We start from the raw sequence: 261,232 nt of genomic DNA, 5'->3' as shown, positions 1-261,232 counted from the left end.
ACAAAGGCTCCGGGTTGGAATAATTTAAAGAAATGTACACGTTGCGTTTTATCTATAGAGTTGATAAGGTGACCTTTCATCCTGCCAATAACTGTTAGAACAGGTGTCTGTAGCAGGAACATGGTGAAGTTTCAACCAAGACATGTAAGTACTTGAGCAGTTCACTTTAATGTAGTAGTTTAATATATTTAGTTGTCAAGTGTATTGGAAGATAACATCAACCAGTTCAATTATCCCATTTTTGAAGCCGTTTCAATACAAACTGAACATCAGAGCAGTCATGAAGGAGGATTTAACACAGGACTGTTATATTTGAATGCATTCACTTCAGTCCCTAATGAATTCGCTGTGTCTTCAAACATCTGGAAAAAGAAGTTTCTGATTGGCTAACAAACATAATTTGAGTTAACTTGAGGTGTGTTATGTGTAGACGTATGGTGTTTTAAGCTACTTACTATTGTGCGCAGTCGATTAGCTGGTACTCGTTGGATCTCTCGTAGCACGCCCGGACCCCTTCGTCCTGCCACAGTGTCTTGGCATGTTCGTAAAACTCCTGAGGAGGGAAAGTTACACAGAATTAACATCCTCATCCGTGCTGCTACGTGAGCTTTTCACCTGTGATGCTTCGACAGTGAGAAACTTGTTCTGACTCAAGCAGCGAACGTGCCATATCCCATACAGACATCGCTTTGGTTAAACCAAAGACGGTATACAAATATGAGCGTGTCACCACTTCCTTGCTTTGGTGAAACCGACGCTATTGTCCCGGGGATACAGGAAGCTCCACCTGTGCAGTATGGTCCGAGAGTGGAGCTGCAATTAATTAATACTACACTCATCTGCTCTACCTCCACCAGTTACAAGGAATTATTTTTATTTTTTGTTGGCATGGCAACTGGTAGTCGCCATTATGTCACATCCTGTTTCTACAGCGTCAAATACCTAACTAAAACGAAACTTATCCAAAAAAAAACTGACACTTGAACATTCATCAACATAATATTAACTACCTAAAATGGCAGAAACCATCCTTGAAAAAATATTATTTTATTATATTATTTTAGTGTTTTAGTTTGGTCCCATCCACTAACATGGAGGAGGTGACCTATACTGTAGCCAGCCACCAGGGGGAGCTCTACTCGCCTTGGCTTCACTTCTGAGGAGCAGTTCTATGGCTCAAAACCAACAGTTCATGTGCATGTGGAGTCAATTAAATTAAATTAGCGAATTAACTTGAGGGTTCCTCAAAGAAGGAGAAGAAGTTTTCTTTATCTACCGTGTCTCACACACCAAACACGGCAACTACGGCTGAAAATGAAAGAATAGAGAGGACAGGGCTGACTGTCATCCATGATGTGTGTCTCAGGGTTTTTGTTGACACCACACGCAGTGTACGTTGTGCCTGGACGATGCCTGCGTACATGTGAGTAAAGGTAAATAGTGGTGGAGGGAAAGGAGGGGGAAATTCACTGTGCACAGACTGTAGCGACACGCTGGGACGCAGCATCCAGTAACCACCGCTCACAGTCTTCATACTGGGGGGAAACAACAGGTGTCCTCTGCAGAGCTCATCTCAAGAAAGTTTCGCGACGAAATAAAACGCAGACCTCAAATTATGCAGCACGTTTGTCAACAACAGAGGACAAAGTTCTAACTGCGGCCAATCAGCTGATATTGATATTACAATCAGCTGTTCTTCACTGTATGAGAGGAACAGCTGATAACTGGATGCTCAAAACTAAATATTTATCCTGGTCGGCACTGTTGAAGCAAAATTAATAGCAACACTACGTCCTGCAACTGAGGGTTGTTTAATTTCGGTTTACTATTAGTCACCATTTGAAGATAAGTCCTGACTGGAAGTGACGATGTGCACTCACACACACACACACACACACACACACACACATATATATATAAACCTCTATATATATATATATTCAGACATATTAGGCAGAACCATAATGTCTAAACAAGTCCACCAGTGTCAAAGGTTTCCTAATTTTGTGATCGCATGCCCTTGTTTGTCTCAGCTGTTTTAAAATGTCACTAAACCTGTAAAACTCATGCCTTGCATGTAAGAAAATACCCCCCTCCTGTCATTTTGCGGTTCTCCATGACAACTGACTGATCATGTGTTGACAAACAGAGCGCTCATTTATATTCGGTCATGTGCTTCGAGAAAAAGAAATTCAGACCTCGCTCTGACTCCGGTTACGACTGCAGATCTCTCTCCCAATGCAACCCGCCCTGCTCTCCAGTAAAGGTCACGCTGCAACAATTAACCTACTGAACTGGTCAGTCGGGGGAAATCGCAGAAATGACATGTGACTAATTCGATCCCAGCGTGGAAGTCGGAGAGCGGCAGCCAGTTAACTGGAAAGTTTTTTAAGTTAAATGGATGTACGGCAGAGAGTTCGCTCATTAAAATGCCAAAAGGTTTTTATGTAAACAAATGTCTGATAAGTCACTCAATGAGGTAACACAATGGGGATTGATCCTTTGAGCCACCAAAGAAAGTACGCCTGTATTTATGTTATATATAACGAACTGAACGTATGCTAATGTAATCTGTAAACAGATCTACAAACTGAACATTTCCTACTGCCACAGCTTTGTATTTTCAACGCTTACATGGCTAATTATGTTTCTTTTTAGAAAATTTAGCAGAGATTCTTCGGGGAGTAATGAAGCAGCCACAGTGAGCTGTTAGATGAGGAGCTGCACGCTTCTACAACTAATTTCACTGCGCACAGCTGTTCACAGACTCAGTTCTTGCTCTAAAAATAATGGAAAAAGGTCAATTTACTTTTTACTGGTGGCATCATTGAGCCATTGAGGCTTCTGGATCCTAACCATGGCGAGCAGCTGGGTTCTAGTGACTTAGGGCTGATGTTAGCACTTGAACGGCAACCTCCATGTTTTTTCCACATGTGCATTCGATGCATGCATGAAATAAAACCAAACCTGTGGTTCAGTTTTGTCATGTGCAGTAACTTAGTGACCGGCAAACAGATGTGTTCCTCGTGACGTGGAGCGCCACAGTGGCAGAGGATAAAACAAATCTGCTCTCACTCGAGAATTAAACCGCACCATCTACTCAAAGGTGAGACTGAGTGAACTGAAAATTGAATTAACCCCGGCCCCAGAGGTGGCTGTGGATAAACATTGCCACCGAGCTTTGGTCTCTTGGCCCTGACAATTAGTTAATGGTGTCAATTAGTTAATGGTATCCTGCTGAGAATACTAAACCCACGCAGACATTACCCATCGGGTCATTGGCGTTGGCGACTGAGTTCGTACCCGTGTCGAGGGATTATCACCTGGGATGTTGGGAGTATCGCCTGCTACCCTCTACTAGGAACACCTGGCTCGCTTGAATTGCACCAACAACGGCTTTACGCCAGGGTCGATCAAGGTGAGCGGTATGAGATGATTGGATGAAACCAATCTGCCATCTATTACATGGTGAATTACGCAGAGGTTGTAATCACGGATAGGCCTGCTGGTCACCAGACATCATAAAGGATCGTTATAAACCGAAACACACTGAAACAAACTGCCCAAAACAATCATTAAGGAATCATTAAGTCTACTACATGTTGGGGATGTTCTGATCCAATCATTTTGATCGGTAGCAGGGTCCATCGAGTGAATGTATTTGTTTTAAGGCTGCCCTGAACCTAACGTGAACCTGATCATTCTAGTCTGGTCCGACAGCCAAATAAGAATCACTAACTAACCAATTCATCATTCAATTATTAGAGTGACTATGCAAGCCTAGAAGCCAGACCAACGTCCTCACAGGTACATTTTGTACGGTGGGTTGTTGGTTGAACAGATTATGCTCCTACGAAACTCTCCCAGGCCAATCAATCCTTCCAGGTGGACTTTATGCACGGATGGACAGAAGAGTGAGAGTGAAGTAGTCGTACATGTCATCTGAGCGCTATGGAGTTCAATTTGTTGAAAACAAAATGGCTGCCATCGAAGAAGCAAGCTGTTTAGAGTCCACCATCGCTTCTTTTGCAAAAAAGACGCCAACAGTGAAATAACTTAAAAGGACGAAGAGTTGAGGTGTGGGTGCAGGATGCATTCATCATAAAACAAACAAAACTCAGAATGAAGATTTCCTTGTTTACACTAAATGATATTTTTGAGTGTGTGTGTGTTTTTTTTTTTTAATACTCACAAATGGAAACTCGAAGTCCTTCTGGTTGACGAGGTTGAGGATGTATTCGATCCGGTACTGGTTCTGTGGACATGCCAACTGCACCGGTGGTGTCAGGGTGCTCATAGCTGTTACTATGGTCTGTTAGAGACACACACACAGACAATACAGTTCCTGAATACTATAGATATATATGTAAAATACTTTATTTTGGTCTATGTATGTGTGTGTGTATATATATAGCACATCTAAAAGGAACACAGACACTTACCTCAATGGCCTCTTTAATATTATTCTTGATGTCCTGAATTTTCTGCTTCTTTTCTCTGAAAGAGACACAAAGTTTGAGGTTACAGTCACGTCAGGTGCTGCTGCTCGACAGACCAAAAGATTTAAAACGCAATCAAAATACAAATACAGTTGAAACAATAATAAATTTTAAAAAATGACCCCAATTTAATTCACTGATTTCATTTATTTTCTTATGCAGTTTGAGCTACTGTGCATACACTCACTTTCCAGTTCATTCTAGTGAACATGTTCAGAACATTTATATTTGAACGCATTTGTTTTCAAGTGAAAAATGTCCAAATATACATTAAAATAAAACTATTGTTGCTCCCATCAGCTTTTTTTTCATCTTATCATCAATCATTTCTATGCCAAGTTTAGTTCTTATAAGGAGTTAAAAAAGGAAAAATCACAATACTGTGTTTTTTTCTCCCCATCAGTAACTAAGAAATACTCAACCTGGATAACTGATAGAAACTCAGACAGTGTACACATTTGTAACACGTTTAAGCAGAACTCTGCTGTCCTGTGAAGTAAAATAAATAGAAAAAAGTGCACAGGACACCAAGTTTGAAGTTTCAAAGCCCCTATTTACTCCTTTAAATTCCAGGAGGCTAATAGAAAAATGAAAAATGATCTTCTCTACAGTACAACCTGCAGAGCTGAAAAGTCTCTTACTATCTCAACTAGGGCCATGGATGTAGTTTGGTCCTGCTTGGGCCACTGCCTCTGATAGGGAGATGGTCTTTGTGGTGATGCTTAGCTGCTATAGTTGCTAGTTAATTTACAATAAAATCATGAACACCTGCATGATGTTGACAGAATTATCAAATTAGCCACGAGGCTAATCAGTTACAGTAAATTACATTTTTTTCTCTCTTTTCAAACATCCAACTGTGACGACCAAATACTAAAAACCGCCGTAATTTGTTCTGTTGGTAAACAACTCAGCTAGCATGTATTGTTTTAATGAACTAAAGTAACACTGTGCACTCCACAGTTTGTGACTCTGGTTTGACTTCGCCAAAAAGGTTAACATGTTGGGACCACATGAAGCTGAACTCAAACACGCATCAACGTAAACCATACACCATAAACCATCCTGGGCCAAGCTGCCATGTTGCTGCTGTGCTATAATATCTTACCGGTCACTGAAAGACATTTAATCCAAGTAGCTTCTTTATTTCTAAATGACTTGATGATTAGTGATTTTAGGTGTTGCCACCTGAAACTCACAAGACTATGGTCTGCACAGACTGTAAACCCCTACTCCCCGCTAGTCATTTTAAAACTGAACAAACTACTTTTTTTTGCTTTCAGTTTTCAGATATACCATGAACTAGATGACTGAGAACCTTTACCGAGTGGTCAAACAAATGGTAACAGTCAGTATGTTTACATGCATGTGAAAAACAAAAAAAAACTTTAACTAGTTTTCCTTATCTGACTAAGACACCCAGATAATACAACTGGAAATTGATTTTCCCCGGCATGTAAACACCTTAATCGGACTTTAACTGGACCTCCATGTGCACATCCTCCACAACCACTGCACTGGTGTATGACCCCGGAACAAAAACATCCAAGAAAGCCAGTCACAGAAGAGGAAGGTAAACAGAGTCAGTAGAAGAACCACCTTATCTGCACCATCAGTAACACGCACATTGTTGTTGTTTGAAATCTTGTCTGCTGAATGAAAACGACTCCAGTTGTTTATTATATAACGTAATAGGTCAACCGGGGGCCACATAAACCCGCTGAAAAGACACTTACTGCCACCTAGTGTGGAGGAGGAGGACATGTTCCTACTAGTTATTTGATTTACTCCGTTGCATGTAAACTGGGACAAGGACGACATTCAGAAAGACGAATTGCATGTAAACGCGCTGAGAGACTCAAAGTCAAGGCGACGTCTCTGATCTAACCTCTACTCCTTTTACACCATGACACATTTTGACTGCCTTAGTTACTTTGCAGATTAAGGTCAAAATATTTAACCGCGATTAAATATCTCCTTTAAATGTACCTGGATGAGCTACGGTCGAGTCAAGGTCATAACACCAGGACGTGCTTGAATTCATTGTGCATTCAAATGACTAGTGGCATTTAAAGGAACTTGTGTTACTGCATTATTATAATTAATAATAAAATATCTACTTTAAAAGATTGAACATGATGCGATGGAACCGTATCGATCGAGACAACGGTATTTAAAACAGCTTAATGCAACAATAAATAAAATCCAACACATAATGTAAACTAGCATCACCACAGGACATTAGTGTTTGGGGACAAAGGGCAGGTAATTTGGGAGTGGAATTCCTATCCGTGTTTTGAAAACCACCTGCACGCTACGCAACACAAGAGAGAGTAAGAGAAAGAGAGAAGATGAGGAGTCAAGACGGAGTTTATTGGGTTAGGAGAGAGATTGAGAAGGCTCCATTTACATTTTCAACCTGATAGTCATTAAAAATCACATGTGCGACTGCTTTGTCAGAGAGAAGAGGAGACACAAAGACATGACACAGCAGCGGTGATGTCTTGTGATACGCTGAGGTGAATGCCACACACCAGCTCCAGAGTTGGAGCTTCTCTCATATTTTATGATCTGCCTCACATGTGGACGCTCTCACAACACAGGTCATGTGACAACAGTGTGCAGAGAGATTTCTAACAGGAGGATACAAGAAATGGCAAATATCGTTAGCTTAATAGCGACTGACTGTATTGATATGACACAATGATATTGTTACAATATCAACAAAAAAATTAATTATCAATTAAATATCAATTATGCTATAAAGCTAATGATATGTAAAAACTATATCAGAGGATTTTAATTTATCAAACAAATCTTCCAGGTGAAGATCAATTTGAACCGAAAAAAAAAACTTTATTGAATCTCAATATTAAGGTTTAAAATAGGAATCTTGTTGTTTTTCAAGAACAACAATGAAAAGGCTGCACTTTCAAGGGAAAGTTTAATTTTGACTTTGTATTCACCATAAAGAAAGGTGTGTGCGTTATCTGCAATAAAAATAAAAGGTGTTGCAGCTGTTTTTAGTTGTGGTGTTGGAGCTAGCAGCACAATCTCGTTAAGATACTTTCATTCCAGGTGCTGCCACAGGTTTGTCAGGCTGCAACGAACAATTATTGTTTAACTGATGAATCTAAAGACAATTATTCCAATTATTGAATTGATCTATCGATTTTTTTTCCAGATTAATCTGACAAGTTATTTTTTTTTCTGAGAAGTCAATTCATCCTTTGATTAACTTATAAATAACATACAGAGCTTCCCCTGATGACGTTTTAAACTGTGACTGTTTTTAAATCTACTACCACCTAATGATACTACTCATCACAGAAGCTGTGATTCTCTGTTACACTTTATATACTCTGACTTATGTCTGTTGTGTTGACTGTAACTGAACTTAGGGTCACCGCTTAGCCCAACACAAATGTCTGTGTGAGGGGAAACATGTAAGCTCCACATAGAAAGACCCCCCCAGAGCGGTTAGCTCTGATGCTAACCGCTCCTAAATGTTGCTTACACCCACTTGTGGGGTAATGTTAATGGAAGTTTACAATGTTTAGTCTTGTAGGTTTATATGCACCGAAAACAAACTGCTTACAACTCGTAAGGATCGACCGGAAAGCAGCTGTCGACCCGAACCGAGTTTTCAAGCTTCAGACGCCTCCCGCTAGCACAGGGCCAACACAGAGAGCCTCCTCCCCCTCACAGGAGGACGCATTCAATGGACAATCAATCATGCATTTAATTGTGATTTAACATTTTAATTAATTGACCGCCCTAAGTTAAACTAAAAGTCTGCAAAAATGCACAAAAACATAAAAATATGAGAAGCTCAAAACAGAAAATACCGAAACTACTGAGTCATATGCGAAGCGGATGGCTCAGAGTGGAGCATGTTCTCGGTTTTCAGCCTTTTGTGTTTTTATGTTTTGTGGTCAGTAAATGTTCTGCTTGCATTCAGCTCTGAGGATTTATCAGGAAACAAAGTCTTAAGCTGCCGCTGACCACTTCACAGTTGCAGCGGGGAGCCTGGAGGTTGCATGCCTTGCACAAGGGCAGCCCAGTCATGCCTGTTCAAAGACTGCGGAGAGCTGAGTCATTCATTCATTCATTCATCCACTCACTCATTCATTAATTCTTTTTTTTTCCCCCAGATCGGGCCAAGAATTGGAACCAGCAGTCTTCCGGTCACAAGCCAATTACTCTGACATTAACACATTACCACAACACTCAGTCCATTCACCCAAATCTTTTATCACTGGCGGTATTGAAGCCTTTAAGTCCCAATCAGTATATTTATGTCCCGCCTGAGGATCCGGGCTCATTAAAACATATTACCATGCTTGTCATGTGAAGACCCATGAGCCACTGGCCTGCAGCACCGTTGTTTTGGTTTTTATCAGATCTTCATAAGACAAAAGGTGTTTCTTTGTTACGAGCACACATCTGACAGTCAAACACATCCACGCAGAGGGACACGCACAGAGCACGGAAACACTCCTCACACACGAGGAAACGAATGAGGCCACATGACAATCCAACTAATGTCACATATCTGACTGTAAAGCCATGATTCTGTATCTGTTTGTGTGTCTTGTTGATGAAAACAAAACAGACACTGACGCGCACACACGCACACACACACACACACACACACACACACACACACACACACACACACACACACACACACACACACACACACACACACACGGCTCAGTGTTGTGGAGTCACGCGCTGGGTCATATGCTCTCGTCCGCCTTAGGTGCTGATTTTCTAGTCTAACCTTGCAAAGACGCTTCCATCCTCACCAACGCGCGACCACAACAGCCGACACACAAGCACACGGACGGATGAAACTCTCCTTTTTTCGTTTCGCGAAGCAAGCGCAGCACGAGTTAAGAATCCAGAAACCGAAACATAAAAGAGAGAGAGCAGCAGAAGTGTAATGACACATTACGAACAAATGCTTCTTTTTCTCTTCCACGGATTGAATTGGTGAACTGAAAACGAAAGGATGCCAAAAAAAAGTGAAATCAATTTAATTTACATCTCAAAAAGCAGAAGAACGACTAGTTTTAGAGAAGATGAGGTAGAAGCTACAGGAGCCCAGAAAATATGGTGCAGGAAGTTAAAGAAAACACATAATTGAAGAAAACCCTGATTCTGTGTCACGTCCCAGGTTTGTTAAGGCACGGACACGTCAAACCTACAACAAGCTACAACCAGCAGTGGAGGCTAACTGTGACTCTCTTCACGTGCCTCCCGTGTCTGGGCCAAAACGTTGCACTTGAACTCACCGTAAAAACTACAACCAACAACTGGCTGGTATAGAAATTCTTCACCTGAGAGGAGAAAACTCTTCACAGCAGCAGGTGGCAGTAGTTTGTTCATTCATCAATGAAAAGGGGAAAGAGGAAGCGCAGCCACTAGCTGGGAGGCTAGGAGGCTGCGAAGAGGCTCCGGTAATTTCTAATAATCACGGAGGTCGTCTGTGATCTTAATGTGATTAATGTGATTTGTAAAGTAAAAATTACACTGCAAATTACCTACCATAATTCTCAACGCAGAGGTTCTCCATTAATACCCCACGACTAGGGGTGAGTTTTCACTTATTCGCAATTTTTGTTTGATTTCCACCTCAAGAAACATGAAGGATGTGTTTTAACTCAAAGTTTGGCGCAAAATTGAGATGTCGCTTAACTACTCGCCCATTTATAGGGATGAAATCATTAAATCGACCATTAATGTGTTCATCGACAAAGCTGATTTAAATCCTGAAAGGTCACTGGTAATTTCTTTCCCAGGACAAATAGCATCAAAAATACATATTTTTGCAAAAACATAATTTGCAAAGTAATTAAAACTATCGCCGACACGCAGTGGAGCGAGGTAAGTAGTGAGGAAGTAGCAGAGCCGTAACAACGGAACATGAATTTGAATCGCAGTGATATTTGAATCACAGTGATATTTGAATCACACTGATATTTGAATCACAGGATGTCCTCAGGTAAAACTAGCCCCGTGCGAACAGAGCTATACAGAGCCGGCCTCTCCCGATTGAAGATAATCAGCTGATCCAACCTAGATGATCACGTTGTTATGAAAAATTATCGTTTTGTTTACTTCCTTATCTCTTCACGTGCTCTGGTTCTCTCAGCTGATCAGCCAATTAGGAATGGGCGACAACTTATCGTACACGACACACAATGACGTGACTGCATGCGACGTACTTGACGTCCTCACAGTCGTAGCTCACCTGTGGCTAACGGCTAACGAGGATCCTCATCAATGATATGGAACTGGTTCGGATATCAGAAGGTGAATGTGGAACAAACCTTGTCCCACATGCAAGGTTTGCCACAAAAAAAAAAGAAAAAAGATAATGGCTAAGGATAGCAACACAACACATTTATTCCACCATCTAAAGTACAACCACAAGCCGGAGTACGACGAGATCCGGCAAATGCGTCAGGAGAAAGCCGCCACATCCTCCGGTGAATTAGGAGGGACCAGATGTACCTGATTTCTGGGGTCAGCCCCTGATTTTATCTTAATGAATGAAAAAAAAAAACAAGTTAACCGCAGACTACAACTATGACGGTAGCCGGTCAAGCTGCTATTGACATTACAGACATAGCAGTTTAAATATGTTTAAATATGAATAAATGTGTCAAAATAAATGAAACCATAATTGTCCTGGGTTTTTCATTTTATCTTGATAACGTTTAATCTTTTTTTTTTTTTGAATCTTCTCCTGTAAATGTCCCCGAATTTTATTCCAGAAATACAGTCACCTTACGGTAAATTAAAAGAAAAAAAAATTGCCAACATTCAGTCAGTCCATTCAGTGTGATAAGCAAAGCCAGAATAGAACAATAAAACTGAAGGGAGTGAGTTTCGCATGGCAGAAGACGTTTTCAGATTTCAGGCAGTTTGATTAGTCACTACAGCAACTTTACTTTAAAACTGTAGTTAAGCAGCTTATTTGTTGACAGATCAAAAACATAAATTGGAATTATAACATTTTTATCATCGTCAGAATGGCAAAATTTATCATGCTAATTTTTTTAGCCCACATATAACCTCCAATCAATCACAGCGATCTTTCTCATTGACTCAGTCACATCTAGGACCACAAACTCCCACCGACTGTCTTCTCCTCTCTGCGTCATGACCCTTACACAGACTTTTTAACTATGTTCTTGTCTGAGCTCCATGTTTGTTATCTCAGCTAAATAAGGTCACAATCGTTGCTAATAGTCGGCAACTAAAGCATCCCAACAACAACGGCCCAATTCAGATCTTTCATTAACGGCCGTCCTGGGGAATCTGACCACAAGTGACCAGAGAACATATCCAGGACACTGAGGGGACATTTGAGGGACGCTATCTCCGGTCACTGAGTACATATGTATCATTTCCCAAAATTGTGATGCACACAAAACGAACAGCTGTTGGTGGTTGTGATACAGAGGTAGTAATCCATTACACACAGCAGCTATTTAACCCTTTAACACTCTGCTCGGTGGCATATGGGATGTCAGTATCTTTTTGAAAGCTCTGTGCAGTTGTGTTTGAGTAAATGCTGCATGCAATATGTAATTTTCTCCTGATTTCACTGATAAAATCCATTACAGGTTTAAACCAACACAGCCGACAAAACAAATTCGGACGAACCCAACAACTTTTTTTTTTTTTTTTTAACTGTGTACCAACTCAAGAACAATACTACTTAGAGTGATTCTTTCAAAAGAGACCAAGACCATGCATGAGCTCCAAAATGTTCATGTGCAGCATTCAATTTACTTTGGATAAGTCCTAAATAATCATTTTATTATTATTTTTTTTTTACAAAAAGGCTGGAACGATGAGAGGTTAAAAACATACTGCGCCACAAATAACGTTGGTGTGTATGTGAGTTCGAATCACGAGCGGAAGAATGGGGTTGGGGGTGCGAATGCATTTTAATGCCAGGTGTGACAGCAGGTACTTAAAGCTGGCTACTTGTGATTGGATAGCCCAGGATGGATGTCAATGGAAAGTCAAAATGGGGACGGAAGTTAATGGGAGATGAGGTTCCTGCCAACACTGAGTGAAATATCTGAAAACTACAGTCAAACCAATTAATTTAGCATTTTAAGGGCATTGATTAAGCAGGTCAGTCTCACCAAAAATGATCAGATGATCTAAGAATAAGTTACATATTAAATAAATTCAGTGAGTCAAACTATTGATTCAGTTGGTAACATGTCTTCAATCAAAATCAGGATAAAGAAATGATGAACCTCTTTCTAGTTTCCTGTAAATGGTGACTGTTAACACCTTGAAATTTCAACTGCAACCATGGGGGGGATGTGAACCTGTGACCTTACCGTCCCAAAAACGTTATCTTCTAACCACTAACCACAGCTGAGTCAGCCTGGAACTGTGTTTTTCCAGAGGCCGCGTCAACGTCTTAAGGTTAACGGTGTATCCTGACCCTTTACTCATAATCACACTCACTCTGCATTGAAGCCGTTGACATGTAGGATCCTCATCTGTTTCACGATGGTGCTCTTTCCCGACTCTCCAGCTCCTGAGGAAGAGACAAAATAAAAAATAAAAAATTTAAAAAAGTTGTAGATTAGACCACACGGATGAACCTATAGTCTTGTTTGAAACACACGCACTTTATTTCGATTTCCTGTACGTGGATCAAAAGACAAATATTATTTTGGAAATTTACAAGCTGTTCTGGCTGTGAATGAAAACAAATTCAAACACAACTGTCTGGAGGAAAAACTGGAGGTTGAGGCAAGGACAGTGCTGGGTGTCATGGCTGAAATAATAAACTGGATTATTCCACTAGATACTCTGATCGGTATCACAAGACTCCATTTTTAGATTTAATGATGACTACGTTCAGACCTTTTGTTTTTCCCCATTAAAAAAAAAAAAACATATTCGCACACTTTTAGCCTTAAATCCATAAGAAAACTGACACATTGTAGAGGTCAGATAAATTAAAGCTTCAAACTTCCCTCTTTCACTGCTGCTTACAGTTCCAACACACAGCTAGTTCAGAGGCGTTATGTCCTGTACTGAAAATGCAATCACGGTCAGTTTTCTCTGTGCAAAGGTTTCACATCCATCCCATCAGGGAGACCCGATGTTTTTTATTCTGCAGCATCACGACAACCTTAAACAGAGCCGGAGCCAAAAAGAACCATCGTAAGTGGCGAGAGCAGCAACAGATGATGTAACCTCTACAACACCCTCATCTCGACATCGGAGCCCAGTCCAGAAATCACGTAAAGGCACAGGACGCTCGCAGCATCTACGCGGACGCCTAAAACAATCAGAACAACTGGAATAAAACCACCTCGCGTCGCCGCTTCAGTCGAAACGGACGGTTTTTCAACCAGGCCGAGAGAGGGGCGGAGAATACTTGCTCCTAATCGTGTAATCATGTAAACACTTTATCTGATGGTTTCTCTCTGACTTGAATGAATCCATTTCATCTGAGCATCTCTGGGGAACATCAGGTGAGTTTCAGGGAGGAACAGAAACATGGGAGGCAGGACAAAACAGAAATTGTCTTTAGTTAGAGGCAAGAACAAAAAAAAAAAAAAAGAAAAAGAAAAAAAAAAGTTACAAATTGCAGAAATGCCAGAGTTGATGGTCCGGATCGGGTGGTGATGCGTTGGTGCATGTACATGGATACATGTCCTCAGATAATTTAATCTAAACAGACAGGGGGGACTGCAGCAAGGTGTTTGAAATAAGGTTTGCTTGCAACCTTTTGAAGGATAAAACAACAGTGTACATCTATTACCATATGTTAAACGTCCTCAAACTAATAAACTACATACTATATTACCAGTCTGATGAGCTATCAGTTTCCTGCAAGTTGCAGCGACTTCAGACAGGGTTTCAAACCCATGACATACACTAGAGCAATGATCAATTTACTGCAAATAATTAGTCTATGTCCATCTATGCCAGCGACGTATAATGACAGGTAGAACAACAAAATACTCTTCAACCAGATGGCAGAAGTTCCATAAATGACCAGTGCATCTACTTGTTGCCATTCAACACCAGAATAAGCCCTGACGTTTTAAGTGAGAGAGCGGTGATAGCGATGGATAAACACTGTACTCAATCCGAAACTGGGTCCTGGAGAAAGTTCTGACCCAGATGAAGGTCCTAGTATGAGTAGTGGTCAGAATAAAGCACAAAAAAAAAAAAAAAAAAGCTCAAGAATATGCAATGAAACTTCTCATTTTTTTTGGATTTACTTTCACTGGGCAACCAACCGAGCCGACTCCGTTATGCTCGGTGTGTGGGGAAGAACTGTCACTCACACCAGGTAATCGTGCCGTGCCCAAGCATGTTAGCCCACCTAAAGTCCGGATTCTGTGGCTAGTGTTAGTGCAACTGTACCGTGTTTCTGTACAGCACACTTCCCTGGCACAGTATGGTTGGAAGAGGTGCGCCAAACATAAAAATGACATATCCATGTAAGAAGATTTCACCCTGAGTAAGTAAATTGTTAGTTAATTGACAGGAGACGATCAAAATTTCATTATTTATACTTTTTTCAACCGCACTAGAGTTAGCCAAGTGCTTTATTTGACGTGCGACAAAACAGTCTCGGGCATTTTCGTGCCTCAGCAAAGTACAGTACATACCACGAGTTCATAAGATCACACTCTCCAGTCTGACTGATGACCTCATGTCACAGTGTCAAATGTTTCTATCCGCACAATGAATTGTGTAAGCCACAAATGTCGGAGCATCTTGCAAGGCAATAGCACTTAATAGTAAAGTGCAGTAATGTACCGGCGATTTAAAACCCCACCAACTGCCTCAAAATCTCACTCGAGAATCCAAAATGTGTTTCCATTGTGGAGTGATTATAGTTGAGTGAGTCGACCAAACTGAAACCAAAGAACCTCCTGTCTCTGGGCCAAAAAAAATAAAAAATTCCACTTGAACACACCAGACAAGACGGCTACAACCGGGACATATGCACCTGTATGAAAGATGAAAGGTAATAAATCTTCACAGCAACAAGTGGCAGTCGTTTCTAGTCATCGTTCAAAAGAGAAAACTGGAAGAGCAACTATTAGCTGGGAGGCTAGGAGGCTGGGTGGCTAGCTCGGCTGCTAATCAGGTGCTCTGCAGAGAATTTATTGGAAATAACTTTTCCGGGAAAGATGAAAAAACTAGAGGAGCCTCCTGAGTGCCCTTTGCACTTTGCTGTGTTGGTTACTACCCTCCTTTAAATTTAACTCATTAATGCTGATGTTTCTCCTAACACTTCTAGTCAGTTTAAAACAACTGCAGTAGTTGTACATGAGCACCGCACACAGGAACGTGTATTTTAACACAAACACTGTGCCCAGATAAATCAAGAGCTTACAATGAGCGGTGTGTAGAAAAACGGTGACAAAACTTGTGAGTGGCCCTCAGGGTAAAACTATTGAAAATCATATTGTCTTACTGAAAGATGCATCTGGTTTTCTTCTTTTGTCAATCACACTCAAATATTAAAAAATGGAAAGCAACACACCATTTCAAAATCCTGCCTTTGCTGCTAAAACTGGGAATGTGCCTTGAATGTATTAGGAAATATTCAATGGCAGGTGTATTTTTTACTGTAAGTAACTTATTAGGTGCAACAAGTGAAAACATCAGTCCTGCATTGAATCTCATCTTCCTGATGGTTTCTCCCTGTGTTTTCACCTTAGAGACTGTGGTTTGTAGTACTATTGAAATATATATGTTCCTATTATTCTGAAAACTCCATTAATTAGTGGCTGAAAAGTTAAATACTTTGGTGTTTAATTGAATCCAGTTAACAGCACCACAAACTACATCTTCCAAACTGATCATCCAGTTGAATTATCACCTTTCTGACTCTGAAGATTTAGTGCAGAAACGTCACAGAACGCTTTAATTTTCACCAGCGCACCTAAAGAACTGGTAAGTGGCTGTAGGTAACAGCTGAGAGGCTTGTGGGATCCACAACTACAAATCACAAATCCATTAAGTGACGTGACCAAAGAGTGTTTGCCACTTTGAGTCTTTTTGGTAGAAATGCTGATGTTTTCCTAAAAATGCGTGCTAAACGTCTAGCATACAAATAAACATCCTCTAAATGACCCATTACTGGCCTTCAGGTTGGTCTCCTGAAACCTAGAAGGCTCCAACCTTTAGTCAATGACTTCATGTGTTACTGTTGCCAGTTCAGACCAACATTAGCCATGTTTCAGTAGAAAACTGTGGAAAACCTGCAGACTTGGTTAACATTAAAACTTGCAATTTCACTTTTCATGTATGTGGAAGAGGGTGGAGTCACAAAGCGCAGTGGTGAGTGGATGTGAGCGGCTCGTGTTGGGAGTTGAAGCTAATAAATGTGGATCAACAGTTGTTTTCACTGAAATCGCTACGACGCAGAACATAGAGGAGACATCCGAGGAGATAGGAAGCTGAAGGAGAACTTTCTGTTGAGTTGAACAGCAATCGAGACACACGAACCAGTAAAAGACCCATCGTACGTTTTATTTCTGGGGAGGTGCATGTCAGGCTACAACGTAGGCTAACGGTGTAGGGTCTAGCGCTAAGGACAAGCAACTATAATAAATGTAGTATGTATCTAAATAACTGCAGAAATCCAAATGGTTGGATATCTTCTGAGGATAATAAGTTACAAACAGCCCAAACTTGGAGCTTCCGGGCTACAAAAGACCTGTCATTTCTCTAGGGTTTGCCAAAGTTAGCACAGTAGCTAATGTTAGCTGCCTCGCCTCCACGTTACTTCTGTTAATACTGGTATCCTTTCTACGGTGGTCCAGGTGTGTATCAGGTTATTAGTTGATGTTACTAATGAAAACCTCATCTCCCCAACAGTCAATTAGAACCAGAGTCATCTTTGTTTTGGTTTTCATGTGGCTCCCGTCCTTCTGCTTTCCTGAAGTCACCACAACTTCCTCCCCAACATAAATACCGGCGTGTCACACAACACAACACACAACATGTTTTATTTTATTTCATTTTTGAACAGAGGACACCGCAACTTTCTTTAGGTGTGATAAGCCTGTGAATGGACGTTCGGGGAGGGCACAGCAAAGGGCTGTTCGGGGGAAAGTTAGCCGCTCTTATTTGCCTCTTATGTAATGTGTGAGACCCAGCCCGCCTCTAGTTCACTCACACAAACACATGTTGAGTCTTACACATGTTCATTTCTGCTGCACACCCTCAGATTGGAGCGCATTGCACAGCTACTGTCAGCCTGACAAACTTTTGAAGCGTGACATGTAGTCGAACGCGTCTGAGAAATGATTTAGCTCTGCTGGGATCATGCATGAATGTAAATGTTGAGGTCTGGGGTTGTTTGTCCTGCGATGACCACTTGTAGAGGTTTATTCACCTTCTGGGGTTAACCCATACGTGATCATATACTCTGTGGACTCTGCTGCAGCGTGTGATGGTGGCTGCAGACTGTCAATTTGACAGCGGCGTGCTGAAAAACCCTGCACTTTTTTAGCCTTATGCAATGGCAAAGTCACACAATGTTTCCCAAAACAACATCCCAGAAGGTTATGCAGGGAGGAAGCACAGTCTCAACCGTGCAAACCGAGAGGCCCGGCCTGGAAACATTTTTAAAGAGAGAGGAAAAAAGGGGGAAGTTAAAACAAAAATAAGAAAAGAAGATCAAACTCACCTAAAAGTAGTAGTCTGTGTGTGGCTCTGTATATCTGCTTGTCTTTCTGGAGCTGCTTCTCTATCTTTTTGTTTGCTTCTCTTTGTGCCTTCTCCTCATTTCTCTGGTCTTCAGTCTTACTGTTGCCCAAACAACCCATCTTCCCGCAAGAAAAAAGAAAAAAGGGGGTCCAGGGGAGGAGGAGGAGGAGGTGGAGGAAGAGGAGGAGGTGGTGGTGGTGGTGTAAGAAGAAGAAGAAGAAGAAGAAGTAGTGGAGGTGGTGTTGGTGGAGAAGGAGGGAGGGGGGGCTAGAAAGAAAAATAAATAAATAAACCAGTCTAGATCCCTCGTTTGACCCGCGGATTTGGCAACAATGTTACCCACATTTACACCGCGTAACGTCCCGGGCCTGCTTCCGAAAACTGTCCACGGCGAAGCTGTGTGGAAATTAAGTGTCCATAACGCGCATTTAGCCGTCAGAGAAAGGGCAGGATACTGTAGCTGACGACACGGAGGCCGCCTTCTCAGTTAGCTCAATCCTGCTCGGGCTTCTTTCTCTTTTTTCTTTTCTTTTTTTTTCCTCCTTCACATGCGCTTCACTTGTCTTTTTGTGTTACGTTTCAATTCCACGCTCTCCCCTTTCTCCCAGTAAATCCACAACACGGGCCTTATACGACGCCGAAAAGCGTGATTTCACCTCAAAACGGAGGCAGAGCGCACAGCCCAAATTTGCATCTCCAAAAGCCCGGGTCTTGCGTCTCACTGCTGCCCGTGACAAGGAGCCGAGCTCGGCGTGTCCGAGAAGCTCGCCCTCGCTGTGGCGCGGCTCGTTTCCACGTCGCCTTTCATGATAAACACTCCCATGGGTGTATATTTGTGCTCTCTATCTATTTCTCTGTCCTCCCCCCGACGGCTGCCGTCTTCGTCGGGGACCGGGCAGGACAGCTGGAAAGGGAAAATAATATTTACACCCCCAAACGAGCTACATGTGTGATATTCTCACTGCTTCCGTCTCATTTTTCCGCATCAAATCGAGCCGAGGCAGCTCCGAACTCACTGCGGCTGTCTTCACGCCCGGATCCCCCACCACCTCCTCCAACTCCGAAACGATCCAGTATCCCCCCCGATTTGTCCTCCTTATTAGTGATGGCTGTTCCTTTGCTGTGTTTTCTCCTCCAAAGGGCCTTCTCTCTCTCTCTCTCTCTCTCTCTCTCTCTCTCTCTCTCCCTCTCTCTCTCTCTCTCTCTGCCCCTCGCTTTTGTTGCTCAAATGTGTTATCAGCCCCTCACATCACCACCGAGCCTCCAAAAAACTGCGCACCGATAGACTTAAAAAAATAATAATAATAATAATAATAAAAAAAAAAATCCCCAGCTCAGGCTCGGGTGAATTCCTCCAAAACACAAGACAGGGGAAAAAATGCAAAAGAAAAAGGGAAAACGTGACCAAGATGTGAAAAAAAAAAAAAACTGTATCCACGTTCCTCGCAGGTGAAAAAGAGCTACCCCCGCTGTCAAGACTCGGTTCTTATAGCCTACACACGGCCTGCGCGCACAGACACGCTGCCATCCAAACATGCCATTTATACATGTATATTCCTCCTGAATCCGAGGTGGGTGAACGGGCTACGGGCTGGGCACTGCATGTGCATTTACATTCACAAAAAAAAAAAAATAGGACACGGGCTCGTTGTGGCAGCACATTCCCACCGCGAAGGCCGCTCCCCTCCTGGCCGCTGGTCGAGGAAGGTGAAGGACAGGAATAACCAATTCTTGGAGGTTATTATTTTCTCCCTTTCTCTCTCGCCGAGAATAGTAGCCTACGTTGAGGAGATAGACAGCGCTGAAGAGAGATGGGGTGGGGCCACACGGCGCTCATTGAACCCTGGGAAGGAAGGGCCGAGAGAGAGGAGGAGGGAGGAGGGAGGGAGGGAGGGAGGGGAGGAGGAGGTGGAGGGAGGAGAGGCCGTTCCGCACAGTCACGTGGGTCGGGCGCGCAGCTGCGTCAGCGACGCGAGCCGTGCGCAGGAAGCGGCGCACTCCGTGAAGTGGAGGGGTGGGAAGGAGGGGGTTGGGGGGGTCGGGGGCTCCAGCCAGCGGTGGAGGGGGGCACCCCAGTCCATGCGGCTCCAACCTTACCTCTAAAAGTAAAAGTAAAACAGCAAAGTGTATCTCAATCACTGTTATTATTATTCATCGATTTATTGGCGCAGACGCTGGAACACCTTCTAAAAACTTCGCAATACGCTTTGTATCAATTACGTAAATCTGCAAAAGTGACTGAAGCTAATTTCAGGTATTGCGCAATATTTCCCTATACCGAGTGCCATAAGAACAAAGCGGTAGGTTAACAAATACCTACAATAAATAAATAAATAAATACATGACTCATTCTCATCATCTATAACCGCTTGTCCTCCAGAGCACTGGCTCTCAAACCTGCGAGTGTCAAATCTGGCCCACAGCATGAATTTGCAAAGTGAGAAAATTACAGAGGAGACAGAAAGCAACGTGCCCAAATTGCACTTATTTATTTATTTATTTTAGTTTATTAAATATAAACATTCTCCTAATTTAATTATTCTTCTTCTTCGTCGATTACACAGGCCGCCTCAACCAACGCTAATCTAAATAACTTTTTAAGCTATATTCATCTAAATAAAAGAATAAATGTGTGTAGAATGATGATTAATTAATATTTGTTGACACTCACTAAACACGTGTTTAAAACAGATCTAATAAGAAATAAAACTGTAATATTTTAATATTATAGATGACTGAATATCCTGTCCCTCCATCCAAACATGTATTAGGTGCAGAGGACAGTATTTTCTCTCTACTGTGGAACAGAAGAATAATAAAAGGGTTTGAAAATTAAGTCCAGTCTTTGCGTGAATTTACCTGATTACACACAGGTCACAACTTGCCAACATAAATACAAATTATTATATATACATATTTGGCACAAGGAGAACATGTAATCTACCCGCAGTGCCCAGGAAACTAACACAACGAGGCTACAGCTCTAATAACAAAGACACTGTTGCATCTGATTTCATTGTCCATTATGGCGGAAGTGGTACTTCTAGTATTACTGTTTAGGGGAAGTTATTGTTATGTGTGCAATACCAATATACTGTAACAATTTATAGAGCTCTTAGTGCTTGCAGAAAATTGTGGTTCAATTTCTCTAAACTCTAAACATAAACAGAAAAAGGGTTAAGTGCACAAACCTCTTGCAAAATGAAACACAACACTCAAAACTGATCGTTTGCTCATGTCTTACAGTGCATCAAGAGGACGATGGTAAATCTGAATTGCAGCCGGTATAGTGATGTAGTGGTTAGCACTGACGCCTCATAGCGAGACGGGCTCTGGCCCAGTTTCCTCCCTCGAGTCTAACGTGTTTGGTTTACTGGTGATCCTACATTAAGATGTGAGTGTGCATGTGAATGGTTTGTCCTGGTCATGGGACAGGCTCCAACCCCCCTGCAACCCTCAGGATAAGTGGTGATAGATAACATGGATCAATTAAATTCAAAACACAACCGTCAAAAGAGTTCATGTATGTTTCGTACTATGTTCAGATGCATACAAATGTGTCGGAATACGTTTGCATTATCTCATTTTGGGGAAGTGTGGGTTGTTGTGTTTTGTTTTGGAGTTTTTTTGGTTCTGAAATAGCATTATGCAGTACCAAATGATGTACACTCACTTACTAAATCCTCCTTCATGACTGTTGTAGTGTTCATTTTGGAGGATCGTTCTAGTCCACTGGCTAAAATGGGGTTGCCGAAATAACAGGAACACAATACAACACTACAAACCACAGCTTCCAAAATGAAAACAGTTGCATGAACAACTCTCTGAGTTATTGGAGTTATCTGAGTAATTAAGCATTACTGCTTACTAAACTGTTATAATAGCAACTGTAATGTTACTAAATTTAACATTTAAATGGCATTTGCGATGTTTAAATTGAATATGTAATCAAATAAAATGATAGCGATCATACAGTTTAAAGGGACAGGTCACCAACTCTGTTGCTGTTAAGGCTGTTGGACACTAGATGGCAGCAGACTTCTAACTCCCAGCAGCAGAGTTGGGGTTAATTTATTCTACTGCTATTCCACCACTTCATCATTCTCCCACAGGTCAGTGTATTTAAAGAGAAATCCTTGATTGAAAGACATTTTCTAGAATTATTTTATACAATTAAATCTTTGCAGATGTGGATTTGTACATGGCGTCAGTACATTTAAGGTGACATCTCCAATAATTAACAGTTTGTAAGAGTTTACTCTCTAGTCATACTGTTGAAATACTTTATGCCAGAGCTAAGTTTATGTCCTATTTGAATGTCTGTCTCATCTTTAAGGTTTTGAATGGATTAGCCCCTCAACTATTACAGGGCTTCATAATAAAAAAAATCTTCCAGAGTAAACACCAGAGCACTGACTAGAGGAGACTGTGATGTACCATGTCGCAGGACTAAATTTGGCCAAATGGTGACATCCACCAGAGGAACACAGTCTGTGAACATGTTGCCAGCTCTCGTTACACCACCTTTAAAAAACAGTGGTTGAAAACAAGCCAAATCTGCTCTCATGGCTAACTTCTTCTTTTCTATCTTGTTTATGGACTTTTAACCTTTATGTGAATCGGGGCCTATTTTCTGTGTAAGATTTTTACAAGTTTTGTCTATTTGTCATGGTGTCCTGTCTGTATGTTTGTATGTGTGTATGTGTGTGTACTGATGAAATTTAGCAGCTGTTTAATGTTGATTAATGTGAATTGTCCTAATCAAATAAATAAATAAAATAAAACAAATTCACCCTGTACAACTTGGATTTCAACTACAACGTAGAGTCATAGAGAAGACGTTCTCAGGTGATACTGTAATTGTGGGGTTGGGGGGATGGACAGAAGTACAACTTCGTCTCATGTTCAGGGCGAACCACCTTTATCTTAACAAAGCTAAAACCAAAGAGGATGGTGGATTTATTGAGGTCCATCCACCTGTAACCATCAATGATTAGTGTGTACCTGGGTCTAGAGCTGGGGAGGCAGCGCTAAGAAGAAGAAAACTCACAACTGGGCAAACTGCAGAGGAAAGTATAGATATATTTATTATATCTATTATGTCTATTTACCTATCTATCTAACAATTTTTTATTTTTTATAGCCACCAGTGAAACTCGGATACATAACCAGGACAGAAAGTAGTATAAAGTACTGCCTTATCATGGTTCGTCTCAGTCACATTAAACGTGAAGTGCATCTGTGAGTGGACTAAAACCTTTGCTCTAAGGTTTGTGGTTTGGCTTTGTTGGTGAGTCTTCTGCTGACCTCGTGGTTTTCAGACGCTGAGGAGCAGCCTCCTCTCAGCTGAGTCATTTTTTCCCCTCATTTCTGTTTGTTTTAACGGCATGTTTTTGATAAATGTTTCAACTATATTAAGTAATTATTCTTAGATACAAAAGCACACAATTGCCTAGCCCTTGTGAAATCTAATCTTAAACCTGAGGTCAAGCTTCGTGTCACAATCCATTGTAGATTGTGTCCTGATTAAACTGGAATGTATTGACTTTCTGTGCATATTTGAAGCATTGTCAAACATCTAAATACATAAAAGTCATTTGATATTAGATTCATGTAATGTCTTTATGACACACACTGATAAGCCACAACATTAAAATGTAACGCTCTTCTGGGAAATCTGGGTCTTGGCATTTATGTGGATGCTTCTGTGATATGTAGCACCACCTGAACATTGTGGCAGACTAAGAACACCTTTCAACCTCGCGCCACTTCTTCCCCAGCTAAGCTGAATTGTGCACACGCTCCTGGCCATACACTTGATGTAAAGGAGAAAAGATCCATCAAACCAGGCCACCTTCTTCTACTGCTCTGTGGTCCAGTTCTGATACTCATGTGTCCATTGTCTGAGTTGTTCCTCAGTGGACAAGGGTCAGCATGGACGCCCTGACTGGTCTGCAGCTACACAGCCGCATGCAAAACACACTGTGATGCACTGTGTTCAGTTCGCATTTCTACATCTACATTGCTTAGAGGATGTTCACTTGTTGCCTAATGCACTGATCACCCACAACATTAAAACCACTGACGGGAGAAGTGAGTAACATTTAAACCACCTTGTGACATTTCAATGTTCTGCTGGGAAACCTTTGAACCTGGCATTCATGTTGACATTACTGAGACATGTTCCACCCACCTAGACCCAGACCAGACAACCCCACACTCCTCGACGATGGCAGCCTGACACACACACAAAAACACTTTAGGAACAACTCAAAAAAGGTGTTGACCTGGCCTCCAAATTCACTAGATCTCAAACTGATCAAGTATCTGTGACCCCTCCCTTCAACCCATAGGACCCAAAGACCACCACTAACAACGTTGTGTTGTCAGAAAGACCATGTCCATTCTCCGATGAGTCACAGCCGTTTTGGAGCCAGAAGGGAGATATACACAATATTAGGAAGGTGGTCACAATGTTAAGCCTGATTTTAGTTTATATCCAACACTCTGACAGGTGCCATGATAACAAGATATAGATTATATTATTCACTTCACCTTACAGTGGTCATAATCTTATGGCATGCATTACTTGACAGTTAGGTTCATATATTCCTACTCAACATTAATTTGAAATAAAAAAACTGAAGTCGGGTTATTAATTGCAATCATTCTCTCACAGTTGCCTATTTTCAGGGGCTCATAAACATTTTGTTGACAGGTGTGGGACGTCTACCAACACTGTCTCTTCTACAACAACGCACTACAGCCACTATCGTCTTTGTCCTTTGTCTCGTAAATGGTCGAACACACAGAGACTTTCCATCCACCACCTCAGCGGACCCTTTTTACGGCACGCCTGCCATTTTAATCTCTTTTTAACTGCACTGTCATGAAATGTTAGCTGCTTACACAGCACTCATTCTGATCATAATCAATGTAGATTTACTGCTGAAGAGTAATTGATTTTTTTTTTTTTTTACGCTCTCATTGAGCTGCAGAGTTTATCAGCCCGCGGAAAATTGTGAACGTCTGTGATCGTCTACAAACAAATACAAGGGATTTAATAGTGTTTGGACCTGTATTCTCGTGTTGTGACGGTTAAATGGAGACTAATAAGTGGGATGTTACTGTATCCTGAGCATCTTCAGCAAAAGAAAAGCACAAGCTTTCTTTTTTTATATCAGGCTGCTCTGATATAGGTTGTGTAAAAGCAAAGCTGCTTTTCGGAGGATGTGGTTTGCAGAACAATTGAATTGTGTTGTACTGATATATGTTCCTAATATTTTGGCAACCCAGTTTTGCTCAGTGGACTAGGTTTAATAACAGGAACACCTCATTGTTTAATTCAATCCAGTTTAACAGCAACACAAACACGCTGTTCAGGCATAACATTATGACCACCTTTCCAAAACAATTGGGAATCATCAGAGAATGGACATGGGCCTTCTGGGGGTGTCCTGTGGTGTCTGGATTTTGTTAGTGGGGGGCCTTTGGGTCAAATGGGTTGAGGGAAGGGGCCTCTGTGGATCATCCCACAGATACTTGATCAGTTTGGGATCTAGTGGATTTGGAGGCCAGGTCAACACCTTGAGTTGTTTTTCATGTTTTTTGGAGTTGCTGGGGATTCCTGCTGCCATCAAGGAGTGGAGTGTCACTGCCATGGAGTGGGGGTCCCTGGTCTGGTCTAGGTGGGTGGTGCATGTCTAAGTAACATCCATCACAAGATGTTTAACCCTCAGGCGTCCTTAGGGATATTTTTGTCCATTTGGGCAAAATTGTCTTCTTCATTTGGCTGCCATTTTGCCTGTGTTAGTGCATATGGCACAATCTCAACACAAATTAACCTTATAGGAGAAAAATCATCCATGCCCAAAAGCTGTTGTAAATACTTATCGGATTTTGTTTCTGCATAAATCTCTTAAACCACTTCAGCACTTTACAAAACTACCAAAAATTCAACAATTTTGATGAATTTTAACCCTTTAAATGCCAGTTTTAGTATTTGAACTCACTGTTGTTTTTATGAAAAAAATAAAACTTGACAAAATTAGCTATTTTCCATAAAATATGGCAAATAACAAACATTTTATGCAAAGGCCCTATAATGAAACTCTAACATTGCAGAATGAATGATGTGCCATGGCTGAGAGATCGAAAAAATGTTGTTATAATGGAAGTCAATGGGACATTTTTGTTACAAGAGGTAATACATTTTAAATCTGATGCTAAAACTAATAATGCAATCAAGTCAATATTTTAGATAATCTTGGTCAAACTCAAGACTGGTCTGAAAAAAGAGGGTAGTAAATTAAAAGGATGCCTGAGGGTTATGGCATTAATTTCTCCTGTGAGTGGTTTTAATGTTGTGGGACCGTTATGGTAGATTGGTGGATTTTTCACTCACTCATGTACCTAATAAAGTGGCCAGTGAGTGTAGTTATGTTACTGCTAGTCTCGGTCCTTGCATTGATCATTCCTCTGTAGTCACACCAGCTCTTTAATGGCCTCACAGCCATGAATATTAGATACACTTCCCTTCGCCCCACAGTGCAAATATGATGAGCCAGCCTGACGGGGCCATAAGGAAACAAACAGCGCGCTGTGTGAGTGTCTCTATCTGGGTTTCAAATGTAAAGAAACAGTGGTTTCATGTAAACAGCACGAGAGGAAGAGGCACAAACATTGCAACACTACACTTTTTAAATAGCTTTTGGCGTCATAATATTGTGTATAAAAATCGTTAACGCTCTTCACTCTCACTCGTTTTTTTGGGCTTTTATGTAACAGTGGAAGCATGGTTTTCAGTCAAGTAATGATAGGGGTTATTCTCCTGAGTGAGATTAGCTTCAATGTGAGCATAGTAACAGAGATGCTGGGTTACAACCCATTATGTCTGAGAGAGAGTCAGAGAGAGGTGAGGGAGGGAAAAGGGAGGGTGCGACAGAGACACAAACAAAGAGAAATTTTGAGTCGAGATCTTTCGTCCCTCGGATTTAACTTCCCCTCGCCCGTCTTCTGTCCCTAGATCCTTCTCTGGCTTCTCTGAGGATGCTTTGACCGAGGCTGCGATTGTTTTTCATCTGAGAAATGTCCCTCCACGTTTCTGAGACATCTGCTCACTTGTGCGGACATCTAGCTGGCGTTGGGAGCGTCTGAGGGACGAACATGGCAGGGGATCTGGTGATTGGGATGCTCTATAACTTATTGCTGCCACTGCTCTTGCTCACCGGTGAGTTTGTGTCTAATTATTAAATTAATTTCTAGTGATAAGATTGAAAGTTATGGATTATAGATATTTAGTACAAATGCTACAAATGCAGATTTTATTATAGCAAAGTTTTTGAGGTTCATTTTAATGCTCAAGGTGAATATCAGGTGATATGAAGATATATATATATTAAGGTTAATGTTACAGACGTGTTTTCACATGGCCTTTTATTTTTTATTGATCATGCATAACCGACAAGGTCTATCAAACTTTAACAGTTGGGTACGTTGGTGTTCATGCCTCATGTCACAATGTGCTGCAGAATTAATCGCAGTAGATTATGATTTCTTATTATATTATTTCTCATTATCTTATTATCCAACACTTTTTATTTTTCTATTTTTTTATTCTGTTTTTATCTTTTGTACAATCCGCTCTTTATATGCTGTTGCAAAATGCAATTTCCCCGTTGTGGGACAAATAAAGGTTATCACTGTTATGGTTATGTTATGAAGTCTAATTAGTTATTAAATTAGATTTTCCCATGTGATTCATTATTTCACACCATCAGATACATTATGTACAGGTTGCTTTTGAGGTGTTAAATATTGGTGAAAATAATGTCAATAAATAAATAAATAAAATGCATGTACAAGAGTTATTATGATGTGGTTAATCAAAAAGTTAAAAATGATTCCACGTGTACTTGTTTAACTTGGTGTTATGAAATAAAAATACAATCCAAATGGAATATCTGGAGGACGAAGAGCTAACTAATTTGGATTAGGTATTAATGGGGTTGTTAGGACAAGAGGGAAAAACTGTATAATAATTTAAAATAATCTTCTCTTTTCCGCACCTCAGCCTCTTCATTCCGCTACAATGGCCTGTCAGTGGTATATTTCCTCTTTTTGCTCACCTTGCCGCTGCTGCCGAACCCAAGTCTGGACTCCATGAAAGGTGAGAGACGCCGTCGTGATTTTACATTTTGGCCGTATTTCAGTATCAAAATGTAAAAGCCTTGATGCCTAAGTTCATATTGTTTTCTTTTCATATTCTTTTCTGATAAGTCTGATAATTTAAATCTGATTATTCCACCACATATCAAATACTTTTTTACCAAGACTGATTATTTATAACTAATTTCCTACATTAAGGCTAAAAGTTGATCCTATAATTTAAAGATACCATAAGTCAGTAATTCCTTTCGTATTCAGAATAAAATTTAAGCTGCATAATTTTGTACAGTGTGTAAGTTTATGATAACCCATTCAAAGATTAATATAACTCCGTGGTAAAAGAAAATTGTCTTCAATTCAAGTCTTTTGGCTGGAGTTGCCTTAGTCATAGTGAACTACTTTTGTGTCCAACCTCACGCTTTAGAAAATGATCTAATCAAGTGACAGGGTTACTTGTCATCAGGCCTGGGTGTATCTCGTACAACTACAACCAGCTATAAATAGAAATGTGCAAGCTTTTTGAATTTATTAAGCTATGTGCAGATACAATTTCACACAGGATCAACTGGGATTCAAACACCGTTTTAACCTTCATCATTTAAGGCTGTGTTTCCTATCTTTGTTGTACAATTGTAAATTGCATTTGACAAGCTGACAGCGTAGTCTGATACACAAAAATATAAGGAATCAGGAGGGGGACAAATACTCTCCTTAAACACTGGAGATAAACATGGAGAGCAAAGCATTTCAAATTTTTTTTCAAAAAAAATTTTTTTCAACTCTGGTGTGGAGACGAATTATTTTATTGAGGGACTGTGTCCGTGAAATATCTGTGAAGTGAACTGTTTTCCAGGCAGTGATATATCAAATTAAATAAATAAATAAACAGGATGAAACAAGGACAACTGGAAACTGGACAACTGTTTCATCCAAGCAGCTTTTTCGATTGTCAATGATTGGTGGGAAGTTCAGGGTTTTTTATGAGGAACATCTGTGGATGCTGCCCATCTAACTAGGATCTGTTAATGACCACATACTCATATGTAACTGGAGGAATCTGTTTTTATGCCTTATTTTTCCTCGTATGAGTGGTTCTCTAGTGATTCGTTAAGTCAAGAGACTTTAGCATTAAGGTGTGAAGTCAAACATTTTTGGTGACAGATTTTAAGACTTTATTATACACAGACATGTATACAGTACTAGAGACCCAGACGTGAGTAAAACTACAAGTAAAATCAAAATCAAAAAAGTGACTTGAGAAGTTGAAGTATTGTGAAGCACCACACTTAAGTGGAAGTGCTAAATCATTCAACATTTTTTATACTTAAATATTGCAAGTACTTTATTTTAATTACTACTCAAGCACTGAAACTAAAAGCACACGTATTGTGTTATTAGTATTGTGTTAATAAAGAAAGCACTGTATCAGGACAGGAATGTACACAATGGAGTATAATTTACTCAAAACTGGGCTCCATTCACGAAATGCTACATGGAAGATGAAAACAAAATAAGTTTAAATTGCCTGTTTGCATGCTATATTCAACTTTGATGTAAACTAACGAAACATAACTGTAGAGAGATGCTCCCAGTAGTGAGACCCAAGGCAGCAGCTAAGTTAGCTACGTGAACTCGCTAGCTAGCTAGCTAGTTAGCTAGAATTAAGTTAACTAACGTTAGTTAGGCACTAATATTATTAATATTCGTCAATCGTACCCATAATCAGTTTTGTATATATCGTGTTAGCTCGATGTTAACTAGCTAGCTGTCACTGTGGCTTTAGCCTATTCTAGCCTTACCTTGGAGCAGACATGTTATGCTTGGTTATTTTCTTGAGATTTAGCTGGGAGTGGGGTCTTCCACTTAAGATACCGCTCCTGTTGTGTTTTCGGCTTCAAGAAGAAGACGCCTTTTTTATTTTATTTTTATTTTCTTTATTTTGGTTGTGGTATGCAGCCAGACGGACCTTGTTTACATAGTAACGGTTGCTAGGATGTATGGTCGGATAATGACCGTTAGGGGACAGGAGCAAAAGTATTAAACATATCGAAAATATGTAGTGACGTAAAGGCAGGAGAAACAAATAATACTTCGGTAGAGTACAGATACAGCATTTTAGTACTTAAGTACAGTAGTGAGGTAGTTCTACTTTGTTAACACACATCTCTGATTATACATTGTTTTGTTTTGTTTTTGTCTGGGAAAGGAAGCTGCCAAATGAATCTGCTAATTAATTAGTCCTAATATTTGTCCCCAAAAATGTCCACCGATGTGAGTACCGTTCTCTGGAGAAAGAAGGAAAACAGATTTATCACCAAATATATTCTTTTGGATATTGATAATCTGTGTGTACGTGTGTGTGTGTGTGTTCCCCTTTCTGTATTGATCACTTCATCTTCTGATGAATAAAGTATTTGTACCCCTCCCTCAAAGTACTTTGTAAAGGGGAAGTGGTGGAACTGGTCAGATCAATTATACATATCCTGATAATTACAGCGAGGAATTAACAGATGTGATGTCAGCATTTTGACAGCGTCGCTCCTCTCTTTTCCTTTCTATCCCTCCATCTAAAAACTGTTTACCTTTCAGCTTCACTGATCCCCGTTATCGTCATTTCCCTAATATCGCACTCTCCTTGGGCTAAGTGGTGAAATGTGTGTCCATCTTGTATGTGTGTGTGTGTGTGTGTGTGTGTGAGCATCCTGTGTTTTTGTGCGTCCACCTATGCTTAAGTGTGTGTGTGTGTCATTATCCAGCTTCCTTATTGGGAAGGAGAGAGGTTTAAGTGAAACAATGCTTTTAGTAAAAATGTGAACATCGAAAACACATTTGCTGGCTCAGCTAATGTTGAGCCACATCAGCTTTTCATGTTTTATTTATTTATTTTTTTTATCTCCAACATTTGGATTACAAGGAACCAACTCAAGGCTGTGATTCTAAAAAGGTTTATTTAGTTGTATTTGCAACCAAACTTTGCAAAATTAACCTCTGACCCCTAAAAATAAAATATTTTCATTCTTGAGTCCAAGATTCATCAGATGTAACCGGCGGCAAGTCATAAAAATCTTCTTTACTTTAACGTATTTTATTGTCCCTGCAGGGACATTTGTCTGATGACTGGAGTGCTGAACATATAAAAGGTCCACAGTGACAATAAACACCAATATTACAATAATAAATAGTTTTTTTTTTATTATCTCAAAATCTACCACGTAATACATTTGTACACAGCCCTGTAATAAAAAAAAAACATCGAACTAATGCACAATTTCCAGCAGCCTAGGGCAGCAGTAGATAAAAGTTGGATTTAAAAGCTTGATGGAGGTAAGTAGAAATTAATTTTTATAGTGTGGATAGTAAAGTTAACTCTGTGTCATCTTCCTGATGGCAAAGGATTGTATTCTGTGCGGAGAACATCGGTCGGCCACAAAAAAAAAAAAAAAACGACAAAACAGAAGGGGCTGGTGTGCACAAGACAGAGAAGCTGTAAACTATGAACACATTTTGTCTTGATTCAGTGAAAATGTGTATGATTTATTCAGAATCCCTCAATGAAACTAGAGCACAGGTCTGCAGGGGCGTTGCAAAATTTTTGGTTGAATCGCCATTTTTTATATATATGTTTTTAATTTTTCCTCATACATTTAAATTTCTTTAAATGATGACAATAATGTATATTGTATAAGTAGCACTACCCAGAGTTCTCTGATCAGTTTGGGGGTCCTTGGTCTGAAGACCCCTGAACTAGAGCAATAACTTTGTGTCCTGTCCTGCTCCTCTCTTTAGGTAAAACGGGTCAGTTCCTGCGGCTGATCGTCTACATGAGTTTCAACTTCCTGACCCTTCAGTGCTTCATGCAGATCCCCTTCGCCTACATCCCTCCACACGGTAAAGTCACAAACTTGTGACACTTCTCATAAAAATAAAGAATGTTCCCTAAAATAAAACGAGATCTCAAGTACAACTAGAAATACGCTTTCATTGTGAAAAAGGATGAAGAAATACACATACAGTATAATGAGGTGCAGCTAACGAGCTTGATGAGTCCGCCTGATGACCATTCATTGTTTTATGTTTTCTTTTTTGTTTAGTTAGCAGCATATGGGAAGATGTCCTCTACCATTTGGGCATTGTCAGGTATGGCAGCTTGCTTGACAACCACGCTTATACCCTCTTCTTTATATTAATGGTGACCATCTTTTAAAAAAAACTCTGATTGGTGTCTTATTTTCCAAGTAACATATTGCTGACAAAAAAATGAAGCAGAGTGTGTTTCTGGTAATAGTGGAGATCTGATAATATTTATGTGTTTTCAGATTCAGCTCGGTCGATGCTGGAAATATTGTGCGCCTCCTGGCCCCAGACATAGGCCTCTTCTTGTCATCTCTGTTCGTACTGAGGCTGTGCAGAAAACTGCTCCGCCCTCCGCCCCAAGTCAGCCTTCACGAAAACGGAATCAGGCCGCCCGACCCGGAGGTAACCTCTCACTCGTCAATGACTCGCCATGACTTTACATCACATCAATAAACCGCTGTGATGCTGATCTGATTGGCGCGTGGCTCTTGCAGGATGTGGAGACCACTGACACGGAGTCGGAGGGAGGAAGCGACACAGAGGGCTCGTCCTTTGACAGCTCGGAAGAGACGACTGCGCCGGTTCAGACGGGTCCACCGCAGTTTGTCCAGAAGCTGATAGTGTTTGCGGCCGGACTGAGGGTGCTGCTGTCAGCAATCATGAACACAGCCGGGAAAGTGGTGGTGACTCTACTGCTGGGGCTGGCAGGTATGACACAGCCGCTGTTGTGTATGCTGCAGGTGCACTTTAGATTTAAAATGTCCAGTTCACCTTTTATCATTGATATTGTGTGTGCACAGGTATCACGCTGCCCTCCCTCACCTCAGCCGTGTATTTTGGGGCGTTTCTCGGGCTGGTGTGGTGGTGGGTGTTTGGCCGCTCCATCAGCATGCTGCTCTTCAGCTCCCTGTGTGTGATGATGGCCATCTTCAGCGGAGGACACCTGCTGGCTCTGTACCTCTATCAGCTGCCTCTGTCCCAGCAGCTTGTACCACCAGATGACATCTATGCCAGGTACATGAGGGATGAAAAGCAGGATTAGAGTGGTACTTTGGACTCAGCTGATTCATGTACTAAGAACTCGTCTTCTTCATTTTTTACTGTTAATTGCTGAATGCAAGACAAAGACTTGGACAGACTTTGATGATCCACAAGGAAAATTGGTTGGTTATAGTAGCTTAATTATTACAAAAAGATGAGCTGAACCAGTCTCCTGGAGAATCAGCTCCTCTGACTCTCTAGTGTTTGGTGTAGTGGATGGGATGGATTGTCCATAATGGGCGGCAGTTTACCCAGTGTCCTCCTGTCCCTGAGACAAATGATTCCAACTCCCTACCAATCACATGTCCAGCCTTTTGGATCAATTTGTTGATCCGACTGACGTCTTTTTTGCTAGCATTACTCCCCGAACAAACCACAGCAAAGTACAGGGCACTTGCTACAACAGACTGATAGAAAGACTCTACTAACTCACTGCACACTCAGGGCCTTCTTGTCCACAGCATCATTGTTGTCTCTCCAGTCTAGTCTGTTGTTCATGTAGACTCCCAGGTATTTGTAGTGGTCCACTACTACCACCTCCAAGCCCTGGATGATGATGATGGGCTCCACTGGTGTCCTCTTCCTCCTGAAGTCGATGACCAGCTCCTTGGTCTTGTCCACATTCAAGAGTAGGTGGTTTGCCTGGGACCAGCTAACGTCGACTTTAGCCCTTGCAGTAAAAAAAAATAATAAACACCTTGTGGTTCTGAAACAGTGGTACCTGATAGCTGCTGTTTTACACTCACTTGCCCCCTTGTGATAGGTTAACCCAGGATGCATGTTAATACCAGATCTGAACTGGGCCTAACTTTTTTTTCCCTGTTCGTTTTCAGGTTGTTTGGTATGACAGGAGTGATCAGAACCAACAGTTCAGACCCGCACACACTTGGTCTGCACTTACATGTCAGCTGGCCTGACTTCGTCAGCCCCCTGGTTCTTCTGTTCCTCTACTACACTCTGGTGGCTCTGCTGCACAAATGGGTTCACATCACGGAGGAGGTTTGTGTTTTCTGAGAGACATAACTGTATAAATGTTCAGAGGCAGAAGGGTGTTAAAATGATACATGTTGCATCACTGCAACCTTTTATTCAACTTATTTTCTCTGGTGCACAATCAAGATATTGATTTTTGCAGCGGTCAAAAAGATCTGCAAATGTGTTTCATTTCAAGGGGTAAGGAGCTAATTTCGAGGTTCCATTAGCTAATACTTCACCTATAGTGCAGCTGCAAGTTCTACTACTACTGTCCACAACAGGTTTAACCTTTTTTGACGTTTAATAGCTGTTGTGCTTCTCAGGATATAAAAGATGAGGAGTTTGAGAGTCCAGTAGAAAGTCCAGACGCTCCTCCAAGCTTCTCCAGGGTCATCTACATCTCAGGGGATAAGAACGAGGTAACCAACAAACACCGTCACAGTTTCCTGCTGCTACTCTGCTAAACTACACGTCGGCTTAAAGATCTTTTCTCTTCTGTTAGCTTTTGAGCAGCACAGATGAGGAAACCTACCTACCAGAGGAGGTAAGCCATTTTTATATTTGGCTGGTATCTCTCATTTTGTTGCCATCCGCACATCCCCACGTCTAAATGTCTGATAATGTGCTCTCTTCCTTCAGTCAATGATTTTAATGACTGAAACTTCCTGGCAAGACGTCCACAGCAACAATCTCGAATCTCTGATGGGAGAGGCAGGCTACACAAACTGTTACCCTCCACCACTTTATGAAGCTAAGGACTCGCAGTCACGTGGTAATCACATGTAACTCTTTAAATACATTAAAGATGACTGACTGATTGTCATAATATCATGACCACATGCCATCAAATCAGCCCTGACCAATAGAGGCATGGACACCACTAGACACTCTGAAGGTGTATCATGATATCTGGCAACAAGACATTAGCAACAGATCCTTTTGAGTCCTGCAAGTTGCAGCTTGGGCTTTCCATGACTCGAAATTGTTTATTATTTACAGATGATCGATTGGATTAAGATCTGGGAAACACCTTGAATTTGCTTTAAGTTGCTTTGTGGCAGAGGTCATAATCTTATGGCTGATTGGTGTATGTGTAGTGTTTTGAGAAGCTGTGAAATTATTTGGAAATGTAGAGTCGTACATAGTTTATTGGAAGAGATAATTTTTCTCTTTTACTTCTGCCAGAGACAGAAAGCGATGGAGAAATGGGTGACAAGAGCGAGGACGTCTCAAAGAGTCTGACAGAGACTCTGCCTCCCCCCGCGGCCCCGAGTGGTGTGGTGATGTTTGGGAGGCTGGTGCAAAAACACAGCTACGTCAGTGCTCTGATCATCATGATGGTAAAATACTACATACTAATTTATGAAGGTTTTGACCTGGTCAAACATAATTACAGTCAAAGTAATCAACAGATGAGAAGATGAAAACATTGTCTATTATGTTTCAGTTCACTGACTATGATTAAAATAAAATAAAATAAAATAAAATAAAATAAAATAAAAAAGGAGTCTTGTGCGAAGCCCAGAAGTTTTAAATTATGTAAATTAACCATTGATACACATTTGACATGTAATATGCTGGGATTTTAAATTAATAAATTACACAACAATCTACTGCCTTTAGTTGAGCATTAAGCTAAAACTACCTTTTCACTAAGTGACTAATTAAGCCCTATCTTTTGTTTTCTTATGTAATCTTTGTTTTATCGTGGGAAAAAAATATAATATGTCAACGCATGGCTGCTTAGGGCTTCCGTACTTACTGAATTTACAACCGCAAATTTTGAAAAAGGACAAGCTAGCAAAGCATGCTAGGTCAACAACAAGTTAACTCCAGGTAGCATTATTAAACTTAAGCAATTAAGCACTTTTAAACAACATAATTGTCTTTTTTTTTGCTAGTTTATTGGCGTAATCTTGACAAAAAATACAATTAATACCGTCGAAAGCAGTCTTAATGTTAGCTAGTGTTTTAGCTAGTCGTTGCCCTTAGCAACATTAGCACCACCTATCGATCACAGAGCTAGTTAACCGTTCGTCCTAATATTTTTTGGGATGTATCTTAAATCATAAAATTAATCTTTTTATTGTGTTGAAATTAAGTTGAAATGAGATGATAAGAACATTCAGAATCTTTAAAAGTTGAAAGATTTTGTAGGAGAGTAGCATATGAGCTAAAAGTATTATCCCATACTTAAAATAGAAATACAATAACCCTTATCTGTAGTTTTAAGCAATGTATATCTATATTGATTTATATTGTATTCTTTCAACCGAACACTGTATGATTTGTATAAAATCTAGTAATGGCTGAGCTGCAGTGATGCCACAATGTCAGGTGTGTATATTTATATCCAGGTGTGGAGCATCACCTACAACAACTGGCTGACTTTTGCCCTGCTGGTGTGGTCCTGCATCATTTGGATGATGAGAGACCGGCGGCGGTATGCCATGATGTCTGCACCCTTCCTCGCCATCTATGGCACCGTCCTGGTGGTGCTGGGCTTCCTGAGCGGGCTGCGTCTGAGCCGGGCCGAGCTGTACCCCGGGCTGCCCCCGGCCGTGATAGTGGACTTTGACCTGAACAGCTACCACCCTGCTCCCTGCGTCCACCTGGGAGCAAAGGTCAAGCAGAAATGAATGTGATGAAAAAAAAATGTTTAATTTGATTACAGCACAACTGCACTTAAGGACAGTCAGACCATTTCTTGTCTGACAATATTTAATTACATCAACAAATTAACTTGCTAACAGATAATGTTAGTGTGTTGTTGTCACACATTTACACTAATATACTTTATTAGGAGTGTGTGGCTGTGACTTGAGAAATGTAAAATGCTTATAAAATTCATGAACTTGGATGTTTTGCCCTTTTATTGCTTTTATAATCTGAATAGTAATGTCAAACTCAGTTCAGGGGCTGAATGCGGCCCAATTTGACCTGTATCTAAACGAATGACAACTCATTTTTTTCCCCATTTGTTTTAGTGCAAGAGGAATAATTACATTAGGAAAATGTTTATATTTAATAAACTATCCTCTGAAAAAAAGAGATTTATTAAGAAAAAATAGTGCAATTCGGGCACATTGTTTGTGTTCTGACCACTTCTCTTGGTAAAACGGTGGAGAAATTAGGAATATAAGTAGTTATCTTTGACAAATTGCCGTCTTCTGTGTAATTTTAACACTTTACGAAGTCACGCTACAGGCTGTGCGGTAGGTTTGACACCTGTGCCTTAGCCCTTACTTACTTAAATCCGCCCCTTTCCAAATCTGTTGTTTAACTTTTACATTAATCTGCTCCTTGGACGTTTCATCCAAGTAGCTTCTTTTAATGTTCAATTCAATTTAATTTTATTGATATAACGTCGATAACAATCAAATGGTCCCAAGACGCTTTACAGAACCCAGAGCCTGAAACCTCAAGAGCAGCAATAAGGAGTAATATTAAAAAAGGAGTAGAGATGGTTCTTGATGACTGGTAGCAACTTTAGGTTTTTTTAAGAACAACTATGGTTGTTTGCTCACCTGAAACTCACACGACTAGGATCTGGTGACTACCAGGAATTAATTTTACTCATGATTTGTTCCTCCAATTTGTGGAGAATTACCCATTAATAGCGAATAGTGAAGCCCGCTTTGGGGGGGAACACGTGTTAAGCTTGTGTTGCTTATAATATTCCTTTGTGCACCACAGGTCTTCTACACTTTCAGCTTTTGGCTGATGTTTCGTCAGCAGCTGACGGAGAGACAGGAAGAGCAGAGCTTGAAGGAGGAGTCTCTAGATGAAGTCAAAGTCATGCCACGTAAATTATTTTTGAAAAACTTGTGAAAATCATCCTGGCTTTTGTCATGACAAAATGTTAATTGTCTTGAATTTCTCGTCTTTCCTCTCCTTTTTTCCTCCTAATAATCAGCCGAGGAGAGTCAGCAGTCACCTCTGGTAGCGATGGTGATCTCAGGTGTGAAGGGCTTCCTGGTTAAATACTGGATCCTCTTCTGCTGCTCCATGTTCTTTGTGGTCAGCTTCTCCGGAAAGGTAGCTGATGGGACACTTATTAGCATCTGCCGAGCCATATGTTCTCCAATCAGTTAGTGTCAGAAAGGTGGTAAATTAAATGGATGTTCATTTGGAGGATGTAGTTTGTGGTGCTGTTAAACTTTATGAAATTGTTTGTTATTTAGCTGGTCCTACTGACTTAAGTGCCAAAATTATACATTTCAATAATATTAAAAATCACAGGTTCCAAGAGTTAGTGCAGGACTGTTACATTAGAAATGCATTCGTTTTCACTAGTGTACCTGATGAACTGGCAAGCAAGATTATTTTCTTTTCTTTAAATTTACTAATGTGGTTTTCTTCCACTCAGGTGGTCGTCTACAAAATCCTCTACATTGTCCTCTTCCTCTTCTGCGTTGTTCTCTACCAGGTTAGTAATCTTTGATCATCTATTGGATAATAAACATTTAAACATGTCCCTCAAATTCAAACATTTACTCCATCTGAGGCTGGACAGCAGATTGGAGTGGACTGACTTCGGTTCGTCTTTGGTTATTCAGTGTCTCTGATGAACGCCCCTGGTTCTCGTATTGCATTACTCATTGGTGGGAACACTTACTGTTATACGTGCATTTGTTCTTCTTGGATTTCATTAGTGGGCGTGTTTGAACAGATAAAGAGAAAGAGAAATGCCTCTGCACACAATCAGACCTGCTCTGTCAATCACCTCATAAAACCCACTCAAGCAATTTATTTGCCCCAGAAGACCTCACAGTCACTTTCCAATGGACCGAATTTCCACCAAAATGTATGTCACTTTTATGGTTGAGATGTTGTGGCGCGACAAACAAAGCTGCTGCAATTACAGGATCATCTTAGACTGTAAAGCGTTGACTCCTAAATTATCATCCTTGAGTCTTTCAGCCGCTCTCTGTGCATCAAACGTTAAGAATGGGTGCAGCACGTATTGATTACCACTAATAAGCACATACGCAGACAGATTTTTCCTCGTGTTTCCCCCGTTTATTCTTCCCCATATCGTGTTTCTGCTGACCTTTTAGAAAAGACTTCACTTTCAGGAAGGCCTAATGGCTGCAGCGATGACATGAGATAACATCAAATTGTCTGTTTGGATGGCATCAGCAACACCCTGGTGTTTTTTGCTTTGCTTTTGCATATTTAAGAACCCCGTTAGTTTTCTTAAATATGGAAACATTCATTTTTTTTTGCATTGTTACCGTTTGCGTTCTGCCAGGTTCGTTACGACGTGTGGCGTCGAGTCCTGAAGACCTTCTGGGCGGTGGTGGTGGGTTATTCCATGGTGGTGCTGATAGCCATCTACATGTACCAGTTCAGAAGCGTGTCTGCGCTGTTCAGACAGATCATGGGCATGTCAGAGGATGGGTGAGTCCCGGAGTATTAATTAAGCTTAATTTATATTTCAATTAGGAGAGATTGACTGGGTGGAGGTTATCGTGGCACTGATCCATAGATGAGGGAAGAAAGATAGGATCCCTCCTGGTGTAGGCATGGCAGCATGAGGATGAAGGAGACCTCTGATGAGACTCCTGAGCTGGGGTGAGGTAGTAGGAAGGTTGCTTGATCAAAAGAGAATTTAAAGCTGGGACTGGGAGTTGATTGCCTCAGAGAAGGCGGGCAAATACATACATTACATGAGTAGTGATGTATAAATTGACAGTGACTGGATTTTGACAGCGTGAGGAAGTGGAAGAGATGAGGAAATAGAGCTGCAGAAAGAGAAGATACATCTTCTTTTCCATGAAGCTGTCCAACTGTCTTTTACCAGACTGCGTGACCTGGGTTTGGAGCGATACGACACGGTGGAGCTGTTTGCGCGTATTCTTCTTCCTGCTGCATTCCTGCTGGCTTGTATCCTCCAGCTGCATTACTTCAACTCCGACTTCCTGACTCTCACCGACCTGGACAACGTACCCGTCCGACAGAGTTCCAGGTGAGATGGGAAGAATGTGTGCAGTGCAAGAAATGTCCTCAAACACACGTTTGATTTGATTTGATTTGAAAATTTGGTTTGCAGCAGAAGTCCAGACACAGCAAAATCCCACATAGCACACACAGATAATACAAATAAATACATATAAATACATAGAATCATCACAAATTACACTAGTGCATCGTTCCCGACAGGCTCGCCTACAGCTTATTTGAGAATCCGATGACAAATGGGACAAAGGACTTCAAATATCTGTTTGATTTGGTCTGATTTTAGTCTTTTTTTTTTTTTTGTCAGTGGATGCAAATCAGTGCAACGTAAAAGATACAAGATCCGTATTATGTTAAATGACTAATGCAGGTGCATTGATTCCACGTGTGTTTCAGGATCGATTTTAAAGTTCTTTTATTGGTTTATAAATGTCTTAATGGTCCCGGTCCCTCATATTTATTAGATCTGCTTTTACCATGTCGGCCCCTGGCAGCTCTGACGTCCTCTGGTAGCCGCCTTTTAGTGGTTCCTAGAGTCCTAGAGACATGGAAGTATGGTGAGGCATCTTTTCAGTTTTATGGCCCACGTCTATGGAACAGCCTGCTGGAGGAAGTCAGGGCTGCACAGAGCGTTGATATTTATAAAAACCCACCTCTTTAGCTTAGCTTTTAGTCAATCTTAAACGTCTATCTTAGCTTGATTTACATCCGCTGGACAAAGACTCTATTTATTTAGTCATTTATGTATTTATTGCTCAATCCAACGTATATTTATTTGTATATATTTATTTTTTATTGTGTTTTATTTTGTTTTATATTACTATTGGTGTTGTTTTTAATCTATATAATGCTATATAAATAAAATCTGATTTGATTTGATTATATAAGCCACTTCAATTGAAAAAAAAAATAAAAAGTGATGTTCTGTATAGGTTTGTCTAATCTGTTCTTCTCTTCGTCCAGAGAGGAAGAGCTTAAGAGTTCGGTCAATATGATATCTGACATGTAAGTCGGAAACTTTTATGCTTTTATAAATGTCGTACTCGCTGATGATTACAGTATTAGTAACACTCTCTGTTGCATTTTCCAGCATTAAAGAAAACATTGAACACTTCCAGAAAAAGTAAGTCTCTTCTTCAGCTCTTGATTCTCGCTTTTTAGTTTAATTTATCAATATTAGTATAAGTTTGGACGAGGAAAACCCTACTGAACGTTTGGTGTCAGGGTATTACTTTCTGTCACACGTCAACCCGTTAACCTGCCTTTACTGTCTGTCACTGAACTCCTGTCTCAGGCCGTCTCAGCTAGTGAGTTCCTCTGAGGAAGGTTTTCCAATATTGTGTTGACAATGAAAAAAACCCACTGTGGTCTGACAGGCTCGTGAAGGAGCAGACTGGAAATGGGAAAAGCCAAGAGACTCTGGACAGCATCGCGCTCCAAACCTCTTCAGAAAAAGAATCCGAGGATCAGGAGGAGATGTCAGGAGAAGGTAAATATGCCTTCTTGTGTTGGGTCAGTTGGATTTAGGATATATTTACAGCCACATTTATATAATGTGTAACTACCGGTCAAACATCAGTATCCTCTGGTATAGTTGGTCAGAGCTTCATCCTACAGCAAGATAATGACACAAAACTTTAGTCCAAGCTAAACCAGAACTACCTCAGGATAAAAACTAGATGGAAAGCTTGAAAACATGGAGTGGACCATGGCCCAGTCTCTAGACTTTAACCCCGTGGAGCTGGTTTGTGATGAACTGGACAGAAGAGTGAAAGCAAAGCAGCCAACAAGTGATGTGTGTCACATTCTGGGAACTTCTGCAAAAAAATTGGAGAAAGAATGCACAAGTGTGTCCACATGTTAAATAAACCAAAGATGGTTGCTTTGCTGAGTGGAAATTTACAATACATTTTGGGTTATATATTGATTCCAGGATTTTTTTTTAACTTCAGTTAATCATTTGGTCTATGCTTTCACTTCAGAGTAAAATGAGACATTAAACTGCAAACATTTCAATAATAAAAAATAAATAAATATTGGAGTGTTGTAAAACTTTTCACCACCAGTGTATTTATTGTGTTTTTTTTTTTTTTAATCAGCTGGCACCAAGGACCAGCTTTGAATTTTTGCGGACTTTCTGGGAGTTTAGGAATGTATTTAAATCAGGTCTTGTTACTTCATGGGTTCAAAATTGTCAATAAGTTTGAAATTGATTCCCAGTTCTTTAGGGAAAAAGATTATTTAGCATTAGCTTCAAATAAGGATCACGAACCTTTCTGATGCTGTTTCATCATAAACTGAACTGAGGATTTAGTGCAGGACTGTTTTATAAATTCGTTTCTCAGGTGAGTGTACGTCAAGGCTGCAGCAGTGATATGATGTTTTTTCTCCTCCTCTCAGAAAATGAACCAAGCAGCCAGGAGAACAAGTGGGTGGTGATTGTGGACCGGGCGAGCCTGCTCCTCATCCAGGGCCTGTCGGGGTTTCACCGGCTCCAGGAGCTGAGCTGGAGGCTGCTGGAGCTTCACAGCCTCAAAATTGTGTCTTCTGGCATCATCTGGGTTTCCCTGCAAGAGGTGGGATTCTGTGCACGAAACCAGACTCACCGTTGATTCGATTCTTCATCGACACAGATATGAATTATGTCTCTTTCCACAGGTGTCGCTGATGAACTCCCTTTTTCTGGTCCTGTGGGTGTTTGCACTCCCGTTCCCACGGTTACGACCTATGGCATCCAGCATCTCTGCCGTGTGGGCCTGTGTCATGGTGGTGTGCAAGATGTTTTACCAGCTCAAAGTCATCAAACCTCTCGATTATTCCTCCAACTGCACTGCTGTAGGTTCAGCTGGAGGGAATCCGTCTGCACATATGCATTTTGATTATTATTATTATGTGTCATATAACATAGATGCATGGTGTGATGTTACATATTTTGCTCTGAAGACGACTCCCACCTTCTCCCTCACGCCCGTGTGTTTCGTGTGTCTCAGGGCTTGTTGCCCTCCAACAGCTCGGCTCTGGATGACGGGGTGGAGCTCAGGGGAAACATGATGGAGCTCCTCAGGAGGTCCATTCTCTACATCGAGCCCGTCGACCCGGTCTACTGGTGCGGAGCACTGCGCAAGTGTGAAGGCAGGATCCTCCCCTGTCTGAAGGTACGATGGAAAAAACAAACTGGTTTCCTGAAAACTTTTTCCTCCATTACATGGTTTTATCAGGAACATTTAGGCCGTGAAGCACTGTCCAATAACTCTGGTAAATAAGTAAAAGAACTAGCAAATTACTTTTGATGGTTTGCTAAATAATAAATTATATTGAATTTCATATATAAAAATAGATTTTGTATACATACACAGTTGAAACAACAGGGGTTTACTTGTAAAATAAAATCTAAGATGATGAAATGAGAACATTGGTTCCTTAAAAATTCCAATTTACTCAATGTCAATTGAAATGTGACACATCTCACAGAGCAAAGATAACATTTAAGAAACGTAGGTTAATCTAACTGAAGAAATGTGAGTGAGTATATGCTGTCAAATTCATTCTCATCTCATGAAATAGTCAGTGGAAAATAGTACAGTTACTCTAATTAACTTAAAAAAAACTCTCAGCTGTACCAAACGTCTTCAAATAAAACTTAAACTTAAAAATAAACTTTAGATTGTGCTCCAGTCAGGTAGTTTGTTTTCCATAGAGTGTGTTGTGTGTTGCAGAACCACCTCATGGTGTTGGGGCTGCTGGTGTTCGAGGCGACTGTCCATCGCCACCAGCTCTACTTCCGTCTCCATAACAACCTGAAGCCTCCGCCCTTCAGCATCATCTTCCAAGGCATCACGAGGCAGCACCTGGACCACGGCGTCCTGCCCTGCATCAAGTACTTCATCAACTTCTTTTTCTACAAATTTGGACTGGAGGTACTTGCTGTCTTTAGAGGATGAAGTGTGTGTGTGTTTGTGCGTGTGTGTGTGTGTGTGTGTGTGTGTGTCTCTACACCGGTTTAAGAGTATCTGAACATATACCAACAAACTTGTCTTCTTAGATCTGTTTAATCGTGGCAGTCAACGTGATCGGTCAGAGGATGGATTTCTACGCCCTGCTCCATTCCTGCGCTCTGCTGGCCGTCCTGTCGCGGCGGCGCAGGAAGGCCATCGGGGAGGTGTGGCCTAAATACTGCTGCTTTACCTCCGGGCTCATGGTGCTGCAGTACCTGCTCTGCATCGGCATCCCTCCTGCTCTCTGCGTTGGTATGAATCTCTGTAACGTGGATGGAAAAGTTTCATAATCTGGTTAATTGCTCAAATATTTTGTTCAGTTTTTCACTTCTAAAATGTGCTCTTTTATGTTTATAGAAACTATGAATGTAAAGGACAAGTATCGTTTTTTTGCTGTTTTCTTTGCCGACAGATTACCCCTGGAGAACCGCACTTCAACCTTTAACCTCTAATGTCATTAAGTGGTTTTACCTGCCTGACTTCGCCATGAGTCCCAATCCTTCATTCATATTCTGTAAGTTCTTCTTCTTATCTTCATCTCAACTTTTCTTTTCTTCTCTTCACTTTTTAATCTCATATTTTATTCTCTTCTTGTCTTGTCTCTTCTCTATCTTCTTCTTCTTCTTCTTCCTCTCCTTGCTCCCCTTCCTCCTCTTTTCTGGCCTCTGTCCAGACGACCACCTCCTGCTGCTCTGCTCGTCCCTGCAGTGGCACGTGTTTGAGGAGGAGAACCGAGCGGCCGTGCGTTTGCTGGCTGGAGACAACGTGGAGATCAGCCGCAGTTTGGATCCGTGCTCCTTCAACCAGTTCATACCTGTGGACAACTTCCTTCACTGCAGGTCAGACACGCTAACGTTCAGTTTGTTATTTTTATTTATTTATTTTTCATGTTCTACATGTCTAAAGAAATAACTTGCATGTGTTTAAAACCAAGAGAAAGCAGCTTGGTCCCACTTCCATTATGTCCCCACTTCATAGCTTCATAGCGTCAAAGCTTCAGAGCTTCAAAGCTTCAAAACAAGGTTTAATGACAGTTTTAGTCAGTTTTATTTGAACTGCGATCACGATACAATTGTCTCAAGGTGCTTTATAGAACTCAGAGTAAAAAATTGCAGTTCATACATAGTTTTTTCTTTAGATTTATATTTGAGTGAGTAAAGTGAGACTATGAAGGCACTTTTTTTTCATTTAAGATTGAACATAAAGGACAGAACTGGATAGAGGAGAAACATGCTGGAAGCTCCACAGTCGCTAACATGTTGCAACACCTTCAGTGTTACAGTTTTCTAGGAGAAGTCCATCATATATGACGGACAGATATACAACGTAACAAATAAGGGCCTGTCTGTAACAGGCTAATTAACGAATGATTCATAAATAAAATCTCTTATATAACAATTTGACAGCTGATATTACATCCAAACAAAATCCAAATATCAAAAGAAGTCCATTAAATCGATAGACTTACGAATAAACACAATCCAGATTGTGAAAATGATGCAAATTCTGTCTGGCCAGATGAAACTTAAGTTGAAGCAAAAACAATAACATCAAAGAAACACAATTAAAACATTGCACTCTTACTTATGGATGTTTCCTTTTAAAATAAAAGCTGCAGTGGATCGTATTTTGGTGTCATGGTGTTGTGTTACATACGGTCTCACAGAACACAACCAAAACCCAAATATTAAAAAAGACATGATGTAGTCGTCCACTTGCAATACCTTCTCGCCCCACCAGGGGGAAACAGCCCACAGGCTGGGAATCAATGGGGATAATTATGCTATAAGGCTAACCAAAAATAAGTAAACTTAGTATATACTAGATAAAAATAAAAAGATAACATTTGTGCAAGTATATAGTTCTGTAAATCTTTTTCAGGTAAAAAAAAAAACAATTACACATTTCATCAAAACTAGAAAAAGGATAAATTATTTCCACTGTTCGTATGCAATAAGTAACATGAAGTCAAAGCATGCATGAACCCTTCTGATGGTGTTTTCAGATGAGTAGGAGGTGACTATATTATAGCTGTGTGTATTGTTTTGGATTGAGGAAACTCTGAGAAATTGTACCACAATTTCCAGAACGTTTTCCAGAAAAGAAGAGGGAGAGTAGAAAAGAGGAGCAGACGATGCATGATACATGGAAGACTGATAATGGATAGAGCTAGCGTTCAAAATATTCTTTGTAAACAGGCTCAGTGGATACACAAAGTGAGGATAAAGTCCCTATTATTAGAATAAACGAGACCGCAGGAGGAAGAGAATGATGTGAGCTTTATAACAGCTGAGTTAACTGGTGAATTATTAAATGGATAACTAAAAGCCACAAGCACTGAGCAGGTTGATGGGTCCAAACGACTAAAGAAACACCAGAAACATGCAGCGCGACATCTCTCTGTCAAACCTCTTGAAGTGTCCATTCATAGATTTGAATGGAGACTTTGGATCAGAGCAGGAAACAGCCTGGACTCCTGGACCCAGCACTCAAACAGCTTCCTGCTCTGGACAGTTAAGCTGCAGGTGGAGAATTGGGAGTCGGGTTTGTGGTCATTTTAGGAGCATTACAGGATCGAGTCAGATCATTAATTCATGCTTGTTGTCAAACTCATGAAAGCTGTTCTGGTAAACTGAAACTGCTGGATAAGCACTCACGGGGCGTCCATTTCCACAAGCCCCCGTGTGTGAGTGAGTCTCAGTCAGAAATATTCAGCTGAATAAAAATCTGTGGAGGAGAATATTTCATCGTACTGAAGGACTCACTGATAAATAGGAACTGGTGCTTATTGTAACACTGAATCTACCAATCAGATACATGATGATGGATGAACTGATTATTCTGTAACAGTATAACAGTATAATCTTTAAGCTGTGTCATTTTAATAAGTAATTATTATTATTTATTATTAATTGACTTCTTGTCAGATGCATTTGTTTGTTTTCGTTCCTTCAAATAACAGGAGGTGTTTTTCAGGGTTTGTATTTTAATGCTTTAATGACATAATAAATATTATATTTGTAGTTTTTAAAGTTTAAACAGTGCTTGTTTAAATCTATAACATCACCTTGTCCCACACAAGCCAGAGATAAATCCTCTCTTCTTACATCAAGATAGAGTATTTAGACTTTTCAGTCATATTTTAATCATTTATAAAACTGGGGCTTATTTGCTGGTGGTGTTTAAATTATTCCCAAGTTAATTCAAAGTCAACTTTATTGTCAAATCTGCTATATTTAATTGAAAATACATGTCTTTCAGGCATATGAAAAGTAAAAATAAAATCTATGTACAGATAAGGCAGGTGTGTTCGTCCTCATCTGGGGACATTAAGTTTTAGGTTTTATTGCCATCTAGTGGTAGCAAAGCGTCACTACACTAGTTGGTGTAAAAACATGATAGTGGACGAGGTTGAAGACATCATTGAATTTTACGGTTGAAACTTATTAATTTATTCTTATTAATGTTTCTAGTTTAATATTACGCACATATTTAACAAATTTTACCAATAGCAACGAGCTACAGCGTCGCTAATTAGCATGTGCTCGTTTGAGGATGTTGGGACTTCATTTGCTCAGCCATGTTCAGGTATTAAAATAAAGTTTTATACTTTGTCGCACATTGGGTGACTTTATTACAATAAAAATAATTAAATAGTCCCAGTGTCCACATATGAGGACATTGTTTTTTTTTGTTTTTTGTTTTCAAAAACTACTACTTCCTGTTCAAAGTTGATGCTTAGTTTTTAAACATCTTAGGTCCTACCAATAAATGTAAATGCTCACACATTGTCGTTGTAATGAAAGAAACATTTTCAGTTTTTGTTCTTGCTTGTATTTGATGAGACTCTTTATCTAAAAGGAAAGACCTCTGTCTCTGCTGTGTCCCCAGGTCCTACCTGGACATGGTCAAAGTGTTTGTTTTCAGCTACTTCTTCTGGCTGGTGCTCTGCCTCATTTTCATCACCGGCACCACTCGGATCAACATCTTCTGTCTGGGATACCTGGTGGCCTGTTTCTACTTCATGCTGTTTGGAGGCAGCGTGCTGATGCAGCCGGTCAGATACATCCTGCGACTGTGGGACTGGCTCATCGGGTACACCTGCTTCGTGATCGCCATGAAAAACCTTTTGTCTGTAAGTTAAACTAAGGTGAAGACGTCGTCCTGAAGCTGTTTGTGCTGTTTATACTGTTGATCACTGCCTCTTTTTCTGCCTCTGCTGCAGCTCGGGTCCTGCGCCTACCTGGACAGCCTGTTGAAGAACAGCTGCTGGTTAATTCAGGCCTTCAGCATGTTCTGCACCATCAAAGGTTACGACGTCCGTAAGTGTGTGTCTATTGTCGTGTGTCAGAAAAGGAAACAAATAAAACTGAGGTGTATTTTTTTTATATTACATGAATGCATGAATTTATATGCATTTAATAGCTGAGAGTGATTTCATGTACCGTGAATTATTCTTTTATCATAAAACAATTAGGTCATAAGTAACACATATTTTAACTATTACTGAAAACATTTATTCACTATATAATGTGTTGTACAGTATATATATACTACAGTATATATACTACAGCAGTGTACAGTATATGTACTGTTGTTCATAAAGTTGAATTAATTTTGTTTTCAGACCTTTTTTTAGTCCTAACCATTTAAATCACATTGCCACAATCTTTATTGAGTAAAGGTAAAATGTATTTTATTACAATTATTTTTTTTTCTTTTTATACATATTAGAGCCTTATGTTGTATATACTTACATTTATTTATCTTAATTCCCTATTTATATCCTTGTATTCAGAAACATTCACATTTTACATATAGTATATATACAGTGTGTAAAATGTGAACGATGTTTCCATATACATGGATATAAATATATAGGGAAATTAAATGTAGATATACAATATAAGCCTCTAATATTTATAAAAAGGAGGTGCATATAAGAAGAATAGGTAGAAAAATATAAGATATACAAATTATATATAACATATATGGATTATAAAATATATAAATTATGTATAGAATATGTAGTAATCACACAATCAATGTTTGACAAGCTGTAAATGGCTCATGCTGTAACTAATCCAGGTGTATTCAGTAGAGGATTAATTCATGTGTCGTTTTCCTTTATCCCAGCGGTTCCTAATGATGAGTGTGAGCTGCCAGAGGGCGAGGCCGGCATCGTCTGGGACGCGATCTGTTTCACCGTCCTCCTGGCGCAGAGGAGGGTCTTCCTCAGCTACTACTTCCTCTACGTGGTGTCCGACCTCAAGTCATCCAAGATACTGGCCTCCAGGTCTGTGCGATAAAGTTTCCAAACCTCCAGTCCGGTCTATCCCACCAGTAACGTTCATATTTAATTGATAATTCAGAATAATGGGTCTCTGTGGCAGCATCCTCTGTAGGTTTAGGGGTGTTTTTCATATATGAAAGCTGCTATATAAATAAAGTTTTATTTGATTTGATTTGATTAAAGTCTCCCCACACCAATAAATAGCACTGACACCGTCCCTCTGTCGTTCCCTCTAAGGGGCGCTGAACTGTTTGAGGCCAAAGTGAAGAAACTGGTAGCAGCCAGACTGGAGATGGAGAAGAAATCTGTGGAGACGCTGAAGAAACAGTAAGACGCGTACAACAAAAACAGTGACATAATTCAGCAAAACGGATGATTTTTTAAATCAGCGAAGGTTAAGCGGAAACTAATCCGTTCACCTTTCCGCCCTTTCTCCACCTGAAGGATGGAGAAGATCAAATCCAAACAGAAGAGTCGACCGGCCGCGGAAGACGAAGCAGAACCTGCTGCTGCTGATCAGAAGATGCTGACGCCGGGTAACACAAGAAAATCTATTTCCCGTCTTTGGTGTGAGAAAGAAAAAGCACGAGCAGCAATTATCAGGCAGTTTCTGTGAAAACGCACTTTAGTTTATTGTGTTAAGAGTCAATCCTTACATTTTTGCTGCATACATTTTATGAATGCTTATTGCATATATGGCGCAGTGGCTTAATGCAACTTTTATAATGTGGGTTTCATTGTGATATATTGTTGTTGTACATAGAACTCAAATACTGTCCTGTGTCTTCCAGTTGATGACGAGAAGGCAAAGAAAGACGCGGGGAAGTGGTGGAAGCCCTGGGTCTCTCAGCCTGGAGGTGAGCCCTCAGTCAGACACATTATTTAAAGATACGCTCTCATAAAACATTTCAGTGTAGCTTTTATTTATTTTTTCTTTCTCAGTGGAAAACAATTGCGGCTACCACCTGTTTGAGAGTGACAGCGAGGAGGAGGAGGGGGAGGATGTTGCCGAGAAGAAAGAGGAGGAGGCACCACCGAAGAAGAAATCCGCTTTCCAGGCAAGAACCATAAAACAATCTGAGACGCAGCCCAGTCAATTTGATCCATTTTAAGATTAGTTTTCTTTAGGTTTGTAGATGTATAAACGTCTGCAGCGTGTTTCAGTCGATGACATGTCATTCTGTGTCCTTAAAAACCAAGCTGGCCTACGAAGCCTGGGTCACCAGCTCTAAGTCGGCCCTCAAGGACCTGAAGAAGGAGAAGAAAAAGATGAAGAAGGAGGAGAAGAAGAGGGCAAAGAGAGAGCTGCAGAGGCAACAGGGTGAGGAAGCAAAGTGTGGTGTTTCACCGCCCCAGTTATAGGAGCCCTGAGATGTTGTTTCCTGTGTGAACGCGTTGACGGGTTTAGCTCTTCGGTCGACATCAACAAACTTTATTAATCGAAAAGAATGACGTCCATAAATGAGCAGAACTCCTGACATACACAGCAAAAACAGCACTACTAGAAAAAAGCAAGTCATCTTTTATTAAGGAAATAAATCTGCCAATGGGTTAAACCTTTTTTTTTGCTTGATAAAACTTAAAAAAAATTTAAATAAGCACAAAGTTTGAACACAATATAAGATGCATTTCTTTCTTTGCATTTTTTTGCTTTCTTCACCTCTTTTTCAGTGTACTTACTACGCTGCCGCCTATAAACACGTTTTAATTTAGCCCAAACACTCAGCGCTACAAAATATAAATACATACATACACCTTAAAATAAATAACACATTTGGCTCTTACACCACTCATCCACATGTTTATTACCTGAAAGGAGGATTCACTTAGAAAAAGTTAGTTAGAAAAGAAAGAGCAGAGAGTGCGGAGTGACATATAATAAAAAACATGGTGCAGGAATCAAACAATGGACACGGATATTATTGTCTGTGGTACAAACAGGGTCATTAAAAGCCAAACAGTATGTTACAAAATATTAATTTTTTTTTTTCCAGTCTGAAGTTTAAGCTTTTAGTTTTAGTTTAATTAAAACTTTGACTCAGTCTGTTTGATTTCTGTACATCTCGAGGAAAATATATGCATATATATGTATATACTGTACTACCTTTATTCTTTCTCTTAATTCTTTTATTCTGGAAGTGTGTTTTTTACACTTTTGTTTTCTTGCTTATTTAAATCTTGTGCCACTTAGCAAAGTGTCACATTCCTTGTATGTGCACGTGTACTTGGCCAATAAATCTGAATCTGATTCTGGAAAAGCAGCAACATTTACCTTCTACTTCAAATTGTGGATTGAGATTTAGTTTGGTACCTCAGTGTTAAATATTAGACTTGTAAAGGGAGGCTTTAACCTGATCATGGAGCTGGAGACAGAGAGAAAAGCAGAGGAGTCAGGATTTCAGGAGCGTTTTTGGCACCTAGGACATATGCTATCATGCCAAAACATTAGGTACACTAGTAAAATGAATGCATTCTGATGTATCAGTCCTGCACTAATCCATCCTCCTTCATCTTCATGACTGTTTTCATGTTCAGTTCATGTTGAAAAGGCATCAGAAAGGTGGTGATTAAACTGGACTGAGCCTGACCCACTGACTGAAATGTCAAAATAGTAGGAACATAACACAATACAGTTCAATAGTTATACAAACCACAGCCTCCACAATGAAAATACAGTTAAATCAACAGCTCTCTCAGTTATTCTCTCTCAGTTATATGAAACTAATGCTAAATACCAGAACTTTACTGCAGAGTATGATACTACTATGAAATTAATGTTAGTGGTAAATCTCTGTTCCAGGCATCGAGAGAGGAGACTCTAGTGAGGATGAACTGGAAGAAAGCATAGTGGAGGAGGAGGTGGGAGAGGAGGAAAAAGGTAAACACACACTCACTATGAATCCTGTGCTTTCACCTCTTACATTTGTTTTTAAAGATGGTCATACTGTACTTGCTGCAATACAAATAGAAAGCAGATGTGGAGAAAACGTTCGGCACCTGCTGACTTGTCGCCTCCTTCCAGAAAACATCCTGCAGCGCGTCATTAGCACGTTAAAGTTCGCCCTGGTGTTCATCCAGTCTCTTCTTGACGACATGACGGAAGGCCTGAACTCATTCTGCAAAGACAACCTGGACATTTCCAAAGTGCTGCGCTTTGAGCGAGCGTTACTCGGTCAGCAGCAGAAGAAGGTGGGTTACAAGTATAGTACAGAAACCTTTTATTCACGTCTTGTTATGTGTTATAATGAGTAACTTTGCCAAAAACGAGTCAGTAAAACAAAAGTTAAAAATGTGAGTAAACTCAACCTGAAGAAAATCTCTGATTCAACTCTAAAAACTTAAGTTATAATTAATGATCATTTCTTTCTTTATATGATATGATATGAATTAATGCAACTCATTATTTCTACTCACATTTCCAGGTTAAGATAAATTTAACTAACCTACATTTTAAGTTGAGAGCTTTTAGTTCCTGTTTAGATTTCTTATCTTAAAGTTTTAACGTGTATGTAAACTTTAGACGGATTCAGCTCACATCTTGGCAGAAATTTAACATCTATTTTGTTTAGAAAAGAGGAAAATAAAATTAGTTTTTTCGCTTTTGTCCATGTCACTACTTCGCTCTGCAGGGTAAAGAGGTGAGTCAGCAGAGCGTGAAGCAGTTTTATGAAAACTGGTTGTCCCGTCAGAACACGCTGTCGTCTCAGGACGACCTGGACGAGTCCTTGCCTCCTCCCTCCTCCCCGCCCACCGTCCCGTCCTCACGTCACTCTTACGCCAAGCTCAAGAACCAAGCTTCCAAAGTGTCCTGGGGCAGCAGCTTTTCCAGGTTTGGTCTCTGGAGTGGAGCCGTCTTCCTTGATTTTACCGTATTTCTTCATGTGTGTCCGTATATGCACTGATGATGTGGACATTTTTAAAAGCAAACTATAGACCTGCTTTTTTAGTCTTGCTTCCAATAGAATATTTATCTTTTAGTCTGGTTATTTATTCAGTATTATTTTTTTTATAATTTTATGTTTTTTAGTCTGACTTTTAACTTATTTTTAGTTATTTTTTATAATTTTTTAATGTTTTTGGTCTGGTTATTATTTAAATTTTGTTTATTTTATCTTTTCATATTTTTTAGTCTGGTTATTTATTGAATTGTATTTATTTTATCTTTTTATATTTTTTAGTCTGACTTTTAACTCAATTTTATTTTTATTTTTTTTAGTCTTTTTAGTCTGGTTATTTATTGAATTTTGTTTATTTTTCATTATTTATATATTTTTAATCTGGTTATTTATTGAATTTGATTTATTTTTATCCTTTATGTAATTACTAAATTATAATTATAATTTATACAGTTATTTTTATCTCTCTTTTAAATCTGCATGTGTGTGTGTGTCTGTGAGAGAAGGGTGTATCTCTTGTGTCTTGTGTTTTTTTGTTTGTTTTGTTTTTATGTAAAACCCTCTAGGTGCATCTTTTGTATGAAAAGTCCTCTATAAATAAAGTTTGATTGATGTAGTTAACAGAGTAGTTAAAACAATGAGCACAACACAGTCACACCCCCTTTCCTTCAGAGCCTGTAAACTCCCTCTCCGCTCTCTCCGTCCTGCTGACTTCCAGCTGTATGACAGATGAGACCATGCTGGGCTCCCGGCAGCCGACGCAGGAGGAGCTAGACGAGCCTCCCGCTTCCCCTCCTGCACCTCAGCTCCTCAGACGCCGGCTCCTGAAGGTGGCCAACATCGACGTGGCCTCCTTTGAGACTGATGAACTTTCACCAAGGTGAAGGAGAGATGTCTTCAACTAATGCTTAAAAACTGTCTTAAAAAACTGCAAACACCTTATATTTATTAGCTTTGCTATTAGAATATTTCTTTGCTTCATCGTGACGAGAATAGGAAGCAAATACTGCATCAAGTTAAATCAGTTTGATGTTGGATGGTAACCAATAATCAAATCACAGAAAGCATTATTGAACTTAAATTATAATTTGATCCTTTTCTTCAAAGCCATGAAGATGGTTCCGGTCAGAAAGGCGACTATGAACGAGACTCGGAGGACGGTGAGACGCACACAGAAGGTGAGATGAAACGTGAAGAAGAACAAGAGGAAGAGGGAGAGCGAATAGAAGAGGAGGAGGAGGAGGAGGAAAGACGACAGGATGATCCCGAGGTGGAGAGGGACGACCTGGACGAGCAAACCCCTCGGAGAGAAGAGGATGACGATGACCCGCGGTGCATGTCGCTGGATCTCAGGGAAAGCGATGGAGAGGAAACTCCCCCTTCTCCCAGACCTCTGAGCCAAGAATCGAGGAACCTCACTGCCAGCGAGCTGCTGCTCAACAAGTCAGTAGGAAACGTCACATTTGTAAGAAGGAGACAAGCGTTGTCAGTCTCCCTCACACCCTCTGTCTCTGTCCTCTTCCTTCATTTTCTGAAGCATGTTCGAAAATGACGAGATCTCAGATTCCGACAAGTTCTTCCTGACGCTGCCGAGGCCCCTGAAGCTGCTGTTTGCCCTCTACAACACCATGGTGTCCAAGTCAGAGATGCTGTGCTACTTCGTCATCATCCTCAACCACATCGTGTCGGCCTCGTTCCTCTCCCTCATCCTGCCCATCCTCATATTCCTCTGGGCCATGCTGTCTGTGCCCCGGCCGACCAAGCGCTTCTGGATGACGGCTATAATCTACACCGAGGTAGGTTCTCACGGCATCGTGTGGTGTGTTTAAACGAATGGTCTCGTTGTGGTGTCAGCGTTTAGAGCAAATGGACGTCAGTGCTTCAGTTGGCTGTGGCTTTAGTGTGTGTCATAAATAATAAATTCATTAGTTTGGTTTTAAAAGACAAATAAAAAATGAAACAAACATTTGTATTTCTCATGATGATAATAACTACAGCAAACTCCATTCAAGTCTGTCAGAGAAATACAGCAACAGTGATAGTGCTTACAGCTGTATGGATAGCTTTATTTTTTTATCCAAAAAAATTGGGAAAATGACCCAATATTACATATCTGCGAGGTGCAAAAGTAATCCTCATGTTAATTTCGGGCCCAAATTAGAGTCCATCTGTGCAGGAGTGTTTCAATGTAAAGAGAGGCTGTGTCTCCGGTGACGGTCAGTGTGATGTTTGGTTTAAAAAAAACAACGTGGACATGTCACTGTCTGATCTGTACGACGGTGTACGATGGCAGGACAAAGGAGCTTCCTGAGAACCTCAGAAAATGAGATGTTGTTGCTTATCAGGCTGGAAAAGGATACAAAACCACCTCTAAACAAACAAATCCGCAGACTTTGAGAATTGAGAATAACCTCCATCAGGAGAACAGTGACACTACTCTCCAAAGACTTCTGCCTGTCTGCAGTTTGCTAAACACCACATGGACAAACAAGCCAGAGACTATTAAAAATGTGTTTTGTATGAGACCAAAGTAAAGTTGTTTAGTTTTAAATTAGAGGCGACGTGTCAGGAGATGAAACAACACAGTGTTCCAGCATCAGAACCTCATCTTGTCCATGAAACGTGGAGGTGACCATGTCCTCGTTTGGGCCTGTTTTGCAGCATCTGACCCCGGACAGCTTGTCATCACTGATGAACCAATGAATTCTGGATTATACCAACAAATTTTCAAAAGAAAATGTCCATGTCCATGTCTGTCCATGAACTGAATCTGAAGAGAAACCGGTTCATGCAATAAGACAAGGAGGCCAAGCACACAAGTTGTTGCATAAAATAATGATTAAAAAACAACAAAATGAATATTTCAGATATTTAATATCATGTCCACTCATTTTCCTGAGTAAACAAATACACAAAGATAATATTTGTTTAATTCATCTTGATATTTTCAGAATGTGTGGGTGCCAAACTTTTTTAAGCAGCTCTGTACCACTGGTGACTCAAAATAGTCTATGAAGGACTTTGAATTGTGATAATTATTATTTATAACTGTCTCTCCTCTACTTGTCTCAGCTCACAGTCGTGGTGAAGTACTTTTTCCAGTTTGGTTTCTTCCCCTGGACCACCTCAGCCTACCGGGGCATCAACGCCGAGCGGCCCTTCGCTCTGCCCAACATCATCGGCGTGGAGAAGAAAGACGGCTACGTCCTGTTTGACCTCATCCAGCTGCTCGCTCTGTTCTTCCACCGATCCATTCTAAAGGTAAGACTAGAAATAAACCACTCTAATAATTGCACTCGTGAATGTCACGATGACGCCTGCGTCCACGTCTCCAAAAGTGCCACGGCCTGTGGGACAACAAGGAGGTGGAGATGCCGGACTTCTTCAAGAAGCTGAAGAAGAAAGCCGACAAGAGGAAGATGACGAGCGGAGACAAAGAGAAAACTTCACGGCGGCTCAGGTTCCTCCCGCTGCAGGCCTCCACCACCTCCATGTTCTGCAGGAAAAAAAAAGACGACTCGGCAGAATCTCACGGTGAATATAGAAAACTAGCGTGGACGAATGGGTCCCTTCTTTTATTGACAGTTGCCGTCACGTGATTATTTTTTTTCGTTCACTGTAGAAATTAAGCTCAAGAAGCAGAGCAGCAAGAAGAAGAGACGGGAGCGGCACAAGGCTCCGCTGACCAGGAAGCAGAGGATGAGACAGCTGGTCAGAGAGAGGATGCTTCAAGCCAAAGCCACCATCATAGAAGTGTGCGTTATTTCTAATTGAGCTACTGACTCCTGTGTTTGCGCTTTCCAATTTAACTCAGTTCATGACACAAGTGCTGAATGTTACATGTGTTCTTTGTAAAGACAGCGCTCTCTTGTCTTTCTGCAGCGCGCTGCACATCTACTTACCCATAAGGCAGTTTTTCTACGACATCATCCATCCAGAATACAGCCCCGTGTGTGACGTCTACGCCCTCATGTTCCTCATCGATGTCGTCAACTTCATTGTCACCATATATGGATACTGGGCTTTTGGGGTAAAAACGAGTCTGTACATACATACATACATACACCGATCAGCCACGACATTATGACCTCTGACAGGTGACGTGAGCAGCAGTGATTATGTGGTTATCGTGGGCCCTGTCAGTGGGTGGGGATCCAGAGTGTTCCTGCTCCCAGGAAGGAAAAGAAAGAAAACAAACTGCTGAAGAAGTTAAATCTGGTTCTGATGGGAAAGTGTCACAACACACAGTGGCTCACAGTTTGTTTTTTATGGGGTTGGTTTAGGAATATATGGCACATTTCTGTTGCCATTGACTATTCTTGTTCTGCAACAATGTTTTTTTTTTGTTTTTATTTTTTGCAAGGGACCTTACTCTTATTATTTATTTATTTATTTGTATTATATTTATTAGCCATGCTACCTCTGCAAAAACATGTAAATATATATTCCCAGTAACTCCTTTATACATTTGCACTTTATTCACGTTACTTTTACAGTTGTATTTACATACTCCACGCACAGTTTTAGCTAGTAAAATACATTTATGGCATCGTTTTTTCTTTTTGTACATACTTCCTATTTGTTTTGTTTTTTGTTCCTTTTTAATTTCTCTATTTCTCTTTATTTGAGATTAGTAGGACCTATAAAATAGGAATAGGAACTATAAAAAACAAAGCAGTATTATAATAAAGTCACCAATATGTAACAAAAAATAAAACTATTTTCATGTCTGAACATTGCTGTGCAAAAGCAGAATTACAAATAATCAAATCCCAACATCCTCAATTGAGTACTTGCTAATTAGCGAAGTTATAGCTTGTTACTATTGACAGAATTTCTCCTGTCATGTTAAACTAGAAAAGTCAGTAATCATAAATAAAGTTTAAACTGTATAATTTGATGACGTTTTGTATATTGTCCACTTTTGTTACGTGACCGGCTGCAGAATGAATCCGCTGAAATGCCCGCTATCATGTATTTACACCAACTCATATCTAGTTAAGAGGATAAAAGTTTAATTGAGGCAGGTTAAGCTGCCATAAACTTAAAACTTAACGTCCCATGCTGCTCACTTGTGGGTTAAGTTGATTTTGTGACTCTGCCAGGACCCAGGTTTCCCACAGGAATAATGAGATCACCAGTGTTATTCACTACACCGATTGGTGGTTTTAATGTTGTGGCTGATCTGTGAATTAGCGTTACCTATTATGACATGCGTTCACACATAAGGATGATTTGTCTCCTCCCTCTGTAGAAATACTCCGCAGTAGCCGACATCACAGAGTCTCTGTCAGAAGACCAGGTTCCAGAGGCTTTTCTGGTCATGCTGCTCATGCAGTTCGGGACCATGATAGTGGACCGGGCCCTGTACCTGAAGAAGTCTCTGCTGGGGAAGTGTGTCTTCCAGGTGGTGCTGGTGTTCGGCATTCACTTCTGGATGTTCTTCATTCTCCCCGGGGTCACAGAGAGGTCTGAGTTTGTTTAACTGCATTCATAATTATTTGATCACTTAGTTTGAATCTCTGCAGATAATGAATAGACAATAAATTTCATTGTGCACAAAAGAATAATCTGTTAGGATGTACTACAGTGGTCTTCAACACCACACCTAATTTAATAAAACCAAGGCTTCAGTTTTCAGGATTTAACACCAAACTGAGTCAGGTCCATGGCAGTGAAAGCACCAAATGTTGATATCTCCTGTGTGTCTGTTTGTTTCAGGAGGTTCAACAGGAACCCGATCGCTCAGCTGTGGTACTTTGTAAAGTGCATCTACTTCGGCCTGTCCGCCTACCAGATCAAATGTGGCTACCCAAACCGCATCCTGGGAAACTTCCTGACTAAGAACTACAACTACCTGAACCTCTTCCTCTTCCAAGGGTATAAAAAACCCTTTTATCATTATGTTCACTTCATATCTTTGTACGGATTTTTAGATTTTTTACAGTGATGTGTGTATTCTTAGCCTACATTGCTGTGTTCCAAACGCTGGTTTACACTTTGAGTAGGAGCCACTGTAGCAGAAAGTGATTCTGATTCTGATTTATTAGACACCTCCGACATTTAAATGTTTCTTAGACAATCTGAAATCTAAATTCATTATTCTCTTCCCTTGTAGTTTTCGGATGGTTCCCTTCCTGACCGAGCTGCGGGCGGTGATGGACTGGGTCTGGACCGACACCACTCTGTCCCTGTCCAGCTGGATTTGTGTGGAAGACATCTATGCTAACATATTTATCCTCAAGTGCTGGAAGGAATCAGAGAAAGTAAGTGGGAATGCATTTTATGGCATTATTTATTTAATAGATAAGCACTATTCACTCAAACTTGAAGGTAATATATATTAACAGTGCTTTAATTAATCAAATGTGCTTTACACAGTACATTAAAATTATTTTGATAACCTTATACCAGCAGACAAAATGTTTGCTTATACTATTGTTTGTATCTACACTGATTGATGCTATTTTCCTGTTCACCTACTAACGGGTGGTGGATATCCCATCATGCACTGCGCCTCTAGCGGCGCCGCCGTTAATGGCAGTTAGCGGCCTGTTAGCTGCTTCTCTGTCGCAATTCTAAATTAAGCCGGTTTCTTGTCATCAAAATCATCTGATTTATGAACAGAAGGTTCAGAAGCCTCCCAGTAAACATTTTCACCGCTCAAAAACAGTAAGTAGCTCACCGGTGAAAGAAGTATTTTTGTGTGTTTTGAGTTTGTACGTTGAATACCCAGCGCGAGACACAATTTGAAGTTTCGTCGTAAAAATATTTAACTTTTTTTTAAAAACATAATTTATTTATTTATTTTTTTAATTTCATGAACATCACACATATTTCTTCACAAAGTCATCACGTTTTAGTAATGTGTAAATTATAACGGGATATAACCAGGTGAGCCGCGGCGGTCTGACACGTAATGACACGACAGCAGCGACAACAGTGACGTCATTAACTGCGCCTATAGTGCAGTATATAGTGAAACCCTTCATAGGGAGTAGGGGTTGGGAGTGAGTGAATGATTTCCAACATATTTGATTTGGTTTGATTTTGATTTCCGATTTCCTTACTATTTTCTACCAAATGGAAGTAATTCAGGTATAAACTATTGTCATTAATTTGCCTTTCTAGAAATATCCCCACCCTCCAGGGCAGAAAAAGAAGAAGGTGGTGAAATATGGGATGGGAGGATTCATCATCTTTGCCCTCATCAGCATCATCTGGTTCCCACTTCTCTTCATGTCTCTGGTCCAGTCTGCAGCTGGAGTGACCAACCAGCCGGTGGACGTCTCGATCCAGCTCAGCATCGCAGGATACGAGGTCGGGCTGGACATGAATGAGAATATTTTTACTTTGCACTGACTTTAATATTCCTACTTTTAGCTTATCTCTGTGTGTTTTCCACAGCCTCTGTTCACTATGAGCGCCCAGGAGCAGAACCTGGTTCCCTACACAGAAGCTGGATTCAACAGACTCACTAACATTTATGCCACTCATCCGGTAAGAAACACTTTATTTTACTCTGTATCATTTAATCAAGGGTGTATGATCAGCACAACTGTACACCAACACAGCTGTCCACCACCAGTCTGTAAGAGAGGTCAAACTGTCCAGATTTAATGTAGCCAACACACTCAGTTGTAATGCTGCCATTGACCATAAGAGGGTGCTACTCGTGAAATGATGAGTCCCAGTTATGATGTTGTGAGCCCTAATTATGAAATTGTCAGTCTTTGTTCTGTTCTGTCACAGTTCTGAAGCTGTGAGTCATAGTTATGAAGTTGTCAGTCTTTGTTATGATGTTGTGAATCCCAATTATGAAGTTGTGAGTCCTACTACTGTTGTTGTGAGTCCTACTTATGAAGTTGTGAGTCCTAGTTCTAATGTTGTGGGTTATAGTTTTGATGTTGTGAGTCCCAATTACGAAGCTGTGAGTCCTACTACTGTTGTTGTGAGTTCTAATTGTGAAGTTGTCAGCACCAGTTATGATGTTGTGAGTTTTAGTTCTGTTGTTGTGAGTCCCAGTTATTAAGTTTTGAGTCATACTACTGTTGTTAGTCCCAATTATGAAGTTATGAGTCCTAGTTATGAAATTGTCAGTCTTTGTTAAGATGTCGTGAGTCCTAATTATGAAGTTGTGAGTCCCACATATAACAATGCTGATCATGCTTGTGTTATGACAGACATCCTTAGAGCCTTGACATTTACTGACCTCGCTGTGGACATCTCTCTCCTTCTTAGTCTGCCATGCAGTTCATAATGAACTACGAGGCGGAGGACATTGTTGTTGCCAAGATCAAGAGCGACGCCAGTCTGCTGTGGAGCATCAGCCCGGCCAGTCGAGCAGCCATGATCCAGGAACTCAGCAACTCCTCTCATATATACATGACCCTGCGCTGGACGCTGCTCAGGTCAGTCCCAGTATAGAGTCTAGTACATACACCCATATACTTCTTCTCTACTTGTTATTCTACTTTGTATTTTGTACTTTAAGTATATCTGGAGAAAGTGTCCAGATAAATAGTTGATGCTGAATGGATGCAGTTGTTACTTGGAGTCTTCATGCTGCGTTTGTCTCTTCAGGAATGCGTCCATATCAATGAACGCAGAGACAGTGGGAGAACACACCGTGAAGTATAACGACGACGCCTTGAGGGAAGGAATTGTTCACATGCTCAAAGGCAACAGCACCAAACCTGTGTAAGTCTCAAAACACATATAGTATTACTTCTTCTGGTCCTGAAATCCAACGTCCTGTCAGTGTAAGACAACAGCAGGTCCCAGGTTTCTCAGAAGAATATTACATCATAATCCACTGGGACAGTTCATGTTAATGAACATAAATATGTCAGATGCTCGTTTCCATCGGTAGTCCCTTTTCAGGTTGATGTGAAGCTGACAAAAAACAAGAAATATATAGAAATTAATAACAACAACAACAACAAGAGAGAAAAAAAGTAGCGTTTGACAGAAACATACATATTGGTCATATAATAAAAACATGACATTTGACATGGAACGCACATACAACAGTATAATTAACCTAGTATCATGTTTTGGTCACAATGAAAGTGTCTATGACATCAGTGAATATTTATCGAGCGTGAAATAAATGGCGTTTTCTGTCCTATAGGATCATTCATTCACTGTTGCCAAAGTTCATCAGGGGTCCCAAAGGACCAGAGTCTAAAATGGCGACAAGGATGACAGTGGGTAAGTCACTATTAACGTTTCAGTATTCAGTAATAAAACATAATTTCAGTCCTTATCCTCCCTCCCTAGGTATAAATAGATAGATAACATACTTTATTCATCTCCATGAGAAATAGAAAAGTCTGATGAGTCCTGTTCTTATCCTTTCCCGTCATTTTTCTCTGACATTTCTTCCCCCAGACCAGCAGGCGCTGTCTTTCTTCAGGCCCATGTCAGTGAAACTCGAGCAGGTCAACGGGACGTCCAAGAAGGATGGCGACCAGTGGTGGGTGGTGGAGGAGTGCTCCCCAGTTCTCACCTCCTCCGAGCACAAGTGTCACAGCATAGAGATAGTGGTGTTCAGTGATAAAGTCAGCCCCTCCAGTCTGGGCTTTCTGGCCGGACACGGGTAAGTAACATGTCTCATCTATAGACCACTATTCACATCTCTACAGTTACAATTTGTCCAGACTAGAATGTCTTACTTAAGGCAACAAACGAGCTGATTCAACAATATTTCAAATGTAATGTCACGAAGCACCAAACTGATGACTGATACTGCCTCCTCACCCACAGCATCGTAGGTCTCTACATGTCCGTGGTGCTGGTCATCGGGAAGTTCGTCAGGGAATTCTTCAACGGGATTTCCAGGTCCATCATGTTTGAGGAGCTGCCGTGCGTAGACAGGGTCCTGAAGCTCTGCACGGACATTTTTGTGGTGCGCGAGACGGGAGAGATGGAGCTGGAGGAGACGCTCTTTGAGAAGCTCATCTTCCTCTACCGGTCACCGGAGACCATGATCAAGATGACCAGAGAGAAGAAAGACAGCTAGGACTTAGCAGCATACGCTAACCTACAACAACACGGTGAATGTCTATTAGAACTTGCTGCTACCTACAAAAAAAAAAAAAAAAAATCACTTGACAAAAACTTTCTGATCATAGACTGATAATTTATTGTGGGATGTATTTCCCTTAATTTGTGTTTTTCTTAAGTCTTTCCAGTCAAATTCTATATGTCTAATGTCGTGTCAGAACAACTTCAGGTTTATTTGTTCTTATCATCACTGAATCCAAACTGCAGGTTAATTAAATAATTCGCTGCCAGTTGGTATTTTACTATAGTTTATTCAATCACTGGTCAATGCATGCACTTATAATTGCTTTTCTATAAAGGTTTTTACTGTTGTAGTCATCCATTCTCAGACAGATTCTTAGAAATCAATGAAATGACTGAACTATTCATGATCAACACAAACACCTCTGTAAATACCACTCAGTAGACTACTGCGCTGATTTATTTATATCAAAATAAAAATGATTATACAAACATGCTTCAAGGCCTCATTCTGTGGGAAATGTTCAACAAGTCAAGAAAACAGGGAATCGATGTAGTTTTGATATCATTTTTAATACAATTTAATTTACAAATGAAAAGGAAAGAATGCGGTTTCATTCGGGTTCCCCGTCTCCAACGTCATCTTGATCTTATCCATTGTCTCCCCCCTCGCTGTGGAGGACGGGACGGTGACGGGACCTCACAACCCCTGGAAATCTACTTATATTATGGTCTCACATCCTGGAGGGAAAACAGAGCAAACAGAGACATTAGTGAAAACAAGCATTGCTAATTGAACATAACAGCTTTTCATTTGTCTACAAGGTGACGGTTTACTGACATCAACAGTAAACTATAAACTGTTATTTAGATATTCACTGATGGAAGCAAGAAAATTAACATTTTATAAGTAAGTGTTTGTTTGTTTTTTTAAATGAGTTTATAGCCAACTTGTAAGATGAACAATGACAACCCAAGTAAGATGTATCATATGCGAAAGTCTCCTTTAGTGAAGACTTTCAGTCTAAAAGGTCGGTTTGAATTAAAGTTTGAATTCTTGGAGACATCACCTGAAGTCAATGAACTGTCCGGTACCTACGTTTTTAAGGACCAGTGTGTATGTACAATATTCATGATTATGTTTTCATTAGTGTATAATCAGTTGCAAATAAGAAAAATCGTTTCATTTTTGATGTGCAGCATTTTATTGTGAAATGCAACTAGTTTATTTTTAAATTCACTTACTGGGTGATGCTTTCACCCAGTGAGTGTATGAATTTGTTGCAAATACTTCATTGTATAATGATGAAGAATCATTACTAAGACACCACAAATCCTCAGCACTGTCTTTACTGTGTGTGCACGTTATGCCTTCAATTAATAGAATAATATGTGATGCTTTTGTTCATTTGACAGTGGAGTTATTACTTAAATAATGAATATGATGCTTAAAAGTGTATTAATAATGCATTTAATTGTAAGCGCTTTGAGCATCTAAAATGGAAAAGCATAATATAAACCAATGCATTATTATTATTATTATTATTAAAGTATTATTATACTATACAACTGTACAGCACCATAAAACAGACAACTGAGCATACAAAGCATTTTCATTTAAATGTCAGGCCATGAATGAGCAAAAGATTTATGATCTGTGTAAAATCATGGATCAAAAGCGCCTTAAATTTTTGACGGACGTAAAGGACCCAATCATAAACTTCGATAAATACAATCATGTTATTATGTTCTGCTCAACATTAATAATTCCAATGATTTCAGCTTGCATATAACTACCGTTTTTGCGGCTTTGATATTCAGAAGTAACGATAAAGCGCATCTAAAAGACAAGTTCACCTTGGAGACTGTGCTCAGTGTTTGAGGCTGAATAAGAACCTGCGACAGTGTCACAGTCGTCTCTCCTTGACATACATGCACAATGTCAGGGAACCCGCTTTATACCAAGTGAAACATATTTTAATCACTTACATGCTGTTTTGGGTTTGAGGACTCGGACGTTGGCTTCTGCGGCCCTTAAAGCCTCGACTTTGAACTGCGGCTTCAGCGCAGCCCGCACCGCGTTAGCGCAGATAGCGGAGAAGCGGATGTAGCTGCGGAGAGAGGACACACTTGTTAGCCGTATGCTAAAGGATACACTTACACTGCCAGTGTTTAATCCGGAAAAGACATGCACATTCGCTTCTTTAAGAACATACGATGCATCACTAGAGCATTAATGTCAGACAAATACATGTTTGCAAAGCTAATGTCGGAGCTAACTAGCCACGCAACCCTGGTAAGGACTTGATATGAAAAACTACAAATGCAGATCGATTAGTGTACATTTTCTGGTTACAAAGCGTGCGACTAACATTTACCACAGAGCCTGTTGTAATGGAAATGAGAATTTATTTATATTTTCTTACCTCAGGCCTGCCTGTCTCCAGTATGCGACCATCTTGTCTGTAGTGGCTTCAAGGACAGAACGCGGGTGCGTGATGACGTATGTGAGAAACGTGTTCCTCTTCTTCTTCTTCTGGCATTCTTTTGGTAGTTTCTACGCAGGCTAAAAAAGTGTATTACTGCCACCCGCAGGATAGATACAGGTACAACCTCCACATGTCAAACAGATGCAGGGCTGCGGAATAAAGTCGAAATATGATGCCGATATAAAAGCCGACCTTTTAATACTAGAAGAACCTGCGCATGTGATTAGCTTTTAAAAAATGCAGTGCAGGCTTTAGTAACAAAGAGATACGTCCACTATTAGCTCACAAACACAGTTATAGTTATCAGGACCACACACGCTTGGAAGGGGTGGTCTAATTCGTGCAAGCTGAAATAGTGTGTAATAGCAGTAAATAAATATAATAATAAATAAATATCAGTGGCACTAATGCTCTTCTACTAACTACTCTTCTCTCTTTTCTACTAACTATCTTCAAGGCATTATGTTGAAGCAGCCATATGCGTTGGTTGTAATAGTCTCAGTATGTCGACTTTATTCTCGAGATTATAATTCGACTTTATTCTCAACATTATATTATTATTTTTTTAGATTTTATGTTATGTAATAAATAAATAGCATCAGGGTGCAGTTCCTCCTCTTACCTGCAGGGGGAGTGTCGCGCCTAGTTTCTGCTTCTTCCTTCCTTCCTCGGTCACGCTGTCATTCGCCGCCGGCTCCCGAGCTCTGACAGAAAACCCCGCTAAAATGAAGATCTGGGCGTCAGAGCACATTTTCAAGTGAGTGCTTTTCTTCTGTGACGATATCTCCATTGTGTGTGGTTGTTAGGAGGCTTGTTTCCTCCTGTTATCGATCAGTTTTTTATGTAACTCCTTTCCCGTCCCGGGAGCTAACCTTATTAGCTTGGTAGCTATGGGGAGAGAAGTTAGGTAACTTAACACAAAGAACCTTCCCTTGGGTTTATTTATGTAACAGCTCCCTTTGTGTTGGTTTAGACATTCAGCGGAAGGCATTTTATTCAGTTGTTTCTATTCGTGGTTACATTTCTTGGTTCACTTCCACTATAATGCTGTATTAACTTTTGAGGTTTTAGCTCAATGCGGCTACCTTTAAAGCTAATTTTAGCTATCCGGAAGCTGGGGTTGCATCATTAGCTCAGTTTTAATATTCCCGTACATGGTGCAACAGGAGGTAAATGGACACATTTGTGTTTTTTGTGTGTGTGTATTTGAATTTTATCAACTAAATCTGCCCCTCGTGTTGGGCGTTATGCTGCGGATTACATAACAACATGTCTGGGCGGAGACTCTTGATATTTAGACCCGGTGACCCGTCTGTTTTTTTCTGTCTAAATCTGCTCAGCGGTAAAGTGGACACTGTAAACAATAGTGGAGAGGCTTTCATATATTTCTAGAAGTTTCTAGAGAGAAAACACACACACGATGACGGGAGAGTCCACGCTGTGCGGAGGGGGGCGGTGCTCGTCCTCCGTCATGTCTCCGGCTCCGGCTGCAGGATGATGGGCGCCCTCTCTTCTCCTGTTGTTCTCTATTCTGGCCTTATTTTTTAATTTTAATTACATTGCATTGCACTAGAAGCGCATTATTTACACATTGCTCCTATTTTTTTTTTTTTAATGAACCAGATGAACCAGCACACACAGATGCATTTTGCTGCTGTAATAACTTGACTCCAATTTAAAAGGCTAAACTGTGTTTAGTATTTGTTTGCACAGTGAATTAAAACACATGATGGATCACCTGTAAATTGTATTTACATGCAGTAGATTGAAAGATGGAGTGCAGTTTTAATATGTTATGATTTATTGGTACAGTGCATTGAATGTGATCAGATGTAAATTACAATAAAGCTCCTGACATCATCATGTTTCTGTGCTGCATCAAGTTATTAATTTTGTTGTTGTTGTTTTTTTCCCTGAGTAGTTAATTAAACCTTTGATTAACCTTAAATCACAACAAATCATGTTATCAATGATGTTGCTGAGCCGTTGCAGTCCCATCACATTCCCTTTATATTTGTTTTATATATATATGAACTTTTGGACTTTTGCACATCCATTAAACTGTAACGTTGTGTTTTAGTGTTAGCCAGCCCACACTATTTTTCATCTGAATTCCTCTGCTCGTTTACAGTTCAGTTACAGCTTACAGTTTGTTAACTAAGCCTGTTGTTTTTTAACAGCCACCCATGGGAGACGGTGACCAAGGCGGCGATGCAGAAGTACCCCAACCCCATGAACCCGGGTGTGTTTGGTGTGGATGTCCTGGACAGAAAGGTGGACACAGAGGGACGGTTACACAGCACCAGGCTGCTGAGCACAGAGTGGGGCCTCCCCGCCATCGCCAACTCTGTAAGACGGATAAAGTGCTTAATTTTAAATGGATAACGTTAAATTAGTTTTCTCTGTACCGAGCCTGAGTTGTGCTGTTTTCATTGCAGATCATTGGGGTAACGAGAACGTGCACTTACGTCCAGGAACATTCGGTAGTCGACCCCAGACAGAAGACCTTTGAGCTGAAATCTACAAACGTGAGTAGGACGAATGGTGCTTTCAATAAGCTCAGACTGTGTTTGAGACTTTGTTTTAACCTGTTCCCGTTGGTTTGGAATACAAATATGTTACGAGGTGAAACGAATTATTTTTTTTCTCTTACGTGGTCGCCTACCTCGCGGCTTTAAGCTAATTTTAACGTCTTTCACTGTCTTTTGTTGGCTTCACATGGACCATTTGAGTTTGTGGCCACAATACGGGAAGTCATGTAAATAATTTGTTGAGCTTTCAAGTTGTAAAATCCGATGTCAGTCATGTAGAAGCCACAGAGGCCAAATGCTTAGCACGCTAACGAACACATAACGGGATGTAGGAAATGAAAACGCATATATGAAAAGATGAGGTCATCGGGCGTGTCGACAGTTCCCTGAGATAGACCTACAATAAAATACAAAGAGAAAATAAGTTCTTTTATTTCAGAAAATGTGAAGGCAGCACATCTAACCGACCTATTAAACACGGATATAACTTGCTCTGCTTTGGCTACTCGGTGTCTGACAGCGTGATTGTTATACGTGACGCAAAACGACTCATTAAAACTTTACTTTGTGCGTCCAGATCTCCTTCACTAACCTGGTGTCTGTAGACGAGAAGCTGACGTACAAGCCACATCCACAAGACCCAGAAAAGTAAGTGAAAATGTTCATTTGAAGTTCATTTACAAGCTTTAGACCTGACCCTGAGCGGGAAGTGGCTTCTCTGGGAACTGATTATGGGCAGTCGAAGATTTGCCAGGCCAATAAAAATGATTTTGGCGGGTATATTCTTTTGTTCTCTGCATCTTGCAACATGCCCCATAATGAAATCCACACACCTATTGCTCTAATTCTGTGATTCACCAAAGAGTTAAACTAGTCCTATAGGCCACCTGAGCACAGTGACATTAACTTGTTTATAACTTATAACTATAATTGGTTTAATAAATGTCCAAATGGCTTAGTTGTTCCAGGAGATCTTTGCTGAAGCATAATTCTTTCCAAATAGACGGGTTCTTCTAGGCCAGCTTCTGCTACAAAAAAAAACTGCAAGGTCTGTTTCAAATTGAAAACTATTTGTTGCTTGTAATTAATGTTGTTGTGATTGTGTCTTCAGGACGGTCCTGACTCAGGAGGCTCTCATCAGTGTGAAAGGCGTCAGTCTGAGCAGCTACCTCGAGGGTCTCATGGCCAACACTATCTCTGTCAACGCCGGCAAGGTGAGTCTGATTTAAAGTCTTCTTACCACAGGGTTTAAAGTATTCCAGCACCGTTATCGTTATTTAAAACAAAAAAAAAAATCAACATTTAGAAGAAAAAACTTGTGGGAGCAGTCAGTTGAGTTTGTCTACTAATGCAATGAGAGTAAGGAAGCTTTTTCACTCCATATGAACATCGCTAGCCAATCAGAAGTAGGGTGGGGGTCCTCTTGGAAAGCTTGGTTGAGATCCAGCTGATGCTGCATTCAAGACAACTTGAGGAAAAAATGAGCTCTGAGTTGTCAAAATTCAGAAATGACTGCTTCCAAAGTAAAAATAAACAGCTGCTGCACATATTTTAATGTTCAGCAAACTTATTTTTTCCCCTCTGAGTGAACCTGTAACGTGAACGCTGTGATATCGGAAGAAATTTTCCGAGTTGGAATGCAGAATTTCCGAGTTTTTGTGAAGGCATCATTTTCATTGAAATCACTGAGGACTTCAAATAGTAAAAATAATAATAATAACTAATATTAAATGTTAGGATGGAAATGTTAGAGTTGGAATGTGATCTACAGTTGTTTTTGTCAGATCAGGACTTATATATTTATTTTTTTACTTTAAGCTCTGTTACTGTTATGATGATGGAGCCAAACAACCGTTGTCACGTCAAAGCGGTGACTCTACTTCCTGTTCTGTTTCTAGGAGAATTCGTCCCAACTACAAACAAAGGACTTAAAATAGTAAAAACAATAATAATAATAATAATAACTAATATTAAATGTTAGGATGTAAATGTTAGAGTCAGAATGTGATCTACAGTTGTTTTTGTCAGGCTCAGGATTTTTAATTTTTTTTTTTTATTATTATTATTTTAAGCTCTGTTACTGTTATGATGATGGAGCCAAACAACCGTTGTCATGACAAAGCGGTGACTCTACTTCCTGTTCTGTTCCAGGGTCGGGAGGCGATGGAGTGGGTCATCAGACGGTTAAACACAGAAATCGAGGAGTTGGCAGCCACGGCCCGCGGCTCCATGCGCGTTCCCATGGCAGCAGCCGTTGCAGATAAATGATCCCGGCCGCCGACCGCCGTCCGCCATCACGAGCCGATGGACATCTCGGGACGTTTTTTTTTGTTTTTTTTTTTCCCGTCAACAAAAGGGGGACCTCTCAACTCATAAACCAACACAGCCTAACAACCACCAGCCCCGTCCTTTGACACCTTTTGCACGTTTGTTTGTCTCGAGTTTGTCCCTTCCTCCTCAGCCGCCTGCACCAACACGGTTTTCCAATCAGTGGGCGGTGACGAGGAGCGTTGAGCTGATGACGGTTTGAAATACCAACCGGGGTTGAACGTGGACAGCACTTGAAGCTCGTAGGACTTTGTCTTGTGATGTGAAAGCGCTTATTTTTATTTATTTTTTTTTTGACACTTCACACTGTGCCTCCATATCATCTCATCAGTTTCATTTATTTTTCTTCTCCCCTTTGCATTTCATTTATTTTTTTGCCCCCGAATCTTTAGAGACACTAGAAATGGAGGCTCCTTATTTCTGAACCGCATTGTAGTATTTCTACGATAACAGCACTGAAGCAGGACAACATCACGTGCTCTGTTGTCTAAAGTTTGACCGGACAGAAAAGGTCTCGTCGCGTAGCGCTGGAACACATCTGGTGCTTCAGGTGGAAGACAGTTTTCTAACTTTGTAATTTTGAATAATTGAGTTTGAAGGAGTCCAGACCAGCAGAACAAAGCATTTACACCAAACATTATTCATTTATTTTTGTACATTTGATGCATCTGTCAGACAGAGTGTTGAGACATTTAGCTCGTTGTGGTCCCTCCGTGTTTTCTCTCTTACACTGATGACGTGCTCCATAGTTCGGTGTTACAGTACAAGATTGTGCATACTTGAATGTTATTAACTTATTTTCGGCGTACTAACGGTGGCAGAACCCCACTGAAAGCCCCAAACGTTTGCAAACGTGCCATCTTGTGAACGCTCCCCGGTGTCGTGGGAGGAGCCCCGCAGGTGTTGCGTTCAGGATCCCCGACCCTCGCCTACGTGAACTGTGAAGATGGATTTAACTCCTGCCCCCCAAGACTCTTGTTTCCAACTTAAATTTGTGATCAAGAACTAACTCAAGCGTGTGCGCTCTGACCACTAACTCTGTGTAGATAGTGTTATTTATATTTGTGTAGTGAGCGTTGAGAAACTGATCCGTTTAAGAAGCTTGTGGCGTTGTGCGCGAGTAGCAGAGCAGTGTTATTTTCCTCGTCTGTTCCGTGGAGGACTCTTTGGTGCTAAACAGTCGGCCCGTGGGTCTCCAGACGCCACGCCGATATGAAGGAGACATTACAACCTTCTTTTTGGGTTTTCATGGATTTCAACCTTGCATAGTTTAAACCGTCTCTCCACGGAGCTCAGCGGCGTCACAGGTCTTCCAGCCGGTCTCTGGATCCGCATCATGTCCGTCTCTTTCACGCCTTGTTCCAGATCTTTTCAGCGTCTTGCTCCTAACTTTTCCATCTCATCGTGTAGCTCTGTCGGGCCTCCACGCGGCGTCTCCTTCACGAATGAAGTGTGGTTGGGGGTGGGGTGGGTTTCTACGGGGGAACATGTTGTCAACATTGGTTGCCTGTAAATAGGCTCATATTTATATTACGGTGGTGTTACATTCCAAGAATGTGAACTAGAAGAGTCTAAAAGAGTGTGCAGAGAAATGTTTCGAAATAAAGAGGTGACATTGTTTCATGAATAACATGGTGGTGGTGTGTTTAATGTCTTGCAGAGATTCACAGTTCTGTATCTCCATCACACTTTCATGTTTTTATCTTTTATTTTGTAGGATCAGGACCTCTCTTGCCAGTTCATTAGGTACGCTAGTGAAAGCTAATGTGCTCCAATGCAGTGTAACAGTCTTTCAATAATGTTGATTCGACTGTGTCTGTCGTGCTGTTATTTATTATCTAAAGTTCGGCTCTAAATGTCATTCTTGAGCTTCAGACGCAGCAGCTTTAGGGAAAATAAATAAATAAATAAATTCTCCTCTCCATCCTCTTACTTGCAGTTTCCATAACCTTTCAACCAAATCTCCCGCGGTTCCTCCACAGATTAAACTGAAGTGTGGCTGAAAGCTTCAGACGGTAAGTGGAGATTTCTAATGACTCACCCCTTTAAAAGTCAGAAGTTCTGGGAAAGAGTTTGTACGTGGTGACCTGGAATTATTAATGACTTCGCCCTTTTGTTTCTGGGTCAGTGCAGCTTCTTTCAACCTACATTTGCCAAATAATTCAGTAAACTTGTGAATGCAATGTATTTTATCAATCCTGCAGGAAATCTTTGATGCATTCAGTATTAGTTTCGTATAACTCAGCTGGGGCCTGTTACAGAAAATGAATGAATTAATGTTATTTATACATTTTGGCAGCCTCATTTTACTAGGCTAAGCTAAATAACACTTGATTCAATCTAGCTTCACAGCACCACAAACCACATCCTCCAAAAACGATCATCCAGATAAATAACCACATATGTGACGCTGTTTCACCGTAAACTAAACATTCATTTAACAGTCATTCATGAAGGAGGATTTAGTGCAAGACTGCACTTGTGTACCTAATGAACTGGCAAGTGCAGCAGCTACAATCAACCAAAACCCCTCACCCTCTTTTTTTATTTTTAGAAAGTCCCACAAACCATGAGATTAAATTATAAAGAGGAAATAATAATAATCCCACTAATGTGTACCGTTTATTTGAACATATTTAGAAACATTCACTTACAAGCATTCACTTACAAAACATCTTTATTCCTTATTTCTGAACGGAGAGTCTGAGAAGCACCCGTCCGCTTTACAAGCGTTGATAAGTTTGATCTGCAGGTTTGAGAACGTGACTGAACGTGTAAAATGAATGAGCTGAAACGTTGATCATTCAGCCCTTTGGTTTGAGACGCCGTGGTGAAGGACACAGACGGAGAAGAAGCGGAGCCGCGTCAGTCGAAGAGTCCGTCCTTCAGGTACACCTGAGCATCCGAAGAGATCTCTACGAACCCCTGTTACAGATGCAAACAATCGTAAACCAGAAGACAATTTACCACCCGCGGTTCAAACGAGTTCCACTCGTGTGTTATTTTGCTCTTACTGACCTTCTCCATCTTCAGGACTGAGTTGACCAGCTTTGCCTTTTTCATTCTGGGTAACATGATGCCTTTGCCAAGTTTCGCTGGAACAAGAAGAGTAGATTTATTTTGAACATTGTCTGAACGTTGCCTTGTGTCCTGATGTGTCACCATTTCCTCCAGAGTTTCAACAATAAGGTCTAAGAGTCGCGAAGTGAGAACTCACCGTTCAGAGATGGCAGGACTACCATCTTCATGCCTTGCTTCATCAGGTTTTCCAAAGCGACCGTCTGCGAAGAGAAACATGCTGTTTACTGCAACCAACATGAAGCAGGTTGTTTATTTAAAATCTACCGTGTGATATTTACCTCAAACTTGCCCACTTCAGTTGACGCTAGGCTCAGGGTGAGACTAAAAGAAAGTTTGGTATTTTAAATTTAAGTTTGACAGCTTAGAATCAGAGCTTTATTTATTTTATATATATATAAAAGAAGAAACCTCTTGATGCTTACTTATCCATCATCATGGAGCCCTTCAGATTTCCTCCCGATGTCCACATCTTCCCGCTGAATTTCAAGCCCTGCCAGAAAAAAGTTGCATGAGTTTTTCAGAGCGGGTAGAGAGAGAGAGAAAGAGAGAGAGAGAAAAGATGGGACGCGAATCTAAAAGGTTGCTTACGAGGTTGAGGTTGAACAGTGGGATCTTGGTTCCGTTCTTCGCGATGGCCGACGTCTTCACAGCGGCCAGGACCCCGAGTTTACCGACACCGGCCTGGAGGGAAAACACGGGAGCCTGGGTGGCGTAAACCTGCAGGGTCATCAGCAGGTCTGGGTACAACTTGGGAAGCTGCAGAGAAGAAAGAAAATCAAACATGTAGTTCAACCACTGCTGAAAGTATATATAACATCCTTGACATACGACTATTCAGTATAAGAAACCACCTTCCATGAACAATGAATTTCACAAAATATCACAGAATTATTTTTATTTTCTTCATGCCAGTGCTCTCAGGAGACATTGTTTAACAGCCTGGAGCTCATGCCAGATAATATTTAACATTTTTTCTTTCTTTTTTTTGCATAGGTGAGCACTGACATAAAACACAAATACGATTCGTCTCTGTCTCTGACCGACTCACCTGAGGAATGAACTCTCCCATCGAGGTGGTGTTCAGGCGCACGGGACTAAATTTAGGGATCTGAGACGATGACACGACATTTGTTAAGGAAGGAACAACAATGAATGAAAAATGAATTGATAGTTCTGACGGCGAGACAAAATGAATCTGTCTTTAAGTTGTTGTTTTTTTGTTTATTTTTTTTTTTTTAGGTGGACTTGCCATGCTGTCATTGATGAGGGTCTGGAGCAATCCGTCTGTGTAGAATCCATAAGAGGCAGAGTTCAGAGTGTATTCAGACAAACCGATTGTCAGCATGTAGCCAGGCTGCTTAGACATGGTGAAGGGCTGGGCGTCGAACGGAGGGTCCTCGTGAGTATGGAAATTGGTGAACTCTCCCTTAAAAACAAAAAAATAAAAAAGAGTTACAGATATTAAAATAATCTGTGTTCTTGTTACTTTAATATATGACCTCATAGGGAAATTCTTTCACACATTTACAATGAACTATCCCAGTTTTCCCTCATATGTTCATCAATACACACGCATGTCATAATAAAACTCAGGCAGCAGTACTGAAAGTTTTATTTGAAGGTCCGATAGAAGTAATCAAGCCATCGTAAATCCTAGATGCTTAATGTGTGTTGGTGTGTTTGTGGACAAGATATTTGTGTCCTTACCTTAAAGCCCATATTCACACTTGAACCATCACTGACAGGTTCACCGGTGAGAGAAAAGTTAAAAGAGAGAATTTCATCCACATCCAAGGAAACTGGATAGAATAAAAAAGCATTTGTGTTATTAACTCACAAATTAGAAATTTATTTTAGCAGATTTATTTTTGCATCTGATGTAACTTGAACAGTTTTTATTATTATTATTATTATTATTATAAATTAGGTTCTTCAGTCGGCTACAATACCATTCATGGCCTGTAGATGGCTCTCCAGTTCTTTCATGTGGGCCTGCACACCAGGGCAAATCTAGGGAGGAAACAAAGCCACGTCCTGCGGTGTTAAAAAAAACAAAAAACAAATCTTCGTTTCACGTGATGCTCATGCAGAAAACACCAAGAGAAGCACTCACATTTCTCTGTATTTCATCTTTGACGTGACTCTTGTAATAGCGCACAAAAGACCTGAAGATCCAACTGCAGACAAGTGAAAACACAAGGTTTATATCTGGACGCGAGCATCGCCTCTCTGCGCGTCTGTCTTTCCTCTTCACCGCGTTTTACCTGGCTCCACCGGAGAAGTCCATGTTCACGTCTCCGACACTAGCGGCGCAGTCGACGGTGCTCACTGACAGGCGGCCGTCAGGATCCTTCCCCAGCTCCACCTCGTGGGTCACGTCCACGTTAAACACAGCCATGTTTAAAGAGCCGCCGTCATGTCTGGAAATACACAGTACATAAAGCAGAGTGCATGTTGGTGAAAATGAATTTGCAGAAAAAAAGACACTGTGACCTTGTCCCACATGTGTGCGTGTGAATTTACACGAACCACTGAACTAAATATGCATCAGTGACGTGTCTGAGTTAATAAATCATACATAACAAATATGTACTTATTGTGGATATCAGATCTCTTACATTAGGGAAGTATGTTCTTCCTTATTTCTGTTTCCACAATACTTTCAAAATGTTCTTAATCACTACTGTCTGTCAACTTTCTAACGATTCTCAACTATGAAGTATAGGCTCATCTCTGAGATTTCACTCTTGACTAATAGCACTAGTAGCAGCCCCAGATAGCTGTGACTTTCACATTTAGACATTTATAGATATTCAGTTTGGTGTCTTAGCACGATGCAGGAGAAGAGGAAGTCACCAGAGAGTGAACGACAAAATTTTATGCTATTTCACTCGGACTAGTCATAGTCATACGGAGACCGTTCGGTTTCATGTGACGTGTCCTGGATTTAAGGCATCTTGTCTTGTTGAGACACAGATGAGACGCCTTAAAAGAGAAGCTTCATTTTCTGAGTGACCCCTGGTCAACCGCTTTTGAGCATGTGCTTTAAAATCACTTCCTCGCTTTATGCAAATATCTAAAGCTGAGACATTTAAACCACAAATACATGTGCAGTATCTTTAATGTTAAATGTGATGACCAGATTACTTCTTTACTCTCAGCAGGTGACGGAGCAAAGGATCCTGCATCATCAGTCGCCCTCTGGTCAGACAGAAAGCAGCTCACCTTCTTCTGCATTTCGTTCTGCATTTAAACTTATTTTTATAGACTTTTAGGTCTTACCCTGTTATTTATTTATTCTGTAGGAGCTGGACGTGAGTAACGAGCTCCCTTCTTCATTTTTAACATGGCTGAATGGCAATAAACAAGCCCTGAACCAAAACGTGAAACCCCAGCAGATGTGTTTAATACATTGGGGAAAACTCACATGATGCCCAAGCGCGTTCTCCACCAGCCGCTCAGCGCAATATTGAGGCCTGAGATGGACGCCTTGAGCCCCGTGACGTTCGCAGTGAACTCCACCGTCGGCTCTGGAAAGTCACACTTCTGCACGGACATGCTAGGGCACAAGCAAAGACAGACTTAACAGATCCTGTCATAAGCAGGTAATTCATACCATTCAGACAGAGCTGTCAGTCCCTAAAAGACTCTGGTGGTGCTTCCTTCTAGGGCTGTATTTTTACGAATGAAAGTGCAACACAATGTCCCAAACGTCTGACATACTGTTTTGCTGTCATAAGAGAAGTGGGGGGTTAATTGTTCAGCTGTGCCTCTCATACCATCTCTTGTGTGATTAATAAATCTCTGTTGGTTATAATACAAGTAGTTAATCCAACAATCTTTTGTTTATTGCAACCACCAGAAAATATAAATGACTCAAACCCAGGTATCAGCTGATTAAGTGTTTAACTCAGTCAGGAACAACTCTTTCTGACTGAGAAAAGGTCAGAATCACAGAAGCACAACAGCAGACGAAACAGGAACACTGAGAGCAGTCCTACCCGGTCAGTGTGTAGCTGATGCCAAGGACTTTACCGCTGATGTCAGGGAAAGTGACATTCTCCAACTTCTCCTGAATCCACCCTGCGCCCATGTGCTTCCCTGAGGAAAAGTTTGTAGTGATTGTGGCATGAAAGTCTCAACCATTAATCACACAGCTAAAATGCCTGATGGGTAATTTGTGAAAATCCTGGGTAAACGCCACCATGTGATTGTATACTTACCATACTGAAGTCCCTTGTTGGTCAGGGTGAGTTGTATAGCAGGATTTTCACCGTGGGTGCAGGAGAAGAGCGTGAGCAGGACTATCACAGAGGGAAACATTCTGCCCGGTTCCCTGTGGTGCGAAACAGCAGCTCTGCTTTACTGAAACCACAATGTAAGCACGAATCCATCCAAGAATCTCAAAACTGCTGAGACTTTTTTTTTTTTTTTTTTTTTTTATGTCTGCATGGAACTTAGCGTCAAACATTAATTGCAGAGTATGTGTGTGCTGGTACTACCTGAAAAGCGAGCGTGGGGAGTTCTTCAAGCTGAAGCGGAGCTCCTGAAATTGAATGCACGCTCCTCTGTGTCGTTCAGACAATTCAACTTTTACTTCCGTCATTGAGAAGTGAAACTAAACGACGAGTGAAAATGTAGCGTTGCAGACTCTGCGAAAGTGTTAAACAATGACTGAACCCTCCCTAACCTGGCCTGCCCCGGCCTGCCCGCGATAACCGAGACGCTCGAGGCTGCGCGTAGGAAAATGATTATGTTTTGAATCATAAAGGAACTGGCTGAAAAGTGTGAGAAGAATACCCACGAGCATTGATCGTCTTCTAACAAACAGGCTTTTTTAAGAACATCCTCATTCTCAGAAGAGAAAACAAAAAAGTCACGGCGTGTAAAAGGAACTGAAAGTGATTGATTTTCAAATTTACGCATACAGATTTAGATTTAGCGACAATCTACACCAACATCTGGAAAGGTCTGAGCTTAAAACCGTACGCGCGCTCTTACAGAGATCCGCGTGAACGGTATCATGGGGGACAATTTCTTTTAGTATTTCTGTAAATACTTAATTCGGAGACATGTTTAAATTGCGAGGCGCAGGGACGTGGGTTTTTTCTCTTTGGTCACGATGGAAAGAGGAAGTTAATTTTAAGGGGAAGTGTATCGGGACAGCACCCCCCCTCCCACCCTAGAAAAAAATAAATAAATTAAAAAATAAACATTTAAATCACCAGCCATAAAATATTTGATTTATTCATCTCTTAATTGAACAAATACTCCTTTTCTCACACACCATGATTAGTTCCATTAAATCACAATTAACAAGTTCAATAGGAACAGAATATTATCAGACACACATGTTTTATTTTTATTTTTTCTTATAACACAATTAGGACCCACTTGCTTGCACTTGAATTCACTTCATCCAGAATGACACTTGAAACACCGAGGAAACGAACGAGCCAACGAGGACTACTATAAGAATTTAAAAACAAAACACAAAAACTAAAAAATCATTGGATAGAATAAATAAATAAATAAATAACTCTGTTCAAACCACTACACATAAGTTATTCATGATTTATAGGACACCATCTGATCTGATGGGTGCCTTATTTATTTTTTTATTTCTCTCTCTCTCTCTCAAGTGGGATTAATGATATCTAGCAGCTCAAAAACCAATAAGAACATATTCACTCCATTGTATTTCACATGTTTCATTCCCCAGATACAAACACGTACACACTCACAGTTGGACCCACTGAGGACATTTTCACTGGATCTTTGCATGAAGACTGAAACCCGGACAGAATTGAATGCCCCCATATTTAACCACCTCCTCCTTTTTCATGCAGAGGCTGTGTCCCTCTGTCCGATCTGATAAAAACACGTGTTCTGGGATGAGTAGACTACATTACACTATGACTGTAGAGTTTATTATTGCACATTATCACGAAGGCAAAATAAAAAGATGTACATTTCACACAAATAATCCTCTCCTCAGGAGCTTTTTTTAGTGGTTGGTGTGGTGCTCTCGTGAGGTCACGACAACCCGCCGTGCTGCGGCCTTTTAGGACATCACCGTTCAGAAAAGGTCATCTCTGACGCTCTCAGTCTTCGATATTGTATCTGTACGCCTCTATGAGTCCTTCAACCGAGTGGATGAAGCCAGATATGGCGCAAATGCCCCCGATAACAAAAATGGCAACGTCGAAGAAGACGTGGTGCCACAGGAGGTTCCTCCACTGGAGCTTTAGGTGGAAGAGGCTTGGCAGGAGGAAGCAGAGGCCAGCGCCGGTCAGGCTTCCAGTTAAACCCATAAGGAGCGCGAAGTGCGGGACAAACACCGCCATGAGCAGGGTAAACACCACCAAGCCTATTCGGAGGCCCAGGCCCCATGATTTCAGCTGCCCGCCGGGGCCGTAGCAGTCAGGGAAGATGGCTCTCCCGCCATCCTGGAACAACGATTTCTCCAGAACTTCAACTGCAGCAAAGAACGGCAACGGGTAAGACAGCAGCGCCTTGGACACGAGGAAGAGGTTCACCACAGCCCGGATGGTCGAAGGCAGGTTATCTGTGATGACCTCTTTGGTCGCGTCTGCCCACGTCAAGTAGGCCACCAGGGCGAAGAGACCCTTGAGGACGCAGGCCGCAATGTGAGTCCAGTCCATCATGCAGTGGAACTCATTGGGCTTCTGCATGTTTCCCTCGAGGGAGGGGAGGAAGATCTGCGAGGTGTAGCTGAACACGATGATGCCAATTGAAATGGGGAATTTCTTCACGTCGATGTAAAACTTCACTTTCTCCCACGCCCACTCCCGCGCCCTGGAGAGGCAGTAGGCGATCACGAGGATGTTGATGACGAAGTGCGCCAGCGTGCACAGGAAGCTGAACTTGGACACGGCCTTCAGGTTTTTCAGGAACGCGCACGGCAGGAGCGCGGCCGTGGCCACCACAGACCAGGCTTTCTGGGAGACTGGGAACCCCGGGAAGCTGTTGTACATCAGGTTGCCACTCACCACCACGTAAAGAATACAGGTCATGACGAGCTCGATGATCTGGGCCACGTTCACGACGTGGCCGCCCATCGCTGGGAATCGGGGCGCGCAGCAGGCGTTGGCGATGTCCACGTAGGAATCCCTCACTCGCACCTTGATGCCGTCCTCGTTCTCCTCGTACAGACACGCGATGAGGATTTTCCCGGTGTAGCAGCACACCACGGCCGCGAAGATAATGAGGAAGAGGCCGAGGTAGCCGCCGTGGAGGATGGCGTACGGCAGGCCGAGGACGAACATGCCCTGCGGACAGAGAAGCGCAGATAATGGACGAGGCCCACATCGCACTGACAGGCCGAGCCAGTCCATGCATGCAATGACAACCTCACGCAGCTCGCATCTTACATAATAAAAATAACAAATTATGCCTTCACCGTTAAAATAACTATAAAGGAATCCAAAAATGTACGAATTATCATCACAGCCGATTCTTCTCATCTTGCCATTTTCTCGCTCATCTTTAGAAATAATTCGTTCGTTTGCGCGGCTCAAATTAAAGCGTTATAAACACAATTTGAAATAGATTTTTTTTTTTCAAGTAATCGTTTGATTAAAACTTTAATTTGATGGATATGTCGATAAGCACGTGGGTGCCATTCAGCCTCAGGGTTATCAAAGTCGAACAGGCCCGCCTGCAGCGCCACTGATAAAAAGATTTGAATAAATACATTTTAAGATTCACGGTGCAATGGATTCTCTCACAAACCGCGAATTAAACCCTATATCGGGCCTCTCATTTAATAATGTTCAAATACAGCTCTAAATTCTCTGTGCAACTTTATTTGGTAATATCAGAAATATTTATTCTAATCTTGTTTTTTTGTGGAATTACGCGCATCACCAGACCCATCTCCTTCTCCATGACTCAAATTATTAAATGTTGTAATTTTTTCAAGGTGACATTTTGTCCAGCTGCAGGCCTGCTACGTGCACCACATGGTATTTTTGCATCCACTCATGCAAGGTGAAATGAATCGGTACCTGAATGGCGTTGGTGACGTTCCAGCCAGCTTCCCATGTTGTGATTTTGGGCTTATCTTCATCCAGCGAGCCTCCAGTCTTCAGGGTTGAAGGCCTGTGGCCGGTGCCGTCTCTCTGGTAGTGGCTGTCTCCCTCCAGCTCCCCTTCTCCCTCCACTTCACCCCCTTCCTCGTCTCCTTGAAGGACATCCATCTGCATCCCTTGCCGGTAGTCATAATCCAAGTCGTCGCAATCGGCGAAACCCAAACCCTCCTCGTCCGTTGCGGCCTGGAAGCCCAGCCGGGCGAACACCCCGCTGACCTTGGCCTGAGACTTGTCGGACACCGTGTGGGCCGCATTGGTCAGCTTGTTGGAGATTTTGTGTCGGATTAGATGAGCCATCTTTATTCGGGAAAAGTCGTTCTTCAGTTAAAATATTGCCGACAAAATCCTGCTGGAAAAAAATGTGATTTATTTGCGTTTCAGCTGCTACAGTGAAATCATGCCTGTTGCCTCTTCGAAGTCGTCGCAAAGCAAGGGCTAAATAACCCTTTCACCCAAACCGTTAAAAATCCTCAGCCGCTTTTCTGGGCTTGCTCATCCATATTAGTCCTTCAAAACGCTCCCTGGCTTGTGCGTCAACGAAGAAACGCCTCCAAACACAGACAAGACCAAAATATGTCCTGGTTTGTCGCTAAAATTGGCAATTTTGCATTTCCCCCCCATGCAATCTTCTCAGTTTGGAGTCCTGATGGTGACAGCGCCGGAATCTCTGCATCACCAAGAGAGAGGAGGGAGAGGAGCGTGCATGTGTGCGCATTGAGTGCCAATGCTCGTGCACAGCGGAATAGTCACGAGAGAGAGAGAGAGAGAGAGAGAGAGAGAGAGAGAGAGAGAGAGAGAGAGTAGATGATCTCCAGGTTAAAACGCTCAAGCCATTTAAATTCAGCCTGGTTACAGATCTGTCCCTGACATCATGCATGAATGAAAACACCAAACAGTTCACCTGCTTCCATGCTGCACTCTGTCAACAGGTCACACACCGTCATCGACAAACTGCAGGCGTCATGGAGCGTGTACAGTCGTTTAACAAACCCTGCTGCAGTCTGAATAAAAATAACACTTTTAAATTCGTCCACTTGTTATTATTATTTCAATATTCAAGAGGCCCATGGCGCAATGAAAATACGTGAATGAGCCCTTATCCACTACTGGATTAGCCCAATGTTTTATATTTCGTTGGAGTAAATAATTGTTACGCAAAATTTTTAACATCTCAAAACAATCGTAAAATATGTGAAACGATGCAGAATACACACACACACGCAAACATACACCGTCGTTTTATTTTTTTTCTGCGCACTGTAGAAACTAATCACAAAAGGCCTCATGTTCCACAACTAACACTTGTTAGTTCCACTCATGTTTTTTTTTTTTTTTACTTTTCCCCAAATTGAAAATATTTCAATATTTTTTTTAAACATTTCCTTTCTTTTCCACTTTATTATATAATAAAGTCGAGTAACCTGCTCATCTGAAACATGCATTTAGTTAGGCCCAAGATTTTATTTATTTATTTATTTATTTTGTAAAATATTAAATTTAGGGAGCCATAGACTGGTGTTTAGAGAAGCATATCTGAAACCGTAAGTGGAGCGGTTCCAATCCCATCTACGGCTGAGGTGCTTTGAGGAAAAACCAAATCTCTTTTACTCTCTGAGTGTACAAATAGATGGGTTTAATTCAGAGAACAAATTACTTGTGTGCGTACACGGCCAATAAAGCTGATGTACAGTTAAGTTTAAATCACTGTCAGTGTTCGCCCATATCTTTCTCGCGCAGAGCTTTGCCGTTGCCTGCCCACTTAACAGCTTGACTCCAGATGCGCATGTTGTGGATGGATGCAACTCGTTGGTGATTTGATGAACATCTTGCAGCTGCCTGCTGCTGCAGAGCACCGGCAGCACCACGGACAGCTCCTGAAACACAGAAAGGAGGAGGAAAAACTGTCTTTTCTCCTTTTACGCAGCTAAAAATAGATAAATACACGTATCAGTTTAACACACCGTGGACTTCACCTCATTGCTGTATCGATTCGTGTCTTTTAATGCATAAGGATCTGCATAAAAGAAGAAAAAAATCCCACTTGGAGATATTTCTACTCCACCTCAGCTCTAATCCTCGGGAATACGAAGCACCTCGTCTTTTCCTCCATAATCTGCTGTGACACGGCTGAGCAAAACTGTCATCATTTTTTTTTTTTTTTCCTTTTGCAGCCGGCTTGCAGAAATGTAGCCCAGTGTGGCAGCAATGCTGTAAATTCAACGCACCTCTCTCTCTCCCAACTCAACCAAGATCTCAACAAATATCGAAATACTTTCTACATTATTTGGGAGATTTGTGTAATTTTAAAGTCCATTAAAATCGTCTTAATGAAGAATAAAAACCTGCGAGACAACATTTGGCAGAGCATCATTACAAGACCAAAAAAAAATAAATAAAATAAATATAAAAATACATAACACGGAGGGATGGTCTAAATTTAGCAGCCAGCCAGAGGACAGAGAAAGTTCCGCATATTTTCATGCTTGGCTTGGACAGCTTTGCCAGCTGCTAGTTGTGCTCAGGCCAACGCAGTGTTTGTTGGCGAGTGTGTGTCATCCATGTCTGAGGGAGTGAATGTGTGTGTGTGTGTGTGTGTGTGTGTGTGTGTGTGTGTGTGTACAGGCGCGTGGCGAGGAACCAGGGAGAGTCCTCGAGGCGTCTCTCTCCCTCCCCCCATCGCGCACGCACCGTCCGCGGGCAAACGCTGGGAATGTGGATGAGCTGCAAATGTCACACGCACAAACAAAGGCGAGCACGCCAAAATACGCGCAGCTTCGTCTCGAATCTGCAGAAACTGAGCTACATTCAGAGCGGCCTAGGAATGTGATTTTAAAAAAGAAAATACGTGTTAAGAGAAATAAAAATACGTTTCCAAATCTGGGGGGAAAAAATTCTCCCCAACAGATTTCTGAGCTGCTTCCTCACAAAATGGATTTTCATTTTTTTTTTCTATCAAAGGACTTTAAATTGGTTGCCTGGGCGACCAGTTTAAATTCTGAGGCTACAAAGAGAAGGATTAATTCAGACTCTCTCTCTCTCTCTCTCTCTCTCTCTCTCTCTGTATGTGTGTGTGTGTGTATATGTGTGTGTGAGTGTGAGTGTGTGTGTGTAGGCCTGAAATACGTAGAGGCTTATAGCCTCGTCTAACAGCCGTGCAGTGCTGACTGGGAGCAATAATCTTTGATAGTTGCCATGGCCACAGTAATTGGACAGGGTGTGTGCACGTCGAGATTTGGGAGAAAGAAAAAAGGTTTTTCTCAGCACCCACTTTCCTTTTCCTTTTTTTTTTTTTTTTTTTTTCTGAAAGCCTCTGACTGCAAAGAATGAAATGGAATCCCGCCTTTTAAGAATATGCTTAAATCCAAGATTCATGAGGGTTTTATTGTCACCTACATAATATGTTAATGAAAATATACACAGGTGTGAAATATTGTTTAGCATGACAATAATTAAGCATTTTTCTGTATTTATATATATATATATAACTGTACAGGATGCCTGAAATGTGTACAAGTCAAACTGTATAATGAATGGACATTGTTCGTATGTACTGGACTGTGTAAGGAGTGAATGCTGTTATTGTACTGCAAATGTATTAAATTCAAGACACCAAATGACTCATGTTCATTTCCTTAACATCTATTGGTGGTGCAGATCAAACTAACACAACCAGGGTTTGTCAGAAACCAGATACTCACCTGTAGTTTGAGGATGCAGGAAACTCCACATTCATTGTGTGAATGGGAGTGAAACCTTTTTGGGGAAAGATGTGGAGACTGAGAATTTGATATGAAAGAATGAAGAGTTGCAGGAATCTTCGTGATTATTACGCTCCCTTGGGATAAAGCCTTTATTTAAAGTCAACCGTTTTCACTACTGACTTTTGATTTGCTACAGAGGTAAACAAAATGATTTATGTCTGGATTTCATTTTGTTGCTTATATTTCTCTTTGCTGATGTGGTGCACTGATTTGACTTAATGAGACAAATAAAGTGAACAAATGTCATCAATAATAAATACAGTGCATGCAACCTGGAAACTGACATGATCCATAACTCTGGGCTAAAGAAAGGAGTCTCTATCTAACATATAAGAACTCCTAAAGTAGCAGCATGGCTACATTAACACCCCCAGGACAAAAGCATTGATCCCCACTGTTGTTGATATAATTTTCCCAGAAATTAACCACATTTCTTGACCTGAAACAATTCTAATATTTTGGAACAATAAAGAGGCATTAAAGGGGCATTTTCTGCCATTTTCTAACGTTTTATTCACTGGACAATAAACTAGACAAACTAGACTATACAAATAGAATATAATGTGTCAGACATATGATTGAAAATAATGGAAATTGTGGTTGTCTGCAGCTTTACAGGTCTGATGATGGAAATGACTGATGAAGGATTTACCCTGTGGGGTGGTAAGTCTGAAATAATGTCTGTGTTAATAACTTGACACACAGAAACAGCAGCAACAACAACAACAACAACAAAAAACATAGAAATTTGATAAAACATAACTTGACAGGGAATGAGCTGGCAAGTTATTTCAAACGTTTAAGCTTTAGAAAAGGTTATTTTTTGTAAAGGAAAGACACTCAGAACTTTAGCTCCTTGCACATTTCAGTAGCTATGATTGAACTTATTTTCAGGGTCAAGTGAAAGTTCAATAGGTTAAATCAGTCAGGTCAATTAAAAGTGTCTGTGTGAGCTTGAGAGAACAAACATTACTAATATGTCACGTTTGAAGAATGAAATAACTAATTTTCAGGTTTTTGAAAATACCTCCGCCTCACACTCATGTTGTCATTCATGCACACACACACACACACACACACACGCACACACACACACACATATATGAATGCATGAACAGTGACAGGTGCACAAACATATTAATCAGACTGTGGCCTACAAAGATCTGCTGGGCTCACAGGGCTGGAAGAGTGAAGAGAGTCGTAGTGACAGACGATGTGAGTGTGTGTGTGACGAGTGCGAGACAAAAAGACAAAGAGATTGAGTTTACAGTGTATGTGGGCGAAAAGCGTGTATGTGTGTGTGTGTGTGTCTTTGTGAGTGCAGGCGTGACAGGGTGCAGAGGAGTCATGGAGGTTGCAGGGGGTTTTGTTCGCAGTGTGCCTCTGATATATCAGAAGTGCTCAGAGTCAGCGTTGTTACATAAACTGGGCTGTCTTCCTGCTTCCTTCATTCCTGCACAAAACACACTCTCCTTCACATTACAGTTACAGGTATGCATTGTCTAAAAAAAATAAAAATAATCATAAATAATCATAAACTCAAACCTTAAACCACCAAAACGTGTAATGATTTATTTTATGCAGGTTCGTTTTTTTTTTCTTTAACCAAAACGTTGAGACAAATCCTCCTGACAAGTGTTGCACTGTAAACATTTTTTTATTTCTGCACACGCACATATAATCTGTGATATCTGTCAACAAAAACAGCCTGAAACACCCTTCTTAGTGATACAGTGACAAAACTGGATGGACCATTTACAGCACTGAAGAACCACAAAGAGCACTTCCTTCTCTTGTTTCCTCTTCTCTTCTTCTTCGTAGTATCTCCATTACAACTACAAATATCATTATGATTCATAAATGCCTAACCTTAAACCACAGTGGGGCCTGGTCTGGTCAGGTCTAGGTGGGTGCCAAGTGACATCCACATGAACAGAACACTGAATTGTCACACAGCATGGTCACTGTTATTTACGTCACCTGTCAGGGGTTTTAATGTTGTGGCTGATTGTTTTAACCCTTACCAAAACAAAAACAAAACAACAGCAGAAGCCCAGACTAGATGATAAAAAACGACATATTTTGATTCATCAATGTTAATCAAAGAAAAAAAAAAAGTTTTACATTGTCATGGCAACAGAGTAGAAGTAAATCACTGTCACACAAAACATGGCTGCCACTGACAGATGTATTTCCATTGCAGTCTCTTTTTTCCCTCCGCCTCCACAATTTGAGGCATTTAAAAAAAAAAAAAAAAAAAGAATAAAATAAAATAAAATTAAGCAATAAACACTTATATGTGAGACACTGGATGATTAAAATTTAAAAAATAATTGATCATTCATTAAGAAATTAAAACATAATTGACGCTGCCTAGCACGTCCCTCCCCTCCTCTCCTTTCTCCCTCCCCTCCTGTCAGGGTCTGTTCATTCCTCCACAAAATGGAGGCTGCTTGGCCTCACGCGTGGCAGTCCCAGAGTGCTTGTAGCTTATTAGTTCCCCTGTGGTTCATCATCACCGCTGCCTGGATGACAACGAGCACAACAAGCACCGAGCACGGACAGAGGCACAAAGTCACATCTAGCCTCCTAGGAGGAACGGATGCCACTGTGCGTGTGTGTGTGTGAACGAAGAGAAAGTAGATGGGGGTGTATTTGTTTGAGTCTTTGACCGTATGTGCATGTTTGTGTGGGTGGAGATGTGTGTATATGTGTGTTTCTTACCAGTGGGTTTGTATCCGTGTGTGTGTGTGATGGAGAGGATGAGATGACCCAGATCTGCTTATTAGCGTCAGTAGGAGGGGGGACGACAGTCACTTAGAGCTTTGTGCCTGAGCAGTGAACTGTGCTCGTGCTTCAGTGACACACCATCATGCTTCCTACTGTAACACCCCCTCCTTCCTTCCTCCTTCTTCTTCTTCATCTTCTGCTCCAAAATATCTGTGCTATCCAGGAAATACACCCATCCGGAAACAGCACAAATCTGTTCACACATTCTCAGAATTAAAGTTGAACTGAAATCCTCAAAAAAAACTAAGGGTCAACAGAACATTAGTGAACAGCAACGTTTCCACATGTACGGTAATTTCTCCAATCTACATTAAAACGTATCTGAGGATTGAATGAAATAATAAAACCCAACACAGGAGTATATTTTGACACATTTTACATCTCTAGAATTTAGAGAATAATTTAAAAGTACCTCAGGGAGCAGGCTTGCTTTTCTAAAGGAAAATGAATCTTGTGAAATTGAAGGGGTTTACCTGTGACTTCATGCAAAGTTGTCCTTCAATATTTTTCAGATGGCACAAGATATCCACTCACCAGAATATATTATTTAATACACAAGTCATATACAATTGCAGTTGGTTAATAGGTGTGATGAAGACAATTAAAAATGTATATATATATTACGAAGCAAAGACAAATTGCTGTTTCCATTTAAAATGCAAGTTACCTTTTAAAAATAAATGCAAAATTAAAAGACTACATGGACAAAAATTGTAACCAGCCATGTTTCCTTGATAGATTTGTTCCTTAGCTGACTGCATAACATTTCACAAGACACCAATTTAAAAAACAGACTGCATAAGACTCGTTATCAAAAACTGGTGTAGGACATTCATGCATGCATATTTTAAACATGCAATTTAGAATGAGTGAAATAATCCTCGACCGTGAGATCTCCAACATGTGCACCGGCTGACTGATCCGAACAGAAGCCGACTGGGACGTACAGTAGCTCTCATGTGCAGGTGTCCCACATAACCAGCTGAGGCTTCGTCCGGTCAGCTGAGAGTAACAGGACGGCAGACAGAGAGGAATCAGGGCCTGAGGGAAGCACGGCTCCGATGGCTGCGTGTACGGTCAAAATAAGCCCATATCTGACAACCAGAGAGAAGCAGTGACTGCTTGTTGACTTGATTGGGCTCCAAAATAATTAGAAATTCTTTAAGTAAACTGTGGCTGCAAAACAGTTTTTAAGGCGGTAAATTAAATTGTAAGAAATCCTATTTAAAAAAGTAAATGGCACCATTACTTGTCCTTAATATAAAAATAGAAAATACAAATGTATGATGGTTAAAAAACCCTATTCTTATAACCTACTCAACAAGGCTACATGCTGTATGTCTCATCCACATGAATTTATCTTTACACAGTGAAGGATGACCTCTGGTGGTAAAAAGTAGACATGCGTAAATTTTTATATTATCTTTTACCTTATAAACGTAAAGCTAGTAAGTTGCAGTGTAGGCAAATCGATAATCCTGGTGTCTCTCCACAAGAGAATGGCTGGTCACAAATGCGCGTAAAACTAAAGCAAAATCATATATTTGTTCTGCTAGTTTATTTTATTTTGGTTCAAATGCTACTTTTTCCCACCTCTCCGCTGTTCGGAACCATTAAACAGACCCACCAAGGTTCCACCCGGCTGTATTTTGCAGTGACTCACTTTCAAAATGGCCGCCAAAGAGCAACCGGTCTGCCAAATTTTCTCATTTCAGGACTGTAAAACTTCTCCTGACCCGATTTTTGACCTCCCCGCACAGTGTGCGACTCAGTCACCGGTCCCGATAGTAATAGACAACGGCTCCTTCCAGACCCGGGCCGGCTGGGCTGCTCCGGGGGCCGACCTCGACTCTCCGCGGCTGCTCTTCAGGTCGGTGGCGGCGCGCAGCAGAGGAGCCGCACGGAGCGAGACCCAGATCGGAAACGACATCCCGAACCTGGAGCCGCTGCGGTGGCTGCTGAAGAGCCAGTTCGACCGGAATGTGGTGGTCAACTTTGAGATCCAAGAGCTCATCTTCGACTACGTGTTCACGCATCTGGGCATCGCTTCGGAGGTCAGAGGTGGACGGGAACTGGCTTTTAGTTGTTTGGGTTTTCTTTAATTTTTCATCATGGTTTAATACTCTTGAATAGAGCGGTTGATGTTAGGTTTTAGATATAAAAACTACTTTGCACAAACTTTATTTCTTATTTTATTGTGGTCAGTGTTGTTGGGTGCAGAATAAAAGAAGTAAATGAGAGTAAAAGAGTAATATTGTATCCATTAGCTTACCTTTTACAATGGAAAATAATTTCATACAAATAGATATTTCTTAGACTTCGACTTGCAAGAAAGATAAAACGAAATAAGTTTGAAATAAAATATAAGTATTATCTAGCAGGAGTATTATTGTGGTATTGGCAAGGACTTTACGATACGTATCGCAATACTTGAACTCTGGTAGCATTTATCTGTTGTGGTTTTGTGTGTAACTAATTCATAATAATAAATCAGCTTTATTTTCCTGCTTCTTTTGTAGGGCAGTGTGGAGCACCCTGTCGTGCTGACGGAGGCTCCCTGCAACCCGCTGCACTGCCGGCAGATGATGTCAGAGTTGCTGTTCGAGTGCTACCGTGTCCCGTTTGTCTCTTACGGCGTGGATGGTTTGTACAGTTTGTACCACAATAACAGCCAAAGGAAGCTCCAGTCGCCGCACACTGGCATCGTTCTGTCCTCAGGATACCACTGCTCACACGTCCTGCCAGTTATCAACGGCAGGTGAGACACAGACAACTGCTTCTGTGTTGTTTTACCGCCTTTAAAACCTTCTTATATGTTCAGTTTTTATGTGGTTTTGTTTTGAGGTTGGATGCGGTGAACTGCAAGCGTGTGAATGTAGCTGGGAGCCAGGCAGCATCGTACCTGCAGCGTCTCCTGCAGCTGAAATACCCAGGTCACGTTGCTGCCATCACACTGAGTCGCATGGAGGAACTGCTGCATGAACACAGTTACACTGCTGTGGATTATCACGAAGGTACCAGTGCCTATGTCAGTTTAAACATATATATCAATGCATATCTCTGGGAAGGTTTACAACACCGAGATGCATACGCACACCTTCCTCATCTCTCTACATTTTTGCATTTACCTTCATGTGGTGTTTCCCACAGAATTGGAAAAATGGCGCAGCCCAGAGTTTTATGAGCGAGAAGTTCACCGCATGCAGCTTCCTTTTACGGGGAAGGTTCCGGGCGGCTGTGTGAGCGCGGAGGAGAGGCAGGAGAGACGAGCTCAGCAGCTTCGCCGACTGCAGGAGATCAACGCTCGGCGCCGGGAGGAGAAGCTGCTGCAGGACCAAGAGAGGCTGGACAGACTAATGGCAGTGCAGGCATGGACCCTTTTTAATCATTTAACATTTATCGTAATTTCCTTTAGGTTTTTCTGATGCATACGAGCAAGACAAGAAATAATAAAAACTATGAAAAAGAGTCATTGTTGCTCCAAAACCACAGTGATCATAGACGTCTGTGTGTGCAGGAGCTGTTGGAGGACGGCCTGGTGGATCAGTTCCACAAGAGTCTGGTGGAGCTCAACATGGACTCAACTGAAGAGCTGCAGTCGTACATTAACAAACTGCAGCTCGCTGTAGAGCAGGGCAGACAGAAGCTGCTGCACAGCGACGGAGCAGAGTTGAAGACGGAGGTAGGTGTAACGCCAGTTAATTAAGATGTCTGGATTCGTAGGACTGTTGTGTGACATTCTCAGTCTCTTCATTAAAGAAAGTCGGTAGATCCCAGAGAACAGAAGTTGTGCAGAGCAAAGATTTCTATTTAACTAAATCTATTCTTGTAGTTTGTTAATAAATTAAAAGTTTTTTTTGTGTAACTTGAGACTAAATTATGTTTGCACTGTTTCTAATGTTTCTAAAGCTATAAGCTAAAGATGTATTTGTGTCACTTGCTGTCACTAAAGAGGAAGCCGAGTGGTCTAAAACTGTTTTCTCCACAAGAAAATAATAGGAGCTGATCAACTTCGAACTCACTGAGCTGAAGTCGGGCGATCCAGTTAATCAGGGGGACGTATCATTACCGTGAATGTGCTGCGGGGCTCCACGGGATCTGTCCTTGTTTGCTGCAGTGGATGTAGCATAAATGACATTAAGCCCGAGGCTGTTCTGTCGCTCTCTGCAGGTGTCTGAGTTGGAGCAGCCAATGGATGACGGAGATGGGGTGGCCCTGATGGATTCAGACTTCCCTGAGGACACGCTGCCGGAAAAACCCGCTAATGTGGTTCAGGTAGTGGCAGAGGAACTTTTTTCCCACACAAGATATTTATAACCTTATTAATGCTGTACAGGAAATTACTTAAGAGGGTAATGTGTAGCTGAATGTGAGAGAAAACTTTTAGGCTACTTTTGTGTTTTTGTCCTTAACTTTGCATGAATGATTAAAAGTACTTCAAAACAAATTACTGTGTTATCTTGTGTCCAGCCCATGTTCAACATGGCAGAGTACCACCAACTGTTTGTGGGGACAGAACGTCTGCGGTGTCCAGAGATCCTGTTCCAGCCCTCGCTCACTGGAGAAGACCAGATGGGACTGATGGAGACTCTACAGTATGTCTTAGCAAGGTAAGGATACATAATAAGATACAAAACAGACAAGCACGTGACCAGGCATAACATTATGACCACTGACAGGAGAAGTGACACTGACCAGCGTGTGCCAATACAATGTTATGCTGGGATATTGTTGGACCTGGCATTCATGAGGATCCTACTTAAACCATGTACCACCCACCTAGACCAGACCAGGCACCCCCACCCCATAGCATTGACACTCCCTGACTCAAACTAACATTAAGAAAAATGGAGACCTACACAATATTAGGAAGGTGGTCATAATGTTATGCCTGATCGGTGTATAATCGTGTATGCGGTGCATATAAATATAACATCAGGCTAATTCAATCACACAGACACACTGATCAGCTTTGTCATTGTCTGTTTGATTTTATTATTCTCTCTACTAACAGGTACACTCCAGAGCAGCAGGAGGCGCTGGTGAGCAATGTGTTTCTGACAGGAGGGAACATGCAGTACCCCGGGATGAAGGAAAGAGTAGAAAGAGAACTCTTGGCTATGAGGCCCTTCCAGTCACACTTTAAGGTACTGCTTGCATCCATTTCTTTCAGTCGTAGATGTGTAAAAACTCATCTGGAGTTAACCCAAAACGGATAAATTCTTCACAGGTGACGATGGCGTCACGGCCGGCCCTGGACAGCTGGTACGGAGCGCGAGACTGGGCCCTGGAGCATCCGCCTGGAGGAGGGGCAGAGGGGTGGATCACCAGACAGGACTACGAGGAGAAAGGAGGCGAGTATCTGAGCGAGCACTGCGCTTCTAACGCCTACATTCCCATGAAGATCGCTAAACCAGCTCCCGCTCGCCCTGCTGAGCCCTCCGTTACTGCACCGACACCACTGGGAACATCTGCTGCCATCACAGCGGTTACGTCCTCTACAGCTGCTGCAGAAATTACTATGGTTACCTCATAAAAGTAGAGCCCAGATTTCCCCCCTGATGGCCACTAAATGTAAGAAATTATTTAGGGAATCAAATGTTTTCAGAAATCTGGAAAATGTCTTTACCAAACACAAATATTGTCCCCTCACCACAGCAGTTTTTATTTTATTTTTTTTTTTACATTTTTGGAGACATCAACTGTTCATACTTTCTGGATTTCGTCAACCTTCAACTGTTTTGTATTAATTTTATGAGCTTAGGAAAACCACATGAGACTGTTCATATTGAATGGTCCTCAAATTCATAATATGATTAAACATATTGTGGGAATATTTTGTCTTATTGTGTAAATAGAATTTGTTGTTCTTGTGTTTTTATAAAATATATTTTCATTGGAAACACTTGTGGTTGACTTCTTTTGACTGATTATCCCCCCCATACTCCCACGCACGCACGCACACACACTGAATATTGGCGATTGACCAATCAGAATCGAGTATTCATGTTCGCCGATGCTTTAAAGCTCGCGTTTTTTTGAATTACCGTAACTCACACTGGTTTGCGTTACTGACAAAATTCAAAGTGTAGCTGAACACTGGGAAGTTGTGCTTTCGTCTGGAAGACCTTCGTGACGTCTCAAGGGTATAAATAACTTTGTCTTTACCAACAAATTCCTGATTTGTTGTTTGGTGGTGGGGGGGGGGGGGGCTCGTGTATTAAGTGCAGCTCTCTGCTTCACACCACCTGGTGGGACTTGCTCTCTTAGCTTCACCGTGCCGTGCTGCGACTCCAAATGTTTCTTTAATCTGTTGTGTGTTGTGTTTTTGAAGCTAGACAGGACTTTGTCTCCAATGTGCAGTGAACCTTAATATTGTTTACTTTCGCTGACACAAACTCTAAATAGTTGCAGTATTTCCAGCCAGAAAACGGCATCCCTCTTCTCGACCCATTGCTGTTTATGTTTGTGTCCCTGCACGGTATTATGCGCGTGTGGTACACGCGCGTGTGTATGCAAGCGTATACGTGTACACGCGCTCCTGTCCTGTTCTTCTTCATCAATATTCTTCACGCACAGCTTTATCGCTCACTGCACGTCACCTTTAAATAAAATAATTCACCAGTTTTTATTCAAATCTAGCTACATCCATACATGCAGATGGTCTTATTTGTCCAAGTCTTATAATCCCCTTTCTTCGCTACCCCACATCACTGCCTGTATCACTGCATCGTTTAAGTAGTCCGACGTATTATATTTTGTCCAAAAATTGCATGACATGTTCTGTTCGGCCAAATTTTACTGCAATGTGCAAAAACAAACAAACAAAACATTGAAAGCATTACTTGTTTAAATGATGGAATAATTATTTCACTCTGTGGAATCTAAACCCTGGACAAATAAAAAATAATTATTTGGAACAGGTTTGAAATCAGATTCTGTATTACACTGTTGCACCACTAGGTGGCACAGATGGACACTGAATGTCACCTCTGTCTTCATTTTACACTCATTTGCCGGTTGTTACGTCCCTAGTGTATGCTGTAGTTGTTGCGGTGTGTTTGTGTGTTTTTCCCTCCACTCTCCTCCTCCATGTGATCGCCTCTGCCCAAATCAGCAGTGTGAGGCTCCTTTGTTTGATCGTTCGTTTCTGCATTTCTTGTCTGTGATGTGCTAGTTACCCCTTTTTGTGGAAAAGATGTTATTAATCTTTCTTTGGTTAATTCTGTTGTCTGATTATCCATTTAATCCAGACAGTCTTTGTTCTCCCAGGTGTGGTGACGCCTCTAGTTCATTCCTGAGTATTATGCAGTTCCATCCACTCATGAAACAGATCACCCTGTGATCTCTGGCGCCCCCTCGGACGTGCTGCGGACCACAGGTTGGGAACCACTGCGCAAGAGGATGCCTCAGAAGCAGACGCCTTACAAAATAAATAAATTCTCAAGTTCCACTCACTCACTTTTTCCAAAGCTTTCCGAGCTTAACATAGTAAGTGGATATTTATATAAAGACTCAATTGGCTGGGAAAAAAATCTAGTAAATTGTCCGTGAATTAAAATGATTTTGCTTATATTTCCAGTTAAACAAGGACTCAACACTCAACTATAAATAGATCCCATATAGCTTCTTTCAACCAATACTGACTTGCCAGTTCATTAGGCACACTATTGAATGCAATCTACCTTATGTTCATGAAGGTTAAGCATTAGTTTCAAATAACTCTATGTTGGAGGCTGTTTGTAATATAGTTACATTATGTTGCACTGTACTGACACATGCTCCTATTGTTTGCAAAGACTTAGTGCAATGCTGTTCTGTTCAAATGTTCATGTTTTCACTAGTGTACACTGTTATATGTGTCACTATCAGGTCCACTCATCTAATCTTAAGATTTTCCGTCTGTCTGGAAAGAAGTTTTACTGTTACAGTAGTTTAACGTTCCTAATAATTAACCCAGCAGACCTTTATAATCTAATAGTGTTATATATTGTTAAACTGAGCCACAGCTCAAGGTTCAAACCAGACTGTTCTGCTTTTCCTCAATCAGCAGTTTGGACACACTGGGGAAAAAAAAAAAAAAAAGGTCCAGTGTTCAGGGAAGAGCTGAACGGGGCTAATCGTAGTCAACACAGGCCTGTGAGTGCGGCGCGACTGGCTTGAATATAATGGATTAAAAGGGAAAATAAGCGAGTCTTTTATGTGTAGAGTAAACACAAGCAAGCAGGATTTATTTCTATGGTTACACTGCATTTCTGCCTGGCTTCCCTTATGATGTCTAGGAAAGGAAATCAACTCAAAATGTCCACGTTCCACTTTCTCATTTTCCATTACAGTCACATTAGTTAAAGGATTGCACGGGTTTTACTTTAACATGACACAATATATTGATTATTATTAGGTGATGATCCATCCGTCCATCCAGGATACAGTATGTTCACACCTTCACAGACGTCACTGCCAGAAGTCAGCAAGTCCCATTTAGTGCAAGCACCAATAACAGTCATCATTAGGTGGGAATTTCTAAATAAACTGCCACCAAACAGCTCAAGGGATCCAGAAGGAGCACCATGCAGATGTGGTGTATTTTTAAACAAGTTCTGTATTGGACCCTGTTTGTGCCTCGGTGCTGGCCAGTGTCCAATTAGGAGGATTTATCTGTGAGCTGCAGCCTTGTAGGTCAGCGGTAACACCAGGCGGGGCTGAGCTCATGTCACACAGTCCTCTGGTGGAGGGGAGGAAAATATAATGACCAGAGCTGGAGGTGTGACAGATGCGCAATGAGGTTTATTTTAATGGCTGGACGATCTCATTTTACTTTTTTATTTATTTATTTATTTATTTTTTTTCCTGTGTAAAACTTCTCACTGTCACAAATTCTAAATAAATCTCGGGGCGGCTTCAGGACCCACTTCATTTGCCAGGCGCAGAGAGGTGTTCATTGTTGCAATGTATAAAATAGCCCGTTAGCACAATGTCCAGCTGGCATGTTGTGAACTTAAGGCACAGACCAGGTACAGTAAGTCGGTGTTACTTTGTTGCAGACAGCTCCAACATGCTTTTCTGTCTCTGTCAAGATTTGGCAACGCCTGCCAACACAGATGACGTGGAAGTGGAGAGGAAATGGGATATTAGTTTAAATTAGCCTTAATCTGTTCCTGGTGAATTGAAACAAAATTGTGTGTGTGTACAGTCATGAATTTAAGACAAAACCAACAGGTTGATATCTACAGTACCAGTTGTCACTGGGTGAGAGGAACCCTGGATAGGTCACCACCAGTTTATTGCAGGACAACCATTCACACCTACGGCCGATTAAGAATCACCAATTAACCTCAAATGTTTGATCATTTCTAGTAAATGGACAGAAAAGTATTAGGACATTTTTTTTTCCTGTTAGAGAATACCTGTAAATAGATGCTGTGCCAGTTTCACCTGCCACTGGGAATGCACCAACACTCACTAACACTCATTTACTTAATTTTACATGTTAGCCAGGTAGCTACTGATAGTTTGGTGGCTACACACACTGAGATTTATTTAACATTCTAGTACGTTTCCTATTGTTTTCCCCATAAAGGTTCACAGAAACACACACAAAATCATTCCTTTTTGAGTAAATTTTTTTATTAAAGATATTAGATTATGAGTAGTAGGCCTGTGTTGATCTATTTTGCATTATTTTTCTTGTATTAATTAAATGTATTATTATTATTATTATTATTTGTGTTGGAGGTTAAATTACTCCTGTGCCAGATATTTACCTCCCAATGTCATTTAAGTTAGTTACTGCTCTTACTGCTCTTACTATTGAAGGTGACATTTTGCATCCCCATTAAACTACCACACAAGTTACTTTGTGCCTCATCTCCCTGCTAGAGATTCAGAAACATCTTCATATTATAGTAGACTGCCAAAAAAAAAAAAAAAGGCTCACCGTATGTATGTTTCGTTGGACTCCATGGGTTGTGTTCTTGACTGCTAAGTGTCAAACATGTTCAGCAGAAACGCAGGCTGCCGTCCACCCACAGGAACTCTCAGTGACGCTCAGTTAGATCCTCACAGATTATAAACCGAATGACCCAAACAGGCCTCACGTTTCCTTCCTGGATGGACAAAAATGTTTGCAACAACACGTGTGCCGTCCGAAAAATATTCAGTTCATGTGTTTTTTATGTTTTAGGGCATGAATGGAGACTTTACTGAATGTCTTTCTCTTATTAGCTGTGATTATGGATTGTTTTCAACACTGGAATAAGTACCAAAATACCCAGTGAAATGTAAACCACTGAACTATTCCATTATTTGCAACATGTATTTGTTCAGGAAAGAAACAGGAAAGAAAGAAACACATTTGGTTTAACTGTGGAAAGTTGTCTGTGCTGCAGTAAGACTGACAAGTCGGTTGAAGACTTGTCACCGGTGGAATCCTTTGTAAGTCACTTGAACCCACCTACAGGCTTTTCAGAGCCACTTTTCAAGGCAACGGTGTTTCATACTCAAAAGGTGGATTTAAATCGGCCTCAAACTAGTGGCTCCTTATGCTCCTCATCCAATGAATGGACCAGCTGCTGCATGGCCATGAATGGAAACACAAAGAGTGTTTTCATCATTTCTGGGGACATTTTCATTTTCATAACCTTAACCTTTGTTAAGTATGTTATAGCTTTAAATGGAGTCTAAAATTAATAATTTAACTTCACTTATTCCTAAAAAACCCCTACAGAAAGGGGTGACACATCTACAACACACCAGTCAAACATAACATTGTGACCGCTTTGTGCCTCAAACAATCCACCAGTACAATATACAATACATACATTATAAACATAAGCAAGATAAGCCATAGATCGGAATGAATTTAAAAAGTACACGTACACTCGGAGTGCATGGATTCCATCATAATATGTATGAGTATATGTTAAACTGATTAAAAGGAATCAGGGCATCAAACCGGAGTTCTGACAAAAGATTATTCAATTAGATTGGCTCAAAATACTCAAAGGCAACATTTCCTACCTGGGTCCTAACATTGTGAGTATGAGTACAAGTAACTGAATAACCTAAAAGTAAGTGAGTTTGTTAGATAAACGGGTAGTTTGTGAAGAAAAGTCTCATAAATAAACAGTTAACGATGTTCTCTCTTCTAAGTCCAGCTGACATTTTGGTACAGTTTGCAGTGTTGAGTCATGAACACCAGTAATAAATCTAACGATAAACTGTGTCCAGTGGTTTTAGTGCAGCAGGAGAAGAAGCGTGCATATAAATGACATCTCCACAGTCCAGTACTGATAAAAAATTAACTATTTCCTTCCTACAATAATGAAGAAGGCAACATTTATTTCTGTAAAATCATAAGTACAGATGCCCAGATACTTATAGGAGAAAATCTTTTCCAAAAGAGTCCCATCAAAAGCAGTTATGACAAGTTTTTGGGTGAAAATCATATACGTATTTCGTTTTGCCTTGAGTTTGGGATCTAGTAAATTTGGGGGCCAGGTCAACACCTTGTGCCGAGTTATTTCTATGGGGTGGGGGGGTGTCTGGTCTGGTCTGACCTCGGTGGGTGCTACATGTGTAACTTAACATCCACATGAACGTCAAGTCCAAAAGTTTCCCAGCAGAACGTTGAACAGTCACAAGATGGTTTAAAAGTTATTCACTTCTCCTCTCAGTGGTTTTAATGTTGTGGCTGGTTAGTGTATATATTCACAACATGAGTAACACAAGCACACACACACACACACACACACACATACACACACACACACAATTGCTCAAAGATTGTGAGTCTCGGTTGGACGTGATGGAGACAGATTTTTACTTTTAAGACGCTCCCAGGAGCTCATTTGCCAGAGATCTAACTAATATTACCACAGACACACACCCACACACACACACACACACACACACACACACACACACTGCGTCGACAGGGTGAGCTGTCTTACTCTGGGATTTATTACCATTTGCTGACACCTTGTCTGAGGCTGATGAAGTCATTATAATGAATCTCTGCTGTTATGAAAAACCTGGAGGGTCCAGCTTTGAAAGGGATCGTTGTTTTCACGCTAACTGCTCGTGTATGGTATCTATCTCATTTTACGCAATAAAAATGAATTAAAATAAACCCCTCTCCCAGAATAAACATCATGTGACATTAACGCCGCTGCTGTATTATCCAGAACAGGCACCTGCGCTGGTTTGGGATGTGAGGGGCAGCGGCGAAGTTGAAAGGGGACCGAACTGGACTGTAATCGTTTTCGCTCTCAATTAAAGTGGCGTGCAGTGAATCAGAGACAATGGGTCCATTAAGCAGACGGAGAGGCTGTCTTTGAAAAGCCAAAGTACGGCTGCACGTACGTCCCTGTCCCTGCTGCTGTCGCTATCAATCACTGTCTTTAAGAACTACAAAATACAACAGGAAGCCTTGTAGCGGGGAAGAGAGGCTGCACTGAGCTCTGCTGGTTGAAAAGTTCATCCTAGTTTCATCTCTTCACAGATCGTACATCAGTGGTTGTGTAGACGTGAAGCTGATCTCACTGTGTTTTGTTTTCATTTTATTTATTTAGCTTACAGATGACCCTTATACATGAAGGACTGATAATCATCCAGAGCCGTTCTTTTGCACTTCAGCACTGGCTTCATTACTCAGACCCAGAGGTTGCAGCTTGTAGTGAACATCACTACTATGGTAGTTGTGGCCATATTGGTCTTCATGAGGGCGTAGCTAACAGGAAGTAGGACAAAACTCTACCCAGCTAGTAGGTTACCAGAACCCAATTCATTTAAAAACACACTGACAAAGGGTCATATCACTAAAGGGAAAGACGAGGGACAGCAAAAGTATGTTAATTAAAAAGAAGACGTACAATTAATGTCCATACTCAACAGAAAAGGGGAAAAATTACGTTCTTCATTAAAGCCAAGGGAAGAAGTTGCCTTGAGTTTCCAAATCCAGAAGGTTTCTTTTTGGAGAAGGGTCCTTAGATGGTCTCCACCTCTTGGTGGTTTGGGGACAACTTCTACTACCATAACTGCTGGTAAGGGGCGGCCACGGGATAGGCAGGATAATTTGTTCGTATGGCATTTTGGGCACTGGATACTGGACACAGTTTCTGGGAACACTTTCTAATATTTTACCCAATTTAGAACGTGCGCTGCACAAATCTGAAGTGGTTACTAAGCTCTCTTGTACATTGTCAGTGTTCAGTGGGTTTCTGCTTGGCCTTCTGAGAAGCCTTTCAAGATTACAGGCATCACAAGTGTGTGTCCCAGATTTTCAGTTGCAAAGATAATCAAGCTTGGAGAATCTTTGTGAATAAAATAAGTGGACGCAGCATGAATGCATCAGGTAACAAAATGTCTGTCGCTGAACATTTGTTTAAGTTCGCTATTTGGAAGAATGACGTTTATGTTGTTCTAGTGTGCGTCGTCTCCCTACACGTTTTCCCCAGTGGCCACAGTGTTTATATGCTTTTCCATTTCCTCTTGTCCGCTCCCAGGAGACCAACACGTCCTTCAAACTGGGAAAAATAGTGAAGAAAAAAAAAAAGCCTACACCATTTGTTTGGATGGGACATCAAGACGTGAGCATCAGATTTTTTTTGTTTTGTTTTGGAAAGTTTTGGAAAGTTTACAAGAGTGAGTCGTTGTCATCTGATTTTAAACTGCTGCACAGTATCAAAGACAGTGTAATCACCTCACAAGGGAAAAGCAGTTGCTGTAATCAGATGTAAATGACCTCTTTCTCTTTCTCCTCCCCCCCTCCTCTCCTCTCCTCTCCTCTTCTCTCCTCTCCTATCCTCCCTCCAGAGAGCAACAGGTCTAAATCCTGTGCAGGAGCTTCGCAAAGCTTGTGACACGAAGGGCCTGAACCGCAGACTTAACAGATTCATTTTATTTCGTGCATCGTGTGTAAAATTTCTGTTTCGACAATGATGTTTCGGACGGCAGTGGAGCACTGCAAGAGGCACCCTGGAGTGAGTAATGTTTCTGTTTGTTTCTTTTTGGGGGTCCATTATTTTTTTTTACAAGCCAGTTTGATCATTTGTAAAAAAAAAGGTCCAAAAATGTTGCAGTTTAAAATATTTAAAATATATTTATTTTAAAATGTCTTAATGTCTTGATATCAAAATATTTCAAATGTGCTTCACTATGTGGAACCAATGCTACCGGCTACATCTGATTTTAAAATCAGGTTCAGGTTTTGATTTTTATTATCACAGGACACTAATTTATTCCTGCTCTCGTGTCTATGATGTTACTTAAAATAAATCACAGAAATCAGATTTTTTCCTAATACCTGTCCTACTGTAAAACGGTTACATCATCACCACTGTTTTTACGTCTAATTCCATTTTAACTCAAACCTCACGTGGCTCGTTCAGATCTCAAGTAATGCTAAGAAAGGCTTAAGACTACGAGGACACGTCACATCAAACCCTTTAAATCTAAACCGACAAAATCTAAGAAGTTTGGAAATGAGCAGTTGGAATAAAGTAACTTTTAAAAATATGACTTGTCCCCACGGGGGAGGGGATTATTTCTGCATTTTTTAACGGGCTCTGCTGTCAGAGAGAGGAGCGACAGAGTTTTAACTTCTTGTCATTTGGCCTCCCAGGAGAAAGAGAGAGGAGTTGCGGGGAGGAAATCCCAATGAGACTCTACCAGAGCTCCTTGATATGGTCTATCATCCTGACAGACAGACACCCTGAGAGACAGACAGTAAGAAACTGAGAGAGAAGCTGCAGGGAACAAATCCCTGTGAGGTTCTGTGAACCTCCTTCATCAACTCAGAGCAGCCAGACAGACAGGGAGGCAGAGACAGGCTGTTAGAGGGAGTCCGAAAGTTTGAGACCCGGAGATGGACGGAAAACCAGCCTGATGACTGGAGAGCTGGTGAGGCCGACAGTCAGAAAGTCAGAGACAGACAGATAGAGGGGGATGGAAAGAGTCATTAAAGCCACATATTCAGCGACAGACGGTGCAGCACTGACACGCAGAGACAGCCTGAGTCACAGAGACAGAGGCTGTCCAAAAAACCCCTCACTACTCAAAAAGTAGTGGCGGAGTTGTCTGAAATTCATTCCGAGGCACATTATTCCTAATAGAAATGACTCACGTTATGTGTACGCAGCATGAGAAGTAGGATACAAATCAATGAGCGCTAACCGGCTGCTAATTACGGTCATTATTCTGCGGCTTCACAAAGATGGGAGAGAAGTATTAGCAGAAAAAGGCCTGCACTACTTCAACAACTCGTGCACTGACTGATGCGAGCGCACAGAAAGCACAGAAAGTATCAGCAGACGAAAAATAAATAAATAAGCCATGCAAAATCTGCTATTTATGCACAAGGGTTATTTCAAGAAACTGGTGTGTTGATCAGTATTGGCAGCACATGTACATGCGGTTGGTTCAGATGAGGCTCAAGGTGTCGGCTCTGAAAGGTGGACATGACACTGTGCTGATACAGGAGTGCATTAGCTCAAGAAGCTGCAGGAGAGAGATGACATTTACAGTTGTCACTATGAATGCAAGTTTATAAACCGGAACAGAAAATGACATGATGATTCCTGGTCTCAAAAGGAGAGAGGAGTTTTCCACAATACACTGCAACAATCAGACAAGAGTGAAAGTCAAAACTATTATTTGTCGCCTGACTTGAGTCTAATAGAACATATTTATAAATCTGCAAAGAGCAGCTGGTTATGACCAGGAGGATCCAGTATGTTATCAGAATTATGTTTTTATAGTTAGGTAAACACTGTATCTTTCATTCCTCTTGGGGTTTTGGTTGAGAAGTGGACAGGATGTGTTAGAAATATGCTCCGTTTTACCAAATTTAGTGCATTAAAACAATTCACATTTTCATACCAGTAATAGTTTCAATAAGAACAAATGAGAAGTTTTAAAGTGAAAACACAATTTAACTACTGAGAAAATTTGAAATCAATTGTTAAAAACTTTTCATATAAACTACAACCTCAAGTTTTTGACATGCACACACACACTGTGTCACTGAGCTCATTTCAGTGATGGAGGGCGACGCAGGCGACTGGTTAATCAGTCATTGTTTGTCAGCTGTTCACATCACCCCTGTCACACCGGCTACATTATAAACTACACACGCATACAGAAATGTCACATTAGGTATGCGGTTTCTAATAAACTTGGGCTTGACAGACGCCCGTGAGCATCAGCTACCTCAACAAAGGCAGGAAATTTTCCCCCCTGACGACACACTTGAATCAGCTGCTTCACTTCCCTCCTCTCCTCGGTTGAAAAAAAGAAGAAGAAAAAAGGAAAAATGCTGCATCTGCTTTTAAATTTGAGAATGTGTCTTTTCTCATTTGCTTAACCACCCAGCCAGTCATGAGTCATGAGTCTGAAGCCGACTGAAGCTGATGCAACACGGAGAAGGACTGCGATCGTTTTCCATCGTGATGATAGTTGTGCATCCTCCAGCAGACTTTGGTTTTATTGAGCATCGAGTCACAACGTTTATCAAGTGGGCAGAGAATCAATGACCACTCCCCTGAAATAAGTTCAATACACTCCCACAACAGGGTAAAGATGAGACCTTTAAGATCTTCTGAAGCAGTTGTTAAAACAGATAGTGAACACAAATCAGGAAATGACAAGATGATGCAAAGAGTTAGAATAAAAAACAGGGTTACATTGAATTTAATGGGGGAATCAACAATGCAGGACCTAAGAACTATAAAAACTAAGCATCATGTCTGAACAGGAAGTAATTTTTGGAAACAATTATGTCCTCATATGTATATATTTCACTCAGTATTATAATAAAGTCACCAACATGTAACAAAAAATAAATCTGTTAATTTTCATGGTTGAACGTTGTTGTGCAATTAATGAAAACCCAACATCCTCAATCGGATACTTGCTAATTAGTTACATTATAACAAAAATATTGGGCAGATGTAACAACAAACTGTGCATGTAGTCTCCTGCTGCTTTGTCTGCGTTAAATACTTTTAAACATTTAAAGTTCAATCTGTTTTGTCTCTCTCCAGCTCATCCCTCAGCTCTTCTTCATTTGTCTGGGGATGGGTGGAGCGTCTTTATATCTGATGCGTCTGGCCAGAGGACCCCATGTCACGTAAGGACCTGAACGTCTCACTGGGACCTTTGAGAGTGAAAATGAAAGATTTTCGGCGATAGAGCAGAACTCACCGGCTTTTTTTTTTTTTTTTTTTTAAGCTGTTTGCTGACAAAACAACATTCAGAGAGGATCAGCTCTTTAATTAAATGTGTTAAATGTAGGCTGGTGACTAACACCACTGGTCTGTGCTCAATTTGCCACCTTGTAGACAGAAACTGCTGATTATCGTCACGATGAATAAAATGCGTTCTTTCACGTTTAGTTTCAGGTTTGCAACTTCCTAAGCGCGACCAGTGGCTCCCCACAGGAGAATTACAGGACGAAACTAGAACATTAATTAAACTTAGTTCTTTCCATCCTGTTTGTATTTATTTCATCCCTGTAAATGTAGACTTGTTGGTACATTTAAAAAAAGGCCCTGTGGAGAGGAAATTAATACTCGGTCAATTAAGCTAAACAGAAGTGTGCGCTTTTTTCTGACAACAGGGATCCCTGCTTGCTTTTATCTCCCCTGTAAACTGCCTATTTCCTGGGCTTCTCCCGCTGCTATCCAGACTGCTCATTGATGAAATTTGGGTAACAGCAGGAATGGCTGAGTGCTTTTTACAAGCGCTCACAGGATGGTGCAACGTCTTGAGCGTTTACATACGGGTCTTTCGTCATTTCTGCGCGGCAGCGATTGTTTACGAGCTCGATGTGGCTCTTTAGAGACGCGCGTCCTGGTGATGGCACAACGGGCTGAAATCACTACTCTCAAATGCACAGTTTGACTATAAACGTCATTATTTGTTTTGCGGAAGGAATGGGAATAAAACTTTAGATGCCTAAAGAATATATACAGATTCTATGTGTGTCTGTTTTTAGATGGAACAAGACTGAAAACCCCGAACCATGGAACAAACTTGACCCTACTTACCAGTACAAGGTAACACAACGCACATGCTAACTGTAATTTGCTTAATTGTGAATTGTCTGTTGATTTGGATTTTCTTCTACTTCCTCTCCAGTTTGTGGCCATCACAACAGACTATAAAAACCTGAAGAAAGAAGGACCAGAGTTCTGAATGCGTGACAAGCAAGTGAAGATCCCGACCCGGCATCAGATTCACTCAACCTGCTGACCAGGAATCAATCCTGGGGACGCGTACGCAAACTGAAAATCGTAGCATTTCTACATGCTGGAGAGACACAACACACAACTGCGCCATGCTTTATACCAGTGGTTTCACATATTTAATCTCTTAATTACCATTCAGGTATCATCATATTGTCTTTTTTCTTTTGTATGACTCCCAAACACTAATTCAGGAGTCTCCTCGATGTGTTTTTCATGCCGCACAGAAATGTCCAGAGCTGCGTGCGACGCTCATACGTGCTTCTTTTCAGTTTCTGCAGGTTAAACAGAACTCAAGGTCTTCTGCTGCTGTAATGTTGTACTGTTTTCTGCAAGTAGGAAGCTTCAACTTTACCAGCTTTTCATAAAATGACACTGAACTGTTCAAGTTCATATCAATGTGACCAGCCCGCGCGTATTTCTTCACAATTGTCACATGATTTTAAGTTTCACAGCCGCTAAAATTTGCCTGTTGTTGTGCATTAAATTAGTTGGATTCTTTCAGTAAATAAACAATTGATTCCTGTTTGGAGTTTGGAGTTTTCTGCTCTGTCACACACACACACACACACACACACATAAACTGAGACAGGTAATTTTCCTCAAACATCTGCACGGAACTGAGTCAGATACAGATCTTTTTCCGCACCCTAAAATAAACCTACTCAATCAGTAACTCTGATGGAACAGATCCATCTGTCGGCAGTGCAGCTGTCACTCTGCAACCTGATCGCTGCCTCTACAGCCACATCACATGTATGTGTGTGTGTGTGTGTCGGTGTGTGTGTGGGTGCATGTGTGTATTTGTCTTTGTGCACCAGTATGTGTGTGTGTGTGTGGCAGCAGCCCAGTGTCTTTGATCAGAGAGAGCAGTGGCAGGGAGCTGAACAGTCACCCTCTGCACGGCGTTGATGTATGACAGCAGGATACAGTGTGTGCCGCCTGCATCATCTTTCCATTGGCTCACAGGTTCGTTCATTATCCGTCTGGAGACGTATTTTAACACCAAAACTAATCATCACATCAAAGTTAGATGATGACGTTAACAGGATTTGTAACAGTTTATGTAAATTATATTTCCTCACAACCAGTGGCGATCCCAGGTTGTTGGGGGCCGTAGGGGAAGACATATGTCCTCCCCCAAGTCCGAGCTAGATAAATCTTTCATAGGGTGGATAGAAGGGGGGGTTGTGGATTGCTGATGGATATATGATATCCATTTGTACTCTGAAGTCAGAATTTCCGAGTTGGGATTTGGAACCTGAACGTCCCCCGAAGTTGGATTTTCTACTCAGAAAGTTGTAGAATCGTCTCAACCTGAGTTGAGTTACCAAGATGGCCGCCCCATATGTAAACAGTAATTAGAAGCTCCTGTAATATTCCGTTTATTAGCTTCTTCTTATTAGCTTCTGCTGTATTTTTCCACATATATATGCTGAAATGCTGTTACAGTGTAATTTAAGTTGTGTTATATGGGAACTAAAAGGGCGTTTTTTTTTTTATAAAAAACAAAAAAAACTTTAAATTCACTCTGCACTCAAAAAATGTACTGAACACACCAAGTTTCCACTAAGTTATATTCGGACAAGGCAAGAGCTTAAATGGACGTAACCATCTAGTTTTCTGACTTCTGTAACTGGAAGACCAATAACTCAGGTGTGACGTCATTCCCAGCACTGACTTCTGAACTCTGAATAAATAAATTGAATGCACCTTACAGTCACCAATTAACCTAACGAGCAAGTCTTTGGACGGTGGGGGGAAGCCGTCATTTGGCCCCCGACGTGAGTAATACAATTTTTCATTTAAACACGTACATTTAGTCCATGTTCACTGTAAGAGAAGATGAGATTAACTTCCAATTAAGCATCACAATAACAGCAATGAGCAAATACTTTTCAACCAAACCCAATGATTGTTATTATTATATGTATAATAATAAAAAGCTGAATAAAGGAGGACACACTTAGATCCATGTGAAGTCGATGGCACTGGGTTTGAGTATCTTAATTTTTCTTTGTGTTTCCTGTTTTTATTTTATAAAATTCTTCCTTTGTGTTTCTTGTCCTGTTTTACTTCCTGTCCCCACTTTGATTCTTGGATCTGTTCCTCCTCATTAGCCCCCCTGCCCCCCGGTGTATACGTAGCCCTGCCTTCCCCTTTGTTCTCTGTCAAGTCATTTGTGACGTTACCCTGTTTGTCTCGCCGTTCGATCCCCCGTGCCTCCCTGTGTTTCTGTCTTCTCATCTGGGTTTTTGGTCTTCAACAGTTTCTTTTAGATATGTATGTTTGTATTACCCTGCTGTGCCTCAAATCCTGTTTTTCAAGTTTTTGTTATTAAAGTCTTTTTGTTGCCTGCTCCTGCCTCCCCTTAGTGTCTTACATTCGGGTCTTCTCTCCCTTGCTACAAATGTGACAGTTTTACTTTTAAACTTGTAGACTGGTGTAAGAGGAATAACTTTGCTTCCTCTGTTCTTTCTTTATATCTTTATGGATTACTATCAGCCGAGAGCAAAAATGTGCAAAAACAAAATGTACGTGGGATGATGTAAAGTTGAAATAAATGTGTGCAGACACAGCATTTGTCCCTAACCTGCGACTTTTTTTTGTACGTCTCACTGCCGTCCTCTCCTTCTTTTGTTTTTAATAAATCAGAAACTACTTCAGTTGTGAAAAGAAAACCTTCCTTCCCTGAATCTGCGGCTAAAAAACTCACCCCAAGGAAGAGGGATGGTGACATCCAACCATGGAACATGAGGGGTCAAACGATTTCCCTGGTGGGATTTTAAAAGCCTTAAAAATCACACACTCGCAGGAGTTGTCAGGTCATGAGAAAGAGGCACGGAGATGAAGGGGACGAGTTTCGCGAGAGCTCGCGTCGCGATGCTACGTGTGCGTGTGTCCGTGGGTTTGCTTCATTCTGACGACTGCGAGCTGAGAACGTCCCCGACCTTTGACCTTGTGATTCAGCTGCACTGTCTCCGCGGAGGGGACACATTCCTCTGGCAGAGACAGAGGCAATAACCCCCCCCCCCCAAAGAAAAAAAAAATTGGAAGACGGATTGGAAAAGCCGAGCCTGACACAAAGAAGTCTGACTCTAAACAAAAGTCCATTCAGTTCTTCAGTGGGATAAATATTTGATGCTCCAATAGGCAGCAGCGCTTCATGTGTGTTGTGCTGCTCTATAAAACCTATTGTGTTTCAGAGGAGTCTCTTCTAAGTTCACGAAAACAGAGGAACAGTGGGAGTTTAAACGAGTAGAAATGGAAAAAGGTTTAGTGAGGACGGTGAAGGATCCGGGTGTTACATAATTCTTTCATCTCCTCATGAATATAAGCAGCTGTTTACTGGTGTTATGTAATGTGGGAAGAAGCAGTTTTAATAAAAATGAAACTTGCATTGTTTTATGTCGACCTCCCGCTTGTTTCCGTTTGTCAATAACAAGGACTGTCTGAAGATTAAACAGCATTTGTTTTAAACATTTGTAGACTTAAGTGTATTCATGGCAAAGAGAGTGACAGTGCATAAGGAGGTGGTTGTCTGAGCGATCTACAGTTCTTCTCTTAGAGAAAATCACATATACAATGAAATATAAACAACATGATTTTCACCAGATCTGGGACCACTTCATTTTCTATATATATAGAGCACAGATTTGTCTAATTGGAAAAGTCTGGAGACATATAAATGGTGGAACTTTGCAGTATTCCTAATATCACAGAAACACATTTGCTTTACTTTTCCCTGGTTATTAGTTCACTTTGAAAGTGAAACGTCTCATTCAAACTCAAATCCACTGTCCAGAGGAGACAGGAGGTCAGACTGGGCTAATCAGGCGTCTGAAGACCAAATGGTTACGTCCATGAGTCTTTCGGAGACTTGACTGAAACCGTCTTCCTGTCAGATATCTGTCACTCACTGGGAATCGGCCTTTATTTTCTCCTTTTGTCTAGATTGTTTCCTGAAGTTGACAGCGAGAGGAAATGCCCAGAGGAAATACCAGCAGCTTAACAAGGATCACTGTTTATAAAAATCTGAAGAGGCTCCTCCCTTCTGACCTTGTAAACACACATCATCCCCCTTTCTGTGGAACAGCACACGGCAGCGGGTATTTATAGATACAGTAATACAAGTGAGGGTCTAAAATGTTAGAAAACTTCATCAAAACTGTCCACGTACAGAATTGTTTTTTATTACAATTAAGAAGATCTGTTGTATTTACATTAGATCAAAGTAAGAGGTGCTGGAGCTATAAGTATTGTTTTTATTACATAAAAAAATCCTAAAAATGCCTTTTTTTTGCTTGTTTTTCTGGGTGTAAATTGATCCTGCCTAATCTTGCAGCTGCTCCAAGTTTCCCAGGCTCAGGCTGAAGGCTCTAGGCTTAGTGAAGCCTAAGGACACTTAACGTCCCTCTCGACTTTGGGAAACAAAATGCAGTCTCGTCTTGGCAGAAATGGGAAAAAAAACAACATTCTGTTTTGTCAAGATATTGTTTGTTTTTCTTTCTTACGCTTTTATATTGAAATCATAGTTACTCGTACTTCATGTTCCCTAATTAGTTTCACCTGTCCCTTGTTGTCCTTTCAGCCCCCGTGTGTGTGTATTTATCCTATAACGAGTTCTAAATGTCCTATTCTAGATACGAACACGTAACACAAAAAGAACAATACATCTGCGTTTCCTCTGGATGTTTTATCCTTTTGCTGAACTTTAACCTACTTTGCAACTGCAGCGCTTTGTTATCGAGTAACTTTTTTTCTCCCCAACCATTAAATTGGATTTATTATTTCCCCCCCGCCTCATTCCCTCAAGTGTGTGTCTTGCATTTGGGTCCTTACTCCTTTTTGTGAAGCCCTAATTGTAACTGGAAATGACACTCTTGATAAAAACACTTTTCGGCTGTGCAAAACATTTCTTTTTTTTCTCTTTTCTTTTATATCTTGTTTGTTTTAACATCAGTGTATTAAATTGCAATTAGGTTGCTCACACAATGTTTCTGAAAATCCTTCTGATTCATCATCAAAATCATCTAATTATTGTATTGGCACTTCCAGACTAGCATTAAAAAGACATTTTACAGTATGAATTAGTTTTTAGACACATTATAAGGCAGTTTTATTCAGCCGTGAGCTTAACTGTTGAATGAACAGTATTTGTGAACACCACAACTGTAAATTATCATTCATTTTGTGTTCCTGCTGTGTACTAGCACACACCTAGAGGCACCTAAGAAGAGGAGTTGTAATTCTTTATTGATACAATTATAGTTTGTAATAAATGCATATATATGTACTGCTTATTACTACTGCATTTAAAACCTAAAGTAAACTGTTACCATGATAAAAAATGGTGAAATACAAAGCTTTTACATTTAACATTACTGTTAATGTGTGTGACAGCCCAATTATTTTATTTATTTTAATTATGTTTATTATTATTATTTATCAGTTTCTATGGAAGTGTAAAGAAAAAACTGTAACTGGCAGCATAATGAAATAAGGCTCATTACCATGGCAGCATTCAAAGAGAAACTACGACGTTTACAGTTCATTAAATGATGCGCCTATAACGTGATGCTTGTTTTTAGTGGTCGGAGAATCCTGGCATAGGGAAGGGCCTGGCGAATAGCTCCACCCGCTGGCGGAGCTCAGAGATTCGCGACATTGTGTCTGGATCCTGCAGCAGGAAGGACTTGAAGCTAGCCAGATTTCCTGTTGGCAAATCAAACAAGCGAAATGGGACCACAGCAACCAGCTTATGAATTTTACATTCCTTGCTATAACCAAGCTCCACTTCTCTCAGCAGATAAATCATAGAGATTCCCTTACCGGTCTTCTTCTTCACATCCAGTGCTATCTGAATTCCTTCATCGATAAAATCCACAACCTTCTCAAAGTCTGCTTCCTTAAGCTCTCGAGACGTTAGAGCTGGGGTTCCTGTAAGAGACAAATATGAGAATTCATTTGAGCATAAAGAGGAAAGGAAGGAGGAGGGAAGCTTCTGTCCAAATTATCTCCCGTCGTACACAAGCTCCACATTTAATTTATTAACACATGTACCGAGCCGGAGTCCTCCCGGAGTGAGGGCGCTTTTGTCTCCAGGACAGGTGTTCTTGTTGGCGGTGATGGACACCAGCTCCAGGACCCTCTCAGCTCGAGCGCCGTCCATGCCACGAGGTCGAAGGTCAACCAAGACCAAGTGATTGTCCGTTCCACCTGAGAGGAGAAGGAAGCGGGTGAGAGCAGCAATTTTTAGGATGAGTCTGAGTTGTGCTCCACTATTGTATATCCCCATTTCCCTTCACTCTCCACTCAGGTATCACTGCTTCTCTGAACTTCCTTGCATTATTATGTTGCATTTAGCTCTCAAGCAAAGGTTTAGGGAACTTTTCCAAAGTAAAACCTTTGAAAGAACCTTTCATTTGTATTTTTATTTGTTTATTCATATAAAACATATTTTATCATTATCAACCGTACCTGATACCAGTGTGTAGCCTTTCTTTAGCAGAGCGTTAGCCATGGCTTTGCAATTCAACATCACTTGAGCGATGTACTGTTTGAACATGGGAGTGGAAGCCTGCAGAAACAGAAATTACACCGTGTGAAAGACAAAAGGCCGTATCAGGATTCTCCAGAAGACAAATGCATGTTTTATACATGAGCTACTGAAATTAAGCCGGTGCACAAGAGTGTTTTCCTGGATTGTTTCCCATTTTATTTGACTTTGCAGGCTACTGTCAACGACTGATGCATAAAATTAGCGCCCAGACCTGTTTTAGGGCGACGGCCACCCCAGCGATGGCGTGGTTGTGAGGTCCTCCTTGGAGTGATGGGAACACAGCAAAGTTCACCCTGTCCTGGAGGTCGTAGAGAACCTCCCGGCCTTTCTTATCCACAGACCGAACACCTTTCCGGTAGAAGATCAGTCCAGCCCTGCAGAGTGGAGAAAGAGGGTCTCATATGTTTAGTAAATTTGCAGTGTTAGTGTTGCTAATTTAATCTGTATGAAAGCATCCCATCGCTAACAAAAAATAGTTATTCTGTTGGCCAAAGGTCTACTATGACTATAATAGACAAAAACTAATAAATCAAGGTTATTTTTCACTGAACACGATACAGGAGATAATACAGAGCACCACACTAGACCTGTCAATCAAAGCCTCCTGTACACAGTAGGCCCCGCCCCTATCGCCACTGAGCCAATCACAAGGCTGCATATTACACGCTGACTCTGTTGGGTTCCCTGCATTTAGCCGAGATCCTATTCAGTCCCCAGGTGAAATCCAGAAGCATGCTGCAGTATTAGCAGAAGAGAAGCTAACAGCTAGAGCTAAAGGTATGTATATTTATGGCAGTTGCACGTTTGAAATTTGACCCCATATTATTTGAACACCTTAATATTGAATCCAAAAAAGATACTTTATATAATGTACATTTATAATTTGCTCTAGGCCAAGTCACCAGGGGCACTTCCATCTTCTCTCAGCTCAGACATATATGGATAATAACTCCAGTTGACAGTTATCAGCCTTTTTCTGTGACAAGCAAAAGTTTATTTAGCTCCAAATCCAGAGCCTCACCTTGATCCACGAAGAGACTTGTGGGTTGTAGTGGTCACCAGGTCAGCGTGCTGGAAAGGAGAGGGAACAGCTCCTGCTGCCACCAGGCCGCTGATATGAGCCATGTCTGCCAGCAAGTAGGCGTTCAGCTCCACGCACAGCTAAAACACATACAGTCAGACTCATTACCTGTTTAATGGTATTCCTTTTTTTTTCTTCTTTTTAACATTGTGCCACTTGTGCAGCCAGGATTTAATAAACTGCTCAACAACTGTCAACAACTTTTACTTCAGTCATCATAGTTGTAGTTTGAAACCAGGCACCTTCTTCATGCGAGAGTAGTCGATGATGCGAGCGTAAGCGCTGGTTCCCGCTATGATGAGTCTGGGTCTGTAGAGCCGGGCGGTCTTCTCCAGCTGCTCATAATCAATCAGACCTGTTTGAGGCTGAGATAACACAGAAAGTCATTGCACAGAAAGAAGCTATTACAGCCCTAAATATTTTTTCCGGAAAGCATTTACAGATTCACTTAAACGAGGGTGTCTTTGCCTTTCTACTCACGTTCAGTTTGTAAGGCATCGATTCAAAGTATATGGAGGTGGCTGAGATTCTCTTGGTGTCAGTCATGTAGCCGTGGGTAAGGCTGAATGTGACAGAATGGGAAAAGAAAATAACTTATATAACAGTGTGTCTCTGAAGTTCAGTATGTGCAGGGATATGTGAGTTCTTCTTAAACTTACTTCAACTTATTCTGACTTATCTCCCTATATATTCTCCATATGACCGTTATATTCATGCAAACAAATCATATTAAGACATAATATTATAAATTAATATTATTTAATTGAATGTATTGCTACATGCAAACTCTATTAAATATTATTTCATAGTGTATAAAACACGAATGTCCTTCTCTTTTAGTAAAACTACCAACTTCCACCTTCCAGCTATTGTATAAATTAGGCATAAAACTCAGTATATAACATGCAGACCAACTAGCATACACTGTTTACACTTGCCACTGTTATGTGACTTCAGTTTGAGTCAAAGTTTGTCTGAGTTTGGTTGTGTTTGTATGTTTGAACATACAGTACAAACAAACCTGCAGCTACGAATATTGCAATAACTTGCAAATAATCTAAAGACATGTCTAATGCCTAAGATAATGTAAAACTTAACACACTCAATATGTGTGTACATTACTTAATTTCTTTGTAAAAAAAAATTTAATAGAGGTTTCAACCTGCACCAAAATCTAAAACTCAAATTAAAGATTTTCTTTTACAGATTTTTACATTTGTTGATGTATAATGTATCTGAAGTTGTAATTTTTTACACGTAACAAAGACGACCCAAAAATCCTGCTGTGGTTTGAACAAGCTGTGAAACATTCACTTACTGCCCCCCATCAGGCAGGTCCAGACCCATGATGCGGTCATGAGGCTTCAGTACAGACGTGTAGGCTGCGAAGTTAGCGGGCGAGCCGGAGTACGGCTGGACGTTGACACCCCACAGGTCTGGGTCCAGACCGAAGGCTGTGAGCGCTCTCTTCTGACACAACAGCTCAATCTGGTCGACAATCTCTGCGCCTCCATAGTACCTGAGAACGATAGAAATCACCTATGTGGGAGTATCAGATCTGAGTATCACAATGTATCCTATCATTCTGAAGGGTTTAGCATTTTGTTTTTGTATTTAATCGTATTGCATTTAGTGATTCTGTACATGTACATGTACATGTAGTCGTATACTACTTAGTACTAGTACTAGTTTTACTTTTTGTTTTGTAAATTTCACAATATTGCATTAGATTGAAAATGTGGAATTCAATATTTTTTAATTGTTATTTTGTGTTGTATTTTATCTTGTTTTTATTTATTGTGTTGTATTTGATTATAACATATTTTCATATGGCTATGTGTCATATGAGCATTTATTGGATCATGATGTATTGAAATGTATCGTATTTGGGTAAAGTGTATTATAGCATATTGTATCATATCATATCGTATCAAGTCGTATCATATCTTATTGTATCGTATCTTATCATATCGTATCGTATCTTATCATATAGTATCGTATTGTATCTTATCATATTGTATCATATCATATCGTATCGTATCGCATCGTATCATATCATATTGTATCTTATCATATCGTATCGCGTTGTATCATATCGTATTGTATCGTATTGTATCATATCGTACTGTATCGTATGTTATCGTATCGTATCTAGTTGCATCGTATCGTATCATATCGTATCGTATCTTATCATATCATATAGTATCTTATCATATATCGTATCGTATTGTATTGTATTGTATGTTATTCTATGTTATTGTATCATATTTTATCATATCTTATCGTATCAGGTTGTATTGTAGCCTATCATGTTGTATCGTATGGTATGTTATTGAATTGTATTTTTTATTATCTTATCATATCGTATTGTATTGTATCAAGTCGTATATAATTTTATCGTATCATATGTTATCGCATAGAGTCATATTGTATCTTATCGTAACGTATTGTATCGAGTCGTATCGTGTCATATCATATCGAGTCGTATCATATCGGGTCATATGTTATCGTTGTGTCGTATTGTATTCTATTGTGTCTTACCGCGTTATATTCAGTCGTATTAGGTTGCATCATATAATTGGGAATCGTGCACTTAAATTGTTGTAATGACTATTACATTACATTTGTGAAAGTATCTGTCGTCACCTTTGTCCTGGATATCCCTCAGAATACTTGTTGTTCAGACAAGATCCCTGCGCCTCCAGTGCTGCACGGCTGCAGAAGTTCTGGCAGAAGCAACAAGCACAGTGTCAAGAGCAACACACTGTACATTGTTTTCTCATGCTTATATATTCACAACACTGTCCCCACCCAAATAAATATTTACCTGGAGAAGGGAAACTGAACACCCCTGCTCTTTTTCAGCAATGCTCAGTTAATGTAACTACAGTTTAAATCAAATCATGAAGTAGGCATTTAAATTAAATTACAACAAAAAAATTAGCCTCTGTGCTAACAAATGATGCTAAATATACTAAATTTGTTAAATATGTGGTATAAAATTTGCCAAGGGTTTAAAACCATCCTTATCCTTTTCTCAAAAGCTACAAAGAATTAGTAAAATTGGACAATCTAAAAATAATATTGTGTTAGCAGTACTATAGTCAAATTAACCAGAGCTGAATCCCAATGGGGTTTCAACATAGTGTCAAATGTCAGTGGAGAGATGTAGCTGCAGAAAAGGAAACTAATGTAAATGATTTTTTTCTCCATCTGTCTCTTTTTTTTTCTCTCTCTTCCACTCTCGCTTCAGCTCATCTGCTCTCTCTCTGTCCTCCCCTGCTGCCTCTGCCTTGTTATCATACTAAACCTGTCACTGTTCAGGGATCCCTCAATCATTCCAGTGGACTTTAAAACCAGTCCCCTGTGTGATAAATCTCTTTCTCTGAGATTTCAAACACCCTCCTGATATGCACACATGCACAGTCGCTCCTCCTCCCCTGTCTTGACTTAAAATGGAGATCAGTTGAAGAAATCAGCGACGGAAGCTAATAGGATGATATGTTGAAGAGACACACTAGGAGCTGGCCTGCAGCAGAAAATTATTGACGGCACATGTGCAAGAAGATGAAAATCTTTCAGATGCCATTGTGACTGATGGGTCTGTGTATGGATTCGTAATTGCCAGAAAGTAAAGAATGAAAGCTCCCTTCTATTCCCACAGCTTCCACTCAGATGAAATCAGTGACTTCCAAGGAGGGAAAACACAAAGGAATCTTACAGAAAACTGTTCTGGAAACGACAACACTGGAGACTTTGCGGTTTCAGTTGGACCATTTTAGCCTTCTGTCTCACACGCTGCAATCTTTAAAACTTCTGAGCACAGGCTAGCACAGGGGATAATTAGCTGCATTTTCTATTTCATTCTGCACAAGATACAAAGTGAGACTTAAAACAAAACATCCATCACACCAAGCTCGCGCGGCACCGAGAGTCTGCGGGGTGTGAAGGACTTCCTTGAGGATTCTTCATTTTTGCTGACACTTGGGTGACATTTGAGGAATCTACTTTCTCTATAATTTGGAACAAGCAGCAAAATAGGAAAAAAACACTCACTTCTGACACCAAGTGAATGGATTCGGAGGCACAGTGGTCATGTGCTGTACTCCACACCTGTTTTTCTAGCACTGATTTCACACACACACACAAGCTTTGTGTGTGATGCAAGATGCAGAGCAAACATTACAACAGCCTTTCAGCATGCTGGTACTCTCAGGTTACTATAGGTGACAGCTAATAACTAATAGCTAATAGCTAATAACTAATAAGCGTTTTGATGCTTTGGCCATTTGGACCTTACCTCTGATGCAATGAGCTCCAGTCCCCGGCACTGCCTGTCCTTCTCCTGCTGCAGGAGACTCCACATCTCTGGGTCGTCCTGGGCCAGGCTCTCCTGCCCCGTCCACCCGCTCGCGCTGCTGAGGCCTCGTCCGCATGACTCCGTAGCGATCGGGCCCTTTCTGCCCAAACTTCCTGCAACCCTGAGGAAGAGGGGCTGTAGTGTCGTAGTAGTAGGTGGTGAAGGAACACACAAGATTCATTTAAGTCAATGACAAAATGTGCACCACTGAAATCACAACTGCAGGGAAATCCTGTGCGAGAAGGTTTTGCTGTATTACTTCCTTTTTTTAAAACCGTTCAGAGTAATTAATAAAAACCCTATAAAGAAGACAAAAAAAAACGACAGTGGGTAAGATGGAAATCTCTGCAGTGCTTTAAACTGTTACTCTGAAGAGTTGAAGTTTTTGTTGTTGTTGTTGTTTTGTCCAAGATTGCTCTTTTGTTGTCTTTTGAAACCCTCGTGCAGAGTGAGCCTCTGCAACACTTTCATCACTCAAAATGATAATACTTTGCACCAGGGGTTTGGAAACAAGGGACTTAGAATAATGCGTCTTTTGATGTTAAAAACAATCCATTAAATAAAAGGCAGTGGAGAAACCAAACGTGGTATTCAGTGAAGCAGTTATGGAAAACCTTGGACATGAAAAGTGTGCGTGGTCCGGTCAGACATGCAGTGGCTTAGTTATCTGGTAGCTGTTTGTTGGAGCCGGTTTGTAGCTGCATGATAGTTACGTAACTGCTACTGTAGCCTAATAGACAGATTACGGTTCAAACACAAATATATGTTGAAGTAAGTCTCCTTTCATCTTTTGTTTTCCTTATGCTTTCTAAGCCTTGAGTATAAAAGGACTCGCGTTAAGAGCCGACTATACAGAAAACAACAAAATATATTCTAGGACAAGCAGCAGCAGCAGCAGCAGCACAGGTTTCTCAGTTTTCTGTTTTGGACTAACAAACTGAAACATCAACTTCAGCCCTTTTCTCTCTGACAGGGCTGAGGTTAACCGGGGTGACCTAGTTTGCAGTAATAAGTGATTTGCCACTGATTGTATGTGCGGAAAAATAAAAGTCTTCTGATGCAGGTACAAGTGCAAATGTGTGAAGTTATTAATGTTCTTACCTGTAATGTTTGCCGTAATGACAGAGACAGCATGTCTGTGACGGCTAGGAAAACAGAAAACTTCCAAGGTACAAAGGGTGAAGGTAAAATCATGCTGGAGGGGTGGGCAGGGTGTAGGGGGGCGGGGGGATATGGCAGCGGCATGCGTACTTTGTATCACTGATAAAAGTCAGTACTATAGTAAATCATTTGTTTCATCGCAGTTCTTCGAGGTGAAATATCTAATCAGTCACAGTTACCATAAAACAACCAAGCAGGAGTTTAATTTTATAGTAAAAACACAGTCAGTTTAAAACGTTTTGTCACTAAATAGAAACATATATACAGAATTTACTTTTATTCATGATCTAAGAGCTTCCTAACGACTGACTTAACCAATCAATATATATTTAATTATGGTTGAAAACGTCTGCGGATGCCTGTTCAGAAAACAAATTCAGAAAACACTACGCACACAAAGTGACTGTATGAATTAGGCAAATGCTGTTCCTTAAGGACAGTCCGTCACTTTTGGTGGATGAGGCTGATTTCAGGCAACACAAAGCTCCTTTTTAACAAGCTTGACTATTAAAACACAAACTGGCCGTCACTGACAGGCTGAAAAGTGTGTAAAAACCATCATGAGTCACACATTTTATATCAATAAGTCTGAACACATGTTTTTTTTTTTTAGTTTTTCTTTTAGGATGAATGAGAAGTTTGATGTCCATATTTCAGTACGTGAGAATCTGTCATCCGAAGTGCTGCTGGTTCTGCTCTGTCTGGAAGTTGTGGTCTGGACAAACTTTCTGCACCAGCCTGTAATCTGTGCCGGTGAAGGCAATGAAGATGCATATGACTTTAAAGGGTTTGGCACAGATCCAGGCGGCCTGGGACTGCGTGTTCTCTGAGTAGCAGGTCTGGCCTGGGTCGTACATGCAGGGCTTGGTCTTCTTGGAGCGGTTCGTTGTTTGGTATTCGTTGCGGCAGTTGAGCTCGGTCACCATCATCATGTCCTGCTGGTGCTTCTGCTGCTGTTCAGGGGGGCTGGAGCTGGTGGACTGACGGGGGCTCTGGAACTGCGGCGTAAAATCTGGAAGCAGCACAGAGTTTCTGGTGTGGGACGCATCCAGAACTTCCCAGCCCACCGCTTTGGACGGGGGGACAATGCTGACAGATATGTTCCCCAGGCGGGAGGAGTTGTGGCGGAAGTAGACGCTGAACGTCCCGTTGATGTGGTCCACGATCTTCCCCGTCACCAGGAGGCTGAACTTCACCGTTTTCACGTTGAAGTAAAAATCGCCCCAGCCCAAGATCTTCTTAGCCTTTGGGGACGTTTTAGCGGGGGGTTTGGATTTGGGAGGAGCGCGATACAGATACTGATCCAGGGCCTGTGAGAAGTTCTGAGGCCAGCCGTAGGGTCCAAGTGAGCCATACGCAGGTGTTTTGTGTTTGGTGGAGATGATTTGTAAGTCTTTAGAGATGTGCTTGACCTTCAGTGCTGCTCCCTCCGTATCTTCTCTTCCTACTTCATCCTCCCCCCATTGATGGCTGTGAAAGTGCAGCGGCTCGGATGTTTCTTGGACCTGCACAAATGCCAAATGTAAACTAAGAATGAAAATCAGAGCCACAATCACAAGAAAATGTCATAAGGTTCCTGTATTGCATACAGTTTTGAGTTTTTTTTATAAGACATCAGTCACTGAGATTTCTGAAGCTGCATCAAAACAACAAAGGAGATTTGCTGCTCTACTGAAAGTACTGGAAAATAACGTTTAATATTGTAAATAATTGAATTTAGTCGTAGTCTAACAAGACCTTTTGGATTTGTTAGAGATCTCTTGATAAATTTTCATCTCTCAACTGTGAACTCTTTCACTTTCTTAGACAGGGAGGTTGGTACATATGAACGGGAAAAATCTTTTGTGACAGACCTAAGGAACTAATCTTTAATTCCTTGACATACTTTAACTTTAGCTAAAATGTCTGTATATCTAATGTCTGTACATAAATATTTGTATATCTCATGTAAATTAAACTGTACATTTTTTGTAATTTTTTACTACCTTATTGTTATTCTTTCTTTATTTTAATGCAACACAACACAATGGGTGGATTATTTTATTTTATTTTATTTTATTTTATTTTTATTCCTAATCGCATATGGTTCATATATGCTGTTTCTTATCTCATGACACAGTAAAGTGATTTTGAATCTTGACTCTTCTCCTTGGACGAACAAATAACCACGCAGACACTGATACCGTTCAAAGCGACTCGACCATCAGGATGACCACAAATGAAGGACAGCAGCTGCGTCACAAAGCAGCAGATAATCGATAAAAATAATTATTCTTCAGAGTGGCAGGACCTTCGCGATGATGATGACTTTAAATATGATCGATAGGTTATCCCCTTCAGGCAAAGACTACGGTAACAAGAAGCACGTGCACACCCACACACACACACAGTCACATTCATACCGCCATTAACACATTTTAATTCGGCCGTCTTCCCTTGCACACGCTCTCTCTTTCACTCCCTTGTTAAAACTCAAATCCCTCCCTTCGGTGTGACCTTGGCAATGGACCAAATCCTCGAGCTTTCTAATCTCCGACTTTCAACACGTACGCCAGAGAAAGGGACAGAGCAAGTCGGTGCTGAAGTGTTTGTAAAGTAACGTAGATATTATAATGTGTTTGAAAAACACACAACTGTTTGCAGAACCTTTTCCCTGCTGAGCTGTGGTATCATGTTTGTTGTGTCGAAAAAAAAAACACTTTTCATGCTCATCCTCATCTGCAGTGCTCATATGATTATAATTACACAATTTTATTCATCTCAAACTGGGAAATTTCACTGTGTATTCTCACAATTTACAGGCACTCAGTGTAACATACCAAAAAAATAAGCATAAAATTTAATAAAATAATTTATCTATATGTATTTTTTAAGAATATGTGTATTTTTTAAGATAATTTAATTTATTATATTTATTATTTAAGAGCTCAAGACATCATAATCTGTTCCCTTAATGTATTATTGTGTTGCGGCTATTCCACTTTCATCAAATCATCCTCCCCATTACATTATTCAAAGGCATCATACACACACACATACATGTAAACCTTTACAAAGTGCTTGAATGTCTTGAACGTTGTTCATTTTCCAGCTGCCACAGAGCAAAGGACATGAGTAACCGAGAGGAATACAGTTGACTCCACTTGACCACAAAAATAAAACGCATAAAATAAAAAAAGAATAAGAATTTATGACGCCTAACAAGCAAGGTGATTACTGGAGTCTTATTTCTTTCAACAACAACTTCTGTAGAGACATCACTCTGAGAAAAGGACCGAAAAGGACTGAAAGTTCTGCACGCTCCTTTAGGACTTAGGATTTCTATTTTTATCATTTCTATCTTTATTATCATTTATATGAATGTTTACTTTTATGCGCAACAAAGTTACGGTGACAAAGTCATTTCCCTCCTGGGTCATTAAAGTCTGTCTAAGTCTATTCTATGGTGTGTCTAAGGCAGGTGGAGGTTTGAGGTTATTCTTTCCCATATTTCCAAATAAACAGCTCCCAGGATGCCATTGTTTCTCAACATAAGTGGGATTCTCATCACCCCTAACCACTCTGTGTGCCAGTCTCTGCCTTCTGCTGTAACCAAGTGAGATCCAGCTGTGCCTATTGCTACGAGCCCAAACCTCGAGCTATGTGCTGCTCTCACCTACCCTAATTGGGGCCCACAGTGTGACAGCCGTGTCACTGGCTCAGTGTCAAGATGCCAGCACAGTGACTGCAACTGAGCTGGGAGCAGAGGAACGGATGCAAGAACAACACATGAGCAAAAACACCTGCAGAATGTAAAGGATACAAAAAAAAAAAAGATTTTTTTTGTTTTTTTGTTTTTTGAGGACAGACTTTTTTTCCACCTGTGAAAAAGATCTGTAATCTGTCACTATTTTTGGTGCTTACCAGACAAATGAAGTGACTGTGTTTTATTATTAAGCCTCACTCTGGTGACATTCATTTTTTCAGACTGACAAAGGCTGCACAGTCATTTCATTCAAGTAAAAAGTACAAAACGATGTTGCTTTGAGGTTCTCATGCGACAAATTCAGTCTTACAGATGTTGCAGTCGGCTACTCGTGCAGCACAGCTGAGAAAGTTTAATAAAGGCAAGAGAGCAGATTGAATTACTATTAGACCTGAAAGAGAATTACGGACCACGGGAGTGGAACAAATTAAGATTGTGAAGGACGATATCTGACTTTGTCTGAACCCCACCATCTAACAGAAAAGTAAACTTTACCAAGTCCCAAGACAAACTCATGTAATGAAATAAGACTCTTCAGTACTAAAGTTGAAAATGAGAATCTAAAATTATTTCACTCAGCAAGAAGATCATTTTCTTTTTGTAATTTTCATCTAAAAGATTTGGAGATTTTTTTTCAAGTAGCCACCCATTATCTTTTAAAATCTTATATACAGAATTAGCTCAGACACAGCGCAAACACATCCTTATATCAGGACAGATGAATTACAAAAATTGCACGAGTGTGCTGCAACGTGATGAACGCACAATTATTTATACCCTCTTGTTTGGCTAAGTAGCAACACACATAAGACAATCTGCAGGGAATTAACGCTTCCCGGCGTCACTAGAACAACACTCGGAGTTAATTATGAGCACAGCCTCCGGAGCAGAGGCTGTTCACTCGTCGTACTCACCGAGGAAGGAAGAAGCCACAGACAGGTGATGGCAAAGTTCAAACACAGAGATCTCATTTTACGGCAGCGTTTCTCCATCCAGGGAGCCGGACGGTCGGTCTTAGAGGCAATCAAGCCCGTTTGATTTGCTCAGTTCAACGCTCACACGCTCACTCTCAAAGTAGAAAACACATTCCACAGTGAGAGACTCACAATCCCCAAGACCTGGAGTGAAGAGTTTGGTGAAGACTCAGCTCTTCTCTCTTCCCTCCCACTATCTCTCACTCGCTCCCACTGTGGGTGTTTTCTGCTCTCGAATACCCCCACTCCCACCCCCACCCCTCACACACGCTCACACATGCACACACAAAGAAAAAAAACTAGATGAAAATTAAAATGAATAAATAAATAAATTGCATCAGCTAAATTGTAAGAAAAAAATACTCAGGGGAGAATATTTAGAATTTTTAAGGGGCTAATTTATATAATGAAAAGAAACACCACACACACACACACACACACATACACACACTCCCCTCACTTGTCTCCCTGCTCATTTTCACCACCTGGCCGGTCCTTATTATGACTCATCAACCCGGGGAAAGGCGCTCTCAGGCAGGCACAGTTTGACAGCCCTCCCCGCCGTCCCTGCATACTTTAGCCATGGGGAGGCAGACATAATGACAAGGACTCTCTCTGGGAAATGTAAAAAAAAAAATTACTGACAACTGGTGAGATTCACTGCCTCAGCCTATCAGTGGGATTTCAAGGCAGCAAATCACTGCAAATACAAAAAAAAAAAAAACACATAACTTAAGACTTGAATGAAGAGCTGTAATGAGAGTGTGTGTAAATGCAGTGTTATATTTACTCAAAGTCACTTCTTCAGTCATTAATTCACTGAACCCAGAAACGTAAATATGAAAATGTGGAATTATCTGAAACTCAGTTAAATACTTTATTCAATGATTCAGTGATATTTGATGAGTTTTTTGAAAACATAAATCTATTGCTGGGGCATTGAAACGCAAACATTTGTTGTAATTATCGTAGAGTACCGAGATTTCTCAGCTGATAATGAACCAGTCTGATTTTTTTTATTTTTTTTTTAAAAGGTATATGATGACTTCATATAATTTGAACTTTAAAGGGTAATTGCATGTTTTAAGATTGCATTAGACTATTTATGTGAGATTTTTTAATAGTGAAAAAGTAATAGCATTTCATAAATGTAATAAATGTCCTTAGGTACTTATAATTTATTGGACAATAGTACATTTGCGTGATCTAGTGCACTTAAAGACTTAAACTATCTGAAACGGAATAATTAACAATATTACTGAACAGCTTGTCTTGAGTTTTTGACCAGTTTGTTCACACTCTGCACATTATGGTGGCTTCTCATTAATGTAAATACTAAATTGTGTTAAAGTGGTATTGGCTTGTGTTACCGGCTAGAATCATGTGCTAAATACTGAGGGGAGCGATGACTGTGTTTAATTGGTTCCTGATGAATTGAGTGATTTAATGGTTTACGGAGTGGAGTTTGTATAAGACACAGATAAACAAGGCTCTATTGTCGACTTGTTTGATCATGACAGAGCTAAACCTCATTACAGACAATAACAATAAATGACAGGATGCTGTTGTCTCCAATTAGGGTCCTGTTTGAGGGTAAAGACTTTGTGTTATGTTGCCCTCTTGTGGTCACTGACTGTACTGCCAACTAAATCCCCAGATTAGTATTCTGTGCCTGTTTCTTGTCTTGACCATGTGAACCATGAATCTGACAGGAGCTACTGTTTTGTCATAGTAAACCCAAACCTGAGACCAGCGCAGAGGGAGGAAATGGTCCTTTTCTCTCTGTCCCGGCCCAGCGCGCCCCTGATCATCAGGCAACATCTGACCATCAGGCAACATCTGACCATCAGGCAACATCTGACCATCAGGCCAGAGCCACAGCTAAGACCAGTTCATTAATTAGGGACTCCTCTGAACTCTCATTTCTCTGCATCAGTATGTTAGCATTCATCTGTTAGTATCCAGATTAGTATTCGTCTGTTAGCATCCGTGTTAGCATCAGTGTTAACATCCAGATTAGCATTCGTCTGTTAGCATCAGTGTTAACATCCAGATTAGCATTCATCTGTTAGCATCCGGATTAGTATTCGTCTGTTAGCATCCGTGTTAGCATCAGTGTTAACATCCAGATTAGCATTCGTCTGTTATCATCCGCGTTAGCATCAGTGTTAACATCCAGATTAGCATTCGTCTGTTAGCATCCGTGTTAACATCAGCGTTAGCATTCATCTGATTTGTATGTTAGCATCCGGGTTACAATTCACTTTTTAGCATCCGTATGTTAGCATTCGGGTTAGCGTTCATCTGATTTGTATGTTAGCATCCGTGTTAGCATCCGTATGTTAGCATTCGGGTTAGCTTTCATCTGATTTGTATGTTAGGATCCGTGTTAGGATCCGTCTGTTAGCATCCGTGTTAGCATTCATGTTAGCATTCGGATTAGCATTTGTTTGTTAGCATCCGTGTTAGCATTCATCTGATTTGAGTTAGCATCCGTATGTTAGCATTCATCTGTTAGCATCCGTGTTAGCCTTAATTTGTTAGCATCCGTGTTAGCATTCGGATTAGCATTCGCTTGTTAGCTTTAGTGTAAGCATCCGGGTTAGCATTCATCTATTTCGTTTGTTAGCATCCGTGTTAGCATTCATCTGATTTGAGTTAGCATGCGTATGTTAGCATTCATTTGTTAGCATCCGTGTTAGCATTCGTTTGTTAGCATCCGTGTTAGCATTTATCTGATTTTTATGTAAGCATCCGTATGTTAGTAATCATCTATTAGCATCATGTCAGTCACGTTCTTCCCCTTCAAGCCTGAATGACCTCTATTAGCTGCATTTAATACAAAAAATCAACCAATATTCCATATACGTCCATAATTATTAATTATTATTAATAATAAAGAATACTTATTTTAACATTTATTTATCATAAACTAGAAAATTCCCTCTGGGAAATTTTGAAAGGGCCACAGGGAGCTACTGCCAGACAGACATATGACCATCTTTCACTGAGCACTGATATTGAGGACCTGGATATTTGCGATTTTCTCCCTCTGCGCATGTTTTTTCCTAGTTATTTGATGCTCTGCATAATGCAGAGCTTCTCATTCATGTAAATAGTAAAAATCCTCATCTCACTGCGTAATAACTTTGCGTTAGTTTGATCCTGGAGCTGAAATGTGTGCACTTTTTATATTAAAAGGCGTCAATAACCTGCACAACTTTGATTCCTTTCCAGAAGTGAAAGTCTGATGTGATTTTAATGGTTGTATGCTGAGGTAGGAGTTTGTATCATGACAGAGCTAAACCTCAATACAGACAATAACAATAAATGACAGGATGTTGTTGTCTCCAATTAGGGTCCTGTTTGAAGGTAAAGAATTTGTGTTATGTTGCCCTCTTGTGGTCACTGACTGTACTGCCAACTAAATCCTCAGATTAGTATTCTGTGCCTGTTTCTTGTCTTGACCATGTGAACCATGAATCAGGGCGCTCAGGCAGGGAATGGGAACCTCCCGTTAGCAGGAAATGAGCAATGCACTCTTGTTTCTTTTCAAATTTTATACATCTTTTGCCTTTTACTAATGAATTCCATCCGTGCAGAGGGACAACAAGAGCTTTTTCATGACTTTCCATGGAGAGGTTCAAGTTCAAGCTAAACTCAACCCTATCTTCTTAATATTAGTCTAATTTTCTCTTTGTCTGTACAGTAGTTTACAAAAAAACAAACAAACAAAAAAAAAATTTTTTTTCAGTCACTTCATGTTTATTGCATGTATTGCTTGGGACTTCAGCCAGTTATCAGCAAACATTGTAAATAAAGCCATATGATGTTTATTTTTTAGAATAATACCATTCTAATATTTGTTTTAATTGATAAATAAATGTCTGGGATTTTATAGCTATAAAGGCATAAATTCTAAATTCATTGTTTTGGAATGCAGGTCAATAATAACAACCATTATAAATGTGGGTTTTTTTTGTGCATTTGAATTTATTGTATTTTTGCTTCTACAACCACACAACGTTTATGTTATGGCTGTACTTAACTAATCTGTTGTGAGATGCAGAGATAGAGAAATGTTTAGTAGATATATATAGTAGAAATATATGGAGAAATATTTCCATAACCTAAATCAACTAGTGAATGTCTTTCTAGCTGTTACTAAGGCTCTCTAGATTTACACCATCTGTCCCAAGGACGTACAGTATGCTAACTAGAATCCGTAGGTAGTAACTTAAAGCGTTGTCCAAATATATGGACAAAGGTTTAGCGAAACAGACTTCATCATCATTGAACATAGTCATTTGTGACAAAGGCACAAACACATCACAACAAATACATTTCTTCTGTCAGGGTCACAATAATATAAGCAAATTTTGATTTCAGGAAAGAAATGTAGAAAATCGGAAGGATTTCCCGGCAGTGATGTTCTCAGTTTGTACTGATGTTCATCAATATTTATTACAGCCTGTTTATTGCGTATCAGCGTGTTTATGTCACAGTAATCTCCTGCAGGAGATCAGCGGGAAAATAGCCCAGCTTGCGTCCAGTGCTGACCTTCAAGTAGCCACCTTTCTCGTCTCCTTTCTTCACCACAATCTGAAACACACACACAAAAAAAATTGAAAGATATGAGATATTTTCAACTGTCTTAAAGGCCAATAATAACAGCAAAAGGAAATCGTATCAGGATGTTGTTCAGTTACACATACTTCACATTAGTAAAAGTACCTGATCTTTCTTTAGTGTGATTTGTCCCATCTCTCTGTTCCCTACAAAGGAGCGGGTCACCTTGTAAACTCGCTCTGATGCACGCACTTTTATGAGGTAATTGGTGGGGAAGTATCCCGTCTTCTCCCCCATCTTTCCCTGTCAATTCAAACAGTTCAAGTTGAGTTTGTCCTCAGAAACAAATAAAAGCAAATAAAAAAAAAAAACAGTATACATTTAAAACTCACCCTCCACCACTCTTCATTTGAGTCATCGAGTACTGTGATCCGATCTCCGGGGCTAGTACACAAACACATAATCTTGCTGCATATTACTTCTAAAAAAAACAGTATTCACTTTATGGAAATTAAGACATATTTCAATGAAAAGATCAATAAATAAATGCTTTATTCTTGATTAAATTATTGTTAAAAAAAGGATAGATATTTTTCAAACGTACTGGAAATCAAGATCGTCTTTCTCAATGGCCTTGAAGCGGTAGAGAGCCAGGTAGTAGTGGGACTGGGAGAATGTACCTTTACTCTGTTGACATAACAGCACAGATTCAGTGCACATGACAAAGGATATGATCTGAAACAATATGCGTGGATGTGGTTGCTGTTTTGACAGTCAAACTGCATGGTTTTCATCACCTTGTCGTCTGCTTTGTCTCCTCCTTTCTCCTTTTTTTCATCAGGTTTTCCTGTATGAACATCAGACGCCAGAGTCAACAACACATTCCTTAAAACTCATTAATACACAGGATAAGATGTTACAGTTCTACTTTTAGAAGCTTAGTCCAACGGAAAAATCGACCAGCATGTTAGCAGTCAACTACTAAATAGCAACCAACAAGAAGACACCAGCTAACTAGCCTAGCTAACAGCAGCAGGCAAAAAGTGATGGGACATGCAACTACCCCTCAACTAACACTTCTCCCTTCTGCCAGTATCGGAAGTAAAACACTAAAAGACACCAGCTAACTAGCATAGCCAACAGCAGCAGGTAAGAACTGATGGGACATGCAACTACACTTCAACCAGCACTTCCTTTCTCTGCCAAGATTGGAAATAAAACACTAGAACACACCAGCTAACTAGCCTAGCTAACAGCAACAGGTAAAAAGTGATGGGACATGCAACTACACTTCAACTAACACTTCTCCCTTCTGCCAGGATCGGAAGTAAAACACTAAAAGACACCAGCTAACTAGCCTAGCCAAGAGCAAAAGGTAAGAAGTGATGGGACATGCAACTACACTTCAACCAGCGCTTCCTTTTTCTGCCAAGATCGGAAGTAAATCACTAGAGGACACCAGCTAACTAGTCTAGCTAACAGCAGCACGTAAAAAGTGATGGGACATGCAACTGTACTTCAGCCAGCACTTCTCCCCTCTGCCAAGATCGGAAATAAATCACTAAAAGTCACCAGCTAACTAGCATAGCCAACAGCAGCAGGTAAGAACTGATGGGACATGCAACTACACTTCAACGAACACTTCCCCCGTCTGCTGACATCGTAAGTAAAACACTAGAAGACACCAGCTAACTAGCCTAGCCAACAGCAGTAGGCAGTGTGCAGCACATCATTGGGGTTTTCAAGTGGGCACAACAGAAGAACAAACACTTTCATGTTGTCTTCACCATTTCAGGTCAACGTGTATTCACTCCAAACACTGCTACCTTAAAAGATCACAGCCAGCATTTAATATTACACAGAGGAAACCTAATGAGTTAATTTTTACCTTCTCCCCCCTCCTCATTCTCTTTGGGCTGCTGGTTTTCCTCTTCCTCCTCCTCCATCATCATCATCATCTAGGGGAGACGACACTGTTAAAATCCCAGTTTACCATCACGTTGCTCATAAAGCTTATAACATATGAAGAAATGTACTCTTGGAAACTCTAAATTTTAAGTAAACTAAGTTTAACACTCACGTTTTTCTTGTCATTTTCATTCTTTTTACGCTCCTTATTTGCCATGATGACACCAACCCTCAGGGTGTCGAAGACGGGGTCGTTCCTGTTCGGGTTGTCTGGTTTATGAAAGAGTTAGAGATTTTAGAAACATTAAAGCAATGTTTAATGCAAAAGCATAATTTCCTTGTTGCCGTTAATTGACGAGTCAATGGGTTTAAAGTTATTTGTAAGTCATTTTTACATTGTAAAATACTTCTGAGCCAGCATTAAAAGCAACACAATACAGAACTAAAGGCTTATCCGTGGCTAGTGATAATTCAGCTTTTTGGTTACATATTCCTTTTCTTTCTGTAAAATTGTTTTTTAACATGTGGGACACATGCAAAACTGTCATCATACTCCCATGTTTGTGCAGTGTTTAAATATTTAGTTAAAAATAGTATTAAATGTAAGAACTGAAATACTCAAACATGTATCTTATAAAACATTCTCACTCCAAGATTGTAATTGTGACTAAAACCAGTAATTAATTCTTAATACAAAGGATATGACCTCAGCTGTCTTGATGATAGCAGAACTGAATATAAGTTTAACAAATCTAGACATCCAAGTGTGTATTTTAACTCAGTGGACTCACTTGGGTCTGGTTGGTCGCTGCCATACAGGGGGGAGCTGTAGGCCCTTCTAAAGCCAGGTGGCTACAGAGAACAAGCACAGAACCACATGTTTGAACATTTCCACCCATTTTAGTAATGTCAGATGAGACGACAGTTGTCTCACTGAGAGCAAAGTAACGGAAATCTGCAAAATCCAATAGGTGAATCCAAACCCAGCACACAACAGCAAACTCACAATTTTGCCAAAGCACCTCTGGAACTCAACATAGGACTGACACGAATGGTGGATATTGGTCTTGCAGTTTTTACACCTCAGAGCAAATTTGTTGTTCACTGAAAGATGATCAATCGAACGTCAGTGGAGCCAGAAATCGAGAAAGTGCAAAGAAACATCACAATTCTAATAAAAATCTAATGCTGTTGATTGTATATTCATTTCCTGAAAAGAATTAGTCATACTTACACACTATCATGCGAGCACAGACATCACAGAACTTGGGTTTCTTGCAGTAGTGGTCTTTGAACTTGTGGGGCTTGTCATTAATGCGCAAAACAGGCTCTGGAGGAGGTTCAGGTTCCTTCTCCTCCACCTCCACCTCCTCCTCATATATGAAATAGACCTGGCAACACGAACGGCATATTTCAGAGTCAGTAAAAAAAGAATGTATTCCACAGGCTATGCCTCTCTGAAGCGTTACCAGTGCAAGAGAAAAAATCTACTTTTTAGCATCTAATAAATCCCATTTCGCATTAAATCCTCAGTGACCATCGATCACAGATGAGCCAGCGGTGTTTTTTTATCCCACAGGTTTATACAAGACAGAGCTCATATTTTCCAATTGACGCCGCTCTGCGATCCTGCCCCAGCTGGTGGCTATTTTAAACAGTCGCTGCTAATAGTGGGGGGTTGACGTGGTGCCGTAACTCACAGTGTCTCCGTCCTCTCTCACTACATTGTCAGGAGCTGGAGGATTGTCGTGGATATCCACAGAGTTTTTGTCATCCTCCCTAACACACACACAAAGTAAAAAGCCATGAGGAGGATCATTTGGTACAGCCATAAATCATTAATCATTGATGAGAGACGACTTTTGTTTTCATTGGGTAATCATATAAGTAAACTGTGTAAAGAGGGGGTTACAATGTTTGACGACCTCATTGAGTGACCTGTGTAACCAACATGCTTTGTACCAGTGTCACATTGCCCCTCCACCTCAAAATAGTGCAATTTCCTCAAAGGAACAAGGAGCAACTTAATCATTATTATTTTGTACAGAAAGACAGGGAGAGTGGATGATAATGTTTGTGTGTGTTTTCTTTATTTTTATATGTGGTTCGTTTAACTCACGATAAAGTGAATGGAAGTCTGTGGAGCAGGTTACGGCAAGCAATGTAAAAATTCTGTTGAGGTGATAATATTGATTTAAGATGAATGTACTCACTGATCCATGATGTGGTGTAGACAGTGTCAATACTGTCCCACCTAGAAAGAAATCAAGTTTTTTTTAATAATATACACTGAAGTCATTTGTTAAAGTTAAAGAAGACACTAGTTATTCGTTTAAAGACTTTTGAATAACTAGCCTTTTCTCCCATCAGCTGTTATGTCATATTTGCTGGCAGAGTTTGGTTCATGAGCGACATGCATATTCCTGAACTTTCTGAGACAACTGTCTTAGAAAGTGAAAAAATAAACCTGCCCAACATGTGTCATTCATTAAAATCTATCAAAATGAACTTTAACACAGAAATATTGGTCAAAAACCTCCATGAGACTAACAGAGATTCACTGGCATATGAAATAGTAATGAGAAAACTACAGTATATAATAGTACAAACACAAACTAGCTGTGCACACATACATACAGTGTTTGTGCACTTGTCTACTTGACCCAAACTATTCTAAGTTTGTGAAATTCAATCTCGTCAAAGCTAAATTTGGGTGCCTCTGCCAGTCCGGACAAAAATAACAAAAGTCTACAAAGTATTACAGAAACAAGCAAAAAATAAATAAATAAAACTAACTTTGTATATTGGCAAAAACATCGTACCCAATGTTCTCATTATCAAGTTACTGTTTTAAATTTCTGATGTAACTTTCTTGCTGAAAGTGTTTTAAATGAACCAGACAAAGAGCGTTTGCGTTAAACACATCTAGACTTTAATCCGAATCATAGGCCTACCTTTTGTCCAAACTTGTACAGGTCACTCAGAAGCAATTATATGTGTGGTGTGTTTTGAAATTCTGTGAATCGGTTCTTCGCCTGCTGGAAGTGACAGGAGCTCTGTGCAGTCGGTTTAGACGAATCAAACGACGAGCCTCCTAACATCAGGCCCACCGGATGCTGTATCCACGGTCACGCAGTCTGGTCCCTTTGCCGTGCTCCTTCTATATTCTCTTTAGGTGATTTCCAGAACACTTCTATGCTCTACGATTTATCCGTATTTGTGATTATGATTTTGTGTGTGCATGCCAGGCCGAGCACTCCTGTGTCAAGCTGACAGTTTGTGACAGCTGAGGACCTCAGACTGGGCCCAGATGACGAGGGGAAATAAGATACTTTCACTCCCTCGGTCTTCATTACGCATTGTACATGTACACTTCCACCTCTCTCCACTTGTCCCACTTAATCATGAACAACAGAAACATACATATACCCACACATATGGAGACACAATCCCTGGTCCTTGTCATTTCACCCTATGGAGCCCGTGCAAAAAAATGAGTGTCTGCCACTTTTTATTTAACATTTGCACTGGATTTTTCCAGTCCATGCTCTATTAAATACAGGAATTACTATTTAGACATTAGGACAAGCCATACTTCCTATACATTTTACGCTTGTTAACCAGGGTAGCCACACATCAAACACAAACTTTGAGGGCAATGTCTTAACTTTATTTGCAGGCATTTCGTTATAATATAAGATTAAAGTAAAAATAGAAGGATTTCTCAGCACAAAGAAGGATTTGGGGGCAGTTTGTTAAGTGATATGTATTAATTGGGCTTGTTTTAATACTTTAAATAACATGTAAACTAAGTGTTTAGTCTGTGTCATACATATATAGATGATTTGCAGTCCCAATTCAACAGGACAATACACACCAACCATCAGGTCGTAGATACCAGACTGAAATTTCGACAAGGTCGCTTGGGAAAGAGCTTACCTACAGCGGCAGCCACCCTAAATAAACAATAAACAGTTCCCATCTGTGTACACCACATTTAACGTCCGATGTTTTAAGTTGTTGTTGATTTGAGCACTTTCTTGTCCTGTCCAATCTTCTGTTGTGATGAATAGGTCATAGAGCACAGCCAAGTGGAAACAAATCTCCTTTCTGGGACAAATAAAGTGTATCTATAGATTAAGAAAGTGTTTTATTTAAATGTTTAAATGTATTATATGCGTATCTTTTAAACCGGGAGTCTAAGCAAAATGTTGTTAATATGTTCTCATAATGTCAATAAAGACCCTTGATTCTTGATACTGCTGAGTTAAATGGGCAAAGATTATGATGTGCAGATAGGTGGGGAAATATGCATAATTGTTAACGGCAGCCGTGTATCCCGGGCCTGTTATTATTCTGTCATTATCATGTCCTCTATCAAGGAGCTCCACACTGCACTCATGTCTGTCTGGAACACTACAAAGGTCCCGTTGCATGTCGGGTACAATATTCCCTAAGCTCTCAGTGCGCATGCTCGTCCGAAAACTCCATTATTTTTTTTTGCTTGGAATTTGTAAGAAAAAAAAAAAAAAAAAAACAGTGGACAACTGTGAATTGAGGATTACATGGGTCGTTATGGTTGTCGGAATACATTTGAATGCTACACGGTCTAGGAGAACAGGAACCAAAGCAAAGGCCGGATAAGCTGTAGACCGGGAGCGGGACATCCTTCAGTCTCGTTGGGACAACCACAGAAATCAAGTAAATTTCAGTCAGTTAGCTCTGATAGCTAGCCTAGCCGATACGATATCCCAGGAAAATGAAGCGTTATTGCCCTTTGTTTTTAAGTCGGACTAGCAGACGCTACGTAAATGCCGAGAGCTGATCGACCGCACAAGTACGTGGTTTGGATCGTATACTGGTTTATTTTCACGGCAATTTTTTGAAAGTACCATTCGTTTTCAAAACATTCTCCGGCTAGCCCGTTAGCAAGCCAGCTAACTCTTGATTCTCCCGCGAGCCAGAAAAGCGAAGAGTCCAAAACTTCGCCAACACAGAGAGAGCGAGAGAGCTCGACGCAGAGAAAGGTTGGTTGGGTCCTGCTAATATCGCAGTTAGCTGACGGATATTCATTACTAAGTGTAATCTGCTGAGCCAAATCCAATGTGTTTTCTTGTGTAGCGTTATTATGCATGGGTCGTTTCGTGTTACCGTAGCTAACGTGCAAGAGTTTTTTTTTTTTTGCCTCGGAGTGTTTTTGTGCGCCTGACAGCTGTCACGACAACATAGTACAAAGTAGTGTAGCTTGCTAGCTTAGCTTTTTAGCCTAGCCGCCGTGTCTAGTTGGTGGGAAATCATACGCTAGGTATATTCCACAACGGACTAAACAACGAATTCAGTGGGGTTTTTATCTCTAGTCTCCTTTTACGAGTTGGTTGGTGTGATGGCAGCTGCTCATATCGCAGCTAAACATTCAGCAAACCACGGGCCTACCCAAACACACCCTCCTACTTCAAAGTAGCCACAGCTTGTTCTGAAGTTGTCTTGTATGGCAGCGTAACGCATTTGATGGGATCGTTTTTTGAAGTGCGTTTCGATCAGATCAGTTGCAGGAGCGGTTTTTTATTGCATTGAGTTATTTAACGCGGCTGTCGTTGCCAGATTACATAATCCACCTCCACTTTTTCTTTGCAGGCTCTCCGTCTTAATCCAATCCGAGCCCCTACTCTGATGTGAACCGACCAAATACATCTGTCGGAGTCGCCCTGTCAGTAGTTGTTGAGGATCTGTCTCATAGCTGAAGAAAAATCCAGGTCTTTAGACAAGTCAGGTTCTACTGGCAGTCTGTGTGCTTTTAACCCACCAGCATGTACATTGGACAGTGGATACTCTAGCCAAAACATATCCTGGCTTCCCAAAGATGACAAGGTATGTAGCATGTTATTCCTTATAGTGCTTATATATATATATATTTATATATATGTATGTATTATTTTATATTGTCAACAATCCATAATTTATTTATTTTGCTGTGGCCACACCCATTAGTTATATGTTTACATCACATTGTTGGTTTTAACAGAAGGCTTTCTCTGCAGACTTTAATCATCTTCAGCTCAGACATATGAAAAATGTATTTAGTGGATGTTACAAGACATTTTTAGTCAGCAGAAGGTGTCTGGAAAGTCTCAGCAACAGTGACTGAGGCTTAATTATTGCTCGCAATACATTTTGTTTGCAACTAGTTGTGCATGAATTCACAGCTCTGTCAATTCAAGGCAAGGCTGACTTCATCATGATGCCAAGGTTGAATATTGTAATATTTGATATTGCAACAATGATATTTTGTGTGTGATAATAAGTTCAGTGTGACCTGCACATTTGGCGAGCGGGTTGCTGTAATTGGACCTGGACTTTTACTGCATGTCAGTCCCTCGCTGTGCCTCTTGTGTGTAGTGTCAGGTGAAATGCCAAATATAACCGTAAAAGAAAAAATAAGCTGCATTAACACTTTGCTGCTTTTTTAAGGTTCTGGCAGGCCGCAGCTACACAATGATGGGAGGCAGTGAGACTGTCAGTGGGGACAAAGATGGTGTCCACACCGCTGCAATACATGTCCCCATCGGTTGGCAGAGGAGGGTGGAAGGAGGACAAGTGATCTACGTCAGGTGCGTTTAGCTGAACAGAAAACGTATGAAGACCTATTGCTGATGTGTATTTATATCTGGATATCTGCTTTTTGAAATTATACCAATGGATACCTGCATGATTTTGGATAAATATGAATTAAGTTTGGAGGGACATGGCCTGGCAAGGTGACTGTGGCTTTTTTTATTCTTTTTTTTTATTATTTGCACTATAATGTATTATTTGTCATTCCGTTTTGGGGTTGTCTATCCATCCCTCCTTTCGTTCATCCATTACTTTCTTATCACACAATATTTTAAACCTGAAAAGAAATGAACAGATTAGATTTTGGTTGTCCATGTCCTATCTGTCCTAACCTACACCTGTCTTATTAATGCCATTTATCAGGGTGACATGGAGGGAATTTCTTCAAATTTATTTATAATATAGTATGAAAATCCTTTCATTTATCCTGTTACTAAAACTAAAACACATTATTGTAACAACCACAAAACATGTTTCTTATGCCAGTTGTAATTCAACACAAATGTCTAATAGGAGACAATTTTCTTCACCTGCTTATCATACATGTCAGTATAATGATGATTTGTGCAAAAATACAAAAGTTAATCACGTTCCTATGAAGTCCTCACTCTATGCTGCATATTAAATGAGTTTGTTAAGCGCAGTAGATGTAAACTAGAACTTCAACTGTTGGCAGAGGCATACAACATTAAGGCGGCAAGTCTACATTTCCAAGAAAGGGTTTCCCTCTCTGCAAAGAAGACAAACAGATGTTCTTAAAGGCAGGATTTATATAAAAGGCTTTGTTTAGTTGGGGATATTAGTTAAATGCTTACCTGTTTGATCCCACACCAGGTCTTTGTCAAGGATTAAACAATGAGAAGAAAAACTAACACGCTCGACTAAAATGAAGCTTTTTTTTTTTTAAATACATCCCCTCTCATTGTATGGCCAAAGAGACATGTTTCCTCCTGTCTGCTGTGACTAATCATTTTAAAGAGCAGCTTAAAGCCTTCTTCACCAATTCACTGCAGGTGTAACATAAAGACTGTTTTGCCTCCTCTTTTGTTCAGCCAGGATTTTTCTTCTTCCGCCTGTATTTTCTTGGACTCATAGTTTGTTGAACAGTGGCTCGTGTCCTACTCGAAATTAAGCCTTTTAAATTAAGTATGAGATTTTATAGTATGAACTGTATTAGCCTTGTGTAAGCAGCGGTGGATGTTAGTCATAACCTTGATAAGTCCAGTGCTAGTTTGTCATCACCACACCTCGCTGCACCACCTGATTGTAGATTCTGTTTTTGTTACGTGACTTGTTCAATGTCATTGTTTTGTCATGTTTTTCTTTTGTGTTCTTTTACACTGAAACTTTGTGACCGCATTGGAACCGTTATTTAAGATTTCTGTGATACAATTTTCATGGACATTTCTAATTTCCTAGCCATGCTCTCTTTTACATTACCTTTGCTCAAATGTAATTTAAGAATGTGAATTACTAGATTGATGACTGAAAGTGCTCCAGTCTGTCTCTTCTGTTACAATTTCTCTCTACGTCTTTCCTGCAGTCCCAGTGGCATCGCCCTGTCTACTCTGGATGAGGTCAAGACCTATCTGTTGACTGATGGCACCTGCAAATGTGGTCTGGAGTGCCCGCTCATCATCCATAAGGTAAAGCCAATCTTTCATATGAGATATAGGATGATAATATATTGTTTAGATCGATACAGTTTATGTCGCGTTAAAACTAGTCTTAAAGAGCTGCCTGTTTTCCATCTCCCAAGTCTTGCCTGACTTCACCTTTCCCTGCCTGACCTCCTCTCTGAACGCAGCCTGCCACTCCCGTCCCGCTCACTCACTAGTCCTGCATGTAGGGACAACACAGAGAGCGACACAGACGGGAATCAAGCTGTCAAAGAAGAGCTGGAGTTTAAAAGACTCAATAATTTGGAGATGATGTGGATGGATTTAAAGTGTCAGACCAGCAGTAGAAAATTGTGTTGAGTGCCCAAAACAAGTTGCTTACAAAAGCTCAAGCACAACTTATTTCTTCCACCATTCACAACAGTGACATTAAGTGCAGCACAAAGAGTGTTAAACTGCACGGCCCACATCGCCCAGCCCTCATGCGTACGACTGGTGTACTCGGCTGTATTAAATTTGATAAAAAAATACTATGCTTAGTGTTCTTTCTGAATCCTGTCTAATCCTCTTTCATCTTGTGTCATGCAGGTTTTCAACTTCACTCTGGGGGTGAAGGTGGAACTGCACAGCCAGCCAGTAGGCAAAGCAGAGCAGGACATGACCAAACTGTGTAATCACCGCAGGAAAGTGGTGGCAATGGCTGCTCTGTGTCGGAGTATGCAGGCCTCACAGCTTCCCTTTGCCAACTTTCATCATCCAGGTATATGTCAGAGTACACATTTTGTCCCTGCCATCAGAGAATACTGAATAAGATTATAAACATATAATGTAAATTTATATAATGCAGTTGCAATCTCATGAGCGTTTTGTATGAATCAGAATCTTTGCAAAAAAAAAAGATATGTAACAAAATTTGCAGTGAGCATCTATTTGCAGCCAGGTTAAAAGGACAACAGAAACATTTATAGGCATTCAGAATAAATAATGAATAAACTTTAAAAATGCAAAAAAAAAAAGGCAGCAGCGCTTCCAGAAAGGAGTAGCACCATTTCAGTGTTATGAGGATGTAGTTTCTCTGGTTGATGAGCCTGATGGACCAGGGGTACAAAATGTTAATGAGTCTATTTGTCCGAGTTTTGAGACTTCTATGTCTCCTGCCAGACGGTGGGAGAGTAAACAGTCTGTGTTTAGGGTGTGAGCTGTCTTTTACAATGTTCTTGGCTCTGTGGAGGCAACGGGAGGTAGAGATTTCCTCCAGGGTGCGCAGAGCGTGATCGAAGGTTTTCTCCGCTGTCTTTGTCAGATGGAGCAAAAGCTTAACACAAGCTCCAATTCTGAGTGCACCATCAGACCTGAAAGCTGATGTGTGGCAGTATTTTGGATTAACAAAGTATAATGTCAGAGAAGAGTATCCAAAAGCAGCTTTTCTGTGAAAGTAGAAGAAAGTATAGAGGTGATGTAGTTATTTTTTTCAAAGTTCCTCTTAAAGTTCCTCTGCCTGCGCTGGTTTCTTCTCTCTCTTTTTTTTTTTGCTTGTTCTGATAAGATTCTTTACATAAACTGGATTGATCATGAAAGAAACTGCTATTTTTTTATTTTAAAATGTTTTCTGCTGGTTGATATTTTAATAATAGCGCTGTACTTCTGAGCTGGAAACATGAGACATTGAAAAAGGATGAGGTTATTTTAACAAAGCTGTAAGATTAAACATCAAGATGCTTTACCTGGAAATATAATTAGCAGATATTTTACACACAGTTATTAGTTAATTCATTTCATTTTATGAAAGCAGAAAAGCTAAATAACTAGTCGTGTATGTCTCCACATTTCCAGAGGTGAGCAGTCGAGTGGACACCCGTGATCCAAGGGGGGAGCATTCGGAGCGTGAAGAAGAGGACCGCAGCATTTACTATCCAAAACTCCATCCAGTCCCAGCTCGATCCCACAGCAATCTCCACCCAAACCCGTGTGGCAGCCCCAAGTCCTCCCACCACTTTATATACCCATACAATGGCTCCTCCTCAGTCCTTCACGCAGGCACAAACTCTCACAGTCCCCTTGATGCTTTAAGAAGACTTCACCATTCTTCTCTCCCGGCGTCCTCCACATCTTCCTCCAGCTCCTCATTCCCGACCCACAGCACTGCCCAGAGGTCACCCCGCACCCCCACACCTCAGAGCATCAGTCAGGGTCGAAGAACACCCAAAACTCCTGAGACTCCTGGCTCTCCACGGCTAGGGCCTCTGTCTTCACCTCCTCCCTCTTCCCCTATGGCACTTAGTAGTGGAGGAAGAGGAGCACAGACTCACACTCATCATCCTCACACTGCCATTGTGGGAGGCTCTCCCCTTTCTCCATCCCCCTCCCGCTCTCCCTCTGTCCATAACATGTGTATGTCTCCTCACCAGCGGTCCCGCCACCCTTCAGCCTCTCCTTCCTCACTGTCTGAGCATGGAGGAGGCTCAGCAGCAGCAGCAGCAGCAGCAGAAGGAGGAGGACTAATGGGAAGTAACTTGTCTCAGAAGAGGAAATCGGCCTCTTCCTCTCCACACTCCCCTATGCCAAGTGGTTCCCCAAACCCCAGCCCCCACTTCCCCAAGTACAAGCTGGAAGACATCTTGGAGCAGTTTAAGAACTCAGGCAACAGCAGCACTAATAACCATCACCTCCTAAACCCTACTAACCAATCCTTACTGACCAACCAAAGCTGTAGTAATCCCCATTCTCTGTCCTCGAAGCCGTCGAAGAGTAGCAAGACTCTGATCTCCAGTGCAGGAGCACCAGGTTTTGGGTTGAACTCTGCGGGACCCTCTAGTTTACCTTTGGGGCCATTTCTGAACCACCATAGCAACCAGGGCAAGAGGCCACACCCAGCGTCTTTTCCGGCGAGTAGTTTGCTCTCTGCAGCTGCAAAGGCACAGCTGGCTAACCAGATAACCCAGGGCCAGAGCTCCCACATGGCCAGCAACCCAGGGAGCTTAGCCTCTTCTCTGGAGGTCCTGAAAGAGGTGCAGCAGCAGCAGCATCCATCAAAGGTAACAAACAGCACTTTACATAACAGCCACTCTCCCTCCTCCATCGCTTCCACTAGGCCTCCCCATCCCTCCCTTGTTGCAGCAACCTCCGCCGTCCTCATTCCTCCATCTCCCTCTCTGGTCCAGTCCCTGGCCTCCTCGTCAGCCCACCTGCCTCCCACAGGAGAGCGCAGTGCATCGCACAGGAAGAGGCAGCGGCGGTCTCCCACAGTGCTCAGCATGCTAAGAGACCCCCAGCATCTGGGCAATGGGCCGTGGAAGACCCCACCAGAGGATGCCACTTCTCCTACAGTTATCAATCTTTCCTCTTCTTCAACTTCCTTCCCCTCCTCCCCACACTCCTCCTCTACCTCAGCCATGCAAAACCAGAATGCTGTCCTGTTGGATAACCATCATCAGCTCCTCCCCGGGCAGATAACCAGGCCCCCTGCTCCTCGACCAACAGCACACCTTTCTAGGCTTCCTCGGCCAAATGAGGCTCTGGATTTCACTACAAGCTCAAGCCCTGTGCCCCTTTGTTTGGATCCTCCAACCCAGCCTCTTTCTGCTCTGTTACACCTTCTCAGTGTGCAGAATGCACAGGCCTCAGCATCCAACTCTGCCTCAACTCACTCTGCATCTTTATCCATTGAAGGGAGTGGACACACTAATAAACAGAGCCCTGGACTGTCTCCTTCTTCTTTGACGCCTCATTCTAATGTCAGTCACCCACACACCCGGTCACCAGGCCGAACCGATAACACTAATCCTCTACCCCTGGTGCCACAGCCACTTTCTCCGCCTCCCACCTCCTCTCCATTCACATCAGTGCAGTCTCTTTGTCGGTCTACTAAATCAAGCCCTCTACAAAGAGATTCTCCTCCCACAGCGTTGCCCAACACGAATTTGGTTTTCCACAACAGTAGCAGTCCGTCTCAGCAAACATCCACGTCTCCCTTTGAGAAGCATCCACCAGCTGATGATCCACAGAGCGCTATGGCAACAGAGGCGGGTAGTAACAGCGCATCGACGTCAGTGGACCTGAGTCACTCTCAAGGGAGCGTCTCTGTAGGGATATCCACCTCCCCGAAGCCCCTTGATCTCAGCAACCATGTCCTGGCCCTTCTTGCAGCATCCTCCACTGTGCCACAAGGGGAGGGCAACTCCTCCAACCATAGCACTGATGTTCAGATGTCTTCCCCAGGAAACCACACCACAGGTAAATATTACCCAAATTCTGAACTATATAGTGTATGACGAAAACTTTTAAAGCCAGGACAGAGTTTGAATATTTTTGGCATCATACAGGAAATGTAGCCGTATAGACATGTAAATTCTCACTGAATTTGTGCATGTTTTCATGTGTGTTTTTCTCAATCAAAGTTATTTCTATGTGTTATTGTTAGCTTGTAAATTAATTGCCAACAAGCGGTTCAACTTCAGATTCTTCTGTAAAATGTACTGAATGATGAGCGAGTCTGAACAGAGGTTATTTCTTTCTTTCCCGCAGGACCAGAGGAGTCTGGTTATGTGGACCCAAAGGTGTCCACGTTGACCAAATCTCCAGTAGCCACCAGTCCCGGACTCACTGTGTCCTCTCGCCAAGGAGAGAATAACAGCCCCCCAACTCCTTCAGCTGTAGGGGACTCCACCTCCCCCTTGCCTCTGGCGGAGGCCTTCCCCTTCATGAACCAAGAGCAACTGCTTCAGCTTCTGTCGTCCACAGGAGGTCTGCCATCTATCCTGGACCCCGCAGTCCTAGCCTCGTTGCCCCTAGGGGGGCTGTGGTTGGGAGGCCAACATTCACAAATTCCTACCAATGTTACACCACAGCAATCGCAGAGTCTCGCGGAACAGCAGCAATCGGAGCAGCAGCTGCTGCTGCAACAACAGCAAGACACACAGCAGCAAAACCAAGATCAACATCAGAAGCAGCAACACATTAACAATAACCCCCTGTTTCCCTTGTTGCCCTTGTTGAGTGGCGCGCAAGGCGAGCTGCCCCTGAACCTCCTGGGTCTCCCGAACCCGCTCCCTTCTTCGGCAGGACAGGAAGCTGACTTAAGTGAAAAACCCAGTCTTCAAGCTCTGCTCATGGCCTCCTTGTTGCTCGGGCAACAGCACGCCTCTCTGTTACCTCTATCTGCGCTGGGTCAGTTGAGCCAGGTCAGCTTGGAAGTTCCAATTCAGCAGTCGCAGCAGATCCCTGCCACATTGGAAGGCCTCACCCTGGATAAGACCTCCGGCCTCCTGGATCCGTCTACGCTAACAGGACCAGGGCTCTTGGAGGTCACCCAGGGCCTTCTTCCCATTCCTGCAGGAGCTGAGGGCTCTATCCAAGCCCTGCAGTCTCTGCTCCTTTCTGCCGCTCTTCCTCCTCCCCCCGCAGCCTTCCTGCCCCTCAGCCCTGCCTTGCTCTCCGCTGCCCTGAGCTCTGCTGAGCTTCACCCTCCTCCCAACACCCAGTTAGCTCCTGCACAACAAACCCAACACACCCAACCTCAGGTAGGCTCCCTATCTCCTATAGCTGTTTCCTTGGAGTTCATCGTAGTTACTCTACGAAAGCTTTTTACCGTTTCCTGCTTCAGTGTTTTCCCCTGCAACAATCTGCTGTCGTCACGTTTCGGATTTCATTTTGTATTTAAAAATGCAAAGAGCTTGTCTTGTCCTTCCATACGTCTCCCATCCCTACGTATTATAAACACTGATTTCATCGTTTAATCTGTTTGCATGGAACTCTAACCACGTCCTCTGCTCTTCAGGTACCCACTGACGCTGGTGTTGACACCCTCATCCCCGTTTCTCTCCAAGGCAAAGACAACCACATCCTCCAACAGTTACTGCCTACTTTGCTTAACCCTGCTTTACTAGGTGAGTTTGTCTCAAGTCTATATAAGATTACTGTTATTGTTTGAGGGATAAATGTCGTAGTAGTGTTAAACCTATACTCATTGAAGCGCTTTAGCAGTAGCCCGTTATATCAGTGACTTGTGTCTTTGCAGGAGATCTTCCTGGCATCACAGGGCTCCACAACGTGGTGGGAATTGGAGCAGGTTCCATCCTCCTACCCCCAGATCAGGCCTCTGCTTTGGGGATGCCACTGCTTCACGGTCCTGATGGAGCCATAAATATCATCAACAACATACAGGTAAAAAAACTAGCATGCACCAAAGTGGATAAAGCATATGAAAACATACTCACTGTCAGCACCAGCCTGCAAGTGTTGCTCCCTACCTTCTCCTCCTTGACAACCTAGCTGTTACTGCAAGCATTTAGCTTCATATCTGAGTCATGTGTGAATAGGAATGAATGCATGCACAATCGAATGGAGTAGGATTAGTATTACTTGATGGTGGCATATGATTTAGAAAGTGGTGTACATGTATGTATGTTTTACTCGAATACTGGTGTTGTCCCCAGATATGATTTCAAGGCTCCACTTCCACACCGCTACGTGGCCTCCGTCTCATGATTTTACACTTTTAATTTTGAGCTGGCTGTATTCTGAGAATGGATATGCATGCCATGTAGCGACAGCTTGACTTTACACACAGCTGCTGTTCAAACGTTCGCCCGTATTGGCAGACACAACCTTCAAGGCCTCTGTGAAAATAAGCAGAAAGAAAACATGAACTGCAGTGCAGTTTTTTTTTAATTTCCAGCAATGCAGTCATGTCACATCACGTCAGTTATGAGAGTTTTCCTCTCTCAGTTAAACTTGCATTCATGAAGTAACTCGTGAAGAACATTGTCCCTTTTTCAGCTGCTATTGTGATGTGTCATTAGATATAAGTATTAGACCACATTCAGTAAATGGAGATTAGTTTTCAGTTTCTTTAATTTATATTTCTTTTATTTGTATTTGGACGTAACGGTTTGCTTTTCTCTTTTCCTCCAGCTGAACCTTGCACCGCACTCAGAAGGAGAGAAGCCAGTGTCACTGCAGGAAACCCACAGCCCTGCCCCACAGGAAGACATACCAGCGAGTCAGATCTCCCCCGAAGTGGTCCCAAGTCCTGTTCCCAATCTAGCTCCATCCCCGGCCCATGAATCCACTCCACCCACCCAGAGAGGCTCTGAGGGCAGGTCCGTTATCGATCCTTACACCTCTTTCATGGACACAATTTATACCTCCTTCCTTCAAGTCAGTGCAAAAGAGCAGGAAGACGGGGCCCACTTGGGGCCAACTGATCCCACTTCACCCTTCTGTGCCTTACCGCCTGTTTCTTTCCCCGTGGAGCACCACACCCCGTCCACCACTGTCCCGACCCTCCCCCAGGCAAGTGCCCCAGTCTCCCTCAGCCCACGTCGGGCCTGTTCCATCCGCAACCCAGACTTATCTCGACTCAACCTGGAGGCTGCGGCCCACTCCCCGGCTCAAGGGACACCCAAGCCCACTGAGGACGAGTCTACATCACACCTACATAGGAAACCGGTCATGGTAGAGGGGCACACCCACCCAGAGCCTCCTCTGCCACCCATATACTTAGAGGAAGCCAAGACGGACTGTACTGGGCCTGCTGCAGCGGTGTGCCCCTATGTGGAGGCAGGGGTGGATAGGCAGGGACATCTTCCCCATGCCGGGTACCTCAGTCCTAGGGACGGATGCAGTGGGATGCCCAACGAAGAGACGGCGGGGACATTGCTGAACACCGAACAGGAAATGGTGAGTGTGTGAGACTTCTGTTTCCTTCAAACTCACATGACAAAGTGCATTATCATCTGGTGAAGACATCAGATTTTTGCTGACTGCAACGGTAGAAAGATGGTGATGGTATAGAGTAGATAATTCACCAATAGATGATAACTAATTTAATTTTCTGCTTCCATTTTACAAGGATCAAACCGAAGCAGCCGGTGGAGCCAGAAGAGGAAGGAAAAGGAAACAAACGTACGCTGCCTTTTTGATTGTCCACTTTTCAGACTTTGTCCAGAACGGGAATCAGCTGGATAAATCATTTCCAGCGAAATCACTGATTATCTGTTCCGTGGTATTTTGCTTGGCCACGCAGTGTTGTATAGTCACGTGTCTCTTTTGTCCCTATCAGGCTACAGAATGTGTTAGAAGACTTTAGAGACATGGATGCTACAGCACTAGAGGAAACCAAGGCTACAGTAAGACTCAAACTCTTCCTCTCTATCTCGCATGTTTGTCGTTTTGATTCCCTCAGTCATCGTGTTAAACTGCCCAGTCTTACTTTAATTAAGGAATGACTTGTTGTTCCCATCAGATGTTTGGTGTTTGTTCATTTCCAGCAGCCTGATATGGTTTTATCTGTATTAGCAGCCGATTACGTGTCTTCTCTCAAACTCAGAATGAAATATCTCAGCAACAATTTGCCTTAACTTTGCTCATGAGTATCACTTAGCACCATAGCTTAAATGTAGACAGTCAATGAGAACATGAGTATGTTAGCCTGCTCACTAGGACATTCAGCGTTCAGTTTCATACATTTATACTTACATTTATTATACACTGTATATGCCACATGCACGTCTAAATGGAGGCGAGAAATCCCACATGCAGACTCCACGAAGTAGTGCTCTGGCCACCTTGCAGGTTCGTAGGCAGGTTAAAGCACTCGCATTCAGCTCCTAGTGACAGTCCTTTAGTCTCATTCCGAAGACACTGAGGACACGAGGGAACTGTCTCTGCTCGAGGCTAGCCGGGTGGAGACAGCACAAAGATAAAGAGCAGCAGGAGGAGCAACATGATACGTACATATGTCATACATACATGCATCATACATGCAACGTTTGAACAAGAGTGCAAAATATACAGTTGTGTTACACGATGAGGTTGTTGTAGTTATGTCACATGGTCTTCATCAGCCAAATTGTTCCATTTTTCCTGAATATTTTATAATCTTCTCATCTTTGTTGCCTTAAAGGCTCAGAGCAGATTATATTCTATATCTTCAAAATAGTAGTGGTTGAAATTGTAGTGATTTTGTTCTGAGTACCAAAAATTAGTGCGAGGGAGGGGTGTTTGGTCTCTCACCTAGAAGGGTTGACTGCTTAAAGTGCTTCCTGAGGGGAAATGTTTCTAGAATCCAGACGTGATTGTGCAGTTTTGACTGCAGTTGTTAAGTCATTCCAGCGCTGGGGCTCAGGAAGAGAGGAGGCTGATGTGTCATTAAATTCTCTCTCTCTCTCTCCCTCTCTCTCTCTCTCTCACACTCTCGTTCCAGGCGGCACTGCTGAAGCCTGAGAGGTCAGTGCGTGGCAGGCGGCGACGAGGCGCCCGGTCTCAAAGGCAGTGATTGGATGGAGGGCGCCGTCAGTTCCGTCTGTTAAACCAGTGAAAGGCAGTCAGACGCCTTTTCATTCCCCCTCCATCTCTCCACTCTCATCACTACTGTTTAGTCCTTATTATTATTATTATTATTATTATTGTTATTATTATTATTATTATTAAAAAAACCAACTGCACTAATACGATGCTGTTGTCATGTCGACCGTTGTTATGGCAACCACTATGAAAAAAATACATAGGAAAGAATATCTAGTAGGATAAATTTATTTTTTTGAAAAGGTGAAAAAAGAGATTTTGTGGATTCTTTTTTCCCCTTAGGTTTTTTTTTTTTTTTTAATTTTTTTCTCTTAGGTCTAGGTCACAAAAATAATGTCAACCACTGTGATCAAAGATCTGTCAGTTAGGTTGATGTAAGAAATATATCCACGAGAAAACATATAAGAATAACAAGTACTGTTTTCTTCTCATCAGTGTGTTACTGTGAGTCAGGATAAAGCCCATCTACTTGAACGATGCTCTCTGTTAAGTGTGTACACGTACGGGTGAGTGTGTGCTTTTGTTTGTGTGCGTTGGACAACAGTGCTGTTGCTGAGCCCCCGTCTCCCCCCGTCTCCCACCCCCGTCTCCATCCCACTGATCCGACTGTTCTGTCGAATTCGTTAGTTTCAGTGAACGAAACCCTGACTTGTCAGTCAGATGAAAAGGGCTCTCTGCAGTTGTATTTCAAAGAAACGTTCCTGAGGTTTTCGGAAGGTGCTGAAAGAGAACATAAGAAGGAAATCACTTTTTTTTTTTTTTTTTTTTTTTTAATTTTTAATCATAGCATGAACTGACCTTCAAAAGGTTTCGAGCCAAGGAAATGAGATGGTTTCTTCGTAGTTTACATCAACCACTGATCACGCTGTTTTTCATTGGATGTGATTCCCCCGTGTCCTGTGAGACGCCTCCTGAACGGTTTCTACACGAGTCATTGGTTTGAAGTTCGCAGGAGTCGCTGCACAAGTGGCGACGCCGCGGTTCTCGCAGCAAATCGAGAACATGTCCGTCAAACCTCGAGCACCGTTTGTCACGTTTTTGTTTGGCAGCCCTTTTTACATTTCACATGCTGTGTTGATATTTTTCTCTGTGAAGAATTACATGTAGCTCTGGTGTGCTGGAGACCCGACCCCCCGAGTTTTCACACAACCAGCCACAAAGGCAACAAAAAACAAAAAAAAAAAACAAAAAAAAAAAACAAGAGTAGAAGGATTTAATTTTGAAGCGGAACCCTGAGTTTATAGAAAGTACTGTATGTCCTTTTTTGGTTGGATGGATGGCTGGAATACTTAAAACGCAGAGAGTGATCACGTCTTATGTGGATCCGTAGAGTCCGTGTGTTACTGTGGATTTGGAGTGATATCCTCCCTCTGTCTCCTCATGTCACTGTTGGAGCTCTCCTCCACGCTCTGCCCTGCCCCCCATGAGTACTGGCATCTCTAGCTGTATTTAAAAAAAAATAAAAAATAAATAAAAAATAAAATGGAAAAAAATTAAGAAAAGTGAAAAAGAAAGCAGATTATGCAATTTCTACACTTGGAGATTTGTACATATGTACAGTTAATGTGTTTTATTTTGATTTTATATTGTTAGAGAAAGACGAGAGAAAACAATGAATTGTGAATTTTTCTGGGAATTGTAATTAAGTATTTTTCTCATTCTACCCCTTGCGTTCAATACTTATGTTTAAAAAGACGATTAAATTGTGGACTGTAGCTTTCTTTTTTTATATGGGAGTCATTTTTTATTTAATATTAAACTATTTACAGAAAATGCACCTTGTCTTGATTTCTGTTCTGAATATGAAGATATAGAAACCGATTCCTCCGGCTCTCTCACACAGTATTATTTTAAACATGGGATTTAATAAGTAACTTAATTTTGTCTCATAGTCACAACTGTGTTGAAGGAAATTTGAAAGTCGACACAGCTATAGGTGCAATTATTTCTGTCATGTTTTATTATATAATTGCTTTTACAGAAGAAGCACAAATGAAATGATGTATTCATCAAATATCCAGTGAACCAGTCGTCATAGTACTTGCACCTTCAAGCTTTCTGGATCGCATTTGCAAGTATCATCAATTTCTTCTTTTTTTGAATTGGCATGAAAGTTTCTTGTCAGTGTGGACGTTGTGCTGCATCATGATGCCTCATCAAATGCTGTGATGCTCATTGAGGGTGAAGATTCACCCTCACGTTTGAGACAATCTTGACTTACATTACTTAAGTTAGTACAGTAAGTACGTCAGAGAAGGTGCCAAAATATGTTATTACATGTGTTAACAAGCAACTAACGAACTCGCGTGTCAGTGTGTCTTGACGTGATGTGACGCTGCGACGTCACGCGAGGCTCTTGTTTCCACCTGCGTGTTTAAAGGCTGCTGCGCTGGTGATGCTGAGGCCGTGGGTACCACTTTAATAAAGAGACGGGATGCAGACCACGCCCTTCCGCGGTCCATCCATAGAGGGCGCTGTGGCGACCGAGGCAGGCCGATAAACAGCAGCTTTACCTCACTGCCCTTCCAGCAGCATCTCACCTTCAGCCGGCCAGACGCGCATCCACCAGAAACGGAAAAAGACGAGAGAGAGACGCGGACAGCGGCAGAAAAAGTGAAACGACGGAAGGCGATCGACACCGGAGGAGATTATCTCAATGATGTAGGGGTTCGTTTTGCGGTTTTGACGTCTAACCTAGCCGGTCCGCCTCACTGCGACACGGAAACACCGTCCAGCTGCGCATAAATACAACGCATCTTCTCCCAGTTTGTCAGGATAAAACCGCCCTCCACCTCTCCACCGCCCCCACAGCCCTCTAAATTAAGAAGAGGAAGAAGAAAAAAAAGGGACCAAGTCTTTGCGCATCCCTCCTCGCTTTTTATTTCTCAGTCAGATCAGGCCTCGATCAGCGCCCGACCGCCTCCAGCCTCAGCAGCATCTTCCCCTCTCCTCGGAAAGCGGCAGCATCCCCCCTTGAATCTGCGCAATGGCCGATATCCCAGCGGAGTGCAACATCAAAGTGCTGTGTCGCTTTCGTCCCCTCAACCAGTCGGAGATTGTGCGCGGGGACCAGTTTCTGCCCAAATTCCAAGGAGACGACACTGTCGTGGTCGGGGTGAGTAAAACGAGAGAGACGCTTTGTTGTGCGGGCAGGCCCCTCATCAATAAATCATCGGCTCCATCCATCTGTTTGGGCTGTGGATGGACACGCAAATAAATGAAAATCAATAAAATAATGCGATGCTCGATGTTGCAGAGCGAAACATCCCGCATTTCACCCTAATCTCGTCTTTCCACTTAACATGACAAAGCACAAAACATACGGTTATGTTGTTAAATGCGCACTCTGGCCTCCGGAATCAGCTGACTGGATTCTGCACTGTAATGAATGAAGCATTGGCAGCCAGGCATCATTAATATCTGCTTAATGTGGCGTTTTTTTAAAAAAAAGATTCAGATGTTTACAAGCATAATCTAAAGTAATATAATTTAATGTAGGCTTATAATTTGGCCCTAAATATGTAATCCACTATAAATAAACACTAAATGTGAATTAATGAAAAGTATCTTTACTGGTTTTCCTTTATCAGCCTCCTCCTAATTAACGCATCACTGTTAACGCCAGAAGTCAAGATATGACTGTATTGGGTTTATTACTCTGTGTTCACTGCTCCTGCTGCCCGTGCAGACATGCATGGTGAGGAGGTCAGGCCTCCCAGTGATCTCTGTAGTAAACAGAGGAGTCTGGAGACAGACGGAGGCTGGTAAGGGTGGAACCGACCTGACTGTACAGCGTGTTTTGTTTACACTGAAGGTTAGCTTGCAAACCAGAAACCAGTTATGCCCTGGCATGATTCTTGTATCTGTCTCCTCTTTGTGTCGGGGTAATAAGATTCACTGGGAATTTCTGATACAAACTAGATTGTTTAAAGAAGCTGCTAGAATTGTGCGCTGATTTTATCGAGTTTGAAAGAGGTGGTGCACACTAGCACATTTTTTCACGTGTGTTTTCTTTTTCGCTTGAATATAGTTGCTTCTATAACAGCTAATATACAATAAAGGTCAAATATGCTAAGATTTTGATGCATATGTGTCTTAAAGAGTAGCCTACTGGGTCGTTACTGTGTGGTGCATTAGTGTTAATGAGGCTTTTAGGATTTAATTTTTTTAGTTTACATGTGTCATTGTTGGCCCTTAGATTAAAAGAAAACTGAAGAGAGAGTACATTAGGAGTACATCAAGGAGGAGGAGTAGTTAGCCTTGGTTCTCTGATGGTCCGGCTGTCAAAAGCAATCTGCAGAGGCAGGAATCATGCTGTAACTTTCTCCAGCGATAATGGAAACGTCTCATCCTGACCTTCCTCTCCCCTCTCGGGATGATGCCGGACAGTTGAATCAGAAACCGATCTCTCTAATTGCCTTAAGAGAGGATCAATATTCATTCACTGCGCTCATGCATCACCGACTGACCTGCTTTTCATTCTCTCTGGCTCCACCCTTTCCAGCTTGGACAGTTTTTGTCTCTTTCTGGTCTTTTTTTTTTGGGGAGGTGGTTTTCTCTCTGTCTCAGTCTCTCTCCTGCTCATGCATTTTCATTTTTTTTTTTGTCTCTTTGTGTGCCTCCTACGTCCTCCTCCCTCCTTCCCACCCACGTCCTAGGCCTGAATAATGTCTGTCTCTGCCATGGAGGGGAGGGATGGAGGGGAGGGATGGAGGGGAGGGAGGGGGGGCTGCAGATGAGTCAGTTTGTTAATGACATTTAATACAGCTCACGTTATTGTGTTGCATTGTGGCGTCCTCTGTATCAGATGGGACGTGACTTTCAGGGGTTTAATAGCCTTGTTTCTGCCGCCTGTCTGGGCTGAGTCACTCATCACTGCTCCACATGAACAATGTATTTTAGGAGGTAGTGGATTAAGGATTCTTCTGCATTTCTCTCTGGTATTTTAATTCACACCGACGCTCATCATATGGTTAAGATCTTAAGTGCTGAGCTAATATTGTCCTTGTGAACATTTCCTTTGAGCTTTCCACTAAGTCACATTCTGGTTTTATTGACTCGGTTCCTTGTAGTGTGCACACAGGGTGATTTTCACTGCACGGTGCTTAAATTCTGCTAATCTCTTCTATAAAATGTTTTTCCAGTTTTTTATTGCGATTCTAAACAAATGGATCTGCTGCTGCTTTGCTGAGCACTTACAATTTGTAGGTTCAGAGTTTTTGGAGGTGCATGTATTTGCATTTTTGCAACAGTTAAGACACTAAACAATCAATTTGCTGCTGCTGTGTGACACATTCATCCCATTCCCTTCTTTCCAGAAAACACTCCAACAATCATTTGTGATCGTTGCACCTGTTTTTAACTTCTTGGCCCAGTGCTTTTTCTTTTAGCTTGTACTTTTGTTATGTTATAGACTGTGTCCGACTCTCTGTACTACTTAAATGAGAAATCGTTCGCAAATGACTCACCTGTTGAAATAAAGGTACCATCAAAAAAAACTGCCTGTCTTTAGACAATGTCTGGAGAAACTGCTAGTGTAGCTCTGCACGAGTGGGATTCAGTGGGATTCAGTTTGTCTGGCCAAGAAATAGCCTGAAACACCTTCAAACTACAATGCTTCATGTTCACACTTCAGACTGTGAATGCATTAAACATGCAAGATTTAAAACAATTAAATATTGCACTTTAGATGTTTTTTCCTGTTGAACATGTTGATCCACGGTTTCTGTCTTTGACTAAGGTCTGTGGTAATGGTCTTTCTGGCTGTAGCTTCATGTTAAACTAACATGCCAGCTTTTTTTTTTTTTTTTTTTTTTTCTGCCAATCTAACAATCTTAAAATATGGAAAAACAGGAACCTGTTTACACGAGCTAGTTGATAACAATGCCTCTGTTTCCAAAGCTTGGTCACTTATCTGGAGCTGTCAGGACTTGAGTGAAATATGACCCTGTTTTGTCGGGTACTTCCTGTCCAGGCGATAAAAGCAGCGGCGTATACAAACCTCCCACAATGGCCCTGACGCATTTCCACTCACCTGCTTTTTTAATACCTTGTGAGAAACTCACTCATGTCATACATCTTATAGACTTTCATCCAGCTACAAAATGTTTGTAGTCAGTTTATTTAATCAAGACATGTGAAAAACATCTAAATTCCGGTAAAGTAAAGTATATTCTTAAATTATATTGGTACAGCCGCCGCGCTTAGATGGATTAGATGATGTCATGTTTGCTCAGAAACGAGGGTGAGTGAGTCGGCCACTGACCACGTCACAGGGCTGATGTCATTCTCTAAAGCTAACACTGAATTAACATTTTATAGATTATGTGTCTAAAGGTCATTAATAATTATTAGGGCGTCAGTATTTCATGTCTGTGGAAGAAACTGTTCATTTCAAATGAAACTTTGCTCTTATCTATCTCTATATTTTATTGACTCTTCTGTCTTTGTGCGTTTTCAGGGGAGGTCCTACGTGTTTGACCGGGTGTTTCCAACCAACACAACCCAGGAGCAGGTTTACAACACCTGCGCCAAGCAAATTGTCAAAGGTGCTGACAGACAGATGAAAAGAAGATTAAAATAGGCGACATTATCGGGAGGTATATGTGGTCTCACGTGTTTTTCTCTTTTTCTTTTTCTTTTTATTCATAGATGTGCTCGGTGGATACAATGGCACTATCTTCGCATACGGACAAACCTCCTCCGGGAAGACTCACACCATGGAGGTACAGTTTACAAAGCAAAACAAAATACATAAATAAATAAGCTTTAATTCAGTTTGCATCTGAAAACTGCAAACCCGGAGGGTATATTTCTCCCATAAATCAAAGTAAATATTATAAATCAACCAGTTATTTTGCAAGTTTATACTGTATTAATTTGCAATACTCAAATTTTATTTTTAAGACAACGTCAGGAAACTGGGGAACTAGTGGCTTGTCACACAGAAGGATGTTAGAATTCGTTATTTGTGGTTGCACCAGGACAGCATCTCTTATCTTTTTAGTCAAGGTTCTTGTTCTTAGCTTTGATTTAACACACTTTTTGAAAAAAAAAAATATATATATTTTGGGAATTGTCTACCACCTCCATTAAGGATCTGCATTAACAATTAATAACCCTCATTAGCTATTACTATCTCACATCATATTATATCTTTATTGGTCACTTCCTGTTGCAGGGCAAGCTGCACGACCCTCACCAGATGGGTATCATCCCTCGCATCGCTGAGGACATTTTCAACCACATCTTCGCCATGGATGAAAACCTTGAATTCCACATTAAGGTATTTGACGTTGATGTCTTCTGTGTTGGACTTTTTTTGGGGGGTGTTACCTTGTTCTTTTAATCATTTACTCTGAATTAGCTCCATTGTGTTCTGGTATTTGCAGTAATTTCATCTACTTCATACCAGATGAACAGTAAACAGTTTTCTATGTGAGGAAGCATTAATCACTCCGTGCCTTTCTCCTCTTCTATAACAGGTTTCCTACTTTGAAATCTACATGGACAAAATCCGTGATCTTCTGGATGGTTGGTGCTATTAAAAATGCCCTTCATGCTTCATGCAAACGATATTCCACACAAATCATGCTAAACATCACGTTGATGTTTCTCTATTTTTAGTGACAAAGACCAACCTGGCTGTCCACGAGGATAAGAACAGGGTGCCATATGTCAAGGTTTGTGCTCAATATGTGAGCATCTGTTTATCAGCGGCACCGGATCAGTCAATTACACCTGACTCTCCTCTCCTCTCCTCTCCTCTCCTCTCCTCTCCTCTCCTCTCCTCTCCTCTCCTCTCCTCTCCTCTCCTCTCCTCCCCCGTCCATAGGGATGCACCGAGCGCTTTGTCTCCAGCCCTGATGAAGTAATGGACGTGATCGATGAAGGCAAATCCAACCGCCACGTCGCTGTGACCAGTGAGTCTCCATCTCTGAGTGTTTAGCATGTGTTCATGTTCATACGTGAATTTTTAAATTCACGTACAGTATATTATTGTTATAACTAGCCACATTTTCTCAGTGTAACATTTCGCTCTCTTCCGTTACACTTATTTCTGCTCTACTTCAGTATCAGAGAACAGCGTTAGCACCCAAGATGCATTGCTGATGCATGAAGTGACAGCTGAGCTAATGGTGTCTTATTATGCAATCTGTGTGTGACTTGGCACATTTTTTAAAGCCTCATTTGGCCTCAAAAAAAAAAGAAGAAGAAAGAAGATTCCGTCAGATGTACTGTAATATAATTTGCAGCAGGTGGAGTGCATTAGGGGGAAATAACAAAGTAGAGTTATTATGTCAGTAAAGCTGATGGAGAGGTTAAGTAGGGACACTCTACCTACATTAAAGTCGGCCTAGTGCAAATTATAAATATACATTATTATTATTATTATTATTGTGCGTTCAGTATTAAGCTATTCAAATAATACACTTTTTTTTATTTCTATGTCTTGTTTAAGTGACAAAGCGATCCGTTTAGGCCTCAGTAGTTGCCTGATGGGAGCGAGCTGCACTGTTAGCTTCTCTTCTACTAATACTGCACGGTTGGATTCATGTTAATGTGTATTTAAAGAAATTTAACGGACCCCCTATGGTAGCGGACCCCCTGTTGAAGACTTGCGCAGTAAAGCATTCCTGCTAACAGACATTAAGAGCTCCGGGTCTCGGCTCGTCTAATCAGCAGCTGCCAGACAGATTTCAGTAAACTGGCGACACTGTGTTCTTATTAAAGCCACAAAAACAACAGAAATAGAAGATACCTGATCTGTAATTCCTGCACTTTGTGTTGGCCTGAGTGGTGCTGACTCAGCCCTGTGTGGTCCAGTAGTAAAGATAGTACCTAATGGCTCCACTGCAGCTTTACAGGTTAGGGCGATCATTTGGCTTTGAAGAGCAAAACAAAAAGAAACGTTCCGATAAATAACAAAAGACGTCCCCTGAGAACTATTCAAATAACAGCCAGTGCAGTGTATTCATTTGTTTTTGAGTGTGTGTGTGTGTTTTTCCTGTGAGTCTTGCTGACTCACTGTCCTGAAGTCCACTGCAGACTCAAGTAAAAAGATTCGGTGTTCAACAAAAAGCGCCGTCACTGCTTCTCAGTGATAAACCTCAGCCTGCACAGATCTGCACAGATCTGCCTTCCTGAGAGTTAACTGTGTTTTTTGTTCGTCACATGAGACTTTTCGTGACAATTTTTGTTTTTTCGCCGAGAGCTTTTTGAATGTGTGTCAAAGAAGATTAAAGACTCTACTAAATCGTCGCCTAAATTACAGATAAATGGAAACATCTTGTTAATGTGCTGGAATCTTGAGTGAATTAAGGATAAATAAGTTCATTTTTAGCTCATTGAAATGAAATCCTTGTAAATTTATCATTATTAACTGATGACAGATGAATTAATTCAGTTGTAAAGTAATAAAAATACACCATTTATTTGTTTCGTTTGATGTTCGTTTATCTGAATGAACTCCAGTTAATTACATTTCAGCTCTGGACGTTTAATGGCCTGTGCATTAACGTTCCAGCTTCTCAGTGTGAGCTCTTAATTACTTGAGTCACTGCAGTCGGCCTCCCTGTTACGGTAATCTGATGGTCTCAGCATGTGGGTACCTAGCCAGCGAGACGAATCTCAGGTCAGAGTGGGACTCCGTTCCAACATAAAGTAAATTAAATACAGCACCTGGGAAAAATCTGGAAAAAAAAGAAAGAAATCTATGTATTGAATACCAACAACAGAGATTTATTTTCAGTTATCATCATTTCTCTTTACATTATCTGACTTGGAAACACATTAATATTTCTGTTTTGTGGGAGTTCAGTTATAAGAGTTTGTAAAATACAGTTAAATTGTCATTTAGACATAAAATACGTAATTTACAATAATAATAAGTCAAATAATAGTGTCGCTTGATGTCTTCTCGTTAGCTTGTAAGTTGGATAAAATAATAAGAAATGTGTTCGATTTGTAGGTTTTGTAGGAAATTATGAAATGCCAGTGGAGCTCATTGAGATTGTCCAATGAAGACTGCTGTAAAACATTTCTGCTGTTTTATTCTGCTGCTGTATAAATAATTTGGAGATATCTGCAAAAACAGCAGTTTTAGCTTCTTCCTTAGCTTCTCTCTTATTTTGCGGTGTAACCTCTGACCTTTTCATCCATAGGACAGTATATTATACAGTATATTATTTAAAGAACCAGTAACTAATACACTCCCAAGTTTTTAGTCTTTGTAATGAAAAACAGTGAAGTTTAATAACAGCCGACCATGCATTGTGTGAGCTAGAGGACTGTATAGACTTTATTTTACATCTTAGTGCGGGAAAATGATTCATATGTTGATTTGACACCACAAATAAATAAAAAAATAAATACTATGAGAAAAAATAAACAGGTGGCATTTATTTCTATTTAAAAAGGGACCGAGAAATCACCTGACACGATAAAGAAAATCCTGCTCAGTGTCTCAAATTTAATGCATTTAATGCAATTTGTGTAAAGATGTGACAACAGTTCCTCTTGTAAAACTGACTGAATACAAGCAGCAGTGGAGCGTAGCTGCTGCTGAAAGCCCCGTTCAGACTACACCGCAGCAGCGTCTGTCTGTTTCTGGTCGATGCCTGCTGACTCACTGTGCTGCAGGACGGTGTGCTGATGGCAGTATATAGTCTAATGATACCCTGCAGACACCGAGCTGATGCCCTCAGATATCATCTGCAAAGAAACCTGAACTTTCTCTCTGAGGGGAGGTCAGGTGGAGGGAGCCATTTGGAGATGAAGTGCAGTTTGGTGATGTCATGCTGCTACAGTAATGGCATTTCTCTGTGACAAAAAAAAAAACAAACAAAAGATGTGGAAGATTTCAAATCCACTCCTACTGTTTTACTTTTAGTTGCAAGCAATGTCAAACGATGACAAATACATAAAGTTTTGAGACCTTTGGTCGACTTCTGCTCATCCTGTTTCTTAACTACAACTGTAACAAGTCAAACAAAAGATAATCATTATTTACCTTTATCACAACTCTAACTGCTGTGTTGTGCCTGTCCTTGCACAGACATGAACGAGCACAGCTCTCGCAGTCACAGCATCTTCCTGATCAACATCAAACAGGAGCACGTGGAGACCGAGCAGAAGCTCTGTGGAAAACTCTACCTGGTGGATCTGGCCGGCAGCGAGAAGGTAGGAGACCCTCACCTGCTTTAAATCAGCTGCTTTAAATGACTAAAATAAATTGTACAGTGTGATCATTTCACATTCTACTTTGAAGGTAATGAATCTGCATTTAGCTACATGTGTGTGTCCTCATGCTCCTCATCTCCAATCTCTTTCACTATCTAGGTCAGTAAGACCGGAGCTGCAGGCGCTGTCCTGGACGAGGCTAAAAACATCAACAAGTCTCTCTCTGCGCTGGGAAACGTCATCTCTGCCTTGGCTGAGGGCACGGTGAGCTATTATTTCCTGTCTGTCACCTCTTTAGTTAATGGTCTGGGATTTATAGTGTCACTGGACATTGAAACGGCTGTAAAGTGAGAAAAACATGGCTGTTATTTGGCCCTTTTCCACTGACCTCCATATTAAACTTTTCATTGAAAAACATAAAGATTTGATAGAAAGGTTTGTACTTTGTACTTATATTTAATTTATATTCTTACTTTTACTGTAGAAATGAAGGACTTTTCTATTTTGACAAATGGAATTGTCCTGTTTACCTCGAGGTTCAGGACTGTGACTATGTCTTGTCCGTTACCTGCTCCGTTCTGCCAGCTCAACAGATTTGGCCTCGAATTGCCAAATCCACCCCTGCCAGTTATCAGATTAGTTGGAAGCATCACAATCAATCTGCCACTTTTGACGGCAGCTCCAAGCTTTCTTTAGAGTCCAAATGTCAAATGCTGAAAAGGAAGGGGAAAGGGCAAAGTGTAAGCTAAATATGTGCAAAAGTTTAGGTGGTTTGGTTATCTCTCCGCCTTTCTTTTTGTCCTTCGCTGACTTTCCTCATTTTGCAGAAATCCCATGTGCCGTACCGTGACAGCAAAATGACCCGCATCCTGCAGGACTCCCTTGGTGGAAACTGTCGCACCACCATGTTCATCTGCTGCTCTCCCTCCAGCTATAACGATGCAGAGACCAAGTCAACTCTGATGTTCGGACAACGGTAGATGAATCAGTGGATGCATTTTGGAAACACAAGTGCAATAAAAATACAATAAACTGAACCAAATAGTAAGGAATGCAGAAGATATGTTTAGTCTCCTGTCAAATCCGGTCACATTTTTCAGCAGGGAAGTTTATCCTTTAAAATTAGGACAAGGTGCTATTTTCAACGTGACCTGAATTTTGGACAAATTATTCAGTCGAAACACAGACACCCGCACAAAACATAATCAGACTGCTGTTCTCCGCCACAGTGCCAAGACCATCAGGAACACCGCCTCCATCAACCTGGAGCTGACGGCCGAGCAGTGGAAGAGGAAGTACGAGAAGGAGAAGGAGAAGAACAAGACCCTGAAGGACACCATTCAGAAGCTGGAGGCTGAGCTCAACCGCTGGAGAAATGGTGAGATGAAACGTTTCCTAACTGGCTGGCGACACTCATACGCTGACATTATAAACATTCTAACCGCTATTTTGCGTCCATCCGTCCCCTCAGGAGAAAACGTGCCTGAGACGGAGCGCACCACGTCCGACATGGTGATCCGCTACGAATCCGTCGAGGAGCGTCCCGTTTTGGACAACGACACCTCTTCCATTGTGGTCCGCATCTCCGAGGAGGAGAGGCAGAAGTACGAGGAGGAGATCCGCAAGCTGTATAAGCAACTGGACGACAAGGTTCAAACACACGGACATTATTACTCACAACCATTAGTGTTTACTGAAAATCATAGTTTCTAGTGTTGAACTCTCTTTCATTGTGTCAGTGCAAATGTTAATGTTTAGATGTTTCCATAGCCTCCTTATGAATGTTTAACCTGTTTTATTATGGAAGTGGAATGAAAAAAACTGATGAGGACGTAATGAGTTTTTCTGATATAATGTTCGTGCAGGATGATGAGATTAACCTGCAGTGCCAGCTGGTGGAGAAACTGAAGCAGCAGATGCTGGACCAAGATGAGGTGAGAAACTCAATCACAAAAATCCCCATACGCACTACACACACACACACACACACACACACACACAAGCTGATATATATCCCTCTCTTGTCTGTCCCTATCCACCCTTCAGCTCCTGGCCTCTTCTAGGGGTGACGGGGACAAGGTCCAGGCTGAACTCGGCAGGCTCCAGGTCGAGAGCGACTGCGCCAAGGCCGAGGTGAAGGAGGTGCTGCAGGCTCTGGAGGAACTGGCCATTAACTACGACCAGAAGAGCCAGGAAGTGGAGGAGAAGGGTCTGCAGAACCAGCTGCTGGCCGACCAACTCTCCCAGAAAATGGTACATCTCAGGAGCTGTGTGAGGAGTTAGACTGGGATGGGTGTAATGGGGTCTGAAATCGCAGACAGATGGTGGAGCAGAAGGACTCGCTCGCTTGTTGCACCGCAGAGACGAGCACCTGTTAAAGCAGCACGGTTTGCATGAGGGGGAAATGTGCAGGTATTATACGGGAATCCAACAGTGTGGAGGAAAATAATTTTTGTGTGAAGATTATTTTCTACAGTTGCAAAATTCTTCCTGATGTTGTAGTTGATAAAACATAAAAATGCTGTTTAACCAGATTAAGTTAAATGTATTCTGAATATATTGAAAAAATCCTGCAGAACTGGATGCCGCCTTTAGGTGGCACTACAGCAGTATGACTTCAAATGGTCATGACTCCGTGCTTAATCTTAATCTCAACTTTCTCAGTAGTTTGCTCAATTGTCACTTGAATTTTAATGCAGAAATAGAAAGGAATGAAAGGTTTTCTCTTTGGGAGGTGCTGCTTCTCCGAGGCTCGGTTCCATTCTGGTCCCTTTCTCTCATCTTTACAGGCCAGCCTGATGGAGCTGGAGGCTGAGCTGTCACGCATGCAGGAGGTGAGCGGTCAGCAGAGGAAGCGCATCGCTGACGTCCTCAATGGGCTGATGAGGGACCTCAGCGAGTTCAGCACCATCGTGGGCAATGGCGAGATAAAGCTGGTGAGGAGAATCGCAGGGTCGGGATTTTGATTTATTTCCTGCCGCGTCGTTGCACTTGACTGATGGAGAAATCTGCATTTGTTGTTGTTTTGTTTTTTCTTTAGCCGGTGGAGATCAGCGGCGCCATCGAGGAGGAGTTCACTGTGGCTCGCCTCTACATCAGCAAGATCAAGTCGGAGGTGAAGAGCATGGTGAAGCGCTGCCGCCAGCTGGAGAACATGCAGCTGGAGTGCCACCGTAAGATGGAGGAGACCGGGAGGGAGCTCTCCTCCTGCCAGCTTCTCATCTCTCAGGTACAGGTCAACATCAAAAAGAAAGAGATCAATTGATCGTTTCATTTTGGTTGGTCATAGTTTGGTTTTTGCGGCCTCTGATGTGTCTGATGTGGGTGTTTGCTCTTGTACAGCATGAGGCTAAGATCCGCTCTCTGACCGAGTACATGCAGAGCGTGGAGCAGAAGAAGAGGCTGCTGGAGGAGAGCCACGACTCCCTGAGCGAAGAGCTGGCCAAGCTGCAAGATCAGGGTAACATCCGCACCCCACACATTTGCACAAAAAAAAACACTGTTGTGAGAATACTGCGAGGAAAAATCGCTGCCTCAGGCGTCTGTGCCGGCTGCAGCTCTGAGAGCGTTCTCTTTTGCCTTCCAGATAATTCCCTGATGGAGGAGAAGGAGGGAGAGAAGGGCGAGACTGAGGATGGAAATAAGGTAGGAAGTCTTGTTTGCATCCAGTCACTTTAAAGTTTCTGCACAAATAAATAAGCAGATTCTGTGTTCTGTTTTTTTTTTTGTTTGTTTTGTTTTGTGTGATGTCTGCAATGAGCAATAAATAAGATTATGCCCCCCCCTCCCGAGGTTCTGCATCAGTAAGCATCTTTTTTGTGCGGCTGGTCTTTTCATTTCTAGAAATCTCTTCGTCAGCAGGACAATCACCGCGGCCTCCATCACAAGCAGCTGGCCCGTCTCCGGGATGAGATCAACGAGAAGCAGAGGATCATTGATGAACTCACTGAGTACGTCATCATCTTACTTAGTTTTCTTTATTTCTTTATTCGCCATTTTCTCATTATTAGACATTATAAGCTATTGTTGCAATATATTAACCATATTAACAGCTGTGTTATTGTTTGCTGTGTGATTTCATACCTCCTCACACCTTACTTCTCACCTCCAGTCGTAACTCTAAGCTGGAGCTGGAGCTGGCCCAGGTTCGTGCTGACTTTGAGCGTCTGAAGAGTCAGGACAGCACCAAGAGCGAGCGCCTGGAGGAGCTCTCGTAAGTACTGGGGAGGTCTATAGTCTTACTAGACTGCTTAGAGTGGTTCAAAGAGGGGTCAAAAATGATTAATAGGTTTTGTTAAATTAGATCATATGTGGTTTGATAGCATTTCTATGACTTTTTGAAATTTAAAATGTTAAAAATAAAATTTTAAAAAATGAGGATCGTCCAGTCTCACTACTGTTAAATTTCAGCAGGGGGCACCCAAAACAACGCAACACCAGAGCCATATATTTGAGAGAGTCTGGCCAACTCAAATCATGGGCACCATGTTGGATACATCAGAGGGAAGATTCTACAGAGTAACACTACGGGGCGGATGTATTATGTTGAAATAAATGTCTTATTTTCACCATTAATAGGCCTATAAATGTCCTTTTAATCTTCTGCTCCCATAACTTTCTCCATTTTTGTTCCCTGGGGAAACGGTGGAGTTTCCTCCGTGTTTTCCTGATCCTGTGCTGGAGCTGTAGGCTGAGCACTGTGGCATAATTTAACTTTTAATCCACTTTTATTCTCTGTTATTGCCACTTCTCTATGGGTGAATATCGGTTAGATGTATCGTATGTGGCGCCCATGAAACATGTGACCAGCATAGAGGGATAGCTCAGATAGTCCATTCACCAGTTGGCCAGACTCTCTCTATAAATGGCTCTGCCCAGCACATAACTGCACAGTATAGTATTGAATATTATGATATTCTATGTACAAAATACTTCATTTCTAATTCCTTTTAGATTCCTGCATGAGCGCCACGAGCAGACTAAACAGGACTTGAAGGGTCTGGAGGAGACTGTCGTGAGTAAAACAGTCATCACTGCCCATCTGCCTCATTCCTCACATCATCATCATCATAATCATCCAGAGTCTCCCTAACCGGCTCTCTGTCTATCTGTCTGTCTGTCTGTCTGTCTGTCCTCCAGGCCCGCGAACTCCAGACCCTCCACAACCTGCGCAAGCTGTTCGTTCAAGACCTCACGTCGCGGGTTAAAAAAGTAGGTTTTTGTTTTTTTTGATCAAATTAAAGAATCTTTAAACCTCTATTGCTCTTGACTTATTGAACGCATGAAGGAATTTACTACTTGTGTGAGTCAGACAGAAAACATCCAATGAAAAGATATAGTATGGGGGTAATATATCACCATGTCCAATACTTTTTTGTTTGGGGCCTGTTTGTTTGATTTTTAACATCTGCAAAAAAAGAGGTGACATTATGAGATGTTCATCCAAACAAAATAATTTCAACATCTCATGTTAATCATTGACTAAAACTATAGGAAGATTCTTCTTACTTTATTTCATGTCTGTCCCTCTATTTTAATTTTTCATTGCCGTGCTTCTTCTTCTTCTTCTTCTTCTTCTTCTTCTTCTTCTTCTTCTTCTCTGCAGAGTTCCGAAATGGAACCTGATGATAGCGGGGGGTCTTGCACCCAGAAGCAGAAGATTTCCTTTCTTGAGAATAACTTGGACCAACTTACAAAGGTTCACAAACAGGTGAGAAAACACACAAATTATTAGAGCAGTTGTAAGTGATTGCAGATTGATTTTTGATCGGATGATGTTTGTATTGCAAAGCCGTTCAGGGTTAAGGCGAACATTTCCATGTCTATTGCTCAAACTGTCATTTCAAACACACTGTTCTGTCCAGCTGGTTCGTGACAATGCAGATCTGCGTTGTGAGCTTCCAAAGTTGGAGAAACGTCTTAGGACTACTGCTGAGAGAGTTAAGGCCTTGGAGACTGCACTGAGGGATGCCAAGGAAGGCGCCATGATGGACCGCCGCCGCTACCAGCAGGAGGTCGACCGCATCAAAGAGGCCATGAGGGCAAAGAACGCCTTAAGGCGCCCCCACGCGGCACAGATCGGTACTGCACTGAGTCATTTTGTTGGTGCTTTTTGTTGTGTGAAGTCGCTTGTACAGTTTTTATGCGTCACCAAATTTGTAGTTACTGGTGTATCGTCGCAGGTGAGCCTAACCTTACATCGCTTTATCACCCCGACAGCCAAGCCAGTGAGACCAAAACAGCTGCCTGCCTGCTCCCCTACCAACCCATTCTACCCCTACATCCGAGCCATCGAGAACGGCGCCTTCAGCAACGCCCTCTTCCAGAGCAACGTGACACAGCAGAGCACCTCCAGCGCAAACTCCAACCCCAACTCTGTCCAGAGCAACACGTGAGTGCATACATCTAAAAAAGAGTGTTTGGTGTTAGTCAGTCAAGTAAAATGTATGGCATGAAAGCCAGGTGCATGCTGTGTGTGATGATGCAGTTCATGTGTATGTACACACTAGTAGCAGGAAGGGGAGGAGTCATACAAACCTGCTAGGCTCCTCCCTTCAGTTTCAAGTATCGCTTTCATCCTTTTCCTTCAGATTGTTATTAGATCTAGGAGGTCTGAATGTTTGTGTTTTTCACAGAGTTTCAACAGCACTGGGCTACAGAGCAGGGAGATATAACGGAGACATACTGGAGTCCTACCCACTGAACATTGACAACGGTATCAGAACAAGGACACCTACCTGCATGCACACTAATAGTCATTCGAGTATGTTTACATTCACCTGTCCACTACACAGCTTGGTGTTCCTTGTTTCTATACGCTGATCTCGTAGCGTCAGTGGCAGATTTGGCTATAGTAAGTTTATGGCATTTTAGTGTTTATGTGTGAAATTGAACTGATGTTTTCTGTCCAACAGGTAACAGCATCAGTGAAACCAGAGACATTAATGATAACAGGTGAGACCGCAAACAGAAAACTTCACCTGTCTTTTGTTTTCCAAGACAACTTAAAACTATATGAGAATAAATCACACAGTAGAGAGCATGTTGGAACTGTTAAATTTAAATTAAATGAAAAGAACAGTCATGTTTTTACTTTATTGTCACTTCGGCCACTGTACTTTATGGCAGTGGTTCTCAACTTAACTTAATTTCAACCTGAACGTGCAAGTTAACGAGTTTCCCACAACGTCTTCCTGCAGATGTTTCACAATAAGAGCATTATTAAGAAATGGACGGTGTAGTAGGGGCCTCACAATTTGAAATAGATGCAGATGGTGTTAAGTTTGCATTAACAGCATCATGCAGAAATTTGAACAATGCAACCGGGTGTGAGATCTCTTAATAAAATGCAGCAAATTACATTTGTGAAACAAAAAAAATCTAGGTAGATAAACATCTGAAGTCACATTTGAGTCAAATAATCCTATTTCTATAAATGTCATAAATGTCACTGCTTTATGGAACTGAACTCAATCAGATGAGGTGTCCAGTAGGAGAGATAACGTGGAAAACTAGAGTGACACGGCTAGTTGTGTTGACAGCGTTCGTGTTTGTGTGTCTGCATTAACAGGAGCGAAGTTCACTGTGGCGGCGAGGTGGACGATTCAAACAGGCACTACATCGTTCAGCAGGAGACTGCTGCAAGTTAATGCCATGGTAAAGAAGAGTCATACTGACACATGTTTGGACTCATGACTAGTGAGGACATTTAGCACTTTGCCCCTCGCCTTAAGTTAAACGGCTACAGCTAAACACTAAATGACAAACCTAAACTTAACTGCGAGGTCTTGAGGTTTACATCTGTATGAGAGAAACTCAAGCTGAAACAACCACATGTGTTTGAGTTCTCTTGAAGATGTTTCATCTAAGGCTTCTTAATTTGTAAATGACTGTTGAGGAGTTTTCTTTTTTTATTTGGAGCATCTATGGCCGTTGCCCAACACATATTATTATCAAATTATATCTCAGTTCAACTGTCCTGTTCAGAGAACGGTTTTACAAATGGAAAGACATAATCTTCCATCAATTCACAGCTTCATTATCTGTCCCCAAGAAGTTTCACCCATGTACACACCTAGAAATGGAGACTACTATTCAATGAAGAACGAAAAATAGGATTTAAAACAGATTCCCCTAATTACAGGTGGGTATCTGGTCAGTAATGGACCTTAATCATGTGAGTTCCAGGTGGGAAACTCTCACAGATGTTCTTAATAAAAACCTAAACTCGACAAGTCCAGTTGCCAAATTTTTATCTTTGTGTTTTGGATACTCAGAAATTTTATTCGTGATAACTCATACATATTTTAACAGATTTCCGTGCTTACTTAAACGACGACTCCCTTTTGTTGTCTCTCTGCAGACGATGACCAAACACTGTACCCATTCAAGGACCCTCTCCTCCCTCATTTGCATGCAGCCTATCTCCCCATCCCTCCACCGCATCACAGACGAAGATGATGACGGAGATCCGTCGCCCCGTAGTCTTCTAATTAGATGAAGCCTCCTCTCCTCCCGCTCCAATGGTGACCACTCTCGCCCTCAGGTTTGTGGTCCAGTCCCTTCCGGTTCAGTCAAGTAAATGATATCAGATGTTTTTTTTTTGTTTGTTTTTTAAATTACAAAACTAACCACTAAATTAAACCACTGACTCTTCCACCAATCAAGTTGTTGCCACATATCACTGATGTTGAGCACGTCCCTAAGTGGCTGAACTGGAACCAGACTGACCCCACATCCCTGATCGCTTCGTACACACATGTTGTAAATAATAGTGCTGTATACTCCAGTAGAGGTTTTTGACCAGCAACTGTTTGTGTGAATGCACAGCCTCCCCCCTCCCTTGCACACATATTCTTAAGGATATCACGTGGGTGACATACAGTAGGCAGAAATGACCTTTTTCTATGTCATAAATAAGAGTGCAGTGTGTAACACCAGCTTGTAACAGAAGAACCCACACTTCGACTGCATGTCGCTTTAGCGGGTTAGCTTTCAAATGTTTGCATGTGTCATGATTCCGGTCAGGAGCTGGTATGCTGCGAGTGAAGTGTGACCGACTTCGACAGATGTCAGAGAGCGAGATACAGAGAGAGACCTGGCTTCCCGTAATCCTGATGCTGGTCTCAGCGTTTCAGATTTTCTATTTTAAAGTAAATTTGAGTCCAAGAATTTGCATCGTTCGGATTTAAACAGATAAAAAGCAACATCTGGATCTCAATTTAATTTGATAGAACGGGTGAAATAAAAAATGAGAGGGAAATCCACTCCAGGCTAGCGACCTATATATATAGAGGAAACCTTTTGTATTTGCTTTGATACCTGTGATGTTGCTGCTGTATGATGCCGTTGTACATTTTAGGTAATGCTGCCCACATCCGTTTAATGTGACCCTTTCCCCGCATCGTTAGTCTTCTTACCGAGCCTTAAGTAGGATTGATTTCTCACAATCAAACTATCACATCTGCATACATTTGTAATTGCTACCTCTAGAGCTGCTTATTATATATACATATATAAATATGCTTATTACAGATAAGATATCATCCATTCAAGATCTTAGAGTTTCTACTTTCTAGAGAGTTGCAACGTTAGAACATCAATACTTGTAGAGTAGATTTAACTGTAGTTAACTTCTCCAGTATCACTCACAGATGTGTTCCTTCTCCACCAGATCACAGCGATCAAAGCAGAAATGTCGACCAAAATTATAATGATGTCACATATCTCCTAATTTTGAATATATATATATATATTTGGATTTAAGACGGAAGTGAAGGCAAATGCCAGGAGATTTTTGTAGGACAGAATAGATGCTAATGTAGTGGTTCAAGCTGAGCAGCCACCAGTCTGACACGCTTCGACAGGAAACTTGCGGCTCAGGTTAAGCTGTTATTCTTCTGGGAAAAATCCTGACCAGCCAATCAGGATAGAAGGAAGCAGCGAGTCTGAGCTGGAGCTGGGATGAATCACAGAACTGAAAGAGGAGATTAAAGCAAAAACTCCATTCGCTTCATTTTCGTGTTTCACGCTTTCATCGTGAACATTTTCCAAAAAAGTGGATCCGTTCAGACTATGAGGATAACGTTAACATTTTATTTATTTATTTATTCCAAAATATATATTTACGTAGACGTTATGTGCGTTGTGTTAATTTGTGTTGCTTACCTGGACTCGTCCCCCTGTGTAAATTTCCCCCCTAACCGGGAGTGTGTAAAAGGGAATAATCCTCCTCATTCGTGTGAGCACCACTCAGCCTGATGCTCTTACCGGCATTAACAACATCTCAGGGCTTCACATTCACAATCATAGCAACCACGGCCCCCCCAACCATTGTCTTCCTCCTAGACTTAAAGCTATGTGATATCCGACGAACAATCAAGCGCGTCTGTGTGTCGTCTTCAAGGCCGAGCAGAGGAACGGGATGGCAAATATAATAAAACAGAAAAGAAAAAAAAACTTGTACATATAAAACATCACATGGCATTTGAAAAGAAATAATCTCTTACCTGCATCTGGTCAAACCCTACTGTACGTACCCAAACCGACCCCTCTACTTGACATCATATTTTAAGTGTAATATACCTGAATTTCGGAGGGGGGAGTGTGTATTATATTGTCACCTGCTGTTACACCGTTGGATTTTAACATATCTAAAATACATGTGCGATATATTGTTAATCTTGTAAGTAAAATAGCGTGCATTGACATAGTAAGATGCAAACAGAAAAGGTGCACGCCGACTTTGTTCAGAGTTTGTTTTATTTATTTTCCGTATGCCTATACCGTAGTGTCGACATGATTACGTGAAGAAATCACCGTGCAGAATTTCTGTATATATAGACCCATCGCTATGCTGTATCGTATGTGAACCACTGTGTTGTAGTAAAAAGTTCAATAAACTTGTAGAAAGGAGTTTGTTGCAGGGAGTCATTTGGATGATGTGAAGTATGTGTGGGGTTGATTGGGGGTGGGGGGGAGTCACCACACTGACAGATGAAAATGTCTCCATCTAGTGAACGTAAATTTAAATCGAAAGCCGCCTCATTGGACGACTGCACTTCACATCCAACGGATTTTCTCTGAGAAGAAGCACCTGCTGCCTCCTGCTGCACCGACAGACGGAATAAAAGTGCGACTCTCGGCTGTTTCACGTTCGATTTGTGGTGCGTTGCATGTAAGCTGGGTGCTCCTCGCTGTTGCTGCGACCTCTGACCTAAACAGGAAATGAGTTTTCAAACCACGCTGTGAAAGGGACCTTTGCCAGAAAAATGATGACATGGAAATTAAGTCACAGAGAAGGAAAAACAGTGGGAGACAGTACGAACGATTGAAAGATTAAAGAGAGGATCTGCTCGGTGTCCATCAAAGTGGCGATTTCACGGTGCGATGCGGAAGGTGAAGTCAGCAGAAATGAGTGGTTGCACATGTCTGTCGCATTAACCGCTCGAATCTGTGTATTTCTGGGTCATCTGCATTTCTGAAATTCTGTTCGTGTGACGGAAGGAACTTCCTTTGTCCTCTTTATAAAAAGCTGCTCTTCATCGTTCCCACGAGAAAGGAGGCAGCGAAGTAAACAGAAGTGTCATGTTGAGTGTATTCAGACTGGACTGTGTGTGTGTGTGTGTGCACGTGATTGTACTTATAATAGCACACCTTAACTTTTACAGAAGACAACCAGACTGAGTTGGGTCAGATCTGCTTACTGCGCTGTCAGGAAATTGCTGTGAATGTGATACTGAATAGGATAAATCTTTATTTGGGGGGATTTGAACTCAGTGATTATTCTCACAGTGAAATGAATGTGTTGAATAAAGTGTTCTGAATAAACCTTTCTTCTGGCTCTCAAAATATTACCCACCACTCTCTGTATTTGCTTTTACTTGTGGTAGACTATACATATAAATCAATTCCACGTAAACTTTACTGTTATACAGCACAAAAAGAAAGGGAATTTTTATTTTAACCATTTGTTGTTCACTTAAATGTTCTATTTTAATGTGTATTTAACTGTATCTCTGACTGTGCATCTGTTTTCAAGGGGCTAATCATGATTGATTGCGTGTTCTAAAATGGTCCCAGGCCAATGTAGACACTGGTGTCCCAGGGGGAGATTTTTTTTTTTTTTTTTTTACTCCAGATTTCCTCTCACTCGCTGCGCATCCCCGTTGCGCGCTCCCGCGCTGGTCCGTGGATGAGATACTGGAGACTCTGCGGCACCAGGAGGACGCGGCACTGCTGACCCGTGCGCCAGGAGTCGACAGCAGGAGTCCCCCCCTCTTACTAACCTCCAGGTGGACGCATAGACGCGGACGGAGCGTAAATCCTCCGGTGTGTGCGTCCTCTGCAGAGGCGGCGGCAGCATGTTCCTCCTGTAACTCAACTCAGTCCACGCAAGAGGCGCGACCCGCAAGGTAGAGAACACCCTCAATTATTCAGCTTGTCAGTGATGTGTTGTGTTTAATGGCGGATGAAAGGACACAACTGACCTTTAATGCGCACTGTGTTCGTTGATGCTACGGTGAAACGCTTTGTGTTTGAAGTTGGACCAGTTGGACACGCCACACGAAGGCGTCAGGCTGAACCGGCACCGCGTTCGCGTGTTTAGCTGCAAAATGAATGCGAGTTTAATGTACAGGTCACACGTTGGAGGATTCGCAGTGTGAGCTGTTGCCTCTGCACAGACTCCTGTTCTCTCTCTATAGCTGGGAAGAGAAATGCAAGGCCGTGCATGAATCTGCACACATCATTTGAAGGCTGTTTATCTGGACGCAGAGCTTCAGCTCCACAAGCAGTTCACATGTGGTGCATGCATGGACTGTTGCTCCAGTCTAAACAAGTGTCTCCCCTCAGGCTGAAAGTTAATTTAACAGAGCTGATGCATTCATTTGATTCTGGAAATGATTTTTTAATCAATAGTGAGATTTAATTTTAAACACAGAGGCAAAAGATATCCTGTTACAGTGTTACTCAGTCTGTATGTCAGAGCACTGTTTAATAATTTCTCCTGCATGTCTTGTTGTCTCATCGGCTCTCTGGGCATTGTGTTTCACCCCCATAAAATCCATAGCAAGAGGATTATTATTCCGGCCTTGCAGCTATCCTTTTAATCAGAAGCCAAGGGGCGCTGCGTTAATCCTCACGAGATATTTGTTCTTGTGGTGGTCAATTACACAAACTTGAGACTGATGATGTGATGACACGCAGACACACTAACACATGGGGAAACAGCGCGGTTTCAGTTTCAGCCGTGAATCAAAACGAGTGCGATTGAAGATTCGTCTCCTCTTCAAAGGTCAGATGATATTCAGCTCGGGTTCTTCCACTTGGAGGATTTCTGATGCTAAATGAGAGATTTAATCTGCCTCCCACCAGCTTCTGTGAGAACAGTTTCATCTAATCGTACGAATGATAGTGTATATGAAAATTACAATCCTCCTGAATTAACCGAGCACAACTAATTTTGGAACTTTTAGTCTGTCAGGATATAAAATAATCAAGTTATTAAATAGGTTGTTGTCTGTATCTTGGATATCAGTGATTTTGACTGAACAAAAATAGTATTTTGTTTTTTGTTTTAGTGTTAAAGAATACGGTGAATTTATTTTCTTCTTTTAAAGAAACAATTTTATGATACTATTTGGAAGTTTTTGGCCTTTGGTTTCAAAACTTTACTCTGGCGGTGACCTGCGCTGGACATTTCTCGCTGTCGTTCCTGCTGAGTGACCTGAACGCTGCGGCTCCAGTCCTGTAACCAGCTGTTACTGTCTGTCTGTGTGGCTGTGTCTTCTCTACTCCGGGGCTTCTTCTTTGCTGTGTGGGCGAGGTTATAAATAAGAGGCTGGAGGTTTTTTCGTGTGTGTGTGTGTGTGTGTGTGTTGTTTAACCAGCTGCCGGGGAGGTTTGTTTGTCTCCTCTGAGTGCAGGTGTCCTCTCTGGCCTCTAGATGCTGTTCTCGGGCCTGTTTTAAGCCCCCTAGCCAGCACTTACTTACTTACTTACCACCCAGCTTTTACCTCAAGTGTTTCGGTCTGTTTGTGTTGGGTCAGCGTCACCTGTCTCCTGAATTTGAGCTTCATTTTTTGGAATTTGTTCTTTTTTTACTGAGGTGCTCGTGCTGAAAAGTCATCACACTGACACTCCAAAAACCTGAGATTGAGTGAATGTGGGGATTTTTACTGAGAAAAACGCGGAGCAGAACAAACTTCAGCAACCCATATTTTGAGGTTTTCATGCTATTTCTGAGCGTTGAGCAGCTGAGATAAATTATACTCTTTAGGCCTGTGTGTGTGTGTCCGTGTGTGTGTGAATGTGCCTTGATCCAGAATGAGAGGAGCATGGGAAAGTGCCCTGAGTTTTCATGGTGGACCACCAGCAGTGACGGTCATGTCCACAGATTAAAATATTGACAGCTTTGATGGCTATTCACAGCGTGTGACGGGGCCTGGGCTCCGCACTCAAACGCGTACGCGACACAAGCTGGATTTAACCGATAGTGGCCGCGCTCGTAGTGGTTTTCACCAGAACGTGTGTGATTACATGTTAAAATACAAGAACAATCCATGTTCAAATTAAAGGCCAAAAACAGACCAACAGAAGAGTTTCCCATATCCATCTGGAAATCTGCTGGGTTTAGGAACAACTAAATAAAACAAAACAAAAAAACATGAAGAACAGCACAAGCTGTTGACTGACTTACATGTGTACTATATTAAACTTGGCCTGGTGCTGTTTATATAAGTATGCATTATTTTGCATTCAGCATTAAGTTGTCTCTTTACTAAAATAAGTTGGATTCTTGTTAAAAAAAAAAACAGGCTAATCAACCCCTCGAGGTCGTGGACTCCCTGTGCAAGATCCCACTAGATCCCAAACTGATCAAGTATCTGTGGGATGATAGAGAGGCTCCTCCCCTCAACCCACAGGACCCAAAGGCCCCCCACTAACACCGTCCTGTTGCCAGACACCACAGGACACCCCCAGAAGGACCATGTCCATTTTCTAAAGAGTCACAGCTGTTTGTTTTGGAGGAACAAGGGAGACATACACACTATTAGGAAGGTGGTCATAATGTTATGCCTGATCGGTGTGTGTCCTTGTAGTAGCTAGGTGTGATTAGTTGTGGTGGTCAAGCTTAGATTATAGGAAAATTGTGTGGTTATGTGATGTTGTGAAAATTGTGTGAAATTTGTGTGGTGTTAAAGTACAAAAGAAAACATCTATGTAAATCTATGTAATATATATATTTCAACAGCTTTTGGTTAAAGGTAGTTCAGCGCTTTGATAAACTACAGGAAAACAAAGAGAAAGTCAAACCAGGCTTTGTCCAAGAAAAATGTCCCGCTGCTACATGAAATTCATTTTTCCAAGTGTCCGTGAAGATAAAGCTCAGGGGAGTGAAATGCAGAGATGCTCTTCGCTGTATTGCGCTCGTGATTTGATTAACTGCGTTTCTTCAGGCATTCTGTGACTTTACATTCAAGGTCGGGGTCGGGTGCATGTGAATCATATGGGAGTCAGCGTTAGATGCATCCCAGCGAACATGCACCGCATGAGTCAAACGTAAAGGTCTAGCAGGCCAAGAACTGGGTCAAGGCTGAAGGACTGAGGAATAAAAGTCACAGGTTAGTAATGTACTGTTATCATAATATTATGAATATTAATATATATATAATAATATGAATTTATTTAACTTTATTTAACTTAATGAAAAGGGAAACCCCTCTTCTTTTAATGTTCACGCTTCTTAGCTTTGCCTCGTGGCTTTTTATTTGTCCACTGCTACTGTAGGCGTCATGTTTCAGCCTCGCTCGCGCACACACACACACACACACACACACACACACACACACACAGTCAATATTTAAAAAAAAAAAAGGCTCACGGTTCATTGTGAGTGGTCCAAACAGCTCGTGGTGATTTATGACCAGCAGGGTCAGCTCCAGAGGAGACTGTGAGGGGTCACATAGTCAGTTGGACGGCCAAAATAGATGTCTCTCTCTCTCTCTCTCTCTCTCTCTCTCTCTCTCTCTCTCTCTCTCTCTCTCTCTCTCTCTCTCTCTCTCCCCCTCTCTCCCCCACTGGGTCAATTTGTCCCTCTCAGCTCAGAGCTGTCACTGGAAAGTCACTGCGTAAGTTTGTTAAAAGAGTTTTTTTTATTTTTTTTTTGTGTGTAGTTCAGTGTTTTGTCCGTGCTGGTTGAGGTGCTACAATTTTAGCATCCAGTGATTATTTACGGGCCAGGTTTGTGTGTCACATGTGTAATGACGTCCCTGCCAGGCGTTAATGTCCAGCTTATGTATAAGGTTTTCTCTACCACACTTACACGAATCAAGCATAACATTATGACTACCTTCCTGATATTGTGCAGGTGTCCCTCATCAGAGAGTGGACATGGGTCTCCTGAGGGTGTCTGCTAACAGGATGTTGCTGTAGGAGGGTGCTACATGTCTAAGTATTATACCCACGTGAATGCCAGGGCCAAAGGTTTCCCAGCAGAACACTGAATTATCAGAAAATGGTCAATGTTATTTACTTCTTGCATCTCTGGTCATAATGTTGTGGCTGATCAGTGTATTATCTTGTAGTGCTTGAGGGAAACTGTTTAAAGGTAGAAACTACATGACAGTGTGAAGCCTGTGTGGAGTGGAGTGGAGGTGGGACGAGCAGGTGGTGATCTCCACAGCTGAATGTGATTCAAAACTGAACCCTCGTCTTCCAAACAGAGCCGACCTCCAGTGGCTTTATGTCACAGATGTTGCGTCTTAAGCCTCTTCTTACACTGGATTCAGGGATCAGTCGTGGTGGTTTGTGCTGCAGCTGAGAAACAGTGGAGTGTCTTGCCAGTTTGGTCCCTTGTCCACAGACCACAGATTACAGACAAAGACACACATAAACAGTCAGGAATGAAAACTCTCCGTCGGTATTTTTCAGACGGAGTCACAGCCTCGTTCCTCGGAAGTCCTTTGTTTTGTTTTGTCTTCGTTTCTTTTCTTTTCTTTTCTTTTCTTTTCTTTTCTTTTCTTTTCTTTTCTTTTCTTTTCTTTTGGATGGTTCACGTTTACTACACCAGCTTTACTAAGTTGCCATACCAGAGAGAAGTCTTGGATTCACTGACGCTGTTGGCCCACCAGAACAGTCACAAGAACATTTGTTCAACAATCATTGTTCAGAATTGCTGAGGTTTTATTTTTATTTAATGGAAATAATTAGTTACAGCTCGAGTAGTTCAAGTCACTTTATGAGACGTAGTTGTGAGAATAAATCTGCCTCAGTTCCTTGAGAATATTTTTAATAGATGTCAGATGCTAATAAGATTTTATAAAATAAAGATTTTTAAGGCCAATATTTAAAGGCTGTTAAAGCCAATAAAAACAGCATAGATATATAGACAAGTGCTTTATCACATTAATGGATGTCGACCCATCCACGGACGAGACATTTCTTGGGCTGCTTCACTACATTTAAAAAAAAACAAATAAAAAGAGACATAGATAGGTTAACAGATAACGAGGTGTTGTCTCTGGAAAGAACATTACTACTTACTAATGTCAGAAATGTCCATGATGCTTTATTAAGGAGCTAACAATAAAAATGAACATCAGCTGCTCTTCTGTAAGATGACGGGATTCACATGCTGTAAAACAGGCGGAAGCATGTCTGCGTCCCAGAGACACCATAAAAACATTTAAGTACCTCTGAAGCAGCCGGTTGCTCCCAAATCTGTCAATTATATGAACTTCCCGCGCTGCCTAGCTCTGACCCCTCTTGTACATTGGGGAAAACGCATCTCCAGCTATGTTAACTGCTTTACAGAATGGTAATGAGGTGCTAGCTGCCTAATCCAGAGCTTGGGACACGGCATGCTCCAAAGTGCTGAGGCAAAAATAGAAGGCCAAAGCTAGAGGTGCAGTTGTTTCCATCACTGGCTGGGATTAGCAGCTTCTAAACACTCCATTCCATTAAGGCTATTGTAGCAAAGTGCGCCGGCTCATGAACGCACACGCACCTTTTAAAAAACGCACTGACACCGTCTAGCATTAACAGCACCGCTTCCAAATACAGTAATTCCCCTGGTGGGTGCACAGCGACAGGCTTGTTTTATTGGCCGCTTTTATATGTCTCTGTCAGTGGTGCACAGACGTCCACTCTGAAGATAAATGGGAAGATGACAGCAGAGACTGCAGGTGCAAACCAAATGCAAATTCAAATGCATCTTATAATATGTTCTATCCCATGGAAGATAGGAGACAATACGTCAAACGAGATTCGACTGTTGTTGGAAGTCTTTAAGATTAAGTTTGATTCTTCAACTGCATGATTTCTCACTTTAAATGTATTGGGAATCATTGCATAGATCGTCTTGAATCGTCCTCATTAATATGTCGTCTGTTCTTTGTGTTCTTGAGCGTTGTTCCAATTCAAATCTGACCAAGTACAGTCTGAATACTTAGATGTGTACATACCCAGCGTGTTTTTCTGAGGATGAGTCTGGAGGCAACTTGAGTGGACTTTGCACAGCCAGCTTTTCCCAGATCATTGTTCTGCAGTATACTGTGAAACATTTCAAGTCAGCAAAATTTAAAAAACGAAAATTCTCTAATTCTCGAGTAAATTTGAAGAAACCTTTGTTTCATATCAAAAAACTAAGATGATCGTTTCTTGTTTTAACTTGTTACTATGTCACATCAACTCACATTTCCAAGTTAAGATCAATTGAACTAAATTCATATCAAGTTCCATTTTAAGTTGAGATCTCTAATGTTTTTTTGTTTCTACTTTGATTTCTCATCTTTACCGAACCTTCAGACAGATACAACTGACATAATTTCCAGAAGGACATTTTAAAATTTGATTCTCCAAAAAACAGCCGCTTTGAGATTCATTCCTGGGAAACGGCTTCTAAAATCCACCCATCTATTCCACTTATGGTGCCTCTATTTTTGCTGTTGTTGTAATGCTGTGGTGTAATCCTCTTTTATAGATCCTTGTTTCAGAGATGTCGCCATTTTATAGAAATAGTTCTGATGAAAAAATGCAGAAATTGTGATGAAACTGTGTCAAGACAATGGAGTATTTTAAGCATAAGTTTAGAAAACTTATTAAATTGAGCTCAATATCAAGAACTTTTCATGACTATTGGAGTTAAAAAGAAGAAATGCATTCAGAAAACTTAATTGCTGTTTTGCTCCTGTTCCATTTACAGAATCAGTTCACACACTTGGTACCGATAAATGTCCCTGGAGGTTTTTACAAAGCAAAGACCAACAATTGATGTGCTTGTCCAATCAGATAAAAATGTGTCTTGTCGTGTTAATGTGACTGTCCATCATGTGTGACATCTGTCTCATCTGTACATGCAGTAAAAGATGGACGAGGCCACGTTGAAGTCACTAATTTTTACGGCTTGAGTTTGGTATTTGACTGTCGCAATGTTTGTAACCTTTCAGTGCTAAATGAACCATAACTGGACGAGAGTGAGGTGTCGAACTGACTGAGCACCAGGGGACAGGTTGTCCTTCACCCCTAGACCAGACATGTCAGTCAAAACAAGACTAGACCAGACAAAGCACCGCCGCCCCATAGCTATGACACTCCATGATGGCAGCAGCAGCCGTCCCCAGCAGGATGCAGCCTGACACAGACGCACATACACACAAAAAAAAAAACAGTTTAGGATCAACTCAAAAAAAACATGAAGACTAACACCACAGGACACTCACCGGTGGTCATAATGTTATGCCTGATCGGTGCATGTATCTGTAGTCTCAAGCTATTTCATCAGTGACTGATTTTAATTGCTGAGGAACTGCTCATTAGCTGGGTTTACATGGAGATATGTATTCTGATTACAAACAGTTTAGAAGCCCAAACTGAATGAAACGCTCCATATAAACACCTCAGTCCGAATAAACAGACCCAAACCAAAAGATGCGGTTTCAAAGGGGTAAATATTCCTTTTTCCAAACCGATTAAAAGTCATGTAAATGGTGAATCTGAATGAGGTCAGGCTCTGGGGTTCTGTCTGAGCATGCTCTGTTTGAGTGACGTTTCCTTAACTGGTCTGCAGAGAGCTTGTTTTTAATGACAACTCTTAATGACCTAGACATCATCGCACACTTAGACGGCGGGAAAAAAGTAGAAATATCAGACTGTTTAAAAAGGTCCATCAACAATGAATTGAAGCCGAGATAGGCTGAAGCTTGGAACAATGTCGAAAACGCTGGTTGAGCGGCTGCTACAAGGCTAAAACAAAAGGCAACGCAAAAGTGGATGTGACCCCACAAACTTTCCAGATTATCCACATCCTCACTCCATTTCAGTAGGTGGCAGTAATCCACCTGAAAGTTGTTTGCCAACCGTCCTTCAAAAGATGAAGAAGGAGTAGTAGAAGAATGGGATCTTTTCATCGCAGATCTGCACATGTCATGATTAAAAGCAGTGGTGCATGTAAACATCACATCCGAATACATCACCTCGCATGTAAACAGCAGATCCTAAAACTGGAATGAGAAAAAAAGTCTCAATAAATCAATAAAATAACAGACAATACTGAAAAATATACACCAGGATTACTGTTGTGACACACAGTCCAAACACTAAACACGCTGAATTTTTGCCATAAGATAAATTAAAATAACTCAGTAACAAGAAATCAGCTCTTTAAGTAACTTGTAAAATGCTGATTGTCCTAGATCTGACAGTAGCATATTGTAATCCACTCGGTTCCTGCATCACAGCGAGGTACGAACAAACACACACACACACACACAGACACACACTTTAGTGGATATATATTTATTTTAAGCGGGACAAGCTGGTTCTGTGCAGATTGTAATTCACAACGACGGCCTTACTAAGCAGCACGGGGAGGAGGAGGGGCAGAGATTTAGGATTAGGAAAAACGTCCTGTTCACAATATGTATGGGGCTGAGTAAGAAAGAAAGGGATTTTGAGAGAGAGGGAGACAGAGGGATAAGGACAAGAGCGACAGGGCCTTGGCTGCGAACAGTTGAATCAACAGCTCCTCTCCTCTGGCTAGGACACGCTCGCTCTGCTCGGGCCTAATACCACAGACATGCTGTCACACAAACACACACACAATTCTCCCTCTTCACCCTCCTTCCCCCCCTCTCCCCCTCCGACTCTTTTTCCTCCCATTATCCCTCTCTCTCCCCGTCTCTCTCTTTCTCTTTCCCTCTGTGGCTTTTGCACTTTCACGTTGTCACCCAGTCGACTCGGTGCATTAACAGCCTAGAGAAGGACCAGAGAGACAGAGAAAGCGGGGTTAGAGTGGGGAACATGATGACAAAAATGATAGCTGCAGACAGTATATGACAACAAAAACAAAACATGTTTGTCCTCAGGCTTGTTCTTTAGTCAAGTCAAGGCAGAGGACACACAACTCTCAGATACACTCTGTAGATAGCAAGACATTGTGTTGCAAGATATTTCCCTCTTTTCTTATTAGGGGTGGGAAAAAATGTCGATATGGCAATATATCACGACCATATCGGATCAGATTTATATTGTTTTTTGACTCAATTTGTCCAATAAATGATCACTGGTATCTGATGTACATATATGCATTGTGTATTTAACATTTCTCAGTGAACTACGTAAAACATTGCAATATATCATAATATCATATATATCATAATATTGGAATGATGTATCGTATCGTGACTCAAGTATCGTGATTCGTATCATATCGTGAAGTCCTTGCCAATACCAACCCCTCCATTACACATATACAGGTACAGATTAGTGCAGATTAGCATCTAACCAGAAGTGCAATAAGCAGTAACTTATCTCTATTTTAGGCCTAATATTTACTTAATTGTGTAGTTATTTCAAAGCGATTAGCTGCACAGAAGGTAAAGACACCATTATAATAACTGCAGGAAAAGTCTGTAGTCTAGACGTCTGGAGTCTAGAAAATGCCTATATTTAAGCAAATTATATCAATTATTAGAGGTGGGTATTGGCAAGCACTTCGCAATACGGCACTATCACGATACGTGATTCATGATACAATACATTATTGTGATAATATGATATATTGCAATATTCTATGTAGTTTACTGCAAATTTTTAAATGCAGCTTAATGCTTAAAAATACACATTGTATAAACATACAGGAGATGACAGTGATAATTTATTGGACAAATTGAGTCAAAAAACAATATCACTTCAAATGATCCATTTCCAATTTATTGCACTTGTGGAGAAAAAGTCAAACGTCAAAACACAGTTTGCAAACTGCGTACTCTTTGTTCAGTTCCTTCTTCCATTTGAAAGCCAAAGTGCCTCCAAACGTCAGCTTTAAATTTTGATGGCGATTAAAGATTTGCCACTGCTCACTACTGCTACTTGCCTGTCCACTTTTTCGACTGCCTCGCTCACCACTCAGTGAAATACAGTGAATACGCAGTGATGCTACAGCAAAGTTGCTCACGACTGACCGAAAACATAACTTTTTCTTTTAAAGTCGATATTAACCCTTTAAGACCTGAAGAAAAAAAAAAAAAAGCTTGTAATATTTGAATTACCGTAACTCACCAATTGACAAAATTCAAAGTGTGGCTGAACACTGGGAAGTTGTGCTTACTCGGGGGAAAAAAACTGCCATTACGGTAATTATGACGCACCGCTGCTGCTGTTGGCTGCAGGTTGGGGAGACCCAGGAACAGAGAGTTGTTTGGAGGAATTGGTTGTTAATAAATAAGTTAGATATACCCTAGAGATGTCACAAAGGTCTTCTTCACAACGCACAACTTCCCAGTATTCAGTCACACTTTAAATACCGCATGCTTTAACATATCATTAGCGATACGTTCCAGGTTTAAAGGGTTAATACATTCAAAATCAATATTGTGTCTGAAGAAAAAGTATTGTGACATGTTGCCATATTGATATTTTTTCATTTTGTTTTACATTTTACTCTAAATCCGATCTGAATTAAGAAAATGGACATCTGAATGGAAAGAGACAACTGAGACTAAAAGGTTTTCTCGGGTCATGTGCAGAAGGGGCATTTCCACATTGTTTTAGCTTTTTATAACCGGTGGCTGAGTCCCGTCCTTTTATACAGTCAGTGTTTGTGACCCGGCTTGCGGCCTTATGCTGAAAAAGCTCTGGAGGAATGCGCTGCATGGATTCTGTCTGTCACAGCCTGGGTCGTAGATGGAAACGGAGACGGAGAGAGACCTCACTGTCAGCTTTTCCCTCTCTGCCAGTCTTTGTCTCCGCTTTGACACGACCAGGTCAAACATACAGAGACGAGATATTCTTGCTACTGTTTCGCAGCAGCTGTCGTCTGTATGATGTCTCACCCAGCAGCATTGCGTCTCCCGTTTGAACACTTTTTCTTCCCTTCTCACGTTTTCACCTCTCCTCTCCGCTGCCTCTTCTCCAGTTTCAACACCAAAATATCTTAAAACCAAACACCCGGGATGGAGATGCACGCGAGTGTCTTCATGTGATCACGTCCTTCAGCCTTTCAGCCGAACCACTTCCTGATGTTTACTCTTTATTGTTTCGCTTTGAGAATAATGTGATAATTTATTATTGTGGTCTTGTGACAGGAAGAGTGATTCGGTGGTTTTGCTGCCACAGTGACAGCACTGAGTTAATCTAACTGTGCGTCTGTAGGGTTTGATCGGCTTCGTAGCTGGTTTTCCCTCTGGGAAGCCGACTGATTCCCTCCTGATTTGAAAGTTGGCACGCAACCATTAAAGGCCAAAAAACAGACTGCGTCCAGTGAAGTATACACAACTGGTCAAAAGTTTTATAACAGCATCAATATCCTCTGGTTTAATTGGTCTGAGCTTCATCCTACAGCAAGATAATGACCCAAAACTTTAGTCCAAGCTGTACCAGAACTAGCTCAGGAAAAAAACTAGATGGAAAGCGTGAAAGATTCCAAAGATTTAAGAAAAAATCCAGTTTACATACAAAAAAAAAATTACTTTGCAAATCTCCCTGCCTAAGAACAATAAATAAATTAATAAAAAAGAATGAAATATGAAGTACTGGCAATTTCCCTTTACAGGTTAATGAAGTATGTCTAAGTCTAAGAAGAAATCTGTTAAGTTAGAAGCTTAAAACCTGAGTTTATATATATATATATATATATATATATATATATAGTTCTTGTGACTTGTTGTCACTTTTGTCTTCAGGACATTACGTAAGACTTACATGAATTTCCTAAAGCCACAACTTAACCATAAGCAGTAAACATAACATTTAGCAGAAAACCAAAGCGACCAAACTGTAAAGATTTAACCTTAACCTTACTGAGTGACTCTGGACGTATCTTTTAGCCCTGTGGTCTTCAGTGTTTGTCAGGACAAGGACCCCCAAACCGTTGAAGACATTAAGTAAGGACCTCCTATAGGGGAATTCAATGCAAACTGTCTCCAAACTTCAGACAAACACCAATGCTTTATCAGGTGGAGGGTATCGCTCCTGTGTTTGTGGACTTTTTCGTTCTTGTGACAAGCCGATCCATTTTGGCCTCATTGCGGGGAACCTGACAGAGTCATCGTGTAGGGGCGGAGCCTGCTGTGTACAGGAGGCTTAGATTGACAGGTCTCGGCTAGTGTGGTGCTCTGAGCTGTTGAGACAGCTCCCGTATTGCGGAATGACTGAAGTGTTGACTGAAAGATAACATCCTCTGCCTTAATTTATCATATCATATAAAAAATAAAAAAATAAAAAATGTGGGTCTGCAGTACCTCCATGGACCCACTAGGGTCTATGATGTCACTGTTAAAAGTGATGATAATGTCAACAGGATCATGTTCCTTGTTGACATTATACGTTAATTAAGACTCTGATATTGAGTCTCTGTGTGTGTGTGTGTGTGTGTGTGTGTGTGTGTGTGTGCGTAGTGTGACAAGATGCCAGAGAGAAAAATCAAAGAATTTGCACATGTACTTGGAATTAGTGCGAGGATTAAATCTATCTGTCTCTCTCTGTCTCTCTCTCTCTTCCTTCTTCCCTCCCTCTCTGTCTCTCACCTCTCCTCATGTTTGGTCACGCTCCCTCCCTCATTGCCTCCGACAAACATAGCTCCCGCCCGGCACTCGAGGTGCTGCGAGAGGGACAGAACAAACACAGACAGAGACAGACAAACAGATTCAGAAAGGAGAAAGTGCACAGAGACAGAGACAGAGACAGAGAGAGGGAGAGGGAGAGGCTTCTGTGTGGACCGGCTGAAGACGAACGCTCATCCAGCTGCCTCGCTCGAGGTCGCCCTCAGTCACTCAGCCGCGTGCGAGTTTCGGGGGCAGAATGGATTTCATTTTGCTCCGGCAGCCTCAGAGCAGGAGCAGCTTCATACGTGATTGTCACTCCCTTTGGATTATTTCAGAAAACGTCACTGTGATGAAAGGCAAGGACAACGAGCAGAAAGGAAGATGGTAATGTCATGGCAGTCTGATGTCAGACTTGTGGTATTTAAACTTTAAAATACACAGTTATTAAAAAATGTTATAGAGTTGAATGAACTGTTGCTATCGTGCTCTAAGGCATTAGGAAACCCATCCAGCACGCAACTCTTAATATATTATTTCCTGTTATAATCTGTGAGATGACAGACCGGAGATTTACTTAAAGTATGTATAACATAATTTTTTTTATGGATATTTTGATAATTCAGATAATTTCTCATGATAATTTACTTGCAGAAACATCAGATTTTGCTGCATGCCTATAATTTTTGTGACTTAAAATATTTTTGATAACATTAAAAAGTCATAAAGGTAATTCCTAGAAGCCCTAAACATCTTATATCACACACAACACATACCCAGGCTGTGTTTTCATCGTAACATGCACTTTACCTGACAGCCGACGCTGTCTCTTTTTCCCGAGTGGCACCACCACGGAGTCATTTGTTTATCACGACCTGACAAGTAGCTCTTTATGTTGCAGCGTGCATGACCGTGTACAACGTACAGCATATATCCCATAACTTGTATTGGCTGCTGCTCTGTCAGAGTGTTTTGACTCAAGGTGAAGGTCTCAGGTTACCGAGCATTAGGGCAGATTTCACAAACCGGCCACTGTATCCGCCTCCTTCCTGGAGTCATGCGAGAACTGGGAGCTTATATCTGAGTTATGGATTTAAATATGAGTTAAAAACGCTTTCTCGGGTTCGATTTTTCCAGTGTGTGAGTCTGCGTACCGTGCCTCCTGAGTGAAAGTGTTGTCTCTTGTGTGTTGTTGCACCTAGCTGAGGGTGTGCCCCGGCTCCTGCATAAAGTTGATTTTGTTTGGCAGCTGAGGGAGCTGAAGTTTGAAATGCCCGCCCAGCCATCCCGTAGGTTTGATTTGGCAGGAGTTTCTGTGCATTTCTGTGTCTTCCCTTGTGATTTTTCCCGCCTTCTTTCCTGCATATTTGCCAAAGCCCATTAACCCGACTATTCCTGTTTTGGGAGTGACCTCAATGTTTGGGTATTTGTTCCTGTGTTGACCAGGTTACACAGAGCATCTTTTCTCTCCCAGCAGAAAGACGTCTTGTCCCGTTCCCGGTGATTCAATGGAAAACACGCAACAGTTCGTTCAACAACTTGAGTTTGCGAGACTACAAATCATTGCTGCTGCTGCTGCTGCTGCTGCTCCTTTTACCTGGACAGCCCGCTCGTAATGGATGTTCATCTGCGTTTAGGGGTGAAACAGACACATCTCTAACGATACAACTTGACTTCTTCAGTAACTGACCTGACGTTTTTTAGTCTGCTGATATGGCTCTGAGGCAGCTGTTCAAAGCGTTTAACGCTGATGGGTGTGGACAACTGCAAAGTGTTCATTTTTACTCTATGAGCATGCTGATGGTTTCCCTGGCGAAGAAACAGAGCGTCATGCTTTCTTAAATACAAGCCCCTGCATGTTTTTAGAGATGATCACACCAAGTCCTTAGTGGGTTTTAATGTTTGATGAGTGAGTCTCTTAACACTTTGAGGACTGACTGAGTGCGGTTCGTCTGTGTGTTCACCTGTTTGTCCCGTCTCTAAGTGATCGTTTCTAGTTGTTTGTTATGAAATACGCTGGTGTGACTTACATTAAGCGCAGCTGTGGGCTAATTACAGATGAGATGAATGTGTCAGCGGTGTAATGACACGCCTCGTGCGCGCCACACACGCACCAGCTCACTCACGGCGAGCGTAAGGACGCGCTTAAGGTCTCCGCTCATTCATAATTTTAACGACTTAAACACACGCCACGGCCGCTTCCTGACTGCTACTTTGCTGCCACCTTCAAACCACCCTCCTGATCCAGGCCACCGTGATTAGTGTTTGCCCGCCACATGCTCCAATTTACTGATCTCTGTGAAGCTACTAAATATAATGTCTGGCCACCTCTACGCCTCGGTGGCCGTGTAGAGTAGTTCGTCTCAAGCTGTGTTTGCGTCGGACCTCGGTTTAATCTGGTTTGAGGTGTGCTGAGGTAGATGCGCTCTACCCTCCGAAAAAAGAAACAGACGAAGAGGAAAAAATCATTTGTGACTTTCTCTGTTTGTACCTTTTAGGTGTAAAGGTGCAGCTTTTAGCCTAAAAGGTATGACGTTGTCTCCATTAGGTGCATCCATTCACTCCCCCAAAAAAAAAAAAAAAAGTGAAGCTGTTCTGATAAAAACATGGGTTTTGTTACCTTAACCCAGAGGGATCTCTTTTCCTGGTGCAGATTCCCAAGCTGCAAAGAGAATGGAATAGTGAATTATTGATGAGAAACAATGCTTCAAAAAAGATAACAGATGTACTTTTTGTGCAGCCCAAACAAGGTGTGTATTTTCATACCAAATCCAAAATTTAGTTGTTGTCTAAAGCAGCAACAATCCAGGAATGCCACGGACAAAAAAAAAAAAAATGAAATGAAAATTATTACGACAGTGAAAGAAGAATACAGCAAAATAAGGATGACTCGAAATAAATTAAATTCAGTTATTCACATCTAAGGGTGGGTACTAGCAAAGACTTTACGATACCTATCACGATACCTGAGTCACGATACGATGCGTTATTGCGATATTATGATATTGCGATATTTTGCACAATAAAAATGTGATGGTAGAGGTGTGGAAGTCATGCACAATCACCTAAAACATGAGTTTTTCAAGAATTATATATTGATATATCGATATATTTTCCCACCCGTATTCAACAACTTGAAAAAGTTCTTTAAGAAATGACATGCTGTTTGTTCACTGTTAAAGAATCCAAAGAATTCTCTGCGACTCTTTTCACAAGGAGATTATTCATCACAACACATGCCTCTCTACCATGCCTGGTATGAGGCTATAAGGAATAGTTGAGATAATCTGTTTACTACATGAATCTAACTCAGGATTACAAAATGGTTAGACTTTCTATAAATGTTTCGTGGTCGGGTCACGTGCTTCTAATAGCTGTTGTCATTCAGAAATGTGTCATTTTAAAATGAACGGTTGCACAGACTGAACACATAAACAGTTCATCATGAAATGCTGTTTGTTTTGGAGACATTACATTGAAGCTAGTTAAATTTTTCATGTTGCACTGTTTTTTTTCCTGTTTTTTTTTTTTTTTTTTTGCATTATGGCATCAATTTCAGTCCAATAGATTAATGGAGGGGGTTCGGTTGTATTTTAACTGAACTCCCTCTGCTGTATCTGCTGTAACTGTGGATTTATAGCACTCAGTAGCTCAGTGTGAAGTGGTAGAAGAGATTAGTTTTAATACAGTTGTGGTTTGGAGAGGAGCAGTCTCTGCATGACGCAGATAAATTATTAAAGCTGTCATTATCTGATATTTGAGTCTTCTAAAACTGAGACTAGTAATGCGGAAAGCTTGCAAGTCTTAATACTCACGTCACTGATCCCCAGCAGAATTTTGGAGTCAGTCACAACTTACGATGCACATTTCATTCAGTCAAAATGTTTCCTCCATGTATTCTTCGACCTTGACTCCTCACTGACTCGACATCTAAAAATATTCACCATCATTTAAAGGTATTCCTGGTTGGCAAAAGTCACTCTAAGGAGCGTTTCCTGCTTTCTCTGCTTTGTCCTCTGCTGAGGAAATACATGGCTCAACACAGGAGAGATAATTCTTCAGGCCAGGTTAGAGCCTTCCACCTACACCTGATGGATAAGGGACACTCTGGAGGACAAAAACGTCCACGCATTAGCCAGAGTAGACAGATGGGTTGAAAGAGGAGTAACTGAAGACATCTGTGTCAAACTGGGAAGCCCTTTTTCAACAAATGAGGTGGACTGAAACACTCTTAGCATCTCTCCCTCCATGTTCACATTAATTGACTGTAAAAACTTCACGGGGGAACTTGCTCCAGTTACATGTATCTGGTTAATAACAGAACCTGGTGAATGTATTTCACCCTCAGATATTCAAAGTAAAAATCTAAACCCCACCACCCCAGCCTTTCACTAGTCCAGCTGCCCTTGTTTCAACCAGCTTTTTTGGATCCTGAGAACGCAGTACTTTCTACATTGTGTTGGTAGAGTGGACATGTAAAGGTTAAAATGGTAGAATGTGAAATGCACAGTAATGAACGTGGTCACGTGGTCATGTTTTTCATGTTTTTTGAGCTGTTCCCAAAGCATTTCTGTGTGTTTGTGTCAGGCTGCATCCTGCTGCCATCAAGGAGTGTCACTGCTATGGGGTGGGGGGGCTTGGTCTGGTCTAGGTGGGTGCTACATGTCTAAGTAACATCCCCATGAATGAATACCAGGTCCAAAAGTTTCCCAGTAGAACATGGAATTGTCACAAGTTATTTATTTCTCTTGTCAGTGGTCATAATGTTATGGCTGATGGCCTCTATCCTACATAAATATTATATCCTATCTGCGGCAGTGTAAACATTTAGAAGTGGTTCACATCCCAGACCAGAAATATGTGTTTTATGTCTGAAATGTAAAAGGAGCACATGATTTCATAGCTGTAATAATGAATTAGGATGAAAGAGTCGAGAAGAATTTGCCCAGCAGCTCTTCTCTGTGTGGGCACCGTTTCTAAACAGTTTGTGTAATCCAGTAGGGAATCTGTGTACATCAGCGCAGATTTAAAACCGCAGATGTAAACACAGGAAATTGATTCCTTTCATGCTTATTTAGAGGCTGCATCAGCGTCTGTAGGGACGTTGTGAAGTCTGGCCAAATCACAGTAGCTCTGATTATTATTCTTCACATACTTCTCAGGCCTTTTGTTTGTAATGTTATAATATTGCAGAAACTGAATATTTAAGAGGATTTTCAGTGGCCTCATACTGAGCGAGCAGTAATCAAAGGTTGAGACAAAAAACTCTTTCCATTTCATTAGGTAGACTAGTGAAAACCAATTAATTCTTCTGTTACGTTCCTGCACTAAATCTTATCTTCATGAAGGTTCTGGTGTTGAGAATTAATTAGAAATGACTTCAGAGGGTTGTTTATACATCTGTGTTTTCAATTTTGAAGGCTGTGATTTCTAGTACTATATAATTGTGTTCCTATTATTTTGACAACCCCATTTTAGTCAGAAGGTCCGTGCCCCCTAGGGGTCTACAGAGGTACTGCAGGGGGTAAGTTTTGCCCCACAAATTTGAATTTCTTTAAATGCATATTAACCAATATATTTTAGTACGTTAGTATTTAGCTATGTTTAAAGTTAAAACTGTTACGAAAATATTTTTTTATATATAAAAATGACAAAATAGTTTTAACTTTAAACACGAGACTTCGATTGAAATAAAAAAACAAGTTATATTTGAACCTGTGTATTATTTGAATAGCTTACTAGGGAATGCAAAATGATAATAATAATGTATATTTTTAAATAGCACTAGTTTTATATAGAACATGTATAATATGTAAGGGGTCCCTATTTAATCTCACCTTGGCCTGAAAAACATTGAAGACCCCTGGTCTAGACTAAATGACAGAAACACAATGATCATCCAGTTTTATCACCACCTTTCTGACTCTGTTTGAACATGATGAAGGAGGAAGATTTAGTGCACGACTGTTACATTAGAGTACATTCATTTTCACTGGTGTACCTAATGTTTTGGCAAGTGAGTATGAATCGGCTGCCATTTTTGGAATAGTGACCATTTTGCCCATTTATTTTTATATTTCTGTCAAAGTCCCAGCTTTGAACTTAATGGATGTTTTTTGTTTTGATACAAATAAATAATTCTGCAGCAGAGAGTCACAGAATCCTCTGAGTAAGCTCAAATGTCTCTCTATATTTCCTGTTACCGTCTAGCAGATGATATCAAATAGAGAAAAATGCTGCAACAAATTGACATCAACATTCAATTTATTTATTTATTTATTTATTTTTCACGACTAAATATTTTCATGTCCGGGCAGGAATCGGCTTCATATCAGGAATGTCCGAGGACTATTTCTGTGTCATAATGATACGTGGCAGAGATATTCCAACTGTCCTCTGCTCCAGCGCTGGGACATCTTATCCACAGTAATGCGAGCATCGTCATTCATTTCAGTGGCCGAGCGAGAAGGATCCGGGTGTTTATATAGAGCCGTGTGAATCTGCAGCAGCATCAGCCAGACAAGTCCGTACAGCCCACTCATAAACCACATACTAGAGACAGACAAACAACCCTTTAAAAGCAGTGTAATGTTCTGTTTTTTTTTTAAGCAAACGTACAGAAATCCTTTCTCTGACATTTCTAATAGTTGATTAAGCAGTTTTTTTATTCTCCTAAAAAAAAGAAAAACATTTAAATTAAAACTGATGAGCTGTGAACAGAATATGCCTGAACTACGTAATGTGCATCTGACCCTGCAACCATCTTCCTCCGCCGATGCTGCTTCAGTAATTACCCTCCTTCTCCGTTTTCCCGTCATGTTATCAGGATGACCATTCTTGTGTTTCATCCCAGCAGGGCGTGGCAGGAACGGGCCGAGAAGCTCTGAGTCACTGAGTTGTGGGGGTTGGGGGGCTGTGGACTCTTGAATCGAGTTTGGCATTTTTACATGATAAATAGAAGCGGATGAGACGGATATGTCGTATCACCCTGACACACCCTTCTTTGTTTCTATCTCTCCCTGTCTTATCATGTCTCAGAACCTTTGAGCCGTGAGGAATCATTATTCACACCTCACAGAAATCTTACAAAAATACCTCTTAAGCCGAGACACTACAGGTGAATAGGGTAAAGGTTTTCACTAATAGATATCACCACGATACTTCTCCAGACAATTACTTACATAAATACAATATTTGTTTGTTTTTCTGTGAATTTATATTTAAATATGTAAAGGAGGAGAGTTCTACTTAAATAGGCGCTAATTTGCATTCATTTCGAGAACAGAAATCTGAAGTGAGGTTTAAAATTCTTATTTCAATGAATGATATGTGAAAAATCTCCTCTGTAAATACCTGCAGAATGCAGTTATGAATGCATCTTCAAAGTTTTGGTGTGTGTTAGTGCTACTGAAGTGGAGATTTCTGACTCAGATTATAAAGAAAAACTCATTTTGAGAAAGGGCCTTTAAAGTTTTACATTGTAAAATCACGTATATTTTCACTGGAAACCACAATGTACCAAAACCAAATCTACTCAAATCCTTCAAAACATATTATATAATCATATCAACATATCAGGTTAACCGTTAAGTGTGAACCATGAATTCATGAGTTCATTGCTGATCGTCTTTTACGTTTTAAGACAATTTACAGCCGGATGAACTCAGATGAGTCTGACTTCCCGTCTCCTCTCCTGCATGTTTCTTTATCTTGCCAATTTGAGCTGTAATTTTCTTCTTAGAGAAGACTTCACAGCATTTTTAAATGTCCCTCACAGATAAACACAGACTAGAGGCAGAATCTCCGGTCATGTGACGCCTTTGAACCAATCACGTTGTCAGAAATCGACAGCAACCAATGAGAGTTTGAGTTTAACTCCCGATCGGCCTTTCTTCTTTCACGACTGGACCCGACAGACTTCTGCAGGAGAAAAAGAGCTTCACAACAGTACCTCATATGTCGGGGTAGAGACGAGGCTCACAGAGCTACGAGCTAGCTTAGAAAGCTGAAATTTTAGCTAATTTATAAGTAAATTAGAGACACAACACAGACAAAGTGTAGTGAAATTAATACCTAAATGTTCATTTTGACCACTTTTTTAAACTAGTTTGATAGAAGACGTGTTAATGAAGCAAAATACCAAAATAATCTCAAAATTGATAAATGGGTGGAAAATGGTGTTTTTACCTACCACGTTTGCCTTAATATCAAATTTTGGATTTGTGTATTTAATATATTAATAACAGCGGTTTACAAATATGCCCTTTTGGGAAATTATAAAACAGAATTTGTGGAAAAACAGAATTAGATGAATAAGCCAATAATAATCTCCAATCTTTATGTAAATGTCAATCCAGCAGCCGGTTAGCTTAGCCTAGCTTAGTAAATACAGGAACTGTGAACAAAGAGTCAAGATATCTTAGCCAACAATCTTAGTCCAACAATCACAAACTTCTAGCACTTGTGCAGTTATCTAATTAACACCTTTATAGTCGTTCTTACACACTGTATGACACTCACACACATATCTACAGGGAAAAGGTAGCACTTTTCATGCTATGCGTGGGCCTTCACACATCACCCTCGCTGAATCCATATATCATACATATACGTTAACTACCGAAGCCTCCTGCTGTGGCCTTTGCTGGGCTAAATAAAGCAGGGCCTAAAAGTGGGTAGGAGGCCACGAGTTCAGGTCAAAGGGAATGTGTAACAGTAAACCGCGAGGCTTGCTAGCCTTGGGACCAGTCATCACGCTGTGTTTACTTGGATGTTTGTTGTCAGGCGGGCTGCCAGTGTGCTCAGTGACGAGCTCACGGGTGTTTGAGTTTGTGAACGTCTTCTGTCAGCGGGTCATGAGGTTGAGGACGAGGCCTGTGTGATTTAACGGGGACGGACTCCAGGTTTCCCATTGTTCCGCGTTGCTGTACTTTACAGAGATTTAACTGAATGGTTTTTGTTTACTTCTGTAGCATAAAGTTATAGTTCATATAGTTGGAAGTTAATTGTTGGTGGTGAAACCCTACAATCAGCGTGAGAACTCACGGTTTTGAAGTGTAAGGCATGTGAAAGGAATGAACGGCATCAGACAAGGAGGGATTTTTCCAGAGCTATGATATCTTTTACTTGAGTCTTTGCGCAAGGTTACAAAAACCAGACATTTAGCAGGTCGATAACAGAAACAGTCTTTTTGAGGACCAGCAGATTTCAGCAGCATCCTACACCACTCTTACACCCTGTATATATATATATACACCTGGCCTTAACCAAGAAATAACATGCGCAAAACTGAACCAAACCTACTCCACCCACTCGAACCCCTCTCTCTTCCCTAATTACTTGGTACAGACTAACAAGTTAATTGGCATCTGCTGAAGTTCTGAGGCTGGATTTTCCACGACAAAAGCACAACAATAACAAAAAATAAACTTCCTGTATCCATCAGATTTACTTAACTTCACACAGTGAATGGATGCGTTTCTTTTTCACCTTTGTGAAGGGGCATGCTCCCAGCTCCATCACGGTTGGTTATCAAAAAATGTATCTGACGCTTCAGAAATGCCACCATTTGCCGAGCAAATCTGTGCATCTGTGTTTTATATCGCTGCAAATTAAAGATCTGCAACTTGGGTCAAACAAACCTACATTTTGAAGACGGCTTCTCCGCCTGTTTGATTTCACCATTTGACACCGTTGCACGTTTATAAATTGCAGACATACAGTAGCATAGATTAAGAGTAAATGTTCATGCTTCATCATTTTCTGTGAATATGATTGAACGAGTGTCCTCAGCTGGCATTCATTCATTCATTCATTCATTCATTCATTTAGTGATATCTGTGTATCCCTGACAGGACTCTGCAGGTTTACCTTGTAATTAATGAACAAAGCTTTTCCCGTCTTTTCTCTCTTGTTTCCAGAACCTTAACTCTCTGGAGGGCTCGATCCAGAACCTTCTGTCAGTGCTGTACCCGCCTTTCGAGGCCACCGCCCCGACTCTCCTCAGCCAGCTCTTCCAGATCATCGACAGTCGCTATCAGGGAGATGCCCTGCGGTGCTTGCTGGACTTTTTGGTCCCGGCGAAGCACATCCTAGACACCGTGCAGCAGGCTGCATGCGTAAGTCAGTGTCTGGTCCTCACATCAGTGTGCTGGGATGTACATTCAGGACATTTGTTAACATGGAGCACATCAATTTCTCTTGAAAGTTAACATTATCCATGACCTTGTTCCCTTTAGGCCCAGTACTCGGATGTACTTTTCCTGTGCGAGGGCTGGCCTCTGTGTTTACGTGACCAAGTTGTCATCCACCTAGCTCCCATCAACCCACTGCTGCTCCACCCCGGTGACTTTTATCTCCAAGTGGTGCCGTTCTGTCAGCAGTCCGCTCGCATCGTGGTCTGCAGCCTCTTGGAGGAGGAGGGCTTTAGAGCGGAAGCGGTCGAGGAAACCCCGATCCCTGAAACGTCCTACCCTTGTATATTCAGCTGTGACTGGCTGGACGAGCTCAACCGCGGACGCCATGGGACGCCTCTCAGCCGATGCCTGCTCGCCACTGAGCGAGGCGTGGTGAGGTTACCATGGGAACGGGTGGCCGTGCCTGATTTCGTGGACGTGGAAGGGAGTGCTGGGAGGAGCATGGCCTCAGCTCCTCCGTCGTATCCTCCTCTATCACCTCAGCTTCCTTCTCCTCCGCCTCTACCTGATTTTCCACAGAATTCCTCACCTAATAAATCCTTTCCTCTCTCTCACTCAAAGGAATCTGCGCAAAAACAGTATCCAGTTACTGTTTTGTCATCTTCCTCACGTCCATCTGCCTTCTCTGTGGAGACCAGAATATGTCAAGCCAAGCACGGCATTGCTGTATCACTTTGCTTGGTGGATACTAGCGTTGCCTCTTCGTCCAGGCTAGTCAAAGTCAAGGAGACGGAAGCAGAGGCGAAGCCTATCGGCTGGGTGTCCCCTAACACGTGGGACAGCCGCTTTACTGGGACAAACCCCAACGCAAAAACTGCTTCAGATACATGCACCTCTGCAAGTGATGATATATGCAAACTTAACGCTAAGGGCGTGATTGTTTCTGAGGATAAACAGCAAGATAAACTCAGAGATACAAAGCTGCAAGAGACGAGCAAGAGTGGGCCACGCGTCGTTGCAGAGGGGGAATATATTGACGTACTTCAGGCCGCTATGCTTTTTGGTAGAGCTCGGTCACTTGCAGAGGACCAACAGAAGTCAGAAGTGCAAAGCCAGCCAAGCTCACACGTTGAAGCACAAATGCAAAGATATCCACAGAGACAAGCACAAATGCAGCCGCACTCTCAAATGGAGCCACACAGGCCGGCACAAAGACATCACGCACAAGCGCACACGGGGTTACCTACAAATCCACCAACGCAAAGCCACTCTAGGTCTGTGGCTGCAGCAGAAACTCATCCACCCTCTCACCACCATTCCCAACCAAACCACCCTCACCCTAGCTGCCCGGAAGCCCCTCAGTGTATCCGCACCGTGCGATTCTCAGAGAAACCATGCACCCCGTGCATGAAGAGGAGACAGGGCGGTAAGGTCACCAGAGCTCAAGAGCTGAGATGTCGATACAGGGACTCCTATCAGGCTGCGATACAAAACCCTGTCATCTTTGGACCGGAGAAGGAGAGGGGGAACATGTTAGCTGTGGTGGAGGAGGACGGCGATTTCACTCAGTGCGATGAAGCACAGGGGCCACCAGACACTGAAACAGGGGATCCGTGGTGTAGTGTTCAAGACATGTGGTGCGATCCGAGGGTCCAAAACCAAGCTCGTACCTCTGTCAGCGAACTCATCTGTGAGGAATCAGGAGAAAAGAACACTGTTCCATATTGGAAACCAGGAGATACAAACACCGCCCCCTGTATGGATTACAGGGGGACGAATGCTTCACCATTTGTTAGCCCACTAGAGCGGACGAATGAAAGGACCACTGCACCGTTTAGAGAGCCACAGGATGCACAGTCTTCCAAATCTCATGCCCATTTGCATAATGTCAATGGAACAAATTCAGCAGCAGAGCCAAGGATGAACACTTCTAAAGCACCGTCAAGCTTAAATGGTCCTAATCCGTCAGATGAACAGGTTGCAACCCTACCCTTTAGTTCAGGTGAAATTTCCGGCATGCACATGACTCTCAAGCCCAGAGAACGGCTCCAACAAAGAAACTCTTACGAAGGGACGTCTCAGAAGTCTCATTCAACACCACAAAACAGACGAGAATGTGTGACAGACGGAAGGTGCTCGTCCCTCTCCACAGCAGTGGTGGACACCTCAGAGAAGTGTGCGCTGGTTATCGTCGAGGGTCAGAATGTCAGGAGAAGAGAAAATACTGACTCCTGTGCAGAGATTCCCCAGCTACACGTGGTTAAATGTAAAAATAGCACAGCCTTTGGACTGGTTTCACCTAAAACCAACAGGAGGAAGTTGGCTGTTTCAGGTACACAGATATGGCGTTCTTGTCCCATGATTAGTGCTGGGCGGTATGACCAAAAATGTACAGTATGTCACAGTATTTTTCAAAATTCTGACAGTATCGCAGTATATTACGGTATTGTTTTTTAATACATAATCATGCGTTCACAACATTTTCTGCTGGTTGAGGGAGGAATTAATACAGTTGACAATTACGGTTTAATTTATTTTGACATATTTATTCATATTTGTTTGCTATGTCTGTAATGTCAACAGCAGTGTGACCGGCTACCGTAATGATTGTAGTCTGCATGCAACATTTTTGTCATTCATAAAAAGCTAAAATTGGGGACAGGTCGGGGACAGCTTTAGCCGGCAGACAGGTCATCCTAAACGGGGACTGTTCCCAGAAATCGGGGACTGTCTGATCACCCTAAAAAAAACAAAAAAAACAAGCGACACGGCACCTATTTTTGACACAAATCCTCTCCTTCTGCTGCTTCATTTTTCGAACATTTGCAACTTGAAAATGGTCCGGTCTGAAACTTTGTCTCACGGCGCAGCATTCTGAACGCTGTGTAATCAAATACACCGGTATGTCCATGTATTAAAAATTCATACCATGATGGAAATAAATACCCGTATTTGGTATGAACTGGTATACCACCCAGCCCTACTCATGATCCTGTTTTTTCTTGTTGTCTTTAACTTCTTTATGGTCAGATTTTAATCAGTCAGCACCGTCATAATAAATGAAAAATAATTTTTGCAGATGGCGCTTCTATGACCGGTAGAAATTGCCATCAGACTGAGAAGAAGTCACAGACAGATCAGCGTGCAGCGGCAGATACACACAAGGTTTCCCAGAATGCTTCTGCTCGCCCCCGACCCGACCACCTCCCACTGGGATCCCCAGACCCCAAAGCCCACCCCATCTACCTGGAATTAGCGTCTCTCGCAGGTAACGGGACTTGAGCTGTTGTAATACATGTGCATCGTTGGGAAGCTTTTCAAAACTGAAATGCAAAGTATGTCACATTACGGATAAAAGTGGATTTTTTAATTTGACCACATCAAGTCATAAACATGAGGAAAAGAAATTAACAAATAAAAAAAGAAGAGTAGTAATTTAACTATAATTTAAAAGTGCAAATGTAGAACCAAAGGATAATTGGTTTTCATATCCAAATTCAGCTTATCTATTCCTACACATAAAGAACATATATACTGTATACACACAACAGCATATACCTTGAAAAAGGTATGTACAAGGTATATGCTGTTGTGTGTACATATACCGAGTTATTGTTCAATCATACAAATGAAGAATGGAAGCAAATGATGAATAGAAAACCAATTAAAGTAAAAGTTTACATGCTTATTAACATTTTGAAATGTTCTAAGGTTAATGTTTGTAAGGTTAATCTTTAAATATGTATAGTTTAAATGAAGATTATTCAAGTATTTTCATTCTACATAGTGACATTATAGTTTGGGGACAGTTATTAAAAGTATGAATTGTAAACAGAGATATAATTTATTCAGTCAAAAATTAATTCTACTTCCTTAAAATTACAAAATAAATGCAAGTCTCACTCCTCTTAATCTTGAGAGCGGTGTGACATTTATATATCATTTAATACCTCGGCTAACTGTACGATACTGTGTGAACTTATTTTGTGGACATATATCAATTAATACAGCTTCCATGCTAAGTGTTGTCCATTTCATTAAGTGCCACCACTGACCTGGTTTATAAGATGTTCTCTAAACCTCTTCTTTGTCCTGTCCCCCTCCAGGCAGCAGAGACAGGACCGGCAGGGCAATAGTAGAACTGTATGGAGACGACCAGGGATGGAGACCAACCATCACAAGCCATGAGCTCTTCCAGATGTTCCTCTACTTCCACTCCATAATCAGGTAACGAAGGCACAACGCAACAAAATGAGATAATCATTTCCATGGTTATCTTTTCATTGTGACCACCAATGTGCACTTATTTGAATGTTAATTTTTACTTTATACATATATATACTTTTAAATATATTTAGTATTGTAATATTTATTTATTGTTTTTATATATACAGAAAAGAAATCAGAGAAGCTGGGATGACACTTATTTTTGATGCTCGGAAGGTGATTCCTCAACCACAGCTCTATAAGGCTCTGATGAGTCTTAAGGTAAAAAACATAAAATCAGCTAAAATCAGTTCATAAGAGCTGAGTGCAGTTTGTGTGTTAATGAAAATGAATTCTGAATAACATTAAATTCACAGTAATATCAGCATGAAGCATGTCTCCAAGTGTCCTCTGGTTTATTAAAGGGTTAAATGTGACATAAGACATATTCCTTCATTTATTTGTATTTAATGCCACAAAGCATAAGAATACGGATTGTATGTGAAATACTTCTGATACAATTTTCTTTATTTCATTATTTAATTATCTCATATATAGAATTGTGTATGGTTTATTTTCATGGCATGATTATGGCATTGTGTATAGCGCAGTATTTATGGAGTGTTGCCAACGGTTACAGGAGCGGTATCCTCAGGCAGTGAACAGTTTGGTTTTACTGGTGGACAAAGAGAACAGCCTCCGCCCAGAAAGGTGTCCTGGGATACAGGTCAGCTTTTTTATATGAACATTAATTAATCCGAGCAGTGTGAGGCTTATGCTGCTTATGCTGCAGTGCTAACTATTAAAATTGTTTTCAATTCTGCATTTACCATCATCCCGTTTTTGCATTTAATGAGCTGCAACATTAACCAAATAGATTATACATAGGTTCAACTAAACAAATATCAGCAGAATCAACGCTCGATTGTAGCATCCCGGTGTACACCAATCAGCCACAACATTATGACTACTGACAGGATAAGTAAATAACATAAACCATCTTGTAACAACTCAGCGTTCTTGCTGGGAAATGTTTGGACCTGGTATTCATTCGTGCCATTCATTCATGTGGATGTTATTTAGACATGTAGTACCCACTTAGACTAGATCAAGCACCATCCATAGAGCCCCCTCCTCCCCCCCACTAACAACATCCTGTTGCCAGAAACCACAGAACACCCTCAGAAGGCCCTTGTCTGTTCTCTGATGTGTCACAACTATTATAAGGGAGACCTACACAATATGAGGGAGGTGGTCATAATGTTATGCCTGATTGGTGTATGGCAGTGCTTTACATAAAAAATTAAATTAAAGTAACTATTGACATTACACTGAGGGCTGTGTGTCAAACTCATCCTTCCGTTAACTCAACGCTCGTCACCTTGAGGCAGACCGACGTGATAACGTCGATGAAGGCTTTGATGAAGCTGGCGGAGATGAGTCAGCTGAGCTCCCGTCTGGGTGGATCACGCTCTCACAGCCGCTGTGATTGGATGGAGCTGCATCAGGTGAGGTCTCCTGTTTCCGTTCGTCTCGCTCCTCGGCGAAAGTTTCTTCGCTGCTCACGATTCACCCTCTCGTCTGTAGAAACTCTTCCCGTTTGTCTGTGATCTTCACGAGGCCTCCGGCCTCCTGCTGAGAGCCATCAGCATGTTGGAGGAGCCCCAGAGGACAGATACCATACAGGTGCCTTAATGCTGTTTTGACTGGTTTCTCCTCCACTATTCAGACCGTGAAAGCCGACTTTGTCTTAATTCATAATATAGTACCTATAAAGGCTTTTATAACCTCGGTCAAAAAATAGACGCTAGAGCACTACTGAATTATATATATACACAAAAGAGTTTTTTAAAACGTGTTTGTCTAACAGAGTGTGCAGCAGTGCATGATGGACCAGAGGACTCTGATGAGAGACGTCCTGGAGGACAGCCGATTGGTTAGCCTGCAGAGGGAGGGCGGAGCCATCCTGGCCAGGCTGAGGAAGGAGAGCGACCTCAAGTACCCCCACTGTGAGGACCTCAGGTAAACACACAAACGCAGCAGTATATTTAAAGTAGGTGTCTGATTATACTATATACAGGATTAACTACTTATACATGACTTATAGCATTCTTTAGTCAGGCTGCCAAAACAGCATCACATTTGACTTTGTACAGAAGGTGTGAAAGAGAAATTGGATGAGGTGCACCAAGTATTCCAGTTTGGAGTGAGGCCTGACAGAGTTATTTTTAGTCTAGTTGCGAGTCGTAAGTCTGAGCTTTTATTCTCCTCCGTGCAGCGATGCTGTCGACTCTGTGACCAGTCTGTACAACCACGTAGAAGAGCAGGCCCACGTCCTCGTGCAGAGGTCCAACATGTCTCTGGAGCACCTGGAGTACCTGCTGCAGATCAGAGAGATGGAGGGACACTTCACACAGGTGCATTATATACTGACTGATTGAACTATGCAGTAATTTCAGGAAGAATTGATGATGTATAAAGGGTTTGTTCTATCTTCCTGCATTTTCAACCTGGGACAGCTGGTTTGTTACATGTGTTCTTGTTAGACTTGAGCCCTGCGTTTGATCCTGTACTTTAACACTTTTCTTGCATTTGTGTGTAGAAAATGACTCAGCAAAGAGTCACTGGAAACATTTAGTTGTTGTTATTGCTGCACATGGAGCTTCAGGAGCAGATACTGAAAACAAGGGTTCAAATACTTTTGCAACTCACAGATGATGGACAAATGATTTTTTTTCTTAGATAAACAAATGCACAAGTGTGATATTTCTATTTTGTTTGTTTGATTAGATTCTCTTGTCTTCTTTCAGGACTTGTGTAAAAGTGCGCTGAGTCATTTTTGTTAAAAAAAATATATAATTTTTTTATACTTAGACCTAAAATAGGTAAAATTTAAACAGTTTACATTCTGGTACAGGGCTGTCACAATATCAGATTTTCACTCGTGGACCAAAAATGTCACAACAATAAGAGCAAAATCCAGGAAATGCATCTTTAACTTTATTTATGTTGTTTTCTCTCTTTTGGGAAATGAATTACACTCAAAATAACAGTAGAATGGAAGAAAACATGGTAGAAATAAACTATGTTCAAGTGGCACTGGATCATTTTATATCATCATATGCTCATTTTTAACACCATATTGAATGGTAATGCCTTTTTTTTCCACAAGCAAGAAGAAATAAACACAACACACAGCCAACAACAAAAGTGACTAAAAGGCTGTCGTAAATATGCACACTGTGCAGACACCTGCTAGTTATTTTACATAGTAGGAGATTTTATATTTATATTGGGGAAATACATAAAGGAGTGTAAAGGAAATTCAACAAAAGATGCCTGTCATTATCCTTAAGCTACTTAACATTACTCACACACAATAAATAAACTCTCATCTATGCACTCCCCACCCTCCATGGGATCCTCACTGCACTGTGGACAGTGCAATAATCACTATGTCACTCTATTCTTTTATCATTACACCTCGGTGCTATGAGTCATTTAACTTCTCTTTAAGTCATAGCAGCATTTGTATATTCTGTTAATATGTGCAATTTAGATAAATTAGGTGTCTACTCCACTGTGAGTCAAGGTAATGAAATGTCGTTTAATATTCTGCATGCACTGATTGCATCTAACACCATATTAATTAATGTGTGTTTCCTCTGTGCAGATCCAGCAGTGGTTCAATGAAGAGGGCGAACGACAGTTGCTAGAGACCGAATCAGTCGAGGACTCTGGAGACAGAATGGAGCAGATCCTCAACAGCTTCACTGGTTTCCTGATTGAAGCTAATGTGAGTCTAAGTGGTTGTCATTCTGTCAGTGTTTATGATGGTCAGTCTAGCCCACGGTCTGAATCCCTCGCCCTCCTCCTCTAGGACCGAAGGCACCACGCCATGTCATTAGTGTCGGAGGCAGAGCGTCTCCAGCAGAGCGGGTTCTCCTACCCAGAGACAGAGGCGTTCGGGGCTCTGATCTGCAGCTTCAAGTCGGGCCTGGAGGACTTCCTGTGCAGGGCGGAGGCATGTGGCAGAGAGCTGCAGATCATGGTCAACGTGTGTGACTTTTGTGAGCAGGTTTGTGCAAGATAGATATTAAAAAAATTCAAGTACTCAGTTTGTGCTGTGACCCTGTGGTTTGTTTAATTTGTTGTTGTCCACTTATATTTTTTTTTATTTATTTCCTCAGTTTTAAGCTTCTACAAGTAATATGCTAAAGATGTCTGCATGAACTATTGTATATCACAAAGTAAATAGCAGTTTAAATGTTTATTTAGAAGAGTTAACTTTTATGTTATTTAAGGAAATAAATGGAACTGGAGCACTGGAAAAAAATACACTGTCGCCCATAAAGTTGAGATGAAATATTTTTATCATATGAAATAAATGTGACAATGAAGAGAAATGTGTCTGAAAACCAAATTATTCCAACTTTATGGGAATCCTACAGTTTATCCAGTATATATCCTGAGAAACATATGTTTTTGTTGTACACATTACACATCCACAGACACGGTTTTCAGTGTGAAAAAAGCATGTAATATAAATTTTCACATCTTATTGTGGTTTTCAGCATGACTAATATTTGTCTTAGGTTGCCGCACTTTTGCTGCTCTTTAATTTCTGCTTTTAAATTAAACTCTCTGTTCCTAACAGGCTTCAGCTCTGGCCAGTGAATGCATCTACTACCTGGACCAGAGTCAATCTGGAATCCGCACAACGCGAGGCCATGAAGGTGCCTCACAGGTCAATCCAACTCAGTCAGTACAAGACTCCAGCCTGGACTCCACATCCTTATGTCGGGCTGAGATCCACGCAGCACACGACTCCTCTGGTGGTTCACTCACCTCACGCGCTGACGGCTCCATCCTCCGGACTTTTGAAGACAGGTTCCAGGATTTCAACCCGGAGAAATTCCAGGAGGTGAAGGCTCAGGCCAGTTCCCTGCGGGGCTCCCGGGGGATGCGAGTGTGGAACGTGGCCTGGCTGAGATGTCAGGAAGCCCGGCAGCAGCTTCAGGAGAGGATGCAGGATGTGGCCGAGGTTTACCGCCACCAACCGGAGCCTAGCAGCTGGTGTGAAGGTCATTTCGTGGATGTGGTGAGCACCAACGTCCAGACTTCGTCGCCCGGCCGCCAGAATCTGGTTGTGCAATCGACCCCCGGGCCCCGGCACCCGCAGTGGGAGGGTATCGTATCGGGAGCGGTGGATTTAGAGAAGAGGAGGCCGATGCTGGGCAGCAACAGCCCCATATCCACAACCGTGGCCTGCTGCAACATCATCATCAAGCCAGAGGAGCACAGTGACGCTGGGACGAGTCAGGCGTCAGAGGCCGTTCAAGAATCACTAAACAGGTAGCGTAGCTTTCAATTAACACTTTACTCACTCATCGATACGGGAGCTGCCTCAACAGCGCACTGTTTCAAACAGAGCTCCACACTAGCCAAGACCTGTCAATCTAAGCCTCCTGTACCCAGTAGCCCCTATCCCTGCTGAGCCAATCGCAACTCTGTCAGGTTCCCCACAAATGCTGAACCTGTGTATTTGAATAACTTGATATTGAATGATAATAATGATGATAATAATAATTATATCATAGCAGGTAGGGGGTCCCTACTTAATCTCTTAATCAATTTGGGGGTCCTCGGCCTTAAAAACGTTGAAGACCCCTGGCTTATGGTATTCAGCATTAGTTTTAAATAAGTTATATTGACAGTACTGTTGCCTTTGTGTCATCTTAGGTCTGCAAAGAGGACCCAAAGAGAGACGAGGAGGAGGCAGGCGAGCAGAGCGAGGAGCGAGAGGGATGCCGCCGCTCTGTCGCAGGCCCACACCGTCGGCTGCCAGTGGTTTCCGTGGGGACGAGGTCTCGGTGCGAGGTCGGTCAGTCAGGACTCCTGCGCCACGGGGGCCGCAGCGCCCGGGCCGTCCACCCCCCCGGAGCAGCAGGCTCGGCCCACGTCGTCCTGCTCCCACCACGGCCAGCCGTCGTGCCGGATCCTCCAGGAGGCTCAGAAGTTTCAGATCTCCCGTCACGGGAGCTTTTGCTCGGACGACTCCTGCATGAGCGAGCAGGGGGCCGCGGGGGGTAATGGGACTGTGCCCTGCAAACACTCCAGCCTGCCCACTGGCAGATATGAGGGGAGCTTTTGTTTGGCAAGTCCACAGGAGAGTGCCAGCAATGCCCTGTGAGTTTACCAATCGTGCGTGACACTGGTTTGCCCTACGGATGGTGAAATATCTGAATGATCTTATTATGTGCAACGTGACTTTTAATAATATGGCTTTAATTTTACTAATCATGTGAGTCTTAATGAGATCTCGTGCACTCTTTTCTGTCTCTAAGCTGACAATGAAGAGCTACAGGTATTGTTTTTTTGATTTTTGTATAATGGATGAATTACCAAACAGGCCCCTAATGAAGGCATTAACACTGGATATCCCATTGGAAAGTTAATGATTAGTGAAATCAATCTTAAATGAGGAACTGTGACATATCCGGGAATATGGGATTCATTTTATTCACCTGTGCTCAGTGTCCTGTTTTTATAATTCATCCATTCCGGTTTCTTTCCCATCACAATGCATGAAGACTGTAAAACGACATCCCGTCCACTGAAATATGATGGAAAATTGACAATAACTTTACGTACAATAAAGCTATATGTTGTATACGTAAGTTGTATGCATTGAATATTTTTTTATTTTGGACTTACAGCCGTAAGTACTTACAAAAAATGTGTTAATATAAGTGTCATTTCACCCATGAAATGCATGGCAAATAGTTTACATATGTTTAATTAATGTGATTTTAAGGATGTCAATACTCTATTAAAATCTTTCATGCCAACATTAGACCTTAGAATAAGTGCCTGTCTATAAATTTTGATATAGCCATTTAAAAATACGATAATCTTAATGCATTTTAAAACTCATTACACTCCATGTGCCTCTGTGTGTCTCCAGGAGGCTGCAGCGTGTGATGGAGGAGCTGGTGTTCACAGAGAAGGAGTACGTCCGCTCACTGGGCTACATCCTCACCCACTACCTCCCCCTGATGGACAGACTAGACATCCCCCAGGACCTCAGGGGCAAGCGAGGCGTCATCTTCGGCAACCTGGAGAAGCTGTACGACTTCCACAGCCACTATTTCCTGCCGGAGCTGGAGGCGTGCCAGAGGGAGCCCGCCATGGTCGCGCGCTGCTTCCTGAGACACGTGAGTAAATGCTGCAGTAAAGTGTTTAAATTCTCAACGATCTCAACGCTTTTCACTGAGCTTTGACTCGTCTACTTGCACAGAGTGAGAGTTTTGGCCTGTACGCGTTGTACAGTAAGAATAAACCTCAGTCGGATGCTCTGATCCTTCACCGCCGCCATGACATCTTCAAGGTGAGTTTAAATGTGTCTAAGCCATTTTACCGCATGTTTTATCCATATCGTTTTGTGATTACTCTCCAAAAGTCTGTAGAACGTTTAAAATTAAATGTAACTGGTTTCTCGTCATCGAAACATTGGATTAGTGTACGCTTATTTTTGCACCAGTCCTAATTTCTTACTTGGACACCTTTCTCCTTAAGATCTATAGATATCCACAGTTTATATTGTACTGTCCCGATATGTATCAACCCCAACAGAAGAAGCAGCAGGAGCTCGGGGACATGATGGACCTTTCGTCCTACCTGCTGAGGCCCATCCAGAGGATCAGCAAGTACAGCCTCCTCCTGCAGGACATGTTGGCCTTGGCCGGCTCGTACAGGCCAAAGGAGGTGACCCAGGACCCGCTGTACACGTCCAGTGGAGAGAGCTCGTCCGTGTGCGTGCCCGATCTGACGAGCAGCGAGCGGGAGCGCGAGAGGGCTGAGATCCAGGCTGCTGCAGACCTGGTTCGGTTTCAGATGCGTCACGGCAACGATCTACTCACCATGGACGCCATCCAGGACTGTGATGTAAGATACAGCATCTGCTGATATTATGAAATCGGGTGATTTGAGTCACTGTGGCTGAATGTGTCTTTTCTCTTGCTCTGTAAGGTGAACCTGAAAGAACAGGGTCAGCTCATTCGCCAGGATGAATTCACAGTTTTCTTTAGGAAGAAGAAATGTGTGCGCCGCATCTTCCTGTTTGAAGATCTGATTCTCTTCAGCAAGGCCAAGAGGACTTCGGTCGGAAATGACGTTTACGTCTACAAGCAGTCCTTCAAGGTCTGCACACAGTCAGACAGCCCAAGCCAAATCACTGACAGCCGCCACCTGCCATCGTCTGAATATTTCCCTCTTGTGCGTCCCTCTTTTTATTTTCTCCCTCCCAGACGAGCGACATCGGGATGACCCATAACTCTCCAGCTGGTGGTCTGTGCTTTGAGATCTGGTTCCGCCGGAGGAAAAGCGAGGACACCTACACGCTGAGAGCTTCCAGCATGGAAGTGAAGAAAGCCTGGACCACGGACCTGGAGAGGATACTGTGGGATCAGGCTGCTCACAGCCGAGGTTGGGAAATAATTCTTAAAACCTTCTTAATATCCAGCTTCATAAAGTTCACTACAGGTTTTAAAACACATTACGATTATGATCCAGAGCTGCGTCTGCAGGAGAGAGTGTTCATGGGAATGGGACGCAAACCTTTCATGGATATTCAGCCCAGCGACGCCGCGATTTGTGACCGAGCCGTCAGCTGTACCCTGCCCGGGAGAAGTAAGGAGCTGCACACGCAACATTAAAATCACACGTAATTCATGCATCTGTGATCAAGTCTATAGCTATTAGTGTGTGTCAACCTGGGTGTTTTTTCACACTTTGTGCTATCATTTGTGTCAATTAATATTTGTTTTATGCAGCTTTATAACAATCTGCAAACACGAGTTTAACCAAATGCCAAAGCCTGAAAGTGTCACTTAAACCCTGCTTAGTATTTGACCATCTTTTGAAACTTTTCTGGTATCTTGGGTTGGGCTTTTAGGATAGCGAGGTCGGATGGGTGGTTAGTTGAACCACATTGAATATCTCAACAAGTAGTATACTGGTTTGACTGCCATAAAATCTGGTCTCAGTCCAGCTGAGGCCTCTTTTACACTGACATGTTGGCATAACTTTTACCAAAACAACTGTAGCTAACAAATTAATTATTTTCTTGTTGATGACATATCCATGTGTGTCGTCAGTCCCTGTGGCGTGTTGTTCACACAGGGGCTTAGAATATCCCCGACCTCACTCCATCGGCTCCGGCAGCACCGCCTCCACCACCCTCAGCCAATCATCTTCCTCGTCCGGCCGCGGCTCGCTGCCCCCTGCTGGCTACCCTGGGAACCAGTCTCAGGGGGCCGACTCCAATCCAGCCGCCTGCTCCTCCCTGGAGGCTGCGGCCGACAATGAACTCAACGATCACCATCTTCATCGGCATCATCCTCATCGACACTGGGAACAGTGGAAAACCCACCGTCCACTGCGTGAGTTTATTTTTAGGCTTTAATTCAATATTTATGTTTAATATTTATGAACTTTTTGGTTTTTGGAAGATTGGAAAGTTGGAAAACCCCTTTCTTCTCTAAACAGAGGAGTCGGACTTGGATATAATTTGCCAACAAATATACAACGCATTGAGTCTCATTATTAAGAGTTCACTGATGGACAAGGTCCATTCATATTGCTCCAGTTACAGGTTTGTGGTCGATGTAGACCTTCTGAGGGTGTCCTGTGGTGTTTGGTGGTGTTAGTTGGGCTCTTTGGGTCCTATGGGTTGAGTGGACGGGCCTCTGTAGATCAGATACTTGATCAGTTTAGGATGTAGTGGATTAAAAAGTCCGAGATAGGAACATATTTTTCATGTTGGGTCCTAATCTACATTTTACTCAATCCTTAAATCCTAACATCCATTATTATTATCACTTTATTCGCAATATGACCCCTTCTGGCCCCGGCTTATTATGTGTCTGTTCCTGTCAGTGGAGCCCACCCCAGTGGATAGTTGAATGACAATAAATTTTGTTATTTTGAAAGTAATTATGTGTCTCTGATTTGTCATACTTCATAAATTTAACCCATAATGGTCTTAAAAACGTCTTAAAAAGTGTTAAAAAAGTTGGTGGTTTTAATGTTATGGCTGATTGGTGTGTGACGATCGCCCTCAAGCAGTAGCACATTTGAACTAGTCTGGTGCCATCTTGTGGCTTCAATGACACAATGCCACCCCGATCATGTTACCTTCAAGTATCCATTTTTGTGATGCTATAATGAAACTGATGTTGTGTTTCTGTTATAGTGGACACCTCCGAGTCATCCGGGGACTGTGTGAATCTGTTCAGCAGCTCTGAACGCAGCCGCCTGTCCGCCGTTAGCGGAGAGGTGGTGGACGACTCCTCATTTGAAACGCAGACTTTGGCGCCAATCTGCCGGACCCCCAGCCTGAGGAGAAACAGCTCACCTGCAGTCAGCAGCAAGAAGCCAGGGGTCGCCCCCAAACCTCCACATCTGGCTAAGTCTCAGGTACACATGTAATGTGAGCAGTTTACTAGTGGGAGGAATCAGCATTATTAAGCAAGAACTTGAGCTGAAGTGTTGTTTTTCATTATTTTATTGGAATGTAATATAGTATTTGGCTTCTTGTTTTGCAGAACGATGACATAATAATCGGGAAATCAACTGAAGTTTAACCCGGCTAATCAGCAGAAGGTGAGCATGCAATATTATTATATTCATATGAAGGTGTGAGATTATAATAAAAGGATTATCCCTTTATTTTTCTCCCATGATGATAAAATGTGAGTCTGTGCAGTGATGCGTAAGTATGTGGGACATTATTCATAATTCTTAAAGGAAATCAGAATTCACATATTTAGAAATGTATCGTTGCCAGATCAGAATAACACTGTGAATTTAGAACAGCCACACTGCCTTTATCCGTTTTTATGAAGACAAAAGAGTGACTGCACATTTATTGTGTTAAAATATTTTAGGAGTCACGTTCCAAAGGAAGCCACAGATTTTAAAGGGACTAAAATATTAGAGCCACCCTTTCCCTTCGTGAGCTCTGAAGCTTTCATAGTCTATTAATTTACCTTTTTCTTGGTTTTATTGTAGTTTTGCATGTTTAAAAATGTTGCATTGTCCACCTCTGGTTTTATTCCTTCTCCATGAAGCTACAAATAAAGCGATGGTAGTTATAACTGCTATTAACATCAATAATAATTTTGTTATTTATCTCTTGGTGCAGATTACGATGAAGCTTCTCTGTCCTGCTCCTGTCTCCCTGCAGATGGACGCCGTTCAGTCGTAGTAACATGACTAATCACAGCTCAGTCAATCGAATGTGGTTAAACCACCACGCGACTGACCAACACGATTGTGTCTTTGTGTCTACAATGAGTTTCTTTTTTTCTAGTGGAATCACCTTCACCTGTGTTTTTAGTTTTAATGGCAGTCATTCTGTAAATGAACCACGTGTGGAGTCGTCTCTCCTTTGTTTTGTAACATATTTCGTGTTATTACAGTTATTTACAAGCAGGGATCAAATATGGGAATATTTAATTTTTTTTATCGTCAATAGCTGCGCACGCACAGGAGCAGCGTTGGCCTCTGGGTTAGACCACTCCAGCCATTTAAGCTCCTTTTCATTTGCTGGCAGGCAAAAAGCGCATCTTATGAAGCAACTGCATCTCTTCACTCTGCTGTCAGAACTGAACTACACTGTTTTGGCTACAAAACTGACAGCAGAAAACGAACGCGGCCCAGGATACAGTTCTAGCAAAGAGCTATCTGCTGGCCACGAGCCCAGGACGAGCTGAAGACTGGAAGCCTTCACGGTGATGGCCATAAATGGAGACACGTGTGGACACTGTACAGAAAAGGAAAATTATTTGGGCCTCCAGTGTTTGATACGTCTTCTTTTTTTGTGTTTTTTGTCGTTTTTTTTTTTACTAATATTGACGTTTTATGCGATTTATCTGAAGGGACAGGCCACTTCACTTTAATGCAGAGGAGAGATCCTAGTCTGTCGACATGATCATAACACACGGCTACAAGTCTGCAGGAAAAACCACTTACTCTTATTTAGGGTCCACTAATGGTTCCATACAGATCATCACACCAGCTTCACCTTTACGAAAGAGACCATCACTTCTTTTTTTGTTTGTTTGTTTTGGAAGTTACTGATGAAAAGTGTCGTGATTTTTGTAATTTTATTTTATTGTATGTGCACGAAATACAAATCATCGCAACATTTTTTTTGTTTTTCTTAACCCTTTGTTTGTTGCTCCCTTTGTTTCTTAATTTTTATTTTATTTATTGTTTTTTTTTGTCTTCTTTATGTCACAGTTGCATAATTTCCTTCATCACATGAACTGTGGCACCAAATTCAAGTAGTGTCTACAGCATATTTACAGCTTCTTCCTTGTTTTTTTGCAGTAATATGACAGTGTGGCACCAAACCACGATGATGCTCCTTATTCCAGAGACACAATAATTCCTCACTAGGTCATCTGCAGACACTTAAAATATAATTGTCTTAAGCTTACTTACAACTTTGCTTCGTGTGCTCTGTTGCAAACTCCACCTTTTTACTCAGTCTTTTTTCATTCAGCATATTTTGAAGTTGTTGTTTTTATTTATCTGCGAACCAAACAGAATAAAATGCACAGTCAGTTTGCAGTTTCAGGATGCTAACACCAACTTCTTCCAGAAAACATACAGTAAACCGAAACATTGTCATGATGCTGACCTATTTTCTTGCCTTTAAGTTTAAATGAATTGTTCCTGTTTTTGCATCCTAAAATGTAATTTATCACTTCATTCATGTTGAATCATACAGTAATATATGCAATAAATAATTTATGGAAAAAAAACATGTGATTGTTGGTTTTATTTTTACATTCATGCATAATTTGCTTTAGTTCTTCATCCCTTTGACCCGTGTAAAGCAGTAGCCTTTACTTTCTCAGCAAAACTAAGTGACTCATTAGTAGCTGATGAGAATTAAATGCTGATAAGTCTGTGCGTAAAACAAAGCAGGGCAGGGCATTATTTACTCGTTTGCCACATGCATTGCTTTGTGCTACGTCTGCGCTCTGAGCGCATACATAGATGCTGAATCAAACCTGCTGAAAGACCAGAGTGTTGTGAGTCACTTCAACAGATATTTCCAGCACAGTTGTTTATTTTATTTGACGCAAACGCTTTAGCATAGAACCAAGTGCCAAGCATGACTTACTGGGTCACCGTATGTCACAACCCTTTTACAGTCAGCTGAAATAAAAAAAAAAGGAAGGAAGGAAGGTTGTAAGTCACTCTGTCCTATACTAAAAACAGAATTACCGATGTGAAGATTAGACTGATGAGGGCGCCCTGATCAAGTTTCACATGCTACAAATATCCTTCCTGGGCTGTTACACTGTGAGGCATTTCACCAATGAGCACATACTGCAGATGAAGCGTCCCTTTCCACTCGCAAGTTGAGAGACACGAACTTCACAGCAGACATGAGTCAAGGTAAGGGGAAAGAAATTGTGTTTCTGCCTCATATTGTAGCACGTCGCTTGTTGACTGTGTGATCGTCGGCTGAGGACGCAGGTTTTCTCACGCAGAGTCAGACTATTTTGAAGAAGTATCACATTGAGAGCCACGAGTGAAATGCGATGAGCAGGAATGGTGGATGACATTAGATATCTCAGATCTAGATTTTGAGTAACACCCTATCTGCGTTGAGGAATGTGTGGCTGATGATTTCCTGTGATTTATCAGCTGTGAAGAAACTCAGAGCAAGCGGTTAAGTTTGAATGAAGTTATACAGTCACTTTGATTGTTTTAGTTTTGTTTTACCTGTCTTTGCACAGTCTTGGACATTGAGCGCTGTGATCTGGACATTAAGAAGAACAGCAGCAGTCATCACACCGAGCTGTATGGAGAGAAGCGTTTGATCGTGAGGAGGGGACAGCCCTTCAACATTATTTTACACCTGTCGCCTGGCAGCAAACACTTCACACCGGGCAAAACCAGCTTCACGCTCATCGTTGAAACGGGTACAGAGTGCGTGCTTGCTGCAGGTTTTCACAGTCATGTAATTCATGTTGACCCCTTTATTCCCGACCCTGTTCACCCCAGGTCCGTTACCCAGAAAAGAATCGGACACAAAGGTCTCATTCAGTCTGCGTGAATCCACGGTGGACACTGAATGGAGTGCATCTGCCACTAATGAGCCCTCAGGAAACGCAGTGCATGTTTCTATCTCTTCCTCCCCTGATGCTCCCATCGGGCTCTATTCTCTGACTGTGGACCAAGAGGGGCAGAAGACCAGCTTGGGACAGTTCACCCTACTTTTCAATGCCTGGTGCCCAAGTGAGTACATAAAGTTAAATCCCACTGATTCACCATGAGATATTAATTAATGCAAATTGTCTTGTCTCTACTCTCTCCTATGCTGTAAAACATTTAAATTCAGCAAAACTCAGAAATGAAAGTTCACCTCCTGCCTTAAAAACACGAGTAAACTCAACTTAAAGAAAACTTGACAATCTTAGCTATAACTAATCAACATTAACACTCACTATTTCAACTCATCTCATCATCATTTAACTAAATTCATATCAACTGCCATTTTAAGGGGAGAGCACTAATGCTTTTGTATCCACTTAGAGTTCTCATCTTGATGACTAAAAATGGTATTTTCCAGTTTTCCGATCATACCACCCTTCCTTCTTCCTCCTCCCTCGCTTTTTCAACTTAAAACTTAAAGACAGGGGTTAAATGAACACTGACCACACAGACAGAACTCACAGGAAGTCCAGACTGTGGATCACTTTAAGAACAATCCCTCCCCCACATATGAGGCATTTGGGACTTTAGGTTAAATCCTTCAGCTGGAGAATGCTGCACCCAGAGCGCAGGAAGGAGCACTGTTCTTTGTCCCCTCAGTGGTCATTGAACTCTTTGACATCAACATTTCTTAGCACTGCTGCTGAGTGTCTTTTCTTGGACAAACAAAGAACATAATGCCTCTGTACATACCAACTCATCCCTAGCATTACCTCATGTCACCAGCATCTATCATTACTTCAGGTCATTATATTTGGTGCAACACTCCCACTACAGTTTATCTTATTTTCTCATTATGTACATCAGCCTCCTTACCACTTCAGCCCTCAATTGCACACTAGTTGTTGTTTTTTGTTTGTTTTTTGTTACTTAAACTTGATGCAATATGTAAATATTTTTTTTGTACCTTAGCATATTTACTTATCATCGGTTTCAGCCTGGATAACATTACGGGTTAGAATAAATCGTGACTCAAATTACGTTAAGTTAATCATTATTTAGAGGATTATTGTTACACGTTAATTCTAATGCTAATTTCGAGCACAGTGGTTCCACTTACCTCTGGTAATATCTTTGTCAGGAAGGTTTCACTTGTATAGACAGACTAGACTTAGCTCCCTGTGTCCTCCTTTGGTGAAATTGTGCATCCAGTGAGTGAGAGTAAGAGTGTAGGGTTCAGTGAATATAGTCCCATCAGTCAGAGTCAACTTTTTAAAATAACACTCAAGGTCTCGCAGAGTGAGTGTATTAGTATTTTCTCTAAAATATACATTTTCCTCGTCCATTCTGCGATAACAGTCCATTGAAATATGCTAGCTGCTATAGTGTTTGAGATGTTTGGCATCCAGTTAAGCCCCGCCCCTCAAAAAACGTCACATTGTTTGCACACCATGAAGGGGTCTATGAGGCATCAGTCAGTACTTTACATGCACGTGAAAAAAGAAAATAAATATTGCCATAATCCGACTTTAACTGGACAGCTTAAGTGCATGTCAACACGTTACTACAACTAAAACCCAGATAATGCGATTGGAAATCGATTTTCTCGGGCATATATAAACTCGATTGTACTACTAACTGGACAACGTGTGTGCGCATGCGTCGCAAACATCCAAGAAGGTACACAGAGCCGGTAGAAGAACAATCTAAGGCACAGGTGTCAAACATATGGCCCGCGGGCCAAAAGCGGCCTGCCAGAGGGTCCGATCTCGCCTGCGGGGAGGAATTTGCAAAGTGCAGAATTTACACTTAAGATATCAACTACAAATTTTCCCATAAAAGTAACTACTTTTCATAGGTTTTACGTGATTCTAGTACGAGCTGTGGACATAACACAATATTGAGACATACAGAAATTGCACTTCTTTTTCTCAAGAAACATCTGGATGTTGATAAAATATTTTGTAATAGGGCGGTTCATTAAATGCAAACACTTTCATAATGTACTTCTTTGTGCTAAAACAAAGTGAAACTTTTGAAGTTCTCATTATTTGAAGGTCTGGCCCCCTTGAGATCATATTTTTCTGTACGTGGCCCCTGAACTAACATGAGTGTGACACCCCTGATCTAAGGGATGGCTCGCATCTTATTTGCACATTACATTAACAACATTTATTTCAAACGATTGCTTGGTTTTATTTTCCTGACTGTGCGCCCCTTGTTAACAGGAGATGCTGTTTACATGCGCAGCGAGACTAAGAGACAGGAGTATGTTTTATCCCAGCACGGACAAGTCTACAGAGGGACACACAAAAGGATCAAAGGGATGCCCTGGAACTTTGGACAGGTACATGAAATGATGTGAGCAATAAAATCTGTTGGTGTGATGTACACAAACAAATGTATCCAGATTTAGATTTTCTCCAATCTCTCCTCTGTTCATCTGCAGTTTGACTCAGGAATACTGGATATCTGTCTGAAGCTTCTCGATGAAAACCCCAAGTTTGTGTCTGATGCCGATAAGGACTGCTCTGCCAGGAGAAATCCGGTCTATGTGACCAGAGTACTGAGTGCCATGGTAGGTCTACTTTTATTGTGAAGAGGTGGGAAAAAACGTTTCCATGGTGCACTAGAAAACTCACACAAGGCAACCCTTCTCTGCCTTTTGAATATTTTCCTTCTCCCATGGCAACATTTGTGATACAAAGCAGCACAAGAAAAGGCAGCCTGCTCATTCAAAACAGCTAAAAGAAAAATCTAGAGCTATTTGTACTGGGCATCATCCCTCAGTAGCTGTCACTGCCCAATAAATCATGGATGTTTTTAGACAGTGTGATAACTGTGACAAGATCATACACTAGGTAGTACATTACCGGGGGGAAAAAAACCAGTCCTGCATTAAATCTTATCTTCATGAAGTTTATGGTATCCAGCATTAGTTTGGAACAACTGAGAGAGCTGTTGATTCAACGTTTTAATTGAGGAGGCCGTGGTTTGAATGTTGAACAGCACCACATACTATATCCTATACAACAATCATCCATTTGAATTACAAACTTCCTGACACTGTTTCAACATGTGCTGAACATTAGAACAGCTAAAATAATCTAATCTAAGATAAGATAACTTACCCAACCGTGCAGGAAATTGTGCAAACATTCATTAGTGTACTTAATGAACTGGCAGGTGAGTGCATGTTAGTCAATGTTTATGGTGTTGTAAGAAAACCCATTCATTATTATTTCACAGGATATGATGTTGCAATCCCATGCGCTAAGTTCACAAGTAAAAGTTCACAGAAGCCCAGTCCAACTGAAACCTGACCAGCAGGCTAGCTACCAGCTAGCAACCAACAAGAAGACACCAGCTAACTAGATAGCCAACATCACTGGGGTTTTCAAGTGTCACCTCCCTTCACCTAAGCAGACATATGTTTACAAGTGTTTTTGTTGTTTTTTGCTCTCAATTTATTTAGTTTATATTTTCAAAGTTCAAACTAAGGCTTTACGTATCCTAATTAACAGCACATTGTAGGCAACAATGTTGTACAATAAATAATGTGTTCAGCATTTCAAATATGAGTAATCACTTTCTTAATCACCCCTTTACTTAAAACACCTACAAAATAAAACATACCACTGCTGCGGTGTGCCCCACCCACACGGGAGTCGGGCCTGTGGTGGTCATGGCCCCAAGGAGCCGTGGTGGTCGTACCTTATTTTCATTTCTGAAAGCTGGCAACCCTACACACAACCTCATACCTGTAGCAACTACTAACACTACTCAGCTAGCGTTACATTTAGCAGGCTCCCCAGCTAGCATGTTTCCTCCTTGTTACCACAGTCATTCACTTGCTCGTTCTGCTGCCAGAGACATGTCGTTTACTGCGACCCTCTGTTTTCTACTGCGAATGCCTAACTCACACAGGAGAGCAATGGTGGATTTTGTCACAAATCCACAATCTTTATTTTTTTCTCCTAAATGCAGCCTTGTGTTCCTACTAGGGATGTCTTCCATCTTTTATGCCAGCCCATCATTTCTATTATTTTCTTCATGTGTCAAGCACTGGCTCTGATTTATTTTGATCAATTTTGAACATTTGGGAGATGTTTTTCCATGAATGACGACCAGAGTTTGGAAAGGCAAGATAAAAAAAAATATTAAGCAAACTTTGTGGACACTAGTTTAAAATGTGCACTCCACCTGTTGACTTGTGTTCTTTTATCTGTCTCCTGTTCAATCGTGGCCCTTCTTCTTTCCACTGTCTCCCTCGTTAGATCAACAGTAATGACGACAGAGGTGTGCTCGTGGGGGAGTGGTACGACTTTTCAGGTGGGGTTCATCCTGGAAAGTGGATCGGCAGTGGAGACATTCTGCGCCGGTGGGCAGAGAGCGGCCCCGTCCGCTATGGCCAGTGTTGGGTCTTTGCTGCTCTTGCGTGCACAGGTTGGAGCACAGTGTGCAGTGGAGTTTGAGTCGTTTGTTAATTGATATATCTTTCAATTATTGCACCCTTACTATGGTTTGGATGGTTTTTGGAGATTTTGCCAACCCTAAATCTCAAGTCTTATTTCTTCTTCTGTTCGGTTGTTGTGTGCCGTGTTTAGTATTTTACTTATGTGTTCATTCTTTGCATCTTGGCTCTATCTCATGCACGTGCTTTTCAAAGTTGGGGTGATTCAGTGTGCCTCTCCTCCTCTCTCCAGTGTCCCGTGCTCTGGGCATCCCATGCCGAGTGGTTACCAACTTTGGATCAGCTCACGATACCGACGCCAACCTGGTGATTGAAAACCTGTACGATGAAGATGGTGAAAAAATTTCTGACGATTCAATATGGTGAGTGATTCGAGTTCATTTCTTACATAAACACTGACACTCTTTCTGCTCCCTAGCTTCTCCCAGGTTAATGTCCATTTATCCTATCTGGTATTAGAAATATTAATTATTTTATAGTTCAAAGTAAGGGGATGTAACAATCCTTTTTTCTTTTTACAAATTTTACAGGAACTTCCACGTTTGGGTGGATAGCTGGATGACTCGTCCAGACTTGGGGGACAAGTTTGATGGGTGGCAAGCTAGTGATCCCACCCCACAGGAGACGAGTGAAGGTGACGTAGATAATCTAAATGAATCACGTCTATCTGCAGTTCTGCCAAAACTGTCCTAAAGCTGAGTAACAATCTGACTATCGTGATTAGTTTCAGTTTTATTTCATTTGTTGCATGTGACATATGCATCAATCAGGCATAACATTATGACCACACACATTCCTGATATTGTTAATATTATATTACTTGTGTCTCCAAAAGAGTTGTTGGTGGAGGATTTTGGGTCCTATGGGTTGATGGGAGGGGTCTCTGTGGATCATCTCACAGCTACTTGATCAGTTTCTAGTGAATTTGAAGGCCAGGTCAACACCTTGTCTAAGTGACATCGAAATGAATGCCAGGTCCAAAAGTTTCCCAGCAGAACATTGAATGGTCGGTGACTTCTCCAGTCAGTGGTCACAATGTTATGCCTGATCAGTGTAATTGTTGTCTGAGCTCTGTTACTTATACTTGAATATATTGCCACAGACATCTGGTGATGCTAATTATCTATACTTATTCATTTTATCATTCATTTTACTATGTTTGCAGAACTTTGGCTGTTTTGTATTTACTTTACGCCATCTTCAAAAATGCACTTATTTTCTGGGTGTGTGATTCTCTTCAGGTGTTTTCTGTTGTGGACCAGCGTCTCTGAACGCCATCAAGGAAGGAGAGCTGACCAAGAAGTATGACGCACCCTTTATTTTTGCCGAGGTGAGTTTTTGCTCAGAGACTTGATCTGCATAAAAATTACAACATAAAACATGCTCATAGTTTCCGTTTACGCCTCTCCTCATGTTAGGAGTTTAAACTTTAAATTTCATGTCTCTTTATGCGAGGTCTTCTCATGACATTTTGTGTACACGGTCAGGTCAATGCAGATGTTGTGGACAAGGTGCGGCTGTCAACTGGAGAGTTTGTGGAGTTAAGTGGATCGACTACGTCTGTTGGACGTTTCATCAGCACCAAAGCTGTGGGCTCAGACGACAGACACGACATCACGCATCAGTACAAGTATCCGGAAGGTGCAGCAGAGTCACCCGTGCCTTATGAAAAGGATTCCCATTAGAACTTTTGTGTCACTTTCTAGCCGATACAGTTCTATTTTTCAGATACTGTGTGCAGACATACAACTAAATATTTATCTCCAAAGAAAAGTGCATTTGTTTGCAGCAGTTGCAAGTTGTATGCCTCTACCAGTGTTGTTTTAAAAAATACTTGTCTAATGATTTTCAGGGTCAAAGGAGGAGAGGCTGGTGTATGAGAAGGCCAAGCACAACAACAAGCTGCAGCAGCGAGGAGAAGAGCCGGGGCTGCAGCTCAAGGTTTTTTTTAACTCTTTGTTAATACAGTAAACGGCAAGCAGCGCAAATACTGTAAAATATATATATATATGTATATATATTTCTATATGTATATATATATATATAGACAAATAAATAAGTATAAATAATAAATAACCCCATAATTCTCATTTAAGATCAAGCTGGCTGACAACATGATCGTGGGCTCAAACTTCGAGGTGTTCGCCGTCCTCACCAACAACTTCAAGGATGCAAAGACCTGCAAAGTCCTCTTCTTCGCCAAGGCGGTGAGCTACAATGGAAAGCTGGGAGAGGTGTGTGGATTCGCTGTAGACACGATGGAGGTGCCCCCTGGAGAAGGTTAGGACTTAACCCGACGTCAAGGCAGTCTTCATCTGTCGACTGAAGCTTACAAACAAATAACACGAACAGTGTGTGTTTCACAGAAAAGCGGCTGCCCCTCAAAGTGAAGTACAAGCAGTATGGAAAAGCCATCACACCTGACAGGCTGATCCAGCTGTCAGCCATCACCATCAACAAGGAGACCGCTGAGTACCACAAGGCGGAGAAGACTATTGTCCTGGACGAGCCAGAAATACAGATCAAGGTAAGGACAGAAAGGAAGATGAAGGAAGTGTATTGAAGCCAAAAAAAAGAAGAAAAAAAATCATAGTGGACATTTAAACATGAGTAGGAGGGCAGCAGTCTGCTGGTTTATCGCCTTATTTAGTAAATATACTGTTAGAGCTGGTAATGTGGATAATGATATATACTGTATAATGAATAATCTACTTCATTCTGCTTCAAAGTGTGTGTTTCCTCTTGAGATGTTCGTCATGAATGTGTATTCTCTATAACCCTAACCAAACCATGGTTTATCTCTATAAATGACATTTATAAAAACACTAACAGAATCGAGACCTGCTGCGCTTCTGCGGCTGAAGCGTGGCATCGGTTTCTCTTCACACCCGCCCTTTTTTTCCACACCTTTCTTGGGTGGTGGCCGATTGTGGAACTGAAAAATTGTTCACCACTACTGGGTCAGTGATGCGTCATAAAACACGTAGCAAGCAGTAACATTTTTGCATTGTAATCAGTTTTGTAGACTTTGTGTTCACACTGCTCAAATCAAATCAAACTTTATTTATGTAGCAGTTTTTATGCAAAAGACAAACAAAAAAACAAACAAAAAAACAAACAAAAAACAAAAATGCAACCCAAAGAGTTTCACACAAATAAGAACATGAAACATTACAAAAAGAAATAAGAAACTCCCACCACCACCCGCACTCTCCATATAATACACTCACACATGTGCATGCTCACATACACAGGCACACACACACTCACACCCATATACGCACTAAAGGTTGTTAACAAGAAAGTTAACGGGTTAATTTTAAGATTGCTGTGATCATCTAACTCATGCATGACATGAATGAAACTTTTGTACCTTGTTCCTCTTCTTCTCTCTCTCTGTAGCTGGTGGGAGAACCCAGGGTGAACCAGCCTGTGACAGCAGAGCTGACCCTGGTGAACCCTGTACCAGAGAAGCTCCAGGACTGCAGCTTCACCATAGAGGGAGTCGGCCTGACTCACGGGAAACCCATAACAGCCGAGTATGTAATGCTGAGGAGGTTTCTCTGCTTGTTCTCTCAGCTTATTCTCGTTAAAGTTTTAGTTTAATAATTGCAGCTTTCAGCTCAAAGATGCTGTGATCTTCAAACTGTTTACTTTTTGTTGCACGTATGAGAATAGATAGGAGCAGAAAGCAGACTGATTGTTATTTTTATTTATTTATTTATTTTGTCTCATGTTGCTCATCTTGCAGGATTGGAGCTGTGGGCCCCTCACAAGAAGCCAAAGCCAGCATTAAGTTCATCCCCAACAGCGCTGGCTCCAGCAAGCTCCTGGTGAACTTCGATAGCGACAAACTGAGAAACATCAAGAGTTTCATCAGTGTTGCTGTGAAGGAATGAACCAGCTCAGAGTCCAGTAGCACAAGCAGATTAGTAGTTGTTGTTGTTGCTGGTTAACTGAATAACAAGAGCTACATGTTACAGAGCTGCCCTTGACATTGAGGTGTTGGGCTTCATTTTTTAATCTACTTATTTGTACTAGGGTGTCAAAGAGAAACTTTTTTTATTAAAAACACAATCAGGTATAGAGGATCGATTGGTGAAGTGGATTAAAGACTCTTATTAAAAAAGAATGCTAAATAAATTACTATTATTAACAGTTATTTAACTCATACTAATTTTATATTTGAGATTTAAGGACAATAAAGACATTAATAAACTGTGAGTAGTTATTGTTTTAGGAGAGAAAGTCAAACTGCCAATAAAGACACTGCTGAAAAAAAGCTTGGTGCTTGGTGTTATTTATTGTCATTGTCACATCAGTAGACTGAAAACAAGTCCACAACACTCTGGACTAAAACATTTGGAAGATATTTTAGGTCAATAAATGATAATAAAGTTATTACTGGATGAAGAAGTTCATGAAAACTACTTTTTTTTTCATTTCATTTTCATTTATACTCTGCAGTGTTTGATATAAAACCATGTTTCTTTTTTCACTTAAAATTGTAAGAATACAAAAACACAGCAAGTATACTCACTGGCCACTTTATTTGGTACACCTTGCTAGTAGTAGTTTTGGCCTCAGAACTGCTTTAATTCTTTGTGGCATACTCTCAACAAGGTGAAGATTTTGGTCCATATTTACATGATAGCGTCACACAGTTGCTACAGATTTGTTGACCGCACATCTATGATGGGAATCTCCCACTTATTCCACATCCCCAAGGTGCTCTATTGGATTGGGATCTAGATCAAGAGATCTAGAATTGAAATTATGTAATACACTTAAACGATTTAATATATATTTGAAAATAATATTACTAGTGAATATCAAACATTATGAAGCACATTATGTTTTTAGCAATTTTTGTCCCTTTCTTATAAAAGATAGTTTGCAAAATAGTATTACAGTAAGAAGGATAAGCTAAGGCTTCAAGACCTAATATTTCTTACACATTTATTTGCAGTAACTCACATTAACTGCACTTCTGATTGTGTGATTTTAGTGCGTTAAACAGAGTGGTGAGGATTCACACTATTGTCGAAGTCACCGCACCGTGTAGTTTGATGCACAAAGACATTTATTTACAGGACAGAGCCGGTTGCTTTCAGACGGGTCTTCATGACTCCAACTCCTCCTCGCTGGAGAATTGTGCGGAGAAGCGCGGGGCAGTGTAATTCACCATGTTGTCGAGGCCGCTCACCACACAGCAGCTCAGTGCGCTGCGGGGCATCCCCATGTTGCAGACGGCGGACCACGCACCGGTGTTGGCGTCGAAGCACTCGACGTTATTGGTGGTGGAGATGCCGTTGAAGCCCCCTACAGCATACAGGCGGTCATCGATCACTGAGAGGCCGAAGTTGCTGCGGGGACCCAGCATGGAGGGCAAAGCTTGCCAGGTGTTGGTGTAAGGGTTGTAGGCCTCGACGGAGCGCAGACGGGTGGTTCCATTGTAACCACCAACCTTACATGGGAAACAGTGAAACACAAAGGCGAGTGTTTTATAGTTATGACATTATGACATAAACTACAGAGGATTAGGATCGTACTGCATCCAATCATTGTATCATCTAAGTTATTGATTAGCTTGCAGACGCTGCAAAACCCTCAGCGACTGATTAATTACAGGGGTGTCAAACTCATGTTAGTTCAGGGGCCACATAAAGAAAAATATGATCTCAAGGGGGCCAGACCTTCAAATAATGACAACTTCAAATGTTTCCCTTTGTTTTAGCACAAAGAAGTACATTATGAAAGTGTTCGCATTTAATGAACTGCACTATTACAAAATCTTTTATCAACAACCAGATGTTTCTTGGAAAAAGAAGTGCAATATCTGTATGTCTCAATATTGTGTTATGTCCACAGCTCTTATTAAAATCGTGTGAAACCGTAATGAACTGCACTATTACAAAATCTTTTATCAACAACCAGATGATATCCAGCTGACCTTATTCAACGTTTTTTTGGATTACCATGACCTGGATGACTGAGAACCTGCACAGACGTATGCACTATTACAAAATCTTTTATCAACAACCAGATGTTTCTTAAGAAAAAGAAGTGGAATATCTGTATGTCTCAATATTGTGTTATGTCTTATTAAAATTGTGTGAAACCTATGAAAAGTACTTACTTTTATGGGAAAATTTGTGGTTAATGTCTTACGTGTAATTTCTGCACTTTGCTGGCAGGCCGCTTTTGGCCCGCGGGCCATATGTTAGATGTACAATACACTCAACATTGCTTTTAACTCTATCTATATTCCAGAAGAACATTCCTGACTTCAATACAAATGTTTTTAGGGAAGTTTTGGGAAGTTCTCACATGATTAGATTCGTAATTTGTAAGTCAGTGTTTGCTAATAATCTAATTTGACTATTGTCTCTTTCGGAAGCCTCTGATATGACTTTTCTTTTCATGGATCTGCGTGTTGCCGTGTTCAGTGTGCTTACTGCAAAGATGTGGTCTGCGTAGGTGATGACCCCAACACCACTGCGCCTCTCGTCCATGGGGGTAATCAGTGTCCAGTGGTTGGTCTTTGGATCGTAGCACTCTGCTGTAAACAGGCACTCAGCCCCATTGAAGCCGCCACAAATGTACAGCTGGTGGGGAAAAGTAAGAAACTTTCGATTAAGTTTTCAAAACAGACATTGACCTGGTATCTGGTACAGATGTGTTCTGGTACTATGCTGCTTTGGCATTAGTTTTTGGGCTTTAGAACAATATTTTACTGGCCTTGAATCGTGATGATTCAGTTTGATTTGTCTTTGGGTAAGAACCAGTGCTCGGAAAGTCAAACTAGTACCACCTACCTTCTCTTGGAGGACGGTGCAATTGGCATCACTCCTCTCCTCGTGCATGGGTGCAATTAACGTCCACTGGTTGGTTCCGGGGTCATAGCGCTCTGCAGTTTTGAGTCTGTTGTGCCCATCAGAACCTCCTATGGCGTATATGCACCCGTCCATCACAGTCACACTGACGTAGCAGCGGCGAAAGTGCATCGGGCCCAGCTCGTGCCAGATGTGTGTGCTCAGGTCGAACCTGTGCACCGTGCTGAAGTACTCTTCACCATCGAAGCCACCGACGTAATAAAGCGATCCATGGAGGAAAGCGACGCCGTGGTAGGCGCGGGGAATGCCATTATTAGCCACGCTGACCCAGCTCTCAGCGTTGACGTCGTACGCCTCGATGCTGTTGGTGGAGGTGCCGTCACCCCAGCCTCCGACAGCCAGCAGGACAGCAGAGGGCAGCCGCGGACGGGCCAAAGGGTTGCCGAAAACAGACCCGGAGATGCCCATTGTCTGGAGGTCGACCATGGCCTCCAAGGCCTTGACGATAACCATTTGACAGTCTTGACACGCCTGCACCACTTCGTTGGTAATCACCTTCTCAGTGATGTACTCTGTACTCATCAACGCCAACCTGATCTGTACAGACACATTAGAACATTAGCCTGACCCAAACATAAGCATGGCTACAGGTAAAAACTGTATCTCAGCAGTTACTTACATTGAATAAAAGCAGCGCAGCGTATTCTTTACGTTGCTCAGGTGCAAAGACGATCCAGCGAATCACGGCTTCGTACACCGTCTTCTCTTGCTTCACATTGAGCTGGTCGTTCTCAATGATTGTAACGAGTTCCTGGACGGAGAGCAGCAGGAACTCTTCCGAGTTGGCAACGATCTCCTCAAAGTGATGCAGCGTGAAGAGCAAGGCCTTGCGGTTCAGTTCTGGGTAGTAGTATATTTCCGTGAACTTCCAGATGCCGAGGCAGTTCTGTGGGTCCATTTGCTTCTCCAAGAGCTCGGTGCACACTTGCACGATGCCCGCTACGCTGAAATGGTCTGCAGCTACAAACAGCTCCTTTACGTTGCCTGACACAGGAACAAAGCCAGTGTAGGCATATTCAATGATGAGCCTCATTATGTCAGGTGACACGCTGGAAATGTCGAAGACCTGGCATTCTGGGATAGACCAGTGGGTAAAGAGAGCTCTGTGAAACAAGAAGGAGAGAATAAACAAAGGATTCAAAATTAAATTTAAAGTCCCCGTTTCCCTTTTCAGAACACAGTAACTAAGCTGCAATGAAATCTGGAAGGACATAATTTACATGCATGCTGCTGAGTACTGCACCTAATTTACCTCCAAATGTTAAACAATAACAACAGCAGCTATCAAATGGCAATTATTTTGTTCACCCATAACATATTAAGGCAGAATTTACAAACACGTGTTTAATTTAAGAGTTGGTGATTTAATTCAAATGTAACCGAAACACAGACTTATTCACTGACCTTCTCTGGAAACCTCTGTTTTGCATTTTGAGTGAACATAGTGGTTCGAAATCATTGACAAACTTGTGAAAAATTAATTGAAAACAGCACGAGGGACACACATCTCTTGTTGAAGTTGGCAAATCTAATTGTTTTCCAAAAGAAATGTATTTTTAATGCAGAGATTTCTCCAGATTCTCCCCAGATCGTTTGATGAATCACAAATTTAAAACTGAGCAGTTTCTTGTCACAGTCTTTCACAGAATGCTTAATGCTTCTTTATTGAGACTTAATTTATAGCAACAACTTCACAATCCAGTATTTTCACCCTGATACAAATTTTGATCTAATATAGTTTTTGAAAGTCACTGAATTCTGAGTCCAAACTTTTTTTGGGGGGAAATCTGTCATATCTGTCTCCATGATTCAACACTGTTGAGACATGTTAATATGTCTTTTGTGCTCTCATTTAAAGAGTAAAGTCAGCAGAATCTCCTTGCAAACACTCAGTAACCGTCTCACCTGAAGTACGGGCTGCAGTTACACATGATGACCTTGTGCACGTGAAACTCAACGCTGTCCACTCTGATCACGGCGTCACAGAAATGACGCTCCAGCCGCAGCTCGTTGTACACTGATCTCCTGTCGCTCATCTTGTCAGACGCTCTTGGGTTTTCGAGACCTTTCGCTCTCCTGCCTCTCAAACTGCTGTGCGTGGTTGCAGTGTTTGTGTTTGTCAGGGAGATCTCTCTGAGCTCTGCTGCAGATTCCTGGTCGTGTTCTAGAATGGATCATTGTGGCATCACAGGCCCTGATGATGAGCAGCCGCCAACATTCCAATGACAAAACCTCTCACCTCAGCTCACCTACGTTCTACTTCCTGTTGTGTCTCCGGTAACTGATAGGTCAAGCAAAACCTCATATATTTAATTCCCATATTTGTGTGTTGGGGTGGGATGCACAGGTTGATTTCCCAAACTCACAATGAAACACTTACTTATGTGGCTAAGTTGATACAAATTTATTCTTAAAAGCATAAAAATACAAACATCTGCACATGAAACCAATCTAATACGTTTTCTAGACTCTAATCCAGGTGAAGGTGTAAATTGAGGCTCTCTTTGTGGATTTCTGTCAATTTACTCCTTTATTTTCTGGCCATGGTCCAGCAGTAAAGCTCTGAAATTCATTTACAACGTGTCTGACTAACTAAATTTGCTGAATAAAATTATATAAAAAAGTGAAATATTGAGAAAATACAACTAAGAATTGAAAAAAATACAGTTTCAAACACCACAAACTTAAATTGGTCCAATTTAATGTGGTCGTTTATAGGCCTTAGATTTGTTGTTCTTTTGACACACTCACCGGATGAAACAAACTGACATTTTAGTTTTAGGATGTGGAGCAGAGACTGTAAAAGGCCATAAACTCAGAGTTGTCCAACCATTACCCGTTGGAACTACATTCCTTCTACTGATATGTATTATGAAATATACGGTTTTTACTCCACAAAACATTAACCAAATTTACAGCGTTTTGGTAACATGCACTTCCATTTGCAGTTTTGCAGTTTTACATAGTTGACTTCCAGGAATACAAAGGTTAAAACAGATGTTGTTGTTGAAAGCCATCTTCATTGTCTAAGTTACACTGGTTATTGAAGTCGTTTCACCCAAGTGGCTTCTTCAGGTCTAAATGACCAGTTTAGGTTTTTTTTTGTGTGTGGTGTCAACCACCCATGTTCCAAATAAAAACCTGTAATTTGGACATGTTCAAGAAAACGGGTGTTGGGGAACCTACAGTGTACTCGACAGGCTGTATCGGGTCTGGTTTACTCATTCTGGGATACTATAGTGTCAAACTCATGTTAGTTCAGGGGCCACGTACAGAAAAATATGATCTCAAGGGGGCCAGACCTTCAAATAATGACAACTTCAAATGTTTCCCTTTGTTTTAGCACAAAGAAGTACATTATGAAAGTGTTTCCATTTAATGAACTGCACTATTACAAAATCTTTTATCAACAACCAGATGATATCCAGCTGACCTTATTCAACGCTTTTTTGGATTACCATGAACTGGATGACTGAGAACCTGCACAGACATATGCACTATTACAAAATCTTTTATCAACAACCAGATGTTTCTTAAGAAAAAGAAGTGCAATATCTTTATGTCTCAATATTGTGTTATGTCTTATTAAAATTGTGAAAAGTACTTACTTTTATGGGAAAATTTGCAGTTAATGTCTTAAGTGTAATTTCTGCACTTTGCAAATTCCTCCCCGCAGGCCAGATCGGACCCTCTGGCAGGCCGCTTTTGGCCCACGGGCCATGTGTTTGACACCTATGGATTAATAGATGTACAACACACTCAACATTGCTTTTAACTCTATCTTCATTCCAGAAGAACATTCCTGACTTCAATACAAAAGTTTTTAGGGAAGTTTTGGGAAGTTCTCACATGATTAGATTCATAATTCGTAAGTCAGTGTTCGCTAATAATCTAATTTGACTATTGTCTCTTTCTGAAGCCTCTGTTACGAGTTTTCTTTTCATGGATCTGCGTGTTGCCGTGTTCAGTGTGCTTACTGCAAAAACGTGGTCTGCGTAGGTGACGACCCCAACACCACTGCGCCTCTCGTCCATGGGGGTAATCAGTGTCCAGTGGTTGGTCTTTGGATCGTAGCACTCTGCTGTAAACAGGCACTCAGTCCCATTGAAGCCGCCTGTTTGACACCTGTGCTATAGAACATAGGTCTTCAACAGGAAATTTACATTTCCTTAAATACACATTAAAAATGAATCCAACGTATTTTAGTAAAGGGACAAATGGAGGCAGAAGACGTTATCTTCTGCGTCACACTAGCCAAGACCTGTCAATCTAAGCCTCCTGTACACAGTAGACCCCGTCCCCATCGATGCTGAGCCAATCACAAGGCTGCATGTTACACACCTACTGTCAGGTTTTCTGCAATTGGCTGAGAATTGATTCAATCCCCAGGTGAAAGCTTAGGTGCACGCTACAATATTAACAGAAGAGAAGCTAACTCTGCAGCTTGCTCCCATGAGGCCAAAATGGATCCCTTTGTTTTATTTTCTTTAACTTTCAATTTTGTTATATATATATATATACACACACACACAATTTATGTTTACGCTAGTTGCAAAATGAATATTTGAACCTGTGTATTAAATTAATAGCTTAATATTAAAGGCAAAATTATGATAATAATGTATATTTATAAATAGCACTCAGCCGAGTATAATATATTGAACACATATAATAGGTAGGAGGTCCCTACCCATGTTATAGAAACATGTAGGAGCAGCTTGGCTGTGTAACATGTCGTCCTCCCCATGTGGTTTTAAAAGATACGTTTTACAGCTACGCAACCGCTATAGACCACTTCAAAACGGCATAGACACCTAGATAATAACTCAGTTAAAACCTTCTAAAGTAGAGAAATTAAGATGTGTAGGGGTCGATATCCAAAAAGTGTAAAATGACGGTGTCGTTTAAAAGCTATTTAACTACTAGAGGTCAGCATCAACAATCTGATGTCGTCATACAGTGTGTGATCAACAGTGTGAGTATCTTTACTGTGGTGTTGTTTAAGACTTTAATTTAATCCGCCTGTAGCTTCAACAAGCTGAAACATAATAGAAATGCCTAGAAACTGTCCACATTAATCATTTTCTACTGTATGAGTTGAGTTTTAGGAGAAATGTGTGTTTGACTAAAGACAAAATGACCTACGAGCACAATGTTTTCCCACTAAGTTCTATCGTGCGTGTTTTGTGAGTGTTTGTGGGCCTGTATCTTGACTTTTATATTGACTTGAAGCAAAATACACACACACGGAATTTGTTCAAATGGTTCCAGTTTATTGGCTTCCACTGAATCACTTTCATTACAGAAAAAAACACTACCCCCTACTGGTAGAGTCCTGGTAGTACAGTATGATTCTACAGAGAGAAACACACACCACACAGCAAATAGGTATGAAAATATCTAAATAGTATCTACAGTGAAGCACATCTGGGTTAAAATGTTACTGCAATCCTTTCCGGTACACAGCAAGCCATACGGATATCGAATTATTTTTGAAACAAACCCAGATGAAAGAGTTGAACACAATTCAAACTATTTTTTCCCTCATCTGACTCCAGTAACGACCATACATTTGGTTTTTAATGAACATCGCTTAAGCTGTGGTTCCAGACAGACAGGAGACACCAGTCACGAGTTAACTGGAAAGGATTTGCAGCAGCATTTCACACCTGTTGCATCAGCAGGTAAGCTACTATTATCTTCCTTTATTTAAAAAAAAACAAACACTCATCTTACCAGGAGCAGGAGCCGTCATCTTGTTTTTGAATCGTTACCAAAATTACCCCTTTTCTTTCTTTCTTTTTAGTAGTAGTAGTCCAGGTAAACATCTCTGACCTTTCAACATAAAACTTCTCAATAAATCATTTTTTTTTATTATTCTTTCTGTATACAGAAAACTGAAAACCAAGATTTAAAAAACAAAACAAAAAAAACAAACAAAAAAAACATTGGAAATGGCTCACTCTTCCCGACCTTAATATCTAACTAATGTATTTTAAAAAGTGAGAGGAACTGCTATGTGACGTAAATTTGTAACATATCTAATGATCGATTTAATTTAATATTGTAACTCATTATGCTCATACCTGAGAATGCAGCTGAAAATGTCCATTCAGTCCATTTAACATTTTTTTTTTTTTATTCTAACAAACATTGTTAACACTATCAGAAAATGTTGCAGGTTAATTGTCTTAATACATCTTCATCTCCATCTCCCTCAAACCTACAGACACTAAAATATAAGGATTTCAATGCTTGTCTTTCGTTTCTTTGTCTCTGTGTATTTTGAAGTTCTGTCAGAGAAAACTGGATCGGATACTCTTCCAAACTAATCACCATAATTAGACCAATTATATCCCAAATTAAAGCATGAAAACTGTTGCTTTTAACTGCATACGTGTGTGTAAAAAAAAAAAAAAAAAAACGAATTTGAACACAAAACTACAACTTGTCTCTTGACTTTAAAATAATCCGTTTAACCCCCACTCCGCCCATGTGTGGCTGACATTTCATATCATCGCTATGTGTACGCACACACACATCCACAACCAGCTATCCAACTATGTGTCCATAAAAAGCCATCAACAAAAAAATAATAATAATAATAATAATAATAAAACTAATGAACCTCTTCACAGTGTAGTCACAACCTAGAAGAATTAAAGAGAGTAAACGGCCCACCTTTTGCTTGAACTGAAAAAACATATCACACAGACGTTTTGACACATCCTGACAACCAATATTTATCCCTGCTTCTTCAGCCCCCCCCACCTTTCCTTCCTCCTGAATCACTGACACTCCCAGCTTTTAAAACTAAATAAAAGCAATCGGGGGGAAACAAACGTGTTCCAAGCTGGTGAAGTGGAATCCTTGACAATTGAGCAAAATACGTGAAGAAAAGATCCAGGCTGACAGAGTCTCTGTTCTCTGCGGACACTGACCAAATCTTGCTTCTAATGTTCGTTCCCTCCTTTCCACCCTGCAGGTTCCAGTTAGCAGGTGGGCTGGCTACTCTTCTGGGGGAGGTCTGACCACACGTGTCCTCTTGGCTGGAGATGCAGCTGAGAGTAATCAAACATATGGCTGAGGTTGGGAGAGGGCCAGGGGGTGGGTGGGTTAGTTCATCTGATCAAAGCTCTCTCAGTCGGTGGAGAAGAGGTCTCCGGCTGAAGGGAGAGGGGCCAGACCCCCGGTCACGTTGGGCAGGAGGGAGAGGTCAGGGAGGCTCTGGATGTGGGACTTGAGCTCTTTCCTCACCTGAGTCACCCTCGCCAGTTTCTGCTTATACTCCTGCAGAAGACAAGACGACAACTGAATTTTGGAGATACGAGCTCTTTACACGTTTCCCGACTAGATTTAGATATAAGAATGGGCAAAAACCCTATTTGCACGGGATTAGTTTTAACCGAGGACGTCCCGTGATTCAGATATTAACTACTACCTCCGTGTTTCATTCATTTACCTTCGTACATTCACATAAACAAACTCTGTTTTACTCAGATTTATAAACTGTTGTTACGGCTCTGCTACTTCCCATCTCACTCCACTGCATTAGATACAGCTTTAATAACTTTACAAATTACAATGGATGATAAAAATATATTTTTGATACTATTTATCCCGGAGAAGAGACCACCAACGACCTGTCAGCATTTAAATCAGCTCCGCCTTTGTTGATGAACACATTAATGATTGATTTTATGATTTCCTCGATTAAACTGGTGAGTAGTTCAGCGACATCTTGACTTTGCGCTCTAACATCTGTTCAAACTTCAAATTTTTTCAATCTCATTTGTTTATTTTTTATTAAGTTTAAAATTCTGCATAATTAAGGGATTTCCCTCTTTGAGTGACAGGCGGTAGCCTGAGCTAACAGGTAAAATAGCAACCACAGGCTCCGCCCACTTCGGGCTTAGTTTTCGATATTCAGAATTAAATGGGTGACGCCACGATGGGTTTGTCCACCTATATGCTCCCGGACATCAGCTGTCAGGCCTGATGAAGCTCTCAGGAGTCTCATTTCTCAGGTCTCATTTGTTATTTATTTGTTTTTTTTCTCCTCATAGACTCATCCAGTTCCTCGGAAATATAAATGCAGGAAAAGACATATATTTTAAAAACATATTCAAGAATTTCATGAATCAGATGTCAGACTCGGATGTCGGATTTTAGTGGTGTTAGAGGTGTTGTTTGCACTATAATGCACCTACAGGCTACAAGCACAGGAAGATCCATTATTAGAAGTATTTGTGGACATTTCCATGTCTTGCTGCATTAGAATTCCTAAATGAAGCACCATATGCTCTAGAGATTATTTCTGATTCAGTCTGACATCATTTGAAAACAGAAGTGTCCACGGTTTCATTTGTGCCTTACCTCGAGTTTCTTCTCTCTCTCAACTAGCGCCTCCTTCTGGCTGCCTATGTACTCAGTCAGCATACGAGCCAGCTGCCTCCGGTCCTCCAGCTCTGCAGCCAGTCGGCCGTTGTACTCGGCCAGGAGCAAACAGGCTTCATCCACCGTCTTTGACAGCTTGTCTGCTGCCTCCTTGTCTAGATTGATGCCAGAGTTGGTTGTTAAAGTCACAGAATATGTACATGTACCTGTCATAACCACAACACATTAGTGCATTTTCCTACATTGATCTCACATCTGTACAAGATACTGCTTCAGGTACTTCACACATTTTAGTTTCACTAGCTGCGCTCTCATTACAGTTTTTCACAAATATAAAATGAGCTGTCTATGTTATTCATTTCTCCTGTCAGTGGTTATAATGTTATGGCTGCTCAGTGTAAATAATAATAATAATAATGATAATAATATTAAATATATTATAAATAATTAAATTCAGAAGTATTATGCTGTAACAAGGAAAAAAATGAGAATACAATGATGAAGGAAAGTAGATGAAGTAAAATTCCTTTCGATCGAGTCGAGCATTCAGGTCCTACCAGTGATCTTCTCCAGCAGAGAAACATCCTGGACCTCCTGCGGCAGGGATGCGATCTTCTGACGGACTGCTGCGTCACCCGATGCAGCATTCTCCAGGTCCTGCAGGGCTTTCACCAGCTCCTCCGTCTGGAAGTTTGAAGAGGAAAAGAGACAACGGGTTAGATGACAGGAGGAAGAAATTCATTGGAAAATGGGGGTTAAAAAAAACAGTAATAACAATGACATCAATCAAATACTGCCTTCCCTACCAGCTGAGCTGCAGAAGCGTCCGAGTTGCGGGGAGAGTTATGGCTTCTATAGTCGTCATCCTCGTCCTCTTCCTCTTCTTGGATCTTCTGATAGCTTCTTTTCACAGGCTTCTTCTCCTCTGCAGAGACCACACAACACATGACGCGTACTATATATGAAACTGAATCATAGAGGTCAAACTTCATCCCAGTATGGGTTAACTTTTAGGTCATTTAGAAATAGAAAAAAAGGAAACCAATTTGGCAGGAATAACAGCAATTACTCAGAAGTGTAGAAAAGCTTTTAAGACACAAACACAATAGGTTGGTGGGTGGATATTTTAAACACTGACATTTTGATTTAGCATCAATACAACCCAGACCCAATATGTAACAGTGGTCTGACCTGAAGGTCTGGGGCTGTTGGAGTCTTCTATGGCCAGTTTGAGCTGCTGAATGAAGTCAGCTCTGTAGAGGCTCCTCTCCTTCCAGATGTTCAGCAGCCTCTCCATGTGCTTTTTACAGTTCTCGTCAGCTTCCCTGCAGAACGACAGAGAGAACGGCGGACGGAGTTCATCAGAAGACGAGTTTGAGAAACAATTGAAAGCACGGATATTACATCAACACGTTTTGAGACTTTGATAAGTGGCAATGAAATAATTTTATTACGGGGTCAAGCAGAGCCTGAACTTCTAAGCGACTGCAGCGACTCAGGATATTCTGTGTCTGTACTGTGGTGTCAGCTGTGAGCTAACGAGCAGTATTTCAGACTTTGCGGTGGCTCGGTTCAGAGCATTGTCGAGAGACACCTCAATGCTGCTTCGGAGCTGACCTTGCCATTAGGATGACCCTCATATTTGTCCGTTTTCTTTGGGAGAGGTGCTGTCATGAGGGCATTAATTACGCCAAAAAACTTTAAGTTAAAAGGAAGTTGCGTAGCAATAAAATCTAATATAACAGCCTAACACTAAATTTTAGCTTCATGATTTAAAGCTTTTGATTCAACTGTTTTCATTGGGATGCTGTGGTTTGAAGTACTACTGAATTCTATTGTATTGTACCAAGAAATGTTCATATTATTTTGACAACCCCATTTTAGTCAGAAGGTAATTAACAGAAGTTAAATTCGTTAAATAATAACCAATAAATAACTTGTAAAATGCATGCCCAAGTCATGATGCGCACATAGAAAACACTGTTAGGTATCCATTAGAGACCAACCAATATAAAATATTAAAATATTCTACTACGCCATGTCAAATGATGGAGATAAAAAACTAAACAAAACGAAAGCTGGTTAATGTTAGTCACTGTTTATTTAGGCCGCTATGACGGATTTCAGGCAAAACTAAATCCGGATTTCCATACACGGTCTACCTCCACACCCCTCCGCATCACCCACTTTAAATCACCATTTCCACTGCTAGAAGGTGGGCTGGACGAGGCCAAAGGGATACCTTTCTGGGTACTTTTTAGTACCTCCTCTGTGGCCGGTCCGAAGTAGGTGAACTGGGGCTGAAAATGTGACGTAAAACGCTGCTTACTACTGATTGGTCAGAAAACAATCGTCACAATGCAGCGCCACGTACAAAGAAGGATGTGTTGGTTTTGACCACCTGAGCTAACTGGTAGTGGAGGGTTGGGGGGGTGGGTCTCAACGTCCGACACGACCCCCTACGTCCACATTTGGTGTATCCGCATGTGGGTGGAGTAGAGCCCATTCAACATGGCGATGGCGGGCTCTGCCCACTTCGGACTTCATTTTCAGAATCCAATGGGTGACGTCATGATGGGTTCTTGCCATAGTATAAACCAGACCTGGGCATTTTACGGCCCTTTGGGCATTCCCGTCCGGCCCGCGGTACGTCAGTCATGAGCACAGATGAACCGTGCATGCAATACGACTGTGTTGCTTTTATTTTGAGCCATGACCTGTTATTTACATCATGGCACTGTTAGTTCGTCAACAACAAAAAAAGTAAGATTGAAACAGCTTCTTATCATCTATTAACCCTCAAAAGCCTGAGCGGATCACAGGCATCCGTCAAAGCGGCCGATTTTGAATTACCGTAAGTCACAGTGGTTTGCGCTATTGACAGTATTCATTGTGAGTGAACACTGGTTAGTTGTGCTTTTGCCTGGAAGACCTTCGTGACATTTCAAGGGTATAACTAACTTTGTTTTGACCAACAAATTCCTCCAAACAAGTCTCTCTTACTGAGGCTCCGCGATCGTTGCTCTCCAACCTGCAGCCGACAGCAGCGGTGCGTCATCATTACCGTAATGGCAGCGTTTTGTTCTAGAAAGCGCAACTTGAATATTATCCATCGGGGATTACGGTAATTCAAATACAGCAAGCTTCTCTTTGTGGGCAGACAGACATTCAGGTCTTAAAGGGTTAAACATTTATTGAGATTTATTGAGATACAGAAAATAATTCATGTAGCTATATGATCCAACGAAGTTTTCCAAAGAGGACAAAGTTTCCAACATTCCAATGCATTATATCCAAAACTACAGATCAATTGTGTTTCATTTTCCTCTTCAACCTACACCAAAACTCTGTTTACAGAATATTCTTATGTTTCTGATTACCAGTAGCAGCTTATCAACATATGTAATTTACTGCTTTTTACAATGGGAGAAAATTAATATTGAGCAGAATAACGTTCAAGTTATCGTTTGGTTTGGCCTCCAACACAGTTCAGATTTTTCATGCGGCCCCCTGTAGAAATTAATTGCCCAGCCGTGGTATAAACAGTCAATGGTTTTGACCAAAGAGATGAGTGATTTTAACTAGCAGTAAGCTGCTCACTTTCAACTTTCTGCTCTCGTGTTGGTTCATTTTTTAAATGATGACTGGAAAAGTAATGTTGTTCTGGACCAACCCGGAGGTTTTCTGTCCTTATTGGGAGAAGAGAGTATACAGCGGGAGTCTCAGAACGACAAGGTTTTCCAGCGGATCGCGGCTGAGATGGTCAAACTTGGCTTTACCAGGACGGTAAAACAAATGAAGCAGAAGCTTAATAAACTGAAGGCTGATTATCAGGCAGCCAAGGGGCACAACAATACGAGTGGTGTTGATAGGTCCCGAAATAGTATGAGGAGATACCTTTCATTACATTCATTGTGTTCTGCCCCTCATCGTTTGGCTCTCAGCATATTGTTTGGGATGCTTCCTCTTCAAATGATTGAACAGGTTCGTCGTGTTGCCACCCGACGTGTGAACCTGTTCTGTGCAAACTTTGCACAAAACGTTTGCATGTGTTTCATCAGTTGAGGAAAATCCAAACCAATTCCATATAATGGAAGAAGTGGAGTTTTTTTTAGTGACCAACTCCGTTTGGCTTACAGCCATGGTTCTCCATGTGGCTACTGCTACACACATAAAAAAGGAGAGGGGTAAAAAAAAAAAATCACGTCACTGCCCGTAATTCGCTATGATTGGTCGGTCAGGTTGACGTCGTAATACGTCTGGTGCGACGGTGCATCAGCATAGAACTGCAATTTATAGAATGTGCCCTCGACGATCCCACAATCTCTGCAGTTTGACAGATCGTCTTCACGTTGTAATCGTTCACGATTTAATATCGTCTTATCGCACACTCCTATTCCTAAGCTGTTAAAAACAGCTGGTGAGGTGTGGGGCTGTCTATGGAAATCTGGCTTATGTTGCTTCATGGTATGAGCAACATTAGAATAATGCCTAGCAGTACACTACCACCAAAAGCCACCGCCTGCAGCACATCCTTCAATGAGAAGCTGGACGACGTTTCCATCTTTGCAGACAGCTCTTTGACATGAGCTATAAAAGTCTTGGTGATTTCTGCTTCTACAGATGGATCCTGCAGTAAGATCATGGACCCCAGCAGGCGTCGTCCTTGGAATTTGTGTTCGAGGTCTTTCAGTACGGCCTTGCAGACTTTTCTGTTGTACTTTAAGTCCGGGCAGAAGTCTCCGTAGGCAGTGAGTCCAGCCATCGTCTGGTTGACCAGGCGGTTGATTAGGGTGGTCCAGTCCTCTTGGCAGAGTTGTTGGAGAACGTTACACTTGGCCAACATTTTCGCTGTTAGCAGAGTGATAAACGTTGTGAGATGGTTTTTATCTCCTGCCTCGGATACAGATTCGAGAGTTGTAGAGGTCAGACTCTGGGCTCTGGACTCTGGGCATGTTAGCTCTTGGTCTGTGGAGACCTCAGAGTCTTGTCCTTGCTCCAGTTGAACTGTTTCAGATACAGGAGCTTTGTCGTCTTGGTTCACAGAGACTTTAGAGTCTTTGTCGAGATCCAGAAAGCTGGATTTAGGTGTATCTTGCGATACGGAAGTGTTATCACCTCGGTCCATAGCGTCTTTGTCCATATCCACAAAGTTGGTCTCAGGTGGATCAATAGATAAAGGAGCTTTATCGTTTTATGTCTGTGGAGACTTTAGGGTCTTTCTTGATAAAAGCTGGAAAGCTGGTTTAAGGGTTATCTTCGGATAGAGGATGTTTTTCTCGTTTGTCGTTTTCTCTGATGAATGCAAAGTGTGTTTTCTCACTGAACAATGCTCATGAGATAAATACCCACGATTCTTAGATGTGTCAGATCAAAGGAAATGTGATGTCATCAATGTCACATGATGCCCGTTCACATAAGCCACACCCACAACCACATACTGTGGACGCATGCGCAGTGAGGTTGTTGCGAGGCCGCGGACTGACATACATTTATTAACTATTACTGTAACCCATATGTAGCATTTTAAGCGTTTTAAGAATGGTGCTTTTTTTAGTACAACTAAAAGCCCAAGTGCGACCGGCATTTTTTTCTTTTTCATGCTGAAGAAGTAGGGAGAAATACGTAGGGAGAGTAGGAAAACCACCCGCTGAACACCATTGAAAAGGACTGAAGCGGAAGTAGTGACATTAAAACGAGTCAATCAGACTAAACTTCTATGTCAATGTCCGATGTCAGTAATTTAGTTCAACATTTGAAAGCTGGACAAAAGTATTAGAAAGGGCTGTGGTTCTATGGATACAATAAAATTCCTGTAATTGAAACTTCTGAAAGGCGAGTAAAGTCGTTCCAACATAAAGTACGTTTTTTTATTTTTTTTGTTTGTTTGTTTTGGAAAGTTATCGGAAAAAGTCCGCTAGCGCCTATGCTAATTTATTGAATGTAAATTGCCATAGACGTATGCTAATAGAATTAGCATGTAGTTCGTGAGTGAAAACGTCTGTCCACTGTCCACTGAGCTAGTTTCTAATGGTTAAAAAAACAATAGCACATGGTTTTGGAAGAATTGGTGCAAATATGAAGTGTTATTGCTGTTACAGTGATGCAGTGTTTAATAGTTTTGTATAATTAAAAAGCTCTCTACCTGAGCCATAGCTGCTTTCTTTTGAACCTCTTTCAAAATTAAACACAGAGAAATCTTTCATGCTAGTTATCTTTATTCTGGGATAGCCCAAAAAGTAATGTGTATACCCATATTTATTTCTTTGTGCAGAAACCAGCATAAAAATATTTCAGGAGAAGAAAGACTCCTCAGCTGTGATATCAGTCAGGGAGTTACTAAGTTTTAGCTGACTAGCTAGGTGCACAGTCACATTTCAATAAACAAACATCGTGTTAAGCTATGTCTATATCTCTGTAACGCTTGTATTTACTTCTTTTAAGGGATGGCCCAGTTGGTATCATGGGCTGATCCAGGCATATTTCAAATGACAGGATTGGTCTTTTGTAGCTATTTATTTCAGGTTTGCCATAAACCACAACCCTCAAGATTAACGCATCAGCCAGTACTCAATATTAAATGTTGCAACAGATGAGGAAAAAAAAAAAAAAATCGGGACATCTTTACTTATTTTGCTGAAAATAAATCCAACATAAACAAAACAAGATTAGTCCAAGTGTGCGGGAAATCGACAACAAGACAAAACCTTCCACTCTGATAGCACTGTCAGACCTGAAAGCTGATGTGCAGCAGCATTTTGGATTTAAAAAGGTGGACAAAGAAGAGCTGGACAAAAGCACCGACATATGCAAAATGGGGCAAAGAGAGGTCAAATACTGTTGAAATTCTACCAATGTTAGGTTTGTGCAAAATAGTTCTGAATCTTGAAATAAATGGAATTAGAAGCACATGAATCAGTGCTGAATCGATTTAGGAAACCAATGCCATCCCACTCATGACACAGACCATCACCGTATCTGTCAGAGAGCACAAGGTCGTTGCATTAAAATTTACCTGGCAACATGTGAGCAGGCGTCGACGAGCACCGTCTCAAAGTCTTTGGTGAACTCTGGTCCTTTCTTCTTGCTGTTCTGGATGACATCGTTGGCCAGGTACAGGAATGTCAGCTTTCTGCCGCTTTTAGCTGGAAGACGCACCATAAATATCTAGTTTAAATCATCACAGTTAAACGTTTTCAGAAGTCCACTTTGACACTCCTTTATTAACCTGTCGTGTAATCCAATCCACAGCATTTTGCAGCGTGTCATTAAAGCCACAGTCAAACTAAAGTAATAACAAGTCCTCTACATGTATGTGTTACTGCTCAGTTCAATGCATCAGAATCTATCTCACATTTGTTCAGTCATTCAAGTACAATAGAAGCAAAATGGTAATTCTGATCTAGGTTATTTGGTATTTATTTTGCTACAGTCTGTAATCGATCCGACTCATCTGGAGCAGATCTCGCTCCCTGTGGCCGTTCAATGTCAGAACAGAATGGCAAATCTAAAAATAAACTTTTAATTCTGAGCGACGGACATTAAAACTTGACACTGACTTCTTCTAGTGTTACAATGTAGGGATCAAGGTGTGACAACATGCTGTCAGTATTCACTATATTTAAGACTGACAAAGGCAATCAGGTTCATTTGTAAAACTACAATACTTGTGAAATCTAACATTTCTTCATGATTACAAGACTGATAAATGACTAACATGCCATAAACCACAACTATGACAGGTTTTATTGTGATCAATGTGTGTTTTCCTGGTCTTATCCACAAATTTGCAATTTTAAAGATCCAGGACACTGAAAAGAAAACGTTATGTGTGGATAGTAGGCAATGTGGATCTTTAAAGACCACACGAAATGTCTGTTTCGTGTATACTGTTAATTACACACTGTGAATGGCTCCCCAGCTTTGCGGCACAGAGTTGTAGTTGTATGTTTATGCCTGTTTCATTGCACAAAATCCACTATAAATCTTTGAGCACTCACCTTTCTTCAGCTCTCTGTGCCACACTTTGACGATGAGGCCGGAGTGTTTGCGGTGGTGGATGATCCACAGAGACAGAGTCTGGACGCTCTGCTGCGAGCTGCTCAGCTCCGACAGCTTCTTCTCCAGGGCCGACTCAGAGAAGGACGACATGCCGGTGTGGGTGCGTTTACCCCGTGTGACCGGACTGACTCCGACCCGCTCTAAAGCGACTGAGCTCCGAGCTGTTTTGGAGAAACTCGCTCTGTCATCAAAACTGGAGCCGCGTTGCTAACTTCCACACATGCAGCATCAAAACCACCTCCAGCAACCAGCTACACTGAACACCACGATCCCAAGGTTAAACCAGCTCTCAACCACGCGAATTATTCAGTGTATTAGTTGAACCAACCTGCAGGATGATGGCTCCTTTATCGGCAGCTGTTTCTTTACTCTCTGTGGTGTTTGTTTACAGCACCAGCTAATGTTAGCCAGCGGAGCTAAGCAGCCATCTGCAGAGCAGTGCGGCTCTCTGCGCCTCTAAAAGGTTTCAAATAAACCAACCTGCTGTAATGTTGCTTTTAAATATGTCTCAGCTGGCCAAGCGTGGAAACTAAACTGCAACAAACTAACGGGGGAACTCACAATGTAGCCTCGGTCGCCTACAACTCGTCAAAAAGGTCTAATCGAAAAAATGGCAGCTTGCACTTTCACCTCGACATGTGCGTCGCACAGTAGTGACGTAGGCACCGCTTTCGGGGGGGAAAAAGAGAAGCACATAAATTATCTGATCTTTCCAAACCGACACAGAAACAATTGAACATGGATGCATTTGGGTTAAATTCTTTTAGATGGATGTTCAAAATACTTTAAGGGGGTTAATACAGACTTACTGAAAAGAGTCATGTTTTCTTCTCAAATGTTTTGTATGGAAAATTTATGGAAAGTTTGAAAGGAAACCCCTATCCACCAGTTTAAAAATTAACATATTTTCAAACACTACTACTAAATTAAGTGTTTACAAGGCCTTAAACTACTCCTTTTAATTTCCCTTCTTCTTATGTTGTTGTTGTTCTATAAACATTTTACTGTATGTCTTTAATTTTTTCTTTGGCTGGCTGAATGAATGTCACTGTTATGTTACTAATCAATAAACATATCTATTATTATTATTATTATTAATACGTTGTTATTATGATTATTATTATTAATAATAACAATTTTATTTATTTATTTTGGGCCGTGTTCATTCATATTTTAGGCTTAACATGTGAAGTTAAGAGGCCGGTAAGAGGCATGAAACTCCACGGCTGAAAATAAGTCCCACTCCAGTTTTGGAGGATGTAGTTTGTGGTGCTATTAAACTGGATTCGATTAAAACAATAATGTGTTTATGTTGCTAGTAAAACACAATAAAGTTCAATAGTACTACAAACAACACCTTCCACGATGAAAACACAGTTGAATCAACAGCTCTGAGTAACTTGACTTGGAACTAATGCTGATATCTTTATGAAATTATGTTATGTTATGTGCATGTCTCACTAACACACTGTTTTCTCTCTCTCTCTTTTTTTTTTTTTTTTGTTACTTATAAGAGAGCTATTTATCTGACACTACTGCTTCATGAAAATGTGCTGCACCATGGGATGTAAGGATGCTGAAGCCACATTGTCTGTGTGGGTTAGGACCCCTCGCAAAATACCTTTTCTGTTTAAAAGCTTTCTGGATGCAAATATTTTCCCTGCGATCTTCAGACAGGCACATAGATTTACATGATCATTTGTCTAAATTATGCGGCGGTCGACAAAATGCACAATAATCCTGTCAAAACATTGGGTTTGGGGTCTGGAGGCAGGCGATAATAGTATTATCTCTAAAGTTTCATATCCACACACTTCCACACAGGATCCGAGCCTGAGGGTGACGCAGATACCACCCCTTGACAATGAGAGGGACATTTTTACATACATATATATATATGTGCTAATTAACCAGTCACTTATGAGAATATTATAAAGGTTTTTACAAAATCCTGTTCCTGATGAAAAACTTTCAGTATGCAAATATATTCCCTGAAATCGATGTGTTTGGATGGACGTACAGATTTGCATGGCTCTTTTGCCTACATTATGCAGTGGCTGACAAAATGCACAATATTCCTGTCAAAACAATGGGTTTGGGGTCTGGACACAGGTGAGTGTCAGTCAAATTGTACGTCAGTGTGTTTAACAAAATGAGGCTCAAATATCAACCGAAATGCAAATTCGACCACTCCAGTTTTCTTGATAGATTTTAAACTTGTTTTATCAGAAAAAAAAAGAAAAAAAAAACACTGATGCAGTAACAATGGTTAGTAACTAGTGAACATCCATTTAGTAAGGGAGTGTCATATTTATGATTTTATACCTCACACAAAAAAATCTAAATTGGAAACTTTACTCCCACTAGTAGACATTCACTTTTGGGGTTTTGTCTTCATATAATCTATGAGAAAATAAAAACCCATAACACTATTACATGCTGAAAGTGTTTGCAGTGCAGCAAGAGATTTGACGAGATTTCCTTTCTTAACAGATCATTTGAAATAAAGACATATTGTTGTGCTCGATGTTTGCAAAATTTATTTGGAATGAGTTCTGTTAACTAATAAACCGGTGCTTTCAGGAATTCAAGTACAATTTTATTTGTCTGCTGCTGTGAAATTTAAAAAAGAATAGGAAAATTCAGAATGGTCGAAAAATTGTTTCATCATAAATCTTCATGTTTTTTTTTGTTGTTGTTGTTGTTTGTCGTTAAACCGATCTGTTCTTTTTAACATTCACTCATCATTCTCAGGTGGAAAATGCAAAAAATGAAACATTTTTAAAAGGTAGTCAAGTTTGTACATGTTCTAAATACACCTTGAAATAATTTCATCTTTCACAGAAGTGACCAATAAATTATCCAGACGACTAAATTTTGGCATATTCACAGCAATAAGCTGTTTCCATAGATTTTATTTCTCAAGATCTGATGTGCAAACATTATATAGTCTAAGAATAAATAAAGATATTTGAATTCACAGACATACACACAAAAAAAACTTCCTAAATCCTATAAATGTTCTTGTGAGCAATAGATCTGCACTAAAACTAGTTTCGCTCTGGTTCAAACTTCTGTAATTCTGTTAAAATAATAAAATTCCTTTACGTGAGTTATTGCATCCAACTGATTTTAATGGGACGGGAAACTACGGTCAACCTCATTATGCAAAGACGCTTCACTTCATAAACATTCCCCCAGGAAGATGCAAAATCCCTCCCTCTGTCAGTCCACGCTTTCAAAGCCGGCCCCTGACCTGTTGCTCGGGCCACACTGAGCTTCGACAGCAGGTCTGCATGAGCTGGAGGTGAAGCATGGACATGTGTGGTTCTGTGCTTCTCTGCTGTGCTTGGCTGATGCTGCAGTTAGCCGACGGGGAACTAGATTACACCTCTCAGGGAGAGGGGATGCAGTTGCAGGGAGACCTCTCCATCGCTGGACTCTTTCCCCTCCACTACGCTGATGAATCAAGAACTGGTTTGCCTGCTTTGGCTCCATGCAATGAGTGAGTTTTACTAGACATTAAACTTCTAGGTCCCGGTGTTCAAATTCATGTCACTGGTTTTACAATCCACTCAAATATTGCTACCTTTCAATCGCATTGCTATTTAAATGTTGCCTTTTTTCAGGGGTACACCCAACAAGCACGGGTTTCACTTGTTGCAAGCCTTCAGATTTGCTGTGGAAGAAATAAACAACCTCACCAGACCACGGTCTCTCTTACCTGGGATGAAGCTCGGCTATCAGCTGTATGACATCTGCTCAAACCAAGCCAGCTTCCTGGCCACTCTGGACCTGCTGGCACAGCAGTACCGGAATATTTCTATCCCTGAGGCGGATGGAGACCCAGGTACAAACTCCAGCACAGGTCAAAAAGCAGTGGCTGTGATTGGACCTGACAGCAGCAGCAAGGCGTTCGCCCCTGCTGCCTTACTGGGGGCCTATCTTATACCACAGGTGAGTTATAAACAGGGAAGCTTTGGTCGTTATTTAATGGCCTGAATCAGGAGCCAAGGACCCCCAAACTGATGGACAGACTAAGTAGGGATCCCCCACCTGTTATATGTCTTCTGTATTAAACTTGACCTAGTGCTTATAAATATACATTATTATATTTGCATTCAGTATTAAGATATTTAAGTAATACACAGATTCAAATATTCATTTTTTTATTCATTTACATATGAAACAGCAGGGTGGCCTTGCATGCCATACACATAAAGACAACCTATATATATCATGCACTGTTTGTGGAGAACCTGACAGCCTCAATGTGGAATATGCGACCTCGTGATTGGCTGAGCAGCGATAGGGGCGGGGCTTACTGTGTACAGGAGGCTTAGATTGACAGGTCTAGTGTGGCGCTCTGTGAAATAGTGCACTGTTGAGGCAGCTTTCAGTGCTGACTGAAAGATAACGTCTTCTACCTCCACTTTTATCCCTTTACTAAAATATGTTGGATTCCTGTCACTGTCCATTTAAAGAAATTTAAATTTAAAAATAATAAAAATAATAGAAAAATAGAAAAAAAAGGTCTAATCAACCAAAGATTTTGCGACCCCTGTTGAAGACCTTTGTCCTAAATGAAACCACTTCCTCATTGCTCACTCTAGATCTCCTACGAGGCGTCCAATGAATTGCTGAGCAACAAGTTCCTCTACCCAGCCTTCTTCAGAACAATTCCCAGTGACAAGAACCAGGTGGCAGCTATGATCCAGCTCCTGGTTCGTTTCAACTGGACCTGGATTGCCCTCTTGGGCAGCGACAATGACTACGGTTTGCAGGGCATGCAGAGCCTGTCCCAGCAAGCGTCACGCTACGGCATCTGCATCGCCTACCAGGGAATCATCCCCTCTTTCAGCAAAGACACGGTCCACACCATGAGGACCATGGTGGACAGCATACTCACCACCAAAGTCAACACCATCGTGGTGTTCTCCAGCAAGTCGAAACTCAGACAGTTCTTCCCCTTTGTCATCGAGCGGAACGTCACAGATAAGGTGTGGATTGGGACGGAGGACTGGTCGGTGGCCACGCTCATATCAGGGATACCCGGGATCCACACCGTGGGCACTGTGCTCGGCGTGTCGGTCAAATACGCAGCCATTTCCGGATTTGAGGAGTTTCAGAAAAAGGCTCTCGAGGCTTCGCTGCAAAGCGGCGACGCCCAGGAGGAGTCTGGCGTTCCCACGGGCGCAGGAGACGTCTGCTTACAGAGCACGGGCCTGCACAGCCTCACCAGGAAGAATTTCTCTCTGGAGAAATATGACATCACCTCCTCCTTCAACGTGTACAAGGCGGTGTACGCCGTGGCTCATGGTCTGCACACAGCACTTGGCTGTGACACTGGAGAGTGCAGAAAGAGAAGCATATACCCGTGGGAGGTGAGTTGATGCACACTCGTGTTCCTCCCAAACAATGAGGCGCTGATGTTTCCCCTTTTTCCCCTCCACCTCAGCTTCTGTCGAGTCTCAAGCGGGTGCACTTCTCTCTGGACAACTCCTCCGTGTACTTTGATGTGAACGGCGACCCCCCCACAGGATATGATATCGTTACCTGGATTTGGAGGGGGAGGGAGTGGTCTCTCAGAGTGGTGGGCTCCTTCACACCAGATCCGGTGACGCTCACACTTGATGCCGGTCAAATTGAATGGCACGGCGAGGGAGACTCAACACCGGTGAGAACAATGTGTTTTAGACTTCAGTCTTTCATTGTGAACGAAATGAAAGCAACTCAAGAGCAATGAGCACGTTTCTGCCAACTAGAAGGAATTATTAGTTCTTCTGAGTTTACTTTTTGGAGTAGAACAACATGGTTTACCTAATCAAATAGAAATTTAATTTCTTGTTGTCTAGGTGCCGCTGTCCATCTGCTCTCCTCCCTGTCCAGTGGGTCACAAGAAGCTGCTGACGGGGCAGCACTCATGCTGCTTTGACTGCCAGGCCTGTCCTGCAGCAACATTTCTCAATAAAAGTGGTACACAACGACACACAGAAACACAAACAAACAAACACACAAAAGGTCAGAGGATCAGCTAAATATCCAGACAACGACGAGGTAGACAGAAGATGTGGAGTGGTTTATTAGATCAGATGTTTCCTCCGTGAATGAAACGAAAGTTACAGCAGTTTATTAGACAACCCAGTGAAGCATGTGCTACTTTATTGATTTAATTCAAATCTAATAAAAAAAAAGTCATTCAAGAACAAAATCAGAGCATAACACTCATTGCACATCAAAGTATTTGCAGGATGGGATGCACAGCAATATTATTATTGTTGTATGTGATGTTGACCAACAGGTGGCGCCAAATACCTACACTACGATAAAATCCTGTTTGAGAATTGTGCGTGCCAGAGCACATGAAGCAGATGAAATAACACCTTCAACGTCATTTCTTTTCCTTAGAACCCACTCTATGCCAGCCATGTCAGCCAGAGCAGTGGTCCCCCCCGAGCAGCGAGCAGTGTCTGAACAGAACGGTCCTGCTGCTGGCCTGGGACGCCCCCATCTCCGTCGCCCTGCTCTTTTTTCTGGCCGCCTGTGTTCTCATGACCTCCAGCTCCGCACTAATCCTCCTGGTCAACCTGAACACGCCCGTGGCCAAGTCAGCTGGAGGCCGCACCTGCCTCCTGATGCTGGCAGCCCTGACGGCCGCCGCTATGAGCTCTTTGTGCCACTTTGGCCGGCCGACCCCTCTGGCCTGCATCCTCAAGCAGCCCCTATTCATCGTCAGCTTCACCGTGTGTCTGGCCTGCATCACCGTGCGCTCCCTCCAGGTCGTCTGCATTTTCAAATTTGCATCCAAGCTGCCGCCGGCCTACGACAAATGGGCAAAAAACCACGGGCCGGAGTTCACCATCTTTCTGGTGTCCGTCATCATCCTGCTTATTTCTGCTCTCCGCGTGGCCCTGAGCCCTCCCCAGCCTTCCCAGGATCTTGAGTTCTACACAGACAGCATTGTGGTGGAATGCAGCAAAACCCTGTCGCTCGGGTCAGGCTTCGAGCTCGGTTACGTGTCGCTGCTCAGCGTCCTCTGCTTCTCTTTCACGTACATGGGGAAAGACCTGCCAGCCAACTACAACGAGGCCAAGTGTGTCACCTTCAGCCTCATGGTGTACATGATCTCCTGGATGAGCTTCTTCACCCTCTACCTCATCAGCCGGAGCCCGTTGACCATGGCCGCGTACGTGTTCGCTACGCTCTTCAGCGTCCTGGCCTTCCTCGGAGGATACTTCCTGCCCAAAATCTACATCATCGTCCTGAGGCCACAGATGAACACGACTGCACATTTCCAGAACTGCATTCAAATGTACACCATGAGCAAACAGTGAATAACATCATTCTCCCTCATGGTCTGTAATTTGAATTAATTTGATTATAAAATGCTTATTTTGTGCGTGAAAAGAAGTTTTACCAGTCTGCTCTCATCATTATTCTCTTTATACCGGAGCCGTGCAAGGAAGGTCAGAGGTCACACCGATCTCAGATCTGCCCGCTTTAATCTACGCAAGCACAAGTTGCTGAAAGGAGTGAATTAGTGTTCTTTTCTCTAACAAAGAAACGTTAATTGGTGCAAGGAAAGGTAGTGGTAGATAGGATTTGATGGGAGTAGATGGAGTGATGAGAGGGGTCAAAGGGAGGGGGGGACGAGAGGAGTGGAATGCGTAGATGGATGATGGGTGTGAGGCTCGGGGTGGGGGCTCGTCTCAGGAAGCTCTGGCTCCTTGTCCCCTTGGTTGCTGGGATGAAATGTGAAGGAGAAAGAAAAGGGATGGGGAGGGTGGGAGCTGAGAGAAAAAGAGAGAATAGAGATTGATATGTAAGTGTGGGAAATGTTATTAGCTGGTGCCCGGACTTATTTTCTGAACATGTTCTTATAATAATGTCAAAAAAGTGACAATAACAACAATTACATTTCATCAATATTCCTACCTGACGCGAGCAGAAAGTGGGAGAAAATCCTGCAGCTTCAACAGGTGAAAGATTTTATTTTATTTTATTTTATTTTATTATCATTATTTTATTTTATTTCATTTTATTTTATTTCATTTTATTTTATTTTCATTATTTTATTTCATTATCATTATTTTATTTTATTTTTACTGCCACACCACATTCTCAAATGCTGATGGATGAAATTAAATTTTTAATCTGTAAACAAATAAAGAATATTGTTGGCGTTTCACAAGCCTCTGAGAGAGTTTCACTCCAATTATTTTTTATGTTTTAAATACTTAAAAAAAAAAAGATATATTACAAATAATATGTAAACTAATATAGTCTGAACTTTGAGAAGAGGACATATTTCCAGGGATTCGCTATCAAGGAGGCAGCTGGTCACAGAAAACTAAGTTTGAGAATTCCTGCATGACGTAACATCTCATTACGTATCAAATAACTGTACCGCTGGTTTCTTGTCTTGTGTGTGTGTGTCTGTGTGTGGTGGTAAGCACAGACACGCACACACACACACACACAGACACACACACACACACAGTGCTGCCGCTGATGGCTGTTGTTTGGGAGGATAGATGAAAAGGCCTTTTGTGGCTGGGAGGTCAGCGCTATTGACCAGTAGATGTGTGAGTAGAGTCCGAGCTTGGCTTTCCCACAGTCTCTCTATCCACTCACAGCCCCGGTCAACAATCGAAGTGTGCCATGGGTGAACAAGCAGGAGTTTTATTGTCGGCACACAAAGGAGCCCGAGCAAGGTGCTGCTGGGAAAATTTCAGGCGTTTGGTTTCACGTTTCAGTTTTCAGCAACAAACAAAACAAAACAAAAAAAAAACGATATTAGTCGTCTTCAAAAACATTAGAAATTCCACCCAAACACCACCTTGGCAAACTAGAAATTTAAATAAAGGCAGAGGCGTGTTTATCTCTGTATTTGCTGCTTATTTGTCATCATTTAGTTGTGGTTTCATTTCTCAGTTAAAGCCCTGTGAGCACCAATTAAAGGAGATTATTACGTTAATTACAGATATACTGCATTTAAAAAGTACATTCAAATATTTTAACTAAAGTCATTTGGATTGAGACTTTGCACGGTGCAGCAACCATGATGCTTTAAGATATTTTCCAAATTATCTCTTAAATCTACAATGCCATGCATCCTTCATACAGCTTTTCCTCGATTATTTCTCAATCCCGTTTAATTATTCCCTGGATGCACATCAGGATCTGCTGCCTGAATTCCCCCTGGAGCCGCTGGAGGGTGAGATAAGCCAGCGCCCCTGATTAGAGGAGGACAGCACATCCTTCTCAGTCTCATATATTCTGGGAATGGTTTTTATCTCCGCCGTTCAGCTTGTGTGATCGCCTCACCTCTGGGTTATTGATGCGTATCCTACTGGTATGAGCCCCCAGCCCTGCCTGAGTCACATGGCTTTGTTATGCTAATGCCGGGTTATAAATTGAAGAGCAGCTCCTCCAGAGACGTCAGAGCTGACAGACCTGAGGAAGCAGTTCTCTTCACCTGCACAGACATGGCTCCCTGCTCCACCGCCAATTCCTCCGCTCATCACATCAGCATCAAAGTTAGTAGAGATTTCTTCTTTTAAGGCTTAAACTGTCGGCTACACATGTCTCATAACTGAAGTTAATTATGTTCTGACCCGTGTGTCTCCTCTATCCACAGCTGAGAAAACCCATCGTGGAGAAAATGCGCAGAGACCGCATCAACACCTGCATCGAGCAGCTCAAAACCATCCTGGAGAAGGAGTTTCACAAGCAGGAGCCCAACTCCAAGCTGGAGAAAGCCGACATCCTGGAGATGACCGTGAGCTTCCTGAGGCAGCAGCTTCGGTCGCGCTCCCACCGAGGCTACTCTCACTCCACGCACTTTGTCTCTGGTCCGTCCGCGCAAGACCAGAAGCTGCATCTGGTCCAGGGAAGCAGAACCTTCTCCACAGTCTGCTCCACCTCACTGCAGGACAGCAGCAGCAGCAGCAGCAGCAGCCTAAGCAAAGTGTGGAGGCCTTGGTAGATAAGAGACAGAGACACTCTGAGACCTGAGGTTGCTCTCACCCTCACTGTGTAGGAATTTTAATTTCCAGCCTTCTTAGTGTTACTGAGCGTGTTTACTGTTCCATCACATTGATGAGAAGATACGTAAAAGGCATTCTGGCTTGGTTATTGTCAGTGTTTGGCTCCTTCGTAAAACGGAGGGAACTGAAGTTAAAGTTGTTCTGAAGTTGAACATTTACGTTACTTGTTTGCCTTTTATAAAGGACTAAAGGAAGAAAGAGAAAATGCTGCACGTTACGCAATCTGTTGTAAAACAAAGTAAAATATAAGTGTTAGAAATAAGAAATACGCTGTAAAATGTTTGGCATTTGGATGTTAATAAAATGTATGTTTTACTTTTAACGTTGTGTGGATGTAATAACTGTGGGTTCAAAGCTAAAGCAAAGCTTAGAAGGACATACTGTAAGCAATCATATTACGGGGACATATCTGACTTTAGTGGGGCAAAAATACAGTCCACATGATTAATTAATTAATTAATTTTACCATTTAATTTTAGTATGTGGACTTGGTTTCATGAAGTGGAAATGTTAAGCACAGTTAAGTACTGTAGTAGTCAAAATTCAAAGTGATCGTGCACGATATCCTCGGTGGACGCAGAAAAACGATTAATTCTCTTTCTGTGATTTAAACTGGAGTTGAATTTGTGAAGTGAAAAGCTAAGCACGTAGACAAACACTTCATCTGTGCATCAATGTTCTTCTCTGATTTAATGGTGTGAAATGCTTCGGATTAATAGAACACAAGTAACTGCTCCTGGGATGTTTTTGTATAAAATGAAGGAGGTGACACATCTGGAATATAGGGGACAGTTTTAAACCCATTAACAGACACTAATATGAACACTTTCCCATTTCAAAATACTTTTAAAATTTGCCATAAAAAGCACAAATGTTATTCTGACTTTACAAAATAAAATGTTTGCAGACGACGCTTTTTTTTTTAATGATTGTGTCGTTTTATTTTCAATTGTCATACAAACAAATTACTTTTAAGAGCCTACATGTGATAGCAAAACAGTAATATCAACACCCCATCACAAAATGTTAATATGTATATACACACACACACATTCTCTCTCGCACACACATATATAAACGCAACAAACGATCCTCATACATAACATTTGGCATAGATAATTCAAGACAGGAGAGAAATATTCTCAAACACAGTATGGCAGGTACTGTACATACACTGTTACGTCAAGCAGGCCAACGATAAACTCCACTGGAGTAAACAATCACTTCACCAGATTAGACAAAACTACGGTATCGTCACTCAAAATCCACCTCCAGCTTTCAACGCAAAAGGAAAAAAAAAATAAAAAAAATATAGATCAAAGCAGGACAATCTTCAAATAAGTGAGAGCCTTTCGCTTTTACTTGTCCATCAATGTGATGAGACAATAAAGAAAACCCGCCGTGAACGGGCAGGATGGAAACAAATTTCCTACATAGTGAGGGAGCACGCAGGTCAACCTCAGGTCTCAGAGCGTCTCTGTGGTAGAGTCTCTACCAAGGCCTCCACACCGGGCCTCTGCTGCCGCTGCCGCTGCTGCTGCTGCTGCCGGTGCTGGTGCCGGTGCTGTCCTGCAGTGAGGTGGATCTGAACGTGGAGCAGACCGGGGAGGAGCTGCCGGCTCTCCGGGCCTGGTGGAGCTTCTGGTCCTGCAGAGGGATGACGACGGAGGGCTCTGCGGAGAGGAAGTGCATGGAGTCCCTCCAGCAGTGAGAGTAGCCTTGGTTGAAGTCGCTCTGGCAGAGGCCCGACCGAAGCTGCTGCCTCAGGAAGCTCACGGTCATCTCCAGGATGTCGGCTTTCTCCAGCTTGGAGTTGGGCTCCTGCTTGTGGAACTCCTTCTCCAGGATGATTTTGAGCTGCTCGATGCAGGTGTTGATGCGGTCTCTGCGCATTTTCTCCACGATGGGTTTTCTCAGCTGCGGATATGGGGAGACATCAGCCCGTGAGCAAGTGAGGCAGGTGAACCCTCCAGACTTTTGTTGTGCGCGGGTAAAGCATAATGAAAAGGAAAACGGCACCGGTTACTCACTTTGATGTTGTCTTTCTCAGAGATCCTGATGTGGTGGACGGAGGAGTGGCTGGTGGAGCTGGGAGCCATGTCTGCGCTGGGGAAGTGGGCAGCTTTCTCGTGGACAGCGGCGCGTCAGCTCTGATGTCTCTGGAGGAGCCGCTCCTCATTTTATACCCGGAGATTAGCATAACAAAGCCATGTGGCTCAGGCAGGGCTGGGGTTCCCACACTCCGACCAGTGGGACTCCCAGCGCAACAATAGAGGACACGTCAATAACTCAGAGAGCATGTATCTGTGCCTGGCATGTTTCCAGAGATAAGCAACAGGTAATTAACACTTTATCAAGCGGCCATCTGAGGATTTATCAAGGACTGGCAGCCTGGATTACATTGTTTACATGCGCGATAAGGGTGCAGCGATACACAAAAGTGTGCATCCTCTGAGTGCAATCAAGGGCCAAATGCTCCCCTGCAATAAAACAATATAAGTTGAGCTCTTATTGCCTCTTCAAAGAGAGCTCCCCTTCCTCAACAAGCATTTAGCTAGTCAGACAGGAGCATTTGCACACATGAAAACGTTTAGGGAAGGATATACGACTTTTATGTGTTTTCAGCTCATCACAGTTAAGAAGACCCGTGTTTAAAGCTGTTTGAAAAGTAGCAGGAGAGCACATGGAAACGTTTCATTTTCTACCTGTTGCACTGCAGCTTTTTCTCTGCGGGCACATACGCGAAAAGATTCCCACAGGGGGGCGGGGAATGAAGAAAAGCCGAAATATGGTAATCAGGAACCAGGCGGGCAGACAGGCGCCGGCCCAAAGGTGTGAGAGAGAAAAAAAAAAAAAAAAAAAAAAGAAAGCAATTGGCGCACGCTCTGTGGCGCGAGTCGGAGACCGCATGCGTTAAAGCTCAGTTAAAGCGCATGCGAACCTACCGGCGCACAGCATGATGATGATGATTATTATCGTTATTATTTTTGACAGTTGTCTCTCTCATTAAGAGCAAAGCCGAGGGGAGCTTGTTAAAAGACTTAAGAAAGCGCATGCGCAAAACGAGCGGCGCCATTCTTGTGTAAAAAACAAAACGCTTAAGATCTGAAGCTCTACACGAGGACAGCTGATAGGTCATATTGGTATGTAATGGATTATCGTGTTTTTATGAGATGTTGGCCCACTATCCGGAATTCCCTCGTGCCGCTCCAACGGGATACACCGATCAGCCACAACATTAAAACCACTGACAAGAGAAGACGATCTTGTGATATTTCGGTTTTCTGCTGGGAAACTTTTCGACCTGGCATTTGTGTGGATGCTTCTTAGACATGTATCACCCACCTAGACCAGACCAGGTACCCCCCACCCTCCTGACATGACACTCCTTGATGGCAGCAGGATGCAGCCTGACACAGACACAAAAACAGTTTAGGAACAACTCAAAAAAACATGACGTGGTCTCCAAATTCACTAGATCCTGAATTGACCAAGTATCTGTTGGCTGATCCTCTCCTCAAGCCATAGAGTCCAAATCCCCCCCATTAACAACATTCTGTTACCAGACACCACAGGACACTCTCAGAAGCTCCATGTCTATTCACTTATGAGTCCAATATTAGGAAGGTGGTCATAATGTTATGCCTGATCAGTGTATGTATTTCTTTACACTCTGCTCAGAGTCACAATCACATGTTAACACCGGGCCTCATAGATTTACTTTGTTGTGTGGCTTGTTTGGGTGGCAATTTGTGTGTGACATTACTTGGAAATACAGTGATGGAGACGCTTGCGCACGGAACTGTACGTTCAGTTATTTGTAATGAATTTGTGGGTTTCGATTATTGTTGCGTTACGTGATACGTGGTCGTTTGTGCAGGTTCTCAGCCATCCAGGTCAGGGCATAACCGACACCTAACCAAAAGATGAAACAACGTCTTTGTTTCCAGAGCTGCGTCTTGTGCTGAAAAACTGTCATCAGCCTTTAATCACAAGTCCCTGTCTCCCTCCTCCCTCCCCCCTCCCCTCCTCCCCCCCGAGGCTCCGCAGACAGTGTTGTAAATGAACTGCCTCAAATTAGTGTCAAGTTAATGGCATTACGAGCGGGCTGGCAGAGTGCCTCTGAGGGGCCTCCATCAGTGGCCGGCCCCCAGATGTGAAGCTGGCCTTGTGGGCGCAGTGTGAGTAGTCCCATCTCCCCAGTTTCCCACCAGCCCCCCCCACCCCCCACCTCACCCCTTCTCACCACCACCACCACCACCACCCCAAACATCAGGGGTAAATGAGCTACAAAAGACATGCCGCTCCTCCATGCTCCATCGGGAATGTTAATTGATCTTTTGTTGCAGGACAAACAGAAACTCTGTGTCCTCGTCCATCTGGGAAAAATCAAGTCAACTGGCTTTCCCTGGCCGGCACAGAGCACTCTCTGTGGTCTGTGTTGACACTTTTAATTTGGGATTTCAGCCACACTACAACTACAAAGCAAAAATAAATAGAAGAAGTAGTGCAGCAAAAAAAAAGAAAGGCACAGGGCTGAGATTAAAGAAGGGAAATTATAAGTATGAAAGGTGTGCATTGGAGGAATAAATAATTTATGCATAATACATATATGATACCTTGTAGGTTAATACAGAAAATGCCAGAAGAAGCTCTACAAGTTGGTGACCTGTGGATCTTTTGTCCCGATTGCATCACATGTAATCAAGCCCAAGCACAAACACTCACTCCCTCCGCTCTCATTCTGCATTTTTTAAGCACTGATCTACTCTCTGTTCGTGCCCCCTTTGCCATCAGTGAAAGCCCATCCAGTCACATCCACGCTTTATTATCCGTCCCCCTTCATTGTCGACGCGTTTGTGTGAATCTGTGCCTCCTCTGAAAGTTAGTGTGCACTACACGGCTGCTGGGGGTCTTTGTCTACAAGTGTGTGGGAAGACGAGTTCCCCTCCCACCAGCAGCCCCGAGAGCTCTGAATTCCTGCCATAAAGTCTCGGCCATCGCTCAGACCCGCGGCGGCGCGGAGCTGCTTCCCGTCAGCCATCTCTCTGTGAGTGTGGTATCTCCCGTTTCCCACACTCTGCGCCTATTCACTGGCCCCGGGATGGGAACAATAGAAGTGTGTCTTGTTACACATCACATTAGCTACGGTGTTTGATCTCCTGTTGGAGAGGGTGGAGGGTGGATGGAGGGTGGATGGAAGGGGGGAGTGGGGGGCAGCCTCAGCCAGACCATCTGGCCTGGCAAACTAGACCCTGAGAAAGTCCCAGGCATGCCACATTCTCCACAACTTCTGCACACAAATAGTTGTGAAAGACTTTTGTGGCACTTGAGGCATAATTCAAACACTAGACAGCATACCACGACCACCGCAACAGAGGACAGGGGGACGTGTGACCTGGGGGCGTGGAGGGGGGGAGGACGGGGTCTCTGTACCCTAGTTTTTACCATTTATTTAAAAAAATAACTAAAACCACCTGCCCACCAGCAAGGTCAGATAAAATGAAATAATAATGATCCTTGTGGGAAATATTAGATCAAAACAAAATACAGGGTATGATTCAATATGATCTTATACAGAATAACTGAATGCACAAGTAACTAAAAGCATGCACACAGTCTATAGTATATGCCTTATATCCACTACCATTAGTAAGAAAAGTAATTTAAATTTGAAGTTCTAGACCTGAGCATTTATATGTTACTAGGTCGTCTGGATCCTGATGCTACCAGAATAAATACAGTTCAGTTTTTCCTTTACAGAATTAACATTTAACATCACTGTTGTTGATCTGGTTTAAATTCTGAAACCATGTATTTTAATTACAGTTATATGTGATCATCTGTCGCATTTTCTCAAGGATTTCATTCTTTTCAGTGAAGTGTTTGTACGAGTTCTTCCAAAACTAGGAACACACACTGACCGTTTACTGAAACACAGGTGACCTGGAGGGTTTTAACAGATGTTTGGCATTAACGGATCTCTACACATCGATCCCCGTGCTGCTGCAGCGGTGAAGCTGCTAAAGCTGAACTAAAGTCCTGAATGGAGCCACTTCCAAGCTCCACCTGCCCTCCTTCCTCTGAACGTCATTAAATATTCATTCAGATTAAACGCATTATCACATGCGAACACTAGATATGTTTTCTCCTGAAAAACCAAAAAGCACACAAGTTTTTTTTTTTTTTTAACAACTGCAAAACTTCATGAGAAGTTTTCCATTTATTTATTTATTTATTTATTCAAACTTTCATTGTCAAGCTTCTCAAAGAAGCAGTAGAACAGATTCTTTTTTTTTATAGCAAAGATCAATATCAACACACCTTTATAAAAGGCATTCACTTGAAGATGACAAACATCTATTAGGAACATCACAAGTGTACAAGGAACAGATATAGTATCAGCATCAACACTCATTCACACACAGTCGAAGTATAATCTTTAAAAAAAAAAGATTTACATCAGAGGTGGATCCATAGGATCACTTTATGGCATGGTTTGGATTCATCAACAACATGCTGATAAAAAACAAACAAAAAAAAACAACGTACGAGTCAAAGATAAGACAATTAACCAATATGGTTAATACAGTAGTTTGCAAAACAAACAAAAAGGAAAGTTGTTTTCCTCACAGGAAGAATCACTAGTAAGCACTTTAAACGTTAAAGTGAATCATATCGATACACACTGTGTATATATATATATATATATATATATATATGTATATATATTCAGTAAAACCTGAATCTTTTAAGTCCTTCCAAAGGTGTACCGGTAATAACCCTCAACAATATCAAACCTTCTGCCGAAGCAAAAGGAAACAAGACTTCAGCGAGTCTAATAACTTTCTGTCCATGACGTTCACAGACGTAGTTCTCTCCCCCGGTGCGTGCCTCCGTCCTACCAGGGCCTCCACAGAGCACAGCCGCCCTGGCTCCCACCTTTGCCGGAGGTGACCTGATGGCGGGGGGAGCCGGGCGGCGAGAGGCTGCAGGGGCTGTGGCTGGTCCTGCCGGACGCCTGCTGCAGGCCCTGGAAGTGGCTGAGCAGCAGCCTGTGGGCCTGGGTCTGGAGCTCGCTGTGGGACAGGAAGCTGACGGCCTCCTGGACGCAGTGGGAGTAGCCGTCGCTGGCCGTCATCGGGCCGGAGGTCGCCTGCTGCTGCTTCTGCTGCTTCTGCTGCTGCCAGTTTCTCAGGTAGCACACGGCCATCTCCAGGATGTCCGCCTTCTCCTGCTTGGAGTCGGGCTGCTGCCGGAGGAACTCTGGACCCAGCAGGGACTTCAGCTGCTCGATGCTGGTGTTGATGCGGTCTCGGCGCAGCTTCTCCACCATTGGTTTTCTTAACTGGAGAAAAGAAAAAGAAAAAACATTTAGTCCATTTGAATACTGTTTTTTTTATATATATATATCTTTTTTCTTTTAAATCAAGTTCAACAGATCTTCATAGAGAAGGTGTTTACCTTGTGAGCAGGGGTCAGGTGCTCCTTAGAGTAACTTGCTTGTCCAAAAACAGTGGGAGCCATGGCTGTAGAGTCGGAGCGTTCCTGCTCGGTTTGAAGAGCCAGTCGAGTCTGAGCTGCCTTCTCCTCTGCCTCGCCGCCCTGTATTTATACTCCCAAATCTCCATATGAATGTGTGAGTCTTAGGCTTGTTGGAGTTTCTCACAGTCCTCCGGCCAATGGGAGCGCTGGGAAGGGCTTTGAGGAACGCAGGGCTGCCACATGCTCAATGAAGTGTTTATAGCCGCGGGGACAATGAGTGTGTCTCCGGGGAGCAGGTGGAGGAATAGACTGCGAGAGAAAGAGCCCGGGGTGGAGTGGGTTAGGGGAGGGGAGGGAGAGGGAGGGGGAGTGTGTAGCTGGGAGACTGACCCAGCGCTTGTGCTGATATGGGAAAGTGGTGACCCCAGAGGGAAGCATGCCGCTGTCTCATGTCATCTCCGCCGCCGCGTAATTGAAGACAAAGTGCCTCTGCCACCAGGCACACGTGGGTGTTAGAGAGGGGCCAACAATTAGAAAAGACCAACATGCAGCCACTTCCACCGGCGCAAAGCGGCAGACTTCTCTGGTGAAGCTGTGCGCAACAGTTGAGACGTCTCAGGGGTTGAACAGAAGAAGAGTTTAAAGTCCGTGCAGACTCCAAATGCATCCAGCTCCATGCGCTTCCAGCCTTTGCACCGACTTTGACTTTTGTTTATTTCAGCTTTTACAGTTTTGCACCAGTGCAAATGCATCTTCACTTCTTTAAGTTAGATAAGATTAAGATCTTTAGGTATTTGTGATTAGCAGACTAAAAAAAAATAAATAAATAATAAAAAAAAAAATAAGCGTCATCTTTAAACTGGAAGTAGTTTTTGAAATAAATAACATGGACACAGGGATTATTTCACTGTATGTTACAATTTAAGTCACCAATGTGTGACCAAAATATAAAACTGTTTAGTTTAATGCAAAAGCAGAATTGGAAATGATGAAATCCCAAAGTCCTCAAACGTGTGAATTTGTTAAATTTTCATGTCATATCAAACTAGAAAAGTTAATAAGAATAAATAAACAAGTGTATTGACCCTTCGCTACCAGCACATGGCAGATAAAAGAGTGTCTCCTTATGAGGACAACAGGTCCAAATGAAGCAGAATAAGAAGCTGCAACAAACCTAAAACATAATGTCCCCATATGAGGACACCGGATCTCAGGAGACTTAATTTTGTTTCCTTCCGTAACGTCACTATGTTCCCAAATCTAAGCAATTAGCCTACTTAAATGAGTGTAATGAAATGTAAAAATAAAACATGAGACCAAACAACGCGAACAGATACAAATGGCTCAGTTTATGAGAATTCAGTGCACATTATGATTATTACGATCTAAAACTAAAACTGAAGCCCTGATTTAGTCCATATGAGCACTTTAAATGACAAACCAGTCAATTTAGACAGACTTTAGTCATTCACAAGGGAAATCGCTTGGTCAAAGTAGCAATTATACATAAAAGAAAACCCCACGAAAAACAGGTGAAGATAGTTCAAAAATGAAAATAATCAAATAATAAGAAAGTAAAAATCTAGTGAACTGAAAAAACTTGCACATGAACAAATGCACGAGCAATAGAGACAGAAATAGATACATAGGAAAGTTTAATAAGGTGAAACACTGTGCATTAGTATGAATAACTTATCTGATAGATGGAGCTATTATGTCTTTCTCATCTATTCTAAAAATAAGAAGAACTTGTGCAATACATGTTTACTCTTTACTACAGCTGCAATAAAAAAAACAATATATAGTTTAATTTTTGTATATTTATTCAGTATTAGTATTTTAACTTTGGCTTTTTTCACTGTATAATGACAATAAAGGGCATTCTATTCTATTCTATTCTATTCTATTCTATTATTTGCTACTGAAAGGTGAGTTGTTGCACAGCTGGATTGACTGGATCTATTTCCAAGCAATGTTACGAAAAAAATAAAAAGATAAAAAATAAAATTAACAGGGAACTTAGCAGTTGAAGGGACCTGTTATGTAGTCGGCCCCTCTGATGTTCAGTTTGTCTGCTTTAATTGGAAGTCTAGCGAAGTGCTTCCACACTCACTTCGGCACATGTTGACACATCAGGCAAACCCCCGCATGCTCATACAGACGGCCACA

The 261,232-nt window shown here is 41.6% G+C and overlaps 20 protein-coding genes across 28 annotated transcripts in view; 10 read left to right on the top strand and 10 right to left on the bottom strand.

The window, feature by feature from the left end:
* gnas (GNAS complex locus) overlaps positions 1–20,048 on the bottom strand; it is a 30,055-nt gene extending 10,007 nt beyond the window's left edge. Inside the window, exons 1-5 of the mRNA XM_047593771.1 lie at positions 18,214–20,048; positions 13,005–13,077; positions 4,443–4,497; positions 4,193–4,312; positions 456–553 (exon numbers count right to left, since the gene is read on the bottom strand). Of these exons, the coding sequence (XP_047449727.1) occupies positions 456–553; positions 4,193–4,312; positions 4,443–4,497; positions 13,005–13,077; positions 18,214–18,352 (485 nt within the window). The 5' untranslated portion in view covers positions 18,353–20,048. The remainder of the gene's footprint in view (positions 1–455; positions 554–4,192; positions 4,313–4,442; positions 4,498–13,004; positions 13,078–18,213) is intronic.
* A 7,249-nt stretch (positions 20,049–27,297) lies between these two features.
* si:dkey-11f4.7 (piezo-type mechanosensitive ion channel component 2) lies at positions 27,298–64,156 on the top strand. Its single transcript, XM_047607309.1, has 56 exons — positions 27,298–27,462; positions 28,306–28,401; positions 32,187–32,288; positions 32,492–32,537; positions 32,717–32,876; positions 32,969–33,182; positions 33,275–33,488; positions 34,349–34,514; positions 34,814–34,909; positions 34,993–35,034; positions 35,130–35,262; positions 35,676–35,830; positions 36,848–37,114; positions 38,187–38,295; positions 38,407–38,528; positions 38,860–38,919; positions 39,745–39,893; positions 40,297–40,461; positions 41,415–41,456; positions 41,542–41,574; positions 41,828–41,940; positions 42,852–43,027; positions 43,110–43,286; positions 43,442–43,606; positions 44,168–44,368; positions 44,494–44,698; positions 44,859–44,960; positions 45,120–45,285; positions 48,338–48,581; positions 48,672–48,768; positions 49,583–49,742; positions 49,977–50,066; positions 50,184–50,275; positions 50,531–50,596; positions 50,682–50,797; positions 50,940–51,060; positions 52,540–52,617; positions 52,762–52,928; positions 53,369–53,568; positions 54,354–54,515; positions 54,743–55,078; positions 55,173–55,431; positions 56,708–56,896; positions 56,974–57,169; positions 57,258–57,390; positions 57,518–57,665; positions 58,890–59,104; positions 59,357–59,515; positions 59,754–59,901; positions 60,767–60,955; positions 61,043–61,135; positions 61,877–62,046; positions 62,219–62,335; positions 62,769–62,848; positions 63,029–63,236; positions 63,404–64,156. Exons 1-56 carry the CDS (start codon positions 27,399–27,401, stop codon positions 63,657–63,659), a joined length of 8,229 nt encoding a protein of 2,742 aa, XP_047463265.1. The 5' UTR covers positions 27,298–27,398; the 3' UTR covers positions 63,660–64,156.
* A 2,601-nt stretch (positions 64,157–66,757) lies between these two features.
* On the top strand, positions 66,758–72,639 carry LOC125021194 (PRELI domain containing protein 3B-like). The gene is made up of 6 exons (XM_047607193.1): positions 66,758–66,910; positions 68,334–68,502; positions 68,592–68,681; positions 69,262–69,332; positions 69,796–69,898; positions 70,836–72,639. Exons 1-6 carry the CDS (start codon positions 66,879–66,881, stop codon positions 70,950–70,952), a joined length of 582 nt encoding a protein of 193 aa, XP_047463149.1. The 5' UTR covers positions 66,758–66,878; the 3' UTR covers positions 70,953–72,639.
* Positions 72,640–73,621: 982 nt separating this feature from the next.
* On the bottom strand, positions 73,622–79,156 carry bpifcl (BPI fold containing family C, like). 2 transcript variants are annotated; one of them, XM_047606980.1, is made up of 16 exons: positions 78,596–79,156; positions 78,317–78,429; positions 78,095–78,194; positions 77,521–77,652; positions 76,358–76,513; positions 76,207–76,270; positions 76,043–76,103; positions 75,801–75,892; positions 75,343–75,519; positions 75,142–75,201; positions 74,682–74,849; positions 74,516–74,583; positions 74,372–74,414; positions 74,230–74,293; positions 74,031–74,107; positions 73,622–73,937 (listed from the first exon to the last, which is right to left on the bottom strand). In XM_047606980.1, the coding sequence occupies exons 1-16, from the start codon at positions 78,697–78,699 to the stop codon at positions 73,878–73,880; spliced, it is 1,539 nt and encodes a 512-aa protein (XP_047462936.1). In that variant the 5' UTR covers positions 78,700–79,156; the 3' UTR covers positions 73,622–73,877. The 2 variants fall into 2 exon arrangements, with proteins under 2 accessions (XP_047462936.1, XP_047463023.1); XM_047607067.1 differs by having other exon boundaries at positions 78,317–78,458; positions 78,596–78,652.
* Positions 79,157–79,314: 158 nt separating this feature from the next.
* On the bottom strand, positions 79,315–82,931 carry LOC125021031 (vesicular inhibitory amino acid transporter-like). The gene is made up of 2 exons (XM_047606844.1): positions 82,124–82,931; positions 79,315–81,385 (listed from the first exon to the last, which is right to left on the bottom strand). Exons 1-2 carry the CDS (start codon positions 82,502–82,504, stop codon positions 80,198–80,200), a joined length of 1,569 nt encoding a protein of 522 aa, XP_047462800.1. The 5' UTR covers positions 82,505–82,931; the 3' UTR covers positions 79,315–80,197.
* Positions 82,932–90,371: 7,440 nt separating this feature from the next.
* actr5 (actin related protein 5) lies at positions 90,372–94,663 on the top strand. The gene is made up of 9 exons (XM_047597599.1): positions 90,372–90,812; positions 91,278–91,516; positions 91,603–91,772; positions 91,909–92,126; positions 92,276–92,440; positions 92,929–93,033; positions 93,229–93,368; positions 93,773–93,905; positions 93,989–94,663. The coding sequence occupies exons 1-9, from the start codon at positions 90,429–90,431 to the stop codon at positions 94,292–94,294; spliced, it is 1,860 nt and encodes a 619-aa protein (XP_047453555.1). The 5' UTR covers positions 90,372–90,428; the 3' UTR covers positions 94,295–94,663.
* A 7,838-nt stretch (positions 94,664–102,501) lies between these two features.
* On the top strand, positions 102,502–107,535 carry ndufa4l2a (NDUFA4 mitochondrial complex associated like 2a). The gene is made up of 4 exons (XM_047572645.1): positions 102,502–102,740; positions 105,801–105,886; positions 106,754–106,814; positions 106,897–107,535. Exons 1-4 carry the CDS (start codon positions 102,696–102,698, stop codon positions 106,951–106,953), a joined length of 249 nt encoding a protein of 82 aa, XP_047428601.1. The 5' UTR covers positions 102,502–102,695; the 3' UTR covers positions 106,954–107,535.
* A 4,706-nt stretch (positions 107,536–112,241) lies between these two features.
* Positions 112,242–120,266, bottom strand: LOC124998884 (serine hydroxymethyltransferase, mitochondrial-like). The gene is made up of 12 exons (XM_047573520.1): positions 120,108–120,266; positions 118,947–119,141; positions 117,293–117,372; positions 115,965–116,165; positions 115,127–115,208; positions 114,889–115,011; positions 114,587–114,726; positions 113,777–113,939; positions 113,484–113,583; positions 113,067–113,222; positions 112,836–112,943; positions 112,242–112,718 (listed from the first exon to the last, which is right to left on the bottom strand). The coding sequence occupies exons 1-12, from the start codon at positions 120,249–120,251 to the stop codon at positions 112,591–112,593; spliced, it is 1,620 nt and encodes a 539-aa protein (XP_047429476.1). The 5' UTR covers positions 120,252–120,266; the 3' UTR covers positions 112,242–112,590.
* A 76-nt stretch (positions 120,267–120,342) lies between these two features.
* Positions 120,343–125,067, bottom strand: LOC124998890 (neurexophilin-2-like). Its single transcript, XM_047573532.1, has 2 exons — positions 124,827–125,067; positions 120,343–121,672 (listed from the first exon to the last, which is right to left on the bottom strand). The coding sequence occupies exons 1-2, from the start codon at positions 124,902–124,904 to the stop codon at positions 120,839–120,841; spliced, it is 912 nt and encodes a 303-aa protein (XP_047429488.1). The 5' UTR covers positions 124,905–125,067; the 3' UTR covers positions 120,343–120,838.
* A 3,562-nt stretch (positions 125,068–128,629) lies between these two features.
* Positions 128,630–134,652, bottom strand: stac3 (SH3 and cysteine rich domain 3). Its single transcript, XM_047573497.1, has 13 exons — positions 134,318–134,652; positions 133,577–133,617; positions 133,064–133,142; positions 132,598–132,754; positions 132,370–132,467; positions 132,155–132,215; positions 131,536–131,633; positions 131,344–131,413; positions 130,253–130,302; positions 130,060–130,142; positions 129,848–129,899; positions 129,621–129,758; positions 128,630–129,488 (listed from the first exon to the last, which is right to left on the bottom strand). Exons 2-13 carry the CDS (start codon positions 133,582–133,584, stop codon positions 129,381–129,383), a joined length of 1,002 nt encoding a protein of 333 aa, XP_047429453.1. The 5' UTR covers positions 133,585–133,617; positions 134,318–134,652; the 3' UTR covers positions 128,630–129,380.
* Positions 134,653–135,865: 1,213 nt separating this feature from the next.
* mbd6 (methyl-CpG binding domain protein 6) lies at positions 135,866–150,677 on the top strand. Of its 2 annotated transcripts, none has more exons than XM_047569399.1 (13): positions 135,866–136,064; positions 136,998–137,231; positions 137,832–137,971; positions 139,519–139,621; positions 140,183–140,354; positions 141,428–143,827; positions 144,119–145,113; positions 145,371–145,479; positions 145,611–145,756; positions 146,507–147,274; positions 147,447–147,499; positions 147,657–147,723; positions 148,800–150,677. In XM_047569399.1, exons 3-13 carry the CDS (start codon positions 137,856–137,858, stop codon positions 148,869–148,871), a joined length of 5,001 nt encoding a protein of 1,666 aa, XP_047425355.1. In that variant the 5' UTR covers positions 135,866–136,064; positions 136,998–137,231; positions 137,832–137,855; the 3' UTR covers positions 148,872–150,677. The 2 variants fall into 2 exon arrangements, with proteins under 2 accessions (XP_047425355.1, XP_047425364.1); XM_047569408.1 differs by having other exon boundaries at positions 135,866–136,390.
* Positions 150,678–151,292: 615 nt separating this feature from the next.
* On the top strand, positions 151,293–170,995 carry kif5aa (kinesin family member 5A, a). Of its 6 annotated transcripts, none has more exons than XM_047569457.1 (29): positions 151,313–152,015; positions 155,361–155,448; positions 155,552–155,625; positions 156,081–156,185; positions 156,385–156,433; positions 156,527–156,582; positions 156,735–156,822; positions 159,957–160,081; positions 160,241–160,345; positions 160,909–161,057; positions 161,311–161,459; positions 161,553–161,731; positions 161,947–162,015; positions 162,128–162,334; positions 162,871–163,017; positions 163,122–163,310; positions 163,424–163,541; positions 163,668–163,726; positions 163,925–164,031; positions 164,193–164,294; positions 165,035–165,095; positions 165,221–165,292; positions 165,687–165,791; positions 165,946–166,162; positions 166,301–166,472; positions 166,717–166,844; positions 166,996–167,035; positions 167,652–167,737; positions 168,444–170,995. In XM_047569457.1, exons 1-28 carry the CDS (start codon positions 151,887–151,889, stop codon positions 167,728–167,730), a joined length of 3,168 nt encoding a protein of 1,055 aa, XP_047425413.1. In that variant the 5' UTR covers positions 151,313–151,886; the 3' UTR covers positions 167,731–167,737; positions 168,444–170,995. The 6 variants fall into 6 exon arrangements, with proteins under 6 accessions (XP_047425396.1, XP_047425386.1, XP_047425377.1 ...); XM_047569466.1 differs by having other exon boundaries at positions 151,325–152,015; positions 166,717–166,796; XM_047569440.1 differs by having other exon boundaries at positions 151,293–152,015; positions 161,311–161,731; positions 163,943–164,031.
* A 14,213-nt stretch (positions 170,996–185,208) lies between these two features.
* Positions 185,209–212,287, top strand: LOC124997550. Its single transcript, XM_047571331.1, has 25 exons — positions 185,209–185,508; positions 195,042–195,239; positions 195,360–197,589; positions 198,337–198,525; positions 199,364–199,484; positions 199,652–199,745; positions 200,104–200,190; positions 200,855–200,971; positions 201,051–201,149; positions 201,334–201,485; positions 201,742–201,880; positions 203,137–203,259; positions 203,344–203,541; positions 204,121–204,818; positions 205,206–205,652; positions 206,431–206,680; positions 206,764–206,853; positions 207,099–207,410; positions 207,495–207,665; positions 207,773–207,950; positions 208,038–208,154; positions 208,622–208,906; positions 209,719–209,942; positions 210,071–210,128; positions 210,670–212,287. Exons 1-24 carry the CDS (start codon positions 185,506–185,508, stop codon positions 210,107–210,109), a joined length of 6,561 nt encoding a protein of 2,186 aa, XP_047427287.1. The 5' UTR covers positions 185,209–185,505; the 3' UTR covers positions 210,110–210,128; positions 210,670–212,287.
* Positions 212,288–212,786: 499 nt separating this feature from the next.
* LOC125024092 (protein-glutamine gamma-glutamyltransferase 2-like) lies at positions 212,787–222,458 on the top strand. The gene is made up of 15 exons (XM_047611770.1): positions 212,787–212,939; positions 213,284–213,469; positions 213,552–213,785; positions 215,930–216,048; positions 216,151–216,279; positions 217,979–218,147; positions 218,408–218,537; positions 218,706–218,809; positions 219,417–219,505; positions 219,663–219,816; positions 220,028–220,116; positions 220,272–220,455; positions 220,542–220,702; positions 221,578–221,714; positions 221,927–222,458. The coding sequence occupies exons 1-15, from the start codon at positions 212,930–212,932 to the stop codon at positions 222,072–222,074; spliced, it is 2,043 nt and encodes a 680-aa protein (XP_047467726.1). The 5' UTR covers positions 212,787–212,929; the 3' UTR covers positions 222,075–222,458.
* Positions 222,459–223,240: 782 nt separating this feature from the next.
* LOC125024103 (kelch-like protein 10) lies at positions 223,241–227,212 on the bottom strand. Its single transcript, XM_047611781.1, has 5 exons — positions 226,977–227,212; positions 225,691–226,174; positions 224,994–225,608; positions 224,634–224,783; positions 223,241–223,642 (listed from the first exon to the last, which is right to left on the bottom strand). The coding sequence occupies exons 1-5, from the start codon at positions 227,105–227,107 to the stop codon at positions 223,298–223,300; spliced, it is 1,725 nt and encodes a 574-aa protein (XP_047467737.1). The 5' UTR covers positions 227,108–227,212; the 3' UTR covers positions 223,241–223,297.
* A 3,111-nt stretch (positions 227,213–230,323) lies between these two features.
* Positions 230,324–242,147, bottom strand: rprd1b (regulation of nuclear pre-mRNA domain containing 1B). Of its 2 annotated transcripts, XM_047571622.1 has the most exons (8): positions 241,858–242,147; positions 241,469–241,690; positions 240,484–240,613; positions 234,660–234,793; positions 234,275–234,393; positions 234,026–234,152; positions 233,448–233,623; positions 230,324–232,361 (listed from the first exon to the last, which is right to left on the bottom strand). In XM_047571622.1, exons 2-8 carry the CDS (start codon positions 241,617–241,619, stop codon positions 232,212–232,214), a joined length of 987 nt encoding a protein of 328 aa, XP_047427578.1. In that variant the 5' UTR covers positions 241,620–241,690; positions 241,858–242,147; the 3' UTR covers positions 230,324–232,211. The 2 variants fall into 2 exon arrangements, with proteins under 2 accessions (XP_047427578.1, XP_047427569.1); XM_047571613.1 differs by having other exon boundaries at positions 241,469–242,147.
* Positions 242,148–244,843: 2,696 nt separating this feature from the next.
* On the top strand, positions 244,844–249,103 carry LOC125019707 (taste receptor type 1 member 1). The gene is made up of 6 exons (XM_047604673.1): positions 244,844–245,034; positions 245,159–245,486; positions 246,143–246,913; positions 246,988–247,206; positions 247,385–247,505; positions 247,938–249,103. The coding sequence occupies exons 1-6, from the start codon at positions 244,844–244,846 to the stop codon at positions 248,861–248,863; spliced, it is 2,556 nt and encodes an 851-aa protein (XP_047460629.1). The 3' UTR covers positions 248,864–249,103.
* Positions 249,104–250,924: 1,821 nt separating this feature from the next.
* Positions 250,925–251,900, top strand: LOC125021132 (transcription factor HES-5-like). The gene is made up of 2 exons (XM_047607038.1): positions 250,925–251,068; positions 251,170–251,900. Exons 1-2 carry the CDS (start codon positions 250,925–250,927, stop codon positions 251,515–251,517), a joined length of 492 nt encoding a protein of 163 aa, XP_047462994.1. The 3' UTR covers positions 251,518–251,900.
* A 587-nt stretch (positions 251,901–252,487) lies between these two features.
* Positions 252,488–253,795, bottom strand: her12 (hairy-related 12). The gene is made up of 2 exons (XM_047601987.1): positions 253,609–253,795; positions 252,488–253,495 (listed from the first exon to the last, which is right to left on the bottom strand). The coding sequence occupies exons 1-2, from the start codon at positions 253,675–253,677 to the stop codon at positions 253,070–253,072; spliced, it is 495 nt and encodes a 164-aa protein (XP_047457943.1). The 5' UTR covers positions 253,678–253,795; the 3' UTR covers positions 252,488–253,069.
* Positions 253,796–257,753: 3,958 nt separating this feature from the next.
* LOC125015479 (transcription factor HES-5-like) lies at positions 257,754–259,224 on the bottom strand. Its single transcript, XM_047597401.1, is given in 3 exon segments — positions 257,754–258,926; positions 259,043–259,120; positions 259,123–259,224. Coding segments are annotated over 3 exon segments (612 nt in total). The 5' UTR covers positions 259,210–259,224; the 3' UTR covers positions 257,754–258,479.
* Between the last annotated feature and the right edge of the window lie 2,008 nt (positions 259,225–261,232).

This window comes from Mugil cephalus, chromosome 1 (assembly GCF_022458985.1).
Source record: "Mugil cephalus isolate CIBA_MC_2020 chromosome 1, CIBA_Mcephalus_1.1, whole genome shotgun sequence".
NCBI classification, from domain to species: Eukaryota; Metazoa; Chordata; class Actinopteri; order Mugiliformes; family Mugilidae; genus Mugil; species Mugil cephalus.
This window is presented reverse-complemented; position numbering and strand designations above follow the sequence as displayed.

Excerpts from the sequence above, each read along its gene's own strand:
- LOC124998890 (XM_047573532.1), bottom strand. The coding sequence starts at position 124,904 with ATGGAGAAACGCTGCCGTAAAATGAGATCTCTGTGTTTGAACTTTGCC. Across the intron at positions 121,673-124,826 it reads TGTGGCTTCTTCCTTCCTCG|GTCCAAGAAACATCCGAGCC; the intron begins GTGAGTACGACG and ends GCATTTGTGCAG.
- actr5 (XM_047597599.1), top strand. The coding sequence starts at position 90,429 with ATGGCCGCCAAAGAGCAACCGGTCTGCCAAATTTTCTCATTTCAGGAC. Across the intron at positions 92,441-92,928 it reads GAGCAGAGTTGAAGACGGAG|GTGTCTGAGTTGGAGCAGCC; the intron begins GTAGGTGTAACG and ends CGCTCTCTGCAG. Across the intron at positions 93,369-93,772 it reads CTACAGTATGTCTTAGCAAG|GTACACTCCAGAGCAGCAGG; the intron begins GTAAGGATACAT and ends CTCTACTAACAG.
- bpifcl (XM_047606980.1), bottom strand. The coding sequence starts at position 78,699 with ATGACGGAAGTAAAAGTTGAATTGTCTGAACGACACAGAGGAGCGTGC. Across the intron at positions 77,653-78,094 it reads ATCAGCTACACACTGACCGG|CATGTCCGTGCAGAAGTGTG; the intron begins GTAGGACTGCTC and ends CTTGTGCCCTAG. Across the intron at positions 76,104-76,206 it reads AAGATGAAATACAGAGAAAT|ATTTGCCCTGGTGTGCAGGC; the intron begins GTGAGTGCTTCT and ends TTTCCTCCCTAG.
- LOC125024103 (XM_047611781.1), bottom strand. The coding sequence starts at position 227,107 with ATGAGCGACAGGAGATCAGTGTACAACGAGCTGCGGCTGGAGCGTCAT. Across the intron at positions 225,609-225,690 it reads CTGCGCTGCTTTTATTCAAT|ATCAGGTTGGCGTTGATGAG; the intron begins GTAAGTAACTGC and ends GTGTCTGTACAG. Across the intron at positions 224,784-224,993 it reads GCACCGTCCTCCAAGAGAAG|CTGTACATTTGTGGCGGCTT; the intron begins GTAGGTGGTACT and ends TTTCCCCACCAG.
- kif5aa (XM_047569421.1), top strand. The coding sequence starts at position 151,887 with ATGGCCGATATCCCAGCGGAGTGCAACATCAAAGTGCTGTGTCGCTTT. Across the intron at positions 166,163-166,300 it reads CCCCCACGCGGCACAGATCG|CCAAGCCAGTGAGACCAAAA; the intron begins GTACTGCACTGA and ends TCACCCCGACAG. Across the intron at positions 167,036-167,651 it reads AGAGACATTAATGATAACAG|GAGCGAAGTTCACTGTGGCG; the intron begins GTGAGACCGCAA and ends CTGCATTAACAG.
- LOC124997550 (XM_047571331.1), top strand. Across the intron at positions 201,486-201,741 it reads CCCCACTGTGAGGACCTCAG|CGATGCTGTCGACTCTGTGA; the intron begins GTAAACACACAA and ends TCCTCCGTGCAG. Across the intron at positions 203,542-204,120 it reads TGTGTGACTTTTGTGAGCAG|GCTTCAGCTCTGGCCAGTGA; the intron begins GTTTGTGCAAGA and ends TGTTCCTAACAG.
- LOC125021132 (XM_047607038.1), top strand. The coding sequence starts at position 250,925 with ATGCTAATGCCGGGTTATAAATTGAAGAGCAGCTCCTCCAGAGACGTC. Across the intron at positions 251,069-251,169 it reads CTCATCACATCAGCATCAAA|CTGAGAAAACCCATCGTGGA; the intron begins GTTAGTAGAGAT and ends CTCTATCCACAG.
- mbd6 (XM_047569399.1), top strand. The coding sequence starts at position 137,856 with ATGATGGGAGGCAGTGAGACTGTCAGTGGGGACAAAGATGGTGTCCAC. Across the intron at positions 143,828-144,118 it reads CCCAGGAAACCACACCACAG|GACCAGAGGAGTCTGGTTAT; the intron begins GTAAATATTACC and ends TCTTTCCCGCAG. Across the intron at positions 145,114-145,370 it reads CCCAACACACCCAACCTCAG|GTACCCACTGACGCTGGTGT; the intron begins GTAGGCTCCCTA and ends TCTGCTCTTCAG.
- si:dkey-11f4.7 (XM_047607309.1), top strand. The coding sequence starts at position 27,399 with ATGGCAGGGGATCTGGTGATTGGGATGCTCTATAACTTATTGCTGCCA. Across the intron at positions 34,910-34,992 it reads TCTCAGGGGATAAGAACGAG|CTTTTGAGCAGCACAGATGA; the intron begins GTAACCAACAAA and ends CTCTTCTGTTAG. Across the intron at positions 50,798-50,939 it reads AGAAGAAATCCGCTTTCCAG|CTGGCCTACGAAGCCTGGGT; the intron begins GCAAGAACCATA and ends TTAAAAACCAAG.
- LOC125019707 (XM_047604673.1), top strand. The coding sequence starts at position 244,844 with ATGGACATGTGTGGTTCTGTGCTTCTCTGCTGTGCTTGGCTGATGCTG. Across the intron at positions 245,035-245,158 it reads GCTTTGGCTCCATGCAATGA|GGGTACACCCAACAAGCACG; the intron begins GTGAGTTTTACT and ends GCCTTTTTTCAG. Across the intron at positions 245,487-246,142 it reads GGGCCTATCTTATACCACAG|ATCTCCTACGAGGCGTCCAA; the intron begins GTGAGTTATAAA and ends TGCTCACTCTAG.
- stac3 (XM_047573497.1), bottom strand. Across the intron at positions 132,468-132,597 it reads CTGTGCTCGCATGATAGTGT|TGAACAACAAATTTGCTCTG; the intron begins GTAAGTATGACT and ends ATCATCTTTCAG. Across the intron at positions 130,303-131,343 it reads GAATGAGGAGGGGGGAGAAG|GAAAACCTGATGAAAAAAAG; the intron begins GTAAAAATTAAC and ends ATGTTCATACAG.
- LOC124998884 (XM_047573520.1), bottom strand. The coding sequence starts at position 120,251 with ATGCCGCTGCCATATCCCCCCGCCCCCCTACACCCTGCCCACCCCTCC. Across the intron at positions 116,166-117,292 it reads GAGGGATATCCAGGACAAAG|GTACTATGGAGGCGCAGAGA; the intron begins GTGACGACAGAT and ends TATCGTTCTCAG. Across the intron at positions 114,727-114,888 it reads ACTACTCTCGCATGAAGAAG|CTGTGCGTGGAGCTGAACGC; the intron begins GTGCCTGGTTTC and ends TATGTGTTTTAG.
- LOC125021194 (XM_047607193.1), top strand. The coding sequence starts at position 66,879 with ATGAAGATCTGGGCGTCAGAGCACATTTTCAA. Across the intron at positions 68,503-68,591 it reads TCCCCGCCATCGCCAACTCT|ATCATTGGGGTAACGAGAAC; the intron begins GTAAGACGGATA and ends TTTTCATTGCAG. Across the intron at positions 69,899-70,835 it reads TCTCTGTCAACGCCGGCAAG|GGTCGGGAGGCGATGGAGTG; the intron begins GTGAGTCTGATT and ends GTTCTGTTCCAG.
- rprd1b (XM_047571613.1), bottom strand. The coding sequence starts at position 241,619 with ATGTCGTCCTTCTCTGAGTCGGCCCTGGAGAAGAAGCTGTCGGAGCTG. Across the intron at positions 240,614-241,468 it reads GCACAGAGAGCTGAAGAAAG|CTAAAAGCGGCAGAAAGCTG; the intron begins GTGAGTGCTCAA and ends TGCGTCTTCCAG. Across the intron at positions 234,794-240,483 it reads GCCTGCTCACATGTTGCCAG|GGAAGCTGACGAGAACTGTA; the intron begins GTAAATTTTAAT and ends GTCGTTCTGCAG.
- ndufa4l2a (XM_047572645.1), top strand. The coding sequence starts at position 102,696 with ATGATGTTTCGGACGGCAGTGGAGCACTGCAAGAGGCACCCTGGA. Across the intron at positions 102,741-105,800 it reads ACTGCAAGAGGCACCCTGGA|CTCATCCCTCAGCTCTTCTT; the intron begins GTGAGTAATGTT and ends GTCTCTCTCCAG. Across the intron at positions 106,815-106,896 it reads ACCCTACTTACCAGTACAAG|TTTGTGGCCATCACAACAGA; the intron begins GTAACACAACGC and ends CTTCCTCTCCAG.
- her12 (XM_047601987.1), bottom strand. The coding sequence starts at position 253,677 with ATGGCTCCCAGCTCCACCAGCCACTCCTCCGTCCACCACATCAGGATC. Across the intron at positions 253,496-253,608 it reads CTGAGAAAGACAACATCAAA|CTGAGAAAACCCATCGTGGA; the intron begins GTGAGTAACCGG and ends CCATATCCGCAG.
- LOC125021031 (XM_047606844.1), bottom strand. The coding sequence starts at position 82,504 with ATGGCTCATCTAATCCGACACAAAATCTCCAACAAGCTGACCAATGCG. Across the intron at positions 81,386-82,123 it reads ACGTCACCAACGCCATTCAG|GGCATGTTCGTCCTCGGCCT; the intron begins GTACCGATTCAT and ends CTCTGTCCGCAG.
- LOC125024092 (XM_047611770.1), top strand. Across the intron at positions 216,280-217,978 it reads CCAGAGTACTGAGTGCCATG|ATCAACAGTAATGACGACAG; the intron begins GTAGGTCTACTT and ends CTCCCTCGTTAG. Across the intron at positions 218,148-218,407 it reads TGCTGCTCTTGCGTGCACAG|TGTCCCGTGCTCTGGGCATC; the intron begins GTTGGAGCACAG and ends TCCTCTCTCCAG.